We start from the raw sequence: 288,358 nt of genomic DNA, 5'->3' as shown, positions 1-288,358 counted from the left end.
TGTCGCCAATTGAAAATGTGTGGGATATGGTGAAACGACGGGTGCGGCGCTGTGACCGAATGCCAACCACCAAAGATTAACTGTGGAACCTAGTGAATGCAGCATGAATGGCTATATCACAGGACGCCATTCACGCCTTATACGCGTCGATGCCGTCACACATGGAACAAGTTATCAGTGCCCATGGAGGACCCAGTGCGTGTTAGGCAACAGGACACATGCTAAACCTAGGTGACTGAAATGCTAATAGTTGCTGCAGAACATAACTTACTAATGAACATGCCCTGTGAATATGAACTTTCTGTCTCTAGTATTTCAATGTGTTCTGTTTTTCATGAACATGAGTGTATTCGAGTATTACTAACATTGAAAATAAAAATCCACAGCCTGTTTCCAGTAATTCGACCGGGTCGAGAATAGAATGAATGAAGCCCTCATCTAGCGGCGAGGATAGGAAATGTACCGGCTGCCGAAGCCTGTCGCACTCCTCCGGGGCAATGATATACGACTGACAGATGAAATGAAATGTTAATGGAGAGTGTTGCTGGAATGAAAGATGACAGAGAAAACCGGAGCACCCGGAGAAAAACCTGCCCCCCTCCGCTTTGTGCAGCACAAATCTCACATGGAGTGACCGGGATTTGAACCACGGTATCCGGCGGTGAGAGGCCGACGCGCTGCCGCCTGAGCCACGGAGGCTCCGTATTACTAAAATTAAACGTATCAAAAAAGTGCTGAGCGATAATACAGCAGACACACTGAATCATGCAGACTGACAGAGCTACAGGCGGTAAATTAAAACTTTAAACATTCATTCAGCATCATAGTCCTGATGAGCAGCCTCATTCTGTTTTCCAAAAAGATCCAAAAATGAAGTATTAGCTTGCTTTATGGTATTTGTCGGCGTACGTTCGTACAGCAACCTTTTCTCGGAATCATATCTTCTAAATCAGCTACCTATCTCTTTCGGAAACGAAAGAAAAAATACATCTACTACAGTATTTTGAAATCCTGTGTTTGAAAATCGACGCAGATAACATGTAGCCTACGTTGTTAAAGACGAGGACTCTATTTTTAAAAAAATCTCAATATAACTTATAATCAAATATGATCTTATATCACTAAAATTAAAAAAAATATGACCAAAGCAATAAAAATGGCCTAAACGTGCATTTATATTCAACATAAAATTACTTTAAACGGAGCCAGGGGTCTATCATTTGCAGTTATTTCTCGGATTTCGGGTTAACATCCGGATTTAATAATAATTAATAATAATAATGTGCTGACGGAATTTCGACCCGTAGAAGTTCTTCAATTTGTCGGAAGCCTATGACACAAGGTTGTCAGATTTGGACACCCGCAAATACCACCAACCTCAGCCGCGATCAAACCTGTTATTTTAGGAACAGAAGGACAATGACTAACCGACTGCGACTGTGCCACGCAATATATCTGAGCTTGTTAAGTCGCATGCCTAGAGCGTACTTGGAGGTCAAAATTAGATGGCTAACATAGCATTGGCGGGTGATATTCTACGGCCGTCGGAAGGGTGTCCTTTTCTGTGTTCTTGCCTCCCTCTATTTAGAATAATATCAGATGCTCAAACTCAAGACACCTCTAGGTGTCTCTATTATTCAAAACTGACATTCATGCACACAGACTGATGAGAATGATCATTGCATCTTGAAAGGACACGTTTATAAAGCTATTTATAGAGTATTTACCAAACTTATGTTTCTTTGGACCATTTAAAACGCATCGAAGTAGGAGAAGATTAGACGTGACTTCCCATTTTCACACGAGACAAATGCTGGGGGCTGTACCTTAATTAAGGCCATGGCCGCTTCCTTCCAACTCCTACCCCACTCCTATCCCATCGTCGCCATGAGACCTATCTGTATCAGTGCAACGTAAAGCCAATTAAAAAAAAAAAAAAAGGGAGAAGATTAGAAACCGACTGTGAAGTCCAGTTGGCCAGATTTTTTTCCATGCTGTGCTAGATAACTCGATAGGCCTATAACGTTAAGAGAAATGCGTAACCAAGTATTGGGACTATGTATAAACATCATAAGGTACAATATCCAATCTATGTAGTCTGAGTCCTCATACCGAAGGATGACTAGCGTTTTTTTTTTACGAGTTGCTATACGTCGCACCGACACAGATAGGTCTTATGGCGACGATGGGACAGGAAAGGGCTAGGAATGGGAAGGAAGCGGCCGTGGACTTAATTAAGGTACAGCCCTAGCATTTTCCTGGTGTGAAAATGGAAAACCACGGAAAACCATCTTCAGGGCTGCCGACAATGGGGTTCGAACCCACTATCTCCCGAATACTGGATACTCGCAGCACTTAAGCGACTGGAGCTATCGAGCTCGGTCTCCCAACAGTGTTTCAGTATCAACTGCCATAAAAAACTTGGACTCACTGAAGAAGAACACTACTGAAACCAGAAATTAGTTTTCGTTGCTTTTCTCACTGCACTAGACGGTGTTATTATGAGGCGTGATGAGCGTAAACCTGTCCAGTTCCATTTATTAATGCAAAAAAAAAAAACCGAATTAATATTAAAATATAAATTAAAATATAAACAGGAACAGCAATGTTTAAGGAGTAATGAAATGAAATGTCGTATGGCTTTTAGTGCCGGGATATCCCTGGACGGGTGCGGCTCACCAGGTGCAGGTCTTTCTACTTGACACCCGTAGGCGACCTGCGCGTCGTGGTGAGGATGAAATGATGATGAAGACAACACATATATTCAGCCCCCGTGCCATTGGAATTAACCAATTAAGGTTAGCTGCCTCTGTGGGTCCGTGGTAGAGTGTCGGCCTCCGGATCCCAAGATAGCGGGTTCAAACCCGGCAGAGGTAGTCGGATTTTTGAAGGGCGGAAAAAAGTCCATTCGACACTCCATGTCGTACGATGTCGGCATGTAAAAGATCTCTGGTGATACATTTGGTATTTACCCGACAAAATTAATTAAATCTCAGCCATAGACGCCCGAGAGAGATCCGGTTTACTCTAGGTCCGCTAGATGGCAGACAGAGTAAACCGGAACGTCGAAATTGACGAGCAGACAGCCAGATGGCGTCAAATCGAAATGTCTGCAAACGGTAGCTGAGGCCATACGATTATTATTATATTATTATTACCAATTAAGGTTAAAATCCCCGACCTGGTCGGGAATCGAACCCGGGACCCCCTGAACCGAAGGCCAGCACGCTGACCGTTCAGCCAACGAGTCGGACGTTTAAGGAGTAAAAATGCAATATCGTCTTATGTGATAAAGTAACTGTGTACGTTCAGATATTCATCCTGATACTTCACCGAACTTGGAATATCATCCGAAAAGAAGGATCGTTTTTGCTGTCATCGCCGTTTCGGGAGCGGTTTCCCTTCAGATACATTTTGAGTGATCCCTTCTTTCATCAGCTCGTTGATTCATGCGCAGTGGAGTGGGCAATAACACTCAGGTGGATTACATTTGATCCTGCCTTGTATACATTAGTCCGTCAAACCCATTGAAATGAACAAAACAACCGACTCTACAAGACACGGTATTCATAATAAAAACCAAATCTACACTATTAAGTTTCTGTGTGGAAGTTACGTGAACTGATGCAGTAGGAGGTCTTGTTCTTTACTGAATAATCCTCGTATATTTATATAGCGTACGACAAGCTCTATAACTTAGCACTTAGTGTTTGTGGCCACACAATGTGAAGATGTCTTGTGGCAGGAAAAATACCCTAGGGAACCCACCGTAAGAAAGTGTGGTTAACTAGACCAGACACACCCAGTAGCCTTCTCCTATCTTACACCACGCTGTGCTGAATCACTTTCGAGAAAATCCGCCTACCTTTGTGCACTGTGGAAACTCCGTTATTCCTCGAAGGTCAAGGGATTTAGTGCACAGTACTTTATGGTGACCTACTAATCAGTATAAAGGTTTCGTAATCTGTGTGACAAATGTTCCCAGTCATAGACATTTGTTATCTTAGACCTTATTGTCTGTGTTCATTGAACTGATTACATGTAGACTAATATATTTACTCTTGTACACGGATTTAATTTGCCACAGTTGTGATAAAGCCACACGGTGGAATTTTTGAAAATGAATATGTCACGTTTGTTCTTTTAAACCACTAAGCATCAAAGTTGCCCCCTTTTGTCCATAGAAACAAATGTAATTGATTAAATATTGACATATTTGAAAATGTTTTTCATTCTGTTTTTCCATTTCCTCAAAAGAGAGAGAGAGAGAGAGAGAGAGAGAGAGAGAGATTTTGTAGTCAATATTACAAGTGATCTGCAATAATTTTGTTATTCGGTGGGAGATCTCACAGTCTTCCTTTTGAAGTCTCGAACATCGTGATAAATGTGTGTGCAAATGAACTGGCTGGTTCCACGCCTAAATGGTTAGCGTGCTGGTCTTTAATCCAAGGGATTCCGAGTTTTTTTTTCGGTCGGGTGGCGTATTTTAATCTCTATTGGTTAATTCCTCTGGCTGCAGACCTCTTTGGAAGGCATACGCCATTATTACAACAACTTACCTTCGAAGTGAAGCAATTTAGTCCGCCCTACGCTAGGACTGACTGTTTGCATCGTTCAAAAATCAGATGTTCGAATACTGAGGTTGATAGCAGCTACCCTAGGTAGTATATTCCATCTAGTCTGGTATAGTTCTTCTTCAAATGAAGTTCCTGGAAATCATCTTTAATCACAGGTAAGGTATAGTTCACATGGAAATCTAGACTCCTCTTCTGTCGAGGCACAAGACCCTTATTTAACCTACAACAGAACTCCAGGGTTGTTTTTTTTCCTCGGACTCAGCGTGGAGCGTGAGACTTTGGACTGTGAACTTGGACCAATACCACGCCCAGGCGGCCTCACCTGTCATACTGAACAGGGGCCTTGTGGGGGGATGGGAAGATTGGAAGGGATAGACAAGGAAAATGGAAGGAAGCGGCCGTGGCTCTACGTTAGGTACCATCCCGGCATTTGACTCGAGGAGAAGTGGGACACCACGGAAAACCACTTCGAGGATGGTTGAGGTGAGAATCGAATCCCATCTACAGCAGGTTGACCTCCCGAGGCTGAATGGACCCCGTTGCAACCCTCGCACCACTTTTCAAATTTCGTGGCAGCTAATCACACTAACCACTACACCACAGAGGTGAACACAGACATGAGTTAAGAGGATAATTCTTGGGTACAGTTATGGCGGGGCATAAAACTAACCACTCTTACTGTGACGAGAGGTCTTTATTTTCCAATCCTCTTGCAGCGTCAATTGCTTTTAATGGAAATTACTTCGGCTTTCCGTCTTCTACCAAGGAGTCCGCTCGAAAACAGTGTAACAGAAAGTCTAACAAACAAAAGCAAACAAACTAATAAACTAACCAAATACGCATGTCTTCATCCCTGATTTTTGCGAAGAATCACTTCTCTTATAGTTCGTATGGTCTTCTAGTTCTAACTGCCATCATCTTGGTATTGATTTGATATTTCTACACACGGAGCTAGTTGGTTGTGCAGTTAGGGGCGCGCAGCTGTGAGCGTGCATTCGGAAGATAGTGGGTTTGAACCCCATTGTCGGCAGCCCTGAAGATGGTTTTCCTTGATTTCCCATTTTCACACCAAGCAAATGCTGGGGCTGTACCTTAATTAATGCTGGTCGGCGGATGCAGAGTGGGACTCGGCTCACAAGTGGCCACGGCTGGTCCGTGGTCCGACAACTCTGCACTCCGAACGGCCAACCGAGCAGAGAAGGGGTGGCCGCTGCTCTGTCGTAGCTCTACGCCTGTGCAATCGGGAGACGGATAGGAGCTGGTCTCCACCGTCGGCTGTCCTGAGAATGGTATTCTGTGGTTTTCCATTCTCTTGCACGAAGGAAAATGACAGGACAGTTCCTAATAAAGGCCACGACCGCCAACCCCCTCACCTCCTTCACTGTATCACATCTCCCTGACCTGAGAGACGGCGTTACCATCTAGGAGGCCCGCCGTCCCCGTTAGGGATGGAATGAAAACGTTTTAGTAGTAGTAATTAAGACAATGATCGCTTCCTTCCCACTCCTAGCCATTTCCTATCCCATCGTCGCCATAAGATCTATCTGTGTCGGTGCTAAGTAAGGCAACATAAAATATAAGATATTTCTACTCATGTTATGGGTCAAAGCAGCATGCTGACATGTTCCTAAATTATAATTCTAGACTGCATTTATTGGGTATCTCCTTCATATTTTAGAAGCAGCAGACGTGAATGTAAGTGAAAATGATTGCTGGTACAAATAGATTGAAAAAATACAGGAATGTACTCGAAATGAGTAGATGAAGGCTAAGTTAAGAATGAATTCGATGTATTAAACTCATAAATCTTCTATGGGAATGGGGTTATGTGAGGCGAGTTGAGGAGAATAGGGCCTAGATTAACAAGGGGAATAATGGACTTGGCGTCGAGGGTAAGATAGGTAGAGGGAGACCAAGACAATGATCATTAGACTCAGTTCTTAATGTTAAAAAGTGTCGAAGTAAATGAGTGCACAGCGTTAGTTGCAATGAGTGAATTTTTGAGCCGTTTAGTTAATTCACAGGGACTTGCAGACTGGATGCTGAAAGGCGTAACAGTCTTTAATGAAGATGTTTGTTACATTTACAGGTAGAAAAGAGAGTCTCATAAGCATATGAAGTCGGATGATTTAGATAAATAAGGAAAATGTGGACTATTCCAAAGGTGATTGTTGTTTTGAATAGTAATTCAATGTCATTATTCAGCTTTGTGAAAAAAGCACTATCCCAGCATTAGCTAGATGTTCAAAACATTTGAGAACAGTTTCTGGGCTGATAGGCAATGGAATTCGAATTCCTCTCGAATTCTGACCTTCAAAGCCTGGCTGTCACATGCAGTGTTGGACATAAAAGGAGAAGCTTCCAGAATGTGGTTTTCTCTCTTGGGAGCCCACGGTCTCACAGTAACAAATTATTCTGAATATTGTTTCACTATTTCCTCCACTACCATGGGCAAATGCTTGTAATGCACGGTGTATCAAGTCAGAACACTTTAGTAATTGTAGTCATCCACCTTTAGATCTCGACACGTGAACTAACACTCAACAGTAGCACTGAGAGACCCTACTGTTCGGATACACAAGCTACTAATCCCTTAGCTCAGTGGTTGTCCAGCATTTTAACTCTGCTCCCCCCCCCCCCACCAACACCTTAACAAGGTAACACACTCTAAGACCCCCTCCCCCGCTCCTCCATCAACGTGTAGTTTGTTTGTGACAATATATTCACACTTCTTATTCTTACTCTTAATCTGTTTACCCTCCAGGGTCGGTTTTTCCTCGAACTCAGCGAGGGATCCCACCTCTACCGCCTCAAGTACAGTGCCCTGGAGCTTCAGACCCTGGGTCGGGGGATACAACTGGGGAGAAAGACCAGTACCTCGCCCAGGCGGGTTCACCTGCTATCCTGAACAGGGGCCTTGCGGGGGGATGGGAAGATTGGAAGGGATATACAAGGAAGAGGGAAGGAAGCGGTCGTGGCCTCAAGTTAGGTACCATCCCGGCATTTGCCTGGAGGAGAGGTGGGAAACCACGGAAAACCCCTTCCAGGATGACTGAGGTGGGAATCGAACCCACCTCTACTGAGTTGACCTCCCGAGGCTGAGTTGACCCCGCTCCAGCCCTTGTACCACTTTTCAAATTTCGTGGCATAGCCGGGAATCAAACCAGGACCTCCAGGGGTGGTAACTAATCATACTAACCACTACACCACAGAGGCGGACATATTCACACTTTCGAATTTTATTCAGTATATTACGTACGTGTGGTTAGTGTGATTAGTTACCACCCCCGGAGGTCCGCGTTCGATTCCCGGGTCTGCCACGATATTTGCGAAGTGGTATGGGGGCTGGAATGGGGTCCACTCAGCCTCGGGAGGTCAACTCAGTAGGGGGGGGGGTCGATTTCCACCTCAGCCATCCTCGAAATGGCTTTCCGTGGTTTTCCACCTCTCCTCTAGGCAAATGCCGGGATGGTACCTAACTTAAGGTCACGGTCGCGTCCTTCCCTCTTCCTTGCCTATCCCTTCCAATCTTCCTATCCCCCCCCCCCCGCACAAGGCCCCTGTTCAGCATAGCAGGTGAGGCCGCCTGGGCGTGCTACTGGTCCTAGTTGACAGTTGTATCCCCGAACCAATGTCTCACGCTCCAGGACACTGCCCTTGAGGCGGTAGAAGTGGGATCCCTCGCTGAGTCCGAGGGAAAAATCAACCTTGAACGGTAAGCGGATTAAGGAAGAAATAGGCCTATTACGTAGGTTTTTTTTTACATGCTACCGGTACTTAGCAGTGTTTTACCCAGGATTTAAAGTATCACAACATTAGTACTACAATAACAATAGTTTTAATATATGTTGTTCGCCATTATAACGTATTGAAATAATATTATGTTAAAGTAATGTGAAACTAATCATTTTTCTGCGTTACAATACCGTATATTTAAATGTCGTAGTTCATTGTAACGGATGCTGTGTACGAAGTTTATAAAAACTTAGTACTATATCTGCAATCGCTCCCTGTGTGGATCGATAGTAAAGTGTCGGCTTCCTGAACCCAAGATCGCGGGTTCAAAACCGGCAGAGTTAGTTGGATTTTTTGAAGTATGGAAGAATGTCAATTCGACACACCATCCGTGCGATGTCGGCATGTAAATGTTCTCTGGTGGCACATTTGGTGTTCATCCGACAAAAAATCATGAATTAAAACTCAGCGATTGATCGTTCAACAGAAATCCGTTTCTCTGCTAGAGTAAAAAGGGAAAGTCGAAAAAGACACGCAAGGGGAATTGGGGATTGGAATAACCAAGGGAGATGTTCAATAAATGTTCAATTTCTTTGAAATCAAAGAAAAGGCTAGGAAAACAACAGATAGGGAATCTTCCACCTGGGCGACTGCCAAATGCAGATCAGTATTGATTGACTGATAGGTTATTTTAAAAGAAGTAGACTTAAATATCGTCAAAATGATCAAATCATAACGATTGTATTACTCGTCCTTGTACCCAACAAATTGTAATTATTGTGGACTAATACAAACATGGAAACAATGAAAGTACACAAATCAAAATAATAAGGCTTTTCCACCATACCTGTAGATGATAAATAAATGCAGTGCAGCTTTCACTGCGTTCGTTTCTTTTGGAACTTCTGGCACTAACATTCAAGGTGTTAAGTTGCATTGCTTGTAATACATACATATTGTCTACTAGCAATAGTTTAATTTAAATTGCTTAAAGTGTATGTATAACATTGCTAAACTCATTTATTAGAAGATTGGGTTTTATAAAGTGCACTTAGTTCTTCATTCGGCTTTTATTGCATGTTCTCAATATTACCTAGTCCAAGAAATAACACAAATGTAGGCTCACTTGGTTACTGATCATCTATGTTACTTTTAGGATAGTACGGTACTTTCTCAATAATAAAACGCACTGCCAAAAATTTACATAACAAGAAGAAAGTCAGAAAAAAATTCAACCTCAGCTCTGGAAAATGAGTGAAACATACTCCTGTTCTTCGTAATCGTTACATTTTCGGTTAGGATTTTCGTCTTTCGTAAGTTTCTCCTACTCTTATTAGGAAGAATGAGAATATTGGTGTATAGTGTGTATAGTCACTTATGTATTTGGATGTTCATCGTAATGCGTACATTTTTTTGGCATTGTGGCAATTTATTTAGATTATTAACATTATATTTCCATAAAAATGTGCTATACGGTAACGATTCAATGAATAAATTCCACGGGAAGCATTACTGTACGTACGTTGAATTTACATTACTCACCACGTGAAAATAACATACATAACCTAGACTATGAGGTCTCATTATCTCAGTAAGAGCTGTTTATGTAAATCCTGATATGATAAGTTTAGAGAACAAGCATGCACTATGCTTAAAAATAAAGATCTGTCTTTCAACAGTAACAGTTACTCCCTGCATGCCGTAAGAGGCTACAGAGAGGGGGAACGACCAAAGAGTCTGTACTCCCGCTCCCGTCTTCTAGGCTTTTTCGTATAGCGGAGAAATTTACATAAACTATATTTCACATTGTGAGGAAAGCAACGGAAAACAACCTCATTCCTCACTTCCCTAGTATGCCTCTTCAGTAACGCCTAGGCTATCTATGACAGCCTTTGACGGAGCTGTGGAGGATCAAACCAGCCTTCGGGCTGATTACCCAGCATGTATGTACTGTATGTTGGGTAATACCAGCGATTCCGCTGGTGGGATCCTCAACAGCTCTGCCATCAGATGTCATAGATGGCCTAGGCATCACTGAAGAGGCGTACTAGGGAAATGAGGAGTGAGGTAGTTTCCCGTTGCTTTCCTCACCGAGCCAGAAGTTGCTATTACATATCAGTTTGCCAAGACCACTGAGATGCATGCACCAACCGACCCTATGAGCAACATGTTTACACCATTCATAGCAGGGACTGGCTGCATAAGGATTGGCATTACTAGCATCGCTCATACCTCAGTCACTTTCATATTGTCAAAGCCAAGGATAAGACAGAGACTGATATATGAAAGTTAAAAAAAAAAAAAAAAAATGCTCTAGCCCATACCAGAAGACATAGTGCACTGTAAACACTAGGTCCTGCCAGCAAAGGCATACCCAACATACAACATACATATTATTTGTCATTCCCCTGTCTAATGACCTAATACGCTTATGTCTGCCACGACAATGGTAGTTAAATGTTAATTAGAACGAAATAATCACCATTTTAAAACTCTTGTGCTAAGAGAATGAGGCCCGAACCTTCATAGAATGAACATATATCAGCAAAGGAAAGGTAAGGGGGTGAAAATGGAAGGCTCGTTAGTTCTCATAAACTTAATATGTTGGGATCGGAAGAAAACAGAGGTCTGACACGAAAAATGAAAGCAAGGGGTCTACCACAAGTAACGTGAATCCATTCTAGACTCAGCTAGAGGACCCATGGTCTCCATGAGAATTTGAGAGCCTCTAAAATAGCCCACTTAAAACTACTTCCGTAACCATGACAATGATCAGTTAACTTTTCTCCTCGATTTTATGCATTGCTGCTTAACAATAGTGTTCACTAGCCATTATGAAACGGTTGCGATAATTCCTTCTTTTGACAGATAACGTCAGGTAAGGTACACTGGCGGACAATAGAAGTTCCAAGACCTAATTCATAAGAAAGGATTAAATTAGAGAGACTAATGTACTGGCCTGTAGGGAAGAAAGAACCTGGCCTTTCATACGTATTGCTTCATAACAACCACTGTCTTGAAAACAATGCGAAAAAATTGGCTCGTACAGTTTCCCTCCTCTAAATACGCCCCTTCGTTTTGAAGTGAGCAACATTAATTCAGTTAATAATAAGTCTTTGTGCTCTTTTTGCATGAACTAATGATGTCTTGCAATCACTCTTCTTGATCATTGTCTTTCCTCACCAATCTTCGCCTTCATCACGTACTTGCGAAGTGCAGTCACGACCTCGTTCAGAAAGTTCACTTTAAATTAGTTTTATTGTTGCTACTGTCGGTCACGAAAACAACTGTGTGCCAAGTTTCACCAGGGATCGAGAGAGAGAGAGAGGAAGTGAAGTAGGCGAAAGGATGCGATTCTTAAGAAGAAATCTGTTAGTGTATTTGTTATGCAAGAAAATACAGTATGGTCATAAATAAAGTACTATACCAAAATCATAAGGCGAGATAGTAAAATACATTCCAAATGAAGGATGTTATTTATACTCGTACAACCAGTCAATATACATACTCTACTGTAAGGGTGCATCGTCCATTTCCAGGTGTCTCCAATGATAATTAATAATCATTATAATAGTATAATAATATGTGTGTTTAACGTCTCCTTAATCGACAGAAAACTGAAGAAGGCGAAAGGATGTAATTCTTATGAAGAAGGTTTATAGGGACCTTCAGAAAGCCAGAATATTGTCCAGAAAGTATCTTTAACATGACAGTAAACCTGGATATCAAAACGGGGGAATCCTTTGAGGATAACTGTTGACAATCAAGAACTGGAGAATGTGAAGCAGTTCAAGCACTTGGGAAGCTTGCTGACAAAGGATGCCAACTGCACAAATGAAATTTGAGCAAGAATCACCATGGCCAAAGTCGCATTCAACAGGAAGAGGACTCTGTTGACCAGCAAGTTGAGCTTGGAACCAAAGAAGAAACTGGTGAAGTGCTACATCTGGAGCATTGCACTGTACGGAGCAGAGACGTGGACCATGAGAAAGAGGGAGAGAAAGTACCTAGAAAGTTCTGGAAAGTGGTGTTGGAGGAGAATAGAGAAGATCAATTGGACAGATCGGGTGACAAACGGCAATGTACTGAGAAGAGTAGGAGAGAAGAAAACTGTTCTGCAGAGAACGACCAACTGGATTGGACACAGACGCGAGGGGCTCATATACAGTCATCGAAAGGAAGATCAAAGGAACTTCAGGACGAGAAAGAAGAAGAATTCATTCAACAACTGGATGACGTGAAAGATGGGAGGAGATACAGTAGACTGAAGGAAGAAGCTGAAAACAGGGAACGTTGGCGTCAGAAATTCTCCTTACGAAGACACGGACCTGCCACTAGGCAGAATACTGTATACTACTACTACTACTACTACTACTACTACTAATAATAATAATAATAATAATAAACAACCTACTGACTAGAATCCGTCACTCGTATATCGACGGTGCCGGGATTCAGCCACTCAACCTTGGCACAGAAAGTGAGGATGTAACTTTCTTCCGAATTCTACCCGAAATGAATTACAACTACGTACTTCATACCAATACTTTCATACTTTATAGCCAATAAATATACGAGGCTAACCCATTCATCACGTTATCCAGAGCCTTTTATACGAGGATTGGGGCAAAAGTTATGGCAACTATTTTTTTCCTTGTAGATATGTGAACGGATCACAAACGTATATGTGTCGTGTGGAAGTTCTGCAGGCATAGTGTGTATGCAGAACAACAGATGGCTCTGCGATAGCTGGTAGTAGCGCAGCGAGGGCTGTGAAATCAGTCAGTTGGTGAGTGTCGTGCGAGATGGAAGTAACCTGTGTTGAGCAGCGCGCTTACATCAAAATAACCGTTCTACGAGGGAGAAATGCGATTTAACGTCACAGTGAATTAGTGGAAGCCCTTGGGAATAATGCCCTACCATACCGTACAGTAGCACGGTGGGTAGGAAAGTTTCAGCAATGACGTGTGTTAATCAGTGATGAGCAACGTTCGGGGCGACCTGTCAGAGTGCGGACCGACGTGGCACGCGCCATCATCGAGCAGCTCCTGGATGAAGACAGACGATGGACGCTACTGGAGTTAGAGAAAGCAAGTGGCATCGAGAAACGCACCGTCCACAGGATATTGCGTAATGAGCTGCAACTGCGCAAAATCGCATCGCGGTGGGTACTGCATGCACTGACGAAAGTTCAAAGGTGGGTGCGCTATGCAATATGCTCCGACTACCTTGCACGCTGGCAACAGGACGGCGATCAATTCTTGTCACGAATAATCGCCATCGATGAATATTTGGCCAAGGCATATGAACCAGAAGTGAGACATTAGTCCTCGGAGTGGCGACTTGCTGGATCACCAAGGAGACAGAAGGTCCGTCAAAATCCTTCCCCAATCAAATTGATGGTGATCGTCGCTTATAACGTCAGCAGGGGTGTCATTGTTTGTTACTTTGTTCCACATGGCAGAACAGTGATGGCACAGTACTACAGGGACTTCCTGGTGCGACAGGTACGACGTGGCGTTCGGGAGAAACGTCCGGATCTTGTGGACAGTGCAATAATCCTGCACGACGATGCAAAACCACATACAGCAGAGTGTGTAGGGCAGCTACTGCGACGTTGGGGATGGGAAGAATTGGAGCACCCACCGTACTCTCCCGACATTTCGCCCTGTGACGGATCTCATTCGAAAGATTAAGGAACCACTACGTGGTAGGCGGTTTGCAACACGAGAGGACATTGTTAATGCTGTGCGCCAACAGGTGACCCGATTCACACATGGTGCGGCAAATGCTGAGGCAGATGGTATTCAGCGCCTCCCACATCGTTGGCAGCGTGTGGTGTCAATATCAGGAGACTACTTTGAGGGTTTTTAGGCCAAGGTTTGTCATGTCAACTTTACGTGTACCGTGTTGTCATTCTTTTGAACCGGGAAGGCCATATTGCCCTGTATACTACCGTAATAAATAAGTGTGTTACGATATTTCAGTGCTATTCATTGTCCACACGTGTAGTTAAGACCTTGTCCTTTCATCTGTATATGTCACATTTTCCAACCGGACTGGTATCTTCAAGAAAAAAATAGTTGCCGTGACTTTTGCCCCAACCCTCGTATAAAGCCTCATTATTATCATCATTAACAAGAGAAACACGAACAGCACTGCGAGCGATTTAGTACACGTTACTTCATTATTTCATTCTTCTTATTCTTATTATTATCATCTCATTATTTCGTTCCTTTATTTACGTGTACAAAAATATAATGGCGATTACAGACGGATGATGCTGGAGTTATAGCGTGAAGTTTTCTGTCATGGCTAAATCTAACTGATCTAAGTAAATTTATCATGATATTCATCGTATTTGCCAATTATCTGTTAATGTAGGTTATTCTTACAATAGGGAAGTATTTCATTGATATTCTAAAGTTCTATTGATAACTGCACTCATTGATGTAATTTGACCCCAGACTCTAAAAGCGACATGGAGAACAATGATATTCTATAATACAAGTTATTTTAGCCCGGCCCCATGGCTAAATGGTTAGTACTGTATACTGGCCTTTCCTCCAAGGGACCTGGATTCGATTCCCGTTAGGTCGGGGGTTTTTAACCTTCATTGGCTAATTCCTCCCATCAGGCAAGTGGCCCAGTGGCTTGGGGTCACGTACAGTAGCTATCAGCCTGCATTTGGGAGATAGTCGGTTCGAACCCCACTGTCGGCAGACTTGAATATGGTTTTCTGTGGTTTCCCATATTCATACCAGGCAAATGCTGGGGCTGTCTGTACCTTAATTATTAAGGCCGCGGTCGCTTCCTTCCCACTCCTAAGCCTCTCCTATCCTATGGTCGCCATTCGATCTATCTGTGTCGGTGCGACGTAAAGCAAATTTTTAAAAAATGAAACAAAAAAGAAAGAAGTTAATTACTCCGGCTCGAGGACTGGTTGTTTGTTCCGTCTTTAACATTAGAATTAAACTCAGATAAAGTCTTATCCTCACAGACACGAAGGTTGCCTATAGGGCGTTAACTTGAAAGCCCGCAGCACTGGAGGTCATATAGCAGTATTATTATTATTATTATTATTATTATTATTATTATTATTGTTATTATTATTATTATTATTATTGTTCCGTGGTATTTGTGGATCGCAGAGGTGAAAGAAGGTGCCGGAATGAATGGGTCTAACTACAATGTCAAGAATAGAATTTGCCGGGCTGAGCGGCTCAGACAGTTAAGGCGCTGGCCTTCTAACCCCAACTTAGCAGGTTCGATCCTGGCTCAGTCCGGTGGTATTTGAAGGTGCTCAAATACGACAGCCCCGTGTCGGTAGATTTACTGGCACGTAAAAGAACTCCTACGGGACTAAATTCCGGCACCTCGGCGTCTCCGAAAACCTTCAAAAGTAGTTAGTGGGACGTAAAGCAAATAACATTATTACGTTAAATATGGTAAAAAATCCAAGATTCAAAATCTTAACACCTTGGGCTTTAAGCCCCTAGCTTTATATTTCCTGAGTTACACGCTCAAGTTTACAAAAATCACAAACGTACTCAAGGGCAGAAATACCACTAATTCAGGGAGCACTTGCTTCCAAAATTACAACGTCCAGCCTTCCAGAAGCATTCAGAAATCTTACTTTGAATAAGAGCTAACAGGCTCTCAGTTTCTTCTAGCCTATTTACGGCAATATCAGAAAGTTGCAATCACTCGCCATCAAGGCACAAATTTGAAACAGGGGTATCTTGTACCCAACCTATTGGGCCTTTGCGGAAAAGAAGAGGTTAAGTAAATGCCACGAAACACAAATTGAATGGAGGCGTGTACTTGCACTCCTAGATATGAACTCTTAAAACCTAAAGGGCACTAGGCCAATGAAACAGGGGCTATTCCCAAACTACTGAAGTGACTCGTATAGAAATAACTTTAATACATGGCAGAAACGAAAGAGTACAAAAACGTGGCACCTCAAACCAAGATGAAGGGGAGCTCGAGAGGGTACACCACTCTCTATCCCTATTTGTAGGGTGAGCTTAGATCCTGTTTAACCCTACGGGACATGTTATCTCCCCTTTGATATTGTTCTATTTTGCCGTGTGAACTGGGTAACGAAATTTGAGACGCTGCTTAACAACCGCCTGAAGAAATCAAGACCGACCGTGTAAATCTTAAAAAAAAATCCATTGTAAATGGCTGTGTGGAATGTTCTAGTGCTCTGAGAGCACAGCTGTGTTGAAGCTTATAGAATTCTAGAAGCTTGTAAGCTGTTGTACTTTTATTATTGTTATCTGACCAAGAGTTCATTCCCGTTATCCTTGCTGGGGCGAGTGGTTCAGATTGTTGAGGCGCTGGCCTTCTGACCCCAAACTGGCAGGTAGTATTTGAAGGTGCTCAAGATTTACTGGCACATAAAAGGACTTCTGAGGGACTAAATTCCGGCACCCCGGCGTCTCCGAAAATCTTAAAAGTGATGAGTATGACGTAAAGCAAATAACTTTATTATTACGATTGTTATTACTAATAATTTTATTATTACGATTATTACGATTAAACACCAATAATATAAAAACAAAAAATGAGAAAGAAAAGAAAGTAAATTATCGTATCATCATATTTAATTATTTTCCTTCGTCCAGTCGTAATACCCCGGCGCTTCTTTATCAAACCACTGTAGACTACCGTGGAATGTGGATTAATAGGAGAACAGCGAACCTCTACTCATTAACTGACAGGTTCACTGATGACGTACGCAAGAGACGCCTGAAATTCTATTGCCATATCTGCAGAATGGACAGCGACAGACTCACCGAAATATTATTTAAAGTAACCAACTCAAAGAAGGTGAAAATAAACTGGCCAGAAGAAATTAAGACCGACGTCCAAAAAATGAAAATCACGGGCGACATCGCAGAAGATTGTGAAACCTTTAGCACAATATTAAATAATGTGAGCCTCCCCCTTATAAACATTTTGAACTGGCCTGTGAGCCCTAGAATATCTGTGTCAATGGACTGCTCGACATACCGTTTTAAACTAATGTAGGCCGCGCGCAGTATCTCCTAGCTCTGTTTGGTTGCGCATGCGCAGACCTGCTACCAGGCAAAACTGGCCTGCTTCCAGCCGGCCGACGCGACACTCAGTTCGCTTGAGTCAGCCATGATAGCGAGCTCGTGTGGTTTTGTGTCCGGCGTCATGGAGTCGTGGAGTAGCTGGAAACCACCGTAATCTCCCGATAACGGGGATTTGCCCCAGATGAACTAATTGGAGACCTCCTGCCATTCTTTCTGACCATGTTTTTAGATTTATTTTTCGTCTGGATACTTCACAACGAGGTCTGGATGCTGGCGGTGTGACTGTTTTTCTTCATCAACAATGTCAGGTTAAAAATTCTTCTCATTTCTTCATCACCAAAGGTATGTACCAGTGTTTGGCACACTTTAAACGTCGTCCTGAAGAGGATTTTGATATTTTCGAAGATTTCTGGAAAAATAATAATAATAATAATAATAATAATAATAATAAATATTTGGACTTCGCCGTTAAATTTATTCCTATTTGCGTGTGTGGTATCGAAAATCTGGAAAACTGTTTCGGCAACTAATCACAGTAATGTGGAAGGTTCACCATGAACTAAATTGGAATTATTAATTTAAAATTTTACTGATCTACTTTGGCATTTTAAATTGTAACTTTCTTTGTAAACCAAGGTACAGTCTCCAAGGTACCGAACCTTACCTCTTTCGGCTTTCTGTTTGCTTTCCTGTGTTTTGTTTTCTAATTCGTTTGGTATGTTTTCTTCTCCCCCCCCCCCCTTCTGGGGTTTGGGTGAATTTTATCATTTTCTCTGGCCTGTTTTTCCTCCGTGTTTTAGGAGGCCTTGCTTGTTTCTTGTGGTTAGCTTGGCGACGGTTCGTGTGTGGATTGTTGTCGGGTTAAGAGTTGTCTGGCGTGTTGAGCCTGTGTGGATCTTGAATTATATATATTTCGGGGTTGAGTGTATCGTTTACTGTTTAAATTAATTTATTTATTTTCTCCTCCTTAAATGTTGTGTTACCATTTCCTTGCCCCGCGTGAGGAGGTATTTTTACGTAAAATTCTGTTTGCCTTGGAAACTGTCCTTGGTGTAAACTGAACGTTTTCAAATCTGGTAATTATTAGAAACGACCGCGTTGAAGATCCAGGTTATTGAATTATTGTTAACTTAGTTTTTTTATTAAATAACTATCCGTGATCGATCACATTTTATTTCAAGTTGTACTTATGTAAGAGAGTCTATTGGTTTTCCGTTGTTTTCTGATTACATTTTATTTGGTACGGAGGTCACCCCTTTCCTTCTTTGTTGTTTTCATAAAGCTCCCCATTTATTATCTGTTAAAGAGTATTTATTTTTCATTAATTGTTATTTAGTAATGAATTAATTTTCTTTAAAACCCCACCTGGGTATATTCTAATTTATTTTACTTATTGTTAATTTCCTTTTCCATTTTTCAACCTTATGTTGATTTTATTTACATTTTGCCATTACGTTTTAAAAATAAACTTAGGCTTTATCATCTTAATAACTTGGTTTGTTACTTACTATTTGCCCTTCCATTAAGTTTTTTAAACTTCATGTAAATGCTGGTTTTCATTCGCCACGTTCGGTGGAGCACTGCCTCTGATTAACTTCCACGGCCTTTTAGTCGTCTTCCTCGCTGCTTCCGGTAAGTTATTTCTATGATTTCTTGTTTTTAAATTGTGCTTGAACTTCGGTGTTTTTCTTCTTGTGCCCATCTTCTCCCTCGTGTTCGCTATAACTCCCTTTTGGGGCGGACACGCTAACAACCTGTTCACCAGGGTCTCTCTCTCTCTCTCTCTCTCTCTCTCTCTCTCTCTCTCTCTCTCTGTCCTTTTTCTCTCTCCCTGGTGGATAAGGTTTTTCACCTCATCACCCCTAGGTGGTATCGGGGTCCTAGAGGGTGGTGAGCGGTGAGAGTGGTAGCAGAGCGTGGTTGTTTGTTGTTCCACTGTTGTTGCTCTGCTGCCTAATCTCTGTTGTTTCTGCCTTGTGCAGCCTAACTTTCCTCCCCTCCTACCCTTGCTTGGTGCAGTGCTGTGGCGAATGTTGGTGGATGGAAACCAAAAATTGAAAAACTAAAAGTGTTATTGTCAATAACTATTGTAAAAGGGAGTGCAAGGATCTTGTGTAATTTTTTGATTATTTTGTTCCATGTTTGCTACCATGGCGCGTGCCGTTACGAACCCCTCCTTCCTGCGTCGTGCCGAATTGGAGTACGAGTTATCCATTCGTGGCCTTGAACCTGCCCGTACTGTTGCTGAGTGCGCTGCCTTGCTATCAGCCAACTCCCAGGTCCCCATTAATGTATTTTCTATTGACAGGAGTCGAGTGGGTGAGTACCTTAACCTGATCTGTGACAATCTTAACGAAATTAATATTATTCGCGAAGAGTTTATTGAATTGCCTCCGTCTAAAGCCCAAGTAAACCGGCTGAGGGCCAGAGCTGACCACTACTCGGGCCGAATTCTGGATTTATTATCTATTAAGCCTGATTCTGTTTTTGTGTCAGAATGTGCTAGATTGTTAACGGTTGTTTCTGGCATCACCTCTGATTTAGACTTGCTGTTGATTAACAGAGATATGGAGAATTGTTCTATTTCTACTGCACTTAACCCTTCTGTACCTACCCAGAGTGTCTCTTCCCACCAAATTGCGTCCTCGACCCATGCCCAAGGTCAGTGCTGTGTGACTGCTCCTTTACTGGAAACCTTAGTCTCTAAGCTAAATTCGGCGTCATCGCCTAACTGTTTAAAGGAAGTCTTTCGGGGAGTGAAGTCCTTTTCTGTAAATTCTATCGATGAGTGTATTCGATTCCTTCGGTTTCTGGTGGAGTTAACCGAGACTGGTAATGTGTACTCAGTTGACGATTTGGGGATTTTCCGCGCCCTCTTCCCTCATTGTGAAGGGATTCTAAAGAGAGAAATTTCTGAAGCTATCTCTAAAAATTTATCGATTAGTACCTTTCATGAACTTGTCCTTTCCAAATTTATTCCCTCTCTTGCTCTCCAAAGTCTTGTGCCCCAACACTGTTTTCGGACCCAGTTCCTGCATGAGAACTTGCTAACTTATGTGCTGGATCTGCGATTCTTTTGCAAGGTTTTTAGAATTTCTGTGCCAGAATGTGAAATGGTCTCTAGAATTTTAAAAGGAATATCTCCTGCGTACCGCTCCTATCTTTCCTTAACCCGTTGCCCTACTACCTTTCAAGAATTGGAAGAGGCCTGTTCCTTTGCTGAAGATGTCAAACATGGGGATGCCTCCAGACCTGTGAATTTCCCTCCCCCTACTACTACCAATTGTCCCGTTCTTCCGTCAACACCTAAAGTTGTGAATGCCCGTAAATGTTACAACTGTGGGTCCCGAAATCATCTAAGAAATTCCTGCCCTGACGTTAGACGTGGTCCAGGCGCTTGCTATTCCTGTGGCTCTAGACAGCATGTTAAAAGAAATTGCCCCTTGGTAGACAGAAATGGTACTCAATGACTAGAAAGGGAAAGGGCAAAGTCTGCCAATTCTAAGTTTGTAAACCCTGAATCTCGTAAGAAACCGGTGTGTCCCCCTAGGTGCAATAGTATTTCTGCTCATGCCCCCTCCTCTGGCACGTGCACATTTGTCGAAGTCAACAATGAACCCGTAGATGCCCTTCTTGATACTGGAAGCGTAGTATGCTTGATGAATTATGCCTGGTATTGTCAAAAGAAATCCTCGTGTAAACTTCCGGAAATAAAACCCACTAACTTAAGATGCGTTTCGGCTAATTGTCAGTTCTTAAATATTTTGGGGACTGTGAAGGTCAAGTTGAGGATTGGGAATTTCACTTGGAAGATCAAGTGTTTGGTGACATCCAATTTATCATGTAACATTATTCTGGGTACCAATTTTCTATCTTGGGCTGGTGTCGTTTTGGATCCTCAGTGTCGAAATTTCTTTTTTAAATTTTCTCCTGACCTGAAATTTGAATTGATTAACGTTCCCTTGAAATTGCCTAAAGTTTTGTGTGTGGGTTACCCTGAGTCAGATGAGTCTAGTGACATCGATCGGCTTGACCTGAATCATTTAGGAGATGCCGAAGCACAGTGAGTTCGTGATCTTTGCAGGGAATTTCCCGATGTGTTCACTAGCAAGTTAGGCTTGACCAACGTACTCGAGTATGACATTGAGTTGTCGGACCTGCAGCCTGTTCGATCCCCTCCTTACCGCCTTTCCCCACCTCGTATGTTGGAATTAAAGAAAATCATTGAGCAAATGGAAAGAGACGGAGTGATCAGACCTTCGACTTCCCCGTATGCGTCCCCTGTGTTCTTGGTACCCAAACCTTCTGGTGGTTATCGTGCTGTGATTGACTATAGGTCTCTAAATAGTAAGATTGTACTCCAATCTATTCCCCTACCCGACCTTCATACTTGTTTTGGATGGTTCTCAGGTGCAAAATTTTTCACTGTCCTGGATTTGAACCAGGCTTATTACCAAGTGCCCTTATCGAAGAGATCCATTCCCCTCACTGCCTTCATCACCGACTGGAACTTGTATGAGTTCCTCAGACTCCCGTTCGGGCTAAGCTGTGGAGCAGCAGTGTTGTCAAGGTTGTTAAATTCCATTCTCTCTGACATTAAGTTCAGCTATGTCTTTAATTACCTGGACGATTTATTAATTTATTCGAAGACCTTCGAGGAACATATGGTGCACGTTAGGGAAGTATTGCTACGGTTAAGGAAAGCCGGCCTTACAGTGAAGTTATCAAAGGTAGCTTTCGCCAGACCCAACATGTCTTTCTTGGGACATGTAGTTTCTTCTGAAGGCGTTTCCATAGATCATTCCAGAACTCAAGCCATTAGGGATTTTCCACCTCCCAAAGATGTCAAGGGCGTTGCTCGATTCATTGGTATGGTCAATTTCTTTAGAAAATTCATCCCTAACTTTGCTGAAGTGGCTGCCCCGTTGAACGACCTTAGGAAAAAGAATGTAAAATTTACTTGGGGTAAAGCCCAGGAGGAAGCTTTTAATTCATTGAAGGTCGCACTGATTAATGCACCTTTGTTAGCTATTCCCGATTTCGAGAAACGTTTCATTGTCCAAACTGATGCCTCTGGGCGTGCTATTGCTGGCGTTCTGTTACAAGAACATGAAGATGGGCGTAGGCCCGTGGCCTACGTATCTAGGGTCCTCAATGATCTGGAGTCTAAGTACTCCATTTATGAACTAGAGTGTCTAGCTGTGCTGTTTGCTTTGGAAAAATTTCGATCATTCATTGAACACGTCAACTTTGATCTGGAAACCGACAATCAGGCTCTTTCTTGGGTGTTGAACCGACCCAAAAGGACCGGTAGGATAACTAGATGGGCATTACGGATCTCATCCTTTAATTTCAATGTTCGCCACATTCGTGGGTCTGAGAACGTCATCGCCGATGGCTTGAGCAGGATGTTTGAAGGTCACCCTTGTGCGGAAGCCAACCCATGTGTCGATGAGCTTGCTGTCAATACGGTGGGAGTTAGTGCCATCCTCACCGATTCCCCATTGCTATATCAAGAAATTGGAGATCATCAAAAAACTGATCCGGATCTGAAAAGGATCATTGATACAATCAGTAGCGGGATCGAAGTGAAACCTTACTCCTTATCTAAGGGTGTTCTCTGTTGTAAGGGTCGCAAGGACCATAATTCCAAAATTGTCGTTCCTAAGGTTCTGGTACCGGTCATTTTCAAGTATTACCACTGTTCACCCCTTGGCGGTCATCTAGGAAATTTCAAAACTCGTTTGAAAATCAGGCAATTCTTTGTTTGGAAGAAAATGGATAGTGATATCAGGAACATGGTCAAATCTTGTAAATCTTGCGCCATCAGCAAACCTAATTTGAATAACCGAGTGGGATTATTGTCTTCATCACAAGCTTCGCGCCCCATGGAACGACTGTTCATAGATTTCGTAGGACCCCTCCCCCGTTCTTCCTTGGGAAACACCCACATTTTTGTCTGTATAGATGCCTTCTCCCGGTTCTGTTGGATCTTTCCCACCAGGTCCACTAATTCACGTGCCTCTATCTTCTGTCTAAATTCCATCTTTGCATCATTTGGCCCACCTAAGTTCTTAGTGTCTGACAACGCTAGTTCTTTCACCAGTAACTCCTTCAAAAGGTATCTGTTTGAGTTGGGCATTTCACATGTCACCACTATTCCATACTATCCAAATCCTTCTTATGCAGAGAGGTTGAATCGGAACTTAAAATCTGCGTTGATAGCGTATCATCATGACAACCAGTCCAAATGGGACTCCTGTCTGCATTGGTTGGCCCATGCTTTCAATTCCGCTACTCATGAGTCCCATGGTAAGACGCCTATGTCTTTAATGTTTGGCTATACTCCGTACTCCCCTATGTCTAACCTGCTATGTATTGAGGATCTTCTCCCAGACCTATCTAGGCCTAATGATGTTCAAAAGATCTGGAACGAAGCAAAAAGGAATCTAGCTGTGTCATACGAAAAGGTCAAAAGGCAGTACAATAAAGGTAGGAAACCGTCAAAATTCAATGTTGGTGATCTCGTGTATGTTAAGTGCTACCCAATGAGTAAGGCTGTGAATAAGTTTTCGGCAAAACTTGCCCCTAGGTACCAAGGCCCGTGCACGGTATTGGAGTTCTTGTCTCCCGTTTCTATTTTAGTAAGCGACCCTGTAGCAAAGCGTATTAGGCGCGTTCATGTTTCTCAAATTAAACCAGGTTGATCTGGCAAATCGTACCGCATCTTCCGCTGGATGGACGCACCTTTGGTAACTGACCTGTATCGTTAGTGAATTTAGCACGCATACTGTGGGATGGCGAGCGAGTCAATCTGGTCCTTTCTGTGCCTCGTGTTGGTGACTCTAATTTAGTACTTCTCGTATATTACTGTTTCTAGGTGTGGATTCTTGTAGTTAGAAATTGTCTTTCCTTTATTGTCTTGTGATGGTGGTATTAATTAATACCATTGGAATTGATATCCTCGTTATCTAACCTTATGCTTATGTGGTGCGCTACCGAGGTTCCATTGGGGAAATCTGATGACATCTAACTTAAATTGTGCTTTGTTGTCCCTCTGTTTTCTCTAGGCTTATGTAATTTCAAAGACTTGTTTCTTCTGTAGCTCCGCATAGGATTCCTTCCGCCGAACCCTTCGATCATCTTGTGACTTAATCATTGCTGAGCTATGGTGTGCTTGGGATGGAATGTAAGGGAGTGTGTCTGGTGCCTGAGCGTTTACCATTTTGTCATCCTTTCATTGTGTGCGGGTGTTTGAAGATGTGTGGTGCTTAGTCATGATTGGGTTACTATTTGTGCCATTTTAGTATTGTACGATTTCTGATTGTGGTGTGTTTCGATCTATTGGTGTCGGAAAGGTTCCCTGCTTGCCTTCTGCATGGACCGCGCGTCTTAAAGGTGTTTCTGTTCCGGATACTGATGTTTGTATTCATCCATGATTGAGAGATCTGACACTCCTACCTTTGGGCACTCTTCGCGGCTGTTCTAAAGGTGGTTTTCTATGCGTGAACCCTCTATATTATTTTTCCTGTAATGGGTTTTTGGGCTGAATTTATCTTCCTAACCTTTTGGTTTTGGGGTTATGTAGAAAATCTGTCTCCGATTTTTCCTGTGGGCGTTCGGTTGGTGCGCTCCTGCCAGCATTATGGTTGTATCTCCTGTGTTGTAACTTGGTAATGTTGTTGTGAGTTGTTTGGATCCTTTTGAAATGTGGACCGTTAGTAACGTTGTGTAATTTTCCTTATCTACCGGTTGGCGTGTGGAGTTTTCGGTGGTACTGTCGGACTTCCTTCCTGAGGATATTTCTCCTTTTGTGCTTCTGTGGGATGGACCTAGTCCTTAATCGGTACCTGGTTTGCTGTTGTAATTTCTGCTTTGTATTGTACTGTTGGGTTGTAGTCTGTGAGCACGCGTTGAGGATAGCTATCCTTTATCTCTCTATGAATAACTCGTGCTGCTAGCTTGTCATTATTTAGGTAATTGTGTTTTGGATTACGTTGTTTGGCTGTCAAGACACCTTGGTTGGGATGTGATTTGTCCTTTAATTTACCTCTGTGTCACGGTAGATTTGGCTGTTGGTTTGGTATCCACTACTCCGAAGAAGCACACCTTCGGGTGGGCAATTCTTAGTTATCTCTTGGCTCTGGGATTTTCGACTTGTTCTTCCTCACGCTGAATTAGGTTTGTGGTTACTATTCTGTGCCACGTTGCCTCGTGCATTTAGTTTCGGTGGTTGTACCTTGATGTGGCCGTTGTGGATGACTGACTGATCGCGATTTTTCCATCTGGTAACCTATAGGAGTCTCCTGATTGCCCATCGAGGCTACTGTTGCCTGTCTTACCTATCTGTAACTCGTGTAGGTTCTGAGTCCCTTCTCCTTGATGGTTTTCCGTTGGTTTGTTCAAAATTAGGTTTCTATGCTTGAGTCCTTACCTGTGTTTGTGGGTGAACTAGGATAAGTTGCCGATCCCAGTGTGGTTTGTATTCTGGCTCTACCCCTCGTTCTTGACCCTTGGACCGATTGACGAGTTCGCCACTCTGTGGTTGTGTGTGTGTCACTCCAATATCTAAAAGTGTAATTTGATAGGTCATTCATGTGTCCCTTAGTTTAACTCATGCTATTCTAAACCATATGTTCCAAGGACGACTATTCTTTGGAGTGGTCCTGTACCTTTATTTATATATTTTTCTTGTGGGTGATTTGTGCTTGAGTAATATTACTGATTTCCCTTCCGTTATGTTCTTGATCCTTAGGGATATCTGTCTTTGTCCTAGTTGGTACTATGTGTTGGATTGTACCCTATGTTTCTATGTGTTCTTGTTCATTGTTTCTCTACGGGTCATGGCTAAGTGTCCTTCGTGGCAGTGTAACATGGTATATTTTATGTAGTTTCCCTTTGATTTCTTAATTGTTGTTGTATGGGCCCTCCTCTTCCTTCGGTACTATATTGGACCAAGTGGAAAGCTCTGGGCTTCAGCTAGTTTGTTGGTAACTAGCCTATGTAAAGTTAATTGGCGGATCTGTGGATCCTGTAACTGAAAACTCACCTACTTTAATTTCCTGATTTGCTTTTTGTTCCTCCCTCTTCTTGTGGTTTTGCCCCCATTCGGGTCTTCCAGTGCGTTTCATTTCCCCTGTAGTCTCCCTTTGCAACACAAGATCATGCGTTTCCTTAATTTCAAAGGAGACTTGTAAAGGTATTCATGCATTAAAAATTAATTTACCACCGTGCTTGAGAAAATAACCTGAATGCGTGGACTTATAAACATGTGGTTTTGGATTAATTTTGGTCAGTATATCTGTGATTAGTGTGAGAGTTGCCAAACCTCAAGGTGAACTGCGTCATGTGTCATAAACTATATCATTGTGTGATGCATAGAAAACATGTGTATTAGGTGAACCTGAAACTTTGGTGAACTCTGGTTATTGTGCTCTCTATTTGATGACAAACATTACTCTGGTGATTTTCCGAGTGCTCGGTTAACATTTCTGGACACTGATGTTGATCGCACCCGCCAATTATTTCTAAAAACTATGTGATATGGAACTGTGTCTTGGACTATTAACCTGGTCATGTGAACTCCTAACTAAAATTAGTTAATCTTGGTGGTCGTTTTCTGTTGGACAACTTCGCCCAAATTTAGTATATGTGTGACCACCACATCATTGATGGCATATGCATGTGATTTTGTCGTCGATTCGGGGCGGGAGGGCTGAGACAATATTAAATAATGTGAGCCTCCCCCTTATAAACATTTTGAACTGGCCTGTGAGCCCTAGAATATCTGTGTCAATGGACTGCTCGACATACCGTTTTAAACTAATGTAGGCCGCGCGCAGTATCTCCTAGCTCTGTTTGGTTGCGCATGCGCAGACCTGCTACCAGGCAAAACTGGCCTGCTTCCAGCCGGCCGACGCGACACTCAGTTCGCTTGAGTCAGCCATGATAGCGAGCTCGTGTGGTTTTGTGTCCGGCGTCATGGAGTCGTGGAGTAGCTGGAAACCACCGTAATCTCCCGATAACGGGGATTTGCCCCAGATGAACTAATTGGAGACCTCCTGCCATTCTTTCTGACCATGTTTTTAGATTTATTTTTCGTCTGGATACTTCACAACGAGGTCTGGATGCTGGCGGTGTGACTGTTTTTCTTCATCAACAATGTCAGGTTAAAAATTCTTCTCATTTCTTCATCACCAAAGGTATGTACCAGTGTTTGGCACACTTTAAACGTCGTCCTGAAGAGGATTTTGATATTTTCGAAGATTTCTGGAAAAATAATAATAATAATAATAATAATAATAATAATAATAAATATTTGGACTTCGCCGTTAAATTTATTCCTATTTGCGTGTGTGGTATCGAAAATCTGGAAAACTGTTTCGGCAACTAATCACAGTAATGTGGAAGGTTCACCATGAACTAAATTGGAATTATTAATTTAAAATTTTACTGATCTACTTTGGCATTTTAAATTGTAACTTTCTTTGTAAACCAAGGTACAGTCTCCAAGGTACCGAACCTTACCTCTTTCGGCTTTCTGTTTGCTTTCCTGTGTTTTGTTTTCTAATTCGTTTGGTATGTTTTCTTCTCCCCCCCCCCTTCTGGGGTTTGGGTGAATTTTATCATTTTCTCTGGCCTGTTTTTCCTCCGTGTTTTAGGAGGCCTTGCTTGTTTCTTGTGGTTAGCTTGGCGACGGTTCGTGTGTGGATTGTTGTCGGGTTAAGAGTTGTCTGGCGTGTTGAGCCTGTGTGGATCTTGAATTATATATATTTCGGGGTTGAGTGTATCGTTTACTGTTTAAATTAATTTATTTATTTTCTCCTCCTTAAATGTTGTGTTACCATTTCCTTGCCCCGCGTGAGGAGGTATTTTTACGTAAAATTCTGTTTGCCTTGGAAACTGTCCTTGGTGTAAACTGAACGTTTTCAAATCTGGTAATTATTAGAAACGACCGCGTTGAAGATCCAGGTTATTGAATTATTGTTAACTTAGTTTTTTTATTAAATAACTATCCGTGATCGATCACATTTTATTTCAAGTTGTACTTATGTAAGAGAGTCTATTGGTTTTCCGTTGTTTTCTGATTACATTTTATTTGGTACGGAGGTCACCCCTTTCCTTCTTTGTTGTTTTCATAAAGCTCCCCATTTATTATCTGTTAAAGAGTATTTATTTTTCATTAATTGTTATTTAGTAATGAATTAATTTTCTTTAAAACCCCACCTGGGTATATTCTAATTTATTTTACTTATTGTTAATTTCCTTTTCCATTTTTCAACCTTATGTTGATTTTATTTACATTTTGCCATTACGTTTTAAAAATAAACTTAGGCTTTATCATCTTAATAACTTGGTTTGTTACTTACTATTTGCCCTTCCATTAAGTTTTTTAAACTTCATGTAAATGCTGGTTTTCATTCGCCACGTTCGGTGGAGCACTGCCTCTGATTAACTTCCACGGCCTTTTAGTCGTCTTCCTCGCTGCTTCCGGTAAGTTATTTCTATGATTTCTTGTTTTTAAATTGTGCTTGAACTTCGGTGTTTTTCTTCTTGTGCCCATCTTCTCCCTCGTGTTCGCTATAACTCCCTTTTGGGGCGGACACGCTAACAACCTGTTCACCAGGGTCTCTCTCTCTCTCTCTCTCTCTCTCTCTCTCTCTGTCCTTTTTCTCTCTCCCTGGTGGATAAGGTTTTTCACCTCATCACCCCTAGGTGGTATCGGGGTCCTAGAGGGTGGTGAGCGGTGAGAAGTAGACAAGCACAATTTTGTGCAACGGGCTGCTTGGCCGAGGCGGTAAAGGCGTGCTCGGTTCGCCCGGAAGGACGTGGGTTCGAATCCCCGTCAGGAAGTCGTAAAATTTAAAAAACGAGATTTCCACTTCCGGAGGTGCATATGGCCCTGAGGTTCACACAGCCTACACCAAAACTGAGTACCGGGTTAATTCCTGGGGGCAAAGGCGGCCGGGCATAGAGGGGAACCCGGAGTCATTACCCCCCAGCTGTCCAAAATACAGGGGGGACTCTATGTCGGTTTGTTTAAAAATAGGTCATTGACCCCTCCTGTGCGGATTGCCGACCTCACAGGCGCCACCCACCCATTTTCAATTCAACCCTTGAACAACTTCCCTTACTCATATCGTATTTCTTCCGAACCATTTCCTGGACATTGTCGTTTTTTCAGAATTCCACTCTACCCCATCACGTGCCGAGGTTACGAATGGTGGAAGCCTTTACCTTCCACCCCTCCAAGGGCCTTTATGGTCTGAACGGAGATGACTTTGTGGAGAATTCTAAAAAGAAGTGGTCCATTGAAAGCAAGATGCAACACAGCGCTTTCATGAACAGATTTTGGCAGGATAAGAAGGCGAATTCCATCAGGCCAACGAACAAGTTCAAATGCGCTCTTTGAATGAGCATAACGAAGTAATGATGATAATAATAATAATAATAATAATAGAGACCATGAAAAAGAGGAAGTTATCATTTCCCGGACATTTGTACAGAATGTGGAACAGAACTAGAGAAGTCCAACACCCATAAAGTTCAGATGTTAGACAGGAATACATTTCGGACCATGATTCAAAATTTGGAAGAGTTTCATGTCGAAAGAACTGCAAAGACGGGAAGAGCCCGGACGGATGAACAGAAGAAACAACATAGCGCACATGTGAACGAGTACTGAAGGAAGGGGAAACTTCAGACAAAGAGAAAATGAATTGTAGCGTGATCCTAACCGGTCAATTCGCAAATAAAAATAAATAAATAAATACATAAATAAATAAATAAATAAATAAATAAATAAATAAATAAATAAATAAATAAATAAATAAATAAATAAATAAATAAATAAATAATAATAACAATAATACTTTCAATAATAATAAAATGATAATAATTGTCAGAAAAATATTAGCTCTGAAACTAACCCTAAGTGGAACAAAGTATGACCATTTACAAAACATTAAAACTAATCTTAACACGTAATTATAATCTAAATACTCTAAATACAAGAATATTTGAGCGTTATAATAGCCCTGAAACTAAGTCTTAATATATAATTATAATCCAAGTGCAACAATAGTTAACCATCCACTCATACATTCATACCTCAGTTATTCCACAAGTCAGTTTGGTGAATCAAGTAAGTACCTTTGGCAGTCCACCCTAAATTTATTAAAGGAAGTCACGTCCCTAATGTTAGGAGGAAGGGAATGCCATGACCTCGCAGTGGAGATTGAAAGAAAGCGGTTCTAGATAGTTGTGTTATGTAAAGGTACAATAAGAGAGGAACCGGACAGTGCACTGTGGTGATGATTTGATAAGAGGAATTTAAAGAGTGAAGAAATGGAGTATTCTGTGGAGAAGGCTTGTTGAGTGGTGTTTCGTCGGTCTTGTACTCGAAGCCATGACAGTTATTTGACTGTCATAATGTCGATATGTTGTTAAATATGCAACTGGAACATCCCTTTTTCAATGAAAATGCGATTGACAGAAGATCGCCAAGAATGATAGTGTTACCATATAATTATGATGCTTACCATAATATGAATTCTAAAATACCTCAACACTTATTATCTGAATTATGCAAACCTGGATGACGTCGGTAACATTGTTGGCGGAATAGTAGAGATTACTGTAAAATTAAGATTCTGCCCTTTGATCTTAGCCAAGAGGCCGAGAATTAAACGCTAGTAGTATCCACAGCTCCATTCACGTTGAAATCCGCACTAGATGCGATCACTGTTGCTAACAATAGCGCAATAATAACAATTACATCTCATGAAACTCTCAGTCAAGTTTTTTTTATCCTAACGGCGAAGGCCGCAGCAAGGAAACAATATCTTTTTATAGAAGCTGTGGTTTTAACAGATAGTCTGTATCAAGTGCAAAGCATTTCGAGCTCGAGAGGCTGCTCAGAATTGTCCAACCAAAGGGCTACTACGTTGTCATGTTCACTCCACCCCCTCAACACATTGCACTGTGCGGAAAATTATACAGCGTTAAATATCACTCGACGGAGCGACTTGGCCTTGTGGTTAGGGTCGCGTAGCCGTGAGCTTGCATTCTGGAGATAGTGGTTTCGAATCCTACCGTTGGCAGCCCTGAAGATGGTCTATTTTCCCATTTTATCACCAGGCAAACGCTGGGGATATACCTTAATTAAGGCCACGGCTGCTACCTTCCTATTCCTAGCCAATTCGCAGAAGGTATATGCTTCAATCTCGACTGTGTCCAGCCTCCTGCACAGAAGATGACATTTATCATGTCACAGAAAATGTACTGGAAGTGGGCAAGTTTTGGTCAAAAATTATAAAAATTATGTTTAATGTATATTAGCGGAAGGTCCTCAATAAATCATTACACGGATCGACAAGAAGACGTTACTGATCTCTAGTGAAGTTCAATTAAACCTTTTCGTTGTAATCTCAATTTATGAAAATTGTGGTGTATTTAAGATATAAACGAGAATCTGGAACTTCAGTAATTTTCTGACCATCCTGTCGGAACAGTAATTTTGATCCTTAAAATCGAAGTAGTTGCAGTTTTCCAGTAATAATGGCGTGTGGCCTGCGAAGAGGCCTGCTGCAAGTCTTTCGAGCTGACGCCTTATAGGCGACCTGCGCGTCTGTGAACTCTAATAATGAAGACGGCACGCACACCTAGCCCCAGAGCCATCAGAACTAACCGATGAAGGTTAAAATCCCTGACCCGGCCTGGAATCGAACCCAGGACCCTCTGAACCAAAGGGCAGCACCCATTTAGCCATGGAGCTGGACAGTTTTCCAGTATGGCAGCCCCATGGAACAAAGGAAACTACATAGGCTACTACCCTACAAGACAAGCATGGTCCTCAGAATTAAAGGAACAATATCAATGTGTATAACAAATTTCAAATAGTAATTTACATTCTGGAGGAACTATAATGTATTTCTGAAGATAAGAGATTTTTAAAATTTGCTTTACGTCGCACCGACACAGGTAAGTTTTAAGGCGACAATGTGATAGGAAGAATGGGAAGGAAGCGACCGTGGCCTTAATTGAGGTACATCCCAAGCATTTGCCTGGTATGAAAATGGGAAACTACAGAAAACCATCTTCAGGGCTGCCGATAGTGGGTTTCGAACCCACTATATCCTAAATGACAGATACGTGAAGAGAAGAAAGTATAGCATTTTAGAAAATAACAAACATAAAACACAACCTATGGCCTTGGCTGTTCAATTCGAAGATCTGCAGATTACAAAGCGATGCTTGGTCAACGTGAAGAATATTCTCAGCTGTTATTCTTCACTTTACAGACCTGGTAGGAAACTCTATGCGGGACCTCCAGGTAAGAGGTAGGCTCACTATTCCTAGTAGGCGGGTTCTGCTTAAAAATATAACAATGGGAATTTTTAAAGTGAATTTATTTAATCAGTTTACCGTGCAGGTCTCAGTGAGGAATCGCACCTCTAACGCCTGAAGGGCGAAGTCCTGGAGCGTGAGACATTGGGTCGGGGATACAACATGGAAGGAGGACCGTTACCTGCCCCAGGCGGCCTATCTGCTAAGCTTAACAGGGGCTTGTAGGGATGGGAAGACTGGGAGGGAATGTCAAGGAAGCAGCCATCGCCTTATGTTAGATACAATTCCGGTATTTGCTTGCAGAAGAAGTGGGAAACCACGGAAAACCCATTTCGAGGATGGCTGAGGTGAGAGTCGGAACCCCTCTACTCGGTTGACTTCCCGAGGCTGAGTGCACCCCAGTCCTCGTACCGCTTTTCAATTTTTTTTTTTTTTTGCTAGTTGCTTTATGGCGCACCGACACAGATAGGTCTTATGGCGACGATTTGACAGGGAAGGGCTAGGAGTGGGAAGGAAGTGGCCGTGGCCTTAATTAATGTACAGCCCCAGCATTTGTCTGGTGTGAAAATGGGAAACCACGGAAAATCATTTTCAGGGCTGCCGACAGTGGGGTTCGAACCTACTATCTCCCGAATACTTTTCAAACTTCGTGGCAGAGCTGGGAATCGAACCTAGGCCTCCTAGGGTGGCAAATAAAAACACTAACCACTACACCACAGAGGCGGACATGGAGATAATTCACTGAAGATATTCAGTCGTCATTGTGTGTCTGCCTACAACGCAACACCTGTTATCCATACTTGTACGCCGCAACCTCGGAAGAGAGTGACGTTTGAATGGGTTATAGCTTTGGTAATGGAGAACAAGGCCTTTTCTTGCTAGAACTAGACACTTAGCTGTACCTCCTACTCACATAAGCTTACGGAAATAGCTTTCTAAGAAAATAAATAACCATTCAGGATTCTATGAGAAGTAACTTGCCTTGTTGTTATTTCAAGATTATATTATCGTTTAAAATGCAGCTCAGAAACCTTAGAAATATGTCACGTTTTAATGCCAATTTCATGTAAATGATAACACATGACAGTAATATGATTCTTTGACATTCATCTCCTTCGGAATATCAGTCGTTATGATTATTATCTAACAAAATGCTTTGATAGACGTTCTGATTCTCTTTCAGTCAAACTGCAACTTGCGACTGTTTACTTGCTTGCTGAAGATGATGCTTGTTGTTTAAAGGGGCCTAACATTAGTTACCTCGAAAAATGCAATTATTTTTCCAGATTTCAATATGGCTTCAGAGAAAAGGCTGGGGTGAATCCTGCCTTAATGGACATTATAATTGAGCTTCAAAATTATATTGATAAAGGTTACAAGACTGCTGGGCTGTTTATTGATTTAAAAAAGGCTTTTGATACTGTTAGCCATGAACTTATGATATACAAACTGGAAAAGGCAGGTGTGAGAGGTCCCTCGCTGCTCTGGTTTAAGGATTTCTTATCAAATCGACAACAATATGTTCAGATTGGCATGAATAAAAGTGAGCTACAAAAGATCTGCTTTGGTGTACCACAAGGTTCCATATTGGGTCCAATTGTGTTTCTTATATATATTAATGACTTAGCCCTGTGTTCTTTTAAGGGTAAAATATCACTTTTGGCAGATGATACTTCACTGTTCTATTCATCAAATTCTGAAGATGAAATAGTTGCAGATATCCAGCATAACTGTTATAGCTTAGATGAATGGCTGAGAAAAAATCTTCTAACAGCCAATTACTCAAAAACTGTCTGTATGATGTTCGATAAATCACAAGATGACCTAAATGCAACTACAAATATATTATTTGGCACTACGAAGTTGAAATGGGTTAAAGAATTTAAATATCTTCGACTAATAATTGATAGCGCCCTCTCCTGGACACCTCATATATTAAACGTAAAAAATAAAATCTCTGTCTTGGTTGGTATCATTGGCAAGATTAAGTACCTACTAACAATTGACACTCTTCGTCTAATTTATTTCACAATGATACAATCTCGACTTTCTTACTTGTGTTTCATTTGGGGCAAAGCAACCCAAAATAACTTAAATACTTTGGAGGTCTTACAAAACAGGGTTATTAGATTTATGTATGGATTTCATCAACTATATTCTCGAAATAAAATGTACTCTGAAACAAATATATTACCTCTTAAGAAATTAATCTCATTAAACGCATCACTTCTTATTCATAAAGTCTTGCATAATAAAATGTTCACCAACTCTGAATTTCCTAAAGTCACTGACATCCATTCATATAAGACAAGGCAAAAAAATAAATTACATGTTCATGAAAATTTTACAACAAGGTTTGGCACTAAGGGAGTGCATTTTTACTAATATCTGAATATAATAGCATTCCTGACAATATAGCAATCATCTCTAAAACTGTGCCATTTCGTAATAAGCTTAAGAAGTGCCTGTTAGGCACTATAAATGTGTAACAGTTATTTCTCTGATATTTTCATTTCCAAATCTTAAAAGTCAAAAAGTTGTTCCTCCTGTATTGTTACTCTGGTAATAATACACTTAATATAATCCTATCTATTAGGTAAATTGTGATACTTAAAGTATATGTAAAACCACTATTATACTCTTTCACTTTTAGACCTTATGCGTTAATCCGCCATTGTTGTGATTATCTATGTATTGTTCCTCTTCACAGAGCTCTTGCTCTCTGGAACCCTATTTATCAATCAAATAAAATAAATGTAGGTCATCGGCCCCTAATGGTTCGAAATGTAATGACAATTTAAAAGTTCAAAATCATTCACTGACCAGAATAAAAAACGTGATGGTGAAGAATGAATGGATGGATATGAATTTAAAACAACCAGTGAATCCGACCCGCAATGCCTCACTTTTCCAGAAACTATCATAGACAATAGTATTATTGACCAAAAGACTGCTTCTAAAGCACAATCCTGAATCGAGGATGCTTGTTGTCTAAAGGTGTTCAAAATCCAGATCAACGGCCCCTTATAATGGTACTTATGGTAAATTGGAACTATGGTATTTGTCATGTTGCGGTACTAATCTAAAGTAGCGTAGACTCACGGTATTCCACAGTTTATGGTACAACTCACAAGTACTGTAAGTCGCACGGGTAACGCAGACCTATAGTGTTTCTCACATAATGGCGCCACTCATAGTCAACGCAAACCCATGATGTTCCTCACCTAGGTGTACTAAACAAGGGCAGCGGTATTCCCGTGGTGTTCCTCACATAGTGGGTACTAATCACAGGCAACTCAGACCCATGGTGTCGCTCATACAGTGATGCTAATCACAGGCAACGCCCAGACCCGTGGTGTTTCTCACAATGGTCAATGGTACTAATGACGAGTACTGTAAAACTCATACTGATTCACCCTCTGTTGCTACTAAACACAACTTATTGTGTACCTAATATAGTGGTACTACTCGCAAGTAAAGGCGACCCATGGCGTTCTCCGCGTGATGGTCCTAATCACAAGTAGTTTCATCGTTCTAATAAAATCATCCTTGGTCGCCCCGTTTAGTCGCCTCTTACGACAGGCAGGGGATACCGTATAGGGTAACCTCACCCACAGGAAGTTGACCGTTTGTTTAATTATTTGCAATCTTTATTGATGTTCATGGATTGAGTACCAAATATGTTTAGTCGGGTCCATAGGTTGAACAAAATGTTACCTCAATTAATTATTACTCTTTCTTTTGAACGAATAGAGATATTGATCTGATGATAAGGATAACTTTCCAAACGTCCGCAGTTTCTAACGTAGTCAAAACGCCAATTGTATGTTAAATGATTTTTTAAATTGGCGATTTCCCCATCTAAATATCAATTTCAACCCTCTGTATGGGGTACTGCTAGAAATAATTGAAAAAAAATTCTGATAAATAACACAAGTAAATATAGATCTCCTACAAAAGTTTGCTGATATACAGAAACTAGATTCCCGTGAACTGTGATAGCTGAGGTTCAGATATGCTATGAATTATGTATTTATTATTATTATTATTATTATTATTATTATTATTATTATTATTATTATTATTTAATTAGTTTACCGTTCAGGTTTGTTTTCTCTTCTGGACTCAGCGAGGGATCCCACTTCTACTGCCTCAAGGGCAGTGTCCTGGAGCGTGAGACATTTGGTCGGGGATACAACTGGGAAGAAGGACCAGTACCTCGCCCAGGTGGCCTCACCTGCTATGCTAAACAGGGGCCATGTGGGGGATGGGTATTTTGGAAGGGATAGACAAGGAAGAAGGAAGGAAGCGGCCTTGGCCTTAAGTTAGGTACCGTCCCGGCATTTGCTTGGAGAAGACGTGCGAGACTACGGAAAACCACTTCGAGGATAGCTGAGTGGGCCCCTTTCCAGCCTCGTACCACTTTTCAAATTTTGTAGCAAAGCTAGGAATCGAATCCGGGCCTCCGGAAGGGGGGAGGTGCGACAGGTAATCACAATAAACACTACACTACAACAAGTAATATGGTGTACAAAATGTCGATTATTACCAAATGTTTTGAAACCTTACCGTGTTTGGTATCATTGGAAAGAGGAATTCGAATAGTATTGAACTGTGCCAATATAACTCTTTCCAGACATAAACTTTAAAAAACTATAACCGTATATCCTAATCATACGATTTACATAAGCGCACGCACCGACATGTACGGAATTATACGGAGCGGTACGGTTTACGCATACTCGGGTTTATATTAAAATTAACTATCCTTGTCGGCTATCCAGGTCACTCCATGTGCGATTTGTGCTGGACAAAGCGGAGGCGGGACAGTTTTTTATCCGGATCCTCCTGTTTTTCCTGTCATCTTTCATTCCAGCAACACTCTCCAATATCATTTCATTTCATCTGTCAGTCATTAATCATTGCCCCAGAGGAGTGCGACAGACTTCGGCAGCCAGCACAATTCCTATCCTTGCCGCAAGATGGGGGCTTCATTCATTCCATCCCTGATCTGGTCACTGTCTGGAAAACAAGTTGTAGGTTTTCAATATTCTTGTCGGCTAGATGACCAGTATATAAGTTAGTTTACAATACATAAGATCAATAAGTCTGTATTTATCAAATTTGTTTTGCGTGACTTTGCTTCACTGCAGCTTGACCAAGCCTTTCCATGGTATTACCGAAATCTTCCCATTTCTCCCTGGACTCGATCTGTTTCGCTTTATTTCTTTCAGTTCCCCATCTACACTAGTTCTTGTTTGGAACTACTTTTGATAAGCCTTCTTATTGAGTTTGAAAGCTATCTTGACTTCATTCTCACCAAGACGTTTGCTATTTCCCATCCTTACACAAAGATTTTCCTTGGCATTCCCTTGCCGTTTCTACTTCAGCATCTCTGTATGCCACTTTCCTTTTTCTATATTGCCGATGACCTAGATGCTATTAGGTCCCTTTAAACAACAAGCAAGCATCCTTCTGTATCTTGAACCTGATGACTGTCAATTCGTTGGAACTTCTCACTAAACACAGCCACACACTTCTTTCAAATTTTTCTCGTCCTGAAAATTTTCTACCGTTATCCGTCTGCAGAGAGACTTTACTTTCTCTATCCTACGCCTAGTGATGGCTTACTTCAGATCAGAAAATGGTCTATATCATCGAAAAATCCTCAGAATACCCGTACATTCCTACCATAATTCAAAGCCAGTTATGATTTAGTTTATTGTTGATCGGATGCCTCTACCCTCCCGTATGTAACGGTGGATAGGCATATTCTTGACGAATGAATTCGCAGCTGGTAATCCCATGCTAGCGCAGAAGTGTAATAAGCATTTCCCATTCCCACTAGCTTTCACATCGTCCCCATAACTACCCATCATCTTCTAATATCGCTCTTTTAATTCCGATTCTTGCATTGGAACACCACCCTATCCTTAGTGATGACACTGACTACGTTGTCACTTAGTGTTGCTGATATAATTTCGGCAATGTAAATATTCAATGAATTGTAGTATTTATGGTGCAAATCCCACATGGCTGCTAATGATCAACGTGCAAATGTGATACAATTCTTACTAGTTATTACTAGACCTTTGCAGTCTGAACATTATATCAAGATTGGTAGGGAATGTACAGTGAAATACATTTGTTTCGGTAAGATTTGTAATTGCTGAGGAATAGAAAATTTATTTATTATTTATTCAATCTTTTTACCCTCCATGGTTGGTTTTCCCCCGTCACACGAGGGATCCCAACTCCACTGCCTCAAGGCCAGTGTAGTGGAGCGAGAGACAGTTGGTCGGGCATGAAACTGCGGAGGAGGACCAGTACCTCGCCCAGGAGGTCTCACCTGTTAGGCTGAATAGGGGCCTTATGGGGGGATGGGAAGATTGGAACGGATAGGTAAGGAAGAGGGAAGGAAACGGCCGTGACCTTAAGTTAGGTACCATCTCGGCATTTGCCTACTTCGAGGAGGCTGAGGTGGGAATCGATCCCTCCTCTACTCAGCTGACCTCCAGAGGCTGAGTGCCCCGTTCCAGTCCTCGTAACACTTAAAATTTCGTGGCAGAGCCGTGGATCGAACCCGGGCCTCCGGGGGTGGCAGTTAATCACACAAACCACAACACCACAGAGGCGGACATAAAATTTAATTTTACGAAGGTAACGAAAGATGTACCCCTCATCTTTGAAGAGGAAGATTTACAACTCTTCGAAGTATTAGGGTATCGGGTGGGAAAAGAAAACGCTAATTTTTTTACTAGTGGCTTTACGCCGCATCGACACAGATAGGTAGGTCTTATGGCGACGATGGGATAGGAAAGGCCTAGGAGTTGGAAGGAAGCGGCCGTGGCTTTAATAAAGGTACATTCCCAGCATTTACCTGGTGTGAAAATGGGAAACCACGGAAAACCATCTTCAGGGCTGCCGACAGTGGGATTCGAACCCACTATCTCCCGGATGAAACCTCACAGCCGCGCGCCTCTAACCACACGGCCAACTCTCCCGGTAAAAGGAAAAAGTGGCCCACGAAAAGAGTTAGTGTGGAACACTCTGCAGATCTCGAAAGTGAATATCGCTTGGTTCAGAGGAGTTGACAGGAAAGGCATAGAAGCAATCTGGTTCCCAAGCATTTTGACGGATTGCCAGTCTCAACAATCAGGGGGCCTCTTTCATATACCCATCGCTATCAGCTCAACACCATGAATGATCATAATATGAACTTACTTGGTATGACTATAAGTAACAGTATAATTAGTCATTAAGGAGGTAGATAGACAACTTTTCATCATGGTTATTAATTTTCGCAATACCGGCTCTATGCTTTAGAGAAGTACCTCATTGCTGTCTGACCCAGGATGCGAAAGTAAAGGGAAGTGAATTGCCTTGCCTAATAACATGTCCTGTATTCTCCCTGTACACAGCTGGAGAACTCACGTTTACAACACAGTTCATGACCGTATGATATTTATAATTTGTTCTCCTAAGTTTGGTTAAACGTGAACGCACTCCAAGAGCAGGACCTTTACCCCCAGGTCTGTCACAACAAGCATGCCCACGCCATTTGACACATGAGGAACTTTAAACGTTATTCAGTAAAGCGCTTTGGAAATATCTTATACGACACATTTTGAAAATGAATCTCCAGTTAACCCTCAAGCACACGCGCCAAATCTTACGACGTAGACACTCGCACAGGGGCGCTTTCCACCCCACATATCATTGTATTGTACAATATGAATTACTGTATTAATTGGAGATTTTAAGATAGATTATGTATGAATGACTCTTTCTGCGAGGATCCAGCTAGAAAGGTACAAGATCGGGGAGAGCACAGAAAAGTTATTTGTATATTTCACTAGGAAATAAAATGACCTGGGGTGGATTCTCCCCCATACGCGTGTGTTTGAGGGTTAACTAGCACGCAAGCTTGTGCACACATCTCTATCATGTGTATGTATGTGTTACTTAAACATGTAAATTGCAGCTCCAGGAAGTAATTTATAGTTTGTGTTGATTTTGGAGACATGAATAGTGAAAATAGGGAGAATCCAAAAGGTAATTGTGAGACCAGCACTTATATATGGAACGGAAACGTGGTCTATCACTAGAGGGCTGCTGCGAAAGATAGAAGCTGAGATATTCGTGTGGACTGACGAGGAGCGATAGAGTAAGAAATAAGTCAATCTGAGGAACGTAGGTGTGGAGGAATTAATCATAAACATTAGAGAAGCGAGAATGAAGTGGTTTGGCCATGTTAGGAGGAGGACGGAAGATTATGTAGGAAGGAGGGTAATGGAGAGGAGAAAGTGAAGACCGGAAAGAAGATGATTAGACTGTATAAAGGAGTATATGACAGAGTTGAAAACGAAGAAGAAGCATAGTGTTCTGTGTCCATCCTCTTGGCTGAATTGTCCGCGTTCTGAATTCCACTTCAGAGGGGGTCGAACTCAATTTCTGAACGGACCGATTATTTAAATTGCGTCTACAGCACAGTAGTTAATTCCTTTAGCTACGTGACTGGGTGTATGACAAGTTTGTCTATCTACTGTACCTCCTTGTCTTCATCTGCACGCAGCACACAATACAACTAACCTCCACAGTAATACGTGATAGTGAATACATTCCTCCACATGAGGTTGGCGTCAGGAAGGACATCCGGGCGTGAAACTGCGCCAATAAGCCAGTAATAATAATAATAATAATAATAATAATAATAATAATAATAATAATAATAATAATAATAATAATACACTGAGTGGCCGAAAGACATGGGAAAACATTGAATGTGAAGTTAATAACGAGTTACTCCTCCGCAAGCCCTCAAAACGTCGGTAATACTGCGAGGCAAGGTATGGAATCGTTCTGGAGGGATCTGGACTCATGCATCTTGCACTGCTACCCACAATTGGTCTTATATAGTTGGTGCGGGGTTCATGGAGGTAGAACTGGCTGAGTGAGCAAAGAGGATGCATCTGGATGTGATAGGAGTAAGTGATATTCGGGTAAGGGGAGATAACGAGAAAGAGATAGGAGATTATAAAGTTTACTTGACGGGAGGGCAGAGTCTGGGGTAGGGCTGTTCATCAAAAATACTCTTGCACGCAACATAGTTTCTGTTAGGCACGAAAACGAGCGAAGGATGTGGGTAGATTTGGAAGTTGAAGGAATTAGGACGAGATTTTTCTCAGTGTATCCACCATGTGAGGGTGCAGAAAAGGATGAAATTGATAAGTTTTATGAAGCATTGAGCGACATTGTAGTCAGGGTCAACAGAAAGGATAGGATATTGCTAATGGCGATTTCCGTGCGAGAGTTGGAAATAGAATACGAAAGGGTGATTGGTAAATGCGGGGAAGATATGGAAGCTAATACGAATGCGAAGCGTCTGCTGGACTTCTGTGTTGGTGTGGGTTTAACAGTTACGAATACATTCTTCATAATAAGTCTATTTACCGCTACACATGGGAGGCTAGGGGTACCAGATGCATAATAGTCTATATCTTAATCGACTTCGAATTCAGGAAATCTGTTAGGAATGCACGGGTTTTTCGGGGATTTTTCGATGAAACTGACCACTATCTGATCTGTAGTGAACTAAGTATCTCTAGACCTAGGATAGGGAAATCTATCTGCAAACGAAAAAGGGTGGAAAATCTCCACGACGAGGAAATTAGACAGAAGTACATGGATATGATTAGTGAGAAGTTCCGAACAGTGGACAGTAAGCAAGTTTAGGATATAGAAAGAGATTGGGCGGCAACAGGGATGCTGTAGTAGAAACAGCAAGGGAATGCCTAGGAACAACTGTGTGTAAATATGGGAAAAAGGGAACCTCTTGGTTGAATGATGAAGTGAGAGAAGCTTGTAAACGTAAAAGGACAGCTTATCAAAAATGACTCTTAACAAGGGCTAATGTAGACAGGGAACTGCACATAGATGAAAGAAACAGAGAGTAACAAATAGTTGTTGAATCCAAAAAGAATTCGTGGGAATATTTTTGTAATAACCTGGAAAGGCTAGGTCACGCAGCAAGGAAACCTTTCTGGACAGTAATAAAGAATCTTAGGAAGGGAGGGAAAATGAAATGAACGCTGTTTTTGGTAATTCAGGCGAACTAATAATAGATCCCAGGGAAACACTGGAGAGGTGGAGGGAATATTTTGAAAATCTTCTCAACGTAAAAGGAAATCTTCATCGTGGTATCGCGAACGACGGAGCTCATGGGGAGGAGGAAAATGATGTTGGTGAAATTACGCTTGAGGAAGGTGAAAGGATGGTAAATGAACTCTATTGTCATAAAGCAGCAGGAATAGATGAAATTAAACCTGAAATGGTGAAATATAGTGGGAAGGCAGGGATGAAATTGTTTAATAGAATAATAAGATTAGCATGGTGGTTTGGAAAGGTACCTTCAGATTGCGCAAAAGCAGTAATTACACCTATCTACATGCAAGGGAACAGGAAGGATTGCAACAACTATCGAGGTATCTCATTGATTAGCACACCAGGCAAAGTATTCACTGGTATCTTGGAAGGGAGGGTACGATTAGTGGTTGAGAGGAAGTTGGATGAAAACCAGTATGGTTTCAGATCACGGAGGGGCTTTCAGGATAAGATTTTCAGTATGCGCCAGGTAATTTAAAAATGCTACGAGATGAATAGACAGTTGCCTTTATGTTTCGTAGATCCACAGTAAGCATATGACAGGGTAGCGAGGGAAATGATACTAGGGGACTATGGGATCAAGGGTAGATTGTTAAAATCAATCAAAGGCATTTATATTAACAACTGGGCTACAGTGAGGATTGATGGTAGAATTAGTTCTTGGTCAGGGTACTTACAGGGGTTATACAAGACTGTAATCTTACACCTTTGCTGTTCGTAATTTACATGGATCATCTGCTGAAAGGTATAAAGTGGCAGGGAGGAATTCAGTTAGGTGGATATTTAGTAAGCAGTCAGGCCTATGCTGACGACTTGGTATTAATGGCAGATTGTGCCGAAAGGCTGCAGTCTAATATCTTAGAACTTGAAAATAGGTGCAGTAAGTCTGGTATGAAAATTAGTCTTTCGAAGACTAAATTGATGTCAGTAGGTATGATATTCAATAGAATTGAATGTCAGATTGGTGATATAAAGCTGGAACAGGTAGATAATTTCAAGTATTTAGAGTGTTTGTTCTCTCAGGATGGTAATATAGTAAGTGAGATTGAATCAAGGTGCAGTAAAGCTAATGCAGTGAGCTCGCAGTTGCGATCAACAGGATTGTGTAAGAAGGAAGTCAGACATCGGTCTGTTTTCAGACCAACTTTGGTTTACGGGAGCGAAAAGTGGATGGACTGAGGGTATCGTATTAATAATAATAATAATTTAGTGTGGCTGTTTCTAGCCGAGTGCAGCCTTGTAAGGCAGACCCTCCGATGAGGGTGGGCGGCATCTGCCATGTGTAGTTAACTGCGTGTTGTTGTGGTGGAGGATAGTGTTACGTGTGGTGTGTGAGTTGCAGGGATGTTGGGGATAGCACAAACACCCACCCGGGCCATTGGAATTAACCAATGAATGTTAAAATCCCCGACCTGGCCGAGAATCGAACCCGGGGCCCTCTGAACCGAAGACCAGTAGGCTGACCATTCAGCCAACGAGTCGGACAAGATATCTTGTTCATAAGTTAGAAGTAACGTACATGAACGTAGCCAGAATGATTGCTGATACAAACGGGTGGGAACAATGGCTGGATGGTACTCTGAATGAGGAGATAAAGGATAATTATTTATGACCTCTATGGATGAAGCTGTTTGCATAAACCGGCTTCGGTGGTGGGGTCATGTGAGGCGATGGAGGAGGATAGGCTGCCTAGGAGAATAATGGACTGTTATGGAGGGTGAGAGAAGTAGAGGGAGACCAAGACGACGATGGTTAGACTCAGTTTCTAACGATTTAAATATAAGAGATATAGAACTAAATGAGGCCACAGCACAAGTTGCAAATAGAGAATTGTGACGACATTTAGAAAATTCACACAGGCTTGCAGACTGAACGCTGAAAGGCATAACGGTCTATAATGATAATGTATTGAACCATACAGTTCATGGCCGATAGTATGGATTTTAGTATTAGATATTGGGATTACCTGAGGCCACCAAGGAAGTCATTGTCTTATAGTTTATTTCATAAAAGATTCAAGAAGAAGCGTTCTCGTGGGAAGAGAGCTAGAGCATCATTATGAAAATTTCCAGAGACTCATTAAAGGGATTTATGGCCCAAGCGAAGCCTCTTAAGGGAGATCGGGGACGCTCCCCAGATCGCGGCAAATAAACCTTTGGAGGGAAGAAGGAATTAATTTAATAGCTCTGGCTACGGGAGAGATGCATTCAATCTGATACAAGAATTGTAACCTGCATAATTTATGCTAAATTTTGATATGCAACATGGCTGTAATCATAAATGCATTCGTTAAGTAGGGTACTTGACGTGCTTTGTGCGGGAGAACTTCGAGTCGCGGGCGCGCGTATCCTACACGCGATCAAGCGGCGTGGCTACGCCAACCTGATTATAAATGCAGGTCCACCTGGCACGTCAGCCTCATTCTCTGACCGTAAGGCTGCTTGAACGAAGTCGTCACGCTGCGAGTCGGCACCGAGAACAACGTTTTGTCTTCGAGCTGCACATACAACTAGCACTACTGAATCTGGAAGAAATTACCCCTGCATCAAGCCAGTACGAGCTTCTACATAATCATTGCGAGGAAGCCACAACGGGAGCGGAGGCCGGCATGACATCGGGAATCGATCCAGGAACGTTGGGCGTACCTGATCAGCGCGACGTCGAAGGGGACATCTTCCAACCATCTAAGGAGCTGCAAGAAGGAGTCACGCCAAATAGAATGTCTCCAGTCGTCCGCCGGTATCTGCTGCAAGCGTCGCAGTTTCTCATGATGTGGTAAATTCAGTGGTCCACAGGAAGGGCCGCTCCGTCATGTCATCAATCATATAAGGTCAGAGCTTTCCAATTCTGTTTCAAGCATGCCATTTAAATTTAGATAGGAACAGGGGGGCCGTCAGCCAAAAGGTTAGTTTATGGTAGGAAAATTCTTGGTAATAAAATAGCTATGCCTCAAGCTCGAACCCAGTACATTAGTGTAGGTAGTAGGTTGTATATTCCTTGTTGGTGTGATTAGATTTCATTTCGATAGTATTATATTAGTGTACGTGTAATCTTCATGGGTCAGGTAGAACTCCCTTGGTCATGTTAGGTAAGTCTGACAGACAGGCACTGTTTATAGTGTAGCGTTTAGGCATATGTCTCTGCAGACGTAGGTTGTGTATTTGAGATCAGGATTTACCCCGTAACTCACCTAGCTTATCCGACAGGGTGGGCTTGTCCGTATGTTTGAGAGATTTGGGCATTATGCATGTAGCTGACTGTATGAAGTGATATGAGAGAGCCCCAGCACAGATTAAGAGTGTATTAGATGTATATGAGATGCCTTATTATGGCTATGTGATGATAGCTTACTGAATTGTGCCTTTGTATTATTAAGGATGAGCCCATTGGAGGCGGAAATGAGACTTGTTGTATTGCTTGTGACATTGAGATGAGGGCGTGTAGCCCATGTGTATTTAAGAGAGCGCTTTAGCAGCCAGATTATGTGAGATACATTGAGTATCGAAGTTTCCTTGCACTCAGCCTACAAGTCAGTCAGCTGAGCTCATAAATTGTGTGAGCAGCCGCCTGTCTAGTGAACCGCTGGTGAGGGTTGTGGTGTCTGACGTCACAGTCTTGAAACTCGGTTAAATTGCTGTCTGCAGCTTGTCGAGTGTGTAGAGGGGAAGGACGACCTTGATGTTTTGACGCAGGGAGAGATTTTAGTTCTGTTTGTTCTGCTTTATTTTAACGCTTTGCCCGTTTTATGTTGACCCTTGGACAAGATGGTTGTGTTCCTTTTTAAATTGTTTTTTTGTATATGATTATTCAACGCCTTGCTCTTCATTGGACCAGGGATCGATACCGGGTCAGGGCACTGTACATTATGTGTTTATGTTTGTTTGCACCGGGGTTCGATGTTCCGAGGCATAGTAAAATTTTATGATGTGGAGATTACTGTTAGATGTGTATTTCAGCAGATATCCATTTTCTCTTTATTTCATTACTTACACAATTGTACCATGCTTGTTACAGCAAAGCTGTTTCGTGAAGGCAGTGAACTGGTAATCATTGGCTCAACATTATCTTTACCCCAGTCACATTTGAAAGCTCTTATATTTGTAAATAGTATTTTTATGTAATAAATCCTTGATTGTAAAACTTTGAATGCAGCGATGTTTTCTGTTAGATATTATTTGGTAGGATTTTTCTCTTACCCTGCATCATTTCGTATCCACCGAAGTTATCTTTTATGCCCTCATTTCTACCCAGATACTCTGATTCATGTTCTACTGAGCTGCAGATTGTGGATACGCCCGTAAGGTAAGACATGTGCCGTGCATACATCTTTTCTTGGATGTATTGGTCACTATAATGTTCTTGATTCGAATTCGGCATTTTCCTGACGGGAATCAAAAGCATTATAGGGCACAGTATGTATGCATGTAGGTACCGGTATGAATAATAATAATAATAATAATAATAATAATAATAATAATAATAATAATAATAATAATAATAATAATAATAATAATAATAATAATAATAATAATAATAATAAGTAAATGGTACTCTGTACTGTACGTACGTACACGACATCGGCTTCAGATGAACTCCCTCAATTATACTCAGGGCAGTGGAACTTAGTTTGGTAGGAGTCTGTGAATTGAAGTGATTCCCTATCAAACATATCTTGATGACAGAGTTGTCGCAGTTTGAGAGGACTCGGTATTTGATCTGTGTGAGCGTAGGTTATCTCTAATGACTGAAGCTGCACGTGTTGGCCAACAGGCATCTACGGTACATGTACGTCAGCAGTGGTCAAATGAAGGTAAACATGTTCATAGATCTGGCACAAGACCAGCATGATGACAACAGAGCGAGAGAAACGCCGAATCGTTAGGATCATCCGGAAAGACTTCCGAATATCAACACAAATTCGATCAACTATGGCACCTGACGTTACACGACGGACAAATGGTAATTACTTGAATGCAGTTGGCTTGCGTACCGGTGTTCTTATAGGAAGTATTTTATTGACTGCGCTATATCGATGTGCAAGACTGACTTGGTGTTGGGAAAGATCATGCTTGGCTGACGAGTGGCCTTTGGTAACGGATCACCTCTCTGTCCTGGCCGCAATGATCGTCTCGATTGTGTCGGATGATATGCCAAGTTGTTCAAGAGTACTGTATGTTGACATGATATTCAATGCTGTGTTAGTTCTTCTGACTGAGAACGTTTGAAATGGGCCATTCCAGCACGAGAATGCCCCTATTGAAACTCCATACATCTTTAGGGAAGCTCTCTAGGATTTCACAGCATTACGATGTTTTACAAAGTAAAATGAAATGACGTATTGATTTTAGTGCCGGGAGTGTCCGAGGACATGTTCGGCTCGCCAGATGTAGGTCTTTCGATTTGATTCCCGTAGGTGACCTGCGCGTCATGATGAGGATGAAATGATGAAGACGACACATATACCCAGCCCCCGTGCCAGAGAAATTAACCGATGATGGTTAAAATTCCCTAGCCTGCCGGAAATTGAACCCGGGACTCCTGTGACCAAAAGCCAGTACGCTAACCAATTTAGCCATGGAGCCGGACGTTCACAAGGTCTTCGGTCCTAAGTCCTGTTGAACATGTGTGGGAAGTGAATATAGAATACATTTTTATGAACTTGTACCCCGTAGTGCAAATTCTAACTTCACATTCTGCGTGACACCGACTAGGAAAGTCTAATCTGTTATATGTGGAACATGACTGGTCTACAACTGAATGACTCTGCTTACTCATCTTTGCGGTGCAGCAAGCTTAGGTGGCAGTTCCATGGAAAGAGATCCAGGCCCATATTGACTCGATACCACAAAGAATTCAGCTGTGTGTTGAAGGTCATTGTGGTCATACAGAGTAATCAGTTCTGTTCTAACGTGAGCAGCTTCCATTCTGCATACGCAATTGCCTTCTTGAAATCCTTCCCATTCATTGTGGTGTAATTTCCATTTTGAGTAATATGTATATAATGCATATGGACAGGTAAATTTCGGGATGGGTCCTACTCATAGAACACAATCAATTCCTTCCACCTCTGTACCCAATTGCATTCATCATCATTAATTTCAACATAATTAGCTCCTCAGCTGAGGTTTGCAAGAGTAAGGACATCCGGCCATAAAACATACCATAAAAATTCATCTCACCACATCCCCGACCTCCTATCAGAAAACGTGTTCAAAGGGTGTATATCCAGACACCCACATACTGTATATGGATAGACAGCAATTATGAGGTCCAGCAGTGGATGGAGGTTGCTTTTACATCCGGCTGGTGATTATCACCTTCCATGCTCGACTTTCTTCTGAACAAACGTTTCGCACTTTGGATTACCTAATGGAGTAGCTTGTACGGTAGGAGTGATAGATTCAGAAGTCGCACCGTTCTAGAAAACGAAGTTTAAATTCTGCTGTTTAAAGTGACACTCATTAAGTGTGGCCATTGGATACACATTTTGGCCCTAAAGAAAATATTATCAGTATCATTACCTCGCTTTGAATACCAACGCTTTTGCCTTTCGTGATTATGCACAAAATAATGATCATGACAATTTATTGAACACTATACAGTCTAAATCAGCACATGTTCGGAAATATTTCAACTATAACTGGCTGTCAGAGTCCTTGTTCCATCCTCAGTGGATACCTTAAAATAATTTTTAAACGTAAAATGCCTTTGAACTATTACCATAATCTGGCTGAAACGCGCTTGATAAAAATCACTTACAAAATCCTTTTGTTAGAAAGAACGAACAGATGAATGAATGAATGGGTAAATTGATAAATGAATGAATGAATGAACTAATCAGTATATCATTTCAGTGAATACATATACACGCTGTCAATTGTAGACCCTGTTACTTGTGATAGGAGAGCTCATATAACCCAAGTGCTTGTTTGAGATGCTTCTGGTGAATAATGAATGGATGAAATAAACACAAATACTAGTACGAAGGGACTGTTTTAGAAGAATATGTGCTTGATCAACGGAACATATAGTGGAGGCAAGACGAATATAAGAACAAGTGTGAGGACTCCTCGAGTTCAAGCGCGCCCCGCCAGGCAGCGCTAGAGTGGGCAAGCTTCAAAGTACCGATCAGCTAGTCTTAGTAATGATGCCAGACGAAACGTATTACTCCGTACGTAACTAATAAGTATATACACCGTCTTTTAAAAAACAATGAGTGATTACAATTAAAATACCACGGCAGGGTACAAAGGAAAAAAGATCATACATGCAAATAAGAGCTACGGCCTTCATCACACGTTGCGGAAAGCGCAGGTTACTGGAGTGCACATATCATAAATAGCACATAACTCCCAGCATATTGAAACAAAAACCCATGAACCGTTTAAAGGTAATACTCTATTTATCAACACAATTTGTCGGTTACTAGTCTTTCGAAAGCTTGCGTGATGATTTGGTGGCAAATTAGGGAAAATGTGAGGGAGGCACTGCTCTTGGTCTTAATTTGCATCTCGGGCCGATGACCTAGATGTTAGGCCCCTTTAAACAACAAGCACCATGATCATAATCAATTTCCATCTTACTCAGGAGATATCCACTTTTTCACGATTTATTATAAAATTGTCTTATTTTACTATCAAATCATCAGAGAAATGAACATGACAAATTCTGCTGTTACGCGTTAACTTAGTATCCTTCCGTGGAATAGCTTTGGCCCATTTTTCAAATTGATTTATTTCTCAAGGTGGTGAAAAAAATCGCGTATCATCAACTGCTCTACCATAGCCTGACTTACAGCCACGCACAAAACAGTACGGTATGCTGAACTATTAAATTAATCAAGCCACATAAGATACATGCTTGAAGTGCACAACACACAATGAACTGAGTTTAGGAACTGAAATCAAAGAAAATTCCAACTGATTCACTGAAATATCTCGTATGGTAACGTATCTTTCCTATTCCCGGCTTGCCGGAACTACTGGAAAACGTGTTGGATATAATCGCTTGCAGTGCTTGCAGTGGCGGGACCACAAACTACCATGCTATAATGGTTGAGTCCTCACACTTGGTCTTACATTCGTCATGGTGGAAGTATCGTTTTAATTCCTTCCTTCAGCTTATCCCATGTACTTCTGGGGTCACTGGAGCCAGGCATACTCAGCTTTGGTCGAGGGTTTCAGGTCGGATGCCCTTCTTGACACCACGTGATTTTTGAGATAATCTGGACCCAGGATCGGCCGGAATTTGAACCTCAGCCTTCCGGGTGGGAAGCCAGCAGCTATGCCTTTGAGCTAGTCACACCTGCCGAAGGTAAAATTTGAACGTATAACAAAATCTGATGAGAATTTGAGCTGAAAATAATTTTTAAATTACGGATTCCATGGCTGTCTGATCCCCATATAGACGATTTATTCGCTGTCGCTGTTCCGATCCTCCAGGCAAATGCCGGGATGGTACCTAACTTAAGGCCACGGCCGTTTCCTTCCCTCTTCCTTGTCTATCCCTCCCGATCTTTCCATCCCCCAACAAGGCCCCTATTCAGCATAGCAGGTGAGGCCGCCTGGGCGAGGTAGTGGTCATCATCCGTAGTTGTATCCCCCGACCCAATGCCCCACGTTCCAGGACACTGTCCTTGAGGTGGTAGAGGTGGGATCCCTCACTGAGTCCGAGGGAATAACCAACAATGGAGGATAAACGGATTAAGAAAGGAAGAAAGAAACAAGGAGGTGGAACGAATTGAATGCGGCTATTAATAGGAGCTGTCCTGGCTTTTACCTGGAAGTGAAAATGGGAAACAACAGAAATGAAATGGCGTATGGCTTTTAGTGCCGGGGGGGTGTCAGAGGACACGTTCGGCTTGCCATGTGCAGGTCCCTTGATTTGACTCCCGTAGGCGACCTGCGCGTCGTGATGACGATGAAATGATGATGAAGAGGACACATATACCCAGCCTCCGTGCCATCAGAATTAACCAGCGATGGTTAAAATTCCCGACCCCACCGGGAAGCGAGCCTGGGACCCCTGTGACCAAAGACCAGCACGCTAACCATTTAGCCATGGAGCCGGACATTGCATCAGGGATAACAAGAGATACTACTAAAATCACGACAACTTAAACCCGTTGCTCCAGTGTTTTAAATGTAGATCAGTAAAATACCATTGTTGCTGGCATTTTTACGACCTAGGGTGCCGTAGTAATTTTTTTCTAGTTTCTTTAAGTCGCACCGACTCAGATAGGTCTTGTGGCGACGATGGGACAGGGAAGGGCTAGGAGTGGAATCTCCCGAATACTGGATACTGGCCGCACTTAAGCGACTGCAGCTATCGAGCTCGGTACCGTACTCAGTATCATACGACAAAATTATTTAAAATCAACCATTGAAACCATCCACCAGAGTTCCACTTTCTTTTGTAAATAGCAGAAAAATTGCGATATGGAAATCTGTAGACAGATTGCGTAGATGGGACCACTTCAGAAGGTCTAAATCTTTGTAGCAGAGGCTACACTATTTTTATTATTACCATTATTATTATTATTATTATTATTATTTGGTTGCTTCACCAGAGCAGTCACTGCCCTAAACATTCCTTCTACTTTGTGAGTAGGAAATTACTCACATACTTTTCCGTGAATAATTCTCCTGGTGTGATGATAATTACTTTTTTTTTTGCTAGGGGCTTTACGTCGCACCGACGCAGATAGGTCTTATGGCGACGATGGGATAGGAAAGGCCTAGGAGTTGGAAGGAAGCGGCCGTGGCCTTAATTAAGGTACAGCCCCAGCATTTCCCTGGTGTGAAAATGGGAAACCACGGAAAACCATCTTCAGGGCTGCCGATAGTGGGATTCGAACCTAGTATCTCCCGGATGCAAGCTCACAGCCACGCGCCTCTACGCGCACGGCCAACTCGCCCGGTATGATAATTATTTGTAGGGGAAAACGACGATGTTAAGAGCCTCAATAAGCTCGCAGCTTACGTCTTGTAAAACTGTATTCAGCGTTTTGACATGATGTAAATTAAAATGACAGTCGTCATTGCTGAAATACCTCATGACTAAACTATATTAATCTGAAACAGATATGAAATAACGGATTTCCGCCTGAAATAACCGCTACTTAAGCATTCAATCTTCACAGATTTGTTTAAATAAATGTATACATTAGATGTGTTAGCCAGTGAAGTCTCAATGTTCACTGTCTTAGCCTGGGACAAACATGCGTGTATCTGTAACCATTCACCGGAAAATCTCTTCTGGCGGGAACTCAGAGTGATCTGAACCGAAACTGGCTTTGAGGAAAGGTATTGGTGGTTACAGAGGTGCAGGTGGAGTACCGTACCGGGCGGTGACGTCGCGCAGCCGTCCTTCAACATTAGAACACGGCACCACTTGCCTTGACATTTCGCTGTGTCGTGCCGGCCCGTATTGTGCTATATACTCGGTGCTTGAGCACTGATCTGTTAGCGGAACCCACCCCCTGAGGCAATCTTCGTGTCAAAGTGTCTTCAGTAAATGCCAGCTTTCTCTTCTTTATAATTCACGGCATCCTTTAGCAAACTGTTTAGTAACAATAATACAACGTGCTGGTGGCGAACTTCGTTGTTTCGAATGCAAAGGTATTGTAACAAGATTACTAACCCTTCTTCAACATGAATGTCTAGCCAATGCAAATGAGGTTCTTTTGAAGTGGAGTGGTGCGTACCCATGGGTTGGATTCCACGTAAAACTGGATATCAACGAGATCAACAGCCACACAGAAATACGAAATTCCTTCTTTTATTTATTTATTTATTCAGGATCGGCAACAGCATAACGCCGAATTACAACGATCTAAGCTATGTACAATAAATATGAATCTAAAATTAAAGATATATAAATATTTAAAAAGGACACAAATATATACAATGAAAACTGTACAATTCTATATAATACATATTTACATAAACAACGTTATTATCATCATCATCATCTGTTTACCCTCCAGGTTCGGTTTTTCCCTCGGACTTGGCGAGGGATCCCACCTCTACCGCCTCAAGGGCAGTGTCCTGGAGCTTCAGACTCTTGGTCGGGGGATACAACTGGGGAGTATGACCAGTACCTCGCCCAGGCGGCCTCACCTGCTATGCTGAACAGGGGCCTTGTGGAGGGATGGGAAGATTGGAAGGGATAGGCAAGGAAGAGGGAAGGAAGCGGCCGTGGCCTTAAGTTAGGTACCATCCCGGCATTCGCCTGGAGGAGAAGTGGGAAACCACGGAAAACCACTTCCAGGATGGCTGAGGTGGGAATCGAACCCACCTCTACTCAGTTGACCTCCCGAGGCTGAGTGGACCCCGTTCCAGCCCTCGTACCACTTTTCAAATTTCGTGGCAGAGCCGGGAATCTAACCCGGGCCTCCGGGGGTGGCAGCTAATCACGCTAACCACTACACCACAGAGGCGGACAACAACGTTATTAACAAAGAAAAATACATTTACAGTAAATACAGGAGCAGAACGGGAAAGAACAAGAAGGAAAATTAAATTATATAATAAATATCATGACAGAAGGAAGGAAACGTTACGAAGAGATCTAGGTTGTTGTTGATAGATAATGTATTAAACATTGCTGGAATACGTACCGAAAGGGACCTTTGGGTGAGAGAAAGCCGGGAGTAAGGAGTATGGAATAAGGTCTTCATTCTGGTATTACGGGATGGGACGTGGAGGGGGAATAAGGAAGCTAAATCTGGAGACCTAAACAGACCATTAACTGCTTTAGGTCGGCTACTTTCCTTTAAACACTTAGAAACACTTTGAACATTTTGAAAGGATTTTCTCTCGTTAACTTCAGGAATTTCCATGGTCGCTTACGTCGAACACTTAAAACAAACAACATCCTATGAACACCTTGAACCAACTTGTAAACTCGTGTCCTCATCCCGAGGTAGTGCAGCTCTTTTCAGGCACACCCCCATTGGAGGTGAGCTGCATATACCATTTCAACCACATACCAGCCCTCCTGCCATTCTTAAATTTCTGGCAGTACCGGGAATCGAACCCGGGCCCCCGAGGACGGCAGCTAATTACACTAACCGTTACGCTACGGAGGCGGACACTCTTTCAACTGATGTCAGATCACTAAACCCGTTTTATAACCACATCAGGTCCGGCTCCATGGCTAAATGGTTAGCGTGCTGACCTTTGGTCACAGGGGTCCCGGGTTCGATTCCCGGCAAGTTCGGGAATTTTAACCATGATTGGTTAATTTCCCCGGCATGGAGCTAGCTGTATGTGTCTTCATCATCATTTCATCCTCATCATGACGCGCAGGTTACCTACGGCGTCATATCAAAAGACCTGCATATGGCGAGTCGAACTTATCCTTGGACACTCCCGGCACTAAAAGCCATACGCCATTTCATTTTCATTTTCATCACATCAGAGCATCTTTATGTGACACAATCTAAGCTGCCTGCATGTCATTTTCCAAGTTCTGTTTTACTCCTGTTAGTCCTACTCTCTGAGTCCGACTCATTGGCTAAATGATCAGCGTCGAGACCTTCGGTTCAGAGGCTCCTGAGTTCGATTCCCGGCCGGGTCGGGGATTTTAATCGTGTCTGATTAATTCTTCTGGTCTGGGGACTGGGTGTTTGCGTTTGTCCCAACACTTTACTCTTCATATTCAGACAACACACTACACTACCAACCACCATATAAACACTCAATAGTGATTACATCCCTTCATATAGAGTTGGCGTCTGGAAGGGCATCCGGCCGTGAAACATCGTCAAATCCACATGTGCGACATAGTTGGCACCCGCGACCCCACAGATGTATAAAAAGTGGAGGAAGAAGAAGAAGTCCTACTCTGAGTTTTAATTAATAAATAATTAATTAATTAATTGTGTTGGGTTAACATTAAATAGTGGATTATATAGTGGGTTCGATCTTCAGTGTCGGCAACCCTGAATATGTTCTTCCCCGTGGTTTCCTTATTAGTCCTAGCATTTTCCTATACTATCGTCGCCATAAGACCTGCCGGTGTTGGTACGACTTAAACGTCGGGTTGAGTGGTTCATGTATTTACCGGCACATAAAAGAACTCCCACTGGATAATATTTCGGCACCTCGGCGTCTCCTGAATCCGCAAAATTAGTTAGTGGGACGTAAAACAAATAACATTATTACAACTTAAAACAAATAGAAAAAGAAGACTAATTTCACACATGCAGTTATCGCACGATTTCAATTGCTATTATGTCTTAAGAATAAATAATAATAATAATAATAATAATAATAATAATAATAATAATAATAATAATAATAATAATAATAATAAAGTGGCAGCAATTAGAAATCCAATTTGAGACTTCCTGGTGTCGCATTAACAACTGTTATAAATTTATAAAAAAATTCTCGAGACTCGAACTTGTACTATCCCAGTTTCTAGAAACCTGGTTAACTAGTTCGTAGTTTATCAAATACGAAAATTTCTTCTGATATAGGTCTCAAGATTGCTCTGATGTAGTTATAAAACGGGTTTAGTGATCTGGCATCGGCTGAAAGATTGTTCTGATTTGGTTCAAGGTGTTCATAGCAAGTTGTATAACTTTAGGAAGCTCAGCATAATGAGCTGTGCGAACTACGAGACATAAATGTAGACCGATGAAAGTGTAAGTCGTAATTGGGATAATTGTGGTCCTGAGGACAGCGATTATTTAAAAGTCGTTACTATCCAGAAATAAGAAGAGTATGTTTGTGATGGCTTTATTCCTGAACTGGAGTGCAGATTCAAACATTGTATACAGAAAACCTTACAACATCGTTCCGTCCGAGAATGAAGTCGAAATTGACCTTGCAATTCAAATTGGCTCATAAGAGAGAACAGAATAGTATTTCACTTTTCAAGCAATAATATAGTCATTAAGGAATGAAAGGTCTTTGGCTCAAATGCCCAGTTTTGCATAGCTCAGGTTTTTATCGAAGGATATTAACTTACAGTATTTTCTAGCGGATTCTTAAGTTGCTACTGTGTGAATAGAAGGCACCTTTGCTGGCGAGATGTAGTGTTTACAGTGTACTGTGTCTTCTGGTATGGGCTAGAGTAAATTTGTTACTTTCATTGACCTGTCTCAGTCTCATCCTCGGCTTTGGCAATGTGAAAGTGACCGAGGTATTAGTGATTCTAGTAAAACCATTCCTTATGAATGGTGTGAAAATATAGCTCATGGGTCCGGTTGGTGCATGCGTTTCAGTGAGGTTGGTAGACTGATATGTATTAGCAACTTCTGGCCCTGTGAGGAAAGTAACGGGAAACTACCTCACTCCTCATTTCCCTAGTATGCCTCTTCAGTGACACCTAGGCTATCTATGACAGCTATTGGTGGAGCTGTGGAGGATCAAACCAGCCTTCGGGCTGAATACCCAACATGCATACTTACAAACACCTACTTTGTAAAATGTAATAAGTTATAATGACGATGCCGATGAAAATAATAATAATAATATTAATATAGGTTCGAACCAGGCTCATTCTGGTGTGGTATTTGAAGATTCTTAAATACTTCAGCCTAGCGTCGGTAGCTGTTTTGGCACGTATAGGGAACCAAAATTTCTGACTTCTCAGCGTCTCCGCAAACCTTCAAAGTTAGGCGTATCACTGGGACGTAAAACGAATAACATTTTTTCTGACATGACGTTTTTTCTATTTGTTTTACGTCACACGGTCTCAAGTCTTATGGCGACATGAATTGAAATGTATTGCTTTTAGTGACGGGAGTGTCCGAGGACAAGTTCGGCTCGCCAGATGCAGGTCTTTTGATTTGACTCCCGTAGGTGACCTGCGCGTCGTGATGAGGATGAAATGATGATGAAGACGACACATACACCCAGCCCCCTTGCCAGCGGAATTAACCAATTATGGTTAAAATTCCCGGCCATGCCGGGAATCGAACCCGGGACCCCTGTGACCAAAGGCCAGCACGCTAACCATTTAGCCATGGAGCCGGACTTTATGGCGACGATGAGATAGAACAGAGCTTAGGTTGGAAAGATAGTGATCGTGGCCGTAATCAAGGTACAGAACCAAACCAAACCCCATGGCACTACAGGCCTTGAAGGGCCTTGGCCTACCAAGCGACCGCTGCTCAGCCCGAAGGCCTGCAGATTACGAGGTATCGTGTAGTCAGCACGACGAACCCCCTTGGCCGTTATTCTTGGCTTTCTCACCGGGGCCGCTATCTCACCGTCAGATAGATCCTCAATTCTAATCACGTAGGCTGAGTGGACCTCGAACCAGCCCTCAGTCCAGGTAAAAATCCCTGACCTGGCCGGGAATCGAACCCGGGGCCTCCGGGTAAGAGGCAGGAACGCTACCCCTACACCACGGGGCCGGCTAATCAAGGTACAGCCTAGTGTGAATGTAAACCATCTTCAGGGCCACCGGCTGTGGGGTTTGGACTCCACCATCTCCCGAATGCAAGCTGATAGCTACACGGCCCAAACCACGCAGTCAACTAACTTACAATAATAATAATAATAATAATAATAATAATAATAATAATAATAATAATAATAATAATAATAATAATAAACCGGCAGATTTCCTTCTCGAAACAAAAATTATATGCCAACATCATCGAAAAGGGAACTTCAAATTACGGAGGTTGGTATCATTTACTCATCAAATTCCATATGAATCTTCTATGTATCATCCGACTGTTTCACTCCGTACCCTGATGGGGTACGATGGGCCTCTTAGAGGGTGACACCCTCTCTCAAGCCTGGAGATGTGTTGCGATGATTTGAGGTACGGAGAAAGGTGAAAGGGGAGCATCCGTGACCTTAGTGAGGAGAATGGAAAACCACGGAAAACCATTCTCAGGACAGCCGACGATGGAAACAGCCCACCGCCTCCCAAATGCAGAGCTCTGTTTCAAGATATAACTGCTCGGTCTCCGACTGCCTTACTAGCTTAAACAAGTTTTCATTCCCTACCCTGACGGGTGTGGCGGCCTCTTAGAAGGTAAAGCCCTCCCGGTCCGGCGAGATTTGTGGTGAATGTGAGGGAGGTGGCGGCCGCGGCCTATGAACGGATTTGTCCTCACTTTCGCCTTAGTGCAGGAGAATTGAAAACCACGGAAAAGCCATTGTCAGGACAGCCGACGATGGGGACCAGCCTTTCCGCCTCCGAAATGTACAGCTAAGCCGCCATTAACCCGCAGCTTACTCTACTCTGTCCTCCGACTCTGTTACTCAGACCGCTTGCTGTGATGATCGGTGCTTGGAATGAGGATGTTAGATTGTGAGCACGGTCTTATCGTAGCAGAAGACTGTGTGTCAGCATTGGGTCCAACACAGTACTGTTAATGCTTAGAGGTTAGAGATTACTTGTTTTGAAACAACTTGTGCAGAACTTCAATGAGAAATCGCTTCGAGAAGCCAACGATTTCAAGTGGACCTTGTGTTAATACAGCTCACAACAATCTGCGCTATCTGTTCTTATATTGTATTATAAAATACGTCTATCAATGGCGGGATAAGCGATGCCACCTTCTTTCTTTTGTCGTAAGTACGAAATGGAAGTTACGTAAACACAACACCAAGATAGGCCTAAATGTTCGAAACTATGTGATTTTTGTTATACTAAGCTGCTTTTAAAACTACATATACTGTATGTATTACGCACATTTCTAGTATTATTGATATAATCCAAGTATGGTGTGATAAAATTGGGGAATATCAGAGAATTGTGGCTAATTAGGCCGGTAGAGGTGAGCTGGGAGCGATGAATCAGGTATCAGTCTATATTTAACGTCCAGATATGAGTACCAAACAGAGCTTCCAGAATAAAATAGAAATCCTGACGTTCAATCTCAATGCCTCTTTCTGAAAATCATCCATCACATTTCATTCTACCACGTTTATTTGCATCCAGTGAGTTGGCTGTGCGGTTAGGGGTGTGCAGCTGTGAGCTTGCATTCGGGAGATAGTGGGTTTGAACCCCACTGTCGGCAACCCTGAAGATGGTTTTCCGTGGTTTTCCAGTTTTACATCAGGCAAATTCTGGGTATGTACCTTAATTAACATCACGACTGCTTCCTTCCCACTCCTAGCTCTTTCCTTTCCCATTGTTGTCATAAAGCCTATCTGGGTCAGTACGATGTAAAGCCAATCTATATATTTTAAAAAATATGAAAACTAAAGTCAATCAGTCCGACCATTCTATCCGCTCGACTTCCTTCTTTTTTTAACTGAAAGGTATTCATGCACAGATTTGTCATCAGGTACTATAAATCACTTAACTCCCGCCTTCCTCAAATTATTTGACTTTTTTCAATTTTTTGTCTCTTTGAAGCAATCATATCTTTGGTTCTAATTGAGGTACGGAGTTTGTTTTGACCTAAGAACACTCATTGGATCAAGCTCTTTCATTTCAGCTCTTAACTATTCAAATTGGTTGATTCTGAGGAAAGTTATGAGTGCACATTCAATTTGACGTCTCATATCTTCAACATTTTTTCTCATTGAAGCAATCATACCTTTCGTTCTAATTGATGTACGCAGTTCGTTTTGGTCTAAAACACTCAGTGGATCAAGCGCTTTCTTTTGAGGTAATAAATTCTTAATTTGGGAGATTCTGAGAAAAGTTATGAGTATATTTGTCTCCATGACGAAGATTTTTGAAGGACTTTTTAACAGTTCGGCGCGTAGTGTTGTTTCAAGGAACGTTTAATTCAATTTCTTTGTGCGATGTATTTTCAAGTGTTTTTCTGACACAATATTACATTTTATTACCACAGCAGATCATGTGCTTTATTTCATTAACTCGAAACTTTGCAAATACATCCGTGAGGATAGTAACGAACAACACCATACTTTGTACACTGCGGGGGGAGCCAGCGGGAAACTGCTATTTGTAAAATAAAATAACCGTTAATTTGCTGTTTCCGTACATAGACGGTTACCGACATCAACGTTTCTATTATTATTGATATAATTCAAGTATGGTGTGATAAAATTCTTAAATCTCCCACTAAAATCAGAGAAGTGGAACTGGAAATGAGGTGGTATTTATTATCATGCTGCGCGTTCTACTACAAATACTGTTGTTACCTGTGCGACATGAATAAAACTTCAACCAGGGCGGCCGCTCATTGGAAATAATGATTGTGGCTGTAAACGGAACGCTTGGAAAAAAGAGTTCCAGTGGACCATGACTCTATCATCCAGAAAATATTTTTTCTATTTTTAATTTTATTTAATGCCGGTCACCTTATTTCTAACTGAGGAATGCAATTTATATCTCATGAGTAAGATATCCAATTGAGTGATGTACTGACATGGAAGATAAAATGCCAATGCTTATATTGTGTTCCTACGATCGATTTATTTTTGCTATCTGCTTTACGTCTTACGGCGACGATTTGTCTGGTGTGAAAATGGGAAACGACGGAAAACTATCTTCAGGGCTGCCGACAGTGGGGTTCAAACCCACTATCTCCCAGATGGAAGCTCACAGCTGCGCGACTCGAACCGCACGGCCAACTCACCCGGTGGGATCGATTTTTGAGTTCTGTATAAAGTGCCTACACACTTTACAGAAGGAGAGAATTACTCTGGAGACGATTATTAGACTCAGTTTGTTGATGATTTTAAGATGTAAGGAATGACCGCAAAAGTGAAAGTGCGCGTTTGCACATTGAATGATAAAATAAATAACAAAGAAATGTTATATTGTATATATGTAGGTAGGTATTGTCCCTTTTTAACCCCTCGGGATATGGCTGTAATATGTATGCGTGCAAGTGGACACTCATGTTGATAAAAAACAGAACACCTTGAGAGAGTAGAGATAGGAAGTTCATATTCACAAGACATGTTCATTAGTATGTAGTAGTGTCGAAGGGGATGAAATGGAGACACTAAGAAAAAGTACAGAATATCACCCTTAAACATATACATAAATAATACTACAATTTCTGTCACGTGCGACAAAACGGAAACCTTATTTCCTAAAGGTACCAAGTACAAAGAATTCAAAATCGAGAAGATAATGGAAAAAAAAATATATGTTGGTAGGAAGCTCAATGATATGAAGGAAAAATTAATCTTCAAAATATCCTAAATCCTTGTCGAATAAGGCATTAAATATCACATTTGATACCAATAATTACCAAATCTCACATGGCGAATTGGCCACAATACACTCATGTTCATCAAGTTCATATTCACAGGACATGTTCTTTAGTATGTTCTGCAGAAACCATCAGTATTTGCGGCATTTAGTTTAAACATGTGTCCTGTTGTCTAGTAGGCACTGGGTCCTCCATGGGCACTGATAACTTGTTCCATGCGTGATGGCATCGACGCGTATAAGGCGCGAATGGCGTCCTGGGGTATAGCATCCTTGCTGCATTCGCGTGGTTCCACAGGTCATCTTTCGGTGGTTGGCATTGGGTCACAGCGCCTCGCCCGTCGTTTCACCATATCCCACACATTTTCGATTGGCGACAAGTCCGGTGATTGGGCGGGCCGGAGCAACATTCTGACATCTTGTGAAAACAAGAAGGGACGTGTTCGTACAGCAACATGTGGTCGCGTATTGTCTTGCTGAAATATGGCGTCTGGGGTGTCGTGCAGAAATGGTATGGCTACGGGTCGCAGGATGTCATTCACGTAGGTCAAACTGGTCACAGTACCCTGGACACGCACCAACTGTGATTTGTGCTTGTACTCAAAAGCTCCCCATATTATAAGGCCTTGAGTTGGGGCTGTATGTCTTGTGTGAATGCAGTCAATGTGATGCCTCTCCCCCTATCTGCGGCGAACCAAAATGTGGCCATCATTTTCAAACAAACAGAACCTGGATTCGTCCGAAAACACTATCTGCTGCCATTCCTGTCCCCAGTGACGTCGTTCCATGCACCAATGCAGTCTAGCATGTTAATGCACATTATTCAAAGGTAGGCGGAGAAGTGGACGACGCGCCGGTAACTCAGACCGTAATAAACAGCGACAGACTGTCACTCCTGATAGTGTACGATACGTTACACTGTTCCACGGTTGCGCCAGAGCCGAGGAGGACGCAGATCTGTCCTGCAATGCCATTGGGGGAGGGGGCGGGAGAGGTTCTGGGTGGTGCGACCAGACCCATCTCGTCGTATTCTACGGCCTTCTGTGAACCATTCTGTACACATCCATTGCACTGGCCGACACACTTCGTCCCGCACGAGCAGCAATTTCCCGGATGGATTCATCACGTTCTCTCATGCCAATAATGCGCCCTCTTTGAAACTCACTAATTTGACGGTACGATTCGCGCATACGTCTGCGAGGCATCCTGCACGTCTGCTCAAGTCACACTGATCCATTATCTTCGGTTTATAGCGACAACGGGAGCTGCAGGCACATTTTACCAGACGGAGGTGGTGCGGCGAGATATTGATGTGGACCTTGAACCTGACGGCCGACATGATTCAAATGGTAATCATTTCTTTAGAACATACTATTGCGCATGTCCTGTGAATATGAACTTCCTATCTCTAGTCTTTGAAGATGTTCTGGTTTTTATGAACATAAGTGTAGGCTATAACGTATATCCATATCGCCAATGAGAGCCATTCGCGGGGCATGTAACTAACTGCAACAGAACATTTTGTTTAATTTACGTTGTTGTTGTTGTCGATGATTTCATGTATTATTATAAATAATATGTGCCTTCACTGTAAATAACTTAATTTTGATCATTGATGTGTTTTCTGCGGGCGTACGGGAACGGTGAGACGGAGATCGCGCTTTCGTTTACCGACACCCGACATGCAATAAAGGCTTCAACCCGTTTGTTTTTTTCTTTCTTTATTTCTTTCTTCCTTTCTTTTTCATTTTGTTGAGTCCTGAGGCCATAGGCTGGTTGGATACTCAACAGTTCTAATATCACCTGCGTAATTGATTAGGCGTACTAGTGAAATGAGGAGCGAGGTAGTTATCTGTTGCTTTCCTCATCGAGCCACAGACTTATTAGACACGGAAACGTATACACTTATCAACCCTATAAACGGCATATCCACAGCATTCATCACAGGGACTGGAAGCACTGCTACTTTCACACTGTATAAGCCACATATCAGACGGAGGCAGATCGATTATAGAAACAAATTGATCTAGCCCAAAGCGCGCTGTAAACTCTATATCACACCAGAGATGGATTTAGCCTGAGGGAAACGTGGCACATGTCAAAGAATCATACCCACCGTGATAGCTATACAACTTGCCAAGATTCCATATACTTCTCGTTAAAAGGTATGATTCATCCAAATTTTACTCGACGGTATGAGTCAAATAAGGAAGTCTAGAGATAACGGGGCACATACACTCTGAAGCTATTAGTTGATGTAACATTTTATGCTGTGGATACTGTGAAACTTGAGGTTACACAAGACGATGGCCAGATAAAAGCCGAGTCACGTAATCCTCCAAGAGTGTGTCACCTACTCATAACAAATAACTTACATGTCTCCTTGAAATACTGTATATTTTATCAATGGAAGGTGCTGAAATTCACCCGATTAACTTCAAGTCTTCGAGAGATGATGTGATCTAAAACTGAATTATGTTTAATTGCTGCTGTTACAGAATGTGAGTTACCCCTCTTTATGTGTATACGCACACAGCGATGGAGGGGGGCAGGAGGAAAGAAACGACGGCGGTGCAATGTGGGATGTATGTTTATTTGTGTGCACAGTTCTATTTCCACCAGAAAAACTATCAGATCTTCAACAGAAATGCAAGGCTGCTTAGTGTCTACGATTTAAGTCTTGCAGAGTTACTTGCTATATGTAAGCCATGTTTCTATTGCTCGCCGTAGTGGTCTTATTTTCTACAATATAGGAAAATTTCAAATTGATTTGTTCTTGAATGTTATCCATTAGATAATTTATTAAAGCATTTATTTCATTTTATTTTCTTAGGAAGTGCAACTGGAACTCGAGCATAGTAAGAGGAAACCTAAGAAGAGCAATCCTATTCTTCACCAGAAAATAAATAAATAAAGGTTATTTTTGATTTTCTGTATTTTCATTTGTTCTCTGAATCCTTACAATGGTGGGTTCTGGCAGTGAAATGCCAAGCGAGCGTTCACTGTAGAAGTGGATTACAACAAATTCCTACATGTCTGTGTGTGTGTGTGACATATAGAAATAGTAGTACCCCATTTGAGAAGCTTATTTCCAAAACGTACCAAATTTTAGAGTAAAGATTTGCAGACCGGGCGAGTTAACATTATTGCGTATTTCTGTGGTAGTTTGTAGTGTAATGTATATGGAGGAGTGTATCAAGACGAAAAACAACTAGCTCCCTAGCTAGGAGAATTGACCAGACAAAGTTTAAATCCCCGACCTGTCTTAATACACTCCTAAATATACATCACACTACAAACTACCACAGAAATACGCAATAATGTATACATCTCTCCACACGGGGTTGGCATCTGTAAAAGGTATCTGGCCGCAAAACTGGATTAAATCCATACAAAATTGCCGACCCCAGGTGATTGGGAAAAGGATAGGAATAAGAAGAAGAAGATTTATTCATTCATTCATTCATTCATTCATTCATACATACATACATACATACATGCATACATACATACATACATACAATCATTCATATTCCTCCTTGATTAATCTTCGAGCTTTTTAGTCAATGTTGCAAAGAAACCTGTGGTACATACTGTGCATCCCATTAAGTACCTCGACCTTCGTCTCCGAAAACTTTAAAAGTAGTTAGTGGGACATAGCTTAACATTCGCGTTCTTCTCAGGTGAAATGAATATCTCATTGACAGTTCAGAAGTACTAAATATCTCACGCTACCTCTGGAAAATGAAAGACAGCCTTAGCGGCTAAGTCGGGCATTCCACAGCCACCACATAGTTCTTGTCTGGTCTCGTCAGCCTTTGAGTGTCTGGCCCAGTGGCGGAGAACAATCATAACAGGCGATTCGAGGACCTAATGGAGGTTAAATAGCTCTGATATGACGGAAGCGGAAATAGCATACTCAGCGGACTTTTCTAGGTTGTATGTAAGATCTAGGTAACACGTTGGTGAAAATGCAATGAATGAATGACCTGCGGACTATTTGGAAGGGTAGTACTTTCTGAGAGGACACTATAAGCTACCCAGGAATATCACCATTGTTTACTTCTTTTCATTATTGTGTGCATGGTACTTCGACAGGCTTTACTTTCTTGACATCCGTACTATAAATACCATACATATCGTGGAGAGAAGTAAATGTAATATCCTTCTTATTCTTGCGCCACTTTTCCCACACTTTTGTTGCGTCGTGAGTGGGAACTGTATCGCACGTATTGATTTGGCCCAGTTTGACGTCCGGATGTCCCTCCTGAAGCCAACTCAATGTATTCACAATTGCATGTTTCTATGGTGGTTGTTAGTGTGGTATGTTGTGTTGTGTGTATAATAAGGGATGTGTACTGAGACAGACATAAATACTCAGTTCGCGAGCCAGAGAAATTTACTGACCCTGGAGTCGAACCCGAGACGCTATGAACTGGAGGTCACGACGCTGATCATTCAGCCACGGAGCCGAATGTAAAATTATCTGTATAATAATTTATTTTATCGTGTGGCTATCATTAGCCCATGGTAAGTCCATTACATTATACTCTGCATAAACCAAAAAAAGTTAAGAGGCTGGAAGCTTTCGAGATCTGGTGGCGGCGCCGAATGCACAAAGTAAGATGGACAAGGAAGATGACCAATACTAAGGTATCAATATCTGAACAAAAGAGGAGGTAGTTACTAAAACAGATCAGGAAGCGACAGCTCGTGTGGAAAGGAATGAAGTTCCTCATTGCAGTTTGTTACCTGAAGTTCCTGTACGCAAAATACCTGGCGAGTGCCTCCGAGGAAGACCAAAAAAAAAAAAAAAAACCTTCGTGAATGCCATCCTTGAGAACGTTGGATTCGGAAGCTATCAAGAGGCAAAACATGCTGCTAATGACTGACTCAAATGGAAAAGACTTATATTAGGGGAAAATCAGTCACCAAACTGAATACAGTATGTGACGATGACGACGGTAACGATTGCTAGATTAGTGCAGCTCTGCTAAGACAAGGGTGATCTGCGTATAGAAAACTGCGTGTTGTAATAGTGGAGGATGTGTGTGAATTGCAGGAATGTTGGGGGCAAGTCCCTGAGCTAAAAGAATTAACTGTTCATAATTGAAATCCCAACACCCAACACCCAAGACCCTGAAGCTCGAAGGCCAATACGCCGACCAGTTAGCCATGCAGCCAGAGAGAAGAACTCAGTGTCGCATTTTCACTCGTAAAATTAAATGGCTGATGTCGAGAGAGCTGCAGCTGATAATAAAGCTTAACATCTACAAGTCTATTAATAACAGAAGGCTAGTCGACTTGATACATTCCCGTCTGTGCGTACGTTGGACGACCCAAAGAAATATGGCAAGTACTATAAAAGAAGATCTAAAAACAGTCTGTATAGGGGCAGTCCCTGGGCTGAGTAGCTCAGACGGTTGAGGCGCTAGCCTACTGACCACAAGTTTGCAGGTTCGATCCTGGCTCAGTCCGGTGTTGTTTAAAGGTTCTCAAATACTGTACATCAGCCTCGTGTCGGTACATTTACTGGCACGGAAAAGAACTCCTGCGGGAAAAATTCCGGCACCTCGGCGTCTCCGAAAACCGTCGATTGTAGTTATTGGGACGTAAAGAGCATTATGAATTACTAGTAGAGCCGTGCTGATCCGCATCATTTGTTATAAATAGGTCAGATAACTCGTCCTGATATGCCTGTCGTAGTCACATGGTTTTGCCTGTCTTTTCCAATAGTTTTATGAACATTTAATACCAACATCTGTCTGTTAGGTCATCAGCCCAGAGGCTGGTTGGATCCTCAAATAGTACCACCCAAGGTTATGCGGTTATAAGGAAACCCCAAAAACCAATGGCAGCACCAAAATGAGGCGTACTAGGCAAGATGAGGAGTGAGGTAGCTTGGCATTGATTTCCTCACTGGGTCAGAAAGTACTATTGCAGCACGACTGACCCTATGAGCAGAACCTTTCATAACACTCAGGTGCACTAGTCATGCTCTGAATGTCATTACTCAGCACTACCCATACCCCAGCAACTTCCATATTGTCACAGCCATGGATGTTGACTGGGACTTCGGTGAAAGCTACACTTTACTCTGGCCTGTGCCAAGAGATGGATGCAAAAGTACTGTATCCATCAAGAAATGACAGCAGGCAGAATACCAGCATATAATAACTGATTCAGTCGTAATGTAGTTTATAACACTTCGTTCCATACAGTATTCACTGTGCTTCAACCATTCGGGCGTTTTTGGATCTTAATATTTTCGAACACCTTGCCCGAGATAGTGCAACATACAATTGACCGTGACTGAATACTGGTTCAGTTAAGTAGATACCCATTTTTTCAAGAGTTTGTCCCTAATTTCTATAAATGAAATGGCGTATGGCTTTTAGTGCCGGGAGTGTCCGAGGACATGTTCGGCTCGCCAGGTGCAGGTTTTTTATTTGACTCCCGTAGGCGACCTGCGCGTTGTGATGAAGATGAAGTGATGATGAAGACGACACATACACCCAGCCCTTGTGCCAGCGAAATTAACCAATGATGGTTAAAATTCCCGACCCTACCGGGAATCGAACCCGGGACCCCTGTGGCCAAAGGCCAGCACGCTAACCATTTAGCCATGGAGCCGGACCCTAATTTCTATTAATGGTCATAACAGAAGGCTAGTCGACTAGATACATTCCCGTCTGTGCGTACGTTGATGTTTCCTATTAGCAAGTAAGTTCTTCCATCTGTAGATTACTGTATATTTAGAACCTCGGGAAGGTCAGAGTATCAAAGAGTGTAGAGCACAGAATCATATTTTTTCATGGTCAGAGGAAGTGTATACTCTCTGGTTTAACAGTAGTAGTCAAACATGGCTGCATGCAATGACCTTACTTAGGATGAAAATCACATTTTGTTTACAAAACTTCCCTCAGCCGAAGGTTGCAACAATGGACAAAGCATAACAAAGAAATGAAAATACAATTTTGATTTACAATAATTTTGTTGATTATATTATTTTCATAATGCTTTTAAACTATAAGGGTTATAACACGTAGCAATGATTTCTTAGTAATAAAATTGAACCTCGTAAAGGTAACAAAGAAATAGCTTGTAGTCCCGTAACCTCTAAATTAGACTGCTTCAAAAAAATCACAATGAATCGAGGAATAGTCCCTTGAGCTCCTATTATTAATCCTATCACTTCAATGTCTTTCATTCCAAATGTACCTTTATAATAAATTATGTTAGGTTCAAGGATAAGCTTATATTCTCTATCAACATCTTCTGGCTGGTCTCTGGAGATTAATTGAAGTTTTAGTCGCTTAGCAACCTGCTAAGTACGGAATGTATTGTGGGTTAGGGTAAGCCTTCGCCTGAAATTATTGAAGTCATCATTTAATGATTTGATTTTATGATTAGTCAAAGTTGGCTGAACTTACAGACCTGTCAATATCTCATGAACCACCTGCAGGTAATTCCGGAGATAATACAACAAACGTACGGATTTGCCAAATCTGTTGTTAGTAAACTCTTTCAATATACTTATTATTATTATTATTATTATAGGAGCAGTCGATGCAGTTAACGGTATTAAGTGGCGTAATTAAATTCCCAACCAATGACGAAATGCTAAGAAGAAGAAGAATTTAATACTTGACCATGGCATACATTTCCTCACCAAGTACATTATTCTAGAAATACATTGAATGGCTGTTCAGTCATCACCTTCCGTCTGTGATCAGTAGCAGTGTATCAGCCTTCGGATCCCAAGATCTCGGGTTCACACCCTGTAGAGGTAGTTGTATTTTTGAAGAACCGAAAAGAGTCCATTCGACATTCCATGTCGTGGGATGTCGGCAAATAAAATATATGGTGACACATTTGGTGTTACATGACAAATTAAAACTAGGCCATAGATCACCCAACAGAGGTCCAATTTACTCTATCATCTGGTAAAGTAAAACAGAGCGTCGAAATTCTCACCGATGCAACGTAAATGGCTTCAAATTAAAACTATTATTATTATTATTATTATTATTATTATTATTATTATTATTATTATTATTATTATTATTTTCGTTTCGGCCGTCTATGGACCACGTTTGACAATCTTAGCATTATTTTAGCCTTCTATGCCTTCGTTCTCTGCCGGTATGTTTTCATCCTTTCTCCTATTTCTTTCTTCTGCTCTTCTGTATAGGACATCCCTTTCCTCACTAGTGTTTTACCAGTCTCCTGAAAACCGCGGAACGTTTTGACGAGTTGTCTAAATTGATTTCTGTCCATGATATAATCTTCCGGAACTCCTATCTTCGTCAAGTTCATCCTCATTTCTCGAAATCATTTCAGCTCTCTCTTCCTCCTCCTGAATAATTCAAAGATTCTCTTCGTTAGTCTATTATTTTCCATGCTCGACAAGTATCCTTAGAACTGTATCTTTCTCTTTCTCATCAGTTAAACCACTCCTTCTGTTCTTTGATCCAGTTCTTTGTTAGATTTGAGTCTCCTCTTCCCAATTTTTACCCCCCCCCCTGCGTCGGTGGGGGCGGTAGAATAACACCCACGGTATCCCCTGCCTGCCGTAAGAGGCGACTAAAAGGGGCCCCAGGGGCTCTGAACTTTGGAGCGTGCGTTGGCGACCACGGGGCCCTTAGATGAGTCCTGGCATTGTTTGCACTTACTTGTGTCACTCTCCTCACTTTCATCTATCCTGTCCGACCTCTCTTGGTCAACTCTTGTTCTTTTCCGACCCAGACGCTATTAGGTTTGCGAGGGCTAGGGAGTCTTTCATTTTCACGCCCTTCGTGGCCCTTGCCTTCCTTTGGCCGATATCTTCATTTTTCGAAGTGTCGGATCCCTTCCATTTTTCCCTCTGATTAGTGTTAAATAAATTTGGGCCCAGAATTTTTCTTAGCAATTTTATTTCTCTCTTTCGGATATTTTTAAGTCCCAATCACGTCCAATGTCTCCTCTCCCTACAGGCACTCAGATTTAAGAACGGTGTCTAGATGCCTCAATTTAGCCCCATAAGGTAAAACATTTTTGTTGTAGGTGTTCCTAGTCAGTTGAAATGCAATTTCCATTTTTCTCACCCGCTCCTTAATGACATTCGTTTCCGACCCATTTTCTTGTAATGTTTCTTACAAGTACTTAAAGCTCTTAACTCTCCCTAAATTTTGTCTCCTAACTTCAACAATTGAGGAGACACTTTAATGTTGGTCATGAACGAAGTCTTCTCAAAAGAAATTCGAAGCCCAGTCTTCTTTACTATCATCTGGAGTTCTTCAATCCTTTTCTTAACTGTTGCTATATCGTTGGAGAGTATCACTAAATCATAAGAGAATGCCAAAGAATACTCCCTTACCTCTCCAAATCTTGAAAGTCTCTTTGTTAGAACTTCCCTTCTTCCATTCCTTAGTTAGCCTACCTTAGTTAGAAGCCGTGAGGATCCTGCTCGGTTATCATGCCTATCCCCAAAGATTGTGTGGTTTTAGATAAACCAAAAACAACCGATGCTGGCGCTATAATCGGGCGTACTAGGGATGATGAAGAATGAAGTAGTTTGCCATTACTTTCTTCTCTGAGCTAGAAAGTGCAGCATAGCTGACATTTCATAGCATCAGATACAATAGTCGGGCCCTGAATATAATTACTCAATACCATCCATACTTCCATCTTATCACACCATTGCACAGATAGCTTTTGCGAAAGCCTCATTTTGCTCTGGACAGTGCTGATAGACAGATGCAAAAATACTACTATTAATAATGGTATTGGATTCACGCCCCACTAACTACTTTTACGGTCTTCGGAGATAGAGCAAGAGGCTGTGCGGTTTGGGTCACGAAGCTATCAGCTTGCATTCTGGAGATAGTGTGTTCGAACCCCGCTGTCGGCAGCCTTGAAGGTAGCTTTCCGTGGTTTCCCATGTTCACACCAGGCAAATGCTGGGGCTGTACCTTAATTCAGGTCACGATTGCTTCCTTCCCACTCCTAGCCCTTTCCTGTCTCATCGTCGCCGTAAGACCTATCCGTGGCAGAGCGAAGTAAAGTAAATTGTTAAGAATAAAATATGTAAAATAATCTTTGGAGATACTAAAGTGCCAATTTACTGAAGATGGCCGAATATGATGGGTTGAAACGCTACAGCAAGTCCACTTATTCACTATAAAGACTGCAGTTAAGTTCCTAGCATTCGTTATTAATTTCTGAGAAATTTTTACAGTTCTGAGTTTGTGGCTTGAGAGTTACATTTAATTTGTGTGTATTTCAAATGTGTTCTATCTGCATGTTGACAGCACTGTTGTCTATCAAGTACAGTATTACATACCAAGTAAATCTCCTGGCTTTACGCCCATGAATATTTCCTTCAAATTGTAAGTATTATTGATGAGAATTTCTTAGGGATAAAGTAAGGAGACATTCGTGAAAATAAGATTCAAAACCTTAAAAATGTAAGAATATAACGATTGCAACGTAAAGTTTGTTTCGAAATGGAAAACTCTATTATTGTATATAAGATGGAAGAAGGAAACATACATTAGTAATTATGTTTGCTACGTTATTTGCTTTCAAAGGTACAATAATATGAATTTGACACTTGATATGCAAACAGTGTGATGAGCTCTTGTAGTTCATTCACATATAAAGTACTCTTCCAGATAGTTGCATCATTCCCTTAATAATATTCTGGATTATTGCCAAGTTTCTTGATCGTAGTGTTGATGACCGAATATGACGCAGTGATTAATTATGCTGTTTGGTAATGTGATATCCCACCCAATATGTTGTTATTGCTCCGTATTGGCGTTAAGGTAAGGGTGGAAGGGTGGATTCTGCCCGAAGGCAGGTCCGAACCTCCGCAGAGGTGAGCCTGAGCCGGAGTTTACGTACTTTTTTTTTTTTTTTTTGTACGGGGGGCCCCCGTAGCCCGCTCCCCCGCTGTGACCATCGACTCAATCTACATGGCCTCCGACATGCTATTAGTTTCTAGGTAGAAAAGAGATAGCTGGGTAGAGTGGGAAGTGATACAAGGAGTATCTGCCTGTTTCCATGTCAGACACGTTACCAGGCGAGATTGTGTTAGGTATATAGTGTTGAAGTATGGTATTGAAGGGTCAGGGAAAAACCACATAGGCAGAAAGAAGAAAGAGCCTACATGTAAAACCTGACTTCTTTTGATAGAAATGCAAGGATGTGGGCTGGAGATAGACCAGAGGTTGTGTTAGTTAGGATTATGTGTCATGCAAACATAACCATTTCCTTGCCATTTTCTGTTATTGAGGGGATCAGTCCTTCTTGTCACTGCCTGGTGCGGCTCGGGTCTGGTAGCGTCTGGGCTCTGGGCCACAGGTTCGTCCCATTGCCCAGCAGCCAGCAGTCCCTGGTGCCAAGTCTCCTTATGGACAGGGGGGAATTAAATTACGTACGGTAGAGTGGCCAGTTCCTTTCCGCTCCTCTATTCCCTTACCCCCACCAACAGCGCGTGGCAACCCATCCAGATCTTGACCACGCCCAGTGTTGCTTAACTTCGGAGATCTCACGGGATCCAGTGTTTCAACAGGGCTATGGCCGTTGGTGTATTGGTGTTATGAATTGAAATATATGATTATTATTCTGAAGAAGAATGTACTCGATTGTGAATTGGTTATTGGTATTTTTAAATATTGAATGTATTGAAATCATGATGTTGATCTACAATAAATGTAGGGTAATACAAACATGCATTTTGTACGGATGAAGATATTCTGATGGATATCATCGTCTTTGACGGTGTACGAACGGCAATCTTTAAACGCAGTTAAGTGCAACTTGAGGAGTAACAGCACACCCATTTATCTGTGACAAACTGTAACACAAATCGACGGTTCAGAGCAATACTATCGTAACTAGTATTTTCCAAATATTACACGGGAGATGGAGGCGGAGAGGAGATACAACTTTGAAGGTCAAAGATTGCACTTTTTTCAGGTACTAAAGTGGTTGGCTCTTTCCAGTGGCGAAATAATTTTTAGTTTATATGCAATAGTTTCCTAGATACAATGAAAAATATAAATAGGTGACAGCTGATCTGAAGCACTGCCACGCCCACGTTTTTGCGCCGCTTCTGTTTGAATTTATTTCACTCCTTTTGAAAAATTGGAATCTGTACCAGCAGGCTGTCGTATAAGGCATTGCAGGCAACTATAAGCATAAAAATAATCTTGCCCCTGCCATTACGGACGCAATCAAACCAGTTTTCAAGAATCTCGTGAATTTGATAAGATGTGTTGGTAATGCACAAAATAATGAGTCATTCTAAAATCTGGAAAATATGCCACAAAACAGTGTTTCCTGTAAGAAGAACTGTTCAGGTTAGTGTTAGTAACGCTACCATAGCTTTTAATGATGGAATGAGGGCCAGAATTAGTGTTGCAGCAATCAGGGCTTATGATTGGAACATATTTATCCCAGTTTCTTTTAGATGAAGATGAGAAACACTTTTGGAAAATAAAAGGGTTCTGGAGACTACAAGGGAAGCAAGGGAATACAACAAGAGACTGAGGTTGGAAGATGAGGCCAAAATGAACCTGAAAGAGGGCCGTGTGTGCTCAAGAGGGGAGTTTTAATGCACAACCTTTTGGTATGTTCATCACTCATTTTCTCAAGTTTCATTTTTTACACAACGTTTTCATTATAACTTTCTAATTTTTAGGCTTTTATAATACAATTTTTTTCCGAATGTGAGATTTAAATATGAACAACATACATTGGGATTTTAAATTCGATTATTTCTTCTTTGTATTTAAATATCGAAAATAAATATTATTTACAATGCCATGTCTGATTTTCTAGTGTGTGTTGAAGACGTGGATCTTACAAGCAATACAAAACAAGAAAAATATAAATAATCAAATAATTTGGGTAAGTACTGTGTAAACGCTGCCCGAGTCCACATATCACATCAGAATGTTTTACAGTGTACTGATGGCTAATGGATAACTTTAAAATAATTGAGAATGCCTTAACAATATATTAGTAGTAAACAATAAACCTGCAAATTTTCATTTTTTAAATCATAGGGCTGCAGAAATAACAAATATTGACTCTCATTAAATTTACACTAGCGAATGGTGCACCTCCCCCAAGCAAATTACAAGTTCGTGTACGCAAGATATAACCATGGAGACTTACGGCTGTCAGCGTTCTAGGCAAAACTGACCGCCATAAGTTTCCACGGTGATTTCTGGCGTACATGGGAACTTTAAATTTGCAATAATGTAACATAAGAGAAATGCTGTTTACGATAGTATTGCTCTGAACCATGGAATTATCGGGAGATATTTTTGATGCAGATACTGTACTATAAGCTCATATAATATTCTTATGATATTTATAGAGGAAGCTTGTCCAATGAAAGAAGAATCTTGATCGTGTTTCGTTGTCTCCGGTTTCACCGTTTCCATGTTTTGCTAGATCATAGAAATGGGTTTGAAAACATAGTGAATCTCTATGACGGAGGAGGTGGAATTTAAGTCTGCTTATTTACTAATGAATACATATCCTCTGAACTTGTAGGAGTGAATCTACAACGAACACACCTTATTGGTGTGCATAACTCACTGGCGTCGTGAAGTAGAGAGACATCAACCGGCGAGTTTCAAATATTTGACCTCGAATAATTAGCGGTTGTTTCATTGGGCCTTACCTCACGCTGCGTACGGCGCCCAGTGGTCACCTTAACCTTTTCAATTCTGATATAGTAACCTTCAATTCTCTCCACGAAGGCAATACATAACCTTGGCGTGTGGTGTTACAAGCTATACAGACTCCACTGGAGCCCTGAATGACCGAGTATGATGACCATGGGTTAATTGCAATAGCGCCCGGCTCTATTGGCAAACCACCAAACTTCTCTGCGTAGCAGTAGCCTACTGCATACTACAACTGAGTATGAAAGACCCAGTCGCCATTGTTTATATTCAGTCTTTTCTCTGTATCAAATATGTCCCTTCAGGTGATTCCGTAGCTTTCTGTAGAATCGTGCCAACAACAACAACAACAACAACAAACAATAACAATACCAATAACAACAATAACAACGTAGTGAAAACATAGTTGTTAGCTACTATGTAATATTTTAATAGAAACATAGAAATACATTTATTTAAAGTTTAATACAAGTAGGATCAGAGGTCCCTTAGGTTGTAACTAACTGCCACTGTAAATTGAATGTATCAATTAATATACAGAATCTAACAAGACTACATAAAAGAGCGTAAGATACATTTTTATTACTGAGGATAAATATTAAAAACTAAACATCTAGGAGATTACAATATTACTTTCTCCATTTCAGAAACATACACTATGCTAACCAGAAAGAAAATACATACGAGAAACCTAAGGTACATTTTAATGGCGGAGATGAACATTGCTATTACGAATCAGAAAATAATTTAGTTTCAGTTATTATACACTTGTCATTAATCATTTAATTTATTATTTTTGTTAACAAATTATTATTATTATTATTATTATTATTATTATTATTATTATTATTATTATTATTATTATTATTATTATTATTATTATTACGTCGTACCGACACACACAGGTAGGTATTATGGCGATGATGGGATAGGATGGTGATGGTAGTTGCCGTGGGCTTAATTAACGTACATTTCACACTAGACAAATGCTGGGTCTGTACCTTACTTAAGGCCACGGCCTTTCCTATCCCATCGTCGCCATAAAACCTATCTGTGTCAGTGCGACGTTAAGCCAATTGTAAAAAAACAAGGTACAGCCCTGGTATTTGCCTGTAGTGAAAATGGGAAACCAGGAAAAACCATCTACAGGGATGATGAGAGTGGGTTCGAACCCACTATCTCCCAAATGCAAACTGATAGCTACGTGACTAAAACCGCGGAGTTACTTGCTCGGCGATCATAATTATACTCAGGGGTAAGAACGGTCCGCTAGGAAGTATTTGGCTGAGTGCACCGGTCACGTTATTTTCGCTGGCCGATCGAAATCTAACCGTATCTAAACCAGTTTATGAAGGCCTCTAGACACCACCCTTTGGTTGTCGTTTACCTTTTCTTGGTAAGTGCTAAGGTCGAGCAAGCCCTTGGTGCGCGGGTAGCTTGTTGGACCCTTACCGGGAGACCCTGAGGTCGATTTTCCGCCAGTTCAAGGATTTCAATCCTAGACTGAGGGCTGAATTGGGTTTCATTCAGCCCCGTGACTTCAAATGAGCAACCGTCTGATATGAGAGGTAGCGGACCTGATCAAGAAAACCAAATTTTACAGCTGAGAATATCATCACGTTGGCAATGTGACACTCCAGTACCTGCTGGCCATCCGACTGAGCAGGAATTATCTTCGGTGTTGAAGACCCTTAGTGGGTTGTATGCGCCACAAGTTTGTTCCTTTAAGTGCTAAGTTTATTTAATGCACTGGAAGCGAACAGCACGGAGTTGTCACATTTGAACACTCTCAGATACCACTGACCTCATCCGAAGTCGAGATCGAGAACCTCCAGAATCAAATTGGAGGGATGTATGTATCATTGACTCTGAAGGGCTTCGGACAACTTGAGCATACCATCTAGGTCGTGCTTCTCACATCTTCTCTGGGGTAGGTGCCACTCTCAATCACCTTCGGACGTCTTAATTTCTGATATGGTCCAATCTTGTAAGACTCAGTGACAAACGTAACATACCTTGTAGAACCTGCTCCTGCTTCTTAGTTGTAGGCCAGCATTCCGTCCCATAGAATGCAATTGGTCGGTCCATGGATTTGTAGACTTTTACTTTGTTTTAAATGCTGGCTTATTGATAACTGGATGTTTGTAGCGAACAGAGTATACACAAACATTCTTCACCAATTGTCATCCACTGAAATACACAATACTCAGTTAATGCATGTACTGAGGAGGATAACGAGGAGGTGTAGTTCCCTTTGGGGTAGTTTGAGTACGGTCCTTTAGCATTTCGAAAGTTCCGATGTCCATCTGACCTCTTATACACAGGGATTCCAGTCACGGTCGGTCGCAATATTGAAGCAGTTACAGATCGAGAATGTATGTTCAAGGATGGCTCAGATGCTCTTCACATGTTGTTCAGAAAGGCTGTTAAAGCTCTCTTGGGGTTTCATTGCTGAGAGACTATCGTCGCTGTCATTTCATCAAAGAGTTGGATCCCAGGTTATGTATGTGGGGTTATTAAAATAAAAATTAACGACACAGTGGTTCCGAATTCACGAAAACCTGAATGTGGAGTATGCATACTTATCTTCACTTAAATCCTTCATATAGCTAGATTGGGAATGCAACATATTCAAGATATGTGTTCCGTTTTTCATGGGGGAGATGATACCCAAGGGACAATGCCATTGGCTTCTCATCAAGGTGACCGCAGTTCGCCAATCCAATGCATGTGGTATTTTTGAAATGCAAAATCACATACTTATGTTTCGTAATACTGGAGGTCCAGTGGTTATGATCACAATATTAAAAGTCACGTTGAACTACATGCTTGCTTGTGTGTTTTTCCCTGTGAGCATAACGTCGCTCTAACATAAAGGGCTGCATCGACAGTGATGGGCTAGAGCTCGAAAGGTAGCGACCGAGCCCTTAAATCAGGTACAGTTCGGTATTTACTTCGTGTTAAAATGAGAATCATGACTGGCGAAGGAGGAGTTCGAACCGATCATCTCCTGAATAAAGGAGTTCAGCTACACTACCTGTTCCGCGAAGACAGCTCGCTCAGTATTCAAGGTATGTAGCTAGCTTTTGCCTTCGAGGTGTGACCATCTGAGTTCACCGTAATATAGGGTAACTTGATCAGACTACGCCCATGAATTAACACAAATTATCTTCCCTTTTCTGAGAAATAGCTGCCTGGCTGTTTAATGCTACTGCTATGTTATAAGAAGGACGTTTAGAGGGAAAATTGAAGATCCTGGAAAAATATTTTTCCGCTATGCCAGCACAAATTTTCCCTGGATTTACTAAGTTTTGAATCCGGAAGACAGTCACATTATGCAACTGTCTGAGTCATGGAAGGATTTCTCTACCATCCTCTTAATATAGGCTATGCCAGAAGTTTTATTTGGTTGAAAAAGTAACCTGCGATACTTCAAAAATTTTCTCGATTTGGTTAATAATAATAATAATAATAATAATAATAATAATAATACTAATAATAATAATAATAATAATAATAATACCATCGTATGGCTTGACAAGTACATATAGGAGGTGTTATTTTTTTTTTTGTTATTTGCTTAACGTCGCACCGACACAGATATGTCTTATGGCGACGATGGGATAGGAAAGGCCTAGGAAGTGGAAGGAAGCGGCCGTGGCCTTAATTAAGGCACAGCCCCGGCATTTGCCTGGTGTGAAAATGGGAAACCACGGAAAACCATTTTCAGGGCTGCCGACAGTGGGGCTCGAACCCACTATCTCCCGATTACTGGCCGCACTTAAGCGACTGCAGCTATCGAGCTCGGTGAGGTGTTATCTAGAATCTCCGAGTTTTGAATATATTTTATGGACAAGTAGCGGTACTAAGTTCCGACGTTTGCCTTTTGGTGTATGTTTCAACTTAGTCTGACAACTTTCGTCCCGTAAGTGTACGCGTTTCCGAGTTTCAGTGCTTTTATTTACACCGAGTCCTGGGACATCTGCCAATTTCGAAATGACTGATATTAAAGGCAAGAATCTCCATTACATGTTGCTTCAGGTTCAAAACTCCTGCAGGTGAAACTCATCGAATGCTAAAAGAGGCTTTTGGTGATCAAGCTTGAAGTCAAGCAAAACGTTTTTTTGTTTAACGTTTATGGTTTTCCGCGATGTAGTAATGGGGAAGGATTAGGATTGAAAAGGTAGCGGCCGTGGCCTTAATTAAAGCCTGATATGAAAATGGGCAACCATGGAAAATCATCTTCCGGGCTGCCGATGGTGGGATTCGAACCCACCATCTTCCTAATGTAAGATCACAGCTACGCGACCCTAACCGTGCGGCCAATTCAATCCGACCAAGCAAGAACATTTGAGTGATTTCAAGCGAGGACGGGAGTTTGTGGAATATGACAAACATTCACTCATCTTGTACAACTCCCGAAATGATAATAATCGCAAAATATTTTGAATGTTCAAGGAAAAAAAATTGTGAGACTCAATGCCTGATATGTGGGACAACGGGACTCGTTACTGCGTCATGGCAATGCACCCACGCATACCTCGCTCATTGTGAGGGATGTCCTGACAAAGAACAACTTGCCCACCGCTCCGCAACCCCACCAATCGCCTGATCTGGCCCCTGCGACTTGTGCCTCTTCCCTAAAATTGATCTCCGGTTGAAAGTCTGGCGTTTTGATTCTGTGGAAGAGATACAAACAGAATCTTGCCGGATATACTGAAGCCAGAAGACTTCCGTGAGTGCTTACAAACATATGAAAATCGCTGGAATCAACGTATTCAAGCACAGGGTGCCTCCTTCGAAGGTGAAGGTGGAAATTAGGCCTTCACTTAAGTATTCCTGCTTTTATGAGTAAATACTTGTAAGTTCTCCGTAGCACCTCGTATGAAGTAAATATGCATAGCAAATGTGAAGTTAACCAACGATCACGCGGTTAAAGATTACTATCCACATTTGACAACCAGATTTGTGCATTTGGTATCACACTAGGAAGAGTCTCCAAACTACCTCCGAAAGATAGAAATGGGAAGTTCTCCGCAGTGTGTGTCATCATTTGTTCTTCAGAACTTCACTCGGAGGAGGCAATATGTATGAATCCTCGTTTCTTCATCATAAAACTACATCTAGCATGGCCTGTTCAAATTCGTGGCGACGAAGAATGATACCTTCAGTTTGTTTTGACGAGATTCATGATAAACATTTATTCCAAAGTTCTTTCCATATGGTATCCTTTTAGATATAATTCAGTAAGATTATTATAGGGCTATATCGATTTTTCGAGCTATTTCAAAAACATAGAGACGTAGGTATTATGTAGGAAGGAGTTACCCTTCTTCATGCTACATTTAGGACGGTCACACGGTTTCAAAATTAAATAGCTTTACACAAGAGAAAGCATCTCTTCCTCTGTGAATTTTACGAGCGATTTATTGAATGGTTATTAATCCGCAAGTCATCACTCAGTAAATTATGATTTCTATATGACATTTTACAGCAGCTGCATTGACATTAAGATTAAAAATTAATTACACATAATCTGACTCGCGTGGTAATAGTATATGGAAATCTACCAATACAGCAGGTCCGACGTGCTGCATATACTGAGCAGACATACGTTCGACGTCTAATAATTATAGTTGGTTTAGTCTGCTCGTAGTGTTCTTCAATTATTGGTCACCAGCAATAACGTAAAAAGTTTCAACGGTGCACCTAAATATATGTAGGCTACTCTAAGCGGTAATTCATGTCATACCGTGCCTTCACCAATTAATTAATCAATCAGTATTAGTAATGTTGATGCACGTCTCTACGCTTTACATGTTTATAGGTTAATTAGTATTTCTAGCGTTTCTTTCGCCTAGTAAACTATTTATGCATCGAATGGGGGACAAAATGATGTCTCGTAGAACACCGCCACTTTCAATCTATTCTAGATCAAATGTGAACAAACTAGTTTTTATCGCTTTGGGAATGTTGTTGTTTGAGTCATCAGTCCATAGACTGGTTTGATGCAGATCTCCATGCCACCCTATCCTGTGCTAACCTTTTCATTTCTACGTAACTATTGCATCCTACATCTGCTCTAATCTGTTTGTCATATTCATACCTTGGTCTACCCCTACCGTTCTTGCCACCTACACTTCCTTCAAAAACCAACTGAACAAGTCCTGGGTGTCTTAAGATGTGTCCTATCATTCTATCTCTTCTTCTCGTCAAATTTAGCCAAATCGATCTCCTCTCCCCAATTCGATTCAGTATCTCTTCATTCGTGATTCGATCTATCCATCTCACCTTCAGCATTCTTCTGTAACACTACATTTCAAAAGCTTCTATTCTCTTTCTTTCTGAGCTAGTTATCGTCCATGTTTCACTTCCATACAATGCCACGCTCCACACAAAAGTCTTCAAAAACATCTTTCTAATTCCGATATCAATGTTTGAAGTGAACAAATTTCTTTTCTTAAGAAAGCTCTTCCTTGCTTGTACTAGTCTGCATTTTATGTCCTCCTTACTTCTGCCATCGTTGGTTATTTTACTACCCAAGTAACAATATTCATCTACTTCCTTTAAGACTTCGTTTCCTAATCTAATATTTCCTACATCACCTGCCTTCGTTCGACTGCACTCCATTACTTTTGTTTTGGACTTATTTATTTTCATCTTGTACTCCTTACCTAAGACTTCATCCATACCATTCAGCAACTTCTCGAGATCTTCTGCAGTCTCAGATAAATTAACAATATCATCGGCAAATCTCAAGGTTTTGATTTCCTCTCCTTGGACTGTGATTCCCTTTCCGAATTTCTCTTGGATTTCCTTTACTGCCTGTTCTATGTAAACATTGAAAAGGAGAGGGGACAAACTGCAGCCTTGCCTCACTCCTTTCTGGATTGCTGCTTCTTTTTCAAAGCCCTCGATTCTTATCACTGCAGACTGATTTTTATACAGGTTGTAGAGAATTCTTCGTTCTCGGTATCTGATCCCTATCATCTTCAGAATCATAAATAGCCTGGTCCAATCAACATTATCGAATGCCTTTTCTAGATCTACGAATGCCATGTACGTGGGCTTGTCTTTCTTGATTCGATCCTCTAAGATCAGACGTAAAGTCAGGATTGCTTCACGTGTTCCTACATTTCTTCTGAAGCCAAATTGATCTTCTCCCAACTCAGCTTCAACTTGTTTTTCCATTCTTCTGTAAATAATACGTGTTAAAATTTTGCAGGCATGAGATACTAAACTAATAGTGTGGTAGAAATATAGAAATATAGAAATATTAACTGATGTTGGAATACTGAGCGAGTTGCTGTGATTTTGCATTCGGGAGATGGTGGGTTCGAATCCCAGCATCGACAGCCTTGAAGGTGGCTTTCCATGGTTTCTCATTTTTAGACCAAGCAAAATAAAAAATACACTAAAGGCCACGGTCACATGCACACCCCATTGGAGATAAGCTGCACGTACCATTTTAACCACATACCAGCCCTCCTGCCATTATTAAATTCCTGGCTGTACCGGGTATCGAACCCGGGCTGAATGGTCAGCGTCCTGGCCTTCGGTTCAGAGGGGCCCGGGTTCGATTCCCGGTCTGGTCGGGGATTTTAATCGCTTCTGATTAATTCTTCTGGCTCGGTGACTGGGTGTTTGTGTCCGTCCCAACACTCTCCTCATCATATTCAGACAACATATCACACTACGAACCACCACAGAAACACGTAATCGTGATTATATCCCTCCATACAGGGTTGGCGTCAGGAAGGGCATCCAGCCGTAAAACACTGCCAAATCCACATGTGCGACGCATCTGTGACCCCACAGGTGTGGGAAAACGGTGGGGAAAGAAGAAGAAGAATCATAACTTTCTTCAGCTTATCACAGATATTTCAGGGGTGACTGGAGCCACCGAAGCTCATTTTTATTTTACTTAGGAGTTAATGGCCGGATGCCTTTTATGATACCACGTCGTTTCTGAGGTGAAAATCTCATATTCCGATCGAGGGAGATTAGAACCTTAACCTTCTGGGTGAGAATCCAGTGGATAAGCCACTGAGGTGATGATGATGATGATGATGATAATACGTTTTATTATTATGATTTGGTGTCATTACAGCTGGAATTAAAGCCCTTGGGTGACGCCTGCCGTGTTTGGGAATCTGCGTGTTATTGTGGTGGAAGATAGTGCTGTTTATCTTGTATGAGTAGCAAAAAGTTAGGAACAGTAAAAACACCCACTTTCCGAACCAAGGGCATTAACAGTCTACGATTAAAATACCACGACTCAGGCGGAAATAGATCCTGTGGCCCTGAGGTCTGAAGGCCTAGACACTCGACCACTCGGTATCGGAGCCGGATACTACTACTACTACTACTACTACTATTATTATTATTATTACTACTACTACTACTAATAATAATAATATCCTCCTGTTAATTGTTTCTTGCTATGCAACAAGTCAACCCAGGCTGTATTTTGTTTAAATGTCACCTCCTGGCTGGGGACAATGGGTCCTTCAAACACATATCCAGTGTTAATGACTCGTCTGATTCATCGACCTTCATTTGCAGCAGTTCCGGTCGCCCTTGCTCTTGAGAATTTAGTCACCTTGCCTTAGTTCCATAAACTGGAGGTCACCAGTAAGAAACCTTCACACGCCCTACATGAAAAGGAGCAACTTGTTGGTTGATGGATATTCATTGTCACTTTATCAAAATAATCTAACAATTCTACACAGAATGTCAAGTACGGCAGAAGACTGTTTGTCAGTTTTCCCATCAAGCGCTCTCCATGTAGAGAATTGTGGTGATGATAATAGCCACAATTTTTCATTTCACACAAATTAACTGAAAAACTTTCTTCCTATAATTTAAACTGTTTTTTAAGTCTCCCGAAGCAGATAGCCGGGAAAAGTAACATCGAGTACCCATCTTATATTATTATGACATTTAAGACATGTCACGAGCCTCAAATTGGGATCAATTTTAAAGTACCTCACAAGAAATCAGCTGTGAAAAACAAAGTGCTATTACATGTAATTTATAAACTATAATAAACAAAATAATACCATTGAATTATAGATTGTCTATGTAATACTGTGATATGGTATCTAGGGAGTTTAGGAGTGGCACGTCCTCCCAAACAAATACATCGTAACTGTCTAGCTTTTGGAGGCGACTTAGCAATATTTTCAGAAAACATTAAATTAGGAACTGAAATATATATATATACAGTATATAGCGGAAAAGGCAAGGTTACAGATTTCTTCTGAGAAGGCAAAATTCGTAACGAAGATTAACAATGCTCCAAAATTCATAAACATAAGATCAGCAGAGTAAATTAATTCAAGTAGCTTGGAATAATAATACTCCCAAACGGCCTAGACAAAAAGGCAAACAAAAATAGAGTTCAGAATGTGAAATTGGCTTATCAACTAGCAAAAGGAATTTACAAATAAAAAATACTTTCAATTTTTAAAATCGAACTCTACAACATAAACCGGAATGGCTATATGTTGCGGAATGTTTAGTCTTAAACAAAAAGTTAAAAGTTGAAGAATAAGAGAAAAAGCCCCGTACTGTGTACTTATAAGTGTCTCGCATACACTAGTGATGAATGGGATGCCTAATGGCTAGTTTAAAAAGGAGCGCTACAACGTGCTGTATTTCGGGCGTCAAGCAAAAGAGCAGCCATCTTACTACGCACGTTCTGTAACAGGGTGCATTTTTAAACAAGCCAAAGATGCAAGATATAAAGTTTAATAACTCTTTAATGTAACCAAGGACAGACATTCCACTCTACCAAAAGGTTGCTTGTATGGGCTTTGAACGATCTATTAGGTGATATACCGGTATAGAAGGCAGGAGGCTATTTGGAAACTCCTGCGCAAACCGTCTGAAAGCTTCGGCTGCATTCCGACCAGATTCTACATACATCAAAATTATGTCTGTGCATTCATCGTTGCTGAATACACCAGGCGTTGTCAATATGTTGACAGCAGCTGTAATGCTACTGTACCAAATATGAACCTACTACTGAGCGTTCAAAAATGAGGCACATTTTGCGGGTAGCGCTAAGGAACATACAGCGATTGGCCGTACGGTTATCATCTCTTCATATTCTGATGTAAATAACCTGCAGGCAGTAATACCCCTGTGGGAATCAATTATTAGACATCCCATTCGTCACTAGTGCATGTGGGATACTTATAAGTAGAATCTACGGCGTTGGTGGGTCATCTGGTGTATATATAGTCCAACTGAAAAATTATCAGAAGCACTCAGGAAAAGAAGAATTTATTTTATTGACGCTTGGTCTGAATGAAACCGAATGAAAATTATCATTTTGACAAAAAAAAAATTGGTCCATCGAAGTGAAAAATGATTTAGCAGAAGTGAAGGTTATGAAAGCAGAAACTATAGATAGGCCTGCATTTCGCAATAAGATTAGAAAGTTCGGGGGTTTCTAGGAAAAAGACAGAAAGTGTGCAACTGTCTCGCTGGATGGAAGAAGAAAAGAACACAGTGAAAGGAGGAAGAAATACTGGAGATGCCAAAAATCAGAAAGGGGACAGAGACATAAGGAAGTTATGCTACGTGGAACATATATGGCTGAAATTGAAGAAAGAGGAAGAATATGGTATGGCTTTTAAAAAAAAAGGACTGTCAGCTTGCATTCGGAAGATAGTGCGTTGGAACCTCACTGTCGGCAGTCCTGAATATGTTTTTTTAGGGGTTTCCGATTTTCACACTAGGTACATTTTGGGGCTGTCCCTTACTTAATCAACTCTCTCGTGCTTGAGTACCTCATATGAGTTCGTTGGAGTTCTCATGCATTTTTATGCATTAATTATTTCATTTTCCCTATCACCTATTGAACATCACAGTCAGTGTAATATATATACCAGTGACATTCTTTTAGCAGACGGTGAAATAGCCCTACAACCAAAGGTACTCCTTCCACCCCGTCAATATCCACGCGTACCAACCACCATTTATTTTACGTAGGCCCTCTCCATCCAGTTACTACAGGATTCAATTGTACCTCTTGCTCAACCTCAAAGACATTACGAACCTACAGTCATGCAAGTACACATGCGCCTTGCAAAACACACCCATAGGCAGATGGCTCATCTCTGATGAGTGTGAAGGTATCAGCTCGAGTTAAGAATTGTTGCTAAATCTAAAGACACCGAACGCAAGTTAAACTTTGAAGCTTGAAATTTTCGTCACCAAACGCAAATGAAAAAAAAAATACATGCACGAGAGTGTTAAGACCTCGGCCACTTCCTTCCCACTCCTAGCCCTTTCTTATCCCATCGTCGGCATAAGACCTATCAGTGTCGGTGCGACGTAAATCAAATTGTGTATTAAATTTAAAAATAAAAACAATATACGGAGTTGAGGAACCTTCAAAATCCTGTGTTTTGCTGCAAGAAACCCTCCACAAACATTTTAAACAATTCAACAATCATGTTATGAATATACTTGAACAAGTTCGACAGAGAAAGATAAAATAAACTGGCACAGCCAACCTGAGGGTCGTTTTCAAATTTATGCATAGCGCCCTGCTGTTCAGAGAATACTGCCTTCGATTCCCTACTAGGGTGGAAATATCCACAGTGTAGGTTAATTCCTCTGGTTTGGGGACACCTCTTTATTAGGCGCAACGCAAGACAATGCAAACCACTGCAAACACACAATATTTGAATATATCCGTTAAACATGCGATTAGCATACGGAAAAGCATTTGGTCGTAAAACTGAGTCACGTTCTCGAGTGCTATATACTTCTTACCTCCAGTCCTAGTAAATTGTGATGAAAGACACAGGAGAAACTTCTTCTTATTCTTCTTGTTTTATTATTATTATTATTATTATTATTATTATTATTATTATTATTATTTCTTTCTTCGTTATGCCCATTCATAGAGCGCGTTTGAACTTGTTACTTGGTTTGATGGTTTGTGCTTTCTCATCCTCCCAAAATCTCTTCATGAATGCACTGTGTTGCATCTTGCGTTCTGTCGACCACTTTCTACCAGTTGTCTTTTTGGGTTTCTCCCTAAATTTATGATTGGCTACTTTTGATCTAAAAGCTCCACGATTTTCCATGATGTCGTCTGTGATATTTATTTCTTGGAGGTCCGCCTTAGTTTCTTCTAGCCATTTTATTTTGACCTTCTTTGAGTTGATTACTTTGAATAATCTTTTAGTTAGTCTGTCGCTGTTCATTCTGTAGATATGGCCATAGAAATTAAGACGTCTTTTCCGTACGGCATCAGTAAACCTGTCGGTGAAGGAGTAGAGGTCCGCTGTTTTCCTCTTAATCCACATTCCATTTTCTCTCGTAGGACCATAAATTTTCCTGAGAGTTTTCCGCTCCTGCTTTTCAATTTCTGTAATTTTAGAGTGACCACCTAAGCATATGGTTTCTGAGGCATACAAAGCTTCAGGCAATACAACTGTCTTGTAGTGTCGTAATTTTGCATTACGCGATATGACTCTTTTGTTGTAGTAATTCCTCGTCAGTCTGTATGCCTTATGTAGTTTGGTGTTTCTTTCTACATTGGCACTACTGTCTAATCCTGATGGTAGTATAATTTCTCCAAGGTATATGAAGGAAGGCACCTGTGAAATTGTGCCGTTTTCCATCTCTAGCGGAGTTCTTTTGCTATTTTGACGTAGATTTTCCATGTACTTGGTTTTCTCGTAGGATATCTGGAGGCCTGCCTTTGATGCTATATTGTGTAGTCTCTGTATGACATACCTTGTTTCATCCTTGGTCTTAGTAATGATTGCGAGATCATCAGCAAATGCTAAACATTTCCTATTGACCTTGCTTCCCAAATTTCCGATGTTCACACCCTTGATATCCTTTTCCCACTCTCTAATAACTTTTTTTCTAGAACTTAAACAGAATAGGGGAGATGGCGTCACCTTGAAGAACGCCCGTACATATTTCAAAATGCTCAGAGATTTCTCCAAGGAGATTTCACTTTAGAGGTCGTATTTGTGAGGGTCTGCTGGATAAGTGCTCTGGTATTCTTGTCCAGTATGAGTTCTTCTAGAGTATCAAATACTGTCTGTCTGTCTACAGAGTTATACGCCTTCTTAAAATCTACAAAGGGGACGATCGTGCTGGCACTTCGGCGAATCTTTAATATCGTCTTCAAGTTCCATATTTGTTCTGCACATGATCGACCTTTCCTGAAAACCGCTTGGTACTCGCCAATCAGGTGATCTGTCTGTTTTTCTAACCGGTTCAAGAGAGCTTTGGAAAGAATTTTGTATGCGATTGGCAGTAGAGATATGCCTCTATAATTGTTTGGATCTGTCTTGTCACCTTTCTTGTGCAATGGGTGTATTAATGCACACTTCCGATCCTGTGGAATTATTTCCGTTTCCCATATTTCTACTAGGATTGCATGAATTTTTCTTACAAAATCATCTCCAAGTTTATTATTATTATTATTATTATTATTATTATTATTATTATTATTATTATTATTATTATTACACTTTCCCTCATTATTGTTTAGGAACGCAATTGAAGATTATTACAGAAGGGCAATCCTCACATATGTATTAGATATCTAGAACATAAATTAATATAAAGAACCACGTTAAACTTAATTCATTCATAAATGATGTATGCATTAATTTATTCTCATGGACATTAACTTACGTATCCATTATAGGTTTATTGTACTAACTAATGGAGGTCAAGAGCCTGATTCCTGACACATGTTTTTGTACAGCTATCTCGTAGAGTTATGTCATATTTGAGGAAGGCCTCGAGTCGATGGTCAGAAACTAAAATATGAATTTTCTCACAAATTATCTTTTTAGCTGCTCCTACCCTGTCAGAATTAAACATAAGCAGTCTGTGGCTTGACGGAGCGTCATTAACATTTTAGTGGCAACATGTTTTCCTAATTAATCTCCTGAATTGTTTAATCGCTCAGGAAATTTTCTCTGTTCATGTTAAGATAACAGTTTAACACTTCGTACATTCAAGAAATAGATTGCGAATTATATTTCTCAAATGGATGTCTACTGGAATCTCTTGAACACTCTGACCGAAAGAGATATACTAGCACGACTTTTTATTCTTATTTTCCTTCTTCTTCTTCTTCTTCTTTTTCTTCTTCTTCTTCTTCTTCTTATTCTACTACTACTACTTCCTAGTATTTTCGTAATTACTTGGGGTCGGCACTATAAGTGAAAAAGCCCACATTTACGGTCGGATGACTGAACTGACACTAACCCTGTGTGGAAGGATGTATTCATAACTTGGTATTTCTGTGGTGGTTGTTAGTGTAATGTGCTGTATGTAAATGAAAGTGTGTATTGCGACGAACACAAACATCTAGTTCTCGAGTTAAAGGAATTACACAGACCACGGAGACACCTAGGTGCGACCGGGAATCGAATCCGAGGCCCTCTGAACCGAATTCTAATATGCACGTCGACTATTCGCCCATGGAGCCGAACAATTCGCCAGCACGATCTGATTGTCTCAAACTAGCGAGTATGGTGCACCGGTGGATAAAAGCAGTTACCCAGCACAGAAGAATAACTACACCTGCAAATATTAATTTGAAATAAGGTCGCATTTTCTAAGTTTAACAACGGCGTTATTTAGTTACTATTAGGTGAAGGCTACATCAATACTGGGAATATTTTCTCGTATGCAGTACTGTCTCTGTAATAAACATTGCATGGTCGTTCCAAAACTGGTAACATCCAGTTCACGACCATGTGGACTAGCAACTATTGTTTGAAATTAATCTATTTTTCGGTTCTCTCCAACAGTGTCCTTTAGCAGTAAGTACCTTTCAAATCTTATAACTCGTGACCAGAGAAAAATGTCGATCTTGAAAAGTTCAGGGTAACAGCTGTACTTACATGGACGAGTTATTCGCTTCTGACTTCAACAGTTTCCTCTGGATGTGACTGCAGGTGAAATTCCAGGCAATGCTTGCGAAATTATTAAAGTAAAAGTTTCGTATTCCACTTAAAACTGGAGGTCCTGTGACAATGATCACGATAATCAGGTAAAAACTAGAAGTTACTTTCTACGCATATAATTGTTCTGTGGCTTTGAACAAACCAGCCGGCTCCGCGGTCACGGTGTGCGAGCTTGCCTCTTCATAAGAGAGTCGGGTTCGATCCCTGACAGGCTTATGGTTTTTTGCCTGGATCTGACAGCTGGTTTGAGGTCCATTCTGCCTGTGTGGAATGGGGTCTATCTGACAGTGAGATAACTAGAGGTCTCCATCTAGAAATCCAAGAATAACAGCTCAGAGGATTCGTCACACTGACCACGCACCACCTCGTAATCTGCAGGAATTCAGGTTGATTAGCGGTCGCTTGGTTGGCCAAGGTCCATTAGATCTGTAGCGCAATGGTTAGAACTTTTGTTTGTTGGTTTGCTTCAGCAGATTACGTTGTTGTTGTTGTTTGTTTGAGTCATCAGTCCATAGACTGGTTTGATGCAGCTTTCCATACCACCCTATCGTTTGCTAATATTTTCTTTTCTACGTAATTATTATATCCTACATCTGCTCTCATATGCTTGTCATATTCATACCTTTCTCTACCCACCGTTATTACCATATCTACTGCCCTCAAAATCCAACTGCACAAGTCCTGGGTGTCTTAAGATGTGTTCTGTCTGGAGTTGCTTGGAAGGTAAGAAACAATGTACTGTAACATCGCTGTCCCTGATTTTCTTGATTCTGTATAAAATTGATCTTGCGAACTTGTGGTTTTATGTGACTATTCATATTGTGATCAATATCCCATTACTTCCAGTTTTACGCGGAATACGAACCAGAATCGTGATTTTCATTTCAGAAAGAAATCTCATATGCATTAGCTGGGATTCGAACTGCGGTATATATGGTGAGATGCTGGTGACAATATCACTTGTCTATCATACTTCTGATCTTGAAGTAAAAGATTCCTCTTCCAATTATCCAGGTGCGATTCTCGTTGCTGGTTAAGATTTAATACTATCAAGTGAACAAGAACAGCATCGTGAACAATTTTGGAAGCTACATGATATAAAATCCAACGGTACAGGTCTCCAATAAAAAACGCCTAATGATATCATAGCGCTGAATGTATACCCCCAAAATCCATAGGTTACACTGTAAGTCGAAATCAGTGGTCTCAGAGGTGAATTGTCCACAACGGTTATTGATTAACAGTGTTTCCCAGGCGGTTATATAGTATACCTGCCCACAACCTGAAATCTTATGAACGCGCTGGAGTCAAGGATTTTCAATATTTGAATAAATTCACTCCGACATTACAATATTTTTACACACTAATAAATCGAAGATGAAACAATATACACCTTTGTTTTGTTTGAATCATCAGCTCTTCATGTAATCCTACCCTGTGCTAACCTTTTCATTTCTACGTAACTGCTGCATCCTACATCTGCTCTAATCTGCTTGGTATATTCATACCTCGGCCTTCCTCTACCGTTATTACCACCCACACTTCCTTCAAAAATCAAATGCACAAGTTCTGGGTGTCTTAAGATGTGTCCCATCATTTTATCACTTCTGGTCAAATTTAGCCAAATCGATCTCCTGTCACCAGTTCGATTCAGTATCTCTTCATTCGTGATTCGATCTATCCATCTCACTTTCAGCATTCTTCTGTAACACCACATTTCAAAAGCTTCCATTCTCATTCTTCCTGAGCTAGTTATCGTCTATGTTTCACTTCCATACAATGCCACGCTCCAGACGGAGGTCTTCAAAAATGTCTTTCAAAGTCCTATATCAATGTTCGGAGTGAGTAATTTTCTGTTCTTAAGGAAGGCCTTCTTTGTTTGTGCTAGTCTGCATTTTATGTCCACCTTACTTCTCCCATCGTTAGTTACTTTACTACCCAAGTAACAATTTTCATCTACTTCCGTTATTTCCTAGTTTAATATATCCTGCAACACCTGACTTCATTCGATTGCACTCCATTACTTTTGTTTTGGACTTACTTATTTTCACCTTGTACTTCTTACCGAAGACTTCGACCATACCATTCATCAATTTCCCCAGGTCTTGTGCAGTCTCAGGTAAAATAACAATATCATCAGCAAATCTCAGGGTTTTAATTTATTCTCCTTGGATTGCGATTTCCTTCCCAAATCCCTCTTTGATTTCCTTTACTGCCTGTTCTATATAAACATTGAGAAGTAGGGAGGAAAAACTGCAAACTTGCCTCACTCCTTTCTGGATTGCTGTTTCTTTTTCAAAGCGCTCGATTCTTATCACTGTAGACTGATTTTTATACAGGTTGCAGATAATTTTTCGTTCTCGGTATCTGATCCCGATCGCCTTCAGAATCTCAAATAGCTTCGTCGAATCAACATTATCGAATGCCGCGTCAAGGTCACATGGTTATCAATGGAGGAATATTCACCTATATTGTTGTAATGTTTTCAGAAATTACGTGACTGAAACTATAACTCTTTAACATACAAGCGTTCCCGTCCTATTCACTTCGTCTGAAAGATTAGACGTTAAAGGATTCTAGATGAATTGTGATTATTTCACTTACTGAAATTTCTTTCACCACTACAATAAGCATAACTTTGTCATGCACATCAGAAGAACCAGGTAAAATAAGGGAATAATTACGACAAAATTTATGAATCCAGCTAACGAAGAACAGTAGAAATCTGTCACTCTCAGTTAGGAAACATGTCTCAAATTATGTTATTTATCAATAAATACGTTCATAAACATAGTTTGTTCGTATGGAGCGTGGCAATATGTGAAAGTGAAGCATGGACGATAACTAGCTCAGAAAGAGAATAGAAGATTTTAATAATAATAATAATAATAATAATAATAATAATAATAATAATAATAATAATAATAATAATAATAATAATAATAATAATAATGTTATTGGCTTTACGTCCCACTAACTACTTTACGGTTTTCGGAGACACCGAGGTACCAGAATTTAGTCGCGAAGAGTTCTTTTACGTGCAAGTAAATCTGCCGACACGAGGCTGACGTATACGAGCACCGCCAAATACCACTGGACTGAGCCAGGTTCGAACCTGAGAAGTTGGGATCAGAGGACCAGCGCCTCAACCTTCTGAGCCACTCAGCCCGGCATTAAAATCTTTTAAAATGTGGTGTTACAAAGGAATGCTGAAAGTGAGATAGATAGATCGAATCACGAGTGAAGAGATAGTGAATCGTATTGATGAGAGGAGATCGATTTGGCTATATTTGACGAGAAGAAGTGATAAAATGATGGGACACATCTTAAGACACCCAGAACTTGTGCATTTGATTTTTGAAGGAAGTGTGGGTGGTAATAACGGTAGAGGAAGGCCGAGGTATGAATATGACAAGCAGATTAGAGCAGATGTAGGATGCAGCAGTTACGTAGAAATGAAAAGGTTACATCAGACTGCACAAGACCTGCGGAAATTGATGAATGGTATGGTCGAAGTCTTCGGTAAGAAGTACAAGGTGAAAATAAATAAGTCCAAAACAAAAGTAATGGAGTGCAATCGAATGAAGTCAGGTGTTGCAAGAAATATTAAACTAGGAAATAAAGGAAGTAGATGAAAATTGTTACTTGGGTAGTAAAGTAACTAACGATGGGAGAAGTAAGGTGGACATAAAATGCAGACTAGCACAAACAAAGAAGGCCTTCCTTAAGAACAGAAAATTACTCACTCCGAACATTGATATAGGACTTTGAAAGACATTTTTGAAGACCTCCGTCTGGAGCGTGGCATTGTATGGAAGTGAAACATAGACGATAACTAGCTCAGGAAGAAAGATGATGGAAGCTTTTGAAATGTGGTGTTACAGAAGAATGCTGAAAGTGAGATGGATAGATAGAATCACGAATGAAGAGATACTGAATCGAATTGGTGACAGGAGATCAATTTGGCTAAATTTGACCAGAAGAAGTGATAAAATGATGGGACACATCTTAAGACACCCAGAACTTGTGCATTTGATTTTTGAAGGAAGTGTGGGTGGTAATAACGGTAGAGGAAGGCCGAGGTATGAATATGACAAGCAGATTAGAGCAGATGTAGGATGCAGCAGTTACGTAGAAATGAAAAGGTTAGCACAGGGTAGGATTACATGGGGAGCTGCATCAAACCAGTCTATAGGCTGATGATTCAAATAAAACAAAGGTGTATATTGTTTCATCTTCGATTTATTAGTGTGTAAAAATATTGTAATGTCGGAGTGAATTTATTCAAATATTGAAAATCCTTGACTCCAGCGCGTTCATAAGATTTCAGGTTGTGGGCAGGTATACTATATAACCGCCTGGGAAACACTGTTAATCAATAACCGTTGTGGACAATTCACCTCTGAGACCACTGATTTTGACTTACAGTGTAACCTATGGATTTTGGGGGTATACATTCAGCGCTATGATATCATTAGGCGTTTTTTATTGGAGACCTGTACCGTTGGATTTTATATCATGTAGCTTCCAAAATTGTTCATGATGCTGTTCTTGTTCACTTGATAGTATTAAATCTTAACCAGGAACGAGAATCGCACCTGGATAATTGGAAGAGGAATCTTTTACTTCAAGATCAGAAGTATGATAGACGAGTGATATTGTCACCAGCATCTCACCATATATACCGCAGTTCGAATCCCAGCTAATGCATATGAGATTTCTTTCTGAAATGAAAATCACGACTCTGGTTCGTATTCCGCGTAAAACTGGAAGTAATGCGATATTGATCACAATATGAATAGTCACATAAAACCACAAGTTCGCAAGATCAATTTTATACAGAATCAAGAAAATCAGGGACAGAGATGTTACAGTACATTGTTTCTTACCTTCCAAGCAACTCCAGATCGGCTCATTCAACCGTAATTAATACTGTAAGGATTTTCTCTGCGGAAAAGGCCCTTTGGAGCCATATCTTTGTCCACATTGATGATCAGGTCTTATACTAGGTGCCAAGCTCGTGTGTAGTTTTACTGTTCTTATCTCCCGTCAACGAACTGACAGAAATCAGTATTTTTATCGGCTACTATTTCCTATAGAAAGTGTAATTTTAATAAATTTGGGTTGTCTTGGAAATTTTAAAAGTTAGACGTAGATATCTAGATTTACTGGTAATAAACTTTGACCTCTATGGTTTTTTATTAAATTGTTTATGGCTTTGTCGACAAAAGTAACCCCTTTGTATTTTTTGTTGGATATTATTTTAAATACTAATTTAACAAAATTATTCTCCAAATTATCTGCAAAAGATTTTTTTCCCTTACAATTTGCTTTACGTCGCATTGACACAAATAGGTCTTACGGTGATGATGGTGTAGGATGGGAAGGAAGCGACCGCGGCCTTAATTAAGACACAGCCAGCATTTGTCTGGTGTAAGAAAGGGAAATCACGGAAGATCATCTTCAGGGCTGCCGGCAGTGGGATTCAGATCCACTATCTTCAGAATGCAAGCTGATAGCTGTGTGACCGAAACCGTACAGCCACTTTCTCGGTTCTCCAAAAGATAGCAATACACGTACTTCCTAGATTGTTGTGTAGGAAAGGTTTGTGCGAAGTCACAATTGAAGAATTACGTGGAATAGAATGTGAAGGGATTGCTAATGTAAGAACAGCATCAAGTTGATTCAGGAGATTCAGTGATGGAGATACCAGCCTTGAAGACAGATCTTGTTCAGGACGACCTTCAGCTATAGAAAATGAGTTCTGTGCTCTGTTGTAGCCCCTTCTCAGCGGCTTTGAATTGTAGGAAAGACTTATTGCTTCCAACAGTCACTGTTGCTACGCATTTCCAATAAATATATAGAGCACAAAATTTCACAAATCGAACTCAATGAACTAACCGCAACGACAAGCTGGTATTTTAAAATAACAACTCCAATTGCCCCCTGCCCGCCCCCCACCCCGCCCCCCTCCCAAAATATAACTGGTTCAGGAGTTGTATTGTGTATTTTGACATGCTAAGGAAAATATGTTTTTCCATAATCTTGAGATGAACATCACGGTGTACTTCGTAACAAAAACCTTGAAGCAGTAGGCCTTGTTCATTCTGTAAATATGACGATACTTTGCTTTTAGTGGGATTCCGAAGGATTTTTCATTTCGAAACGGTTTCAAATGTCCGGAAAAATTATACTCAATTATTAGTTGCTTAATCGGGCAGCTGGACCGGTTATAAAGTTTAGGGTCGGGCGAGTTGGCCGTGGGGTTAAAGTCGCGCAGCTGTGAGCTTGCATGCGGGAGATAGTAGGTTCGAATCCCACTGTCGGCAACCCTGGGAATGGTTTTCCGTGGTTTCCGATTTTTACACCAGGCAAGTGCTGGGACTGTACCTTAATTAAGGCTACGTCCGCTTTCTTCCCACTCCTAGGTCTTCCCTGTCTCATCGTCGCCATAACACCTATCTGTGTCGGTGCGACGTAAAGCAAGTTGTAAAATATAAAGTCTATGAAGATAGTGCTCCTGCACGTCGAGAAGGATTAATCCAACAGAAAATGCATAAATTATATAAAACTGAATTGCAACCTCATACAGCATACAGTCCAGGTTCGGTTCCCTGGATAAATGATCAACATGCTGATCTTCGGTTCAGAGGGTTCCGGTTTCGATTCCTGGCGAGGCTGGGCTTTTTATCTGCATTTGGTTCATTCCTCTGGCTCGAAGTCTGGGCGTTTATGTTCATCTCTACATATTTCTTCATCAAAATGCCACACACCACAATACCAACGACACAGAAATACGCAATACTGCATACATCCGACATAGGACTGACGTCAGGAAGTGCACCCAGCCATAAGACTGGGTCATGTCCATATCATGTGTCAATCATAATAAATTGGGAGGTTAGAAAGAAGTAGAAAGTGAAGACCCCTTACGGAGCAGACGGTGAATTCTGAACTATGGTTTGCTCCCATTCACTATATCATCTCTGAAAGGAAGACAGTTCGATAAATTTGTAAGAGTTAGGACAGTTCTTCGCATCCAAATGTAAAGATTGGCATGGCAGAAATATTTTATTAATAGCAGAGATCCAAGTGAAGGTAATACGGAATGGTGACCTTTATTTTGAATAATTATATCATTTTACTTACGGCATTGTACACAAAGGTATGATGCACTATACAGAGTGAAGCGAAATTCGCGCACTTGGGCGTCGCAGGTAACCCAAAACTTTATCCAATGCACCAACTGTACAGCACGACTAATACGTGCTGACAGAGGTAGTTACCCTACATGTGGTTACAGTATTGCCAGATTGCCACTCTTCAACGTTCTTTTCCTGCTGGATATACTAGCAGGACGATTTTTTGTAAGAGACATTTTTTTATTGCTAGCATGTGAGGAGTCGCGCTGCGACGCCCGAGTGCACGAATTTCTCTTCACCCTGTATATATTTACACACATATACTGAATGTCCTTGAAAATGGTTCCAATATTTACAGAGGAGGCAGCATGCAACAAAGGAAGGAAGGAAAGGTCCTATATACACTGACTGACAGAGCAAATGCAACACCAAGAAGGAGTGGTTCGAAAGGGATGAAAGTTGGGGAAAAAACAGAGACGGCACGGACAAATAATTGATGTTTATTTCAAACCGATATGCAGGTTACACAATGCGCACGGCATCGACTCAGTAGGATGTAGTACCACCGCGAGCGGCGATGCACGCAGAAACACGTCGAGGTACAGAGTCAATAAGAGTGCGGATGGTGTCCTGAGGGATGGTTCTCCATTCTCTGTCAACCATTTGCCACAGTTGGTCGTCCGTACGAGGCTGGGGCAGAGTTTGCAAACGGCGTCCAATGAGATCCCACACGTGTTCGATTGGTGAGAGATCCGGAGAGTACGCTGGCCACGGAAGCATCTGTACACCTCGTAGAGCCTGTTGGGAGATGCGAGCAGTGTGTGGGCGGGCATTATCCTGCTGAAACAGAGCATTGGGTAGCCCCTGAAGGTACGGGAGTGCCACCGGCCGCAGCACATGCTGCACGTAGCGGTGGGCATTTAACGTGCCTTGAATACGCACTAGAGGTGACGTGGAATCATACGCAATAGCGCCCCAAACCATGATGCCGCGTTGTCTAGCGGTAGGGCGCTCCACAGTTACTGCCGGATTTGACCTTTCTCCACGCCGACGCCACACTCGTCTGCGGTGACTATCACTGACAGAACAGAAGTGTCACTCATCGGAGAACACGACGTTCCGCCATTCCCTCATCCAAGTCGCTATAGCCCGGCACCATGCCAGGCGTGCACGTCTATGCTGTGGAGTCAATGGTAGTCTTCTGAGCGGGCGCCGGGAGTGCAGGCTTCCTTCAACCAATCGACGGGAAATTGTTCTGGTCGATATTGGAACAGCCAGGGTGTCTTGCACATGCTGAAGAATGGCGGTTGACGTGGCGTGCGGGGCTGCCACCGCTTGGCGGCGGATGCGCCGATCCTCGCGTGCTGACGTCACTCGGGTTGCGCCTGGACCCCTCGCATGTACCACATGTCCCTGCGCCAACCATCTTCGCCACAGGCGCTGCACCGTGGACACATCCCTATGGGTATCGGCTGCGATTTGACGAAGCGACCAACCTGCCCTTCTCAGCCCGATCACCATACCCCTCGTAAAGTCGTCTGTCTGCTGGAAATGCCTCCGTTGACGGCGGCCTGGCATTCTTAGCTATACACGTGTCCTGTGGCACACGACAACACGTTCTACAATGACTGTCGGCTGAGAAATCACGGTAAGAAGTGGGCCACTCGCCAACGCCGTGTCCCATTTATCGTTCGCTACGTGCGCAGCACAGCGGCGCATTTCACATCATGAGCATACCTCAGTGACGTCAGTCTACCGTGGAATTGGCATAAAGTTCTGACCACTCCTTCTTGGTGTTGCATTTGCTCTGTCAGTCAGTGTATATTGGTCGCAAACCCAGTATCCTCGGCGTTATGGTCCGCTACCACTACCATTAATGAACACTATGCCTTTGACCTACTCTTCACAAAATGTGCTTTTTGTGGCCGCCGTCCATTGCAATACAGCCTTCCACCCTCCGTTGCATGGAATCACGCAATCGTAACACCCCTGGCTGTTCCCGGATTGCATCACAGGATTTAAACACACGTTCTCGAAGTGTATTTACATAATTTATGGGGATCGCATACACCGTGGTCTTTAGATGTACCCAAAGGCAACAATCTAAATGGTTAAGGTCAGGCGAAAGTGTATGCCAAGGTACTGGCCTTCACCAATCAATCCATCGCTCATGGAAGATCCATGTTACGTGTCACCTAAACCTAGGATGAAAATGGGCCGATGTCCCATCATGCGTGTACTACATATGCAGTCGTTTACGACCAATGTTTAGGTAGGAACATATTTCCGTCATTTGTTGCATACGACCATCGGTAAATTATTGTAACATTGATAGTAGTTGTAGCTGTAGTGGACCACAACTCCGAAGTTATTGGGTTTACGAACAATGTTTATAGTAGGGCCTACATTTTCTTTCTTCGATTGTTGCGCGCAGCCTACTTTGTAAGCATTGGAACATTCTTCTAGATCAACCTGTATACATGTACGATTTGGCAAGCCATTAAAACAATGAACTGTCACAGGCATATGTCTACTTTGCCCAGCTACTGTATGGCGTGTGTAGATATTACCGCAAAATCCTCCAGCGAACCAAAGTGTGTTCTCCTTGGACATCCTGCTGAGATATGGAAGATGATTTGCTTCACTGCACCACAGTCACAGTTGGAAGAAGTTCGCACGTCTCATTTATAAAGCAGTGAGCCACATTTCGTCCATGGTTGGTTTTGATTCTATTTAAGGCAACCCAAATTCTTCATGAGAGATAGCGAGCAGCAGGAGGGTGCTTTGGTGTTAATATCTGACGCTCTTTCGGAGCTGCACATTTCTGTAGACTGCAATTTCGCCGTTCCATTACAGGTTCTGCTGGTGAGCAGTCTGAAGTGGTGCAATCTTGATTTTAAGTGCCTGAATCTTACAGTGCTGTCCTAATGGATAGAAGTATATTTTTTCTTCTTTACTCTCTTATCAGGTTGTTAAGGCGTCTTATCTTTGGTAACGCAGGTAACAAACATCAGTGGATTCAGCGGAGCCACTGACGATACGCATGGTTTGATTCAATACAACGTCGATCTTCTTAACATGTGGATTGTGCCGTCACACTGAAGAACAGTACTTTGCTGCAGAATATATAACGCTACAGATGGTGTTTGCGGAGTGGATGTAGAAGCTCTCCATGTTGAACAGGTGAATTCATGGAGGGCCGTCACTGTGAAAAGCAGTACTTTACTGCAGAATATATAACACTACAGCTGATGTTTGCAGAGTGGAAGTAGAAGCTCTCCATGTTGAATAGGTGAATTTATGGAGGACCGTCACTCTGAAGAGCAGTACTTTGCTGCTGGAAATATATATAGCTACAGCTGATGTTCGCAGAGTGGATGTAGAAGTTCTCCATGTTGAACAAGTGATTTTATGGAGGTTATTGCTTCTTGTCTGTAGTTTAGCAGCACTAATTTTGAGGCTTTTCTTGAAGGATTGTGCGTGGTTAAGACTCCGCTTCAGGGTGCTTTGAGTTTGAGTAATGAGGTTGCAGTGTGTCATCAAGTGAGATCTCTAAACGAACATTTACCTGTCGATTGTTTCGCTGAAAAGAATCCTTCCTGTTTTGGTGGAAATTGGTCTCAGGAACTACTTTCTGAAGTACTCACTCATTATAGACAGATATACATTATGCATTAACTCAATCTGTTCTGAGTTAATATTGCCAGGTCATGATCATTAGCCAAATGGCGAAAGGTGTTAAATGGATGTCTGCGATGTACTAATTGAACTGAAATGGAGACAGCTCAGAGCATTGAGGGAGACTATTGTTGGGGACTTTCTCCCCCTTGAGCAGACCGGCATCAGATTACATCAAAGCTGTGAAGTTCAAGTGCTAGCGCTGACAACGCATGTTGAGGCAGGCTTCGAAAAAAAAAAATTGAATGCTGTGTTCATAGACCTGTCAGCTGCATAAGGTGTTATGTACATGTTCCTTAAAGAGACATTTTGAATGATAACTATTTTAAATTTAGTTCTTATTCAAACAAACAGAACACTTCTATTCATACGAAACTAAACTTCTGCTAACCTTTTATAATAATTAGGTAATAGAGCAGGTTATTTATTCGTTTGACTCTTAGAGCACCTCGTGCACCAGCACCTAAACATGGACATAAAAATTTGCCTTGATTGGCATCCCGCATGACTGGCAATCTAGAGGAGTTGCATAATAATAAGGCGTTAGGATGTTAGTTGAATAAAAGTATCCTCCTCTCCGTAACATCCCGCATTAAGGTATAGGTATAGACGTAAGGGAAAATCATTTCGTTTTGGTAAATATGATTACAATTGTAAAATATTTAGAAGCAAGAGGACATTTAACAGAAGTTATACGTTCATCCTAACATTTTCAACCACAATTTTTACTGAGTAATCGAGTCGTAGATGTGATGAGCAATGAATTTGATGAATTCTGTATTTGCTGATGACGGTATTTAAAATTACCCGTGTTAGTGTTATTTTGTGAATGTAATTTCATGTTCATGGTATCCTCAGTTGTTCTGTCTTCGTTTCTTTCTTGTTTGTCGTTTTGTTGAGAATACCAAAAATTCACTTCTCTTTGCACGTAGTTTGACGTCGTACCAACTCAGACAGTTTTTTAAACGACAGTGGAATAGGTAAACGGTTAGGAAAGGGAAAGGAGCCTTCGTGGTCTTAATTAACGTACTGTCTCAGCATTTATCTAGTGTGAAAATTGGAAACCACAGAAAACCATCTTCAAAGTTGGTGACAGTGGGGCTCTAGCCTACCATCTCTCAAATGAATATCAACTACACAGCCAAAATCTCTCAGATTTCATTCAGATTTTATTGTGGATGATAAATATTCTCGCTGCTTAAGAATTATCTACATTTTATATACAATTCTCATTGGTTTGGAATAATTACACTGCATATGTAGGGTGTACGAAAAAGGCCGTCCAATAGTCACAGACTGTGACTCAGGAGTTAATAATTCAAAATAAGAATAGGAGCAATTTTCATTAGAGTCAAATGGGGCAAGTAACAACGAGGTAGGCGGCCCATATATCCTTTGTAATGTCTCTTTAAGAAGCCTTATGACGTCTTTTATGTTGCGAAAACAACCTCTTTTTCGGTACTTAGGGGTCAAAAAATATTCCTCTGTGGATTAATGGTAGAGTGTCGGCCTATGGATACCAGGAATTGTTGTTTACCCGACAAAAGTAATTAAGAGATCAACCTTAGATCGCCTAAGAGAAATTTACTTCTCTGCCATCTGATAATGATTATCCACAGCCTGTTTCCAGTCATTCGACCGGGTCAGGAATTGAACGAATGAAGCCCCATCTAGCGGCAAGGATAGGAATTGTTCCGGTTGCCGAAGCCTGTCGCACTCATCTGGGGCGATGATTAATGACTGACAGATGAAATTAAATGATACTGGAGAGTTTTGTTGGAATGAAAGAAGACAGGGTAAAGCGGAGCACGCGGAAGAAACCTGTCCCAGCTCCGCTTTGTCCGGCACAATTCTCACATGGAGTGACCGGGATTTGAACCACGGAACCCAGTGGTGAGAGGCCGGCACGTTGCCGCTTGTGTCACGGAGGCTATTCTTTGCCATCTGATATAGTAAAACGGAACGTCGAAATTGATGTGCAGGCATCATAGATCACGTCAAAGCAAAATACTTGAACACAATGACTGAGGCCATATGATGATGGGGATTATTATTATTATTATTATTATTATTATTATTATTATTATTATTATTATTATTATTATTAAAAGTCTAAACGCGTCAACAACTTGTGGAGGGGAGTAGGTCGAATTTTTCCTTCACTTCTTAAGACGTTCCAAGCGCAAATGGCACTGAGACCATACTGAATGACCGTAGAAACATACCGCTATAAAATATGGCTAAAAAACACATTCCCTTACTTCTCCCAGTTGACTCTGGATGATAATTTGTTTGGTTCCTAATTTCATGTTACCGGTAATTATTTTTTTCTTTACCACGGCTTGTGATTATTGGCCCCGTGGTGTAGGGGTAGCGTGCCTGCCTCTTACCCGGAGGCCCCGGGTTCGATTCCCGGCCAGGTCAGGGATTTTTACCTGTACCTGAGGGCTGGTTCGAGGTCCACTCAGCCTACGTGATTAGAATTGAGGAGCTATCTGACGGTGAGATGGCGGCCCCGGTCTAGAAAGCCAAGAATAACGGCCGAGAGGATTCGTCGTGCTGACCACACGGCCCCTCGTAATCTGCAGGCCTTCGGGCTGCGCAGCGGTCGCTTGGTAGGCCAAGGCCCTACAAGGGCTGTAGTGCCATGGGGTTTGGTTTGGTTTGTGATTATTGGAACGTAGTTTTCGTACACAGGAAATTTTAAAACCATCTCTCCAATAATGATAAGGGATCTAAAGTACATCAAGTCAAAGTTATTTTTGAGAGGGATATATTTCCACTGAAATCAGCTGTTGGCGCTTGAGGCTCTTGGTATGACGTTCGTCCCCTTCTGATTTCGCAGTATTGAAGGAATTGTAATTGGATTTGAAGCGTTGCTACTTTATAACTATAAATTCAGTTTTCTTCCTTTTAGATTCGACTATAATTAGAATTTCGTGTAAGATGGTTCATATTCCACTGTGGACTGAAACAAATATGAAAATGTCCCGAATAGCCCAATAGTAACTTTAAAATATATAATTCAAAATCACCTGGGGAATTGTAAGTACCCAAACGTTAAGTGTATAGTAGAAAATTTCCTGATAAAGCACATAAATTGAAATTGAAAGTTCACTTCTTGTGTCTTTGTTTGGATTACCACCCTACTACACCATGGCGCAACAACCCCGAAGGGCCTTGTCCTACTAGGCGATCGCTGCTCAGCCCGAAAGCCTGCAGATGTATTGTGGTCAGCGCGACGAATCCTCACGGCCGTTATTCTTACCTTTATAGACCGGGCTTAGTCTGGATTACCTTCCCAAATTTTTTATGTTATTGATGAAGAATATGGTTTCCACTAACATTTCAGAAGTAATGAAGCGAGAGTACCAGGATGGATGGTACATCAATGATTGTGGGTCTACTATTAAATGCTTCACAGGAAAATGTCTCAAGCTACTTTCAAGAGAAGTACCTGAAGGAACTTGGAAGAAAATTAAAAAGGCATTATCCTATTCTCAAAGGTATAAATAATTTCGTGATAGCCGAGTGACATTGTCACCTGCTTCCCGCCAAGGCGGTCACGATTCGAATGCCGGACAATACATGTGGAACTCGCGATGTGAAAAATCAAGTTGTTCGAAATCCACGTAAAATTGAGGTGCCATGGCTGTTTTCGCGTATCTACAGTGACGTAAAACCACAAGCTTGAATGCTTTGCTTAAAGGTGGTAAAGTATTGAGGATAATTTTCAGCCAATACATCTACTGGAAACCTGTTTGAACTTCTATTCGTTTTTTAAGTCACGCCGACACGGACAGGTCTTATGATGGCGATGGGATCGGACGAGGCTAAGACTTGAAAAGAAGCAACCGTGGCCTTAATTAAGGCACAGCTCCAATGTTTGCCTGGTTTGAAGATGGGTAAATGAAGAAAACCATCTTCAGAGCAGCTGACGGTGGAGTTGTAACCAACCACATCCCGAATACAAGTTCACAGATACTTCACCCAAGCTCGTAGCTAACTCACTTGGACGTTTTCACTTCTATCGCAAGAATGTTTTAGACGTAATATGTTTTAATATCCTTTCTGTTCATGTTCTCAAATTCACTTTCTAAGTTTATCTTATTTGATGTTGAAAATTATTGGGACCGAGATCGATAGCTATAGTCGCTTAATTGCGGCCAGTATCCAGTATTCGGGAGATAGCGGGTTCGAACCCCTCTGTCGGCAGTCCTGAAAATGGTTTTCCGTGGTTTCCCATTTTCACACTAGGCAAATGCTGGGGGTGTACCTTATTAAGGCCACGGCCGATTTCTTCCCACTCTTGGCCCTTTCCTGTCCTGTCGTCGCCATAAGACCTATCTGTGTCGGTACGACGTAAAACAATTGTAAAAAAAAAGCTATTGGTCATATTATTTTAAACTCAGTACAACATTTTTTTAAAGATTAGCTGGAATATTAAGTGGAAATTGCAGGTTTATGTAATTCTTCTCTGTCAATAATACTGTAGGTTCTGTGTTCTATTCTAGACCTTACCTTGGACACCACCTACTACCGCAAGCACTGCTAGTTATTACCAGCCAGTTGGGTGTGGTGTGTCGAGGTGCAGATCACTTTACTCCTTATCATGACTTTCGTCGTGAATCGACCAAGCCATTCTCTACCTACTTAATTGCTCTATCGCCACTCGTCGTGAGGTGGAACATTCTAAACCTCTTCTTATAGCCTTGTTGTTCCAGCCCAGAAACTCCTCACTATTTTTTTATCCTTTTAATATTATGTCACTAACTGCTCTACTATGACTTGCAAAAGCGACATAAGTAGGACACAATAGATTGTGGAATCTCTCAGAAATGTTCTTCAAATCCAGGAGACTGAATTACGTGGTCGAAAATATTTAAATGCTCGTTAATAAAATTTATACGCCTTATAGAACGTTAATTACTCATTATTCGTAATATATCTTCTGTGTGGAGGCTGGTTGGATACTCAAACAGTACCACCAAGGGTTATACAGTTATATGAAAACAAGAAAACAAAACAATAGTGCTGCTATAATGAGGCGTAAAAGCTATGATGAGAAGTGGGATATATTGCCACTGCTTTTCTCACGTCCTTAATATAAAAATATAATTTAACAAGTGAAACTTTCGTACATTGCCAGTACCATACATGGTATCTGGAAATCATTGAGGGATGCCTAGAGAAGACGGTATTCTCAGTTCACAGGGAAGAACGCGGATTCGATTCCCCGTTACAAAGTGCAAACATTTACGAACCAGATTTCCATTTACGGAGAACCACGTGGTCCTAGGTTCAGTCTGCTACACCAAAAATGATCCCTACTCTCGGCAGCCCTGAAGACGGTTTTCCGTGGTTTCCAATTTTCACACCAGGTAAAAGCAATGTCTGTACTTTCTTTAAGGCCATAGTCGTTTCCTTGTCACTCCTAGCCTTTCCTATCCCATCGTCGTCGTAAAACCTATCTGTGTCGGTGCGATGTAAAACAAATCCCAAAGTATTATAAAAGTAACAATGCGGAAACTTGGTAGTGGTGATTATTGGTTTGAGGGAAAATACAATAAGCGAACAAAAGGCTCTGGACTTCGATATTAGCAGAGTGAGAAAGCAGTTCCTCTCATTGGAGAATGAAGGTACGGATAAAAGAGAGGCCTGAAAATGAAAGAATCCTTAGGTCGAACTTCGTGTACTTCATAACTTTCGTATAGTCTTTCACAATAAAATATTTTCTACCTTATTCTTTAATCATATATATTTGTCCAACGTACACTTTTCTAATAAACTTGCGTAGTTCTGTTATGTTAAGAAAATAAGTAGCTTTTCGGGCTATTTTGAACAGAATGTTATCGTTTAAACTTGTTCTAAAAGCCTCACATTGATAGAGGATAGAAACACCTGTGTGCATCAACCAACAAACAAATTATGACTATTTTCTCATGGCTCCAGTAACCAACCCGATATAATAATACCAGGAAATTCAACCTATCAACAGGTTTCACTCGCCACAGTTTTATCATTATCGTGCTATCTAGTTTTATCGCATCTACGTGAACCTATTTTGTACAAAATCATCAGAAAAGCGTAATGAAATATCTTCAATAATACATTTGACCGCACAACCAACAAGACACAACTATGTTTTTTTTTTTTTTTGCTAGGGGCTTTACGTCGCACCGACACAGATAGGTCTTATGGCGACGATGGGATAGGGAAGGCCTAGGAGTTGGAAGGAAGCGGCCGTGGCCTTAATTAAGGTACAGCCCCAGCATTTGCCTGGTGTGAAAATGGGAAACCACGGAAAACCATTTTCAGGGCTGCCGATAGTGGGATTCGAACCTACTATCTCCCGGATGCAAGCTCACAGCCGCGCTGACTACTGACATTTTTAGAGACTGGAGCCCAAAGAGTTTAAATTTAAAATAAAACTGTATATTTCCGTGCTGAAAGTTTAGTTCTCTGTAGGTTACGAACACATATGCATTTCATTTGTTGTTTATTTATGCATTTTCATCACTATTTTGTGGTTATTCGCTAAATAATAAAAATAAACACAAATCGAGCTCCAGATTCTGTCTAGATAAATTCTGGAACTCTTATTATATTATTGCAGATAATTTCATCCTTTCTTTCAATCGTGCATGATATTTTTATCCGATCACTTTTGTGACAGGAAGTGGACAATGAAAACAATGATGAACAAAGGAGTACCAAGGGTGATCCAATTCTCCTTTGGTGATTTTTAGCAATAGCCTGCGTGGAGAAAGGAAACTGGGAAAATTGTTTGTAATTTTGCATATTAGTGACATATCTAGCTTAGTCCAACTGAGTCTGTCCGTCTAGCTGCGTTTAGTGAAATGTTATCCTATGTGTGCTGGGATGACCACTCCTATTTGATATTTTCGTATGGATATTAAAATTCACTTCAAAATACAATTACTGAACAAGGAAGCAAATATCGTTTCTATTTTAAATTATATTATTAAATTAAATTATAAATTGTTTCGATGTGATGAGAATACTTTAGCTTCCTGAACTCCCTGTAATTTGCTTTTTAATTCTTATTTCATCCCTCGTGTTAGAGCCGCTGAATACCTAGAATAAATATCTCGGTATTCATTATCACTGAGTAAGCATATTATTTGTGAAGTATTACTTTTAGTTTCAACTCAGATTTACTTATAACATAATAAATAATTCTATAATTATATTTATGTCACCCTGACTCCTAATGTAAACATTTTGTGTAACATAAGAGCATGCATTGGGAAATTTTAAATTTTAGGACACATATCCACATGGTCGTAGGCAAAAAGTTACACTTGGATTAAATAACTCAAATAATATCATGATACTAACTTCCAGAAAATACATCAAGTTCGCTTTTGATATTAATATTATTGCTGTGAAAGGATTTTCTTTCGAGTTTACGTGTTTCAGAGTTATATGACTATATGTGTCATTAAATTTCAAAATTCAGCTACAACACATTTAGCAACATTAGTGTTAATTATTAAACTTTAGCATTTACGTCCCGACACACATGTAACATAATCTAGACCTAATCTGGGATCTAATTTTGGAAGAAGTCTTTTCAGTCATCTCAATGGGCAAAGTATTTATATTTTCCTCTGAACTAGTGAATTTTAGTTTGATGTTTGTCTGAATAACTTGATGGGACTACTTCGTTAATCACGCCTTCATGTGAAGTTTTATCTTCCTGTTCAAATACTTATGTGCATGTCTCATCTAAATTGCACTTAGTGAACTTCAAATATTTTCAATTTCTTTAAACTTTGGCGTGCTTATGTTATATGTGTTATATACAATACCGTAAGCAAATTAATAATTTAGTAATATTATTCAAGAGTAATAAAATTTTAAAGATTTGTTTGATAATTTTTCCTGTCTCTCCGGAGAGAGGTGGCACCTGCAGGTAACCAGAGATTTTCTGTACTGCAAGTTACTTTCTTAATTTGAGGCATATTTTGAATAATTGCTGACAACATTCTTATGGCGTATTGGTTTATTTTTAGGTGATATACAGCGACATTTTCAAGGGCTAATACTGTAAAAATGATGCATGAATTTCAAGATATAAAACATTCGCTTCTTAGGCATGACGTTGTTCAGTTTACTATTTAGTGGACCTTACCTCTGAACCTTGTGGATATTCTATGTGTTTAATGACCTATGACCTACCTTCCAGCATCAATATCTCTAGCTAAAGCTAAAGAGACCATCAAGAAAGGTTCCTTCAAGTCCCAGGAAATCTACTGACTCTTCATATGCCATGTACCTGCCCCGAGATTCGATCCAGCAGATTTGAGCATAGGAGGTGAGCATCTCAACCAACTACGCTACTCAACGATCTCTACTACTCACACGGAGATGATATGAGTAAAGTTGGTACATTGTGTGTATGCATCAGGAGAACATGAAGATAGTTACTGCTCATAGTTCCACAAACTACGAACGATAGGGAATGATAGGAATTTTTCTGCACCAAAGATTTGGTTTTCGAGTTAAAGACAAAGACAAAGTCACCTCCGTACAGGCCATGAAGGTCCTTGGAGGAGTGGAATGTTAAGGCTTTCACCATTGTTAACCGCGGCACGTGATGTGATAGAGTGTTTAGCTCTACGCCCGGCCGCCGTTGCCCCCAGGAATTAACCTGGTACTCATTTTTGGTGTAGGCTGAGTGAACCTCAGGGCCATATGCACCTCCGGAAGTGGATATCTTGTTTCTTAAATTTTACGACTTCCCGACGAGGATTCGGACCCACGTCCTTCCGGGCGAACCGAGCACGCCTTTACCGCCTCGGCCAGGCAGCCCCTGGTTTTCGAGTTAAGTCAGTAAAATGGTCTACAGATAAAGTGATCTATGAAAATATCTTTACATCGGTCTGTTTGCGGGCCGACTTTTCTGTACGGGAGTGAGTGCCGGGTGGACTCAACTATCTCAAGCATAAGTTGGAAGTAAGAGACACGAAAGTGGTGATAATGATTGTTGGTACAAATAGGTGAGAGCAATGGCAGCAAGGTATTCAGAATGAGGAGATTAGGACTCAGTTAGGAATGAACTCACATAAAGTGGCCTCGATGGCGAATTGAGGAGAATAGAATACCCAGGAGAGTACTACTCGCGCAGCTTTTTAGTGATAGATTTTTGTTGGGGGGTGGGGAGTAAGGAGGGAGCTCTTCCGGTTCCGGTAATACTGCCAACTTAATGGAAATGAAATCGGAATTGAATCGATGATATGATCGATCGATATGAATTTCCTAAACCTTTATTATCTTAAGCCAACAGCTGTATCACACACACATTATATAATATTATATAACATTTCTCGCTGCGAATCTTGTTCCTAGCATGAATTTTATGGTTTGGCTTTGCTATGTAAACAACAACAGTACTAGTACGTAAAGTGTACGCCAGATGTCTCCTGGCGATGCATAATCGATTCATAGTTTGTGTTCAAAGGTTGCCAATACGAATTTCAAAGATTGCCGACGTCTAACGATTCAGCACTAGGGTGTCCATCTATCACTAAAAGGTGCGCGAATAGTAATTGATTTGGGCATGGACGGTAAGAGAAGCAGAGGGAGATCAAGGTGACGATGATTAGACCCCAGTTTTTAATGATTTAATGATAAAAGGTGTGGGGGCTGTACTAAACGAAAGAGGTTGTTGCAAATATCATACGTTAAGCAGATACCAGCTAGATACCAGCTAGGACTCTGCAGTCAGCTTTGCACTGCTTTCATATTATGGTATAGTGGTTAGTGTGATTAGCTGCCACCACCCGGAGGCCCGGGTTCGATTCCCGGCTCTGCTACGAAATTTGAAAAGTGGTACGAGGGCTGGAACGGGGTCTACTCAGCTTCGGGAGGTCAACTGAGTAGAGGTGGGTTCGATTCCCACCTCAGCCATCCTGGAAGTGGTTTTCCGTGGATTCCCACTTCTCCTCCAGGCCGCTTCCTTCTTCCTTCCCTATTCCTTGCCTGTCCCATCCAATCTTCCCATCCTTCCACAAGGCCCCTGTTCACCATAGCAGGTGAGGCCGCCTCGGCGAGGTACTGGTCATTCTCCCCAGTTGTATCCCCGACCCAAAATCTGAATCTCCAGGACACTGCCCTTGAGGCGGTAGAGGTGGGGTCCCTCGCTGAGTCCGAGGGAAAAACCGACCCTGGAGGGTAAACAGATTACGAACGAACGAACGAACGAACGAAAATTAATAGAATGTTATGCATATATATTTTTATTCTTCTGAAATATGTTGCTGAGGAGAAATTATCTTAAAACTTGATGTGAAATGCACTTATACCTAATTTCTTGAACAAGTGTTGGATGGGAGCCACGTTGCTTAATGGAGTGGAAATCCCTGCTCATAAAAACTGGTTGGCATATCATGGATGCTACTTGTTGCAATAAAACCACAGACGAGTACACTCTAAGTAGGATGATGAAAGTGTGCGTTATTTGTCACACTTGGTAGACACGTGTTTTTCCCCTAGCGTGTTTAAAAACGGTTATGGGTGTTTCATACATGTATAATCTTCATCTATAGATTAGGTAAACAGGTGGCAAGAATCCCTCAATATATGTAGTACTAATAGAGTCCAGTAATTAACTGGTGCAACAGATGTTATCAGCAACGATCAGCAACACGTATACTTAATTTTCCCTTTGAGAAATCAGTGTAAAATTTAGTGTAAAGAAAAACCCTTTTCCTTTATGAGAACTATATGATCAAGTCCCCTGGTCATGGCCATCCATCAATGGCTTCTAATTTCAGAAGGCAACCAGCCATAAGGTTGCTAGGTAACCTTGTCTGACTATCCATCCATACCTTATATCACTGCCTGCACATTTGATATGGTTACACTTCCGTCACATACTTTGTCGCGTTACGTGACACAAATTTTCGGATGACCCCAGCCATAGGATATATTTATGTCAACATATTAAAGAAACGCAATTAGTGTCCACCTATTGGTTACAAGCCATACTTTTCGGGGTATACTTCAGAACGGTGAGAATGCGTTCTTCTGTGGATCAGTATTGGAGTGTCGGCCTCCAGATCCCAAGATTACGAGTTCAAATCCGGCAGGTAAAGTTGAAATTTTGAAGGTCAGGTAAAAGTTCATATCGCACGCTGTCGGCAAGTACAAAATCACTGCTGACACATTTGGTGTTTATCCGACAAAGTTAATTAAATCTTAGCCACTGATCCAGAGACCCGGTTTCATTGCCATCCAGTAGACTAAAAAAGAACATTGAAACTGTCACGGAGGTAGCTAAAATGGCGTCAACTGAAAATGCCTCGACGTGTTAACTGAGGCCATATTATTATTATTATTATTATTATTATTATTATTATTATTATTATTATTATTATTATTATTATTATTATTATTATTATTATTTCTTTATTTCTTTCTTTACTTTATTTCTTCGTTATGCCCGTTTTAAATAGCGCGTTTGAACTTGTGAGCTTGGTCTGACGGTTTTTCCTTCTTCTTCTTCTTCTTCTTCCTCTCCTCCTTAATGAATTCAATTTGGTGTTTTTCCCTTTTCCTGTCCACTGTTTTCCAGTGGACATTTTAGGTTTTCCACGAATCTGTGATTTGCAACGATAAACCCAAACAATTTACGATTTTTTCTGGTATAGTCTGTATCGATTCTTCTTCTTATTATTATTATCGTATCGTAATCTGTTTACCCTCCAGGGTTGGTTTTTCCCTCGGACTTTGTGAGGGATCCCACCTCTACCGCCTCAAGGGCAGTGTCCTCGAGCTTCAGACTCTGGGTCGGGGGATACAACTGGCGAGAATGACCAGTAACTCGCCCAGGCGGCCTCACCTGCTGCTAATCTGAACAGGGATAGACAAGGAAGAGGGAAGGAAGCGGCCGTGGCCTTAAGTTAGGTACCATCCCGGCATTTGCCTGGAGGAGAAGTGGGAAGTCCGCCTCTGTGGTGTAGTGGTTAGCGTGATTAGCTGCCACCCCCGGAGGCCCGGGTTCGATTCCCGGCTCTGCCACGAAATTTGAAAAGTGGTATGAGGGCTGGAACGGGGTCCACTCAGCCTCGGGAGGTCAACTGAGTAGAGGTGGGTTCGATTCCCACCTCAGCCGTCCTCGAAGTGGTTTTCCGTGGTTTCCCACTTCTCCTCCAGGCGAATGCCGGGATGGTACCTAACATAAGGCCACGGCCGCTTCCTTCCCTCTTCCTTGCCTATCCCTTCCAATCTTCCCATCCTTCCACAAGGCTGCTGTTCAGCATAGCAGGTGAGGCCGCCTGGGCGAGGTACTGATCATTCTCCCCAGTTGTATCTCCGACCGAGAGTCTGAAGCTCCAGGACACTGCCCTTGAGGCGGTAGAGGTAGGATCCCTCGCTGTGTCCGAGGGAAAAGCCGACCCTGGAGGGTAAACAGATGATGATGATGATGATGATGAGAAGTGGGAAACCACGGAAAACCACTTCCAGGATGGCTGAGGTGGGAATCGAACCCACCTCTACTCAGTTAACCTCCCGAGGCTGAGTGGACCCCGTTCCAGCCCTCATACCACTTTTCAAATTTCGTGGCAGAGCTGGGAATCGAACCCGGGCCTCCAGGGGTGGCAGCTAAGCACGCTAACCACTACACCACAGACGCGGACATTCTTCTTCTTCTTCTTATTCTTCTTCTTCTTCTTCTTCTTCTTCTTCTCCTTCTGCTTTTTCTTATTATTATTCTATGCCGCTGCTCTACCCAGTGAGAAGAGCAATGGCAAACTCTCTCACTCCTCATCATGGCTTGTACGCTTTCTCATTATGTTGTTGCTATCGAAGGTGCTGTTTGAGAATACGACCAGCCCCCGGGCTGATAACTTAAACGATAGACCACTGCTCCGCAGAGGGAGCTGCATCTTTTCGTATAACTTCATATAATCAAGCAGAAGTTATTCACGCAAGTTTAATAATGCATGTCCGCCTCTGTAGCGTAACGGTTAGTGTTGTTAGCTTCCGTCCTCGGAGGCCCGGGTTCGGTTCTCGGTACTGCCAGAAATTTAAGAATGGCAGGAGGGGTGGTATGTGGTTGAAACGGTACGTGCAGTTCACCTCCACTGGGGATGAGGACACGAATTTTGTTCGGATCCATGGCTAAATGGTTAGCATGCTGGCCTTTGATCACGGGGCCCCGGGTTCGATTCACGACAGGGTCGGGAATTTTAACTATAATTGGTTAATTCCCCTGGCACTGGGACTGGGTGTATATGTCGTCTTCATAATCATTTCATCCTCAGCACGACGCGCAGGTCGCCTAGAGGAGTCAACTCAAAAAGACGTGCACCAGGCCTCTCCAGAGGCCACATGGCATTTCATTTATTTACTTATGCATGACTCACATTACTTAAAGGGATTCATGACTAAAATGTTGCATTTTTAAAGTCAAAAAATCGAATTTTCAATTCTTATTATAAAATTCCACAATTCTTCCTATTCCTAAGCCCGTTATCAGTTTTTCCCTAATGCAACTTTTTAAATGTCTAGTGGCACGGTGTATATAGAACAAGCCCTTTTCAGGACGTCGGACAATACTGCCTTCAAAGTATTCTCGGACGACGATTTCAATAATCCCGCTGGAATATATTTACCCTGTACTGTGGTAGGCCTACGCTGTGCACAAGAGGAGAAAAAAGTTTGAGAGCAGTTTTGAAGCCAGTATGTTTCTCAAAACTTTCAAATGCATTTTTCTAGCCTGAACTATATCCAGCCCTCTGCCATGTACAAAGTTCTCCTTGCGAGAGAGTTCGTACCAGATCTAGCTGAAATTTACAGATAATGTTTCAATATGTATATAGGTAGGTAAGGGTTATTCTGCCCGAAGGCAGGTCCGAACCTCCGCAGAGGTGTTCCTGAGCCGGAGTTTACGTGCGGTAGGATGGCCAGTTCCTTTCCGCTCCTCCATTCCCTTAACCCCCACCAACAGCGCGTGCCAACCCATCCAACTCCTGACCACGCCCAATGTTGCTTAACTTCGGAGATCTCACGGGATCCGGTGTTTCAGCACGGCTACGGCCGTTGGCATATGTATATAAATTAAAAGTATTTCTGCACTTTACCATCAGCTGAATATTACTTTCATACTATTCTCCTGATATAGCACCAAAGTCGATTTTTGCCTGATGCATGAATAATAAAACTAAACCAAACCCCATGGCACTACAGCCCTTGAAGGGCCTTGGCCTGCAAAGCGACCGCTGCTCAGCCCGAAGGCCTACAGATTACGAGGTGTCATGTGGTCAGCACGACGAATCCTCTCGGCCTTTGTTCTTGGCTTTCTAGACCGGGGCCACTATCTCACCGTCAGATAGCTCCTCAATTCTAATCACGTAGGCTGAGTGGACCTCGAACCAGCCCTGAGGTCCAGGTAAAAATCCCTGACCTGGCCGGGAATCGAACCCGGGGCCTCCGGGTAAGAAGCAGGCACACTACCCCTACACCACGGGGCCGGCTTGTATGAATAATAATAAATTGAAAAAGTGATATCTCCAATAGTTTATATCTGACTGCAAAACCCTGATTTATTAAGTATATGATTTTCAAAAAGTCTACCAAATTATAGCCTAAAAAATAATTGAAACTGCCGCAATGAGCATTTTCCATGCAACATATAAAAAATCAATATTATTTATTAATAGTTTTGCAGTCCGCCTTTGTGGTGCAGTGGTTAGCGTGATTTGCTGCGACCCCCGCAGGCCCGGGTTCGATTTCCGGCTCAACCACGAAATTTGAAAAGTGGTGCGAGGGCTGGAACTGGGTCCACTCAGCTTCGAGAGGTCAACTGAGTAGAGGTGGGTTCGATTCCCACCTCAACCATCCTCGAAGTGGTTTCCTGTGGTTTCCCTCTTCTCCTCCAGCAAATGCCGGAATGGTACCTAACTTAAGGCCACGGCCGCTTCCTTCCCTCTACCTTGTCTATCCCTCCCATCTTCCCATACCCTCACAAGGCCCCTGTTCAGCACAGCAGCTGAGGCCGCCTGGGCGAGGTACAGGTCTCCTCCCCAGTTGTATCCCCGACCCGAAGTCTGACGCTCCAGGACACTGCCCTTGAGGCGGTAGAGGTGGGAATCTTCGCTGAGTCCGAGGGAAAAGCCAACAGATTGAGAAAGAAAGAAAGAATAGCTTTGCAACAAATTAATTAATCAACACCAAATTTTGTGTGGTGCCATATCTTATTAACATATGTTTATGTTTTAAATTTGTATGGATTTGCGTGATTAGTGTTGATTATTAGCCAGTTGAAAGGCTCAAATCGGCTTCTTTCACATCGTCCACATACAATAGTTTTGAATATTGCCTCAAAAAGACCGATTGCAAAAAGATATACTGCATGTAAGAAAAGGGTAAAATAATGATTTAGTTATAATATCATGTAATGAAACGGAAATATCGTTAGCTTAATAACAGTTTAATTCACAATCTATCTATTAAGATTCTTTTACAAGTAGCTTTTTACGTCGCACCGACTCAGATATGTCATATGGCGACGATGAAGCAGGAAAGCGCTAAGTAAGTAAGTAAGTAAGTAAGTAAGTAAGTAAGTAAGTACGAAAGTAAGTAAGTAAGTAACCTTTATTCTTCTCCCTGTCTTACAGTTTGACAACCCAATCGATCTCACGGGAGAAAGAAACCAACAAATAGAAAAACCAAGCAAAATTAGGAATAATTACAAGCAAAAATAATCGGAAAAGGCTAAGGAGTGGGTAGGAAGTGGTCGTGGCTTTAAATAAGGTACAACCCCAGCATTTGCTTGGTGTGAAAATTGGAAACCACGGAAAACCATTTTCAGGGCTGCCGACAGTGGGGATCGAACCCACTATCTTCCGAATACAGGATACCGGCCGCACTTAAACGACTGCAGGTATAGACCTCTGTCTACTAGGGTTTACCGTAATGTCAAGAGTGACTTTAAAGTTCTTCTCAGTATGTTCCTTTGTGTCCACCAAATTCTTCTTTTCATACCTATTTCAAACTCTTGTGCACGGTGAGTGGAGAGAACGTTAGCTGTTCAAAGGAAAGTCGTTTGAAGATTTGCTCTGTTGTTGTTGTCGGAATTCAATCATCATCTTTCCAATGAAGTTTGAATTCAGTTTTGCAAAATACGAGTCTACTTTTAAGATGTCCAGCGTAAAGTACTCTGATAGTTTACGGATCTGTTAAAAGAATTGGACCGAGTTCGATAGCTGCAGTCGCTTAAGTGCGGCCAGTATCCAGTATTCGGGAGATAGTAGGTTCGAACCCCACTGTCGGCAGCCCTGAAAATGGTTTTCCGTGGTTTCCCATTTTCACACCAGGCAAATGCTGGGGCTGTACCTTAATTAAGACCACGGCCGCTTCCTTCCCGCTCCTAGCCCTTTCCTGTCCCAACGTCGCCATAAGACCTATCTGTGTCGGTGCGACGTAAAGCAACTAGCAAAAAAAAAAAAAAAAAGAATTGGGTTAAATCAATTTCGTGTGGCTATTACTCTTTTATTTTGCTAGTTGCTTTACGTCGCACCGACACAGATAGGTCTTACCGCGACGATAGGACAGGAAATGGCTAGGAGTGGGAAGGAAGTGGCCGTGGCCTTAATTAAGGTACAGCCCCAGCATTTGCCTGGTGTGAAAATGGGAAACCACGGAAAACCATTTTCAGGGCTGCCGATAGTGGGGTTCGAACCTACTATCTCCCGAATACTGGATACTGGCCGCAATTAAGCGACTGCAGCTATCGAGCTCGGTGTGGCTATTACTAGCCGAGTGCAGCCCTAGTAAGGCAGACCCTCCGATGAGGGTGGGCGGCATCTGCCATGTGTAGGTAACTGTGTGTTGTTGTGGCGGAGGATAGTGTTATGTGTGGTGTGTGAGTTGCAGGGATGTTGGGGACAGCACAAACACCCAGCTCCCGGGTCACTGGAATTAACCAATGAAGGTTAAAATCACCGACCCGGCCGGGAATCGAACCCGGGACCCTCTGAACCGAAGGCCAGTACGCTGACCATTCAGTCAACGAGTCGGACAAAGAATTGGGTGAAGAATATTTTAGTACTGATGGGGAAATTTCTTTCTTTCTTTCTTAATCTGCTTACCCTCCAGGGTTGGTTTTCCTCGGACTCAGCGAGGGATCCCACCTATACCGCCTCAGGGGCAGTGTCCTGGAGCGTCAGACATCAGGTCGGGGGATACAACTGTGGAAAATAACCAGTTCCTCGCCCAGGTGGCCTCACCGGCTATGCTGAATAGGGGCCTTGAGGGGGGATGGAAAGATTGGAAGGGATAAACAAGGAAGAGGGAAGGAAGAGGCCGTGGCCTTAAGTTAGGTACAATCCCTGCATTTGCCTGTAGGAGAAGTGGGGAAACCACGGAAAACCACTTCGAGGATGGCTGAGGTGGGAATTGAACCCCCCTCCCCCCTTCTACTCAGTTGACCTCCGGAGGCTGAGTGGACCCCGTTCCAGCCCTCGTACCACTTTTCAAATTTCGTGGCAGAGCCGCGAATCGAACCCAGGCCTCCGGGGGTGGCAGCTAATCACACTAACTACTACACTACAGAGGCGGACGAAGTGAAAGTTTCGGCTCAGAACCATTCACAGTCCAAGATCATCGTAATACAGCACTGCTAAATATGAAGCTGTTTTATAGAACAATGAATAAGAAGGTCTTCTACGTAACGTTTTGGAAATATTTGATTTAATTTGCGTTAAATTTGTATTTGTATCATATTTCGGAATTGTTTAGGTCATATATGCAAGGATATTTTCAAACATTTTAGGTCACAGGAGTCCTAATAATAATAATAATAATAATAATAATAATAATAATAATAATAATAATAATAATAATAATAATAATAATAATAATAATAATAATAATAATAATAATAATAATAATTTCTTTCAGCTACTCTTGGAATCTCCAATATTAATTTCGGTGTTTGCTACGGTTTTGATGTCGGGGAGCCATCCTGATACCTCGTGATTTTTCAGGTTTTCAGGTGAAAATTCCGATCCAGGATTGACCGGGATTCGAAGCACAACACAAGGGATTTCTACAGAATGTTCACAGAAAAAGTCCGTGGATACATTCCACAGAACTTATGTTTCAAGAAACAAGATGGAAAATTGGCGCTTATTAATAAAGAAAACTGCCCAGAACTTGCACGATACTTCTCAGAACGTCTTAGCTGCCACGAACCCAATGAAAGATTTCTTGAAGAAGCATCCAGTTTCAATCACCCAGAATCACCTCCACCAAACCAAGAAGAATTCAGAGCCACATTAAACGACTAAAGAACAACAGTACCTCAGGAAAAGACGGCATTGTTGCAGAATTCCTTAAGAATCTTGGTCCAAATTCACCCAAAGAACTTACAGAAATCATACAGAAAATCTGGAAAAACTAAAAACTCCCCGAAGACTGGAAATGTGCCTTGATTCACCCACTTCACAAAAAAGGAGACCAAACTGATGTCAACAACTATAGAGGAATCTCCCTCCTTGAAGTCGGCTACAAAAATGTTCTCTGCTTGCCTTTTGAACAGAATACAAGAACAACTCGAGCATAAGATTGGTGAATATAAAACTGGGTTCCGCCCTCACAGAGCGTGCACTGAACAGATCTTCAACCTGAAAACTGCTCTAAAATTCAGGGCCCTCAGATACCTCCCAATCATCTCTACCTTCGTGGATTTCAAGAAGGCTTATGATTCAATTGATCGTCAATCTCTGTTCAGCATCCTGAAAGGAAAAGGACTAGACTCTAACAAACGCTAAACTTGACCAAACAGACAGTCACTGACACGAAGTCTGAAGTGAAATTCACGGGAGAAATCTCAGACAAATTCCTGATAAAAACCGGTGTCCGGCAAGGAGATGGATTGTCACCCCTCTTCTTCGACCTCGTCCTAGATAAGGTGATGAGGGAATTGTAAAAAGAAATGAAAACGCAAAATAGCTGGAAGCCAGTAAACACTGGGGCACAAAAATCAAGCTTGAAATTGCATGCTTAGCCTTTGCAGATGGCCTGGCCCTTCTGTCCAGCGATGGAGTCACAGCGATAAAGCAAGTTGAAATTCTCCAAGAATGTGCCAAAAACTCGGACTTCATATCTCCTTCCAGAAAACTGAATTTTTCTATTCAAAACTAGACATCAGTTGTCTCAATACAAAATACGGACAAATAAACAGAGTCCCTCACTTCAAATACCTGGGCGAAATCCTCGAACCAACTGGACAAGAAATAATCGCCCAAAACAACCGTGTCCAAAAACTCAGAAGAGCATATTGGGGAACAAGAGAAATTTACAACAAAAATGCATGTCTCTTCACGTTAAGATTAGACATTGCAGTACTGAAATCAAACCTGAGGCTTTGTATGCAGGGGAAACTCTAACGCTTAATAAAAAGGCGAGCTCGAAAATATCCTAAAAGAAGAGAGAAAAATCACGAGGAAAATTTTAGGGCCAAGGAAAGGTAGAAAAATTATCTAATATTTTGTATTGCGACAGACCTCAGGAAAGGAAGGCTAACATTTTCTGGACATGTTAGGAGGCTTCCAGAAATCAGACTAACCCACCAAATTCTTGAAAAAGTTGATAAACTGAAGAATTTCCCTTGGACACAACAAATAAAAGTGGACATGAAGAACGTACAAATTCAACGTGAAGAAATTTTGAATCGAAATATATATAGAATGAAAACTGACAAGTGGGAAGTACCAAAAAGAGCAGGTACCAAGTGGACGGAAGAAAGGAAGAGGATCGAGTGAACAGATGAACGCATCTTGGATGCTCCACAAACGAAATCATAAATAAAGCTTCGTGTGTTCCGAAAGGGACCATTCACACATAGTAATAATAATAATAATAATAATAATAATAGTAATAATAATAATAATAATAATAATAATAATAATAATAATAATAGTAATAATAATAATTTATTGTCATTACAATTGCAATGAGAGACATATTTATTGTACAGTGACAAACTGGGTATTGATGTAAGTCGGTTAGACGTGTGGTACAAACATAATTCTATCTTGGAGCCAACATGGGCTGCTACTCGACACGGCATGCAGAGGAAGACAAGTTGAATGTGTCTGTGATCACTCCATGTCCATATGGTTTCAACACGTTGTCAAAGTTGATCTCTAGTAGTCACGGTTGGTCTGTGGTGTGTAATTCTTGGTGCGATCGTGACCAGACATATTCAATAGGGAAAAGATCCAGTGTCGGCCAAGGTAGATGTGGGGACATGACATGGTGGTCATCCAGGATTGTTGGACATCGTGTGCCACGCGCGGTCGTCAACTCTCCTGATAATAAACAGCAGACTCCAACACCTTGGAGGTGAAATGGTGACCGGTCAACATACGAGGCAGGCACGAGCAAAAGTGGAGTCTTTTGACACTTCGTACTATATCGTCTTGTGCTGGAACGTTGTGGCAATGCATACGGCACGACTCACCCAGTCTTATTGTTACGATACCACCTGGCACCGGATGCGACAGCCGCAGAGTTCCAGTTAGATGCGAAAAGAAAGCAAGCTAGTAGTTCTATGTGACTGTAGATGCAATCCGATTCCTTGGCTAAATGGTCAGCATGCCGGCCTGCGGTCTAGAGGATCCCGTGTTCAATTCGATTTCCAGCCGTACTGGGGATTTTAACAGCGTCTGATTATTTTTATGGCTCGGGAACAATCTCTGTTTTTATTTCAAAACACATCCCTTCATATTCTCACAGCACACCTGGAAGAATGACCAGTACCTCGCCCAGGCGGCCTCACCCGCTGTGCTGAACAGGGGCCTAGTGGAGGGATAAGAAGATTGGATGGGACAGGCAAGGAAGAGGGAAGGAAGCAACCGTGGCCTTAAGTTAGGTACCACCCCGGCATTTGCCTGGGGAAGAAGTGGGAAACCATAGAAAACTACTTCTAGGATGGCTGAGGTGGGAATCGAACCCACCTCTACTCAGTTGACCTCCCGAGGCTGAGTGGACCCCGTTCCAGCCCTCGTACCACTTTTTTCAGATTTCGTGGCAGAGCCGGGAATCGAACCCGGTCCCCTGGGGGTGGCAGCAAATCACACTAACGACTACACCACAGAGGCGGAAACGTAAAATTTACGGGAGTTTTAATGAAAATTTCAGTAGTTTCTCGAGGATTGGAATGTTATAAATGTTATAATGCAACGAAATTAAAGAATGCAATAGTCATGTTAAGTTATTATGAGAAAAATATACAATTTCACTCACCCGTACTCTCTAAGCACTATATGCTTCTTCTTCTTCTCTTTCTCTTTTTTCCCACTTTTCATGTAGATGTAGTTATTCATTAGGGGTACAAATTGTGTACCAATTTTGAAGTTGTAGTAGGATGCAGATGTTATATTCTATATGCGGATCGGGGATTATCCTTCGAATGATGCAGTCAAGCCTGAGTTTCGACTTCAACAAGAGGGGAGAGATTACGTAATTCGAACCGAAAATGAATGCGGGGAGGTACCTAACGAGTGATGCCATCGATAAAACGTCACGCAGTGAGACCAGGAAAGAGTTTTTCGGTACAAACATATTATGTACCATTAATCATCATTGTTAATTTTCCTTAACTTTTGATTAGAAAAAATTTCGGGAGATTTCTTTTTGTTTTCGGGTTTTCTGGTGCGTTGCAAAAACATTGGGAGATCTCCTGAAATTTCGGGAGACCTGGCAACACTGGTTCGTGTTGTCTGGAATGGAGCTACAGTGATGCAAACTTGAACAAGGAGTGACGAGACGGATGCCTACAGCCCCTCACACAACTGGACGAAAGAACAGACATAGTAACCGCATGGCTAATACACTGTAAATTATACAGACAAATCAGAAACAAGAGTTCCATCAACGCCGAGCATCGCTGACTTGGAAATATTGTTCAGTTATGATGGTAACGAACTAATAGAGGTTGAGTGTGATGTCTCCTCTGGAGCCGTTTATTTCCACTAGATGGTATTACTGTTGCAAGTATACTGTAACTTGTCAACGATGGGTACAACAGCTAGAAAAATCACATTTAATTCAATACACGGGCATAGAAATTCACAAAATATATGAATGATTAACTCTAATAAGAATATTTCTATTCAAATGCTTCGACGAAGTCTGTTTTAAGTTTGAGTTTGTGATAAATGTCACGCAATTAAAAAAGTGGTTTTTAGCTCGAAGTTTATGATTTTAAATGGAACAGTGTCTAATGGAGCAAATACAATAAAACTGTATAAGACTGGAATCTCAACGATGTTCCCTGTAGATTGTTCTGCAAATAGGTAATGGAATATCTAATTTGAATGTTGTCCGCTTCATTTGAGCTGTCACTGATAGGGTGTGTATTTGGGAGCGTGATAGGCGTGTGGAATCGTCGTTGGCTTGTCACCAAGGCGGCCGAGGTTTCAGTCCTGGCCTATGCAGATGGGAATTTTTAAATTGAAAATTAAAGTCCCAGTGGTTCGAATTCAATGTAGAACTGAAGGTCATGGGGGTACTATCACGACTTAAACTGTAAATTTGCTTTGCTTTAGATCAGGGCCTCTCAGGGTGCATGCGCGTGGTGCATGCACTGTGCACGGTGCAAGAGACGACTTGGCTTGGTTGACCAGAGTGCAGCGCTTACTCTCTCTTTCCTCACGCCTGTCTCGCTCGCTCCGCCTGTCTCCCTCTGCCCCACTTGCGCCGTAGCGCTCCAAATCCAGGCTGACTTGAGCCGAGCATAGGCGAGTTGAGCCGAGCTTAGCCGAGTAGCCCAGAGACGAAGCGTTGATCCGAGCCATGCCGAGCGGCAGCGATGCACAGTGCACGGAGCTCTTGCGCCTCTATCTGCACGCGTGAGATTTTGGGCGTTTGAGAGGCCCTGCTTTAGATGTACGTACCTTTAACGGTAACTCCAGTGTGTTCGTAGATGTTTTGTTGTCCTTATTTTTTTTGAATTGCAGTGAGACTTTCTGGTCAGGACTCTGGTGTTGTGCAAAAAATAGTCGTGCTGGAAGGTTTTTACAAATGATGTTTAAGTCAATATGATCCTAGTATATGGAGAATGAATAATAAATCCCGTGCTTTCTTGTAACGTGTATGCTGAATTCCGCTTTTCATTACATTAATATATGACGAACCTGCAAAATATATCTGCAAGATTTCGATGTATAATTGTCGACGTGAGCAAGAAGCCAGGAATAGAATAGTGGTGGAAGTGTAAGACCTGCAAGAAAATAGTTATTACAATGCCAGCAATGTACACGTCTTTCGTTTTTGTAATTGAATATGAATATTGCTTTTACTGCCTTATAATTTCCGTCATTAAGTGTAGGAGAGGGCTACGAGTCACAAAGTCGCAACTGAAAATAACTAACGTACCATCGAATTAATTAATTAGTTAAAATTACCACTGAACCAATGAACTGCTAATGACATATCGTACATGGCCCGTTGCATTATATCGTGCTAGAAATAAAGTATTTAAAAATAGATATTGACGTATTTCGAATGACCATCCTCTCGTTAAATCTAGAACAATTGCGGAGATTCTAGAAATTAAATTTGTCTTGATAAAAATTGTGTTCCCTGAACTCTTGCCAAGATGTCCGTTGCGCGAAATAGCACCAACAAATGACAATCACTACCCCAACCTTGTGTCAGCTGACAATGCTAGATATCACACACTGTATGCAAATGTCCAATTACCTGCGCCATGCTGCTTGTCTTCAATCGTAACGGTGCTGAGAATGAGTCCGGAAAATAATTACGAAAGATCCATATATGACCAGAACTTATTTGTGCTATATTTTCATGGAACTGACAGAACTCACTTAATAATATTAATGGGAGGTGTTAGCCCAAGTGGGTGAAAAAATAAAAACAAAATTTGTGTGTTGTGTGTCCCTTATAACCTCACTTATGTGTCCAAAGCAAAATTTTACGTCTAACGACCCTCCTAGTAGTTTAAATAAACGTTTAATAAGCATGCTGCATTAGGTGCCACACCCCCTTTTCTTCCTCTCCTCGGTTATCTTGTATAATTCTGAAATGATTCATGCTTTCGAGTTGAGAGACATTTTATTTTCAGTGTAATACATGTTGGCTAGTCTCTAAGTTATCTAGTAGACATGCGGACATCGCCATTCTTTTGTTCCTTTGTTTATCTGTGACAATTGTTTTTTTGCGGTATCGTTGTTTCACGTTCTTCATCATCATCATCATCATCATCATCTGTTTACCCTCCAGGTTCGGCTTTTCTCTCGGACTCAGCGAGGGATCCCACCTCTACCGCCTCAAGGGCAGTGTCCTGGAGCTTCAGACTCTTGGTCGGGGGATACAACTGGGGAGAATGACCAGTACCTCGCAAAGGCGGCTTCACCTGCTATGCTGAACAGGGCCCTTGTGGAGGGATGGGAAGATTGGAAGGGATAGACAAGGAAGAGGGAAGGAAGCGGCCGTGGCCTTAAGTTAGGTACCATCCCGGCATTCGCCTGGAGGAGAAGTGGGAAACCACGGAAAACCACTTCGAGGATGGTTGAGGTGGGAATCGAACCCACCTCTACTCAGTTGACCTCCCGAGGCTGAGTGGACCCCGTTCCAGCCCTCGTACCACTTTTCAAATTTTCGTGGCAGAGCCGGGAATCGAACCCGGACCTCCGGGGGTGGCAGCTAATCACGCTAACCACTACACCACAGAGGCGGACGTTTCACGTTCTTACTTTTTCATATAGTGTATTTCGTGTTTACTTCAAATGACAAAACCAAAGGGTATTATAACGAGGAGGAAAGGTGTTGGAGGGAAAATAAAAGTTGTCTTGTGCAATAATAGAGGTCCACTGAAAAATGTTAGTTTAGAGCAAATACCTGATCATGATATTAGAAATACAACTCCCAAATCCATTGAAAGTACTTATAGACGTAAATTATTATCATTTGAGTACTCGTATGAAGATTAAGATGATTCAGACGATGCATATATTGTTGTATCATTGGATTTGCTGAATAATGCAATCAGCTCTTGCTGATCCAAATTTGCTGAAGAAATGTTTGCACAGCAAGACGCAAAACCCCAACGAGTCTTTTACCAATGTTGTGTGGACTCGAATCCCTAAGAATGTGTGTGCTGGCTTGGAAACTCTGTGCACAGGTGTATCTGTTGCTGTATTGACCTTTAATGATGGTAATTTTGGAAGGATATGTGTTTTGAATCATTTAAACGTTGAACCTGGGAAGAAACACTGTGAGAGCGCTTAAAGAAATTGATAGTTTTAGAGTTAAAAGAGCTGATAAGGATATCAAAGACTTTATTAAGGAAGCTAGGAAGCACAAGCGGCAATTTAGAAAGACTAAGGATGAGGATGATGATGATGACAACCCGGAGTATGCTGCAGGGATGCACTGATATATGTTGAAACTTTAAGTTCATTTTTCTGAAAACTATTTTTTGTATGAATGACCCATTTTTTCAGAAACTTCTCATCATAGAAAAATGAGTTTTTGTTAATACATATAGATACTAATGATAAATCTACTGAGTTACTCCTAACTCCCATCTTGCAGTAGTATGGATGTTACACTTATATTTTTGATGAAAAATGTACTAAAAATTGCATACTACAGAAGAATATCCCTTAAAATTTCATATTCAGTAAGAACTTCTTGAAACAGGGTACATACAAGGTATCACCATAAGTGCATACCAAATTTGATATTCGTGGGGCTAACGGTTTCAGAGAAAACGGGTCACAAAGTATGGCAATTTAACATTGTTAGTATAGGGGCTAACACATCCCCTTAAGGCGGAAATTCAGGAAATAACATCACATACCATATTCAGTCCTGCTTGAATAATAAGTCCAGGAGCACCGTAATAATGGTTACCAGGATAAATAAAAGTTATTTGCTTTAAAACACTGTAATTCAGTTATTATTAATTCCTTATTTAATTTGCTGTACACTAATTTTTAACAGTAGAGTACGATAACAGTGCTGAATAGTAAACAAAGTCCATGCATCTATATTTGGCTCATGCTCCCAAACAGCATATTTCCGGGAGAGTTCTTTGAGATGTGTTATGTAAGGTCATATTTTGATAACTTGGCATCCTTATCAAGCATCATGTATTCGTTGACTGAATGCATGATCTCTTTGAATCGACTGCGCAGCATTACATTGGACACAGCATAATTATGAGTGTCGAGGGTTTCCTAGGAAGTGGTACATACCCACTAACGATAAAGATGGGAAGGAAAGATCTTACTTCCTCCGGTGTTAATTCGAAATGCGGTTTGTTCTTTTGGATTGCACAGATAACACTTTTCTTGACTATAAGCTCAATAAAAGTTCATCAGTAAAATACAGTTAGAATAACTGAAGAGGAGGTAAAAGGCGATCTGTAAACTGCGGTTGAAAAATATAACGGAACTTGGCTGTCAGTTTTTCCTTTCATTTATGTCAGCTGCAAGTCCGTGTACCTCCAGTTCTGTGCCATATGACTTATCCGGTTGTTCGAAATTCTATTTCTAACCGGGACGAAATTGCAAGGTTTAACTGGAGGGTTTCTTGTATGAGATGTAAATAGGTATCATCAGCAACTTTAGCAACTTTACATGTTCCTTATCCTAAGCTTTACTACACTCTGCTTCTGGAGATAGCTGATGGGCATTCAGAGTGGTGAAGATGCCTCAGTATCCTCTTCACCACAGTCTTCATCTGTACCTTCTAAGGGTGCTGGTGGTGTTGCAAAAACTCCTGTAGGATCTGAATTCTGAAAAACAATACCTTCATCCACTTCTAGCTGTTGTAAAATGCCCAAAATGGAACTTAAATCCAGAGACCTGCAGCAAAAACTTCGTTAGTGCAAAATGATATCGTATGTTCAGTGTTGCGTAAACGCATCATCAAAAGTTTCATAGTATTATCTACCACATTATCTAACATATAATTGTAGATAATGTCATGCTGTCTTAAACGATTCATACCAACTGTATGCACCGCTCTAAAGTGACTGCATTAGATCAACAAGAAGGAATATTTACCTCTTGTCTGCCACAACTAATCCGTGTAACAGCAAGCTCAATAGAACTTCAAAAACTGCCACCAATCTAAAGCAAGTACAGAAGAAAGAAACACATTATTGTGGTGCACACGATTTGTTTATTATTAAGTGATAATTCAAAAGCAATACTTCCATTATTACGCCAGTACTCTAATAACAGATTTCAAAGAAAGTGAGCAGTGCATTACGTTCCCAAAACGCAACACGGAACATTTTTTTGGTTTAAGCAGATTGATTTACATATTTGTTCTAACATGTTGTTTTCAAACATTGACCTGTGAGAAATGCACTAGAGGTCGATGTGTTGACATTGCTAATGGCGAGAAACTCGAGTTTCACTGCGTACGTGTGAATGGTGACCCAGAGGACGGCACCACGTGGCGCAGTGGGGCGGTCCTTACTACCGACCTTGGAAGGAGCGGTTATTCTTCTGATACAATGAAGTACTTTCGTTGACTTTTACTTCGCTTTCATCGGAGAAATTCGGGTTCCGAACCATGACCGTATGTGACCTCAACAGTCTTCAAACGAGTATTGTCCTAATATCCTAATTCATCCTCCTTTGTTGTTCTGCGTTAGTGGTTTGGAATATTTTAATTTACTGCTACCTTTAGGGCAGTGGTGACTCATGAACTTTAAAACAGGTGAGGCCAGAATATGAGTTCGAAGAATTGGCAGGTAGGTTAAGGACACAGTCAAGCAACTTTCTTCAAATAATAATAATAATAATAATAATAATAATAATAATAATAATAATAATAATAATAATAATAATAATAATAATAATAATAATAATAATATATAAATTATAATATAAATTATATATATTATATTATTATTATTATTATTATTATTATTATTATTATTATTATTATTATTATTATTATTATTAAGGGGTTATCCGTGGAACGCAGAGGTGAAATAAAGTGCTGGGATGAATGGGTCTTACTACAATGTCAAGAAAAGAATTGAAAAGCTTAACTGAAATTGAAAGATATATTTTTGAAAAGCAACAAGTTAACAAATTCTCACTTGGTGAGATAACAATGACAAAATAGAAAAATCCAAGATTTCAGAACTTTAACTCTCTTGGGTTTCAAGCCCCTAGTCTTACAATTTCTCGAGCTCCTAGCTCAAATTTACAAAAACAAAATTTACACTAGGGCAGAAATCTCCTAATACATGGAGCACTTGCTTCCTCGATTCCAATATCAGGCCTCCAAGAGGCATTTTTAGAACACTTGAAAAGAGCTAACGTGCTCTCAGTTCTCCCAAGCCTACTCAAGGCAACATTACATGAAAATATACTAATCACATGCCTTACAAGGCATTATTTACCAATTTGAAACAGAGGTATCTTGTACCCAACCTATTGGGCCGTTGCGGAAAGAAACAGGTTAAGTAAATGGCCCGAAACACAAATTGAATGGAGGCGTGTACTTGCACTCCTAGATATGAATACTTAAAACCTAAAGGCCACCAGGCCGAAGAAACAGGGGCTATTCCCAAACTACTGAGGTTGCACGCATGGAAATAACTTTAACACATTGCAGAAACGAAAGCACGGCACCTCAAACCAAGATGAAGTGGAGCTCGAGAGGGTCAATCACTCTCTATCCCCGATTACAGTTAAAGATTTTATGAATTAATTACATAAGCCGGCAGAGAATTATCTTTTTAGAAAAGAAGGTTACATAAAGAGAGAGTTTCTCTGGTGGTTTGTAGCGAGATATCGTCGTTGCCGGGATAAAACCTCCTATGTGATAATATTTTTGGAGATATACAGACCCGCAACACATACATTATTAAGAGCAAGAATGCCTTGACAACATTCACAAAGTATTGCACCTTAAATGACAGAACCTTAGCGGCAAAAGTTCTAAGATAAAATATTTCACATAGGAGGTTTTGTCCCGGCAGTGACGATATGTTGTGTGAGAATGAAGTGGTGTCAATTAACACGAATACAGTACCCATTCCTCGAACCTGGGGAATTAACTAAATGCGGTTGTAACCTCTAGCCCGATCAGGTATTTCTTCAAATTGTTTTACGTCACACCGACACAGACAGGTCTTTTGGCGACGATGGGACAGGAAAGGTCTAGGAGTTGGAAGGAAGCGGCCGTGGCCTTAATTAAGGTACAGCCCAGCATTTGCCTGGTGTGAAAATGGGAAACCACGGAAAACCATCTACATGGCTGCCGACAGTGGGGTTCGAACCCACTATCTCCCGAATACTGGATACTGGCAGCACTTAAGCGACTGCAGCTATCGAGCTCGGTGATCAGGGATAGAACCTGGGAACCTCTAAACCGAAGACATCAGTACCGACCATTCAACGAAGGAATCAAACAATAATAATAATAATAATAATAATAATAATAATAATAATAATAATAATAATAATAATAATAATAATAATAATAATAATAATAATAATAATAATAATAATAATAATAATAATAATAATAATAATAATAATAAGTAAAGTAAGATACAAGCAATTTTTATGTTCATTTGTCATTCTTCTGTGGGGAAAATCTGTCCAACGTTTTCTGATTGAAGCCAAGCATTCCTGCGATTTACTCTTTATCCACAGGTAGTACAACCAGTAATTCTTGTCCTCTCTGAAGAACAGAATTTTGTCGGAATATCTTGTTCGGACCGAGGGTGCGGAAGCATCGTTATGGTTCAGCAATATTTAATGATGTTAATTTTCTGACGCTCGAAATGTTTGTGAATGGATCCGTTTCTTGGACTGCTAACAATTCACTTTGTGGCATATTTTCACTAATTACGGAATACATAATCATGTGATGTTTTTAATGTGCTCTTGGGGAAAATTTTTCTTATGAATGGCGAGCTTAGCTCGATCAATTATTGTAAATGAACAGAATATTCTAGATTTGTCTACTCTATTCTGCTTTTGGTTCTTTGACAGCTCTTTATATGTCATTGAATTTAACGTATTGTCAATCCCTTCTCTTATTTTCAAAAGTAATTGTGAACATAATTCTTTGCCTTTACTACCACACTGCTGCTTTCTTACTTATTACTTCCCCCATTAAATTACCACTGCGATATTTCGCTAACATATACAGTACATACTACCTGCCACTACCAGGCATAAAATAATTAATGCTTTGTATTGGAAATGATATTTAAGGCTCTTGGGCCCAGTGCGTGGAACAAATGCCAACTACTGCTTGCAGAATGTTAACATTACCAGACACATTTACGTGGTTCGAAGAAAATAACCCTATGGGATGAAACAGTTCAAATTCCACGACATCTTCAAGCTGGGTCCCTAGTAATGGGGTTGTCACCTTTGGGTGTCCGGTTCCATGGCTAAATGGTTAGCGTGCTGGCCGTTGGTCTAAAGGGTCCCGGGTTATATTCCCGGCCGGGTCGGGGATTTTAACCTTCGTTGGTTAATTCCGCTGGCTCGGTGGCTGGGTGGGTGTGCCGTCTTCGGCATTAGAATTAATCACAGATAGGGTCCCATTCTCATAGACGCGCAGGTCACCTATACGACGTCAACTCGAAGACTTGCACCCGGCCTCTTCGGAAGCCACACGCCATTATTATTCTTACCTTTGGGCAAGTCAAAGAGGAACACACCGAGTATGAAAGTCTTTCCCTTCCCTAAATGCATTAAATGAAAGAAGCCAACAGTTCTTTTGTTTTCTACAACCTGTTTTACGTCGCACCGACACAGATAGGTTTTATAGTGACGATGGGAGAGGAAAGGGCTAGGAGTTAGAAGGAAGCGGTCGTGGCCGTTATTAAGGTACAGCCTCAGAATTTTCCTGGTGTGAAAATGGAAAACTACGGAAAACCATCTTCAGGGCTGCCGATTGTGGAGTTCGAACCCACTATTTCCCGCATACATGGTGATAGCTACGTGACTAGAAAATGCGCGGCCATTCGCTCGGTAAGCCGAATATTTTGTATGGAACTAGTCTCTTAAAGAAGTAAAATATGGAATGAACATGTGGCCGTATAGGTGATTACATAATATTTGTATTTTAAAGCTTTTTTAGAGTCCATGATTCTACCTTAAAAATTAACAAAATTCTATATAATATACAGGTAACACGAAACACAGCAAAAAATATAACACTGTTCTGTCTGTTTATGGATTTTAAGGTTTGAAACTGTACTTTTTATTTGAATTGGCTGCTTCTAAAAGTTGTTTTCTTTGTTTAACTTTCAGAAAATAGTTCTTGCTGATATCTGTAATGTTTAAAAATTATGATTTCAATTTTTGTGAGGTCGGCTGAACACGGATTTCTTGAGTCTATCATTTTAAATTCATAAGAGAGAACCATGCCTGTTGCCATTTCTTGATGGACGCAGTATTTTTGTATCCGTCTGTTGGCACAGACCAGAGCAAAGCGTAGCTTCCACCGAAGTCCCAGTCTCATCCATGGCTGTGAAAATATGGAAGCTCCTGGGGTATGGGTGGTGCTGAGTAATTTCATTTGGAGCAACTAGTGTCTGAGTGTTATGAAAGGTGTTGTTCATAGGACCAGTCATGCTGCAGTAGCACCGACTGGCCCAGTGAGGAAAGCAATGGCAAACTACCTCACTCCTCATCTTGCCTAGTACGCCTCATTTGGGATCTCCCATTGTTTTTTGCGGTTTCCCTATAACTGCATAGCCTTTGGTGGTGCTATTTGAGGATCTATCCAGCCTCTGGGCTGATGACCTAACAAGAGAGAACTTCCTCTCTACGAAAATATTACGACAAGTAATGAACCAAATCGCAATAGCTTATAAAGATTAGGAAACTTTTTCCTTACGATTAATTTGAAAAATATTCTTCTATTTCACATCTAAAACTCCACCTGCCTTGCAGTCAACTTTAGTGATATTTAGTTGTCACAACTCAACATAATTCATCGTGTAAGTCATCGAGGCTAATCTCGGATTGTAGATTAAGTACTTTTACATTCTTTTTGGGATGCTTTAAAGGAATCTGAAGTTATTCAGCAGACTGAAAACCGATTGATTTCCCTGGAATCAAAAGATTTCTCCAAATATATTAAAGCTTTCTTATAGATCTTAAGAAATTCTGTCTTGCAATGATGACTTCTTCAGGGATCTAACACCTCTTCAGTGGCATTCCCTCTTGTATTTTGTATTTTAAGGTTTGTTTCCGAAAGCAATGGCTGCTTCAAATGTAGCTCACGCACTCGAAATTTCTTTTTCGATGAATTAAATACATTCTTCAAAAATGGTTAAAACGTATGAGAAAATAGAAAGTTTGGAATACTGGATAGCCTTTCTGGCCATAAAATATTTTCCTCAGAAAATCAGGATAATCTCAAATGCTTTCAAATTAACTCTCAGTAGCAACCCCTTTATGTAAAAGTCTATCAGCTGCAGGTGTCAATAAAAGCCATTTAGTACAAATAAAAATATGCCTAGAACCTCCTGCCATTATAAATCAACAAATTAAAATTAACGGAAACTCTAATGTCCTTTTGGCAAAAAAAAGAAAAGGGATTCTAAACTTTTAGAAAAACTGTTTCTATATCTGTATCCAGTGCACTGTATGCATGCTTACACGTATTGTGAGCTGAAAAACTGGCTTTTATTACGTTATTTTCCTTAGGTGATAACTGGTACAATGAACGTTCCCTTCAAAATTAACATTAGCGTTGTATTTACTATTGCTTGAGACACTGTCTAACTTCATGGAATGCTTTTGAAGACTACTTTTGATATTTAAATGCACTGTATCTTCATAAAAAATGTACACGGCATTTAATGCCTTTTTCAACATTGAAATATCTTACACATAGAGGCCACAGCTTTTTGTTTCTTCTGTTACTTGCATCATTAGCAACAGGAAAGTAACCAACTATTCTTTTAGATCTCTGGTAAAGTTGGAGACTGGTTCAAGGGTCATTCCATTGCAAACAAGCATTCTAATATTTTCTCTGCCACACTGAAACTATAAAGCAATTTTAAGTGAAATTTGTATCTATAAAAATATGATAATGTATAAAATCACAGGCATTCTTCTTCTTATTCTTTATCTGTTTACCCTCCAGGGTCGGTTTTCCCCTCGGACTCAGCAAGGGATCCCACCTCTACCACCTCAAGGGCAGTGTCCTGGAGGTTCAGACTCTGGGTCGGGGATACAACTGGGGAGGATGACCAGTACATGGCCCAGGCGGCCTCACCTGTTATTCTGAACATGGAGCCTTGCTGGGGGATGGGGGTGATGGGAAGGGATAGACAAGGAAGAGGGAAGGAAGTGGCCGTGGCCTTCAGTTAGGTACCATCCCGGCATTTTCCTGGGGGAGAAGTGGAAAACCACGGAGAACCACTTCGAGGATGGCTGAGGTGGGAATCGAACCCACCTCTACTCAGTTGACCTCCCGAAGCTGAGTCGACGCCGTTCCATACCTCGTACCACTTTTCAAATTTTGTGGCAGAGCCGGGAATCGAATCCGGGCAACTGGGGATGGCAGCTAATCACACTAACCACTACAACACAGAGGCGTACCACTTCATGAACACAAATTTGCAAACATCGCTGTAATTTGCTAAGAATTTCATTCTTTGTGATAATTTGACATCTCGCTATACGAGTTGTCCTTCTTGGGTGTAATTTGGGAATATCTGGAAATCGCGATGTCCAGGATAAATCGCGGCAGGTGGTAACCCTACGCAGTACACTGCCCGAAAAAAATGCAGAGTAAAAGTAACGTACGTCTGAATCTGGAGACGTAACATACAATAGGAGCACAGTGAGGGATAGATTTAGCAATATCTGGTGAGGGGAGGCACCAGTGGTTCTTAAACAGAAGGCTCTGCACCAAACGCCACACAAACTGAAAGTATTGGCACTGCCTGTAGAGTTCCAGGTAGTGTCGCGGGGCTCCTATCCCAGTTCTTGGTCCAAATGTACGTACTGTCACATACTACAAAACACCACATCATCATTATCATCATTTATTATTCTACTCATGCGTGAGCCTCATGACGCCACTGGCTTAGATCGTTACATTTCTGAGGTGGAGTTGCGAGGGGCTAGGTAAGGTCAGTCCCGCGTGTTTTTTTAACTTACTCTTTTGTAGGTCAACAATGTCTTCAGGATCACAGGGGTATAGGTAAAGTAAAGTAAACTTGTGTCCTCATCGCGAGGTGGTGCAGCTCTTTTCAGACACACATCCAATGGAGGTGAGCTGAATGGGCCATTTCAACCAAGTATCAGCCCTCCTGCCATTCTTAAATTTGTGGCAGTACCGGAAATCGAATCCGGGGCCGCGAGGAGGGCAACTAACAACACTAACCGTTACGTACGGAGACGGACCATAGGTAAAGTGAGTCCCCAGGTTCATAAGGGTAGAGGTAAACTGAGTTCTCAGGATCATAATGTAGGTATAGGTAAACCGAGTCCCCAGGATCACAATGGTATAGGTAAACAAAGTCACCAGGTCCATAAGTGTGGAGGTAAACTGAGTCCCAGGATCAAAAGCGTATAGGTAAACTGAGTCCACGGGATCACAAGCGTATATTAAACTGAGTCCCCAGGATCACAAGCGTATAGGTAAACTTAGTCCCAGGATCACAAGCGTATAGGTAAATTGAGTCCACGGGATCACAAGCGTATATTAAACTGAGTCGCCAGGATCACAAGCGTATAGGTAAACTGAGTCCCCAAGATCACAAGCGTATAGATGAACTGAGTCCCCATGATCACAAGCGTATAGGTAAACTGAGTCCCTAGGATCACAAGCGTATTGGTAAACTAAGTCACCAGGTTCATAAGGATAGAGGTAAACTGATTCACCAGGTTCATAAGGGTAGAATTAAACTGAGTCCCAGGATCACAAGCGTATAGATAAACCGAGTCCCCAGGATCACAAGTATATAGGTAAACTGAGTCCCCAGGATCACAAGCGTATAAGTAAACTGAGTACCGAGGTTCATAAAGTATAGGTAAACTGAATAGAGGTATTTCTTTATGGATAAGTTACAAGAGGCTCACGGAGTGGTTTAGGGCTCGGCATTGAACCCTTTATTAGTCATCCCACCAAACAGATTTGTGGTCAATTTTCGGCTTCTCCACGAATATTCAATCCTACTTTTAATTTTAAGGGAGCGCTCTGACTCACGAGGACAACTGAGAAATAATGTACGTTCGAATCCCGCTCACCGACATTCTGAAAGTGATTTTCAAGTGTTATCCAGTTTGCCCGCCAACTCATACAACCACGTCCACGCAGGTCATTGAACTTACTGCACTCACACTAAGTACGGTAAATAATGACACTGTTCCCTAAAATGCAGTTAAAAATAATAATAATTATAATAATAATAATGGCAAAACCAATAGCGAAGTTCATATGTGGTAAAGATAATACTAACCATTCAATAATGAAGGATCGCTCTCTGTTATCACCCGGTGCGAATAAGTTCAGAAAGACTGTCCAATCGATTCTTTGTCTACTTTCCGGATAAGAAGGCCAGGGGAGCCTTATTCACCGAGGTTGAAAAGGACTTACAGAATGTGGTAGTAACAAGTGATGGCATCCTGAAACGTGATCCTCTTCGAAAGCATCTTGGATGACACCGTGGATTACAGGAAAAGTCCAAACTGAAAATAGACAAGGATGGAAAAGGAAAGGAAGCTTAAGAACCATGCCTATAACAGTTGAAATGACGTGATCGGTAGTTGGGCTTATCGAAATAACTAAAAATAAAAACTATCGTTTTTATGATACAAGAAATGCCTGGGGAAATGGATACAACTCAAAGGACGAGATAAAGAGGCAACCAATTAATGAACTAGTGAAATGGAATATGGCCAATAGTCAAACGCAGAACTGGGCAATATTCTACCAGGTAAAAATCAAACACTACAACACATTAGGAAAACCAGAGGGTCTATAAGGTTCGGAGTGTTTTATATTGAATAAGAAAGGGGTGCTACAAGGACTTGAGAAAAAGGGAAGGGAGATCGCGGGGAAAATTCTAAGACCACAGAAAACTTCAGGCGGGACATAGAAGAAACACGAGAACCTCTATAACACAGAGAAGTATCATGGATATTACGTGTAAACGAAGATTGAACTTCAACGGGTACTTTGTGAAAATGGAAGAAAAGGATTGACCGTAATGATAATCGAACATACCACAGGATTAAAGATAGCCATGAAGTGGGTGGAGAAGGTGAAGGAAAACGCTGAAGAAATTGAAACACAGCACACCTAATCCACGACAGTCCATGATAGAAAGAAGGTGAGGAACCGAATCGACAACCTCAAAAAGTTCCAGGAGAAACAGCTAAAGGATAAGCCCAAACTGATAACAGGAGCAGACAAAGATAGGAAACGAATTATTCAAGAAGTTTCCGGAAGATAAGAAAAGACTGGCCCGAACTGCTTCTGACTTGCTTAGTCAAAATTGAAAGTAAATAATAATAATAATAATAATAATAATAATAATAATAATAATAATAATAATAATAATAATAATAATAATAATAATAATAATAATAATAATAATAATAATAATAATAAGAGGTTTCAAAGATTTATTGAAGTCCAGGATGTTGATAAGATCAACAGATACTGCAACATCGCCCGAGAGGGCACATTCATTCTGACATGAAAAGATCTGATGAGCTAGCAGATACTAAATGGCAGTAATTATTGTACTGTACATTGAGGAGACGAATTGATAAACTCAAAAATTTCGAGGAGAAACAACTACTGGGCGAGTTGGCCGAGCGGTTAGGGGCATGCAGCTGTGAGCTTGCATTCGGGAGATAGTGGATTCGAATACCACTGTCGGCAGCCTTGAAGATGGGTTTCAGTGGTTTCCCATTTTCACACCAGGCAAATGTTCTGGATGTACCTTAATTAAAGACACGGCCACTTCCTTCCCACTCCTAGGCCTTTCCTTTCCCATCGTCGACATAAAACCTATCTGTGTCGGTGCGTCGTAAAGCAAATTGTAAAAAAAAGAAGGGGAAAAAAACCAACTAAAGTATAGACCTGAAACCTTGAGAGGCACAGTACTATGATATGGCTTCTTGTTAAAAGAGTGTGGAAGGAAGTTCTGTACATGCAGGTCTGAGACGTTGAGTAGGCGGAGTATCTTCTCCGTGAATACATTTATTTTGTGAATTCATATTTACTTGTTTGTTTTGTTAATTATTACAGCGATTATGCTGTCGGTGGAATTTAAATATTCATGAGTGATGAGGTTTCGGAGAAAAGAATTACCACGGGCAATCTTTCATCCTCAATTAATTCAGTTTGTTTTTGTTTTCGTTTATAACATTTAACTACTTATAAAGTGCCCACCCTTGACAGGCATACCGTATAATTATGTGCCACACTATTTGATCGAGTACTGTAACTTATTTCATCTCCGTTTCTTCAGAACATCGGCGTCGGAACAGGATGAGATTATCAATATTCAAAATAAAATAAAATAAAATAAAATAAAATAAAATAAAATAAAATAAAATAAAATAAAACGTATGGTAACTGAGAAATAATTCATTTTGTTGCCCCAGCTCATAACTGAAGTGTAACTACGTAGGTCGAGTCATAAGTCATGGCAACTATTTTTTTTCTCGCGAACAGGAGACAACACGGAAAATCTAAGATATGCATTTGAAAACGTACGGTATGTACTTGAGTATGATGCCACTACATGGTATATATGTAAATAACAGTGTGGGTCTGAGCATGCCCTCAAGTTCAGTGTGTGAGTGAGAGCGTCACAAAGTGGAAGTCAACAAGCAGGAGCAACGATCGTATATTAACATAGCAGTTCTCCGATGCAGAAATGCACGGCAATGCCATGCAGAGCTGCGGGAAGCATTAGATGTGCATGTCATGCCCTATAGAACAGTGGCGAGGTGGGTGGAAACGTAACGGCATTTCGGACAGAGGTGTCGCACGTTAGCGATCCACATGCAGCGAATGGTATTCAGCGTCTGCTCCACCGCGGCAACGCGTAGCGGAAACCTTGGGTGATTATTTCGAAGGTCTGTAACCAGTGGAGACCTGTCCTTTGTACATAGTTTTGTGTATTTGCTGTCTATACCATAATAAAACAATGTTTACCAATGTCCTGTGTTCTGTCACTTTCCTACGAGAATCTCCTGAAGTCAGAAATTGTCTTCAGGCACTATGCATAAGTACATGCTCTATATTTCCAAATTCGTATATTAGATTTTCTGTGCTGTCTCCTGTTTGCGAGAAAAAATAGTTGGCATGACTTATGACTCGACCCTCGCATGTATGGACATATTTCAATAATGACCGAAGACATATGCGCTAAGAAAATGTTTAATATTTTCAACAAGCCCAATAGGAACTGAAACTCTTATGACAAATGGTCTTTTAACACCAGGAAGGATCTGCAAGAATTGAACAGCTTGGTCAAGACATGCACAAGAGAACAAATTCCAGAAACAAGATATGTACATTTTAGGGGTTCCTAGAGCCAGAAACAGCGACCAACAAGAAACAACTTTTGACGACTGAAAAGAAAGAAGCTGTAAAAATAGAACGAAGGAATAGTGGCGCCAAACAAACCTGAAATCACGAAGAATTATTTACGTGGTCCATTGATGGCCAAAATCGATTATGAATGAAGATGATCCTATCTAAAATGTGGAATTGAATGTGAAGATTATGAACGCATACTGCAGAGAAGCTCTTTATGTTCCCTTAATATATAATGTCAAGTATAATTTATTAAATGTCATTTAGTGCCGGGAGAATCCGATTACATGTTCGGCTCTAGAGTTCCGTAACTGCTTTTCCCGGTACACCCCATGGCGGTGAAATATATGTACCGCTGTATAAAGGTGTTGGTCTGTGGTGTTGATGTCATTTTACGGGCTAGGAATGGGAAGTCATGGCCTTCAGAAAGGTACCATCTAGGAATATTCCCGGAATTGAAATGGGAAACCAAAAAAAAAAAAAATTCATTTCGAAGATAGTCGACGGGGGATTCGAAAGCACCTGTCTCCCGAGTGAAGGCATAAATAGAGCCCTGCACAGGGCATCGTCGATTCCTTCTAATATTCATAATATTCGTTAATTGGCACAGAGACCCAGTGTCCAGCCAAATGGACTGTATGGTGCTGCTATCTGTTGAAGAAAATTTGAGGTATGAAACAATACAATCTAGGAATAAAGCGTTTCAATGGAGCATCATCATTATAGTAAGTGTTCTACATTTTCTATTGAATTAAAATAATGGTTCTAAAATATGTGTATTTTAGTATTTTAGCAATAAATATGATATTTTAATGCAGTAAGTTGATGAAAATACAGATTAAAATATATGTCCATTTTATTGGACATGGGGACATGGTGCGGTTATTTGTTGTTCTGCTATAACCTCAACATGTATACTGTACACTGATGCCTTAGTAGCCATTGTAAGATTTTAACCCAATAGATAGACGATAAACAAAAGTAATATGCCGGAGATGTGAAAAGTACTTCTGCATCACTATAAAAAATGACTGTTTCTAAGAGTTCCATGAAAAGTGGTGACTATTGAAGGGGAAAATCAAGTCATAAAACCTCATATTATCGTGTGCTGTACGTAATATTTATTCTCTTCCTAGGCCAGTATTTACATTTACATTGAAAATTAAAACCTATAACCTGTTTTCCAGTCATTGACCGGGTCAGGGATGAAATGAATGAAGCCCCCATCTTGCAGCGAGGATAGGAATTGTGCCGGCTAGCGAGGCGTGTCGCACTCCTCTGGGGCAATGATTAATGACTGACAGATGAAATGAAATGATAACGGAGAATGTTGCTGGAATTAAAGGTGACAGGGAAATCCGTAGTATCCGGAGGAAAACCTGCCCCGCCTCCGCTTTGTCTAGCACAAATATCACGTGGAGTGACCGGGATTTGAACCACGGTATCCAGCGGTGAGGGGACGGCGCGCAGCCGTCTGAGCTACGGAGGCTTTATATTTACATTCTAATCGATTATTTTAAAACATCCATTACAATAGCAAGTATTTGGAGGAACTATGTAAGCGACTCCAATGTCTTCTTTCCAAATTTGTATTTAATTTTTAACAAATTTCTTGCATCACATTTTGTTGTCTATGTTAATGAGGCTGTATATTTACTCGATTTCCCTTTATTTTCTGTAAATTGATTGATATCTATTCAAATTCAATAAATAGTGGAATATTAAACATTGATAAATAAATAAGTTCAATCACATTTTAACCGAAAGAAGACCGAATGTCCATATATATGCACAGTCCTCGTTTAAGCCCATGGGCATCAATATCAAAAAATTACTCCATAACACTTCTTGTTAAACTATTTCAGTATGTATAAACAAGTTTCATCAAAATCTCTCAACCTGTACTTCGCTGGGTCTCAGGAGGATATATGAGAAAATGTCCAATAATATTGCGCTGCAGGACCCTCCTCTTAATCATTACCGGGTCAGATAATACTTCACCTACTCTAATACTCTCAGTTCTATTTTCTAGAAATTTAGCTACCCATTGAACCACTCCCTATCGGAATAGCGGAGTCCCACTCCCATTTGACAGGCGAGGGACTCCTTGGAAACAACTTGGCGAAGGAAATGGAATTCGATGGGGTGCTATCGATATTAATGGGGCTTGCGAAAGAAAGAAAAAATGTAGAACTGGCTGAGTGAGCAAAGAGGATGCATCTGGATGTGATAGGAGTAACTGGTATTCGGGTAAGGGGAGATAACGAGAAAGAGATAGGAGATTGTAAAGTTTACTTGACGGGTGTTAAAAACGGAAGGGCAGAGTCTGCGGTAGGGCTCTTCATCGGGAATACTATTGCACGCAACATAGTTTCTGTTAGGCACGAAAACGAGCGAATGATGTGGGTAGATTTAGCAGTTGAAGGAATTAGGACGAGAATTTTCTCAGTGTGTTCACCATGTGAGGGTGCAGATAAGGATGAAATTGACAAGTTTTATGAAGCATCGAGTGACATCGTAGTCAGGGTCAACAGAAATGATAGGATATCGCTAATGGGCGATTTCCATGCGAGAGTTGGAAATAGAACTGAAGGATACGAAGGGGTGATTGGTAAATGTGGGGAAGATATGGAAGCTAATTGGAATACGAAGCGTCTGCTGGACTTCTGTGCTGGTGTGGGTTTAGCAGTTACGAGTATATTCTTCATCATAAGGCTATTTAAAGCTACACATGGGAGGGGTACCAGATCCATAATAGACTATATCTTAACCGATTTCGAATTCAGGAAATCTGTTAGGAATGTACGGGTTTTGGGGGGATTTTTCGATGAAGCAGACCACTATATGATCTGTAGTGAACTAAGTATCTCTAGACCTAGGATAGAGAAAGTGAAATCTGTCTGTAAACGAATAAGAATAGAAAATCTCAAGGACGAGGAAATTAGTCAGATGTAGATGGATATAATTTGTAGGAATTTCCGAACAGTGGACAGTAAGCAGGTTCAAGATATAGAAAGAGAATGGGTGGCATACAGGGATGTTCTAGTAGCAACAGCAAGGGAATGCCTAGGAACAACTGTGTGTAAAGATGGGAAAAGGTGAACATCTTGGTGGAAATGTTGTAGTGAGAACAGCCTGTAAACGTAAAAAGACGTCTTATCAGAAATGGCTCCGAACAAGGGCTGATGCAGACAGGGAATTGTACATAGATGAAAGAAACAGAGCGAAACAAATAGTTGCTGAATCCAAAAAAGAAGTCGTGGGAAGATTTTGGTAATAACCTGGAAAGGTTAGGTCAAGCAGCAGGGAAACCTTTTTGGACAGTAATAAAGGGTCTTAGGAAGGGAGGGAAAAAGGAAATGAACAGTGTTTTGGGTCATTCAGGTGAACTCATAATAAATCCCAGGGAATCACAGGACAGGTGGTGGGAATATTTTGAAAATCTTCTCAACGTAAAAGGAAATCTTCATGGTGGTGTCACGAACAACGGTGCTCATGGGGAGGAGGAAAGTGATGTTGGTGAAATTATGTTTGAGGAAGTGGAAAGGATGGTAAATAAACTCCATTGTCATAAAGCAGCAGGAATAGATGAAATTAGAACTGAAACGGTGAAGTATACTGTGAAGGCAGGTATGAAATGGCTTCATAGAATAATAAGATTAGCATGAAGTGTTGGTAAGGTACCTTTAAATTGGACAAAAGTAGTAATTGCACCTATGTATAAGCAAGGGAACAGGAAGAATTGCAACAACTATCGAGGTATCCCGTTGATTAGTGTACCAGGCAAAGTATTAACTGGCATCTTGGAAGGGAGGGTGCGATCGTTCGTTGAGACGAAGTTGGTTGAAAACGCATGTGGTTTTAGACCACAGAGGTGCTGTCAGGATCAGATTTTCAGTATGAGCCAGGTAAATGAAAAATGCTACGAGATGAATAGACAGTTGTGTTTACAGTATGTTTCGTAGATCTAGAGAAAGCATATGACAGGGTACCGAGGGACAAAATGTTCACCATACTGGGGGACTATGCGATTAAGTGTAGATTATTAAAATCAATAAAAGACATTTATGTTAACAATTGGGCTTCAGTGAGAATTGATGGTAGAATGAGTTCTTGGTTCAGGGTAATTACAGCGGTTAGACAAGGCTGTAATCTTTCACCTTTGCTGTTCGTAGTTTACATACTGTAGATCATCTGCTGAAAGGTATAAAGTAGCAGAGAGGGACTCAGTTAGGTGGAAATGTAGTAAGCAGTCTGGCCTATTGTGACGACTTGGTCTTATTGGCAGATTGTGCCGAAAGCCTGCAGTCTAATATCTTGCAACTTGAAAATAGGTGAAATGAGTATGGTATGAAAATTAACCATTCGAAGACTAAATTGATGCCAGTAGGTAAGAAATTCAACAGAATTGAATGTCAAATTGCTGATACAAAGCTAGAACAGGTAGATAATTTCAAGTATTTAGGAGGTGTGTTCTCGCAGGATGGTAATATGTAAGTGCGATTGAATCAAGGTGCAGTAAAGTTAACCCAGTGCGCTCGCTTGCGATCAACAGTATTCTGTAAGAAGGAAGTCAGCTCCCAGACGAAACTATCTTTACATCGGTCTGTTTTCAGACCAACTTTGCTTTACGGGAGCAAAAGCTGGGTGGACTCAGGATATCTTATTCATAAGTTAGAAGTAACAGAGATGAAAGTAGGGAGAATGATTGCTTGTTGCAATCTGTGGCAGAACAATAATGTTGGTTAAACATTCAACTATGGTATTACTAAAACAAATGTCACAGGTAACCGTAGATGGCCATAACTACATCAAATTACTATTTACTCATTGTAGAGAAAGAAAACTGTCGGTGTACTATATTTAGTACCAAGCAGTCTTTCTCCTAGAAACACTGTACGCAATTTAGACATCATCATTAACCATCAACATCAAGGACACCGAAAAAATTGAACGGCAGATACTGAGAAATAAATGTTCGGCCACAAGTTCCGAGATGGTATACGGATAGGAAAATGTTCAGAAGAACTGTATTTACTGATCGAACGATTCACTCTAGTAGCACGGAAAATACGTACGCAATTCTATGAACATACAGCACGAATGGGCGACTCGTGACTCGTCAAGAAAATCTTTCTCATCATCAAAGGAACCCGACAAATCAAAGTACGCTGGTTATACCTCTAATATCTAAAGTAGAATTCTGACAGTTCTTAGAGGGAGATCCGTTTACTGCCTGCCGGTGCGGGATAAAGGGATTTGGGTGTACGGTTGCCATGGAAACGAGGGTGGGACGACTGCGGTTGCCATGGAGATAAATCTTCTGGCCAGCTCTTCTTGCTTGGAGTTGCCAAACCTCTCACTTCTGAATTAGATCTTGTCGCAAGCAGTTCAGATAACGGAACATGAGACCAAGTCAGTCACAGTCTGGCCAGGTAATCTACAACAGATCACAACGGTCCGAATGAACGAGGGAACAAGTGAGCCGGAAGCGAGGGGTAAGAGGAAGGAATGCTGGAATGTGGCAACATCGTGAAATGGCATGTGCAATGCTCCTCCCTCCAGCCCTAGCTGTCATAATTATTCTTTAGTTATTAGAGGTCTAGTCAGCGCCCAATAGGATCTCACAGACATCAATATGGAACCACTGATAACTATACAGACTAAATATAAACAAAAAATAAACTGACACAGGTCCACACTCAAGAAACCAACGGTGAGAAATTTGAAATTCAAACCACGTGGCCAAAGGAAAGACGATAGACCCATAGTTAGAGGATGAGGAACTTCTAGGAAGACAAGAACAAGCTAACTCATGGTTCTACGTGACCGGCCCCGTAGTCTAGGGGGCAACGCATTCGCCTGTCACCCGGCGGCCCCGGGTTCGATTCCCGTCTGGGTCAGGGGTTTTTAATTGTGGGGACTGGATATTTCCTCATATTCAACACTTTACACTTCCACAATTTCCAAATACACGCAGGTGCAAATAGGGGCAAAAGGTCTTTCTAGGTCGACGCCCCGTACAAAAAGCATTAAGGAAAGGTTCTACTTTCTAGTCATAGATCTCAGCTACCATGTATAGGCATTTTGATTTGACGCCATTGAGACTGCCTGCGTGTCAGTTCCATTTTAATTTACTAGATGGCAGAGAAACAAATCTCTATTGGGCGATCTGTGGTTGAGTTTTAATTCACAATTTTTGGGGGGTGAACGCCAAATATCTCACCAGAGATCTTTCACACGCCGTCATTGTACGACATAGAATAACAATGTATATTTACGGCCCTTCAAAACTTCTACTGCCTGTACGGAGTTGGAGCTCGCTATCTTCCCATCCAAAGGCTGACACTCTATTTCTGATCCACAGAGAGAGATCGGATTTTGATGACAAGTCATCTCTTAGCTTGTGTCCGGCTCCATGGCTAAATGGTTAGCATGCTGGCCTTTGGTCACAGGGGTCCCGGGTTTGATTCGCGGCAAGGTCGGGAACTTTAGCTATAATTGGTTAATTTCGTTGGCATGGGGGCTGGGTGTATGTGTCGTCTTCACCCATCATTTCATCCTTATCACGACGCGCAGGTCACCTACGGATGTCAAATCAAAAGACCTGCACCTGGCGAGCCGAACTTGTCCTCGGACACTCCCGGCACTAAAAGCGATACGCAATTTCATTTTTTTCTTAGCTAGTGTATCACAAACACCTCTAACCTATTATATAAATCCTTATCGTGGCCCCTAGATTACAGTAATGTTTATTTATAGCCATTCTCTCGCCATCCTTTGCTATTTGTATCATAAGGTAAATTTTCAATATTGAGTCATTATTCTGCCACTGTCATCAATTTATTTATTTATTTATTTAAAGTCACGTTTCTTTGTTTTGCGTAATTATGTAGTAATTTTCAAGCATTTACGTTGATACAACATATTTGAAAATCGTCAAGGCCTCGAATTAACGTGAACACGGGCCGGGCTGAGAGGCTCATATGGTGGAAATGTTGGTCTTCTAAACCTAAGTTGTCGGGTTCGATCTCAGCTCACTCCGACAGAAGGTGTTCAACTACGTAAGCCTCTTGTGGGCAGATTTACCGGTAAGTAAAAGGACTCCTGTGAGACGAAAGTCGGGCACCCCGGTGTTTCAGAAAACCTTAAAAGTAGTTAGAGAGACGTTAAACCAATATTTTTAAAAATAACGTGAAAACCAAAAATATCGTAAATTTCAATAGCCTACTCAGTTCGCAGCTATATGATTAACAAGAACATGCAGGCTGACTGTTGAAGTCCTTTTATATCGAGATCCTGTGATGATCACAGTCATTTTCTGCAATGAGGAACAACGTAAGTATTGAGTGATTCATGAGGAGTTACCGCCACTTACAGAGCTGATTGCTGAAGACTCTTCGAGCACTTAAATAGCATATGAACTTGTATCCTATTGCCAGTTGTTACAACGTTAAAATAATTTCAAAGTTTTGTAAAGCATCTTTCGACTTCCTTTCTTTGGAAGAGTAAAATAAAATGAACTCTTCACAAATCATCCTTTGTTTTATTAGGTTCGCGTTCTGAAGCACAACCTGAGTAATTATTCCATACGAAAAAATAATTTTGCCGTTAAAATTCCTGTAGGAAGCAATCAGGGAATTCAAAACACATTTTGAGCTTCAGAACGCAAGCCAATTGTTCGTTCTCTTTCTTGGTGTGACATGTGTTCTTAAAGTCCGATAGAAATCAGACGCTTCGTTTCGTCTGCGTAGCAGATATCGCAGGTCTGCGGTACTCCAAGGCCTATAATTCTGTTGTATATTTGACTGGTTACTAATAACGAACTAACTTCATATATTGTTTGTGAATGGTCTTGGTGACATGTTTGAATAGTACTCGTATCATCCCAATCTTGTCTGTCGAGTTTCTGATGTTATCGCTGTCTTCGGACTGGTCAGTTCCTCCTCCCCTGTGTTCTCCTCCACATTGGCCTTTTCCTTACTTTGTTCTCGTTTCCTAAAATCTCGTTGGATGTTGTGTAACGAATATCAGTTTCTTCTGAGGTTTCTGGTAAGGTGTTCTATCTCTTCGTCGAGGTTTTCCTTTTATTCATTTGATATTTCTCAAAATGTTTTGAGAAATCAGCTTCGTAGATGGCGACAATTTCTCATGAATCATATTTTATTTAGGAGAAAAGTATTGTTAATATTTTCTCGCCCGGTGACACGCTTCATTCGAAGTCGTTCTTATTGTTTTCGGAAATTTTCCACTTAGGGATGGCATAACATTCTAATAATTGTAGACGCTCGATTATTTTGGCTCAGTTATTTTGCTTGGAATTATAACTGCATATAACAATGGACAGAAATATTACTATCTCTATTGTTCTTGTATCTGTTATTATTAGGTGACATTTATACATTCTTTTTTCACTCCATTACGAATTAATGGAAATATGGACAATATTTATGACTTACAGTTTTGAGTACATCACACCTTCCTTCACTTGTGGGACTTATTCTTTTCATTGCCGGGCTGAGTGGCTCAGACGGTTAAGGCGCTGGCCTTCTAACCCCAACTTGGCAGATTCGATCCTGGCTCAGTCCGGTGGTATTTGAAGGTGCACAAATACAACAGCCCCGTGTCGGTAGATTTACTGGCACGTAAAAGAACTCCTGCGGGACTAAATTCCGGCACTTCGGCGTCTCCGAAGACCTTAAAAAGTAGTTAGTGGGACGTAAAGCAAATAACATTATTATTCTTTTCATTGGTAATTGTAATTTATTTTAAATAATGTCTTAGTCATTTTATAGGTCATTTTTGGTATTCAATGCCATCAATATGAAAACCGTGATAATGACGAACCTACAATAAAAAACAGGAAAAAAACTAGATCCAAAAAATCTTGAGATGAATGAGGAGCAAAATATGTTGAAATCTGTCTTCTAACACTGACCTATCAGAAGTGGTTCTCGGAGCGAAGGTCAATGTGCTCGTCGATGGCCATTATGGAGCGATATAAATATGTCGCTAGACAGACCGTGGAAGATAAGTGGGGAAAACACTATTATTAAGGAGCTTGATTTCTCTGATCGTCCGATAAGGAAATATGATTTCTTTTCCTGCATCATTACTAGAAATTGTGAAATAGTGTCCATTTTAAATTCTTTTGGACATCATCTATCAAAAGAGGCCGATAGGTGTTTATTTCAGAGCAACAGAGGGACAACTCTCGTATCCTGCTTTCCAAAGTACCACTAAGTTTTGACCAATCTTTCATACCCTTTCATTGATATACACGTAAAGTATTAATTCTGCTGTTTAATGAGTTGGTTTAGGTGGAATGGAAACCAAGCTTATATTTTTAATTGAACTTTGAAATTGTCATAATAGCCATAGGTGCTGAATTTATACGTGGGAACCATGGAAACATGACCATTTCAAAAATATCACTGGCTTAAGCCTGGGTTAGAATAACGGACGTCTAGGTGAGAAGCCAGTACCAAGCCACTCAACTAACACGACCCTTCACGAGGAATAAAGGTCAATGTCAATGTTAGACTTTCAAAACCTTGGTTTGGAGAAGGATAAAATGAGCAAGGCACAGTATTGTACATCAGATATATATTCAATGGGAACGAAATATATGAAAAAATAATATTTGAAACACAATCTGTCAATGTTGCTATTCTGTCAGCCAATCCCTCGGTGTCATTTTTGAGAGCCATAGAAGGCAGTCGTGAATTTCGGGTCCAGTATTATTATTATTATTATTATTATTATTATTATTATTATTATTTGCTTTACGTCGCACCGACACAGATAGGTCTTATGGCGACGATGGGAGAGGAAGGGCTTAGGAATGGGAAGGAAGAGGCCGTGGCCTTAATTAAGGTAAATCCCCAGCATTTTCCTGGTGTGAAAATGGGAAACCACGGAAAACCATCTTCAGGGCTGCCGACAGTGGGGTTCGAACTCACTATCGCCCGGATGCAAGCTCACAGCTGCGCGTCCCTTTCCACACGGCCAACTCGCTCGGTAGTATTGTCATTTTCAACAATGCTCTAACACGTTTTGGTATTTTGTGGAATATTCATCCTACTCCCTCAGATGTATTGCGGTAGTTGGTTTGTACTGCACCGTTAATGATTCAGAGAGGTGTCGATGAAGATAAGAGAGGAAATAGATCCTCGTTAACAGATATAGCGTGTCACTCGATCATCGAATATCTAACTTACCGACTAAAGGAACTTCCCTACTACTTTAATCATTTATTGCCTCAACGTATTTTCAACTCTTTGCAAGCGTATGTCGCATCATTACGATGTCCTGTGGTGCTCCTATGTCGGAAATCTTCCATTGTATGTCTGTTTTAAGAATAACTTGCGGCAATGGTAGCATTTAAACTTTTAGCAACTTCTGGGCAACGCAGCTGTTCATGGTTTTTAGGATTACTTTTCTTTCTGTCAAGAAGAGAAGCCATTGAACACAAAGCTGCCCTTCATACCACACATTCTGAAGATTGCAATAGACTGTGCTGAGTGTAGTGACAGAACAAAGACAGGCAAAGAGAAATCTACTTCACCAAAACCTTTTCAATGAAAAAGTTCGTTCAGGTTCTTGCTTTCAGGCATGCTATACTGAGAGTACCAGGTGTATGCACAAGTTTTTGCCGGTTTTTGTGGTAAAGAAAACACGTAATTTTCAAGGGGATTTCATTTTTGTTAATTCAAAATATCGGCCGTCGGCTTCTACACACTTCGCAGATCTTTCAGGTAAGTTATAAATACCATGCCAGAAAACCATTCGTCGAGCCATTTTCCAACTTCATCGAAATTGCTGAAGTACTGCTCTGCAAGCGCGTGCCCCATTGATACGAAGAGGTGATAGTCAGATGACGCCAAGTCGGGGCAGTACGGCGGGTGCGGAAGGGTGTCCCATCCAAGCGATTTTAAGGTGTCTTTCATTGGTTTTGCTTTGTGAGACGGCGCATTGTCGAGTAACAAAATCACTTTGCCATGTATTCTGGCCCATTCCGGTTGTCTTTCGATCAATGCGTGATTTAAATTAATCAGTTGTTGGTGATAGCGTTGTGCATTAACGGTTTCGCCTGCAATTGCTCGTCTTCGCACTTTTGTGGTCTACTGTCTTTCACATTGATATCACCACGTTTAAATGATCGAAATCATGTATCACACGTTCTAATCGATGGAGCGTGTTCACCGTTATGTTTCTATCAGCAAACGATGACTTTCCACAGCCGTTTTCTTTTGATTAAATCACAAAAGCAATACGCGTCGCAAATGTTCTTTTCAGGCACAAACGTCGAACTGATCAGTGAACGATACAACACGGACGCTAGTGTTTGGCGGACTCATCTTGTGTGTGTTGGTAGGTTAATGTCAGACGAACAAACTGACGTATGTGTCAAATTCATACGCTGCGTACTGTTGAAACATTTTTAATACTAAAAACTAACAGGGTGTGGGGTAATAAGCTTACTTCTGACAACATACCATATAAGTTCTGGGAAAAGGAGATTGGCGTTCGGTTTACCCATTAATTTTGAGGTTAAGGTACTTTACTGTCATTGAAATGAAACTATGAATTCATTTGATAGAACAAAATATATTCTTTAAATAATATATAAAAAAGAGTGAGTCTTGTTGCGATAAAACAGATGAGAATATGAAATTATGACATTGCAACTCAAAGAAACTAGGCATGAATTTGAATTCTTCTTGACCGGACATTTAACAATGTATACAAAATATATCCCTCACAGTTTCACTTGACTGTACCTTCAACACCTTGAGTGTAATTACGACGTATTCCTTAAATCTGGTGTTTATTGTAGTTGTGTCACGCTTAGTTTCTTGATGTATCCATATGACTGCTTCTTCTCCATATCATATGATTTCTTGGTAAATCTGTATGGTATCACTTCTATGCAAGTGTGTCCCTCTGTGACTCCGTGGTAAGCCTTTGCGTCCGTATCTTCAACTAGGTGACCAACGAACTTTGGCCTCACTCTCTCAATGACCAACAACTAATGGCTCATTGAGTCTTCTTCATCTCGTTCACACAATGGCCAACTGTGGCCTCTGCTTCCAGTAGAATAATGACTGTCCACTTATCCATTTGACTTCTTCACTGTACTGCTTCCGTTTAACTAATGAGTGACGCTACAATATGCAGCCACCTTTTATAGACGTTGGTTGAGACAGCTATGTAATCTCCAGAAATAACAATGACATACTCCCACAACGCCTCAAACTGTTGCATGTAATGGTGAAATCCCCCGGAGCGGCTGAGTCTCTGAGCGCATTGCTAAAAGCTCACGATGACTTAGCCATGACGTAGCAATGACTTGGCAGAATCGCCAGCAATATTGCACAATGTAACGATGCCATATCCAACATCTGATATATAACAATTCTCACTGTACATGACTTGAGTGTTATTCTACACATACGTATACATGCATACATCTAAGTACAATCCTGCAAGCGACAAGCAATGCATAATCGAATTGAATAATAATTATAACAAAATAATAGTAATCTCACAGATAAAATAATAATAATAGGACATAATAATAATAACATTAATAATAATAATAATAATAATAATAATAATAATAATAATAATAATAATAATAATAGAGATAAAATAATAAAAATACATATATCATCTTGTAACGGGATTTGAACCGTTACACTGTTCGCTGGCGTCATCTCTTAGTGAAACCGAAAAAGACTTATGCATACACCTGGTATAAGTAAATAAGAGGAGCAAATCTACAAATTCAGCATTTCCAGCAATTACGACATCATGTATTTCATTTCAGTTTTAGATTGGTATAGAAACGTTTCACCCTTACGAATGTATAGTAATGCATGTATATGTTTCTAGAATCGTAGGGTCAGGCCCGTTAGCCAGGATTTCCTTCGGGAGTGGGTCCAAGATAGAGTGTTATTGATTAGCTTGTTTTAGCGTACAAAAATATGATCTCTTCAACCTTCCTAGTCTCTACCTATTCGAGAATCGGGTAGGAATCTGGATTTCATAGATAGCATGGCTATTTCGTGTAAAATAAATGACATACGAACATAACAAATAACTATTACGAAAAGTAAATAATCACAGTTTCCATCGTTTGCATTTACCAAAATTATTAAATTTAAAGGTATTCCCTGAAGTTATTGTTTGAGAAAAGCAAAGTTTATACTTGTAATGAGTTTAGGAAGGGGAACCCCTTCCTACCACCCTGGCTATGTGCCTGAGTAGGGGTATGAAGCAACCCAAACTCATTCGTCTGCTGAGGGTTAATTTCAGTTCTAACAGTATCCATGTTATTTATTGGTTTTATTTATTAGCCTGGTTTCTTTAGGCATAGTAAGACAACGAAGCCTTCTCTTACATTAATATGTGTGTTGGGTATTCAGCCAACAGTTCCGCCAACAGCTGTCATTGATAGCCTAGGCGTCACTGAGGAGGCATACTAGGGGAATGAGGAATGATGTAGTTTCCCGTTGTTTTCCTCACTGAACCAGAAGTTGCTATTACATATCAGTACTCCAAGCCCATTGAAATGCATGCACCAACCGACCGTATGTGCGACATTTTCGCACCATTCATAACAGGGACTGGCTGCATAAGGAATGGTATTACTAACATCGCTCATACCTCGGTCACTTTCATTTTGTCAAAGCCAAGGATGAGACTGAGACAGGTAAATGAAAGTTTAAAAAAAATTATTCTAGCCCGTACCAGAAGACATAGTGCACTGTAAACACTATATCTTGCCAGCAAAGGCATTCTTACATTAAAATAAGGTTTAAATTATGTGAAGTAATACATTTACAGTTATGCTAGAATGTCTAAATTTAGCTGCAATAACTATAATAACAATGATACAATATTTCTTGTGCTTATATTAACTCGAGGCTGTCAAATCACATAGCTCCGTTCTGCTGTGTCATCTGGTAGAATTAAGGATGGAATATGGGGTATTTTTCCGAATAAAACCCATGTGCTGTTGACTTGTGATGCTTAATACAAATACGGTGTTATAAATCTGTAGCTCAGCCGTATCGTAGCCGTATCGTAGCCGTAGCGTAATGCAGTTTTAACTTCCTGCTTACCATGGCAACCTCAGGGATTTTGTGCACATAACACCTGACTCAGTGGAGTATCTAAGGAGCTGGACATTAATATGTGAATTGTGTAAATATAGATATATCCATGTTCTTTTAAAATTAATGTTGTTTTACTGTATGCCATACGATTAATAATAATAATAATAATAATAATAATAATAATAATAATAATAATAATAATAATAATAATAATAATAACTCCTTGCTTTACGAAATTCAATACTCTTCTCCAAGAAAGCCCACATTTATGAATAGTAACTGAGATAAGACCTTTCGCCTTCCTCACTGTCAAGAATATACTTTGTGTAAAAATATTGAGGCATTGCTAAAACTGATATAGACGAAAGATAAATCCACCTTTTGAAAATCCCAAGGTTCTAAGCTGAGGGACTACAGCTTTTATACGGGAATTACTGCATGAACTCGCACAGTGCTATCCAGCAAATTACTCCTCATCCACGCTTGCAGCTCCTGGCATACCACTTAGTTTCAAGTCTACAGTAATCTCTCCTAATACTTTGTTCATAAAACACTAGTTGTCATATTCAGCTCTGAAATACAGCCTGAGTATAAACATTTATTGTGGGATGAACTATATTATTCTGCTGTACAGAGTAACTAAGGGGCTGCCTGGCCGAGGTGGTAAAGGCGTGCTCGGTTCGCCCGGAAGGACGTGGGTTCGAATCCACGTCCGGAAGTCGTAAAATTTAAGAAACCACTTCCGGAGGTGCATATGGCTCTGAGGTTCACTCAGCCTACACCAAAAATGAGTACCAGGTTAATTCCTGGGGGCAAAAGGGGCCGGGCGTAGAGCTAACCACACTACCCCATCACGTGCCGAGGTAAACAATGGTGGAAGCCTTTAACCTTCCACTTCTCCAAGGGCCTTCATGGCCTGTACGGAGGTGACCTTGCTTTGCTTTGCTACAGAGTAACTAGGGAATACCGGTACCTTTGTTTTAGTTTATTGATATCTTGAAGCACTCAGTTTGCAGAAAAAAGTGGCAAGACTACAGTGCTTGAAGGTCATATCAAGAAAAGAATAAAGACACTTTCCTGTAATACTGTAATAGTTACAGTTCATAATTCCTGCAGGTAAGCGTGGCTAGCCATTTCTATTCAAAGACGAACGTTGTATTAAATAATATGCTGTTATGATACTATCTTTATCACTGTGGTTACAGCTGGAGACCAGACTCTGAAATGAACAGAATTTTGTTGTATTGTCTGCGTTAAACGCTAATTTGTTTTAGTTCTGGGTACGGAAGCCAGCATCCATGAAGTTTGTGGAAAGAAGTGGTTCAGAATTTCACCCTCACCTATCCGTGAATTTCCTCCTTCCTTTTCTAAATTAATGGTGTATTAGTTAATATCTAATGCGGCATGCTGTTGTATTTTCAATTATCTAGCTAAACCGTCCGTTTCTTTCCACTACCGACTGAGCTGAAAGCGTAGTACGAACCGTGTAAGTGCGAGCTTGCATTCGAGAGATGATGAATTGGAACTTCAGAGTAGGTCTAAAGATTGTTATCCGTGGTTTCCCATTTTCGTTGAAGGAAAATACTGAGGCTATGCGTTAATTAAGGCCATACCCACTTCTTTCCGTAGCGTAACGGTTAACACTATTAGCTGCCATCATCGGAGACTGAGCTCGATTCTCTGTACTAACAGAGATTCCAAATTGGCGGGAGGGCTGGCATGTGGCTAGAAAGGTACATGCAGCTCAGCTCACCTGGGCGCACCACCTCGATAAATACGAAAACATATCCGAGCGAGTGGCTGCGTAGTTTGAGTCACGTAGCTGTAAGGTTGCATTCGAGAAACAGTGGGTTCGAACCCCACTATCGGCAGCTGAAAATGTTCTTCCGTATTTTCCCATTTTCATACCAGGCAAATGCTGGAGCTGTAATTTAACTCAGGCCTAGGTCACTTCCTTTTCTATTCCATCATCGCCAAAATGTCCGGCTCCATGGCTAAATGGTTATCGCGCTGGCCTTTGGTCACAGGAGTCCTGGGTTCGATTCCAGGCAGGGTCGGGAATTTTAACCATCATTGGTTAATTTCTCTGGCACGGGGGTTGGGTGTATGTGTCGTCTTCATCATCATTTCATCCTCATTACGAAGCGTAGGTCGCCTACGGGCGTCAAATCAAAAGACCTGCACCTGGCGAGCCGAACATGTCTTCGGACACTCCCGGCACTAAAAGCCGTACGCCATTTCATTTCGTCCCCAAAATACCTATCTGTGTTGGTACGACGTAAAGCCAATTTTAAAAGAAAGATATAAAAACACGATATTACTTTATCGTAGAGGTAATTGTACTATTCTACTGTAGAGTGTAACTAGAGAATAATCGTATTTTTCTTTGCGATGCCGAAAACCTCCTTGTGTCAGTGGGATGTTATAACAAAAAGGAAAAATCGTTTTATCCTAACGGATCCTTGTGGATCAGCTGAACACATCCTCTTTGAATGTGAGGCGCTGGGAAGAATCAGAATATTCATACTGTAACCGTCCAGGCTTCTCCAGCTAGACTAATTTAATATACTATCATTTTAAGCGATATCACTCGATATCAAGTTTATCCGCCATCGGCAATTATTCGTAATAACATATTTATTCTACATCAACCATTTGTAAATAAGGTTTTTGCAATCATATTATATAATTATAACATCAGTTATTATTTAAATTATTATATTAGGTAGGATTGGAATTCATTATGTACTGTAAATATGGTTAATATGTTGAGACATAGATGTTGTCATTTCATCTCATATTTGTGTATACGGAAAAGGTTATTCTTATAGCGGGGGAAAATTACGTGAGTCAATGGGTTAAAATCATGAGCAAGGGACTATACAGCGACCTGCGTGCAAGGCTAGACTTGCAGACTACATCATCGCCGCGCCTACTGGACTTGTCAAGAAGAAAGAAGAGAGGGGGATGATAATGCGATCTACGAATCAGATGCTTCGTTATATAGAGATCTGAGATTGAGTTGCTATCAAGAGTGGGGAGAGCCCGGTGATATTATCTAACACGGAGTCTCGGAGACTCACTCACATCGCTACTTCTGCTGAGAGCATAACTACTATTAGAACTTCTACTGTGAACATCTACTTTGAACGACGTTATTGATTTTGAGACAGTGTGTGGTCTCTCCGAGACATAGTTATTTTTGTACAGTGTGTTGTCGCTTCGATACAGTACTCAGCTGCGGTAATGTTATCGGATCTACCTGAGACGAAACAAGCTTACGGCTTGTGTTATATTCAGTAAATCTTCTGGACGAAGAACTATGTTTAGTTCAAGTCCATGAAATTTGGTACAATCTGTACCGTATAAATAGTATAGCTCAGTTGGATTGAGATTTCTATAAACATGGAAAAATTCATATCTCTGAATTTTCTCCTCTTACGATCAACGCTGATTAGTTTTTACAAGTATAGGGCCAATGTCTAATTTAAAGACTAGGCAAATTAGGGAGTGCTAGTCCAGATAGCCCATACCACATAACAACAGGAAGGAAGGATGTCCATGGAGCCAATTCTACATCGAGAAGAAGAGAACGAGTAGCCACGGAAACCAGATGACTTCAACGGAAACTGCAATTGGCGAGCTTCAATTAGATAAAGCAAGCAATAGTAATTTGAGTAACGTAATTTCTAAATCCCTCCACGCTTTAAGGAACTTTTCCGATTCATCTCATTATTTTTGTATAATAAATTCATTTGTATTTTATATTGCGTTAATTTTCTTTCTCAAACGATACTTAATGGTTAATTATTTAAAATCCTACCCCTGTGATTTAAGTATAAGTCTCTATGCTAGTAAATATAAATTTTGCTTTACAGTTTTGTTTAAAACTGTAACGCTGGCGCCCATACATCACATAGAGAAATGGGAAACCATGGAATGTTAATTGTTTCTATTTGCGTGGCAATTTACGGGCAAGCTACATATAGTTTATTTGATATTCATGTGTCCCAAGGTAATAACTTTCGTCTCCTCTAGTGAGAAGCTTAGGGGCGAACAGTTACAATGCTGGGACTACCTGGTGAAAAGTGAAGAAACATCCGAGAAGACCCAATAAGGAGAACCTGCAACTTTATGAAGGGAGCAGGTATAAGTAGGTAGGGATGCAGGAAAATACATGGTAGCAAAAGATCTTCGAGGTCGACGCTAAAAGAAACTTTTTAACGAGACCCCATGAATAAATGAAGAAGAAGAAGGAGAAGAAGAAGAATGGATCCGTTTAACTACGTAGCATGTGAGATTATCTGCCAGTTATGCAAATAGCTTATCTAATACGGGTTTACCGTAGATTTGTAGTATCCGCTCCAAGCACTTTGAAAACAGCTCAAAATAATCCTTCTCGTTGACAAAATAACTCGTCTCATTTTTTTAAAAGATTGAGGCTCCTGAATAAGCGATAATACTGAAGAAGAGGAAGAAAAAAATAAGATGATGATAATGATGATGATGATAGGTTGTTGTCGGAGTCTCTTCAGTGAAGGACATAGAGTTTTTATAAGTAGCTCAACCTGAAGGAAGGCCTCGTACCATCAAATCGTATCAATGGCATGTAACTGCCAAATATTCGAGTACGTGGTAATGGATTGTGTACTGAAAAACTTGCTGACAAAGAGGGTGAAAGGAAGGTCCACCTATTCAATACCTGTTAAATAAAGTCTAATTATCTTCATTAAATGTTGGGACTAGTTTCGACCCTGTACTATAATAACGATACAATATTTATTGTGCTTATATTAACTCGAGGCTGTCAACTCACATACAGTAGCTCCTTTCTGCTGTGTCAGCTGGTAGAAATAAGAATGGAATATAGGGTATTTTTCCGAATGAAACCCATGTACTGTTCAATTGTGATGCTTAATCCAAATATGGTGTTATAAATCTCGGTTGATATGCTGTAGCTCAGCCGTATCGGATTTGAAATGTGTGCCGGGACCAATTCAGCCTTAATCACAAGATGGTAAAAATGTGACATGCAATACAGTCATCGACAATACACTGAAATTGGAATGTCTTAGACTTCTTTATATAGTACGCTTATGAACACTTGTGAGTCGTAGTAGAGTTGTAGTAGATTACATATAACTTACGTCTGGAATTAAATGGGGTAACTTATCCTCCTTGAGAATAAAGTCTTGAAGTAAAACAGTACATCAGAATGAAAACACAATCACAATTAAAAAATAAAATGCAAGTGTTGGATGTGTTGATTACAAATTATGTTTCGTAGCTAAGGCATACTACTAGCAACTTACTGTGATGTTCAAAGGGGACATTCACAATCTGAATAATGAGTAAGTGGCCTTCCGATCAAGGTGGAGTGATCCGTCAATTCCATATAGAGTGTATGTCCCCTGGTGCTTCTATGCTAGTGTATGAACACGCGAAGACCAACACTTTTCAGTGTTCTTCTTTTAGATTAGCACATCCATCACTTATACGTCAAACACCAACTATCAACACAAATTCCAGGCTTATAAACATATCAAAAGGCATTTTATTAACTATGTACCGTATAATAGAAGAAGCTTCTAAAGTGTGATTTTAATTTTCTTTTTAATTGTGATTATGCTTTCATTGTAAGTACTGTTTTACTTCAAGACTTTATTTCCGACGAGGGTAAGTTACCCCATTTAATTCTAGATGTATATGTAAACAACTACAATACAACTACGACTCACATACGCTCATAAGCGTATTATATAAACAAGTCCAAGACATGCCAATTTCAGTGTGTATTGGTGATTGCATTACATGTAACATTATATTTTTTCCATCTTGTGATTAAGGTTGAAGATGACCCATACATACAGGGTCTAAACTAGTCCCAACATTTAATAAAGATAATTAGACTTTATTTAACTGGTATTGAATAGGTGGACCTTCCTTTCTCACACTTTGTTAGTGATCATTCGCCAATACGGACCACAATGACATTTATTATTTACTAGCTGATGTACCCGTGCTTCGCTACGAAATTCTACATTGTATACAGAATTTTAGGTTAAGTAGTGTACATGTTGTGAGCAAGATTGTATTAAAATGCATAGCAGTTGACGTTACTCTAGAAACGCGACGGGGAAGTCACCATACGACTTTTCTCATATGAAGACTGGGTTAGAAAATTTTCATTGTAATGGTAGGCCCCCTTGCCTACCATCAGTCACAATCAGACTGGGGAGTTTTCATTATAATGACAGACACTCACTCTCCATCTGACTTTTTACATCCTCAGAAAGACTGTCTTAGTAGTTTTCCCAACTTAAATGAACATAGGTAATTACAATGACGTCAGTAGGAATGGTGCGATTAAAAGCAATGCTTGCATATGAAATATCATAGTCGGTACGGTAAAACTGAATGAAACATAAATGGTCGGAAATTGTATTCTCTATAACTTTTTTAAATAGTACTTTTCAATAGGACCAATAACTTAGGTATTTAAAACTTAAATTTTAAGTGCCTTCCCCTAAACTACAATTTCATCCAGATGAATAAAATTGTTTATAACTCAGACTGTAGTTTCTTATTCCCCGACTCTATATACCGACTTTCATTAAATTCTGTTAACCCATTTTCTCGTGGCTCGGCGTTGGTATGGACTTGGCAACAAAAATACAAATTCATTAATATTTGTGTTATCAAAGCCGGTACGGTAACAATGAATGACATAAATGATCGGAAATTTAACTCGATATATTTTTCGTTATGCAGTATTTAGTGATAGGTCCACTAATAATATAAATATTTGAGAATTAAATTTTAGGCCTTCCTCTAAACTACCATTTCACTCAGCGTGAGTAAAATGATTTATATCCTAGATTGTAGTGGCTCATCCCCCGACTTCACATACCGATTTCCATTAATTCTCTTCAGCCGTTTTCTCGTGATGCGTGTACAGACAGACAGACAGACAGACAGACAGACAGACAGACAGACAGACAGACAGACAGACAGACAGACAGACAGACAGACAGACAGACAGACAGACAGACAGACAGACAGACAGACAGACAGACAGACAGACAGACAGACAGACATTACGGAAAAGTAAAAGGTGCATTTCCTGGTTACTATGGACATGACCGATACAGAAATACCATTTTCAAATTTTGAGCAATGTACAGACAAAACTCTTATTTTACATATAGAGATGAAACTAAGCATATAATGTTGTTCTTCAGTTGAAGCGATCGATGTGTTGCAGCCTAACGTTGAATCCAAAGCAGGTTGGCTTCATTTGCGTCAATACTACGCATCAGTACTCACCTGAATTGCAGGTGATTCATCGTAGGATGTCTGAAATTCAGTAAGCCAAACAGGTTACTTCAGAGAGGACCACGTGACCTGTAACTTTAAACATAACTTACATCTGTACCTCTCTCCCCAAAGGAATCTTCCTGATGACTTTTAATTCTTATTTCATTATTTATATAATCTTTATGGCAACCAGAGAGATGACTGGAAATTTGATTCCGAAATTTAAAAAAAAGTTTTTCCGTCACGTGAATTTACAATGGCCTTGTGCTAAGACGTTACTCAAGAGAATTCAGTCGGCAGCTTTACAACTCGGGTTTATCATATTCCAATCTGGAACTCTATCCATAAGTTTGTGATTCCTAAAACATTCACGATATCTAACGTGTGTGGAAATAGGTGACTAACAGAATGGGAAATATACGTATATAATCAATATTCACTCATTAAACCGTGAGAATCACTGGGAGTGTTTCTAGAGAACTGATAATTCTGAGGAAGCTCTACGTAAGTCATGTTCATTTTTATCTGTCCTTTTCTGTAAATTACTCTAATCCTTCTACTTTTTCTCCACATTAGCCTACATTCTACTGACTCCTAATCTTCATTACTCGTAACATAAATGACATTACCTTTAGAATTATTAAGAAAGATGTCAGACAGCGATTGTTGGATCTGGAAAAGACTCTCACCACAACCTCCACCACCACCACCCTCATTGCCAACATTGATATACTGAAATTCGCTTACAAGCTTACGGTGATTGTAATTTTTGGCAGACTTTTGACTACTGAGAAAGAACTGTTATTTCTAAAAGTGTTTGCCATTGGTGCGTTTCCTGTCTGATTATGTTTATATTGACAGTGGGACGTAAAACTAACTATAGATCAGTATTTAACCCAAATCTACTGCCTCATTATTACGTCTCGTACAAAGGCTGTTGTGCAAGAATTCAGTGTGTATATAGGTGTTAACCTCTTAACGATAAAAGTAAATACCCTAGCGTGTAATAACTTGCTAACATTTGCATCTAAACGTTCATAATTTAACTACCCACACGTCTTTATCTCCTATGCTATGAGCGTATCTCTAACTTGATACATAACACTACTTTCTTTTGCATTGGCAAATACAAACTTCGCAAGTTATCTTGAAATCAAATCAAATCAAATCAAATCAAATCAAATCAAATCAAATCAAATCAAATCAAATCAAATCAAATCAAATCAAATCAAATCAAATCAAATCAAATCAAATCAAATCAAATCAAATCAAATCAAATCAAATCAAATCAAATCAAATCAAATCAAATCAAATCAAATCAAATCAAATCAAATCAAATCAAATCAAATCAAATCAAATCAAATCAAATCAAATCAAATCAAATCAAATCAAATCAAATCAAATCAAATCAAATCAAATCAAATCAAATCAAATCAAATCAAATCAAATCAAATCAAATCAAATCAAATCAAATCAAATCAAATCAAATCAAATCAAATCAAATCAAATCAAATCAAATCAAATCAAATCAAATCAAATCAAATCAAATCAAATCAAATCAAATCAAATCAAATCAAATCTACCGAGTCTAAAATATCTGGATATGATTTGCGTACTTTATGAATAAATCACTTGGATATTCTTAAGCCGTCATCATCACATGCAGGCCTGGTTGCACAATTGCTGTCCTAGCAGCATACGGTGTAGCACAAAGACGGTAATGAATTGGACTGAAAATTCTGGATTTTTGTTATCTTCCTTCACCTCCTTACATTTTACTACAAACGAGTGACTCACCCTGTATATTATTTCGATCAATTTTTGAAAGTCTCTTTTAATTTTTAAATTCTTTTAACAGCCGCCTCCGTGGTGTAGTGGTTGGTGTGATTAGCTGCCACCCCCGGAGGCTCGGGTTCGATTCCCGGCTTTGCCACGAAATTTGAAAAGTGGTACGAGGGCTGGAACGGGGTCCACTCAGCCTCAGGAGGTCATCTGAGTGAAGGTGGGCTCGATTCCCACCTCAGCCATCCTGGACGTGGTTTTCCGTGGTTTCCCACCTCTCCTCCAGGCAAATGACGGGATAGTATCTAACTTAAGGCCACGGCCGCTTCCTTCCCTATCCTTTCCAATCTTCCCATCCCCCGGAAGGCCCCTGTTCAGCGTAGCAGGAGGCCGCCTGGGCAAGGTACTGGTCACCCTCTCCAGTTGTATCCCCGACTCAGAGTCTGAAGCTCCAGGACACTGCCCTCGAGGCGTTAGAGGTGGGATCCCTCGCTGAGTCCGAGGGGAAAACCGACCCTGGAGGGTAAACAGATAAAGAATTATTTTTACAATTTGCTTTACGTCTCTTTGACACAGGTCTTATAGCGACGACGTTGGGATAGGAAAGGGCTGGGAGTGGGTAGGAAGCGTCCGAGGCCTTAATTAAGGTACAGCCCCAACGTTTGTCTGGTGTGAAAATGGGAAACCACGAAAATCCAACTTTGGGACTGCCGGCAGTGGGGCTCAAACCCACTATCTCGTGAATGTAAGCTGACAGCTACGTGCCTCAAACCGCACAGCCGCTCGTTCGTCATTTAAACATAGAATTTGGTATGAGAAATGAAATGGCGTATGGCTTTTAGTGTAGGGAGTGTTCGAAGGCAAGTTTGGTTTGCCAGGAGCAGGTCCTTTGATTTGACACCCCTAGGCGAACTGCGCGTCGTGATGAGGATGAAATGATGATGAAGACGACACATACACCAAACCCTTGTGCCAGCGGAATTAACTAGCTATGGTTAAATTTCCCGGCCCTGCCGGGAATCGAACCCGGGACCCCTGTGACCAAAGGCCATCATGCTAACCATTCAGTCATGGAGCTGGACAATTTAGGACGAGAGTCCCGCTATGGATCGGTGGTAGAATTTCGCCTACCGGATGTTAAGATTGCAGTATCAAACTCGACTAGAATCAGTCGGATTTTTGAAGGTCAGTAAATGTCCATTCGGCTGTTCATGTCGTTCGATATCGGTATATAAAAGATCTTTGATGATGAATTCGGTGTTCACCCAACAAAATGATTTTTTTTTTTTTGCTAGTTGTTTTAATTCGCACCGACACAGGTAGGTCTTACGGCGACGATGGGACAGGAAAGGGCTAGGTGTGGGAAGGAAACGGTCGTGGCCTTAATTACGGTACGACTCCAGCATTTGCCTGGTGTGAAAATGGGAAACCACGCAAAACCATTTTCAGGGCTGCCGTCAGTGGGGTTCGAACCTACTATCTCCCGAATGAATGAATTTTAACTAGGAGTTAAGTTACTGAATAGAGTTCTGGAATATCTGCCTGCCACCTTATAGAGTAAAATAGAACGCCGAAATTGACACGGTGGCAAGTTAAATTGTGTCAAATCAAAATGCCCGCGCATATTAGCTGAGGCCACACAATTATCATCATTATTATTATTATTATTATTATTATTATTATTATTATTATTATTATTATTACTATTTTTATTATTATAATTTTCTAGGAATTGGATGGTTAAAATATTTACTTATTTTAATTGGGTGTTATATATAGGTCTTCTGCTCGTGTATTTTTGTATGTAGGAACTTTTATTTTTTGCTATTGGTTTAAGGTCGCTCTAACGCATTGAGTTTCGGCAACACAAGGATGAGAAAAGGAAGTCAGCGGCCATGGCCGTAATTAAGGCCTCCACATTTGCCTGGGAAAATGTGAAACCATTTTCAGGGCTGCCGACAGTAGATTTAAGCCCACTATCTCCCGAATGCATGCTTATAGCAACGCGACCCTCATCGCCCAGACAATTCACTCGCTGTGTGTACGTAAGAACTCTCTGTCAACCTGTCTTCATGACTTGGGGTGTGGAATTATGAAGTATTCTATGATTTACCTGCACGTGTTGCAGAACTATCTGGCGAGAACAATATCTAAGACAGTCATTGATAGTGGCAACATTCCAACTACAAATCTCTGAACAGGTAGATGTACTTAAATTCTTCCTGTGCGGAGACATATCAATTAAGATACTGGATCAAATGTATTTATTTATTTTTATAGAATGAACCAAAGTCCGCCTCTGTGGTGTAGTGGTTAGTGTGATTAGCTGCCATCCCCGGAGGCCCGGGTTCGATTCCCGGCTCTGCCACGAAATTTGAAAAGTGGTACGAGAGCTGGAACGGGGTCCACTCAGCCTCGGGAGGTCAGCTGGGTAGAGGTGGGTTTGATTCCCACCTCAGTCATCCTGGAAGTGGTTTTCCGTGGTTTCCCACTTCTCCTCCAGAGAAATGCCGGTATGATACCTAACTTAAGGCCACGGCTGTTTCCTTCCCTCTTCCTTGTCTGTCCCTTCCAATCTCCCCATACCCCCGCAAGTTTCCTGTTCAGCATAGCAGGTGAGGCCACCTGGGCGAGGTATTGGTCATCCTCCCCAGTTGTATCCCCCGACGCAGAGTCTGAAGCTCCAGGACACTGCCTTTCAGGAGGTAGCGGTGGGATCCCTCGCTGAGTCCGAGGTAATAACCAACCCTGGAGGATAAACAGATTAAGAAAGGCAGAAAAGAATGAACCAAAAGTTATGTTACTAGCCAAAATGGTGAAACGTACACGTTAGGAGAAGCAAAACCGCTTCGGTGTACATGGGGGTCGCCATCGAATCGTTCGCGAGATAATGGTGGACGTATGTTGACGCGTCTCCACTGACGTGTTTGCTTCTACACATGGATACATCGCTTGCCTTACTTGCATTGCTTCAGCTTCCTTGTGCCAAACCTTTCCGGTCGTCCTTCCTGTTAGTGCCGAAGTTACGAATAGGGGTACCGAATATCATTTTAAGGAGTTAATAATGGGTTTGCCAGTTTCTCTAAAGATAATTAATACCGAGGGAGGGGCTGCGCGGTTTGGGTCACGTAGCTATCAGCTTACATTCTTGAGATAGTGGGTTCGAACCGCACTGTCGGCAGCCCTGAGGAGGCTTTCCGTGGTTTCCCATTTTCACAAGGGCTGTATCTTAATTAAGGCCATGGTCGCTTCCTTCCCACTCCCAGGCCTTTCCTAGTCCGTCGTCACCATTAGACCAAACTGTGTCGGTGCAACGTGAAGTAAGATCGACAATCGATGAGTGGTATTAATATTAAAACTGTTTTATGTTCGACTAACTACTATTAATTTAAAGCTGAAATGCCAGAATTTCATTCCGAAGGAGTTCTTTTACGTGTTGGTAAAACATCGACATGAGGCGGACGTATTTAAGCATCTTCAAATACCATCGGACCGAGCCGGGATAGAACCTGCCAATTTGAACTCAGAAATTCAGCGCTCTACCAACTGAGGCACTCAGTCCGGCTCCGATGAGAGTCGATGGAGTCTGCGTGGGATAGAAATTTTGTGTTAGTGTAGTGTGTGGTGCCTGAGTTACAGGAGAGCCCGAACTACGCGGTTGAAAATCCATGTGATAGGCTGGAAAGTGAACCTGTAATTCCCAAGGACACTGATAATTCGACTACGGAATCAGACTCTCTGAAGATTAAGATGAAGATTATAGAATGAAAATTACCATCAAAGGCCTAACAATGGAATACTCTCTAGGCTTTGCAAACATAATATTACCGAGGCTGGAAGAGACAAAATGTTGACCAAGTTGGATAGTTTGCTTTACATCACACCGACACAGATAGGTCTTATGGCGACGATGGGTTAGGAAAGGCCTAGGAGTGGGAAGGAAGCGGCCGTGGCCTTAATTAAGGTACAGCTCCGGCGTTTGCGTGGTGTGAAAATGGGAAACCACGGAAGAACATCTTCAGGGCTGCCGATAGTGGGGTTCGAACCCACTATCTCCCGGATGCAAGCTCACAGCTGCGCGGCCCTAACCGCACGGCCAACTCGCCCGGTCCTGTGAGTTTGAAACAGGCTCGTTGTTCTATGGCGTTTTTCAAACATCAGACTTGCTTGCTCTGTATGACGAGGAGTCGTCCTCACCTTGGCCAAGGGCAGACGGCCATTGTTCAGCTAAGTCAGAGCAATGCTCCATGAGGCTAGGAAACCTGCCTTAGACCTGTTCTGGCTTAATCTCCTCCATTAGGCTTGCTAAATAATGTGTGGTTAACATAATAACTATCTCCAGATGAACTTAAAACGTCATACTTAACCCAATAACGAACTTCATCAGGCAATTAGACAGAAGACATTTTACCATATGTTCATCAGAAAGTCATACAATGGCTGAACAACGCACAAGGAAATTTAAGATTGTAAAACTTATTACTGTCGGCCTTTGTGGTATAGTGGGTAGTGTTATTAGCTGCCACCCCCGGAGGCCCGGGTTCGATTCCCGGCTCTGCTAGTAAATTTGAAAAGCGATGCGAGGACTCGAACGAAGTCCACACAGCCTCGGGAGGTCAACTGAGTAAAGGGGGTTCGATTCTCACCTCAGTCATCCTCGAAGTGGTTTTCCGTGGTTTCCCACTTCTCCTCCAGGCAAATGTCGGGATGGTACCTAACTTAAGGCCACGACCGCTTCCTTTACTCTTCCTTGCCCATCCCTTCCAATCTTCTCATCCCCCAACAAGGCCCCTGTTCAGTATAGCGTGAGGTTGCCTGGGTGAGGTACTGGTCCTGTACTCCAGTTGTATCCCCGACCAAATGTCTCACGTTCTAGAACACTGTCCTTGATATAGAAGGGGTGGGATAGCTCGCTGAGTCCGGGGCAGAAACCAGCCCTAGAGGGTAAACTGACTAAATTATAAAAATACATAGTACTACTTATATTTTCTACGATTTACAAAAAGCCTATTATACATCTGAAATGCAAAACTATTGTTCTTTTTCTTCTTGGCTGAATGTTCATTGTTGAGGTCTGTGGGCCAGACAGTTCCGATTTCGATTCTTGGTAGCTTCGGAAATGATTATCGTTTCTGGTTTGTTCCTCTGACTCGGGGACTGGGTGTCTGTGTTTGTCCCAACTTTCTCCTCTTGCAACCACCACCGAAACATTCAATAGTGAATACATCCCTCCACATAGGATTGGTTGGCGTCAGGAAGGGCATTCGACCATAAAACAGGACCAAGTCTACATAGTTCGGTACCCGCGATCCCACCACACTGTGAGAAAAGTGGAGGAAATAAAGTAGATTGTACATCCAAATATTATCTCCTTGATGACATCTCGAATCAGCCAAAGCATGTTTTTGATTCTCTAGAACGGCCGGCAATTCTAAGTATCCTCTTGATGATACGCATTGAACAGCTTTTCTCTCAGTTTTACACGGCTTCAACAACTAGTGTATATCTCTCAAGAGCTTCTGTATATCCACAATAGGGTTAAGGAATGGGCTTTTTCCAATCTAGTCTATTACTTTCTCTTCATTTTGTTGAAGATCTTCTTCTCCTTCATGTGCCTTGTCCTCGCAGAACATTGGCTATAGGTAGCACGATCTTTTGTTGTTCATAGCTGTTCTGAATCGACTAAGCTTCGTTACCCCAAACCACTGGCTCAAATCACCGAGCCACAATGTCCTACTTCGTCCCGGACCACGCTTACCATTCATTTTTCCTTGGATTATTACTTTTAGAAGGTGGTATTTACTGTTCCGCATCATATGACCAAAGTATTCTAGCTTCTTTCTCTTGATGGCAGTGAGAATTTCTTGTTCTTTGTTCATACGGTGCAAAACTTCTAGAGTTGTCATTTTAGCTGTCCAAGGTATCTTCAGCATACTTCGGTACGTTCACATTTCAAACGCTTGCAATATCTTGCACATGGTCTCAGTCAGTGTCCATGCATTAAAGCCATATTGTATGATGCTGTAAACGTAGCACCGGAGTAGTCGTGTCCGTAATGTAATGGAATAGTCTGGCTTCGCGCATTTTGTCCATGATGGGAGCTACGCCCATGGCTATGTTTACGTTCTTGATATGGTCCAGTAGCGTCGGGCCAAGTGTACAGTGAAACACGCGCATCTCCATAACATGCAGTGTTTGTTCCTATTTGATTGCTGCTGGCCGGCATTCGGAGCCGTACAGAATGACTGATGTCCGCCTCTGTGGTGTATTGGGTAGTGTGATTAGTTGCCCTCCCCGGAGGCCCGGGTGCGATTCCCGGCTCTGCCACGAAATTTGGAAAATAGTACGGGGGCTGGAACGGAGTCCACTCAGCCTCGGAAGGTCAACTGAGTAGAGGTGGGTTCGATTCCCACCTCAGCCATCCTAGAAGTGGTTTTCCGTGGTTTCCCACTTCTGCTCCAGGCAAATGCCGGGATGGTACCTAATTTAAGGCCACGGCCACTTCCTTCCCTGTTCCTTGTCTACCCCTACCACTCTTCCCATCCCCCCGCAAGGCCCCTGTTCAGCATAGCGGCCTCCCTTGGAGAGGTACTTGTTCTCCTCCCCAGTTGTATCCCCGACCAAGAGTCTGAAGCTCCAGGGCACTGCCCTTGAGGCGGTAGAGGTGGGATCCCTCGCTTAGTTCGAGGGAAAAACCGACCATGGAGGGTAAGCAGATTAAGAAAGAAAGAAAGAAAGAAAGAAAGAAAGAAAGAAAGAAAGAAAGACATTAATAACTGATCGAAATTCAGTCTACAATGTCGTTCGCCCAGTCGCCCAGCTCTACACAATTCGTGCCAAACTAAGACACTGATGATTCTATCTCAATTTATTCACTTACGAACAACGTAAAATGTATAACTAATCCCACTGCTGTCCACGATCGGAAAGATAGTGCTTGATCACCAGTCCATCAGCCTCGTTTGTGAAGTGGACAAGTAACCTGATTAACATTAATGAACTGTGTATATCAGAATATACTGCATAGTTCTACTGTGCAAATTTAAATTTCGCTAGTATTGCACATTTCTAGTTTTCTCATCGCACTTCGATGTAACTTTTCAGATGATAGCTTTACGCGACTTATGAATATGTAAAAGAATTACAATGGGTAACTGACCTCTATTCAAATCTTAGTGAGGACTGTGACTCGGAGACTAGAAAATAGTGTATTTAGTGCTAACTGGACGTAAAATATCTTCATCATCGCAGTTTAGGTTCATTTTTATCCTCTGGTAGGAATATTTAGCAAGCAAAGATGATGGAAAATGCGGCTCGATTAAATTATTACACACAATCCATGGCTAAATAGTTAGCGTGCTGGCCTTTGGCAACAGGGGTCCCGGGTTTGATTGCCGGCAGGGTCGGGAATTTTAACCATCTTTGGTTAATTTCGCTGGCACGGGGGGTAGGTGTATGTGTTGTCTTCATCATCATTTCATCCTCATCATGACGCGCAGGCCACCTACGGGAGTGTCCTCGGACACTCCCGGCACTAAAAGCCATAAGCCATTTCATTTTTTCATTACACACAATGTAGAAGCTGAGTCAGGACAGAACTTGAAACATCTGTACGGCCTCTTGTAAGTGGAAGACAACACCTTAAACGTCTGAATGTGATAAAGTCTCGCGGAGACAGACTGAAGTAATAAAAACCACACAGATTTCAAGTTTATTAACAGATTAAACTACTTTTGGTTTGGAGAGTCACCTAGCTGCTTGGTACGAACACTGTTTATCTGAGAATTGTAACTGTTATGAGGTTGCCACTTGGTAGCTTAATTCATCTGGTTCTAAGTTGTCACATATGTGATTTCGAATTAAATCAAACAAACAATCTCACTTATAAATAGAAGCAATCTTGTACCTTATAGATCTTTTTTCATCAGTGCTACGAACGCTGAGGTTCTCCTCACTCGAGGCTACATGCGCGCTGGGGCTACTTCTAAGGTAGGCGGCCAAAGAATTTACTTTATCATGTGAACTTAATTCCCCTCTAGCATCTGACGGTCGGGGTCGAGCCGCGTTTACCTAATTTTAATGTAGGTTTTCCCTTAATTTAATCTGTAAAATGTCGGTTTCTAGGCTTTCTTGCTGTGAAGTGTAACCACCCCAGTGGGTGGTTATGTACTAAGGATGTCTGAGTGTAGAACCTCTTTTTCCTTGTTCACTTTTGCTTTCTGTGACTAATCTTTTTCAAATTAATAGTTTTCATTTTTGTCGCTACTGTGATATCGAAGTAAATCAACCAGTCAACAGCCAGCTTGCCCCTATAATAGAAGCAATTTTGGACCATATGGATATTACATTTCCTCGCTTATTGACAAATATAGTACGGCTTATCCTTCCGTCCCATTAGGTTTTGTTGTAAGTCATGTCACGGGAATGCCTGAGTGTTCAGCATCCTAGTCTATTTCGCTTTTGGCCTTTTCTATTAACTTTTAATTTAAATCATTCTCGGACGTGTAACTTCCGCTTCTGCTCCTACTTCTTCTGGATCCTTTGATCCATATGCTGCGTTGCTGCTTCCCGTTGAGTCAAGGGAGCGAATGTCAAATAGGGTAAGAGCTGATTAGCTTTCAAATATACTAAATGGTACCTTGATGTGAGTTCTAGGCCCGTTCGGCCAGTGAAAGTTAAGGTTGCGAGTTAAATATCCCTTTGGAATGTAAACGTAAGTGTTGGAAGCTCACGCTTCTTCTTTGTGTGAAATACCGAAGATTCTCTTACCAAAGATTTTATAGTGGCTAACAAGTCTCTTGAATAGGGAGTTTCTTCTCCCCGATGTTTATTGAACTCTAAATGCTTGAAGTGTTAAATGTTGTTATATTCTATTCTAAACATTCATTCCATTGTTAAATTTGGTTGTTAAATTGTTATTGTTGTTTTGGGAAAAGAAACAGAAAAGATCGGAAGAAGATCATTTAGGAATATTCAAAATTTAAATTTGTTTGTATGGTGATTCGTCAAGTATCCTAGGCCGTGCCGTTTCTTCCCCTCTACGTATCTTGCGCCCTTAAAAGTAACTACAATATAATTAAATTCCACTTTCCTCATTATTTTCAAGAACATAAGCTTATGAAATTGTACATAGTGTGAAACGCCTTTCTCAGTTACTCTAAAAATATATTAATATAAAATGTGCATGAATGATTTTAATCATTTCGTTTAGTTTTCCATCATTTATGTGGATTGCTTTACAGGAACTGAATCCCCAATGGAAACTGGTTTGCGTCTTAAGGCCATCCAAGACACTGTATATTATTATCTCCCGCTCCGTTTGGCTTTCTGTTTCCATTAAAAAATAAACACCTAACCTTACAATGACACCTTGCGATCTACATGTACTCTTGAGAACCTTGTAAATCATCTAATGACAGTCCTTGAATATTACCATGGTCATAATTTTGCATACTGACCAAGGTTTTTTATACTTGTCTTCTCCTTTAATCAATTAATATGTACTTGTCGAAAAAGTCGGATGAAGGGCAAGGATCATTGACATGATGTGGTGACCTAGGAATTGCACCATTTATTATTTATTATATATGATTGCTTAGAAACCTTAATTTTCGTCTTATTTTTGGAGTATCCTTAAATTTTTCAGTTGGTTTATGTGCCATATTTTGTTTTTTCTTATTGATTCTACGCCACTCTTACTCATATGTTTCTCATGGGATAAGACAGCGTTAGGACTGGGAAGGTAGCGATCATCGCCTTCATTGCGGTACAGGAGACACGTGGTCAGCGTAACGACATCCTCATCCTTACCGCTTGGATTTCATGGCCTGGTTCACTACCTCTCCTATCAGACAGCTCTCAGTTGATCTAACGAAGCTGAGTGAACCCATTCCAGTTCTCAGTACAGAATTAACATCCCCGGACTGGACGTAAATCAAATCTGGGGCCTCTCTGTAATACACACGCTACCTCTACACCACGGGTCTGGCACATGAAACGTAGAAGCACAACATAAAATTAACCACAACAAGTATTGCTAACAGCGGTCCTGAAAGTGACTGTAATGGTATTTCTCGTGTGAAAGATACAGCCCTCATATTTGCCATTGCCCACGGGACGCCCGGTGGAGAGTGTGCCTGTCCTGTTTGGTACAGTTCTTATTACACCAGATATGTGGCCTCAAAATACATGTGACAACTCTCAATGACACTTGCAGATTGATAACAGGCTGTCTAAAGTCTACTCCAGTCTCGCAATAGTACCACCGTCTGTCCGACGAGGATATAGCACTCGTAATTGTGTCACCGACACCGACACACTTGCATATATTATTAAAATTCATGTATTCTCGCTAACAATCCAGCGGCAAGACCCGGTTATGGTTAAGCAACACCGGGCGTGGTGAAGGTTTGGATGGACCACCAACCAGGCTTGGCCCTTGCCGCTTCCTAAATAATTTAGAAACATTTTGTTAGTCACTCAACCATGTTCTAATATCAAGGCGAAAGTTGAACATTCACTAATTAGCACATTACTGTCAATCACGATAGAGATAATAAATATCACCATTATTATTATTATTATTATTATTATTATTATTATTATTATTATTATTATTATTATTATTATTATTATTGCTAGTTGTTTTACGTCGCACCGACACAGATAGGTCTTATGGCGACGACGGGACAGGGAGGGTCTAGGAGTGGGAAGGAAGCGGCCGTGGCCTTAATTAAGGTACAGCCCCAGCATTTGCCCGGTGTGAAAATGGGAAACCACGGAAAACCATCTTCAGGGCTTCCGACAGTGGGGGTTCGAACCCACTATCTCCCGAATACTAGATACTGGCCGCACTTAAGTGACTGCAGCTATCGAGCTCGGTATTATTATTATTATTACCAATTATAAATTTATTATCCTTATACTTACTGTTTTGAATAGACCAGGTGGGAAGCGCACTAGCGCACCGGTACTGGTATCGAATTAGGCCCCCCTCGGGGGTGCCCAAACAGTAACCATTTCGGAGGATATAGCAGCGAACGAGGAAAGAAGGATGAAGGTGGTACATGAGAGAACTCACCCGTTATATGGAAATGGACCGCACCTAAGTCCAGGAAGACCTTAAGAACAACAAAGGAACTTACAATCCCATCTCAGCAGGCCAAGCTGCAACTGTGAACAGCAAAGAACCGCCTCTCCCCAGTTTGGAATGAAGCTGCTGAAGTCCTACCACCTGGCCACCATGAAGGATGTTTGGTATGGAATTCTTTGAACAGGCTGAGGTCAGACGTTGGCAGGTCCAAGGAGAACTTGGTAAGATAGGGCTACGTTAAAGATGATTATATCAGATGTGACTGCGGAGAAGAGCAGACTGTCAGACACATACTTCGGTCTCGACTGTGTCCAAGTTCATCATGCATGGAAGGCGACCTCCATCAGGCCTCAAAGAACGATGTGGATGTGGCCAGGTTTTGGCCAAAAATTATATAATATTTTCAGAATGATTTAAACTTGTCTATACTTATGTTTCTGATAAATAATAATAATAATAATAATAATAATAATAATAATAATAATAATAATAATAATCATAATAATCATAATAATCATAATAATAATTCTATGGACACCTTGGGAGAATGAACGAGTCAAGACTGACCAGCGTCATCCACAGAGCCAACTCCTGCAAGAAAACAACATCACTGTGGTACAAGCAAGTTAAACAAGATTTTCAGACGTGCAACATCTCTGAATACCATATCCAGGACAGACAAACCTTCCGGAAAATTTTAAAGGAAGACCCACAGATTAACATAAGAAAGGGCAGAGACCAAAGAGATCAGAAGCAGCTAAGCAACTACAAAGCCAGAAAATGAAGGAGATATAGGCTAGGAAGGAGGCTCTTAAGAACGTGAAACCAATCCCTTGTTAGCTGAAAACCATTTTGGTTAACTATCGTAGTTTATAGCTGGCTCATTGAAAGAAATAATAATAATAATAATAATAATAATAATAATAATAATAATAATAATAATAATAATAATAATAATAATAATAATAAGAAGAAGAAGAAGAAGAAGAATAAGAATAATAATGAAAAAAATGAAATGTCGTATGGCTTTTAGTGCCGGGATATCCCAGGAGGGGTTCGGCTCGCCAGGTGCAGGTCTTTCTATTTGACACCCGTAGGTGACCTGCGCGTCGTGATGAGGATGAAATGATGATGAAGACAGCACACACACCCAGCCCCCGTGCCATTGGAATTTACCAATTAAGGTTAAAATCCCCGACCCGGCCGGGAATCGAACCCGGGACCATCTGAACCGAAGGCCAGTACGCTGGCCGTTCAGCCAACGAGTCGGACATAATAATAATAATAATAATAATAATAATAATAATAATAATAATAATAATAATAATAATATACTGATATGAAACTGAAATGAAAGCGTAAAGGATCTTAGAGATTAAACAAATCACACAACTAGATAGAATCTGGAACGGTGGTGGAGATGGTGTATATTATGTTAAAGTGAACTACAGTATAACTAGAGAACCATCCCCTTTGAACACAACTGGGAGGAAAGAATGGAAGAACTACACTGTTTCGGAGAATCAATATATCACAAAAGAAACGGAAGGGCATCGAAATGATGTAAATTAAAGTATACCCAGGCCTCGCACAAACAACACCATCGTAATTTGAAGAGAACAAGGATTGGTTAAGAGATGTCGAATAGAAAAACACAAGCGAGGAAGCTGGCAAAAGTATGTAAATTGAATCAATGCCAGACTCGACTAGGGCGTACCGTGGTCGGTAATCCAGGCTTCCATGTTCAAAGCAGCCAGAGCTTCTATTTTAGTTGCTTCGTACGACAGGCAGGGGACACCATGGATGTGTTATTCCTCCCCAAGCATAGAGAGAGATGAATTCAATGAACAACGAGACTATTATGTAGCCCTTCTTAGGACATTGAGGAAAGAGAAGTATGAGGGTATGAGAGTATATTGACAATGAAAGGGGAAGGCCAGGAAGGGTATAGCATGAGAGACTCCCTAGACCAGATACCACCGGCGTCACAAGAGAAGAAGGGTTGACCAAGGGAGGTTGGTTAGGAAAGACGAACGCGAAGAGCAGTAGTGGTGGTAGTATTTTAAGGGGAAGTACTGCTAGATAACAAGGCACCATTACAGACTTAACTTGAAGGGGGAGTGATTAGCGTGGTAATTTAGCTACTGGCTTTCCATCAAATTACTGAGCTTCGAATCCCAGTCAAACTTGGGTTAGAATTTTCACGTGAAAAATAATATGGTATCCGGCCTTAAACGCTCGGCCAAAACCAGAATGAAGCTGGTAGCTCTATCGAACCAAGCGATAGCTGGGTTAAGCTGAAAAATATTTTTATATAGCTTCTTGGCTGAATTGTCATTGTTCTGGCCAAGGGAGTTTGGTTAGGGAAGACGAACGCGAAGAACAGTTGTAGTGGTAGTATTTTACGGGACAGTACTGCTAGATAACAAGGCACTAATACAAACTTAAATTTAGAGAACTTCAGAAAGAACCGAGTTCGATTCTCGGCCGAGCTGAGAATTCGTCTGGATCGGAGACTGAGTGTTAATGTTCGTCTCAATACACTCTTCTTCTACATATACCATACCACACTACGAGTCACCAAGAAACACGCGCTAGCGAGTACATCCCTGCTATTATCGACACCTTTAGTGACACTTCGGTTCCCTAGAACTGATTCGGCAGATCTCCGTTATCTTCGAGATACGGATTGCCAATCTATGACACAAAACATGAATCGATTATGCATTGTCATGAGAAATTTGACGGTGCAGTGGCACAGTTTTAAATATGTTATTTATAATTTTTTTTTTTTGCTAGGGGCTTTTACGTCGCACCGACACAGATAGGTCTTATGGCGACGATGGGATAGGAAAAGCCGAGGAGTTGGAAGGAATCGGCCGTGGCCTTAATTAAGGTACTGCCCCAGCATTTGCCTGGTGTGAAAATGGGAAACCACGGAAAACCATCTTCAGGGCTGCCGATAGTGGGATTCGAACCTACTATCTCCCGGATGCAAGCTCACAGCCGCACGCCTCTACGCGCACGGCCAACTCGCCCGGTTTATTTATAATAGACAAAGAAAATAAACACTTGTCTTTCCCCTCAGTAAGTAGATGGAATGAGCTGCCGCATAAAGGACGTAGTTGTGGGCTTTTCGTATTGATGACAATTACAGTAAAATTAGAATGACAAAGAAGATTCACCTAATCAATACACTTTATTGATGTAGCTATGTAACCAGTACATTTTGTTGGACTAGTTTCGACTTGAAAACTAGGCCATTTTTAGCCACATAAGCTAAAACTGACCAATATATTCACATGTTCCAGTCGATTTTAAGACTGAATTTCATAATTGTTTAAAAAATACAACATGTGAATATATTCGTCAATTTAAGATCATGCGACTGCCGATGACCTAGGTTTCAGGCCGAAACTAGTCCTAGAAGGTGTGATGTTTAAATAGTTACATCAATAAAGTGTATTGATTAGATGTATTTTCTTTCTAATTGTAATTGTTCATGTCGTAGAGAGAGTAAAATTTAGAATCTTCCCTCCACCCCCGCCCACCTTTAAATATTTCGGATGGAAAACACTAATTGTGGGGCTACTCAGTTCTTTGGTGGGTTCTGCCTCTTCTTTGAGCACAAGCAAGCGGCCAACTGTGGACGAGTTGAGGAAGAGAGGCAGGGGGACTGAAGGGGCCGAAGGTGATTTTCCTGGTAAAATTAAAACTAGCGAAAAGCCCATCCTTTCCGATCCTTCAGGACGCTGATCAACACCTGGCCAAACAGCAGGGCTTGTAAATATCACAGTCAAGTACAGGAGTGCATGTATTGTATTGAATTATTTAATAGGCTAGTTGTGCGTTTTGTGTTTCTGGTAAATGACTTATCTTTAAACAAACCAAACCAAACCAAACCAAACCAAACCAAACCAAACCAAACCAAACCAAACCAAACCAAACCCCATGGCACTACAGCCCTTGAAGGGCCTTGGCCTGCCAAGTGCCCGCTGCTCAGCCCGAAGGCCTGCAGATTACGAGGTGTCATGTGGTCAGCACAACGAATCCTCTCGGCCGTTATTCTCGGCTTTCGAGACCGGGGCCGCTATCTCACCGTCAGATAGCTCCTCAATTCTAATCACGTAGGCTGAGTGAACCTCGAACTAGCCCTCAGGTCCAGGTACAAATCCCTGACCTGGCCGGGAATCGAACCCGGGGCCTCCAGCTAAAAGGCAGGCACGCTACCCCTACACCACGGGGCCAGCCCTTGACTTATCTTTAGAAAACAAAATTAACAAAGTTTCTTCTGGAGACTGACTGTACTAAACTTTCACTGGAGGATTGGTGAAGAAGAAAACATTTAGGCCAGCCTAAGTCAGAACCGATCTGTTGACGGGAAAGAGTATACGCGGACATTCAAAAGTATCGTAAATGAGAGAAAAGCCTGGATTGCGGGTTGTTGCACCGAGTGAGTTGGCCGTGCGGTTAGGGTCACGCATTCGGGAGATAGTGTGATCAAACCCCGCTGTCGACAACCCTGAAGATGATTTTTCGTGATTTCCCATTTTCACACCAAGTAAATTCTGGGGCTGTAGACTACCTTAATTAACGCTACGGTCACTTCCTTCCCACTCCCTGCCTTTTCCTATCCCACCGTCACCATAAGACCTACCTGTGTCGGTGCAACGCAAAGCAAGTTGCAAGAAAAGAACGTAAAGGAAGTTGTTGTGTAAGGACGGGTTTGTACTGCTTTCCCTATTTGATTTTCACTGTGGGGAATGATAGCAGTTGGACCAAAACCGGAAGAGCAGTTCTGCATCCTATTTGTTCCCAAAATATTGAGAGAGATGAAGGATCTCATTGAACACCTAGTCTCAAAAATCACGAGCCGCCGCTGCCCTGAGGGCAGGTATGTTCATATAAATAATGGATAGCAATCTGCAATAAATGCAAGCCTTCTGGGTATTAGCGGTTCTCTTGATCCAGGGATGTGAGGCGTGACTTGAAGAGCGTTCTTTACCTTCCCAGAAAATCAAACAATGACATTGCGTAATTCATGACTAACACTCTTGTAAGGTTATATTACTACGCGGATCTTGGAAGTGGAAAATATCGGTGGGCGGACCGGATGGTTGAAACTCCACGGACAAGGTCTTCACGGTGCTATTAGCCGCCACGTGACACAATGCCCAGGCGACAGTAATTATAATGTCATAAAAGGAGGACAGTTATTACGAATCGAGCATACTATAAGGGAATGTTTCAGAACTGGTCTAAGTTGGTAATTGATACATTTGTTCTTTATTTCAGGCATTTAGATGAAGTATGGTGCATTTCAACTCCATCCCAATTCCAGTGGCACAGATAAGGTCATACACAAAGTCACTCTGGCTATGAAAATGAAGCCCACATCACGATATTGCCTTAGGATGTGTACATCCACCGCCAACATCCCTCCATGTCACTGCTTCTATGACCATCCAACAAGCTTTTATGGTCAGTTTGCTATGAATGATGGAATGATAGTAAAGTTCGTGGTGATTATTAACACGAGAAGACTTGGACAACTGTTTCACGGATGGTATACCTTTCCCAAAATTTACCTTAAATTTAGGCAAATTCATTTTTTTATTGTTCATCAATAGAAAACGCTACTTAAACAAACTTTTTCAAGCTTAAAATGTATTTAGTATAATTCATGAAATAATGTTTAGAAAGCTTAGAAATTATCTGTAGAGATTTTTAAAAATCAAATTTGAATATTAATTTATTGCAACTAAGTGACTAATTTGATGTAAATACTACAATACACTGAATATGTACACAGTTATTTTGCTGAAATGAGTTAATGACCTTTACCAACACCATGCTCAACATTTCTTACAGGCTTAAAATATTTGTGAAATACCGTCATAGTACAGTAAATACTATAGTTAAAATATCAAGATAATTTTGAGGTGTAACAACCACTTCTAAAGTTACTATTATACAATAAACACTTCTTAGCTATTTTATATAAACATACAGCTATCCATGCCATGAATACCAACAAATGAAATGTGAAGGTAAGAAAGTTATTTTATTCGTTCAAAACTTTCAGAGAAGTATTAATAATTGAAACATAAGCCTGCATGAAAGTAAGTTAAAAACTGTAACGGTTCAAATCCCGTTACAAGGTGATATCTGTATTATTATTATGATTATTATTATTATTATTATTATTATTATTATTATTATTATTATTGTATCATTTATATTATTGTTATGTCCATATTATTATTACTTTATCTGTGAGATTACTATTATTATATTATCATTCTTATTCAATTCAATTCTGCAATGCTTGTCGCTTGCGTGATTGTAGTTAAATGTATGTATATATACGTGTGTGAAGATTAATACTAAATACATGTACAGTAAAGAGTTGCTGTACGTCAGATGTGGATGTGACATTGTTACATTGTGCAATACTACTGGAGTAAATGCAGAGTCATCGCTACATCATGGCTACGTCATCGTGCTTATTTAGCGATGCGCTCACGGTCTTGGAGATACCTAGGGAGCTCCGGGCTATTACACCATTGTATGTAACATTTGTTGCGAGGTGCGAGTTGATCATGGTTATTTCTGGAGATTACGTAGGTGCGTCAACCTAACGTCTATAAAAAGTGGCTGCATATTATAGCGTCAGTCATTATTCTACTAGAAGGAGAGGCACAGTTGGCCATTAAGTGAACGAGATGGAGTGGCCTCAGTCAGTCAACGGGAGTCATTAGTTAAACGGAAAGTGAAGGGAGAAGAAGTGGATGGTGAACTGATGGAGTCATAGAAGGACACACTTGCAAAGAAGTCATACCATACAGAGTCATATGATATGGAGAAGAAGCAGTCACATGGATACATCACCAAATTAGGCGTGACACATCTACAGTAAACAACAGATCTAAGGAATACGTCGTAATTACACTCAAAGTGTTGAAGGTACAGTCAGGTGAACCACTGAGGGATATATTTCGTATAAATTGTTGAATGTCCGGTCAAGAAGAATTCAAATTCATGCCTAGTTTCTTTCAGTTGCAATGTCATAATTTCATATTCACATCTGTTTTATCGCAACAAGACTTACTATTTTTTAATACACAAATTCAAGAATATATTTTGTTCTATCGTTTAATTTAAACAGTAAAATTTCTTAACCTCAAATTGAATGGGAAAACCGAACGCCAATCTCCATTTCCCAGAACTTATATGGTATGTTGTCAAAAGTAAGCTTATTACCCCACACCCTAGAGATAGTCAAGATTCTCATTCTATTATTGCTGCACTGAGTGGTAGCTGGCGCCCTTCAAATATGTGTGTAAGTAGGCAGGTAAGAAGTAAGTGTGAGTACAAGGTTCGACGATTGTGTATTTTATTTAATGAATATTAATTTTCATATTTTCCATTTTAAATGCAGATATTTCATATTTTTCAATTTAAATTCAGATTTGTATGTTTTCAAGTAAGTAACCGAGTTAGGAACATTTACAAAACATTGTTTGTTAGGAACGGAGTTTTAAGAAATTTATGAAAAGTTGGGAAATCTGATCTATTTAAGTGATATCAAACAACATACAATAGTTAAATAGTACTATTATAGTACGTTATATACACTGGAAATACAAAATAAATTTCGAACGAGTTTTAGGACTCTCTAATGTTATACAGAAGGGTTCAGAAAAATGTAGACACTCTTTGATAGTCAATAATGAAACAAGTGACATACCATTACAATTCTTGTACGGAGGGGGGGAGTTATTTTATGTGTTCAAATTGACCCCCATTAGCAGCCAAACAACATCGATGCCGATGGACTGCTGACCGAACTACGGCTGTCAGTGTAGCCGGTGGGATAGCCGCACAGGACACCTCGATGGTTTCTCGTAGCTCGTTCAGTGTCGCTGGCTTCTGTCGATAAATTTCATTTTTCAAGGTCCATCATAGTGAAGAGGTGTAAGGTCAGCAGACCATGGTGGGTACTCAACAGCCCCTCTTCGACTTATCTATCCTCTAGGTAGATTTTCACCCAAGAAAGCTCTGAGATCTCTGCGGTAGTAAGGCTGAGTGCCGTCTTGTTGTAGGTAAAATCTTCAATTTCCAAACACCTCTCGGATGTTAGGTAAAATCGATGTTTCCAGCATATGAAGATACATCTCACTAGTTACGGTACTTTCAAAGAAGAATGGGCCAATCAAACTGCGCGATGACTGACCCCACAACACATTATCACCGGGTAGATTAATACGTTTGTCCACGTGAACATGAGGATTTTCAGAAGGCCAGTACGTGCAGTTATGGCGGTTTAGAGTACCGTTCAGTTTGAATTGCGCCTCGTCAGACCACATAAACATCCCTGAAAACTGTTCATCCTCGCGAAGCATGCCTTCAAACCACTCGCAGTACTCCACCCTTTGATTCGGGTCGTCCTTGTTCATAGCGTGCAGCGATCTTGAAATGCACTTTGCAGCCTTTAGAATTCGTCGTACGGTTGATCGGCTTACCCCGCTTTCACGTGCACCTTGATTCACAGATTTTTGAGGTGACCTAGTAAAATGTTGCAACACAGCAACGCCGGAAGCTGGAATTGATGTTTTTGGTCGGCCAGCTTTTTCTTATGTATATCCTGAACAGTACTGTCCGCTTCAAATTCATCCCGAATACGACGAATTGTTGTACGTGTGGGTGGCTGAGTTCCGTACACATTACGCCATTGCCGTTGTACCTCCATCCTCTTTTCGTACTTCCAGTACCATTTCAATACGGACTTGCATTGCTCAAGCGACAATCTTACTTCATTCATTGGTGCTCGTTATCTGCTGGAAAACGCGCGCCAAGATTGTCACGCCATGCACGCGACCTTTATCATCTGTTGAGAAAACAATGCACTACGATACCGTGCAAGAATTGCAACGATATGTCATTTTGTTCCAAGGATATTGACTATCAAAGAGTGGTCCGACTCGTTGGCTGAATGGTCAGCGTACTGGCCTTCGGTTCAGAGGGTCCCGGATTCGATTCCCGGCCGGCTCGGGGATTTTAATCTTAATTGGTTCATTCCAATGGTCCGGGGGCTGGGTGTTTGTGCTGTCACCAACATCCCTGCAACTCACACACCACACATCACTATCCTCCACCACAATAACACGCAGTTACCTACATTTGGCGGATGCCGCCCACCCTCATCGGAGGGTTTGCCTTACAAGGGCTGAACTCGGCTAGAAATAGCCACACGAAATCATCATCATCATCATCAAAGAGTGTTTCCTTTTTCCTGGATCCCTCTGTTTATACATATATTATTAACAATATCATAGATAAAATTACTGTACCCCTTCAATCCTATGCAAGTACTCCAGGGGTAGCGTACCCCGGCTGGGAAACACTGCTCCAGTATAAGGTTCTCCAAACGTTTCGTCTGAAGTACCATCTCTCCGGTTCTAACCTAAACTCTGAATATCAGAAAGACACATACATTTAAAAATCTGTATCGTATTCAGCTTTTTTTTTTTGCTAGTTGCTGTACGTCGCACCGACACAGATAGGTCTTATGGCGACGATGGGACAGGAAAGGGTTAGGAGTGGGAAGGAAGCGGCCGTGGCCTTAATTAAGGTACAGCCCCAGCATTTGCCTGGTGTGAAAATGGGAAACCACGGAATACCATTTTCAGGGCTGCCGACAGTGGGATTCGAACCTACTATCTACCGAATACTGGATACTGGCCGCACTTAAGCGACTGCAGCTATCGAGCTCGGTCGATCGTATTCTGAAAAGTATATATCCTTCGTCAATAACTAGGTTATTAACACATAACATTTATTGTAATTATCAGAAAAGGGAGTAGAATTGATGTAAAAGACAGTAATGCTCATGAGATACTTGAGCTTGCATCACTGAAACCAGTTTATTTATACCAGGTTCACTATTGGTCTTTGGTTGGCCTCCACACCCAGTCTCAAATGCTATTCTTAAAAATGATTGGTCATACAAATATGTCATCGCAAAAGGGCACAAGGAATTTGACTCCCCTTTCGGTGAGTTTGAACTGGTCACATTGCATTTTAATCCAAAAGCCAAAATGAGGTTATATAGAAAATGCATTCTTTAGAGCAGTATAACTTTCGAGTTTCGTTATCTGTTGTTCCTTCCCACATGCACCTGCTATTTTTTCTCAAATTAATCCTAACTAGTATAATTTTTATAGCCGGGCTGAGCTCAGACGGTTGAGGCGCTGGCCTTCTGATTCCAACTTGGCATGTTCGATCCTGGCTTAGTCCTGTGGTAATTGAAGGTGCTCAAACACGTCAACCTCGCGTCGGTAGATTTACTGGCACGTTAATGAACTCCTGCGGGACCAAATTCAGTCACTTCGGCGTCTCCGAAAAGCTACAAAAGTAGTTAATGGGAAGTAAATCAATAACATTCTTTTTCTTTTTCTTCTTTTTCTACCGATTTTCCCACACCTGAGGAGTCGCGGGTGCGAACTGTGTCGCACATAGGGATTTGGCCCTGTTTTATGGCCGGGTGCCCTTCCTGACGCCAACCCCATATGGAGGGATGTTATCATTATTGCGTTTTTATGTGGTGGTTGGTAGTGTAGGATGTTGTCTGAATATGAAGAGGAAAGTGTTGGGACTAACACAAACACCCAGTCTCCGAGACAGAAGATGAATCCGGCGCGATTAAAATCCCCGACCCGGCCGGAAATCGAACCCGGAACCCTGTGAGCCGAAGGCCTCGACGCTGACCATTCAACCAATGAGTCAGAATATAACATTAAGATTTTTATGTTATTTGAATGTTTTACATTGTTACCCTGCAACCTCGTTGCGTGCCGTCCCTGCGATCTAGGGGTAGCGTGCCTGCTTCTCATTCGGAGGCCCCGGACTTGATCCCCGACCAGGTCAGGGATTGTTTTACCTGGACTTGAGGGTACCTTTGAGGTCCAACAAGCTTACATGATTACAATAATTCAGGAGATATCTGACGGTGATGATTCCAGTCTAGAAAATCAAGTATAACGGCCGAGAGGATTCATCGCACTGACCATGCAACAGCTCGTAATCTGCAGGCCTTAGGACTGAACAGTGGTTGCTTGGTAGGCGAAGGCCTATCAGGGATACAGTGCAATGGGTAAGTCATCTCATTTCGTAATACCGGACAACACTCCAAATAACACCTGTGGTGTGGGTATCACCGGTTGGAAAACGCTACTCCATATTATAAGCGAGATATTTCTTGGAAATATTTTATTTATTCGAATTTTCTCCTTACTAGCGGGTGCCCGCGGCTTCGCCCTCGTTTATTCACTCAACCGTTAGATTATTTTAATCCGCGTATTTAAACGCAAAATAATACCATATTTAATAGCACACATCTTTTTTATGTAATTCGCATGAAATACATAATGTTTAATTATATTGTTACTTTCAATGCTTTGGATACCGGGTTGGTGGGTGGTACATATAATATTGAAGCAATATAAAAGACCATATTATACAAAAAACAATTTATTCCTTATAGAGCTTCAGGGTAGACTATATTAAGTGTTCTTCCATTTGCAGCTAACACGTATAGAGTGTCCGCCTTTTCAACTATCGAACAACCCACGTACAGTTGACCATCGGAGAAACTCGGTTTCCGAAGGTCAGTAGATTTGTAAATTTGTAGAACACCGGTTAATTATTGATAACAGTAGTTTGTTGATGACGTTGACAGATTCATTTCTGAGAATTCGCCTTCAGTAAGGAGAACTAAATATTGTTGAATTTTAAGGAAATATATAGGTAGAGAACTCGCCTTCAGCAAGAAGTAAATAATGCTGCGAGTCACTTCATTCAAAAATCAAAACGGGATTTATTATCCTAAACCAAATATTGTTATGTATATTTCCGGAGAACGTACGAAGTTACACACACATTAAAGCTCGTAGTAACGTCACTAATGGAAATGACATGCTAATAAATGAGAACATCGTTGTAACTCAAATTATTATAATTATACTAATAGCCGAACCTATGAAAATTTACAGTTAATGTACAAGTCGGTTTGAAGTATACAATACATAACATTTGAGATCGTATAACACATGCCCCGTATTTTGCAAAGTCCAATGCTCTCGGAGTAGTTTGTAGGAGATCATCCTCTGTGCAAGATGTTGGTCACAGAGGGCACTGTGCACGTGGCTCGGTTTTTCTTGTTCACATTCACACCTTGTATCACTTGTGCTGAGCCTCCATTTCTTCAAATTATCCCTGGATCTTCCCAATCAATCAATCAATCAATCAATCAATCAATCAATCAATCAATCAATCAATCAATCAATACTGATCTGCATTTAGGACCGTCGCCCAGGTGGTAGGTTCCCTATCTGTTGTTTCCCTAGCCTTTTCCTAAATGATTTCAAAGAAATTGGAAATTTATTGAATATCTTCCTTGGTAAGTTATTCCAATCCCTAACTCTCCTTCTTATGAATGAATATTTTCCCCAGTTTGTCCTCTTGAATTCCAACTTTATCTTCATATTGTGATCTTTCCTACTTTTATAAACGCTTTTCTTTGGATTTTTTCCAGTTGTTGAATCAGGTAATCCTGGTGAGGGTCCCATGCACTGGAACCATACTCTAGTTGGGGTCCCACTTCTGATCGTAGCCTCTTCAGGGACTTCCACACCAGCCAGCTTTCATTATGTAACTGCTCAGCAGCTCCTGGCATCCATCCTCGGAGGTGAAGGGTCCTCTTCTTCCAGTAAGCGCCTCAGATGTCCTCATGAAGCCGTTGCTGAGGAGGACTAGATATGTCTATGCAGAGGGTGTGCGCTGTTCTGTTTCACTTTAAGCTTCTCCCCGTTGGCAACTACTTCTCTACGTAGCCTACACAAAGTGGCGCTATTTCGACCAGGTAATAAAGCTTGTCTACCGGAGTAGGCTTTACATAAACAGTAATCAACCTGCAGGTTTCATTGAGGACCGTATCTGCCTGTCTCCCATGAGATGATCTCTACCAGACTGTGGAAGCATATTCAGGAGCAGAAAAGCACAGTACCATTGCTGAAGTTCGGATTGTTTGAGGATGATAGCCCCACTGTGACCCTGCCAATTTGCGAATAAGATTGTTTCGTGTGGAGATTTTCATCTTATTACTCTTGCAATGGCTTTTGAATGCAAGAGCTCTATTAGGGTCACTCCCAGGTATTTTGGAGCGTGACAGTGGTGCAATTGGATACCTGACCATTCTAGACGTAACTCACGATGGGCTTCCCTATTCCTTAAATGGAAGGCACATACTTGTGTCTTAGTAAGATTATGTTTGACTTGGTTCTGATTGTAGTATCTTGACAAATATTTAAGGCAGTTGTCAGATTTCTTTCCATGGATTCGAAGCTTGAGCCTTGTGTACTAAAGGGATAGATCATTTACTAATAAGAAGCTCTTTTTTATTTTTTAGAATTTGCTTTACGTCGCACCGACACAGATACTGTAAGTCTAATGGCGACGATGGGATAGGAAAGGTCTAAGAGTGGGAAGGTAGTGACCATGGCCTTAATTAAGGTACAGCCTCAGCATTTGCCTGGTGTGAAAATAGGAAACCACAGAAAACTATCTTAAGGGCTGCCAACAATGGGGTTCGAACCCACTATCTCCCGGCTGCAAGCTCACAGTTGCGCCCCCGTAACTGCGCGGCCAACTCGCCCGGTAATAAGCTCAAGTGGACAAATATAATAATGAGCTTCGCTTTGTAACATCGGTTTCTTTTAAATATATCCGTATTATCATTTAATTTTTATAACAGAATATGATACTTTGAAAGGTAATTTAATTATACGTGCGGATACTGTCGAGATATTACGACATGTATGAAAACAGCAAGTGAAATTTTATGCAAATATATTGAGGTGATGTTTGGTCCGGGGCTTCTTTAGTTTGTGCTTTTGGGTTATGGGACTGAGTTGTGGTACACTGCTCCTTCATTCTAGTTTCATATTTCAGTCGTGCACCAGGTATTATAAATAAACGTGAATATAATATTCTTATTTTCATGTAATATAGTCGAGAGCTTCTAACTGAGGCGATAAAGGAATGCTTGTTTCAAATTCAAAGTCAAGGATCCAGTTTCCGCAATGAAATATAGAAACAAGAATTCAACTTATGAAGACATACATGGCCCTGGGGTTCACGGAATATATTGTACCGTTACATATATGTCATATCAGTATTTATCTTACTGTGCCTAGATATTTCTTCTCAACATTTTATTTCAATCTTTAATTTTCCTCATTCTTCTCATTTGACATTATGACCAGGCAAAAATTATAAATAGACCATTTCCTTTCCCTGTCATAGCCTCTAATGTATTATTTATTTATTTATTTATTTATTTATTTATTTATTTATTTATTTATTTATTTATTTATTTATTTATTTACTTGGAAAACCATAACAGCGAAATGCCAAATTACACAGTTCAGCAGTGAAATAGATATTTACAATGGTGTAGTGCAATTTAAACTTATGTAAATGAAAGAGCAAAAGACAAAGACAAAGTCACCTCCGTACAGGTCATGAAGGCCCTTGGAGGAGTGGAAGGTAAAGGCTTCCACCATTGTTAACCGCGGCACGTGATGGGGTAGAGTGGTTAGCTCTACGCCCGGCCCCCTTTGCCCCTAGGAATTAACCTGGTACTCATTTTTGGTGTAGGTTGAGTGAACCTCAGTGCCATATGCAAATGAAAGAGCAATGAAGAAAAAGTAATAACAAAAGTAGCGGAAGAAAATTAAAAACGATTATGACGAACGTAAGGAAACAAAAATTAACATTATGTACAGTAAGAAAAATACTGATATGACACATACGTATCGGTACTGTACAGTAAATAAATAAAAAAATTACTTTATGTACAATAGAGTGGACACGCAATGAAAAGGGAAAGAAAAGGAAGGTGTAGAAAGGAGCTAGGTTAAGTTAAGGAAGATTCGATTAAATAAGGAATACGAAGAAGAAAATCCAAGTTCCTGTCAGCAGATAAAAGGTTAAAAATTGTTGGAATGCAAAAATAAACTTCTTTGAACAATAGAGAAGCGGACTTAGGGAGTATGAAAGGGTGGATTTCTTATTCTCCTTCTTCTTCTTCTTCTTCTTCTTCTTCTTCTTATTGATCGGCTGGTTAGACGACCCATTACTGTGCTAATAGTTATGAGGTTGTATTCTTACGTTATCATTCGACACTTCAAGAATATATATATACGAGAGACCTGTACCAGAACATTTACTGTCGAATTTCGAATCAAATATTGACCAAATTGTTCTTTCCAGGATATCCAAATTTTATACTACTTTTCTTCTATGTTAATAAATTATAAATAATAATAAATTACCATTTAGAACTGTTCCTAATGATACTTGTTATGTTAATTTTTGCAGTAATATGCACGATGAGAGATCCCTTGGAAATGAAAGCTTAATCTTCAGTTTTATATTCATTTTACCTCTAATTTGTGTATAACTAGGTGATGTGTACTTAGAACTTAAGAAAATGACTGGCTGTCTTTTAGATGCTATCGATTGCAGCTGGTCGGAGAAGATAGGAAGTTTATATGAGTTAAAAAGAGTACCGGTATTTTCATAAAAGTATAGTAAATTCCGCCACTGATAAATGTGATATTCTCTATGTTAAAACAAGAGGTAAAGAGTATGTTTCTTGCATTCATTAACTTTTTACTATCATATCCCAACAAACAGATCCAAATTTTAACTAAGTTCCTTTCCAAATTTACGGAACCCCCAGGGTTGTTTCAACGCCCTCGGAGCAAACCTGTAATTTTACGTGTGTGCTGATATTGCAATTTGAGCCACGAGGCCTCTAGTTTTACCTGGAATCTGAACCGTAGAGACATGACATTGATTACAAAATCCCATACATATTGGTCGGAATTCAAATCGCAGCTGTGTTGTTGTAAAGGCAGTGACAAAGTCATTCAGCTGTAACATTTCTCAAGTACTGAATAAAGAGGAGAGTTACACAGAAGGATATTCCAGGGCAACTGATGTCACTCCATCTTCATTATTGCGAATTACATTTGTGTGTTGACCACTCCTTCATTATTTACTTTCATATCTAACTCACTTAAGATAGTACGGGTAATTCATGTGATTATTTCATTCCATAGACATTCTTAAAACTATTTGCCTGTTAGATATAACTTAATAAAACCAATGATTTTGTCAATATATTAAAAATTCTTTCTTGTTTATGTGGATATATTTTCTACTTTGAGGCTGAATAATCCCATGTACTTTCCTAATGTAGCTTCAAATATTGCGATAAACTCAATTTAGCACATTATATTAAATCAAACCGTCGCAATATTTTGGAGTTTACATTTGTCTAGAACTACCCTCTACGAATTCCTTTTTCTTTCCTTCTCAATCCGTGTACCGTCCAGGGTTGGTTTTCCCTCGGAATCGACGAGGGATGTCATTTCTACCGCCTCAAGAGCAGTCTTCTGGAACGTGAGGTTTTGAGTCGTGGATGAAACTGGGGAGGATGACCAGTACTTCACCCAGGCTGCCTCACCTGCTGTGCTGAACAAGAGCCTTGCGGGAGGGAAAGATTGGAAGGGATAGACAAAGAAGAGGGAATTAAGCGGCCATGGCCTTAAGTTAGGTGCCATTCTGGCATTTGGCTGGAGGAGAAATGGAAAAGCACGGAAAACCACTTCGAGGACTGGCAGATAGTCACGCTAACCACAGCACCACAGAGGCGGACTCCTCTACGAATTGCTAGTTTTTATTTGCTTGTCTGTTAGGTCATCAGCCCGGAAGCTGGTTGGATCCTTGAATAGCTCCACCAGAGATGGGGAAATAGCAAAAAAGGATGGTAACGCCAAAGTGAGGTATGATGGACAATATGAGGAGTGGGGTAGTTTGCCGTTGCTTTCCTCACTGGGAAAAGACTATTGCAGCACTACTGACTCCATGAGTAAGACCTTCCACAACACGTGCTCCGCATGTCATGTCATTGCTCAACATACCCATACCTCAGCAGCTTCCATGATGTCACAGCCATGGATAAAACTGGGACTTCGGTGAAAGCTATTTTGCCCTCGCCTGTGCCAAGAGACAGAACCAAAAATTCTGCATCCATCAAGAAATGACAACAGGTGGGTAGTATGCTTAGGTAGATGAAATTCATGTGTAGTGAATAAAATTAAAACAGTTCCCATATGTGCTTTCCCCTACCGCATGAATTGTTACATTAACATTTCTGTGAAAGGAAAGAATATTCATAATTTAACCACACATAAACATTCTCAATAAACGTCAGAATATCATCATAAACGTCCGCCTCTGTGGTGTAGTGGTTAGCGTGATTAGCTGCCACCCCCGGAGGCCCGGGTTCGATTCCCGGCTCTGCCACGAAATTTGAAAAGTGGTACGAGGGCTGGAACGGGGTCCACTCAGCCTCGGGAGATCAACTGAGTAGAGGTGGGTTCGATTCCCACCTCAGCCATCCTGGAAGTGGTTTTCCGTGGTTTCCCACTTCTCCTCCAGGCGAATGCCGGGATGGTACCTAACTTAAGGCCACGGCCGCTTCCCGCCCTCTTCCTTGCCTATCCCTTCCAATCTCCCCATCCCTCCACAAGGCCCCTGTTCCGCATAGCAGGTGAGGCCGCCTGGGCGAGGTACTGGTCATACTCCCCAGTTGTATCCCCCGACCAAGATTCTTAAGCTCCAGGACACTGCCCTTGAGGCGGTAGAGGTGGGATCCCTTGCTAAGTCCGAGGGAAAAACCGAACCTGGAGGGTAAACAGATGATGATGATGATGATATTATCATAAACAACGATAAAAACGAAGTCGCAAGTCCTTCAGATGATTGAGGAAACCATGGAGAAGTGTTTCAACATCTTATGAATGAGGTTGTTGAAGAAGAAAGATCTTCTTCTTCTTCTTCGTTTCTTTGAGCTTCAGAATCTGGGTTGGGATACAACCGGGGAGGATGACCAGTACCTCGCCCAGGCGATCTCACCTGCTATGCTGAACAGGAGCCTTGCGGGGGGATAGGAAGATTGGAAGAGATACACAAGGAAGAGGGAAGGAAGCGGCCGTGGCCTTAAGTTAGGTAACATCCCGTCATTTTCCTGGAGGAGCAGGAAAGCACGGAAAAGCACTTCCAGGATGGCTGAGGTGGGAATCGAACACAACTCTACTCAGTTGACCTCCCGAGGCTGAACAGACCCCGTTCCAGCCCTCGTACAACTTTTCAAATTTCGTGGCAGAGCCGGGAATCGAACCCGGGCCTTCGATTGTGGCAGCTAATCCAACTAACCACGAGGGCTGGAACGGGGACCACTCAGCCTCGGGAGGTCAACTGAATAGAGGTGGGTTTGATTCCCACCTCAGCCAACCTGGAAGTGGTTTTCCGTGGTTTCCCACTTCTCCTTCAGGCAAATGCCGGGATGGTACCTAACTTAAGGCCACGGCCACTTCCTTCCCTCGTCCTTGCCTATCCCTTCCAATCTTCCCATACCACCCGCAAGGCCCCTGTTCAGCATTGCAGGTGAGGCCGCCTGGGCGAGTTACTGGTCATCCTCCCCAGTTGTATCCCACGACCCAATGTCTGAAGGTCCAGGGCACTGCCCTTGAGGCGGTAGAGGTGGAATTCCTCGCTGAGTCCGAGGGAAAAACCGACCCTGGAGGGCAAGCAGATTAAGAAAGGGTAATAATAATAATAATAATAATAATAATAATAATAATAATAATCGTCTTCAAGCGATATACGTTGGTGATCACTCTGGAGAAATAACCCATTTCTTTATTTAACTTGAAGAGTTGCTTGGAGTTGTTGATGCTAGTCCAGTCTTGCATGGTTTGCTCCACCAGCTCCTCGAATGCTTTTCTATCTTTCCTAGTAATATCAGGAGTAGAAGCTCGTACTTTCTACCTCGTAGAACATGGCCTAAATAAGCTTTTTTCCGGATTTTGATGATGTTTGCCACCTCACGCCGAACTCTAGCTCTCCTTAACACGTCATCATTGGTTACACACTCTGTCTAGGCCATCCTGAGCATTCTCCTACGAAACCACATTTCAAAGGCCTCTAATCTATTCAAGGAAGATGCTTTGAGAGTCCAGGTCTTTAGTACATTACTCGACGTAATGGAATGAAAAAAATGAAAATCCTCAACCTGTTTCCAATCATTTGACTGAGTCAGGAATGGAATGAATGAAGCTCCCATCTAGCGGCGAGGATAGGAATTGTGCCGGCTGCCGAAGCCCGTCGCACTCCTCTGGGGCAATGATCAATGACTGACAGATGAAATGAAATGATAGTGGAGAGTGTTGCTGGAATAAAAGACGACAGGGAAAACCGGACTACCCGGACGAAAACCTGTCCCGCCTCCGCTTGGTCCAGCACAGATCTCACATGGAGTGACCGGGATTTGAACCACGGAACCCAGCGACGAGAGGCCGGTGCGTTGTCACCTGAGCCACTGAGGCTCCATTGCCTCGACGTAATAATAATTATAAGAAGAAGAAACCTAGAGCAGCCCTTGTAAGGCAGACTCTCCGACGAGCGGGGTCAGTATCTCTCGAGTACGGGAAGCTGCGTGTTATTGTGATGGATAAGGAAAAATAGTCCCTGAGCCAATGATTAAACATTTAAATTTACATTCTATCGGCACGACCGGGAATCGAACCCGAGGCCATGTAGGCGGACGATACATTCGTGTTAAATTGGAATTTTCATGGAGAATCCATCCGCTTCCGGATTCGTGATCTTCGAGTACTAAGTGGTGAAGATGTAGACCTATGGAGCGAAACATAGTAATTCTCTAGGATCTAAAAGAATTATAAATAGCATCTTGTAGCAACTAACAAGGTTGAAAAACAGGAGGCCTATAGCTCTGTGGTATGAGAGTCAAGGTTCCGTGTTGCGCCATACTCACCGCACCAGCTAAGCTGAGGCAACAGTGTGGGCGAACAGGGAGGTATTTGCCTGGCAACAAGCCGCGCTCTCTAGTTGGCTGCATAGCTAGAAGGGTATCCGTGAAGACACCGTGCAGCCATGCTGCGCTTTCACTGGACAGTGCCCGTCTAGGCTTGGCAGGGCAAGCGCAGTCATTGCTCCTGCCCGGCACCTCACACATCACATCGACATCACCTTATGACTTTAATCTTCATCAGAAGTTCTATTAACACATCGTTTGTCACAGTGCGTTCACCTTTGTTCTGAATCAACGGTCTTGACGTCTGCATCTCTTCCTAGCTTCCCTTTCTAGTGTTAGTAGCATATACAAATTTATTGGCGATCAACTTTCAAACAGACCCGCAATATGTAATATCTTCCTCCGCAATCTTCTTTTTTTTCCTAATCCGTTTACGCTCCAGGGTTGGACTTTCCCTCGGATTCAGCGATGGATCCCACCTCTACCTCCTAAAGGGCAGTGTCATGGATCGGGAGAGACTTTGGGTCTGGCGGATAATAATAATAATGTTATTTGCTTTACGTTCCGCTAACTACTTTTTTCCGGTCTTCGGAGACGCCGAGGTGCCAGAATTTAGTCCCGCAGGAGTTCTTTTACGTGCCAGTACATCTACCGACACGAGGCTGACGTATTTGAGCACCTTCAAATACCACCGGACTGAGCCAGGATCGAACCTGCCAAGTTAGGGTCAGAAGGCCAGCGCCCCAACCGCCTGAGCCACTCAGCCCGGCAGTCTGGCGGATACAACTGGAGAGGAGGATCATTACCTCTCCCAGGCGGCCTCACCTGCTATGCTGAACACGGGTTTTGTGAGGAGATTGGAAGGGATAGACAAGGAAGAGGGAAGGAAGCGGCTGTGGCATTAAGGTAGATATCCTCAAGGCATTTGCCTCGTACCACTTTTCATATTTTGTGGCAGAGCCGGGAATCGAACCCGGGCCTCCGGGGGTGGCAGCTAATCACACTAACCGCTACACCACAGAGGCGGGCATTATTATTATTATTATTATTATTATTATTATTATTATTATTATTATTATTATTATTAATTTATATTACCTTAACTTCGATACTCGGAAGGGGGCAGACAGGTTAGAATTCGAGCATGGTGCGGCTCGCAATACTACACAACTTGGCAGCGTCAGCGCACTGTCCCTAATCCCAGCACACCTACCACCTTCCATTGCGTGGTCTCCTTCTTGGGATCATGCAGTTCCTGCTAAAAGCATTATTGATGTACGGAGTATTGTAGGATTATCTGATCATCTAGGATGCTGTGGCTATACGTACAACTTTTATGCTCAATATTACTTCACCTCACCACTTACAAAACAGTAATACTGATATTGCTGCGTGTTATAATCAGCAGTGCCGATACGCAATAGGTTTCTTTTTCATGCAGACGACCTGAGGGTAATTTACAACGTGCAGATTGTGTATCGATAAAATATGGTGGTATAATCGGAGGTTTTTAGGTAAGCTAACCTATTGACCTTTCGACGTAGATAAGGAGTGGTCAGTATGACTTGAATGAAACAATCGAAAGTTTACCAAGATAAGCTTCATTATGCTTTTCATTTAATGATATTGATGCATATTATTCGCGCTTCATGGTGTAGGGATAACGAGTTAGTCGGAAGTTCCTCGTTTGATTCCAGGCTCATTTAAGAATTTTAAAACTAATTTCAGGCCATTAATTACAATAAATAATGTTTTATTATAAACCACCTATTCAATACATTAAAATGTTATTACATTTAGACTTTCACCATTAATATAAAATTATAAGCGGGACATGTTTCGCTCCCTTATAGAGCATCATCAGCCAATCTAGAAGCTCAAAGGTTGGTTTATGTTTACAACTAATGACTTTAAATTTATTTGTACATTTTACAATCTTGAACTTATTTTACTAATATCATAGAAGGCAGAACTTAATCGTGGAAAAGTTGATAAAAATACATTCATTTAAAATTATGGTAGAATAAGTTTGCTCTCAAATAGGCTTATTTAAAAACATTCAGTATGTCTAAAATCTTGAAGAATGATTTGTGATTCAATCTTAAGAATTTATGATTGGGTCATAGATATTTGAAGTTTAACCCTTTATAAGACAGTACTCAATAAAACACTTTCCTTTCTAACTAACTTTATTTACAAGCTCTGTAAGTGCTAAATAATACAATTTGACAGAAAAAAAATCCAGTGCTCAGGAGGTCAGTAATAAGATGGGAACAAACTTCCCACCGCCTGCTGTCTGCCATTCAGAAGTGGGAACGTATTATCCACCTACAGACAAAATTTCAGTTCAGTTAGTACACTTTTAATTTTTCAAAAATATTTCGGACACCTATGTGGGCTAGGGTAAGCGTATTCCCACATACAGTGCGAAAGAAATTTATATCTCAGAACTCCTCAGTTGGTAAAATGAAGTAAATATTCTCAGACCAAATGAGAACAACGCACAATAAACAAAGAAAATTCATGTAAATAGTATATAGACTTATAAAATGTTGATTTTTACCCTATTTTCACTTCATAAATCTTGTTCACATCAGGCGTTGCGCTGGCACAATATCGCTTTTCAGATGTTTTCCAAAGAAACTAAAGATTCCAAGGAGATCAGAATAGTTCCACAGATATTTCCAAGAGTGCAGCGCAAATCAATAGATGGGAAATAAACTCCCAGCGCCCAGAAATGGCAAAAAAACCGAGGTGGGAAAATAATTCCCACGGCCTTGTAAAGGGTTAAACATGAGATCGAGCTAAAAGTTTATATTATCCTTTGAGGATAAGAGTCTATAAAATTCTAAGATTTCGACATCTTGTTGATTGAAACATGTGACAGGTTGTTAAATAGGCTATCACTTGTTGTTCTAGTAGCTACATTGTTCGTCGAATTACGTCCCTTTTAACTACGCTCTATTTTAATTCATGCTTCAAAGCTTTGGTCATTGATGTCAACAAATACATACTCAATCAACAACATCACCGGTGTCAAATGACAACAAAATTTCAAACTTCGTAAAGACTAAAGTTTAACCTGTCACATATTAAAATCAACAAGGTGTCAAGATCTTAGTACTTTATAGACTCTTATCGTCAAAGGATAACATAAACTTTTAGCCTGATCTCATGTTTTTAACTTCAAATATCTATGACCCAATCATAAGTTCGTAAGATTGAATCACAAATCATTCTTCAGGATTTTAGACATACCAAATGTGTGTAAATGGGACTTATTCTACAATAATTATAAATGAATGTATTTTTATCAACTTTTCACGATTAAGTTCTAGTTAATAAGGCACGCTACCAATGATTCTGCCTTATATGATATTAGTAACATAAGTTTAAGATGGTAAACTGCACAAATAGTTTTTAAGTCATTAGTCTTAAACATAAACCAATCTTTGAGATTCTAGATTGGCTGATGGTGCTCTATAAGGGAGCGAAATATGTCCCGCTTATAACTTTATATTAATGGTGAAACTCTAAATGTAATGACATTTTTATGTATTGAATAGGTGGTATATAATAAAACGTCACTGAGGTATGCTCATGATGTGAAATGCGCCGGGAAAAAACAGAGACGGCACGGACGAATAATTGATGTTTATTTCAAACCGATATGCAGGTTACACAATGCGCACGGCATCGACTCAGTAGGATGTAGGACCACCGCGAGCGGCGATGCACGCAGAAACACGTCGAGGTACAGAGTCAATAAGAGTGCGGATGGTGTCCTGAGGGATGGTTCTCCATTCTCTGTCAACCCTTTGCCACAGTTGGTCGTCTGTACGAGGCTGGGGCAGAGTTTGCAAACGGCGTCCAATGAGATCCCACACGTGTTCGATTGGTGAGAGATCCGGAGAGTACGCTGGCCACGGAAGCATCTGTACACCTCGTAGAGCCTGTTGGGAGATGCGAGCAGTGTGTGGGCGGGCATTATCCTGCTGAAACAGAGCATTGGGCAGCCCCTGAAGGTACGGGAGTGCCACCGGCCGCAGCACATGCTGCACGTAGCGGTGGGCATTTAACGTGCCTTGAATACGCACTAGAGGTGACGTGGAATCATACGCAATAGCGCCCCAAACCATGATGCCGCGTTGTCTAGCGGTAGGGCGCTCCACAGTTACTGCCGGATTTGACCTCTCTCCACGCCGACGCCACACTCGTCTGCGGTGACTATCACTGACAGAACAGAAGCGTGACTCATCGGAGAACACGACGTTCCGCCATTCCCTCATCCAAGTCGCTCTAGCCCGGCACCATGCCAGGCGTGCACGTCTATGCTGTGGAGTCAATGGTAGTCTTCTGAGCGGACGCCGGGAGTGCAGGCCTCCTTCAACCAATCGACGGGATATTGTTCTGGTCGATATTGGAACAGCCAGGGTGTCTTGCACATGCTGAAGAATGGCGGTTGACGTGGCGTGCGGGGCTGCCACCGCTTGGCGGCAGATGCGCCGATCCTCGCGTGCTGACGTCACTCGGGCTGCGCCTGGACCCCTCGCACGTGCCACATGTCCCTGCGCCAACCATCTTCGCCACAGGCGCTGCACCGTGGACACATCCCTATGGGTATCGGCTGCGATTTGACGAAGCGACCAACCTGCCCTTCTCAGCCCGATCACCATACCCCTCGTAAAGTTGTCTGTCTGCTGGAAATGCCTCCGTTGACGGCGGCCTGGCATTCTTAGCTATACACGTGTCCTGTGGCACACGACAACACGTTCTATAATGACTGTCGGCTGAGAAATCACGGTACGAAGTGGGCCATTCGCCAACGCCGTGTCCCATTTATCGTTCGCTACGTGCGCAGCACAGTGGCGCATTTCACATCATGAGCATACCTCAGTGACGTCAGTCTACCCTGCAATTGGCATAAAGTTCTGACCACTCCTTCTTGGTGTTGCATTTGCTCTGTCAGTCAGTGTATGTATAGCGAATGCCAATCATTCTATGCAGCAACCTATCTGTCCACCTTTACTTTGTGAAGTGTGAACCAGGGATTTCTATCTGACTTTAATATTCAGGAGAGCTGCTCGAAGTTTGGGTCCGGTTATGGGATTAGGTAATGATGCCAGTTCTTTGCAAAATGTTCTAAAAATAATGGCAGCATACGTTTCTACTTAAGTCTATTAACAATGTACTAAAGAAATGCAAAATGAATAGAGGTATCTTAATAGGATTTCACAAAGTTTGAACGCAGATAGAATATCACATAAGGTTTCATAACCATAAGTTTTTCATTTCAAAATTGCTTTCTAGAATTCTACATCAACAGTAGGCGTATAATTCATCATGGAATTGATATCTTCAGTCTTCTGTTTACCCCGGTGTAGATATTCTTGTTCTGGTAGTCGGATTGGCAATGGATTCCGTCCTTTCTAATGTAATTTATCTAGATTCTGTTTTTCTGTAACATAACACTTTACCACATCTGAATATCAAAATTTGACTTAAAATACATACTGAACAGCTGATATTCATGAAATTTCATTTCAGACACCTGTATAAAGTGTGATAGGCGTAGCAATTAGATGTTATCATTTTAATTACTTCGTGAGGCAACCTCCTGTTACAAGATGCATGAATTCTAGTTGAGAAAATGAAAAGCACATTTCTGGCATTCGCAAAGACTTACATCTACGTTTGAATGAATGTTGTCAACTTTCCTAAATGAAAGAATGTTTGGTGTTCAAAATTTTGTAACAATTTCTCTTATGTGATATTTTTTAAGAAAACAAGCCAAAGCACAAGAGATCAAAGAGCTTTTGTTATTGAGAATTCAGTTTCCACTCCAAACAAAATGAACGTTTGTATGAATTTAAGAAATCACTTACGCAGTAACGACATGAAGGCATAACAAATGTTTGAAGAAAATGATTAACAATATGTGCTTAAGTCTTGCCTCTTCCGTATGCTGCCAGCATTTTGTAATATCCCTTCTGGTGTAATGTTACTTTTTTTTTCAACTAGTATCATGTTGTTCTGAAGATGTCTCACTGTCCGCGTTATCACAATGCCTATGTTTACATGAGAAAGCATTAATATCCCATGAAATAAGAAAATCAAATCGTAACTTTCAGCCGATCGTGTTCATAGTGTTTACCAGCATCCGCAAATAGAACTATCTGGCAACATCCGAATGTAGAATCATATTTACCGCTTCAGTACTCATAAACGGTAACTGTTTCACAGAAAGCTGTCGTTGATAACGGTAGTTCATATCTTCTAGCAACTTTTGAAATAAAAAAAAATCATCTTTAAAAAAATGTAATTAGAACCTTCTTATTTTCACCTCACAAGACAGTATATCAGAGTAGCCACAGAGCGGATTAGCACGAACCTACTACTAGATTTTACTGGTATTGTCACTCAGTGTCAAAGAAGGATTAAACCAACTTTCCAGTTGATCATGAGACAGTCAGTTCAGAGCAATTTGTAGCTGTATTTTGGTGATCGGACTGTGCTCCACCTAGCGAGCGGATATGAAACAATTGCAGACAAGCGAGCCTTTCCTCATACATGACCCGGCCTGGCTACTGTCAGGTTATGTGCCCACATTAGGAAAGTCGTTTGTCTGGCGACTGTGTGGGTTGCAACATTAACCTTGTAACTGCACACAGAAGTTAGTCACGGTAGACATTAGCGGAATAGAACTTCATTTTTCATGTTACCAAATCACACTAGGGTCGTTCCGGGACTCGATCCTGGTACGTTTGGAAATCAGGCATTCTTATGTCATAGAGCCATCAGACCATGGGCTGGCGTTACATTGACAGTGGTTACGTACGTACTGTAAATGAACTGATATCTAAGCAGTGATAAACTGAGGTTCAAAACTTTACGACGCCAAGTGACATATTTAAATAACCACAATGATTGGACCTAAATCTTTGTGTGGGAAAAATTAAATTAAGTTCAGATAATAATAAAAATTTCTTATACATATTTTTACAGCATCATTTAATTCATATAGCGCTACTGATTCTTATGCGCCGGCGCGAGTTCCTTATCTGATTAATAGTTGAACAGTTACGGAAGCTAGAGTAGAGCTTGCCGAACAGACTTTCTTTTAATCTTATTAAATCCCATCATTATCTATTCCTAAGCGACATCTACCACTTTTGATAACTGGGACAATGCTAAATAGAAAAGGAATGTCCAGTGCCAAGAATACAAACATCCAGTAAAAAATAAATTCAAAAGTGGAATGAAATAAGTCACAATTGAACTTAATTAGATCAGGCCGTTAGCGATATTTTGGGAATGTAATTCTTATGAGAGATGTTAACCTGACTAACACTTCTAAAACGTTTTTGAGGACTGGATAAAATGATCAAATAAGGGTATCTAAGCTACAGTTTATTCAAAACGTATACAAAACGGATGGACACGTGGCAGATATGTGTGCGTTCAGGAGCGTAGCGAAGTCTCTGACCATGTTCCTGATTTTCACTGATGCGGAGTGTGACTGGAATGTTCAATGGGGTTTGGCCAGCAAGTTGGAAGATCTTGATTTTTGCTGATCACTTGCCTCTCCTTCCTGAAGTACACAGACAAATGAAAGCGAAGTTTGAAGACTTCACATAACAGGAAAATAGGATTCTTGATTAACTTGAAAATAGGAAAGCACTATTAATAACTAAATCGGACCCACTCTTAACAGTAAAGAATTCATGGATATAGATAGGTTCAATTAATTGGGCACTGTAGTTGCTGAAGGTGGTGGAGCTATACAGAATTTTTCACACGTTATTCGTAAAGAGAATAACGCTTTTGTTCGACTCAATCCGGTGTGAAAGAACAGTGAAATATCCATCAAGATTGGCATCTTTAGAAACAGTGTAAAATCGGTATCGCTGTGTGGTTCGGAGAGATGGGATGTAACTAAAGTAATGACCTCCAAGCTGCAGACTTCTACATATGCCAGTTAGAAGTGATTTCCAACTATGAACTCTGGATAAAGAGATGGGAAATCGAGACGTCCGTATAGATCAAGTGGCGGAAATGGAAAAAGATTGGGTATACGCTGAGGAAAAGAAATGAAACCATCGAGAGAGTTGCCTTGATTTGGAACCTGTACGGAAAAAGGAAGACAGGGAAGTCTGAACACTCGTGACGAAGAACTGTCCACACTGAGGTACTGGAGTAGGAGCCGTCAACTCAGTGCTAAAGATGGGCAAATTGATGAAGCTGTCTCAACACCGCTCATTGGTCCACGCACTGAAAAGTACTGAATCATTTTAACGGCTCAGCGGATCATTATCCTTTCTTACAACCGAACAGATTTATGGTCTGTTCAAGATTGGAGAGGGGTGGGAGTAATTTGTTAGTTACCAAGTTAATATCTGACCATTACTGAGGGAGAAATACTGTATAGTACAACACGCATTGTACCCAAGCTGTATAGTATAATACTTCGATTATACTTGTCCTTTTAAGGAGGAAGATTCTCTGTCTTCCAGGGCATCGCGAGTTTTAAAATTTGTGTTAATGTGAGTTTTTGAAATGCATGTATCCATTAAAATGTTTCCTTCTTTGTGTCTGAACTTAAATGTGATAAAGTTCAGTAAAAACAAACAGAGGGTATATGTTACACATAAGTTACACTAAGCAATTTCTGGTCTGAAACCAGACGAGTTCATGAGGTCTTCGTCTAGAGCGGGAGAAGGAATCAAGAACGCTGAGCTGTGGTAGGGCCGCCAGCGAGATTCAAGAACCGCCAAAACAGAGCGGGAGTGGGTTTTTAGCAGGTTAGCCTAATGAAGGCGACAATCTCCGGTTCACTGGAGAATCATTGTTAACTTTTACTGAGAAATTCTCAGAGCAATGTAGTTTGGATTTACTCACCTTCACGAGCCTGTCCTTCAGGGGTAAGGGGGAATGAATTAAATTATAAAAGTAGTGTCCTGCCAGCCATTCAATTATTGAATCGATATCGTATTTTATTGGATGCAAAGAGAGGAAGTACGTTTTATTTTAAAGGAAAGGATATGTCCGTCTCTGTGGTGTAGTGGTTAGCGTGATTAGCTGCCACCCCCGGAAGCCCGGGTAAGATTCCCGGCTCTGCCACGAAATTTGTAAAGTGCCTCGAGGGCTGGAACGGGGTTCACTCAGCCTCGGGAGGTCAACTGAGTAGAGGTGGGTTCGATTCCAACCTCAGCCGTCCTGGAAATGGTTTTCCGTGGTTTCCCACTTCTTCTCCAGGCAAATGCCGGGATGGTACCTAACTTAAGGCCTCGCTCGCTTCCTTCTCTATTCCTTGTCTATCACCTCCAATCTTTCCATCCCCCCAAAAGGCCCCTGTTCAGAATAGCAGGTGAGGCCGCCTGGGCGAGGTACTAGTCCTCCTCTCAGTTGTATCTCCCGACCCGACGTCTGACCCTCCAGGACACTGCCCTTGAGGTGGTAGAGGTGGGATTCCTCGCTGAGTCCGAGGGAAAATCCAACCTTGGAGGGTAAACAGATTAAAAGAGAAAGAAAGAAGGGAAAGGATGTAATAAATTAACTTTCATCTCAAGACAGAAATCATAATATTTTATTCGTATTAAAATAGTTTAGAATTAAATAGCTTGCCGTTGTTTTAAAGTACAGTAACTATGAACATCGAAATACTGATCTTTTCTTCTATCTATCTTAATCTGTCTCGTTCCTCTAGAACTCCGCCACTGTGACCTCTCAGTACAATAATTTATATGTAGCTCCATTAGCAATTTAGCGAGCAGCCGACCTTCCCATTGAACTTGACATCTTGGCTTACAATCTTTGCGAATATTTAAAATATGAAACTGATGAAACTATGATCGTATATTTCAGAGTGGTACATTATATTATTATTATTATTATTATTATTATTATTATTATTATTATTATTATTATTATTATTACCGTGTTTTGGTGGATCAGCAGAGGTGAAAGAAGGTGCGGGCTGGAATGGGTCTAACTACAAGTCCGAAAGATGAATTTAAAATTTAAATAAAGGTTATATTTTCAACTGATAACAAGATTTAACAATTTTCACTAGGTGAAATACAAAAGAAAAATCAGGTACAATGCAACTTTACAAACGAAAGCACAAGTTAAGGGGTTTTTACAATTCTGGGCTACGAGCTCCCAAGTTTAACAATTTCTGAGCTCTCAGCTCACAACCACAAATTACCAAAGGGCAGAAAACCCCTAATTACATGGAGCATTTGCTCCCACCTCGTAATGTCAAACCTCCTAGAGGCACCTTTCAAAATACCAGAAAGAGCTGACCGCTCTCAATCTTTCAAGCCTATCAAAAGGCCATAAACGGACTTTACTACAAACTGCCCTCAAGGCGCACTTACAAAGAAACAGGGGTATCTTGTACCCATTCTACCGGGCCTTAGTGGACAAATACTAGGTTAATAAAAACGGCCCAAAACGCAAAAGGAATGGAGGCGTGAATTAGTACTCCTAAATACACATTTTAAAACCTAAGTGGCGCTAGGCCGATACACAGGGCCTATTCCCACACTATATAGGTGACTTGTATAAGAACATTTTAACACATTAGAAAAGATTAGAAAATCAGTTACGATAACATAGTCACCTCAAGTCGAAATGAAGGGGAGCTCGAGAGGGTAAAGCACTCTCTATCCCCGATTTACATTTAAAGTAATAAGAAAATGTTTACATAAGCCGGCACTAAGTTACATTTTAAACAGGCGGGATACTTGAAAAGGTTTCGAACCTTCCCCGGGGGTTAAACTGCTGACCAAGAAAGAAATAAAGATGTTAAGAGGCCATTACCTTTGCTGAAGAGCTGCTGCTCGAAGGAGGATGCGCAACCCGCCCCCTGCTATACTTCCATACACTAAGGTAGATGATGTTGAAGTGGCGAAGAGCCAAGAAAATCAGAAGTTTTTAAACCCTCGTGGAAGATTCGAGACCTTTCATGAATAATAAAGACACACCCGCTCAACTTTATTGGGTAGCTAAGAGTTACACATGGAAATTCGAAGAAGAAACCTCTGATAGGTGGAAAATTAATTACAGAAATTACTGATTGGCTAATTTCAAAACAGGCGGAAAGAAAGCTTAATATTGCCAACCCACAAATGAAAGAATAAAATGTAGTAAAGACCAAAACTTATAAATAAAAAAATTTCTTCAACAAAAGTTCCTTCACTTGGCACCAGTGTGCATAATCATAGTTTTTTGGGTAGAGGCATCTGTTAGCGAATGTCCACACTTCTTGATCCATAGAAAACAAATCACGTTGAAATCCACACAGTACAGACAACTTTGTAATCCCAAAATTTATAGTATAGACGTTTTCTGAGAAAACTCATGAATTAATACAGTTCTAAAAGTCCACAGTTTCTCCGATAGAGGAGGATTTTAAGGCGGAAAATTCAAATTTGCGGCGTATGGGTGTACCAACCGGTACAATTATTATTATTATTATTATTATTATTATTGTACCGGGTGGTACACCTCCACGTCGCTAATTCAAACTTTGCGCCAGTTGAAACTCCCCTACTGGAGGAAGCCTGAACCTTATCTACTGTGTTAATTTTCAAGTTTTTCAGAAGATGTCACTACTTGTAAATTTTGAAGTGTTCTGAACAGTGTCATTTTCGATGTATTTTGTTTTGCCTGTAGTAAGAAGTGTGAACATTCTCTTCTAGAGGACACTACTGAAGAACTACAATGGTGCACCCTAGTGCGAAGTGAAATAACTGTGTTTTTGGAGAAATTTTGAAGTCATAAGTTTGTTCTTTGTTAAATTTCTTTCAGTCATTGTTTAAGTTGGCAATATTAACCATTTCTTTCCCTTGTTTTGAATTTACCAATCCCGAATTTCTCGAATTAATTTTCCACCAATAATGTGTTTCTTCTTCATCTTGTGTAGGGGTTTTCTTGGTTAGCCAATAAAATTCTTGTGGGCGGGTGTTCTCATTCCTGAAACGCCTCGAACTTTCCACGAGGGTATATAAACTGCTGATTTTCGGGTCTCCGTGCCACTTCAGTAACAGCTATCAGTGTGTAAAGTACGTAGCAGGGGGCGGGAAGCGCCTCTTTCTTCGGGCAGCAGTTCAACCACAAGGTAATGGCCTTTTAATAACTTCTTTTCTTGCTAGCTCAGCAGTTTAACTCTCGGGGTAGGTCCGAATCCTTTTCCATATAACTTTCCTTTAAAATGTAAAGACACTCGGTATCAATTCTTTCTGTTTTAACTACAAATTGGGATAGAGAGTGCTTAACCCTCTCGAGCTCCCACGCATATTGCTTCGAGGTGAACTTATTTTCTCAACCGTTTCTTCTAGCGTAATGTAAATTGTCTTCTCATATAAGTCACCTATGTAGTATGGGATTAGCCCTTGCATTAACGGCCTAGTGCCAAGTAGGTTTTAAACAAAATGTATTAGGAGTGCAGCTTCGCCTCCTCTCAAATTGGTATTGTCGAGGCCATGTAATATTTCTGTTTCTTCACTTAATAGGCCTCAGTAGGTTGGGTATCTTTTTACCCCTGTGTCTATGTCCTTGGAGGACAGCTTGAAAGTCGAGTTTGGTGTGGCCTTTGATAGGCTTAAACTTTGAGAGCGGATTGCTGTTTTGAAATTGATTTTGGGTGCCTCGAGGAGGCTTTATTTTGTAATTGGGAGCAAGTGCTCCTGAACATGATTGGGGTCTTCTGCCCCTTTGTCGAATCTTGTTTTTGGGTAAAGTTGGGCTAATTGCTCAAGAATTGTGAGTCCGGGGCTCGAAGCCCAAATCCTGTGAATACTGTAATTGTACATTTGTTGCCTTGCTACTCTGTACCTGCCATTCTTGTTATTTCTTGATTTTGCTAAGAAAATATAACCTTGTTAAATTTTATCTTAACTTTAATTTCGTATTTTGAGACCTGTTCACCCCCGCACCTTCTTTCACCTCTGCAAATCCACGATACTCCGTAACAATTATTATTATTATTATTATTATTATTATTATTATTATTATTATTATTATTATTATTATTATTATTATTATTGCGAATTGATCACTTAGGACCACACTACAATTAATTTCTTTTTATTCTTTGTCTGAAGTTTCCTCTTCCTCCATTACTCCTTCATATGGGCGCTAAGCTGTTTCTTCTGTTCATCCGTCCGGACTCTTCCCGTCTTCGTAGTTCTTGCGAATTAAATCCCTTCCAAATTTTGAATCATGGTTCGAAGTGATTTCCTGTCTAACATCTGAACTTCCTGGATGTTGGAATTCTCTACATATTTACGAACTTCCTTAATTCATGCCGTCGTTGTCTTCTTGTTCCACAGCTAGTCGAATACATTTTTGGTTATGCTGGTTTTGTCCATTCTGTACAAATGTCTGATAAAGATAAACTCCTCTATTTCATGCTCTCTGAAATTTTCTCATCATTTTTCTAGACTTCATTGTTGTTCCGAAGTTTCCAGCTGGTTTCAGTCTGGATTTAACCCAAGATTTTCCGTAGTATTTTTCTTTCTAGGATCTCCATCTTCAACTTGTAATTTATCGAGAGGCATTCGCTCGCATACAGGAATTTTGCTTTTGCTGCAGTGTTATAATGCCCTATTCTGGAATACCATGGGATGCATTTCTTGTTGTAGATGTTTCCAGTTTGTCTATAAGCTCTCTCCATTTCTGAGATACGATCGGCTACAGCAGCTTCCTGTAGTCCGTTCTCTTGTATGATTTCACCGAATATTTGAACCTTTTAACCCTCTGAATCCGTCCAATCTCTGTTTCAAGAATTATTATTATTATTATTATTACTATTATTATTATTATTATTATTATTATTATTATTATTTATTGCATGTGTATAAACCTTATCGTATGCCCAAGGAGTAAAACCTCATAACTTCAGGCAATAATTTCTAAGATTTATATTTCTGACGATGCCTTTGCTGGCGAGATGTAGTGTTTACAGTGCACTATGTCTTCTGGTATGGGCTATATCAAATTTGTTACTTTCATTGACCTGTCACAGTCTCATCCTTGGCTTTGACAATATGAAAGTGACTGAGGTATGAGTGATGCTAGTAATACCATTCCTTATGCAGCCAGTCCCTGTTATGAATGGTGTGAAAATATCGCTCATAGGGTCAGTTGGTGCATACATTTCAGTGGGCTTGGCAGACTGATATGTAAGAGCAACTGCTGGCTCGGTGAGGAAAGCAACGGGAAACTACCTCACTCCTCGTTTCCCTAGTACGCCTCTTCAGTGACGCCTAGGCTATTTATGACAGCTGTTGGCGAAGCTGCAGAGGATCAAACCAGCCTTCGGGCTGATTACCCAACATACATACATATTTCTGACGATGACGAGCTTATTCCACAAGTCTGAGTTATAACATTACTCCTCTGTTGCCGCCACTCCAAAAGTGATTTATTTATGACTGATAGATGCTATGAAATGAGAATGGAGAGTGTTGCTGGAATGAAAGATGACAGGGAAAACCGGAGTACCCGGAGAAAAACCTGTTCCACCTCCGCTTTGTCCAGCACAAATCTCACATGGAGTGACCGGGATTTGAACCACGGTATCCAGTGATGAGCGGCCGACGCGCTGCCATCTGAGCCACGGAGGCTTAGTACTCCCTAACATTCTAGCTAAAGTCTTAGGATAATAAATTTTGGTTTAGTAATTCAAAGATACAAATTCAATACTCGTTAGGCAAGATACGTCGTTGTAAACCATATACTGTTGAAGTGACCTACATATTGCCTTCTTATATTATTCATTACTCTAGAAGTGGAAATGCTTAACGTCACCAGAATGCTACAGTGGTGCTCCACGGCAAACTATCCCTCACATCGTCGACAGCTGCAAACTACGAGCCTGCTCGTGTAGCTGGGCTGATTCCTTTATCCCATCAAAGAGAGTATTAGAGTGGATAGAAGGACGGGAGATTTCGATATGATTATATTTTCTTGTTATTATACCATATTTAAGTGTAAAGTATATATGTATATTTTTTGCCATGCGCTAAATGTGTATGTGTACTTTAAATCTGTATTGAGTTAGAATTCTTGTACATTACTGTGTTATGTAGGTTTTTAACATTTAAAAATTGATGTTATGATCTAGTTACTTAATTAGCCAAATTCTTATTTTCGTAAGTTGAACGTTGTAATTGAAGAGCCTGTTATTAAGATCATCACTAAATAAATAAATAAATAAATAAATAAATAAATAAATAAATAAATAAATAAATTAATTAATTAATTAATTAATAAATTAATTAAATAAATAAATAGTCGAATAATATTTCGTTAGGAAATATCATTATTGTACATCGTAGAGAAATATATTTTCCTTACATTCTCGATCACAAGTCTCCAGTTCCCAGAATGTTCTAAGATGGGGACGAGTGTAACAAATAGAAAGTAAACGCCGTGCAGGAAACAGGGTTTAACAATGGATAATAACATTTTCCTCCCAAAGTAAATATCACCTTGGTATAAATATACAGGAAGCGTCGTGTCTTCGTCAGTGAAGTAGGTAAGCAGCTTTAAAGGTCGCGGTCATAGAGGAAGGTGCCGGAAGACTAGAGAAAGGCTAGCAAGGTGTCTGTATGGTAGATTACGGAAGCAACCTCGACAACTACTGTTCTTGTGAGACCAAGGCTGGTGGGTTTAACTGGGACGCGTTCCTGAGGAAATGCATTACATTTCCTGTCCTACCTTGTTGGCATAGAATTGAATACAGGATACTACGGTAACATCAATTTCCTTCGCTTTCCATCCTCTGAGAGTGTTCAAAAATTAAGATGGAAGTTCAGGATGGTTTTAGAACGAGTGCTTGCTCTGCTCAATTTCTCCCTAAATACTGTAATTGCCAGGTATTATGTTCCATATTTAGTGTTTGTCCAACCCCTTGTCCCGTTTCCCTACGGGGTCGGGTATGAATGAGGTGAGATGAATTTGTCGTGGCGGTTTTTATGACCGGATGCCCTTCCTGACGTCAACCTCATCAGAGGAGTTAATGAGAGATGAAATGAATGACGTGATATATGATAGTAGGGAGAGGGTGAAACCCGGTGCCGGCACATAGCCTACTCCTGTCGAATAGCACCAAGGGGTCTGCTCAAGGCTTAACGTCTCCATCCGACGGACGAATCACCATCAACAGCGTCATATGCCCTCACACCATATGAGCACTGCGGAGAGGTTTGGAATTTAATCCAGGCTTTTGGCACGCAATCTAGTGATTAGAAATTGTATACCACCACCTCCCCTACCCTGCCGGCCAACATTCTGATGGTGAAATTTTTTTCGACCAACGGGACTCGAACCGGCTAACCTCGGTGTTAGACCGTTTTAGACTTCAGCGCCTTAACGATCATGGCCACCAGGCGGGCTATGTTCCATATTTAGTAAATAATGTAATAATTATCCATGGCCCACAATTGTCTTTAAATTCAAGATCATTCCATTGATTTTATCATACCATTGGCTGGCTCCGAGACTAAATGGTGATAATGCTGCCCTTTGGTACAAGGGGTCCTGTGTTCGATTCCCGGCCGGGCCAGGTATTTTAGCCCTAATTGATTAATTCTTCTGGTTTTTAGTGGGTGTTTGTGGTGTCTTCAAAATAACATAGCGTCTTAGAGACGGCTCCATCCTCCCAACTCAAAAGGCCCTGCACCACGTCTCTCCACAGGCTTTACGCAATTATTATGAGCCCCTTTGATTTAATCATTTCTGAAAATTCTATTGTTTTCGTTAATAAGTTCTTACTTATTCTTATGAGTTGTCGGCATAACAGCAAAGTGGCGTTGTGACTGGATTCTCACCAAAGCAAACAAGAATCGAAACCCAGCCAATGAAAGTGGAATTTTTGAAATGAAGCGCTACTTTTTTCACCTTTTAATACTTATATCGTCGATGCGCCTAGAAGAACAGATATGTGGTAATATTTTAGCTTAGAATTCTGACCAGGAAGTTTCTGTCATTACATGAAAAAGTTCAACGAATTTTCGTTCTGTGACACATGTGTTGCGGGTCAGTATTTCTCCCCTCAACATTGTCACATAGCGGTATTTCTAGGCGCAACGATTATTTCCTTTCTACAGTTCATTGAAGCAAAATATATGAAGAAAAAGTCAATGCATAAAATCTGAACCAAAATGTTGTTAAACACAAGATTATATGTTTCGTCCAATCAAGCAGGCATCTTCAAGTTTATATAATTAGTGTAATATACCCATGTCAGCAGATTTCTGAATATGCTAAAGAATATGTTTTCAGCGGAAGAGTTCAAGTATTCAAAACCGATTACTTTCGAAGAGATATTATCACATTAAACACTATTTTCTCGTAGGATATCTGTTACTTAGACAATCTCAGTTGACTGGGATCGTCAGAAGATGTGGATAAAGCCTAGCTTTACGGTCCGATACCCTTCTTGACACCGAATCTGTATGGAGGAACGTATTTGCTGTTGTGCATTTCTCTGGTTACTAGAACTATGTCGTGTGCAAATGGATGCATCAAGAGGAATATAAACAAACTGTCCTCGAACTGGTGGCATTAACCAGACGTGACTGTCTCTAATCGAACCCGGAGTCCTCTGAACCGAAGATTACTACGCTGGCCATTGAGCCATGAAGCCAGCTTGGAGGGATATTGAACACATGATATTAAATATGAAATTTAGTTATCAATTGGAACATGCAGTGTTTTTAGTACTAAATTGTAAGTAAGATGAGAATGAGAGAATGTACTTACATTGGACGTTCAACAGTGCTTAATTTAATTTAATTTATAGCTTGATACAGGATTTTCATCTCAATTACAGCAGCTTTCCTTGTGATACGAAGTGAAATTACCAATAATTATTACTTAATATTACCTAGCCTAACATAATTAAATCTAATCTAAACTAATCTAATATAATCAATCGAGTCCTATCTCCCCTGTAATTGTGGTCTTGGGCTTACAAGTCTTTGTTCAAATATGGTTTAATATACTGAGTATTCAATGTTTTATCATAACTGATATCTTTTAATGATAGCCGTGAATTCTTTTTAAAATATTGGCATGTTTGTACTGAAATCAAGAGCATTATTTTTCCGAGGTTCACTGTTATATATACTGCATAGTCTGTAAAGCGGTCAATTTGATGGGCAGAAGTTCTAGAATTTTTATTTGAAAATGACAAATTAAAATTCTAATTTGGGCGCGGCACATGGATATTCAGGAGGGAAAGGAACTCGGGATTATCAGTTTGCGAATTTATTATTTTTATATATGAACTTCACCGCATCTTTCTGCCTTCGATCATCCACACTATACATTTTTAAATGTAACAAAAGCTCGTCGTATGAAACCGTTTGTGGATATTGAAATGTTCTATTAAAATGTAAATATTTCAAGTATTTATTCTGCATCCTTTCATGTTGATAGACCTCCACTGCACGCCCGATGTAAAATCTTGAGGAAGAATATAAGCTAATCCATTTTACTCTAGAATATGAATCATCAAAAATGGCAGTAGAATATATTTCAGCCTTTTTAAATCCTGAAATTAACATTCATAGTATGCATACGAAAAAAATGATATGGCGAATGGCTTTTAATGTCCGGATGTGTCCGAGGACTTCGGCTTTCCAGGTACAGGTCTTTCGATTTGATTCCCGTAGGCGACCTGCGCGTCGTTATGAGGATGAAATGATGATGAAGACGACACATACACCCAGTCCCCCGTGCCAGGGGAAACCAGTTATTAAAATTTCCGACCCTGCCGTGAATCGAACCAGGGACCCCTGTGGCCAAAGGCCAGTACGCTAATCATTTCCAATCATTGCACTTTGTTCATTGTCCTCCTCAACAATAGATGTGTTTGAAACCTGTCTTATTTACAATCTATATGATAATGACATCCAACGTATTGTGAAGAACTGAATGACTAAAATACAAGTTTTGGAGATCAGTGGATCAGTGATACGAAACAATATTTTCCTAGTCTTGCCACTCTCAACCATGATGGTTTCAAAATAAACACTTCAAGACATGAAAAAAAAAAAAAAGGTCCGTGGTCCATGCATCCCAATAAGCTCATCCCAAGACAACTGAAGCCCATTCAGACGGTATGAGAATATTGGAGCGTAATTTGCCACCATGACGATTTCTTCATTCGTATGCGTCTTGACTGGGCTCATGGTCACTCAAATCAAACAGCTCTTCATTTGAACTCGCGATGCTTAGTGTTACAACCATCAAACCACTATCAAAATCATTGGACACGCCGGGAATTGAATTCAAAGAGAGGTGAAAACGACATCCTATATTAGGATGCTGGCCAAAATTAACACTTCATATCTTGTTATTTCCTGTACTCAGCGTGTTCCTACAATGGTCCACACCGATAGCAAGGCCAGTTTTGTTTAAAAATTATTTAAAATGGTACTTACTGTTTGTTAACGGCCGTAGCCGTGTTGAAACACCGGATCCCGTGAGATCTCCGAAGTTAAGCAACATTGGGCGTGGTTAGGAGTTGGATGGGTTACCACGCGCTGTTGATGGGGGAGGGGTAAGGGAATGGAGGAGCGGAAAGGAACTGGCCACCCTACCGCACGTAAACTCCTGCTCAAGAACACCTCTGCGGAGGTTCGGACCTGCCTTCGGGCAGAATAACCCTTACCTTACCTACTGTTTGTTGGGCGATGCCTTGTTCACTTGCAGTTCTGGTAATGCGTCTATTTTATATGAATCACTTTTTAATAAAATTGCTCGCTTTTCTTACATATATTTGCTAAACATTTGTATTTGTCCTATTTTTGTGAAAATAATTTCGGCGGCCCTGTACAGTATATGTTTCTTCCATTAAGCATAGTTAACGTACAGTTTAGGAAATATTTTATTGTTATCAGATTGACAATCTTATTCAGTTCCTTGGGTGAATGCTCAGTGTACAGACCTTCGATTCTGAGGCCTCCGAGTTTGATTCGCGGCCGGGTCGGCAGTTTAAATTTGTCTGGTTTATTCCTCCTGCTCGGAGACTGGTATTTCTGTTCGTCTTAATACATATAATTACTTACATACTGGACCCTTAAACTTACCTTTCCATCATGGTCGTCTGCCTCAGTAGAGCAATATCGTACTCTTAGATCTTAGGGTCGTTGCGAGTTTTTTCTGTCACTTCATCGACTAAACGATAGGGTAGAGGAGAGCTTAACTACTTCAAATGAGGAGCAAAAATGTGCTTACTAAAATATTTATTCAAATGTAAATCACGATAATTTATTAATTAAATTGGAAAGAATGTTACTTAAAATTTTCACAACATTTTCACAACATTTTAACATTCACAATGGATACATGATTGGTAACATTTTATTTAAATATTTATTATTGTTTTTCAAAGAATGAAAATGTAGTGAAAATTTCGTGGATAGCAAAAACTAGAAAACGAGAATAAAACCTGAAAATCGGGCACCATTGATCCAAACGATAACTGAGTGTTAATCCACACGACCCGTGGAAAATCTGACCTTAAACAAGTAGAATTCCAGATTTACATTTAATTAAGGTTGTCCATCAGTCTACTATCCTATCGGATATTGGAACATCCCCCGAATGGATCCTTAATCGAATAGGTTGAGAAATATTACTAGAAAGCATGGTGTTCATTACAAGTTAACAGGAATTTTCACCATCAAAAGTAAAATTCCACCATGTATTTGTCATCTCAGTACACCCTTAAGTTACAGAGGAATCCCGATGCTGAAACATGCATCACCCCAAACAGATGTTCAGAAGGAACTAACAACACGTGATCCGAGGGGATCTTACATTACGTCGTCCTGAAGGAGCAAAACTGCGAAATGCAGGAAACATTAATTCATTATGCATTTAGAAGAAATGCCAAACACTGAAGTTAAAGTGATCAGTCATTTTAAATTGTTCTTACTAAACCAACTTTCAGGTTATAAAGCAATTATGTCGTTAAGTTTGTTAAAATGCAAGTCCACAAAATAAAACACACGAAAAGAAATCTTTCCGATGTTCTATAGCTACGACTACCATTACAACTCTGTACATCAACATTTGTCCCATCAAATTAAACTACAAGTGATCGGTAGATTAACGCACTCACTACTTGTTTGTAATGTTAACTTGGAAGGTCGAGTGTGGGGCTCCAACTGACCTTCCAAGTTAACACTGCAAACAAGTCTCACCGCGAACTGTCCAGTGACGTAACTTTCCATCAATCTACTCAAGGTAAACTATCATTTTAATGAAATTCATTTTTCACACCCGCAATGTTTCTAGTCAGCGATATTTCGTCTCGTAAAGATGCAGAATAGAATTCTATTTACAATAATTAAGTATTATCTTGACCGTGCGTCAGAATATATTTTGTTCGTGAGGTCGGCAATCACAAAATGCACTTCGCTGGTATGAAGTAGGATCGTCACTTAGACTTAATTGCCGTTCCCCACGGTCTTACATAAAACAGTAATCGTGGGAGAAACAACAACTTGTATTTAAAACAGGCGTTAAAACGCGCTCACTTGATTTTGACAACCTTTAAATTCATCAACCGTTCTGGATTGCTACAGGACATCGTTCGTCTTATACAGCCTGTGTCAGAAATATTACACTTCAACTTTTATACCATGACACAAAAATTCCTCTCCGTCGACATACAGGGCCTCTTACCCTCGGCATCTTTCTCATGTTACATCATTCATAATACAAGCTCACTCTGCCTTTTCATATTCCTAGCTACAGTATTCTCACAATATTCATTTCCATTACAATCCATTTTTCCTTGTTTGAAACTTTTTAATACAAGCGATCCCATGAACAACCAACTTTTTTTTAATAATCTCACAATTTGCTTCTCAACATTTTTTCTGACCTCAGGAGCGAAATAGCATACCGTACCACAAATACACGGTGTCACAAAATTCAAGTTTCCCCAAAATGCCAAGCTTATCATACTTCACTGGATTTCGATATAAACCTCAAATCTCGTTTATATCTGCTGAACGCATAATTTATCATCTCAAACTTATCCTGACGTAAATATTATTATTATTACTATTATTATTATTATTATTATTATTACTGTCCGGTTCCATGGCTAAATTTTTAGCGTGCTGGCCTTTGGCCACAGGGGTCCCGAGTTCGATTCCCGGTAGGCTCGGAAATTTTAACCATCATTGGTTAATTTCGCTGGCACGAGGGCTGGGTGTATGTGTCGTCTTCATCATCATTTCACCTTCATCACGACGCGCAGATCGCCTTTGGGCGTCAAATCCAAGGACCTGCACCTGGCGAGCCGAACATGTCCTCGGACACTCCCGGCACTAAAAGCCATGCGCCATTTTATTTTTCATTATTATTATTATTATTATTATTATTATTATTATTATTATTATTATTATTATTATTATTACTGAAATATTTTGATATTTAAGTTTATCACACTCTTAACGGTTATTTTATGATTGTCGTATTGTAACTTTTACCGGCACGAGCAATATTTTAATTCATTTTCATTGTAATATTTAAATTCACTTTTAATTTTTAAAGAAATGTAAACACATTTTACTCACGCGCTGATATATATATATATATATATATACAATATACAATTCGCCTCCATACCAGAATAACGACAAGACACTTGCTGATCTTTGCAATATACACTGACTGACAGAGCAAATGCAACACCAAGAAGGAGTGGTTCGAAAGGGATGAAAGTTGGGGAAAAAACAGAGACGGCACGGACGAATAATTGATGTTTATTTCAAACTGATATGCAGGTTACACAATGCGCACGGCATCGACTCAGTAGGATGTAGGACCACCGCGAGCGGCGATGCACGCAGAAACACGTCGAGGTACAGAGTCAATAAGAGTGCGGATGGTGTCCTGAGGGATGGTTCTCCATTCTCTGTCAACCATTTGCCACAGTTGGTCGTCCGTACGAGGCTGGGGCAGAGTTTGCAAACGGCGTCCAATGAGATCCCACACGTGTTCGATTGGTGAGAGATCCGGAGAGTACGCTGGCCACGGAAGCATCTGTACACCTCGTAGAGCCTGTTGGGAGATGCGAGCAGTGTGTGGGCGGGCATTATCCTGCTGAAACAGAGCATTGGGCAGCCCCTGAAGGTACGGGAGTGCCACCGGCCGCAGCACATTCTGCACGTATGCACGTAGCGGTGGGCATTTAACGTGCCTTGAATACGCACTAGAGGTGACGTGGAATCATACGCAATAGCGCTCCAAACCATGATGCCGCGTTGTCTAGCGGTAGGGCGCTCCACAGTTACTGCCGGATTTGACCTTTCTCCACGCCGACGCCACACTCGTCTGCGGTGACTATCACTGACAGAACAGAAGCGTGACTCATCGGAGAACACGACGTTCCGCCATTCCCTCATCCAAGTCGCTCTAGCCCGGCACCATGCCAAGCGTGCACGTCTATGCTGTGGAGTCAATGGTAGTCTTCTGAGCGGCCGCCGGGAGTGCAGGCCTTCTTAAACCAATCGACGGGAAATTGTTCTGGTCGATATTGGAACAGCCAGGGTGTCTTGCACATGCTGAAGAATGGCGGTTGACGTGGCGTGCGGGGCTGCCACCGCTTGGCCGCGGATGCGCCGATCCTCGCGTGCTGACGTCACTCGGGCTGCGCCTGGACCCCTCGCACGTGCCACATGTCCCTGCGCCAACCATCTTCGCCACAGGCGCTGCACCGTGGACACATCCCTATAGGTATCGGCTGCGATTTGACGAAGCGACCAACCTGCCCTTCTCAGCCCGATCACCATACCCCTCGTAAAGTCGTCTGTCTGCTGGAAATGCCTCCGTTGACGGCGGCCTGGCATTCTTAGCTATACACGTGTCCTGTGGCACACGACAACACGTTCTACAATGACTGTCGGCTGAGAAATCACGGTACGAAGTGGGCCATTCGCCAACGCCGTGTCCCATTTATCGTTCGCTACGTGCGCAGCACAGCGGCGCATTTCACATCATGAGCATACCTCAGTGACGTCAGTCTACCCTGCAATCGGCATAAAGTTCTGACCACTCCTTCTTGGTGTTGCATTTGCTCTGTCAGTCAGTGTACTTGATTACACATGCCACTTATACGACGCGATATTCTGATTTATTGATTAATTAATTTGGACAAGCATTTACACCTCTAACTACAAAACATAATATTCAAATTAGACAGACCTGTAGTTGTAGTCGTTTGACGTGGACTTATCTCAGCTTCATTTTATGCCAGCCATCCAGGACTTAGCCTATCATAATTGCAGGATACATTCTTCAGTTAAATATTACTGTACCTTATGCATACACGCTTGGCTTGAAGAAACACACGTTACTGTTATTCTATACACATATAACAGTTAAACCGTTCCACTTCATCTCGAGAACTCAACTAATGCAGTTTGTGGATTCTTCCCAACTCCTTTCTATCCAGGTGATTTACAGATATGACTGACCGTGAGACAAAGCGTATCTCCGCCCGACTATCGTTCTTCTTTACCGATTACAAAAAATAACATTGTCCGCAGTAATTCAAAACACTATCTATGAATCTGCTGTCTCCCTATGAGAAGTACAGGAATCCTGTAGTTAATAAACTTGTAATTTTCTTCCCCGACCGTGATAGATGTCGTAAATACGATGTTTCAAATAGCTAATTTAGTCTTCGTTCACCATTTAACACTTGGTAAAATATTCATCCCTCAAGCCAACTGGCTTTAGACATTCTGTAAGTCTATTTCGCCCACTTTAAGTCTTCTTCTTATGTTGTCTGACGTAGGTTCACACTCTCGGAACTTAGAATGACGACTGACGCTCTTGCCTGAGGAGGGAGTATTTAAGCCTTTTCTAGGGACGCTGTTTATGTACTGTGGTTCATCATTCCAATTGATGACCACTGGACCAATTTCTTTGAGACTCGCTCCAGAGATTCCACCTATTTTTCCAGTTATGATGTTGTGGTTTGCTGATTTTTTCCGTTACTTTAACGGGCGTAATTAATTAATTTCGTGCATTAGGGTTCCGCGTACTTTGACTGCATATCCTCTACACGTGTTTTCACTCTACCAGTATGGATACCAACTTCTTTCCAGGCCTAATTAAATAAATTTCCACCCTGGGGACTTTAGCTTTATCAGATATTTCCCAAAATTCTTAATTTACTTATTTCTGTGTTAATGACAGTGCCGAAATCTCTCGCAATGAGGGTTATTATCCAGAATTTCATTATTAATTACCCGAGGTCTTCCGAAATGTTCCGACCTCGTTCGAATATTTGGTGGCTCGCTCCCCACTGTGAGTTGTCACGCCACAGATCGCGAGATGAGCTTGCAATAAAAAATATGGGTGAAGTCCATCTTGTAGTTGCACTTTTTAGCAAGGTAGAATTATGGGTTCAATACAACACTTTAAACTAGAATCCACCATAGAAACAAGCAGAACTGAATTCTTTCCTCCACACAGAGTTGACGTCAGGTAAGGTATTCGGACGTAAAACTAGGCTAAATCTATAAAAAGCGTCAACCTCAGGAAATTGAGAATAGAATATAATAGGATAGAATAGAATAGAATAGGCCAGAAAAAGACTAAGAAGAATACTGGTGGTCTTGCGGGTATCTAATACTAACATCCGTCTTTATTTCTCGCCCACGATTTTTTGCAAACGCTAACATTTGTAACTGCGAAAATGACCAAGATTACTTAAGGGGCTTGATGAAAATGAATCTTAAAATCAGGAAGTTAATTATATGATTTTTCATCTTGGAATTATTGTAGCAATTGATATCAACTTTGTCTTAGTAAACACTCGTTATATTTCCCATTTGATTCCCGTATTCATTTGTGAATTCCCCTGTAATTGGAAGTACTTTAAACTCTCCACAAGTTCAATATCTCCAATTCCTATTATGCATCTCTCTTCTCACTCTCCTTTTCTTGCCATCACATTTATCTCGCTTTTCTCCGCACTGATCCTCACTCTCCATTTTCACCACTTCCAATGTACCGCAATCTTCTACTTCTCTTCCATCCTTCCCTGAGATTATAATTTCATCAGCAAACAGCATTGTGTTCATTCTGTACCATCATGAGTTATCTCTGCTGCCCTTTGTGATATCATCCATCGCAATGAAAAATTGAATGGCGTATGGATTTTAGTGCCGGGAGTGTCCGAGGACAAGTTCGGCTGGCCAGGTGCTGGTCTTTCGAATTGACGCCCAAGACGACATGCGCGCCGTGATGAGTATGAAATTATGATGAAGACACATACACCCAACCCCCGTGCTAGATGAATCAACCAATTATGTTTAAAATTCCCGAACTCCCGAAAATTGAACCCGGGACACCTGTGGCCAAAGGCCAGAACGCTCACCATTTAGCCATGGAGCCGGACATCCATCGAAATTATAAACAGTAAAAGTGACCATTCATGTAATAACTTAAAGACAATACAATAATATGTAGACCGTAGCTTCCAGCGTTGATACAGAGTTAGGTATGTCTACCCCTTCCCTGATATGGGGTCGGGGATGAGGCGAGATGAAATTATTTGCTCCTTGGAGGAGTAGTAGGTAACATCAGCACTAAATAGGATAAAGTGGTTATCATATGTCAGGCCATCATTGCCCTCAGGCACTCATTTATGTTATAGGATGAATTAACCCCAGGTCTGTGAGCGTCTACGGAAATTACAGGCCTGTTTTCAGTATTCCGCCTTCGTGACGGTGAATCGAATCCACATCCATCCCCGTAAACTGAACCTGCCTTTACCATCTCGGCTTGGGAGCCACGAAAAGGGAAAACGGAAAGGAATAAAACACCTTGAAAGGACTTTGAAAAACACCATTACCTAATTTATCCGATGCCGTGACTACTGCTATTGTCATTAGTATGGAATACCTGCTCTCTCACAGAGAATGATGCAATGTAAACAACATCCATTTCGCAGATGCATATGTGGACATAAATGTGAGAAATGCACGAACAGGGACTTGCATGCCACATCTCTCTAACATTGTCGGAGGTCAGCCAGTGCGAGTAAGTCTTTGACCTCACAACAGCACTCTGTCATTGAGAGAATTACAATAAGTTTGCCAAACACGACCAAGGATATGAAATACTGAGAGACATTGTGAGCTAGATTCCTACACACCGATCCTGGATTATTTTCGAATTGTTTCATCTTCCTATTTTCATTCGAGAAATCTATTAATTACTTTGTTCGGCTTTTGACTGGATGGGCAGCGTGGTGGCCTTCGGTTCAATCCCCTGACGCGTCGGCAATTTGAACAGTGTGCGGTTAATTCCTCTGACTCGGGGACTGATTATTTCTGTCTATTATAATACCCACATCTTCATATAAATACAGCACATCACTTTATCAAGAACCATAGAGTCACGCAATAGTGAAGACCTCTCTCTTCTTCTTCTTAACTTTTAATGTCCCACTACCTACTTCTGTTTACGGTTTTCGGAGACACCGAGGTGCTGGAATTAGTCCAGCTGGAGTTCTTTTTCGTGTCAGTAAATCTGCCGACATGAGGCTGACGTATATCACTCTACGTAAGATAGGAGGCAGGAAGGGCATCCGACCGTAAAACAGGGCTAAGCCGATATATACGATACAGTTAGAAACCGTGACCCAATGAGTGAGTGGGGAAAAGGGTGGTTTAGTAGTTTTGTTCAACTGAAAGAGTTTATGGTAAGGCCTCAAATGGTGCAGAGACCTTTAACAAATGATGTTGATAATTATGCTTTCAAAGTTGAGTCGTCAACTTAAAAATCATTTGAATTCCCAACAGTTCCACCATTAGCTATCGTACCACTGAAGAGGCTTACTTGGGAAATGGAGAGAGGGGTAGTTTCCCACTGCTTTCCTCACTGAACCACAAGTTGCTACCACATATCTGTAGGGCCAGGATTTTAATGTGATATCAAAATGTGAAATACAGACAACAATGCATCCTCATTATAGACCGTTATGCCTTTCAGCGTTCAGTCTACAAACCTCTGTGAATTTACTAAATGTCGCCACAATCCTCTATTAGCAACTAGTGTTGTGTTGTCATTTAGTTCTATACCTCTTATCTTTAAATCGTTATAAACTGCGTATAACCATCGTCGTCTTGCTCTCCCTCTACTTCTCTTACCCTCCATAACTGAGTCCATTATTCTCCTAGGTAAGCTATCTTCCGTTGAAGCAGTCGGACCTACTGAATTTCACAGAAAAAACATTTGCAATTGATGAAATAAAATTATGGTTTCCATCTAGGAACCTTTTTTTTTAATAATATCATATTGTTAGGTCGACGAAAGTAACAAACTTGTTTCTTGTGGTCGGCTGACGGTTGGAAGGAATATTGAAAAGATGATACTTCCATGTCTATACTCAGAGATCCACACCTAGACCTCGATAGATCTTCCTCAGTTTATCATTTCTAAATTAACTCTTAAAAATAGTAATGTCACTGATCGAACTTCACACTACAGTAACTACTTTTATGGTTTTCGAAGAGGCTCTCGTGCCGGAAGTTTGCTCCACACGAGTTATATTTGTTACATGCTGGTAAATTTTTCGAAGAGGAAAATATACTTCTTGAGATAATATTATTCCTCCATGAAGAACAAAAGCAAACAGTTGATAATAATATCTGCGACATATTTGGCCTTAACTATTTTATACATCTTTGCTGCGTGGTACGGGCCGAGTAGCCATAGGCTTACATTCGGGAGATAACGGGTTAGAACTGAACCGCAGGATGCTTTAAGAACGTTTTTCTATAAATTCTCATTTTCATCCGCCGAGCTGAGTGGTTTAGAAGGTTGAGGCACTGGCCTTCTAACCCCAACTCGGCAGGTTCGATCCGGGCTCAGTCCGGTGGTATTTGAAGGTGTTCAAATACGTCAGCCTCGTGTCGGTAGTTTTACAGGCACGTGAAAGAACTCCTGCGGGACAAAATTCCAGCAACTCGGCGTCTCCGAAAACAGTCCCAAGTAGCTATTGGGACGTAAAACAATGACATTAATTAATTTAATGTAATATAATTTCCATCCAGGCAAATATTCAGGGTGTATCTCGATTGTGGCTATGGCAATTACCTTCCTAGTTCCAACCCCTCTTCATCCCAGCTTCGTCAGATGTCTACATTGTGTTAGTGCGATATCTCAAATTTATCTTTACAGTCTGGCAACATGTTTGAATAATTCTACCCATAATTAAAGAAATCGCTACTGTTTACCTGGTAATCACTGACCAGGAAATATTGTACAAGTGATTTGTAGCATTTCCAATGTAATATAAACGTTAGTAATAAAATAAAAACTGTCAAATTCAATTACAAGTAGCTACTAATCAATGTTTGGGATTGATCTAACACCAGTGGAGCTACAGTAATAAATTTACTGGTTCCAGTTCGTAAGTATTTGGATAAAAATTCCATTGCAGCAGGGTTCTTAATTAACTGTAAGGAAATCATAAATTCGGTTCACCTTCAGTTTCTCTTACGTAAGTTAAACAACTGGTTTAAGAAGGTTACTCTAAAATGATCTGTGAGTTATTTTACGAATACATTTCAGTTTAGAAGCGTAAATTATATTACTAGTTACATACTTGTTACTGGAGTACCATAGATATAAATGCTTGACCTTAACTTGTTCGTAGACCGATGATCTAGATGTTAGGCACATTTAAGCAACTAGCATTACCATTAATTTTGTTTACAATTTGTTTTACGCCGCACCGACACAGATAGGTCTATGGTGACGATGGGATAGGAAAGGCGTAGGAGTGGGAAGGAAGTGGCCAAAGCCTTAATTAAGGTACGGCCCCAGGCTGGTGTGGAATTGGGGAAATCACGGAAAACCATCTTCAGGGATGCCGACAGTGGTTTCCGAACGCATTATCTCCCAGCTGCAAGCTCACAGCTGCCCGCCCCTAACCGCACGGCCAACTCGCCCGGTCATCATTAATTTGAATTTCCCGAAACTCTGCATTTAAGTTCAGAGATGGCGAGATTGTGTCTTACGTCATATATTGTTTGTTTCGTGTACAGTGACATAGCAAAGGTGTCATTAGAAGAAATTCTACGTTAATATTAGCTGTGACGAAGAACAGTTCCGTACATAATAACAGTTGTACCGAGCTCGATAGCTGCAGTCGCTTAAGTGCGGCCAGTATCCAGTATTCGGGAGATAGTGGGTTCGAACCCCACTGTCGGCAGTCCTGAAGATGGTTTTCAGTGGTTTCCCATTTTCACACCCGGCAAATGCTGGGGCTGTACCTTAATTAAGGCCACAGCCGCTTCCTTCCCAGTCCTAGCCCTTTCCTGTCCCATAGTCGCCATAAGACCTATCTGTGTCGGTGCGACGTAAAGCCAATAGCAAAAATAACAGTTGTTACGAAGTATAGTGTTCCTTCTTCTATTTTTCAAGGGTTTCTACAATTCAAGGTATAATATCTGAGATATTAGTGATTATTATGTTTTTAACTAACTTCCTTATGTCATCGGAAATATTAAATCAGTGTAAATGTGCTCATAACAAACATTGCAAATTGTAGTTTTTAAGCTTTTATATCTGAAGTATTCTCACTGTCTGAGTTACGATATTGGAGTTATTCAATTTAGATATTTATGTATAAATTTATTGTTGAGCTCCTCGGCTGAATGGTCAGCGAAGCGGCATTAAGTTTAAAGAGCTCAGGGTTCGATTCCCGGCCGTGTAGGCGATTTTAAATTTGTCTGGTTAATTCACATTGTTCGGAGACTGGGCAATTGCGTGCCCCTTAATACATATCTTTACTAACATACAACACATTACATACATACAATATTTGTTATGAGCACTTTTACATTGAATTAATATTTCCGGTGACATACGGTGGTTAGTGAAAAATATAATAATCACGCATATCTAAGATATTATTCATTGTATTATAAAAACCCTTGAAAAATAGAAGATAGGGAATTATACAGGGTGGGTGGGAAGTAGCTCCCTAGATTTAAATGTCCATAAGTTTCATAATTGTTGAGATTTATTAATGAAAATCATTTTGTTTTGTTACAGTATCCCTGAGAATACTCTTACCTGCAGTAGCATCATCTTCCAGTGAACGACGAGATGGCAGGAAGGTTGACTTTAAAAGAGCGCACCCAGGTTGCTTCGCGGTTTGAAGTGTGGCGATCTGTAGCCCTTGTTCAGCAATAGTGGCGGGGGTTTCATGGTCCTCATGCCACACTTGATGCTAAAACCATTAGGAATTGTCACACCAAGCTAATGACAACTGGGTCAGTTGTGGATAAACCAAGAAGAGGACGATCTTCGGTAGCGCGATCGCCAGAAAATGTAGCGTTAGTGAGGGAGTTATTGACTCTCAGTCCTGGTAAATCAACACGCCAGGCAACTCGTGAGAGTGGAATCAGCAGGCATGCAGTGCATGTTGTATTAAAGAAGGACCTTGTCTGGAGACCATGGAAGCCCCATTAATGTCAGGAGTTATCGTTGGAGGATTGTGGCAGGTTGATAGAGGATGGGGAAATTATGCTGCAATGGCATAACGATTGGCCGGATCTGTTCAAAAACATTATTTGGAGCGATGAGGCGGTTTTTCACCTTGGGGAATTCGTCAATCGACACAACTGCCATTATTGGGCAGAAATAAATCCAGGAATGACAGTTGAAAAACTCCAGAAACGACCAAAATTGACAGTCTGGTGCGGTATGACCGCGGATCGTATCATTGGTCCATTCATATTGCGAGACACCATGAACAGCAACCGGTATCGCCAGATGCTGAATGAAAGTGTGTGGCCAGTGATATCATAATGGGACAATTTTGCTGATATCATTTTTCAGCAAGACGGAGCACCACCTCATTTTGCCGTCATCGTTCGTGACTGGCTGGATGAACACTTTCCAGGACGTTGGCTAGGACGGCGAGGACCACAAGAATGGCCTGCTAGAAGTCCCGACCTCACCTCGCCCCTTGTGACTTCTTTTTGTGGGGTTGGGTCAAAAGAAGAAGTGTACCGAACAAAGCCACGCAGTCTGAACGAATTAGAGGAGAGAATCAGAGTTGTCCTCGGAAATGTACCTCAGAATTTCCTGCAGACGTCAATTGATGACATTCATGTACGTTTACGCCGTTTGGTCGACAACGCAGGGGCATATGTGGAATTTCAGTGTGGTACACACATTCTCATGGTCCTGAGAACCGAACACAACTTGTTCCGTGTGAAATTATTCATTAACAAGAAACGTACGGGCATTTAACACTAGGGAGCTACTTCCCACCCACCCTGTATTTCGTACAACTGTTATTATGTACCACCACAGACACGGCATCCATTCGTAAAACTGGGTTAAAGCCATACAAATTGCTGACCTTAGGTAGTTGGGAAAAGGCCAGAAATAACACAATTTTTGAATCTATTGATGGTGAACATCGCTGACAGAAATATCATTTAATCGTTAAGTTAACGAGTTAAATTTTGATGGTGATGACTGTTTCTAAAAGGTGGAAGATCGCGTGATCATTAGGCCTATAAATAAAGGCCCACGAGAGTGGTATCTAACTGGATTCTCCAGCTATCTGTACGGTTTGTGTGCTGTGCAATAACTCACAATGACATGTAAAACACCTAGTAGGTATACACATTTGTTAATAAATCTATCCTAAAGCTGCAGGTACCATACTATCCCATTGTATTAAAGTAAATGTAATTCTACCAGGCGTAGGTTTCAAAAGTGGGTTATTTAATAACTAGTTGATGTACCCGTGCTTCGCTACGGTATTCTCAGAAAGACTGTCTTTGTGGTTTTCCTACCTGAAGTTGTCAGGAATGCAGTGATTTAAATCAATATTATATAAAATATTCGATCAAATTAATAAACCGCACATTTTATCACTTTTAACGAACATTACTAGGGTGCCGATCTAACAGTCCAAAGTTCCAGTGCTGCAATGACCAGACCGCAGACAGTCATGAACACTTCCCTAAACTACCATTTCGCTCAGCGTGTATAAAGTTATTTATGGCCTCGATTGCAACGACTTATTCCCCGACTTTGCATACCGATTTTATTTACGATGGGACAACTAATAAATATTTGTGAATGAAATTTTAGGCCTTCCCCTAAACTACCATTTCTCTCAGCGTGAATCATATCATTTATGGCGTAGATTGTAGCGACTTATTCGCCGACTATGCATACCTATTTTAATTGAGATGGGACCATTAATAACATAAATATTTGCGAATAAAGTTTTAGTCCTTCCCTTAAACTACCATTTCTTTCAGAGTGAATAAGATTATTTATAGTTTATATTGTAGCGACTTATTTTAGAACTTTACATACCGGTTTTCATTAAGATAGGACCACTAATAACACAAACATTTGCGAATTATATTTTAGGCCTTCCCTTAAACTACCATTTTTCTCAGCGTCAAAACGATTATTTATGGCCTAGATTAAAGCGACTTATTCCCGGACTTTACATACCGATTTTCATTAAATTCTCTTCAGCCATTTTCTCGTGATGCGTGTACTGACAGACAGACAGACAGACAGACAGACAGACAGACAGACAGACAGACAGACAGACAGACAGACAGACAGACAGACAGACAGACAGACAGACAGACAGACAGACATTGCGGAAAATTAAAAAAAATGCATTTCCTTGTTACTGTGGACATGACTGATACAGAAATATCATCATTTTTAAATTTTGAGCAATGCACAGACAAAACTCTTATTTTATATATATAGCCTATAGATGGGGGTCCCAGGAATCAACTTGGGAAGAGTCCTTATGACTCTGGGCAAATGGTAGTGAAATGCGTCGTTGCCAAACTCCTGCAACAATAATATATTGGGTTTAGCAAGAGAACCCAACTAGCCTCTTTCACTACAACTCCAGCACGTAACCTACACGAGGTGCCCCCTGTTAAGCTGAGCAACCCAGTGGAAGGTTGGGTAACCAATCCCAACGGGAAGCTGGGTCAGTGAACCGATCAGTGCTGGGGGCTTCAAGGCTTACAACCTTGATAGTTAAACACCACGTTACCTTCGGGTAACCCCTCTAAACTTTTTCGTAACTCTGGAAACATGGAGCAAACGACTAATTGGAAATCTACCCCAGGTGGTAACAAATCCACCCCCACTCACAGTGGGGCAAGCAGGCCATCGGATTCTGGGGAGCCTGCATCTTCATGTAAGAGGAAGAAACACATCAACTATCTGGCAACAATAAACATTAATTCCCTCCTACAAACGGGAAAACTGAAACATACATTGGACGTCCTAACAAAACACAACATCCTTATAACGGCTTTACAGGAGACAAGATTTACGGACGAAGAACCTTTTGAGTCACAAGGCTTCAGGATCTACAAGGGACAGCCAGGTCAGAGAGTGATGAAGAATATGCCTCACCTGGGTACAGGCTTCATAGTCAACAACAAAATGATCAACTCTATTATCTCCTTCTCATCACCAAATGGGAGAACGTCCACTATAGCCTTCAGAAGTCTCAACAAAGCCTACACGATTGTTAACTTCCATGCACCTACCAATGATACTAATAAGAGTAATATTGAAAGTGTTGAATACTTTTGGGAAGAACTGGAAGAGACAATCGATAAAATTCCTGAACATCACGTGATCATCTTAATGGGGGATTTTAATGCCCAGATTGGTAAGGAGCGGAGGTTTAAGAACATAGTCGGAGAATACCCGGCCCACAAGAGAACCAATTGTAATGGTGAGAGGCTGATCAATCTGTGTAAAAATCACAACCTTGTTCTTAAATCTACAGCATTCAGACATCTCCCCCGAAAAGCCAAGACCTGGAGATGTCCCAATCCCTTGCTAGGAGAATACCAGTTAGATCACGTTGCCATCAGTAGAAGGAATAGCAAGGAAATAATGAACGTCAAGGTATTGAGAGGTGCCAATATTGATTTAGACCACTACCTATCTTTGGTCAAAGCAAATTTCATTCCACTCACGAAGTACAGAGGTAACAATTACACCAGGTCCAGAATCCCAAAATTTAATCCAGCCCAGCTGAAAGAGAACAATAACTTTACTAAGGTACTAAGCAATAATCAGAATAAAACAGATTGGCCTAACTTACAGAAGGCACTGATAGATGCAGCAACAGAAACCATCCTTGCAACCAGAAGGAGTAAACACCCATGGTGGACACCAACATGTGATAAGGCAATAGAGGAGAGAAGACAGGCATGGGTGAAATGGAACTGCAACAAAAACACTGAAAATCACACAGCCTTCCTAACAGTCAGAAAGAACACGGCCAAGACCATTAGAAATTATAAGAGGCAATATAACAACGACATCATAGATCAGGCAGAGAAAGACTTTCAAAGGAATAACCAGTAACTTGTACAAAACTCTAAAACCTCAGACAAACGCTTACTCAGCCCATACACTCCACCTTCGAGGACCAGACGGAGAACTGAAAATGAACAATGAAGATTGTACTACAGCCCTTGCAAAATATTTTGATGGCCTCCTCAATGCAAAAGAACCACAGGAAAAACTACAATTTCAACCTAAGAATATTAACCCTGACTCCCTTCCTACTACCAAAGAAGAAATCAAACAGATCATTTCTGAACTGAAATCTAACAGAGCAGCAGGCGAAGATGGCATCATTGCAGAATTATGGAAACATGCAGATGAAGAGTCAATTGACAGTATCCATAGAATCATAACTGACATCTGGACAACAGAAACACTACCAAGGAATTGGACTTCAGCTATTATCCACCCGCTGCACAAGAAAGGAGACAAGTTAGACCCTAAAAACTATAGAGGGGTCTCTCTCCTATCAGTGACGTACAAAATCTTCTCCAAAGCATTGCTTAAAAGAGTGGAGGCACAATTAGATTCCTGCATAGGAGAGTACCAAGCTGGATTTAGGAAGTCAATATCATGCACAGAGCAGATTCTGAACCTCAAAACTATCTTTACCTACAAAAACCTCAGCACCTCACCCTATGTAGCAATTTTCGTTGACTTCCAGAAGGCGTACGACTCGGTAGACAGACAGTCCCTCTTTGAGACGTTGACTGAAATGGGACTGGATAAGAAGACTTTGAATCTTGTGAAGGCTACTCTGACAAACACCATCTCCAAAGTCAAATTCAGAGGGGTATTATAAGAATGCTTCGAGATCAAAACAGGTGTTAGACAGGGAGATGGTTTGTCCCCTATCCTGTTTAACTATCTGCTGGAGAAGGTCATTCGGGAATGGACGAAAACACTAGCTGACAACTCTGGATTAAAAATCGGCTACAAAAAAGACAAGTTAACAGTTACTTGCTTAGCCTTCGCAGATGACCTCACACTCTTAGCTTCAAGTATGGAAGAAGCTACGTTCCAGCTATCCTCCCTAGAACGCATAGCAGCTAAAGCAGGGCTAAAGATCGCTGTCAATAAAACAGAATTTCTGACAAACATCAGAGAAGCACCCAACTTCATTTCTTTGGGGGACAAAATAATACACAAGGCCAACTCATTCAAATATCTTGGAGAGTGGATAACCCCAAATGTTAATGAGGATCTTACAATGAAGAGTAGATGCACTAAATTAGAAAGAGCTTATCATCTTTGTAAGAACATATACAAGTCTAAATCCCTCTCCTTGAATCTTAAACTTAGACACTACAACACCGTAGTAAGACCATCTGTACTGTACGCCTCAGAATGCCTAAACATGACCCGGAAAGGACAACTCAGAAAACTAGAACTGAAAGAGCGAAAGATCCTTTAGAAGGATTATCGGTCCCATTAAAGAAGGAGATAGCTACAGAATCAGGCACAACAAGGAACTGTACAGTAAAATAGAGAGCATTACAACAGCTATGAGGAAGAGAAGACTAATCTTCTATGGTCATGTAGTCAAGATGGACAGCCAGAGGCTCACTTCAAGAATCTTCAACACTGTATCTAGAGGGAAAGCAACAAATGCCAAATGGACGAATTTAGTACGGAAAGACCTACAATACCTAAACATTGATCACATTGACATTTACAACCGAGATAAATTCAGAAAGTTAGTCAAGACATCTGACTCTCTCCAGTCACTAACAACTAAATCACTGCGTCCAGGAGTAGGAGTGAAATGGAATCAAGAAAGAAAAGACATCCATAGCGCTAGAATGAAAGAATACTGGGCTAAAAGGAAGAAAAGAGCTCACCAGAGTTAAGAACCACGTGGTCCATCGTAGGCCTAAACGAAGAAGAGGAAGAAGAAGAAGAAGAAGCCTATAGATGGATTTCACTATGTTGGATGCACGGTATGTAGGTGAAATTAACACAAAAATTGCTGTGACAAACACGTATTAGGAAACGAAGCTGAAGTCTTGAGCAACGAGAATGTAGAACTGAGCCTAAAGAAGAGACTTCTATACACTCTATCTGAAGGTGGTGGTGATGGTGGAGGATGTCGCAATTATTGTTTAAAGGGGAAAAGACTAGATAACCATGAGGGATTATAAAGTATAATATAGAAAGAATGAGACCAGGTTGAGTCTTTTAATTTGTCGTGGTACGTAGCATGCAACGTTACAGCTGAGTCGGAAACAGATTAACACGAAAGTTCTAACCGTTGTTGTAAAAAAAAAAATGAATGATGCAAGAACAAATAGGAACTTTCTCTTTTTCTTCTTTTTATTTGTTCACTTTATCCTTCAGCTCAACAAGCACTATTTTGAAGAGCTGACCAGACTTCAAATTGTACCATTCTCTCAAGTTCATCAACCAGAAATCTACCAGATCCTCTTCTGCCTTCCAGGTTTCCTACACTACGACATTTATAAGCCGGTATTTGTGTACGTTTCTGGAAATGCGTCCAATATACTGAGGTTTCTCATTTTCAAGAGGCATCATCAATATGTTGACAGTAAGTTTATTCTATGAAGAACCTATTGTAACCTATTCATTTGCGATGTGGTAGGTCCACGAGATTCTCAAGATCCGCCTATACATCCACATTTCCAAACCTTTGATTTTTCTCTGTAGCTGTGGAATGGGTCCGCGTCTATGGTGTAGTGGTTAGTGTGATTAGCTGCCACCCCCGGAGGCCCGGGTTCGATTCCCGGCTCTGCCACGAAATTTGAAAAGTGGTACGAGAGCTGGAACGGGGTCCACTCAGCCTCGGGAGGTCAGCTGAGTAGAGGTGGGTTCGCTTCCCACCTCAGCCATCCTGGAAGTGGTTTTCCGTGGTTTCCCACTTTTCCTCGAGGCAAATGCCGGGATGGTACCTAACTTAAGGCCACAGCCCGTTTCCTTCCCTTTTCCTTGTCTATCCCTTCCAATCTTCCCATCTCCCCGCAAGGCCCCTGTTCAGCATAGCAGGTGAGGCCGTCTGGGTGAGGTACTGGTCATTCCCCCAGTTGTATCCCCCAACCCAGAGTATGAAGCTCCAGGACACTGCCCTTGAGGCGGTAGAGGTGGGATCCCTCGCTGAGTCCGAGGGAAAAGCTAACCCTGGATGGTAAACAGATTAAGAGAGAAAGAGAGAGAGAGAGAGAGCTGTAGAATGAATCCCTAAAAAAACTACAATACACATGACCGAACAGAATTTCAGATATGGAAATCCCATCATGGAATTCTAGGACGGAAAATTTGCGCTAACAGACTGGAGAAGGAGGCATCAGTACAATTTCTCCCAATCTTGCTTAGGCGCTATAAGTAGGTGGTATATCGAATTGAATAGATTGACCAAGGACAGGAGAACAGCGACATGAACATGAACATTATGAAGGTTAGGTATTTTTCGTTTCTGCTCTCAATCGTTTTTATTCGAGTAGAAAACGGGTACGGGAAAGTATGGGAAGTAGTTACACACGTAAAATATATCCTAGCTTGAGTTTATATTTATTGAACCGGTCATTCAATTTCAGATAACATCGAGCTCGACACTGTTTTATGAGATTGTTACACTAACCCCTTTCTAGGACACGGTTATTAGGCATCTTTCTTTTACCAGTAATTAACATACATCCGTATGGACTAAATCAGCATGGTAGTGAAGCTTATGACTGCGATCATTTGAGATTTTACATGGACGGTCGTTCAGCATCTACAAAAAAACAAACGACTTTATTCCCAAGTGCCGGTTAGGAATAGATTTATAGTCTCATATTAAGTCTCAAGAGCAGTGACCTTCAAGTTGAGCAAGGGTGTATTTATTGCCAGTAAAACACAATATAAAATTTTCTATGGCAATAATGCGGAACTTCAGGCAACCTGTTTTTAAAAACATTGTCGAAATTCATATTCTTAAGTTCCTAGATTTATTTTTTATTAAATGTACAATTCAATTATTATAAAACAACTTGTGAGCTATTTTGTGTCCTTTGGCGAATACACGTTGCTGTCAGAATGAATAAATAAAAATATAATAATTAAACTATTTGTTGCGTACCCGTCCTTGATAAGTCCTTGCAGAAATAATGCCATCTAGCAAAAGTGAATGGCACAGTATAGACAGAGCGCACTTCAGCTAACGGCAATAGCCAGACCGTGTAAGACCTATTTGTATGTCGGTGCGACGTAAAGCCACTGAAAAAAAATACCCTTTCTGCTCAGCGAAATCAATGTGGGTTTTTCTAGGTCTAGACTTTCCTCCAATTTTATGATTCCTTTTCCCCTCAATTTTCAAGTGATCCGTTTCTTCGATTTCTTTTCATTTTATGCAGTTTTCTTTACGTCAAACTGACACAGATAAATCTTATGACGGCGATGTGATAGGAAAGGGCCAGGAATGGAAAGGAAGTGACCCTGGTCTTAATTAAGGAACATCCTCATCAATTTCCTGGTATGAAAATGGGAAACTATGGAAAACCATATTCAGGGCTGCAAACAGTGGGGTTCGAACCCACTCTCTCCCGCATGTAAGCTGACAGATACGTGCCACAAAGAGCGTGGCCGCTTGCTCATTCGAGATGTTTTTCTCATTTCGGTAGTCATGTTCAATATCTTCCTGATCAGTAGAGCCTAATGACCATGCGATTTTATTAGGTTTTAAGGGGGAGGTCACCGCCTGACAATGCACTGCCAACAATGGAATCTACTGTGCTTCCCCTATAAGAATAGAGTGAAACCCGGTGTCGGCGCAATAGATTACTCCTTTCGAATAACTCTAAGGGATCTGCTCAAGTCTTAACGTCGCCATCCGACGGGCAATACATCATTAACAGCGTCATACGTCTTCCTTCAATATGAGGATGGCGCAAAGTCTTGGAACTGAACCCAGGCTTTTGGTACGCGATCTAGCGATTACAAATTCTGCCAACTTTCAGATGTTGATATTTTATCCACTAAGGGAACTCGAACTAGGCAACCACGGTGTCAGACAATGCAGACTTGACACCTTAGCGATCATGGCCACTAGGCGGGATGACCATGCTTTAGTCCGACTCAATGGCTAACTAGTTAGCATGCTGGCCTTTGGTCCACGGGCTCCTGGATTTGATTTCCGGCCGAGTCGGGGATTTTAACGTTTATTGGTTGTTTCTCTGGCTGGGGGACTAGGTTAGTGTGCTGTCGCCTTCATTTCATTTAAACTCATTCTAACAGACTCACAGGTCGCCCATGGGTGTCAACTCGAAAGATCTGCACCACGACTTTCCGAAGGCAATGCACCATAGAAAATTCGAACGAAGCCGTGTCTGAGTCACGGCCTCAAACTTTGACGTAAAATGAGTACTTCTTGATAGTAAATGCCGAAATAAAGTATCTAACAAGTATAGGATTGAAATTTTACTTTGGACATTTTACTTCTTAATTTCAAACATATTTACAGATCATCAGGGTAAATTCGATGAGAAATGGGTCTGTGAAGTGACAAGTAGCGTGATTATGGAAGGAGGTCAACGTCAATATTATGGGCAAAATTTAAACTGATATTTCTACCGCGCAAAGTCATGGAAGCTTGAACGGGTGACTGGAGCCTCGTCATGAGCAGAGTGATCAGTATCCACACTCCATGACTTCCAAATTATTTTCCACCACTTAGGTAGTAGATGTATTAAGGAGAATCTCCAACTCAGAACTTGCCTTCTTACGCTCGGCTACCCTAATTTTGAGACGCTCCCGATACGCGTTTTGACGCTCGACGTTCCTAACTTTGTATGTATTAAAATTCCGACAAGCCTTATCATTTCAAATACCTTTTGTACAAAGTTACCCTCCAGCCCCGTACTTTCTACTTATAAGTGCCCCGCCTGCATTAATGGTGAAAGGGATGCCTGATCGCTGGTCTACAAAGGAATGCTACGACGTGTTATATTTCGGATGCGAAAAAAGTAGCCCTTTACTACACACGTTCTGCGATTGGGGGCATTTGTAATCATGCCAAGGATGCAGAAAAGAAAGTTTAATAACTCATTAATGTATACACGAACAGATATTAAACTCTACGAAAAAGTTGCATGTATATTGTATGTGCCTTGAACGATCCATTACCTCTTAATTGCAACACTTTTTGGTGAAATACCTGTATAGAAGACAGGCGACGATTTGGAAATTCGTCCGCAAACCATCTGCGATCTTTGGCTGCATTCCAACCAAATTCTCCATAGATTAAAATTATGTGCGTGCATTCGTTGTTGTTGAAGATACCAGTCATTGTCGATGTGTTGACAGCAGCTGTAGTGCTATTGTACTAAATATCAGTCTCCTACTGAGCGTCCGTAAACGAGGCTTTCTAATGCAAGGAAGTGCATTAGATGGGTGGCGTTGAGGAACATGCAGTGAGCGGCCGTCTGGTTTTTCTCTCTTCATATTCTGACGTAAATAATCTGCAGGAAGTTATTATTATTATTTAGCATATGACATTAAAAATAAAAACACAGAATCACAAATTAAATATACAGTACACTATGTAGGTTACAATTTCACCATCAAGCTCTGCAAATAGTCTATACAAGAAGGATTTGGGTCAAGAAAGTATTTTGGGCTACCCTGATAAGAACTCAGGGGGCACTGTTCCACTATATGACGAACTGTTTGCTTAGGGGCACCGCAGCTACATTCCGGGGAGGGAAGTTTGCCCCATTTATAGAGGAAGTCAGCGCACTTTCCATAGCCTGTCCTGATGCGATTGAGGGTTGTCCAGGTTTTGCGAGGTAGGTCAAATCCTTTTGGTATACTTGTTATACAGGGGAAGTTCTGAAACTCAGCTTGAGCCATAGAAATCCATTCTTGAAACCAATCCTGCTGCAGGCTGAATTTGTCAACCAGGATTTTGGCAGTCCTTATTGGTGGATTTCTGGACCAAAGTCTTTTGTTCAAGGCGTAGGGTATATCTCCATAAATTGGCAGATTGGAATTCCTCGACAGCTTCTGGTACTCATGCAACAAGGCATTCTTTCTCCGTAGGTGAGGTGGAGGAATATGGCTCAGAACTGGTAGCCAAGAAGTGGGGGTAGATTTTATGGTTCCAGAAATAATGCGCAAAGTATGATTTAGCTGTGTATCAACCAGTTTTGTGTAACAGCTGTTCATCCAGACTGGAGAGCAATATTCTGCAGTTGAGAAGACAAGGGCAAGGGATGAAGTTCGTAAGGTCGCAGCAGAAGAACCCCAGGTGGTGCCACACAGTTTGTGGATGATATTGTTCCGTGACTGGAGTTTAGCTTTTGCCATCTTCAGATGTTCCTTGAAGGACAGTGTTCTGGCAAGGGTTACTCCGAGGTATTTTGGGTGTTTGTTGTGAGGAAGTCCTGCGTCTGCAGGATGTAATATAAGTTATTAGATATCCTATTCATCACTTCATCACTGGTGCATGCGGGACACTTGTAAGTATAATGAACGGCGCTGGTGGGCCACCTGTTATAATTTTGAAGTGATTTACTTTGGATATGTCGTGAAATTTTCTGAACTGTTCTTTTTGTCGTAAATTCTTCGTACCGCAAATTTTTCAAATGGTCTGTACTTTATTTTTTGCCGTACCTGTGCAAACTCAGCAGGATCAAAAAAGGAAAACTCACGCGTCTTGCTTCCACGCTGAATTCAACCAACTCGAATGGATTAATTCGCATAGCATGGTCATGTTAGTACCTCAAGATGGCTGCGCTATGGCATTACCCAATGACGTTTTACCGAGATTAGACTCTTATTGCAGGATACATAGTTTCTTCCTCCTTACATTAAGATGCTGGATACAAAAGCTTGTACTTCAGAAATTATTTCAATTTTAAAATCATGTTTCTGTAATGTCCGCCAATCCAAGTAAGGTACCAAAACAGTAGACAAGTTTTTATGCTAATAATTATATACCATAATAATTATGAGGGACTTGAATATGTCCAACATCATTTTACGTCTATTAACTTGGCAACACAGACATTCAGTCACTGGCGTATATAACGATTGTCTTTTGACTGAATCAATTTTGTTGATTAATGATTCGTAGATGGCTGAAGAGACCAATTATAGAACCGTAAACTATCTCATAATGCTGATATATCAAATCTACCAATGCTCCTTTTTTTAAATCCTCGACGGAGTGAGACAGTGTTGTAATTTTATGTAGGCCTACCTTATATAGAGATCCCGTCTGATGCATGCAGTATTTCTATATCTGTCTCTTTGCACTGGCCAGAACAAAGCAGAACTTTCACTCACGTTTCAGTTTCATTTGAGGCACACAGCAAAAAAAAATGAAAAGAGTCACAACGTACAAAAATGTTGGCAATGGGGCTAAAAACTGAGTGAAATGAATATAAAATCTGAATTCTCGTAAGCATAATAAGTATTTTACTTGATTTTTTACACCTTAATCTACCCAATCTTCTAACAACACGCTGCTTGATAATTTAATTGTATGAAAAATTTAATTGCTATTTAATCATTTACAATACCTAAATGCAATCTTATCAGTAAGAAAAACCAGCGATACAAGTGAAAAAGGATTTAGGTAATACTTATAGAAAATAATAGCTGCATACAATCACTCACAGTATGACTGCACTCAGATTCTTTGTCCGAAGTATCTGTTTTCTTACAGTATGGTCTCATATTTTGACGTCTCCACTTTATCCTTTTTCCCCATTTTTTTTTTTTTTGGTCAGCTAAGCATTCGTGTCCTTCCTGCTGCTCCCCTTCTTGCAGAAGCATTTGAAGATAGATTTTTTAATGAATCATATTATTGTAAAATTCGTCATGTATTGGGAAAATCGGAACAGATGTACCCTTAGGCTTTTCCGATTTCATTTTTTCATCTGGACGGGACCTTCACACAAAGGCGTGAGCGGTATTTATGGGCGTCATCCTATCATTGTTTTCTTAAAGTCTATCTCATATAATTCATACCTGAATTCGGTGAATGCTTTGAAAATATGACAAATGACTGTTCCTTTCCAAACGAATGCATCACATGCATGACCGCTTTATTGGATGCCCAGTTTCATATTTACATTGTGATAACGTAATAATGAATCAAGTTCGTCAAATGGCATAAAATTTTATGTACATACATTATTAATAAGAATGCGATAGATGATGCTCATCCGTTGCATTTAAACAGAGTACATCGAATTTCATATTTATTTTCATGTCTTCCATGCTGTCATACACATATACCACCTTTATACTACCATAAGTGCAAGCTTTAGTTAGAAATTCAACACATACATCCGCACAAGGTAGCACCAGATGCATGTAATTATGTACCACATTTTTCCTCAAGTCTCCGCCATACACAAGGATAAGGTCTAATAGCGGAGAATTTGACCAAGCTGAATGCGTAATCACACTGCAGCATTCTCTATTGTGTGACCCCAGAGTTGCAACGATCAGTTCAGTTTAGTTCAGTTCCTGAAATTTTCCACATGTGTAGAGCACATGTACCTCATGAAGTAAATATTTTAAATTTTGTAACTTGGACCAGTTCTTTACTAAGCGCCGCATTTATGGCCCTGATATTATGGTATCGGCTGACGTATGGGTTGTGCTGAGTAACGTCATTTGGACTAATGCGTCTGAGTGCTATGAAATGAGCCCTGTAAGTAAAGCAATAGAAAACTGCCTGACTACTCATCTTGATTAGTACTTCTCACGTTTTGATTTCCCTATAACTGCATAAACTTAGACGGTGCTTTTTGAGAATTTGAAGAGGATTTGTGCAGATTACCTACGTGTCAAATACATTCCTGTATTATTTTTTATTAAGGCAAGTTAATCAGTCTACCTAGGTAGCAGATTTTAGCTCATTACCTTGCATCGAGTAACGTCAGCAACCTGTATAAAAACTACCACCACCATCATCATCATCATCATCATCATCCACCACGGATCTGCGTATTGGAAGAGTCACTCAGGTGGCAGATTTCCTAACAATATTCTTTGCCTATTCTTTCCTTAGATGGTTTCAAAGAATTTGGATTTTTTTGCTATTCTTTTACGTCGCACCGACACAGATAGGTCTTATGGCGACGATGGGACAGGAAAGGGCTAGGACTGGGAAGGAAGCGGCCGTGGCCTTAATTAAGGTATAGCCCCAGCATTTGCCTGGTGTGAAAATGGGAAACCACGGAAAACCATATTCAGGGTTGCCGACAGTGGGGTTCGAACCCACTATCTCCCGAATACTGGATACTGGCCGCACTTTAGCGACTGCAGCTATCGTGCTCGGTATTTGGAAATTTATGAAACCCCTCCCTTCCTAAATTATTTCAATTATTAAATCCACTGCCTATAAACGAATATTTGCCCCAATTATTCCTCTTGAATTCCATCTGTATCTTCATTTAATTATCCACTTTACTTTTGAAAACAACATTCAAGCTCATTCGTCTACTTTTGTCTTCTCTTCACTGACAGCTTGGAACATAGCGCTCAATCAAGCAGCTCCTCTTTTAACTCCCAGGACTTCCCAGCCCAAAATTCGTAGCACTACTCTTTTGTCAGATATCATCCTGAATAAATCGTGCTGCATTGTTTTTGTTTTCTTTGCTATTTGCTTTACGTCGCACCGACACAGATAGGTCTTATGGCGACGATGGGACAGAAAGGCCTAGGAATGGGTAGGAAGCGGCCGTGGCCTTAACTAACGTACATCCCCTGCATTTGTCTGGTGTGAAAATGGGAAATCACGGAAAACCATCTTCAGAGCTGCTGACAGTGGGGTTGGAACCCTAACCACACGGCCAACTCGCCCGGTCGTGCTGCTTTCCTATGGTTCTTTTCCAGATCTCGAATCGAGTAATCCAGGCGTTGATCCCATACTCTAATTGGGGGTTTACCAGTGATTTATACGCCATCTTCTTTATATCCTCACTGTAATAATAATATTAATAAGATTAATAATAATAATAATAATAACAATAACAATATAATAATAATAACAACACCAAGCTCGATAGCTGCAGTCACTCAAGTGCGACCAGTATCCAGTATTCGTGAGATAGTGGATTCGAACCCCACTGTCGGCAGCCCTGAAGATGGTTTCCGTGGTTTCCCTTAATTAAGGCCACGGCCGCTTCCTTCTCACTCCTAGCCCTTTCCTGCCCCATCGCCGCCGTAAGACCTATCTGTGTCGGTGCGATGTAAAACAAGTTGTAAGAAAAAAATAAATATTAATAGTATGACCTCAGCTACTGTGTGCAAGCTTTTTAATTTGACGCCATCTGGTTGCTTGCTCGTCTATTTGGACGTTCCATTTAACTTTAGGCTTACTAGACGGCATAATAAAACCGAAACTGTCATGATCGTCCATGGCTGAGTTTTTCTTTTCTTTCTTTTTTACATTTTGCCAGATAAACAAATGTGTACCAGAGATCTTTGACATATCAACATTGAATGTTGAAATGACACATTTCCGCCCTTAAAAAGCCCGACTACGTCTGTCGGGCTCGAACCCGCTATCTTGGGATCCGAAGGCCGACACAGTACCGCTGATCTAGAGAGAGCTATCCATTCTGCAACCTCCAAACACTCTCATAACCATAATCTTTACTTACAACCTCGTTAATGTGATTAACCTAATGAAGATCTTTCCTTATGTTAACACTTAAGTACTAACAGTGCTACCCGTGACGTACTTTCACTTCATCAACAGAGTGATTAAACCTGAGAGGACTTTGCCTGTTGGTGAAACTTGCAACCTAATTTTTCAGCCCATGGACCATTGTGTGCTGTCCATTTTAGCCACTCAAAATCCTGTAGTCCGCCTCTGTGGTGTAGTGGTTAGTGTGATTAGGTTCCCCCTCCCCCGGAGGCCTGGATTCGATTTCCGGCTTTGTCATGAAATTTGAAAAGTGGTACGAGGGCTGGAACGGGGTCCATTCAGCCACGTGTTGTCAACTGAGTAGATGAGGATTCGATTCCCACCTCAGCCATCCTGGAAATGGTTTTCTGTGGTTTCCAACTTCTCCTCCCGGCAAATGCCGGGATGGTACTAACTTAAGGCCACGGTAGCTTCCTTCCCTCTTCCTTCTCTATCCCTTCCAATCTTCCCATTCCCCCATACGGCCCCTGTTCAGCATAGCAGGTGAGGTCGTCTGGGAGAGTTACTCGTCATTCTCCCCAGTTGTATCCTTGACCCGAAGTCTCATGCTTCAGGACACTGTCCTTGAGGCGGTAGAGGTGCGAATCTGGGATCGCTCGTTAAGTCCGAGAGAAAAGCCAACCCTGGAGGGTAAACAGATTAAGAAAGAAAATTTATTAATTAATTTATTTTTTTGCTTTACGTCGCACCGACATAGATATGTCTTACGGCGACGACGATGGGTTAGGAATGGCCTAGGAATGGGAAGGAAGCGGCCGTTTCCTTAATTAAGGTACATCCCCAGCATTTTTCTGGTGTGAAAATGGAAAACCACAGAAAACCATCTTCAGGGCTGCCGACAGTGGGGCTCGAACCCACGATCTCCCGATTACTGGATACTGGCCGCACTTAACCGACTGCAGCTATCGAGCTCGGTAGAAAGAATATCCTGGCGGTTATTTCTTCCCTCATGTTCTCATTCTTTACTACGATCTCTTTTATGGAACTCGTAGCCTTGTCGCTGGTTTTCAAAATCTTGTGGTCCCTCGTAGAAAAAAGTTTGCTCACACTTATCTTCAGTTTTCAACTTTTAATGCGTGAGAATTCAACACGGTTTTTACATGACAGAATAGATCTTGTTGCATGACCAGATATGGAAAGGGGATTTCAAAAGGTGCTGAAGGACGAAGAAGAACAATGGAAGTTTGAAGTTCAGTTCGCCAGTGATTGAAGGTGCCATTTGGTGGGGCACGTATCGGAGTACAGGTCAGGGTTCATGCCCCGGGCTGCTAAGTGTTCACATCCCATCACGTACCATCCTCTCTCGAGTCATCTCCAAGGCCGGTCGCTTCGTGGCTAAGCTTACGTAAGGTTGTTTAAAACCCAGCACCGTTGCCTGGTTTGTGTGCCGTTATAAAAAGGAAAATAAAATTTAATTACTTGCCGCTAAAGCAACTGTGGTCACTGTAACTGTGGTAAACCAGTACTAGGATAATTTACGCGGTAATATCGATGAGCTGTGGAATATTTGAACACAGTTTCCTCTGTTATATTATATCGCTACTATCCAAATTACTAAGCCGTCCAAATATATCCGTAATCTTACAGACAATGACAGTCAATATACACATATATAAATACTTGTCGGCACGTCGAGGTGCTGCAGCTCTTTTCAGGCACACCCCAACTGGGGGTGAGCTGCATGTACCAATTTAATCACATACCAGCCCCCAAACCAGCGAGTGACTGCGCGGTCGACTTTATCGAAAAAATGTATATAATAACAGTTAGAAAAATATAATTTCTGATCCTTTATGTTTCATACATTTTTACCACACGGGGAATAGTAATGGCGATCTTTTTGTCTTTTTATCCTGTGCATTACGCCCAGTCTTACGCACGGATTCCCTTCCTGCCTGCCAATGTGTGCGTGTTTTGTAGTGGTTGGTAGTGTGGTGTGTTGTATGTATATGTGTATCAAGACAATCACAAACACCCACTCCAAACACCGAGCCAGAGTTATAACTAAAAGCGGTTAAAATCCACGGCCCGGCCTGGAATCGTAGCGGGGCCCTCTGAACCGAAGGCCAATGCACTCATTATTCAGCAAAGGAGCTAGACTCAAGGAAAAGTAAAGGAGATATTCGTGATTATTCACGAACTGCAGATGTATTAATTTCATCTAAAATTGAACTATGGGTACATTTTTGCCACATGGGCTCTTCTGTTTACTTATACACTGATTTACCCCAGCCACCACAAAAATAAAATACCATGCAAAGAAAGATTTGAAGGAAAGAATGATGGCGTATTTGAGCACCTTCAGATACTAATAGACCGAGCCAGGATCGAACCCGTCAAGTTGAACTCCGCCTACCGTCTGGGTCATGTGGCTTGGCTTTCATATTTAATCTCCGGGACATTGCATACTTTTTTCGTTCATCGTCATCATAGTAAATTACATTACATGTTGAAATTAATTAAAATGTAGATGCACTGCAGATATGTACTGAATTCTTTGATTCAGTCAAAAGAAAAAAATAACGACTTCAGATATGTACTGCCTTCCTGCAAGTATGATTGGAAAGAAAAATCATCACCTGGTATCTTACAATAATCAAATGTGTTAAGACGTAGGCCTGATGTTTTATCAACAAATGTTCGGTGATATTTATTCACCCTATCGTGATTTCTGATTTCGTTGTAAGTGTCCATACTTCCTCTTCCAGAATTATGATAATCATAAGCTTTCATTCACTGACCTGATTAATGTATGCAGCCCCCTTTGCAGTTATTAAAGGTAGATTCTAAAAATGTACATGCCTATTGTTTAACCAACAATAAACTTTGTGGACCATACAATTGCAGACAGTCTTCACAATGCAGGAAAAATTAAGATCGGAATTGCAAGACAATTCGGACCGCTCATTTGTCAGCCACAATTTATCTCTGTGAAGTATAGGAACTTTCTCACACTAAGTCAACGTGATATGAAGAATAAATTTTAAAACAGAAACTACAGCATATTTCACATGTACAATATGGAGGTAAGGTAAGAGTTACTCTGCCCGAAGGCAGGTCCGAACCTCCGCAGAGGTCTTCCTGAGCCGGAGTTTACGTGCGGTAGGGTGGCCAGTTCTTTTCCGCTCTTCCATTCCCTTACCCCGCACCAACAGCGCGTGGCAACCCGTCCAACTCCTGACCACGCCCAATGTTGCTTAACTTCGGAGATCTCACGGGATCCGGTGTTCCAACACGGCTACGGCCGTTGGCTTACAATATGGAAATTATCTTTAATAAAGTCCTTTAGCATTATAGTGGCCAAGTGCTGAGATCTCGCGAATCCACGGAGATGCTTGCAATCAGTGAGTATCCTGAAAACCGCAATAACTCAATGAGGTTAAGGCAAAAATGTGATTGTTGGACAGTGGGTACAAGTAGCCGAACACAATTTTCAAGGAAGTTTTCGCTAAAAGGCATAGAAACATTAAAGCGATGTTAATTGTAAATTAAAAGGAGCAAGCAGAATACACAAAGGTTTATGTGCACTATTATTTATGGCATCTATTGGACAGAACGTCAGTGCGAGCAGTGTAGTGTGAACCTGTGCAAAATAATTTTGAAAATCATAAGACATTAATCGATCGCATGTCATAAAGTAAACGAATAGTAATAAACTGAGTCTGGTAGCTTGAAGGATTTGTGAACGAGCTGCAAGAAAATATTTATGTCTCGATTTATTCCTAAACGGATTCTATATATTAAAAAAGTTTACTAAAAACAGCTTTGGAAAATCCACCCTTCCCTTCTACTAGACTGATTTGCTTCATGTTTGTTTTATTCTCTTCGGAGTTACCTGCCGGTGAATCATGATACATTGATAGGTCTCTACGTTGAACCAACTTCGAGTAATCATACAATCAAATCATTAAATGATCACCCAAATAAGTGCAGGCGAAGGCTCACCCTAACCCGCAATACATTCTGTAGGCCTACTTAGCAGGTTGCTAAGCGACCAACACTTTCATTATTATTCTGATCTATGTGATTTTCGTCCTTAGTAATGTTATTGCATGCAGACATGTTTGATTACTGTCAAGCCAGAGAGTATAAACTTCCTGTGATCACGGAAGAATACTATTCCCTGCTAGATACTCTTTGATTTTCTAATCTTACCCAGCTTCCAAATATAATCAACAGATGGCAGAGTATTCCTAATAACTTACATTCTGCTAACAGGAAAAAGTATACATACAACCAGACTGCATCATGACATACTCCTTAGACATCATCTGGGAACACCTATCGAAGGATAACCTAGCTACGCTAGAAAGAATGAATGCAATGTATCATAAAAAGGTTCTCTACCTGGAAAATAAGGCTCCTTTGTGAATAAACTATGATCTCACAAGACAACCGTTCTGTATAGAAGAACTGCGATTAAAAAGTATCAATCAATCAATCAATCAATCAATCAATCAATATTGATCTGCATTTAGGGCAGTCGCCCAGGTGGCAGATTCCCTATCTGTTGCTTTCCTAGCCTTTTCCTAAATGATTTCAAAGAAATTGGAAATTTATTGAACGTCTCCCTTGGTAAGTTATTTCAATCGCTAACTCCCCTTCCTATAAATGAATATTTGCCCCAGTTTGTCCACTTGAATTCCAACTTTATCTTCATATTGTTATCTTTCCTACTTTTATAAACGCCACTCAAACTTATTCGTCTACTAATGTCATTCCACGCCATCTCTCCGCTGACAGCTCGAAACATACCACTTAGTCGAGCAGCTTTTCTTCTTTCTCTCAATTCTTCCCAACCCAAACTTTGCAACATTTTTGTAACGCTACTCTTTTGTCGGAAATCACCCAGAACAAATCAAGCTGCTTTTCTTTGGATTTTTTCCAGTTCTTGAATCAGGTAATCCTGGTGAGGGTCCCATACACTGGAACCATACTCTAGTTGGGGTCTTACCATTCCCTTCCACGACGCAATACCAAGCTTTACTTCAAAACTGCAGGATTTAAAAAAAGCGAATATATGTGTATAGTTTTACAAATTAGATGGTATCATGACGCCAGAATCGGTTAATTCTGACTACCAACTGTGGCGTACCAAAAACGCGCTTCCTATTAAATGTTCATAAAACATTGAAAAGGGCAGGCAAAACAATATGCCTATGACAGGCATATCAAGAGGAGTTATCTGACCTATTCATATCGAATCCTGCGGAGCAGCGCGGGTCTTCTGGTATGAATTAATATACTATTTTATTTATTTATGTATTTTTAGTATACAAATTCTTATAGGCTATACAATGTATTTTAATATCCAAGGTCTATATCCAATCCAATGCCTCTGTGTTTCCCTCCAGAAATTCGGACTTGTCACCAGAATAGTCTCTTCTAAATTCTCTCACAATATGTTCCATAGTTTGAGGAGAGGCACCACAATCACACTAGGGGCTGAAATCTCACCCCACAGCAACGGAGCTGCAGACCAGGTATCAGGGCCACAGTGAATCCTATTAAGAAACAAATTCTTGTCAGATCCAACCTGAGTTTGAATGAAGTAGAGACCACAGATATTCTTCCATTCTTGAGGTCCACTCTCCCTTCTGTTAGGCATTGGGGTTGAAATTACTTTCCATCAGCTTCTGTGCATATATACTGAACAGAAGAAAAACCATAAGAAAGACAGCGAAAGAAAATACACGATTTTGAAAGTAGCTGCAATACGTGGGATATGTGAATAATACGAGTACAAGACAAAATGAGGGTCTTCTAGTAGCAAAAGTGCGCTTACAAGACATGGACACCGAGACCTTCGACCAATAAATTAATTCACTTCTTTAATGAATAAATCGGTGAAATTAAATCAGTTTCAAAGAAGGATTTCTGAAACGAATGAAATTGACAGATCTTCGTTCGTATGAATTCAACCAGAAGAATAGATGACATAGTAAAGGTAATTTGTCGAGATGAAAGTCGATTGCCTGAATCTCAGAGGATGGACTCAAGATTCTTGGTACTGGAAGAGAAAGCACCTGGACAGATATTCTCTCTTTTTAAATGTATTAATATGCCTGGAATTACAGGTGACCATGTGGATCCAGAATATGGCAGTAAGTTTATTCATTAATAGCCACCGAGCTCGATAGCTGCAGTCGCTTGAGTGCGGCCAGTGTCCAGTATTCGGGAGATAGTATGTTCGAACCCCACTGTCGACAGCCCTGAAAATGGTTTTCCGTAGTACCTTAATTAAGGCCACGGCCGCTTCCTTCCCACTGCTAGCCCTTTCCTGTCCCATCGTCGCCATAAGAACTATCTGTGTCGGTGCGACGTAAAGCAAATAGCAAGAAAAAAAAACATTAATAGCCTATGTCAGTTAGGAATGAAGGAGAAATATAAAATTAAGAGAGAAATTTTCCTTATTTGCAGCACTAGAGAGCGTTAACATGAGGATGCATGTAGGTGATATCTCTAGATCTTGACTAATCCTTTTAGGGCTGTGATGGTAACGGTGTTGATGGCATCTTTGTTGATCCTGAGTCTGTTTCAGAAGTCGACGAAAATACATTGCTCCGACCATAAGCCACACAACTTACAGTCCTCTGAGGTGGTATTTATCAAGATAGTAGGGAATGCATGGACTGTGGATATTGTTTTTCTCTTTATCGACTTCTGCTGACTGCATCGTATTAGTCTAGAATCTGAAAATTTGGTCGACATGTAACTGCCTCTCTTGTTTAGTTGTCGAAGGCGATGCCGTCTATGCGATGAGTGCTGCCAGTAGTTTTGCCAGCACAAAGCAATGTTTAGATCTAGTATATAAACTCAATAATTCGGAAAAGAACTAATTTGTATATGTTAATTTATATCTTTCCCATGAAAGTCACCTAGCTATTAAAGAGTATTACCGAGCTCGATAGCTGCAGTCGCTTAAGTGCGGCCAGTATCCAGTAATCGGGAGATCGTGGGTTCGAACCCCACTGTCGGCAGCCCTGAAGATGGTTTTCCGTGGTTTCCCATTTTCACACCAGGCAAATGCTGGGGCTGTACCTTAATTAAGGCCACGGCCGCTTCCTTCTCACTCGTAGCCCCTTCCTTTCCCATCGTCGCCATAAGACCTATCTGTGTCGGTGCGACGTAAAGCAAATAACAAAAAAGAAATAATTAAAGAGTATTGACAACAAAAATATATTTTGCAACGGTTTAAGATTAATATAAGGAGCATACTAGTTTGAACTTGAAAGTAAAATGTAAACCAGCGTTAAGATGAAGATAGAAATACTTACCAAAATATAAAATGAATGAATGGAGAAAAAAGAGGTGAATAATCTAGATGTCATATGAATACTCTCATAAAGTATCTTGTAATTTGGAGCGTTGGTAGGCGTAAAGACGACCTGTAGAATTTAAGGGTTCATAACATGATAAAAATAACATGTAATGCACGTCAAAATTTGTGCCATCTGACTTGTTTACTATGTAGTTTAATAATAATAATAATAATAATAATAATAATAATAATAATAATAATAATAATAATAATAAATATTCGAATTCTATGAAAACAGGAGCGAAGAAAGAACAAACCTTATGAAAATGTTTGGTGAAATTAGAAACGTCCTTAAATTGGCAGAAGTCACACAAGAGGGTATCCTGAAAGGAAAAACCTTAAATCAAAAATTCACTAATTGTAAGCTGACCAAGAGGAGTACACGAAGGAAAAGACCAGAACCTCTTGGACTAAAGAGAGAACAGAAGCTCACAGCTAAAGCTTGAATGAAATATGAGCACAAAGGAGAGAAAACAAATGTTTCGAAGTATTTTGCATATTGCTAACTGGGCTTATTTGCAAATTGTATAATAATAATAATAATAATAATAATAATAATAATAATAATAATAATAATAATAATAATGCGGTAATAATAATAATACCAGCAAAAGTAGGCTTACACTTTAACCTTTCTACCAGTACGTAACATGTGGTTGTTTGCTGAAGTTCGCTCACTTATATAACGGCGGTAAATAAGCAGAAAGAGGAATACTGTAGTGTGTGGTATATACTCTTCTCTCGAGTGTGCAGGTGACCTTAACGTAAATGCTGGGATGATGTTGGCGTCGTCTGACTTCAAGTATCTGTAACTCGACGGTAAGGAGAATTATTGCTGCGGTACGGACTGTTCTTTGTCTAGAAGAGTTCTGGTACAGCACGCTGCTGAAGTCATCATTAGATATCTGACGTCATCATTGCCTTGAATTGTGTGTCTAGTTGATGTTTGTGAAGGCATAGGAAGTAACTGAGGTACATAACACAGTATGTACTTACTTAACAAGGTATTTTCTTGAACAACCATTTCCGAAGAGTTGCTAAGACGTGCGAAATACAACTTTTATTGCTGAAAAAGCTATTTTACTCTATTAATTAGTCGATCAAATAATTTTTTTTAAGTGTATGGGTAAAATAGGACTGTGTGCAAATCAATGTTCCTTCTAAAATTCTGTGGATTATAGTTCTAAAGAGCGGTATACACTTGTCAAGAATTGTGTCAAATCAATCCTATAGGTATACAATTCTACATCAGAAAGCACAGTGACGTTCTTAAGTATTAGAGGTGCACGGCTGTGAGCTTGCATCCGGGAGATAGTAGGTTCGAATCCCACTATCGGCAGCCCTGAAGATGGTTTTCCGTGTTTTCCCATTTTCACACCAGGCAAATGCTGGGGCTGTACCTTAATTAAGGCCACGGCCGATTCATTCCAACTCCTAGCCCTATCCTATCCCATCGTCGCCATAAGACCTATCTGTGTCGGTGCGACGTAAAGCCCCTAGCAAAAAAAAAAAAATGTATTATACTTGCCTCTTGCAAAATACAACATATCCATTTTTCGGATGAGATTTAATCATTCAAGCTTCAGAAATAATTGAAACCACATGAATGCACATGTGCTGGATACGGATGCCATTATAGAACATAAACCACCTATTTCTCAAAAGTTCGTATTGCCATTTTCAGAAAAATGTTCTGTTATCTGTTAATTGTACCCAACAGTATTAGTCATACAGCATAATATCACTTCTTTCATCTAGCAATAACATTAACTATTGTATAATTGTATTGTTGATCTTCAGGTTTGAGTGTAATAATCAGTATTTCACTATTACGTAACAGTGTACGTATTTTATGTCTCTCTTTGTCCGACTGGGCGTTTGATCTGCTCCTAATCTAGTATTGAATTCACCAATGAATAAACAAGGTGCAAAAATAAATAAATAAATAAATAAATAAATAAATAAATAAATAAATAAATAAATAAATAAATAAATAAATAAATAAATAGCAATCAATCAATCAATCAATCAATCAATCAATCAATCAATCAATCAATCAATCAATCAATCAATCAATCAATCAATCAATCAATCAAACTTCAAGGAATAGAAATAAATGTCAATAAATGTATACAGTAAATAATTGAATTAAGTAAAGTACAGAAATAAACGGAATTAAATATTAATTCAATTTTAATTTTATCTATTCTCTGTACCCGCCATGAAGACCTGGGGAGGTGGGGTGGAAATTAAAATTTTCTACCATCCGTAATCTCAACCCTAAGTGGGATAGAGTGGTTAGCTCAATGCCTGATTCGCTTGCCCCTCAGATTCATTTTTTTAAAATTGCTATTTGTTCGAGGCGTTGACGTATGTAGATCTTTTGCTCCTACTGGCACCATATGTGAGGAAACTGCGTGTGTTATGTAATGGCGGAAGTGCAATGTGTTGAATGTGATGAAAGGAATGTTAAGAATGACACAAACACCCAGTCCCCAGGCCAGGGTAATTAATCATTACAATCAAAAGCTCCTGACCCGGCCGGGAAACGAACCTGGAACTTCTGGGTGACAGGCGGACGCGTTTCTCCCTACACCGCAAGGCTGGGCCCCTCAGAAGTAACTTACAAATTAGTTCTGGCCATGTGTCACTCCAGAAGTCTCGTTTCTGTTATTTTCGGCCTACTGACGATTAATCGGACATCTCTGCTAATGATTATTCTGAATATAATATGTGTTGAACCCTGTGTTGGTGGTCATTTGTGATCGAAATAGGTTTTTATTCACTTTTTACATCATTATTCTTCTGAATAATTACATATTCTTTTTTTTTGTTCATTCATGTCCAGAACAACGTTAGATGCTTCATCTACTGTATTTAAAAACGTACTTTAATTTCAGTTTATTATGAATATGCTTAACATATAACTGCCTTGGAGTTGATAAACACAATCGCTTCAATTCCGAAGACAACTGGCGGAATGAGTCGACACCTTTTATTCGTATACCACCAGGCATCCTGAAAATTGAGAACCCAAGTGTAAAATCTGCTTAGGTGTGTCTGGAGTAGGCTCAACCGTATCAGATGCGGCTTGAAATGAACCGCTTCTGCTGGACAGCGACTGTGCTATCATTCCATAAACAATGGAACGCATAGTGATTGATTGTCACCTCCGTGCCTTTTCTGGAAGTTTGGAGGACCTGAACTCAGCTACTCCTGAAGCGGTGGATGTACAAATCTCATCTTTCAGTTATGTGAGACATACAATTTCTCTCGATGTACTTATGGACCTGTATTATTTTATGCTTATATTGTATTGCATCATGCACTAAATAAATAAATATATAAATAAAGCATATGCTTACAGTTTCGGAGTTGAACTAACGGTAATTTCTTGTTTGTAGGACCAGCATTACACGCTATAAATTTGGCGTAGCCTGCAGTGAGTTACATTAGCATTGCATTTATTTACTCTTTCTTTATGTGAGTTCTGGCGGTTTGATTAAGGAGGTGAACGGACTTCTCAACTGACACTAGAAATGAATAATGAATCAAAGAGTCTTCTTCCAAGTAACCCACGAACTTTCAGAGTGATAATGATGACCAACGATGCACAAATTATATACCGCAGACATCATACAGTGAAAGTTATAACAGTTTCAAGGAATTATAGTAATTCATCCTTTAAAATCATCTCTGTTGATATATTTTTCAAATAGGATAAACTCTACGTCCGGCCAGACAAAATTGAAAGTTTAACTGCAGAGTTCATGAATCTAGATTGGCACTGCTGACAGCTCCCTCAAGCGAAACTGCATTATTATGCTATCGTAATTTTTATTCTATTGACGTATGGTCAATTAAAGGTCTTTATCTGGGTCATTTTGGAACATGATATGTATACCATCTAACTTCCAACAGGTCACGAAATGGGACTGACATCAACCATTGCACACACACACACACACACACACACACACACACACACACACACACACACACACACACCGTTCTCTTTAACCTCGCCCGCGCGAAGAAGAAAGTCAGCCGTGCTTTCACCAGCGACGGTAAAGTGACAGTGGCAATGTACACACAGCCGTGACGAAGATATTTTTCTTCTCCTATGCTTCTTCAGTGACAAATCAGCTGTTCTTCCTTCGAAGAGAGAAGCAATTCAGGCGCATAATCCATGCAGCTTCCTAGGTTTTCCTTTCTATTGGTTTAACGTCTCACACTCGTTGGCTGAATCGTCAGCGTACTGGCCTTCGGTTCAGAGGGTCCGGGGTTCGATTCCCGGCCGAGCCGTTGGATTTTAACCTTCATTGGTTAATTCCAACGGCTCGGGGGCTTGGTGTTTGTGCTGTCTTCAACATCCCTGCAACTCACACACCACACATAACACTATCTTCCACCTCAAAAGCACTCAGTTACCTACACATGGCAGATGCCGCCCACCCTCATCGGAGGGTCTGCCTTACAAGGACTGCACTCGGCTAGAAATAGCCACATGAAATTATTATTATTATGGCATCGATGGGATAGAACTAGCGTAGAATTCGGAAGGAAACAACCATGATTGTAATTAAGGTACGTTCCCACCATTTGCCTGGTGTGAAAGACAGGCAAATTAAAATATCTGGGTGAATGGATCCAACTCAACGCACTGGATAAAGAGAGAAACAAGGCAAGAGCGAGAAAATTAGATTTTTTTTCGCTAGTGGCTTTACGTCTAACCGACACAGATAGGTTTTATGGTGACGATGGGATAGGAAAGGTTTACGAGTTGGAAGAAAGTGGCCGTGGCCTTAATTAAGGTGCAGCCCCCAGCATTTGCTTAACAGCACGGCTAAATTAGATCTGGCCTACAAGCTAATACAGGACAGGTTTAACAAACAGGCAATGTCCTATAGGGCCAAAATCCGACATTATAACTCAGTAATAAGACCGCAAAGATTGTACGCTTCAGAGCGCCTTATTTTAAATTTAAAGAAGAACTCGAGAAGAAGGAAAGGAAGATTCTGAGGAAAATTCGGGGACAACAAAAGACTTCTGATAGGATTTGAAGAAAAGGAGAGATGATGAGCTCTACAAGTACATTGGAAGGATCACGGACACAATGCGGAAACGAAGGTTGAAATTCTACGGACACCTAGTAAGAATCGATTACAAATGACTGACCAAGAAGATCTTCAAATACATCGTGGGGTTAAAGGCCACTTCCAAGTGGGTAGAAGAGGTCTAGAAGGATGCGGAAGAAGTTGGAATCACACTACAGATGATCCATAACAGAAGAAAGTTCAGAAAAAGAATTGACTGTCTGAAACCGTTTGACGAGAAACCACTAAAACGAATGCCTGAACGGATCATTTCCGAAGAGGAGAGAAAAATGAGAAGCGAAAGAATGAAGAGGTTTTGGGAATACAAGAAAGACCAAGAAGCCGTAAGTACTATACGGTCCATAATTGGTTAAATTCAGAAATAATAATAATAATAATAATAATAATAATAATAATAATAATAATAATAATAATAATAATAATAATAATAATAATAATAATAATAATACCCTATCTGGACTACCGGTAGCATGTCAGCCTCAAGATTGCAAGTTCAAACCTGGCAGAAGGAATCGTATTTTTAAGGGGTGGAGAAAAGTCCAACGCTGTTGGCATATAAAAGAGTGTCAGGTAACATATTTGGTGTATAACCGAAAAAAATTAAATACAACTCTACAATACGTCACCCAAGTAGAGTTCTGGTTTATTCACCGTCCAGTAGAGTAAAATGGAGCTTCAAAATTTACACGCAGACAGCCTCCATGACGTGAAAACAAAATGCCCCCACACGGTAGCTTATAATATTATTATTAATAATAATAATATGGTCTTCTATTTTTACAGCAGGTGAGTGCCATAATCCTACTTAAGGATAGTTCTGTTGTTAAACCTGAAGCCTTCGAAATAATGAATTAGGTCCGCAAAATGATACTTAGATTAGAGAATGCCTGTTTCTCTAAAGAGCAGGACTAGAGTACAGGGTTAGAAGCAAATCACAAATCTATCTACATAAAAATATATATTGCAACCTGTACACTTCAAATTCTTGTTTCCAACTTTGTTTTTCTTTCTTTCTTTCTTTCTGGGATTAGATGTCCAAAGTCAAAAGTAGGTTCAGTTCAATTTGTATCCGTTTTTCTGTCATTTTGTTTGCTTGTTTGTTATTTACGGGAAAAAGTATTTCTAGACATTTGTGTACTAGGCTTTAGTAGGCTATATTATTTAATTGATATCGTTGGCATAGGAATATTCAGTGGCCTAAAGCAGGAAGTTTCAAATTATATTGTTTGCTGTATTGAAAACTGTACGTAAGATGCATTTTCTAATATTCGATATATCATATATTAACCCGTGAGAATTATGATAACGGAGATATACTGGAATTTATATTCTTACTGAGAAGCCCATTAACGGGGAGCATCATTGGCATGGTAATATTATTTAGTAGTCTAATTAGAATAATTGGGAAATAAATTAATCATAAATATGTTTGGAGAATTAAATACTCAAATGGCTTAATATACCCGACCCACAGGAAGATATTGTAATGGCCTACAAAGTTCTAAGTCTCAAAAACTGATTAAATAACATTACGCTGAACGACTGTTGTTAGTTGAATTGTGCTCTGTCTTTACTAGACGACAGTACTACTACAATTGTACAATAAGCACCCTGTCTTTGACGAGTATTAGATTTACTATAACGTAAAACTCACAGGTCCCCATAGCTCTTGCCTAGACTAATTGTATGGAGAATGGGACACGCTCACAAATGTATGGAATGTATCAGGTACTGGCTGTGAGTATGTGCCTAGTGAAGTTTTGGATGATTGAGAAACTTCAGGACTTAACACGATATTACCCCAGTATTGACTTGGTGTGAGTGACGGGAAGATAATAGGATAGATCCCATCAGAAACATGCTGCTATAGTTGATTCTAGAAGCTTAGAAGCTTCCCTTCTTTTACCACTGCTTTTGTTGGGGTGGTTGGTGCATTCTGTGCCGCACATGTGGATTTGGCCCTCTTTTACGGTGATATGCGCTTCCTGACTCCAACCCAGTAAGAAGAAGTGTATTCGCTACTGAGTGTTTCTGTGGTGGTTGGAAGTGTGATGTGTTGTGGGAATATGAAGAGATGTGTAGCCCATTAAGACAAACACAAACACCAAGTCTTTGAGTCAGAGAAATTCACCAGACGCGGCTAAAATCTCCGAAACGGCCCGGGATCGAACCCGGAATCTCCTGAACCAAAGGCCTCGACTCTAATCATTCAACCCAATAAATAAATAAATAAATAAATAAATAAATAAATAAATAAATAAATAAATAAATAAATAAATAAATAAATAAATAAATAAATAATCGTAGATGTAACGTAGTGTTGAAACACAAAATCCTGTTAAATCCCGAAAGTTAAAGTTGGAGGCGATCAGCACTTAAACTGTGAGCTGTTGCAGTATTCCTCATCATACAAAGTATGTGTCCAGCTTGGATGCATTGTTGCTGATGAAAATTATTTGTAAAATGAAGAGAACTTACAGCTTTACGTTAGAGTGATATCGAGATCATAGCCAGTGAACCTATTTTCTACGAGGCACCTGAACCATAAGAACGCGCCTTTTCATTTCAAATACACCACGTGTATTAGAAGAGGTTTGGCCTGCGGCTACCTTGGTGAGCCAACGGCTATCATCAATACTTTTTAAGGGGAACTTCTACTTGATTACAGATGGTTGCTCATAAATCTTGAAGGGAAAGTCTACAAGATGGTCATAAGTCCTGCCCTCAAGTATGAATAGTGAGCAAGGCAGAAGAAGAGTGTTCTCGAGTGTTTTCCAACGTTGATTTGTTTTTTTCGATTTGTTGTGATTTTTTAAATATTTCGTAACCGCAAATTACTGTCAGTTAGCTTAACTAGTTATTTTATTTTCAAAAGGTTGAATATATGTCATGCTAAGAATGCTAGGCAATGCTTTCTCGAGGGAAATAATTTATGCAGATAAAAAATTAATGTAAAATTCAAGGATTAAATGTTAAAGTTAACGAGAATTACTGTGTAATTTATTTATTAATCATTTATTTATTTATTTATTTATTTATTTATTTATTTATTTATTTATTTATTTATTTATTTATTTATTTATTTATTTATTTATTGCTTTTTACCCTGTGCTAATTTCTGTTTTTTAAAATTTTATTTCCAAGATTGTAAAACATCTAGACAGCGTCGGCTTAATTCGAAAATAATGTAAAATATTTGCTCCGAATAATTTAAAATGATAGTAATTTATTACTTAAATTGATAGTGAATATTCATATAACTCATCCAAGGTATTTGCGATATTGATTTTCCAAATTAATTTTCTACATTCAACAAGGATTAAAGTACTAAGGTAAGGGTTATTCTGCCCGAAGGCAGGTCCGGACCTCCGCAGAGGTGTTCCTGAGCCGGAGTTTACGTGCGGTACGGTGGCCAGTTCCTTCCCGCTCCTCCATTTCCCATAAGGAAAAGGGGGAAAATAATAAAAATTATATATATATATATATATATATATATATATATAAATATCTGACTCGTGATAACAGATGCGCGTGGCAACCCATCGAACTCCTGACCACGCCCAATGTTGCTTAACTTCGGAGATCTCACGGGATCCGGTGTTTCAACACGGCTACGGCCGTTGGCAGGATTAAAGTAGCAATCGTTATTGCAATCTAAAATAGTGAAGACATTTTATTTTCATTAACATGTGGTTTAGGGACTTACAATAAATGCATATGTCATTTGGTTATCTGTTATCACGAGTCAGATATTTTATATATATAATATATTTTCCCCCTTTTCCTTATTCACCAAAGATCTATATCCAGGACCACCCTGGTGGTTAAGAGGCTCATAAGGGCACTGTATTTAGGTAGACTATGGCTCATCCTGAAGGCTAGTTGGATCAACAACATAACTACTATCATTTATCACAGGTACAGGCAGGTGTCACAGATGAGGCTTAGTTGGAAAAAAAGGAGTGAGTACTTTCCCGTAGCATTCTTCACTGAGCCAGAAAATGCTATTACGTATCAGTCTACCAAGCCTAATCAAATGCACACACAAATTTCACAGGTACAAATGCACGCCACAGAGATGCGAATGCTGAGGTGGTCTGCTGGCGTTGCTCTAACTGACCGAGGACGCATTGAGCACGTGAGATAATTCTTCTGCATCACCGTTATTGGTGAGAAACTGTAGAAGAGAGAACTTGCTGGTACGAGCAAATCGAATGGCGTGATGAAGATTTTCATGAACAGGAAACTCTTGCCATTGCAGAACGAAGGACGTACAAGCGTAACATGGTGGCATGCAACTGAAAGTCCCTTGAGGAAGAAATACATCCCGGCGGCCCAGATACAAAAGCATAGGGAATACTTTTTCGGATCAGAAGAATGTTAGTATGGAGTGCCCACATTGGGATCACATATAAGGCCATTGGAAAAAGAAAAGGAAAGAAGTACAGCTAGAAAACCATCCCGTTTTCAATGAAATCAGAAAAAAGAAGAGTTCTGGCCCTTCTAGGTATGCAGATGTCGAAAGTGGATGGACTGCTAAGGACCTAGGCCTTATAAAACTACTTACGTCTATCATAGGATACGAGACGTTGATCAAGGGAGATCGTACAGGAAAATTAAAGTAAGGACCTGGCACAAAGTAATAAGTGGAGAGGCTACAATACCAGAATGAATTAGTAGTAATGGGATCGTCCACGCAACCCCCTGGATTCTCCACATCTTGGTCATCTCTAACAACAGCCAGAGGACAGATACTACATATACTGTGTATGTACAGTATACTCTCACCTTAACTCCTCTTCCCTTGCATGGAATACAGCTCAGCTTGGCATATAAACTTAGGTCATCGGTGTCCAGGTTTGGGTAAGATATTATGCTTTAGGAGCAACAAAAAAGGAAGGAAATCAACATTGGGAAGTGACATCAAGAATATTTATATTTTACGATAGGTAGAGCAATATCTCCTGTAATGTCAAGAAACAAGCATGAAGAAGTGTATATTTGGAAAAAATAATATTAATAACAAGTTAAAGTAGCCACTAAAATGACCATTTCGTTCTTCCTCGAAAGCAGTACTGAGATAACATTAAAGCGAAGTTTTGCTTTTTGCAGTAGCATGAAACTTGGAAACAAATCTTTGAATATGAACATTCGACAAAAATATCAGCACTTGTTTTCTTGTTCCCGCTTTTAACCTTTCTTTGAAATGTATCAATTCCCTACATCATAGTGTATCGTAGGGCATTCATAACACTGTTACTGAGTCTTAACCTTATGGATTCAAAATACCCTATAAAATTAATAACTTAGTTGGGGTCATACATGTAACCCACTTCGTACGAGTGTATATATGTGTTTATGTATGTACACTGAATAGCCAAAAGTCGTGGGAAGACACTGAATGTGCAGATAATAACGAGCTGCTCCTCCGCGAACCCTCAAAACGAAAGCAATACGGTGAGGCGCCGACTCTACAGGGTGTTGGAATCGTTCTGGAGGGATCTGGACCCACGCATCTTGCAATGCTACCCCCAGTTGGTGAGGGGTTTATGGAGCATACACCAGCATCGACAGCATCCCATAAATGCTCGACTGGATTGAGATCAGGGGATCTAGAGGGTCAATCTATGGTCGTAACTTTACTGAAGTGTTCCTCCAAACACCTACGTGCCACCATAGAGCGGTGACATAGCGCATTGTCCTGTTGAAACATGGCATCTCCATCAGGGTACTCTAGGGACAGAAAGGGATGCAGATGATCTGAAGGAGTGTCCACATAATGTGCACCTGTCAGCGCTCCCTGTAGCCGGAAAATGGGGCCTAATTTCGACAATGAGAACGCCGCCAAGACCAGAACTGAGCCACCTCCCGCCTGGACAAAACCTTGTTGGCACGCAGGATCCATAGCTTCATGAAGCATACGCCACACTCTCACGCGCCCATTAGCTCGATACAACTGGGACCGGAATTCATCGGTCCATACCACACGCTGCCACTTCTCCGATGTTCGTGAGCCCATGCACGTCGTTGACCTCTGTGTCGAGGTGTCAGCAAAGGGACACGAGTACTAGGTCGTCAGCTGGTGAAGCCTATGCGTTGCAGTTGCCTCCTCACAGCGCTGGTAGGAATGGGTTCCTGACTCCCTACATTCAACTGTGCGGTGATCTGATTCACAGTAGTCCGTCGAACGCCCAGTATGTTTCTTCGGAGGCGACGTGATGTCCGTTCGTTAAACACCTGTGGTCTTCCCGTGTAGTGGTTTACGCGGATGGTAACATTCTCACTGCGGCATTGAAGATCCACCCTCGACACTGTTGACCTCGGAAACCCGAATTCGCGTGTAATCTCCGCAATGCTATCAACCATGCGCAGTGTGCTGAGGATTATCCTCCGTTCAATGTCGGTTAACTAGCGACATGTTACCATCTTCACGACACTGGTGTCTGTGACAGACTGCTCAGATACGCCGCAGCTAGCCGCAACGCTCAGAGGTCATACTCGGCATATTTTCGAATGGGACATCCCTTCCCCTGACTTTTGGCCACTCAGTGGCGACCTGCGTGTCGTGATGAGTATGAAATGATGATGAATACGACACAAACACCCAGCCCCCGTGCCATTGGAATTAACCAATTAAGGTTAAAATCCCCGACCCGGCTGGGAATCGAACCCGGAACCCTCTGAACCGAAGGCCAGTACGCTGACCGTTGAGCCAACAAGTCGGACAAGGATGAGAGGGAGTCAGCTTAAAGAAAGTAGGCTAATAAATTTTGTCCTAGCCCATACCAGAAGGAAGAATGTACTGATAAATCTATACCTTAGCCGAAATAGCTATGGGCATCCACTTTGAATACGTATGGACAAATCAGCGCTATGCTCGATCGCCATTGCCTCTAGAAAGTAACCTGGTACTTTGTTTTGGCGTAGGCTGAAGGAAACTCAGAGAGTCATGTGCCTCTTTAGAAGTGGAAATATCGTTCCTAAATTTACCCCCTTCGCGACAGAAAAGCAAACACAAGTTCTTCCATTAGTACGCCTTTACCGCCTCGACTTGGAGTCCTTTTTGAAACAGTGACACATGTTGATAATTCTAATATACTCTAATATACTGTCTAATTTACAACTTGTATCACTTAAGGAATATTTCCAGTCACCGTTTGTACTGATATGTATGCATGGTGTACTGTGATAAAACTGAGGGGACAGTTAGAATTTCTGGGTACGCCGGCTCTTCACCCCAGACTTCATCGCTACAGCGCAGTCCATGGCCCTGCGGGTCGATCCTTCGATGGCTACGCAGATGCCACTCCTCAGCCTATTGCGGCAGTTGGTACAACAGCCAATCAGGCATGGGCTCAAGCGTTCTCCACTCCGGAACGGATCAACGCAGCGGAGACTGCAGCAGCTATCATTGCTGCCCACTGGACTCTACATGATCTTCAGGGTACTTATCACTTTTCTCATCTCAATGTTTTCACGGACAGCTCCGTGGCTCGGTGCACCCTTCAAACCGGCTGCGGAGCTGTCCTTCATTGTCATCCGATGTTAATCCGTTCTTATTGTTCTTTACTAAAGGATGCAAGTGAGAGGAGTGTTACCCTCTCGTGGTTACCCGTGGTTATCAGTTAAAATGTTCATCTGGAGTCAAATGGGCAAGTAGTGAAATGTGTTTCCAGGAGGTCAGTGGTCAAATTAGAGCCCTACGTACTGTATCTATTTATGAAGACCGGAGATTAAATGAAATAGTCTGACGCACGGCTGTATCGGCACACCGCCAAACGTTTCTGTGAAGCAGTATTGTATGCTACAACCGACTACATGACGATCATACGTTAAATGAAATGGAACCGGGCGAGTTGGCCGTGCGGTTAGGGGAGCGTAGCTGTGAGCTCGAATCCGGGAGATAGTGGGTTCGAACCCCATTGTCGGCAGCCATGAAGATGGTTTTCCGTGGTTTCCCATTTTCACACAAGGCAAATGCTGGGACTGTACCTTAATTAAGGCCACGGCCGCTTCCTTCCCATTCCTAGGCTTTATCTGTCCCATCGTCGCCATAAGACCTATCTGTGTCGGTGCGACGTAAAGCAAATAGCAAAAAAAAAAAAAAAATGAAATGGTCTGACGCCCAGCTACATCGGCAGACCGCCAAACGTTTCTGTGAAGCAGTATTGTATGCTACACTCGGTTGTGGAAGATCTGGATTAGTCTGTTTATGTTCGGTTCTTTCTGTTTGTATTAAATCTGTCGGTGTCTAGAGATCGTAAAAAGGTGTACGCTGTAGACAAGTAGAAAAGCAGTAGCATCCAGACAACGTACGACTTACAATGTGGGAGAGAACTTGCAACAACAACTACAACAGCATGGCTATGCGTATGGTGCATTTTCTGTTTTAATTGGTAACGTATGTGAAAAGTAATTTTGTTTGAATTATTGTACATTCTAGTCAGTAATTAATATAATTTTATTTTGACGTGTTGGATTATTTAATTAATAAACACCTCGACTATTTCATTAATCTGTAATCGAAAATGCTTACGGACACAATCTGCATCGTAACTTAAAAATCATTGTGACGTAAGGACACAATTCTATTTTCACACCAGAAGGAATCGAAAGAACGGTCTTAGAAACTGGACATTTGTAACGAAATAGCTCAACTGTTTTGTATATAAAAGACAAGAAATATTATTTCTGTATGTATTCGTCCATGTTAGATATGCGATATTAAAGCGTTGCATTTGATTGTATTCTGTCAGCTACGCGGTGTTCTTTATTAAGCGGTGGAATACCCGGGGGCAAGATCCGTCCGCTGTGAAATTTATGCCGAATGCATCCAACGGGTCGAAGACGAACTGAGTCTAAATCAGTTTACGCAAGCCTTTAGTCCAAATACCCCTTGAATCCCCTCGAAAGGTGCCCCTACATGTCTCAAACAACAATCATGTTGAGAAACCCACCTTTCGGTGTCTAGAGATCATGAAACATCAATACACATCGAAAGACTTGAGTAGGAGTTTTCGCGCGAATAAAATTCTTCATCCACTCCTTTCGTCGTTGTAAAGCTAGACATTAAAATGAGACCAGGCACAGCTACCGCGAAATCTCCAACCAGAAGTTATGGTTGCAAAACCACATTAAGCTACTTCACTCCAATTTACTGTGGATGAAAATTGTACGTTTATTGGTTGGCTTTTATCTTCAGTTCAATTGTCCTAATTCTGTTTATCATTGCCCGATGGTTTCAGGACTATTGTTTTTCTACACGATATGCTACTTCCTCACCGAGTTATGCAGAAAAGGTGCACGCTTTAGACAAGTAGAATATCAGTAGCCTCCAGACAACGTACGACTTACATTGTGAGAGAGGACTTGCAAGTGATTTTAAATATTGCGGATATCGAGGAAGGGGACAGTAGTGTCTTTTGTTGCTAGTTCACTCATACGTACCACAGTATGATGCTCGTTTGTTATTAGAGTCGTACTTAGTTCGTAGAAACTACTGCCAACTGACGAAATGTGTACACAGTTTGCAAGATGAAGATAATTTGTTACCGTTGGTTTTATTTACGGCATAAGGAGTTAGACTTTGCTTACGTGTGTGTATGTATTAATTTATCACCATTGGATCATCTTCGCATAAGAGGTTAGAAAATTTATCTTCCTTGCTTGATTGTCACGTTGGGCATAAAACATTGAACTTTGTTTAGCTGTGGGTGTGTGCCATTAATTTCGCACTCGGCATATGGAGTAAGAAATTATATCACCATTGTTTTAGGATTTATTTTACTGTACAGTAGTTGGTAAATGAAATGGCGTTTGACTTTCAGTACCGGGAGCGTTCGAGGGCGTGTTCGGCTCGCTAGATGTAGGTCTTTCGATTTGACGCCAGTAAGCGACCTGCGCGTTGTGATGAGAATGAAATAATGATGAAGACGACTCATACACCCAGCCCCCATGCCAGAGAAATTAACCAATGATGGTTAAAATTCCCGACCCTGCCGGGAATCGAACCCGAGACCCCCGTGAGCAAAGGCCAGCACGATAACCATTTAGCCATGGAGCCTGACAGTAGCTGGTGATGATATCTTCTTCTTCTCCTCTTTCTTTTCCTACCGCTTTTCCCACACCTGTGGGGTCGCGGGTGCAAACTGCGTCGCACATGTGAATTTGGCCCTGTTTTACGGCCGGATGCCCTTCCTGACGCCAACCCTATACGGAGGGGTGTGTGTAATCACTATTGCGTGTTTCTGTGGTTGTTGGTAGTGTAGTGTGTTGTGTGAATGTGAAGAGGAGGGTGTTGGGATGGACACAAACGCCCAGTTTCCGAGCCAGAAGAAATAATCATAAGCAATTAAAATCCCCGACTCGGCCGGGAATCGAACCCGAGACCCTCTTAACCGAAGACCAGTACGCTGACCATTCAGCCAACGAGTTGGACCGTTGCTGGTAATTACATCTGCCTCGAATTCTAGTTGTGACGCCATATTGTATTGGATATGTTTCAGCCAGTAGCAATGGACAGCGTTAAGGCAGATGTCAGGCAATTTATCATATTTGATTATATAAATAAACATATTTCTGAGGTCGGGTTGGTGAGTCACTGGCATTCGTGATGAAGCACATCTCTCCTCTAGAAGCAATGGAAAGAGGGATCAGCATAATTTACTTTTCACTAAAATATTATTAACGTTGCTAGGCAGTACTGTATTGGATGATAATTTTGAAGTCCTGTTCTATTTTATTTCAATATGTTCCCTTTTCTCATGGTACTGTATTCTGAGCTCAACGCTCATACATTAAACCTGCGAAATATTAGTGATTTCCTCTGTGGTACACGTGAAACCCACTCATTAGTAAATGTATCACCGATTAATTGGTGTATGGAAGATTAAATGGGAAACCCACTCATTAGTAAATGTATCACCGACTAATTGGTGTATGGAAGATTAAATGTGCCGAGTATCGATTACTCATCCTTCAAGGTAGTAGCCCAAAACCAAACCGTCAGATAGCTCCTCAATTCTAATCACGTAGGCTGAGTGGACTTCGAACCAGCCCTCAGGTCCAGGTAAAGATCCCTGACATGACCGGGAGTCGAACCCGGGGCCTCCGGATAAGAGGCAAGCACGCTACCCCTACACCACGGGGCCGGCTAAGATAGTAGCCCAGCGTCTAAAAAGTACACAACGCAGGCACATGGTAGAAATTCAGCCTACATCTTGCTGTACGGCACATAATCTTCATCTGACATCTAGAATATTAACTAGTTTTAGGTGTCGGGTTAAGTAGTTCAGACGATACAGCGCTGGTACTGTATTCTGAGCACTCAGACTGTTGGATTTGAAGACGCTCGTGTCAACACTGAGTGAACACCACGGTGGTTTTCAACATTCAGGCTTAAGATAATTCCTTCAAATCTCGTGCCCGAGTTTATAACAAATACACAAATAACACCCTCACAGGTTATTAAACAGACTTCAGGCACATTTTGTAATTTGTGCAGTTGATCAATGTGTCTCCAGACTCCAATAAAATACAGTGATAGTTTATAACCTTCTAACGATTTTTTTCAGACTGCAACAGACGCAATAACATTACGCTAAGTTCTCAGAAATGTGATATAAGACTTGTGTTCCTATGAAACAGTCGAAATTAACTTGCGTCTTGGATGAGTAACACTTCTGATCATCTGTGGGCTCGAGTGTGAAGTCATCGCTAGGTGAAAGTTACTCCGGTTTTCAAAGAAGTTTTAATGTTAATAAGACAAAGAGTAGAGAATTCTTCCTTTTAGGATCTGGGGTACGGAAGGTTATCTGCTTCATTAAAGACTCATAAACGTACGTTCGTGCTGCAGATGACTCATGGTACATTATTTAACTCGCCAGGTCGTGTAATAATCAGGGCTAGGCTTCGTCTGGACAAGTTGGTTATGATAAGAGTATATAAATGTTAAATGTCGCTCACTCTTTCATCAATGAACCAATGACAGTGACATGAGTAACAGCTAAGAATCCGCTTTGAAAAAAATCAACTCCTAAGAGATAAAAATAATACACACTAATGAAAATGAAATGGCGTGTGGCTTTTAGTGCCGGGAGTGTCCGCGGATAAGTTCGGCTCGCCAGATGCAGGTCTTTTGATTTGACTCCCGTAGGCGACCTGCGCGTCGTGATGAGGATGAAATGATAATGAAGGTTACATATTCACCCAGCTCCCGTGTCAGCGAAATTAACCAATTAAGGTTGAAATTCCCGACCTTGCCGGGAATCGAACCCGTTACCCGTGTGGCCAAAGGCCAGCACACTAACCATTTAGCCATAGGGTCGGACATAAACACTAATAATGGACAGTGATTCGAAGTGATTGATCACGGGCTGCAATGACAGTTAATTCTTATGCCGCTTTATAGCGTTGATATCCCTTGCCGGAGATTTCTCTGTTGTGGAAGATAGACCATATTTGAAATGGAGCAGTTGGCAATTCCTTTTCTCGTTTTATTTGGTTGGTTGAAAGTGAAGGATTCTACATTGCTGATGCCTCAAAAGTGTAGGAATCCATTATTTAAATACGATGCCTGTGAAATGTGTGTGTTACTGACAGGTTAGCAGTCTTTCATTATGTGGTGGTAATCAGAGGAAACGGTGAGTGTCTTTCTTCCTTGCTTTCTTTTTAATAAAGGGCACAGATAAGCGTAGCCACGAAGTTTAAATGAGTGTACTAAACCACACATCTTCCAACTGGTGTAGATCCAAGCTGAATTTACTGGCTATTCCTATAAGAGCAAGGGTGAGTAATAAGGAAGAATTTTCTCCCTTTCTTGTATGCAAAAGGAAATCGAAGTTTTTATTAACGAATATCCCGTTCGAGGAACAGGTAATTAGACTAGCACAATATGTTACAATAAGGGAAATGACGAAGCTCAGCAAAGGATATTCTATTTTAGCTTATTCACAATATTGTCCTGATTTTAAAAACGAAAAATCCGTAGGTAGAACGAGTGATATCAGTTCCAAAAATTTACTGGATTTTAGACTTTATAAATTGAGTAAAGAACAGTAACTTTTGCTAAAGATTATAACATATTTTGAATTACAGATGTAAAATAGCCAACCATCCAGCCAGAAAGCAATGTAACATATTCAACATGCCCAATTGTCTGAGTAACGAAGTTGGTTTAGCGCTTGCATTCTTATATTATATAGTCCGGTGGCATCGGTTTTTAAATTAAGAATTCTGCAGATGTGGCAATTCTTTGTCAGCAGATTCGGGCAAGGTCGATGGATTTTTCCTATATCTGAGGGCTGGTTCGGGGTTCACACAGCCTATGTGAGAACAATTGCGGATCTATGCGACGTTGAGATAGCGGCTGCTGTCTAGAAAGACAACAATAACGGCCGAGATGATTCATCGCTCTAACCGCATGACGCTCTTAATAAACTTCAAGTTGTCTGGTTTAAGAGCGGTCGTTGGGTAGTCCAAAGCCTATTAGGGATGTAGTGCCATAGGATGTTTCATTTATGATAGTTTCTTGTAATACACAGCTTGGCACATGGTGTCTTCAGGAACTTCAAATCACTCTCATGAAATTTCTCCTTTTGTTTTATTTGGCGTTTTTCCGTCAAGATGCAGGGTTCGCCAGTTAACATCGGACCTTCCAATTCGTCCGGTCTATGGCCTTAGCAGGTCGTACGTCCATATACAGAATATCCTCAGGCGCACAGTCCATCCAGCGTTTAATTTTATCCTTCCTCTTGGTCTCCATCCATCAGGGTTAAGCGCGAGGGCTTGCTGCGCAGTTGATGCTGGATCAGCTTGGACTACGTGCCCATAACAGCGAAGCCTTGTCCTGTATCGGAGTGACTTTGAAAGAGTTTCGCATGACTTCATTCCTGGTGTGATCGAGCCACTTGACTTCATCTTCAGTTCCATGGTATGAAGCGTCTTCTCGTGTCTTGTAGTCGAAGGCCAGCACTCCGCCCCGTATAGAGCGACTGGGCAGATAATCGTACTGTATATCTTTGAGTTGAGATGCGGAGGTATTTTCCTGTCACATACAGGACTCCTGTAACCTGCCACCATTTAAGCCAGGCAGCGTATACTACAACTCGAACATCCTAGGACGTGCAACTATTTGCCGACAGGCGAGAACCTAGATATCTGATATATCGACGGCCTTGGGGGGAAATGTCGGTAAGCTCCTAAGACTGAAGTTTAAAGGAGATTAATTTTAAAGACACTTCGTGCAAAATGGGGTAACTATGTTTCGCTGTAAATCTTTATCATGTTCCCTTAGCTTCACAAGGATGGTGAAAAGTATATTCAGTTTATAAGTATTTGCACTATTAATGAAACAAAGCAAAGCCCACTCCGCATATAGTCATGAGAGCCCTCTGAGGAGTGGAAGGTAAAGGCTTTCACTTTCCGCAACCTCGGTACTCGGTAGCTCAAGGAGTAGAGTACTGGTATTCTGAGTCCAAGTTGATGGGGTCGATCATGGCTCAGCCCGATGGTATTTGAAGGTGTTCAAATATGCCAGCCTCGTGGTACTAGCACGTAAGAGAACCCCTGGGAAACACCTTATCATCTCCGAAAATGGACCAAGTCTATTTCTTCAATTACCTCTGATCTGCATTTGGCGTTGTCGCGCAGGTGACAGATTCCCTACTGATTGATAACGTAAACTTTAATACAAAAATCAAAGAAGTTGAGAATTTAACGAACTACTTTTTAAAATTAATCCAATCCCTAAATCTTCTGCCTATGAAAGAATATTTGTTGCGATTTGTCCTCTTGACTTTCAAGTATCTCTTCATACTTTCCTACCTTTAAAAGTTCCATTCAACCTTGTTCGTATAATAACGTCATTGGACGTCATCTCTACTGACAGTTCGGAACGTACGACTTAGTCAAACAGTTCCTTACTTCCAAGTCCTCCCAGCCCAAAGTTACCAACATTTTCATAAAACTACTCTTTGGTGGACATCACCCAGAACAAATCATGCTGTTTTTCTATGGATCCTTTCCATTTATCGTATCAAGTAATTCTGTTTAAAATTCCCTTCAAGGTAGAGATGGGAGTCGAGCTCTGGCCAACCAAGCTAAAGGATTCTAGTTTATAACTCAAGAGATAAAATATATATCCATTCAGTCCGTGGATAACGATTTTGAAGCGGAGAGCTTTTTCGTTGCGTTAGACGTTCGTTGTGGAAATGTCGCGTGCTGGTCTTGTGAAGCACTCTTGACATATTTAATTTCTATTTTCTTGGAACTGATTGGAGATCGTACCTTGCAACTTTAATCACTGAAAGTTCTCGTCCTGGCCTGAATGTATAATATAAATGAATCACAACAGTGGGAACTCGTTAGTAAGGTCTCCGTGTCAGTTGAATTCAACGACACACGTTAGTGGAGAAACAATAGTCGCTCAGGTTTTTTTAGGTAGACTTCAAACGCATGAACTACATGGGACAGCAGTTCAAGATTCCCCAAGACCTTAATATAAATCAACAGCATCGTGTAATAGAGTTATATATTTTAACGTCGTACAAATTACTTTTACGGCTTCCGAAGAGGTTGATATTCTGGAATTTTGTCCCTCGAGGGTTCTTTCACGTGTCCTTAAATCTAGCGACACAAGACCAGTGTACTTTCAAATACCACCGGATTGAGCCGGTATCGAACCCACCACTTTGCACTCAGAAGGCTAGATATTCTACCTCCAATCCGTTCATCTTGGCTCACAGTAGCATCTCTGTCTATAGATGTGGTTCTCAACAGTCAGGGGGGATTTGAACTCATGACCTTTCATTACGTAACATGTTCCTCCTGTTCATTTACATACGACTATATATTAAATGTTTCTGGCATTCACACAATATTCATTTTTCTCGGCACGGCGGGAGGTTAATCGTATTAAACAGAAATACCACACATGTTTGTGTTAAAAAGCTTGTCCCAATGAAGCTATTCATCCGGAGATACCAGCCAGTGTAGTGTGTGAGACAACGTTAATGTCGGAGCAGCATTTAACTTATGTCGCTGGTCGAGAGGTGAAAGTGGTGCCAGTTACTTGAGAATGTGAAACCAGATCGCATCTACACCTTGACCCACTTCGGCCAGGTCTCGTTGGGCTAAAAGGGAGAGTGAGGGAGAAAAAAAGAAAGTTCAATTCCAAAACTGAGCAGATTAAAAACTATCGGGACCGAATACATGAGAATCCTCGGAAGAACCTACAACAACATTTTATGAAAAAAATTATATCATAAAAATAAACCGGGATACAAAAGAAACGAATGCTTTTGATATCCACTACTATCAAACGCAAAGCCATCTCCATTGAATATCCTAGGAATGGAAGGTAATGGTCTCAACTATTCATAACCTTGGCGTTACATAGGGTAGAGTGGTTGGCCCTATTTTTGCCCTTCTGGAAATGTTATTATGCCACCCTAATCTACGATGATGTTGTTTCAAATTTTTTCTGACATCTTCCCCAGTTTATTGGGGTTATGTAGACTGGATGTAGATGCAGATTTGGCACAGTTTTACGGCCGGATGCTCTTCCGGACGCCATCATTTTGTGGAGAGATGTATTCACTGTCGCGTATTCCTGCAGTGGATCGGAGTGTAGTGTGTTGTATTTTCCGGTACAGGAAGAGATGTGTATTAAGATAAAGATAAATTCCCAGTATCAAGACCGAGGAATTAACGATAAGCAGTTAGTAAGTCCGACCAGGACTGGACTCGAACCCAGGGACCCTCTTAATCGAAGGCCACTACGCTGGTCTTTTAGCCAAGGAAGCGGTAAAGTTGTATATGACTTAATTACAAGGAAACAGGATTTTCTTTCTGTATTACAACAACCTGCCTGCCCCGCGGTGTAGGGGTAGCGTGCCTGCCTCTTAGCCGGAGGTCCCAGGTTCGATTCCCGGAGGTCGGGGATTTTTACCTGTATCTGAGGGCTAGTTCGAGGTCCACTCAGCCTACGTGATTACAATTGAGGAGCTTCTGACTGTTAGATGGCGGCCCCGGTCTAGAAAGCCAAAAATAACGGCCGAGAGGATTTGTCGTGCTGACCACACGACACCTCGTAATCTACAGACCATCGGGTTGAGCAGCGGTCGCTTGGTAGTCCATGGCCCTTTGGGGCCGCTGAGCCATGGATTTTGGCTTGGTTTCATAACAATAACGTCGTATCAAACACCTGAGCTTCATCGTGGAAGAAAAACATGATTTACATCTATCATGACATTCCATCATTGGCCCCTAGATCCCTATGTCACGGGTTGAAACCAGGTAGGTACAATGGAGTTCGACCCCTTGGCTGGATAATCAGTAGTGCAGCCTCCGGTGCTGAAGATCATGGGTTCGCTTCCCAGCTGGGTCGGTGTTTAGCTGTGACTGGATAATTACACTAGTTGACGGACAAGGCATTATTTGACTCGATATATAGTTAGAATCATGTAATTGTTGGTCCTTAGAAAGCAAATATGGCTGCCCTGAGTATGGCTCACCACTGTTCTCAACTTGACTAGTTACAAATTAAAATGGCCAAACAGTACCAAAACAAACTGAGCTTAATGTAAGCAGAAATAATGAATAATCCTTTACCTGAGTATATTGTTCATAATATTTACGATGTAGGAGTGTCCTTCATACTAGCATATGAAATCAATCACGATGTTCATAACCAAGTTCGTTCGCAACCTTACTGAGGAATTAAAAACACAAACACTCTCTCCCTCACCATTTCTGCAAACGGTACCAGCATGAAGTCTAGAATAACGCTTTTAACAATGTGATAATGTTAAGATCAACGAAAGTTGAAATTTTGTTCGTTTCACCTGATTCTCATTATGCCAGAAATTTATCATAAAAACAAGATAATATAAAAATACACTCTTAGCCTCACTAAGTTAGCAGCTCTTAAAATGATTCCTGTATCACTGAGCATCGCATCTTCTATCTGGTTTTCCTTTTTCCAAATCTTCGTATATGTTTGTGATAGCATTCTGAATTGAGCTTTGTAGAGCCACATGAGGTCGCGATCCTTTTCGGACGATCTCTTGCTCATTTTTCTTTATTCTTAGACATCGTAATTGAAATCTACATAGGAACTGGACGAAATAAGACCGTTGTTAAGAACCTGTTCCAATCGTTATCTTACACCAAACACATTATTAAGTGTATTATTTGAACATGCCACTGTTATACTTATCTGACGTTACCCCAATAAAATATTCATTCCTTACATTCCCAAATTTACTAGTAGTGACTTTCACAAAACGGCAATATAACTGTTGGCAGTATGTAATAATATTGCTAGTCACAAAAAGAAACTGCCAAATAATGCCAATATGCGAGATAAAAGATAACAGCAAGATGTACCGGCTAGCGGGGTTTCTACACTGTATGGCCAGCGACGGGGAGAAATAGTTAGGTTGGTTGCTCTTTTAGGGACCGAAGTTACGTAGCAAGGTATGAAGGTATAGAAAAGTATACGTGTATTATACCTACAATACACCACGCTACCAGCCACCAATGAAACACACAATAGTAAATAGAACCCTCCATGAAGGGTTGGCGGGGAGAAGGGCAACCAGGTGTAAAACAGGTGCAAATCCATATGTTCGATACAGTTTGCAACCGTAACAGCACCAGGATGTGGAAAAAGCTGCGAAAATTGTTGTATCAGTGTACAGGTTTCCTTGCCTTTTATCATTCTTGAGACATCGAGGTCAACAATCATATGTGCATTAGGTGGTGTCTCAGTATTCCAGGGGTGTCCCTCAATACAGTGTTTGCTTGCAATGCCGATCATCAAGGCCTTCAATAACCCAAACTGTTTGCGGAAGGGCTCAGAGAAATTTAGAATTGAATTATTCTCAAGTTTCTCTGATAAATAATCAATATGTGTATTTACAGTTTATTTGTTAGGAATTGGCCCTAGGATAGCGTGGTTGTGATGGTGATCATCATCTTTGTTCTTAAACTTTCCAGATTAATCGCACCATATGACATCATCATATTCCTGAACCGACCGAGTTGGCTGCGCGGTTTGTGTCACGTATCGTTGAGTTTGCATTCAGGAGATTTTGGATTGGAATCCGACTGTCAGAAGCTCAGCACATCGCTTTCCGTGGTTTCTTATTTTCACTGCTGGAAAATGCCCGGGATGCACATTAATTAAGGCTATGCTCGCCTTCTTCCCATTCCTAGTCCTTTCTTATCGCAATACCAATATAAAACGTGTCAATGTCGGTGTGACGTAAAACAAATAGCAAAAAAAAAGGATGCATTTCTAGATGTTTTATTCCATTTATAATTCATTAATAAAGCTAGGGGCTTTACGTCGCACCGACACAGATAGGTCTTATGGCGACGATGGGATAGGAAAGACCTAGGAGTTGGAAGGAAGCGGCCGTGGCCTTAATTAAGGTACAACCCCAGCATTTGCCATTAATAAAGCAAATGACATCATTGAAATTTACTTTTAGGTGTTAAGAGATAGCTGGTAACAATGGAGCGTTTCAGTAAACAGTGAACAATTCAAACTATTTAAGCAGTCTCTGGACTAATATGATATACAGTACAAGAGACGCCACTTTTAAAATCGCAAGATTTATATCGTATTTTGACGTATAATACATTGATTTTTAATTCAAAATTTGTTTGAAACAAGAGAAATGTTTTTGTATAACTATTTTATGTTTTATGGTTAGTTATTCTTAGCTGAACTAATGACAGCAATCATTCTTTGGTCCCAATGTGAAGTAGCTAGATGACAATTTCTGCTTATCCTTTACAGCCTCTGTATTTCTTTTTGTGATTTAGATAAGCTTAATAGGCAGATTGATTCCAGCTCCTATGAACCAAACTCCTCTCAAGGATAGACCCAGCCGTCAGGTCTCAGACCTATGACAGTCAACCTGAATTAGTAGACGGAAAGAAAAGACTTAAATATGAGACAACAATCGAATATTTTGAAGAGAAAACTATCACAATTTCCGGTTTGATGATGGTTGCCAGAAGGACCATTCCAAATTTCTTTGAGTCCTTCTGCAAACAGTTTGGGTTATCGAAAGCCTTCAGAATCGACATTGCAAGCACTGTACTGAGGGACTCCCGTGGAATACTGGGAGATCACTCATGTGAGCGATGACTTCACTCACTGTCCGAATTAAAAAACAAAACAAAAAAACAAAAAAAAAGTCCCGACTTCTGTATTAACCTGTAACTGCTGAATGTAATGTTCTAGAGTAATCTCTTCTCACAGTACTATTTGTCTGCATGGCAGCCTGCACTTAATGCAGGAAGAATTTGTATAAGGTGGCCTTGCACTCTAGTAGCTGAGGTATTATTATTATTATCATCATCATCATCCATGTTCTCTCTCTGCTCGTTTACTTTTTCCACTACCTGGTGGTTTCGTGGGTGCCATCAGCGTGTCACATGTGGACTGGGCCAAGTTTAACGGTAGGGTGTCCGGCTCCATGGCTAAATGGTTAGCGTGCTGGCCTTTGACCACAGGAGTCCTGGGTTCGATTCCCGGCAGGGTCGGGAATTTTAACCATCATTGGTGAATTTCTCTGGCACGGGGGCTGGGTGTATGTGTCGTCTTCATCATCATTTCATCCTCATCACGACGCGCAGGTCGCCTACGGGAGTTAAATCAAAAGACCTGCATCTGGCGAGCCGAACATGTCCTCGGATACTCCCGGCACTAAAAGCGATACGCCATTTAATAACGATCGGGTGCTATAACGCTATGTGGAGGGGTGTATTAAACTACTATGTGTTCTTGTGGTGGCTGGCAGTATAGGGTGGCCTGTATAAATAAAAATGTGCATATTAAGATAACTACCCAGACCCCAAGTCAGAAGAATTAACCACATGTGGCTAAAATTCGTTCCCTGACGACTAATCGAACCTATCACCCACTGAACAGAAGACTGACACACGAGCCGTTCAGGTAAACAGTCGAACAATATTATAATAATTCATTCATGTAGTTTCGGCTAACTAAGAACCACGTCATTTCAACTGCCTCCTTCCTCGGGCTTTACCATTTGCCCAGTACTCGTTACCGGTGTTATTCCTTTCTTTCTCCGGTCCACGCCTTACCGCTTTTAAGTTTCGGCTTTTCTTGGAACTCTTGTGGTCTTGAAGTTTCTTCTTAGTGGGTTATGTTCCTGGATATCATCACGTGTGATGACCACCTCTTGTAGATCTTTTTCTACTTCGCTGAACCAGACACCTTTTGTCTTCTTATCTTGGAAGTACAGTAGGAGAAGACCCGCTTGGTTGACCTTGCAGGGCTTACTCTTGTCACGTGACCATAGAAAACAATCCTTCTCTTCCGAATCGTATCGGTTATAATAATAATAATAATAATAATAATAATAATAATAATAATAATAATAATAATAATAATAATAATAATATACCATCTATGGTTTCAGCTATTGTGTGCAGATTTTTTATTTTGACGCTATTTTTGTAGCCTACATGACAAATTTTACGTTCTGTTACACTCCACCAGATGGAACAAAATCTCTTTTCTTTTTTTTGCTTTACGTCGCACCGACAAAGATATGTCTTTTGGCGACGATGGGATAGGAGAGGCCTAGTAATTGGAAGGAAGCGGCCGTGGCCTTAATTAAGGTACAGCCCCAGCATTTGCCTGGTGTGAAAATGGGAAACTACGGAAAACCATCTTCAGGGCTGCCGACGGTGGGGCTCGAACCCACTATCTCCCGATTACTGGATACTGGCCGCACTTAAGCGACTGCAGCTATCGAGCTCGGTGGAACAAAATCCAAAACACAATTTGGCTACCTATTTTGTCGGCTAAACACAGAATGTGAGGCCAGAGCTCATTTACAATTAGACAGCGTATGGCATGGAATTTACTGCGCCCTCTAAAACTCGGACTAGCTCGGCTGGATTTTTTACTCAGTATCTCTGGATCCACAGTAAGACACTCTTCCCGTTATCCACAGGAGGTGTTATAGCTACAATAGTAATAAAATTGTTATATAACCACGAAAATGCGACTAAAATTCCCATTTATTTTGAACAGGCGTGTTATTGGAGGATCTTTGATGGCGTCATTGTCGAGTAGGTAACCCATGATTTAGTATAAGACATAGCATCATAATTTGACTGGAGAAGTTCAAGACAATCGAGTAGTTTGTTGCTGTGAATGCCCTGAATCGAACCAGGAACATTCGTACGCTGTCACGTCACACAAGAAATATGTAACCATAAACACGGATTAACACCTGAAATGTGGCCTGAGTTTTATTACATGCCGACGTTGTACGACGTGGAGTGTAGAATGGACTTCCGCACGTCAGAACTTCATTTACGTCTACCGGTGTTGAACCCAGTGTCGATCTTAGGATCCAGAGGCTGACACTCTACCTCTAACCCACAGCGAGTATAGTAAATATTGTGTTCTTGCATGCTTAATGATCAGGTAGTATTCGTATCATGTAGTACGTGGCGTACAAGTTTATAGAGGTAAGGTGAATTGGTGATAGCATTTTTGTCTTTTAATACTTCTGAAGAACTGTACTTGGGCTGGTGAGAATCAGAAAAACATGAAATTTTTAAGATCATAATAATTTCTAAACAACAAGTACGATCATAGTTTTCAATGCCTTATATATTAAAAAAGAGTTTGACCTCAGTATGTCGTGCAATAGTGCTACCATCTTGAGGTACGAGCCATACGGCTAACAATAAGTGTAGCTCTAGAGTCCGGCATGGTAGCATGGTAGCATGTCGTAGGCTATAGCGTGTCATTCGATTGGTCTTAACGGGTTGTACAAATGTATGGCAAAAATAAAGTCATATGAACATTGTGAGAATATTGTACTCCCGGTAGGTGCAAAACAAGGCTTTATTTCGTAAAATGTGACGCATGAACAGTAAATGGTTTCAGAATAACCGAGAACGCAACCAAACAGCTAGCTGTAATTCCTAAAAGCGAAAAATAATCTATATCGAGCATGAAATGAATTAAAGGAAACGTCTCGAAGTTGAAGTGGCGGAGAGTCGTGAGGCGAGTTCCGCGCTACGGGAGTCCCATCCCAGTACATCTATTGCACAGTGTTGGAAAATGATGTGAACACATAATCTTGAAGATATTCAAATTTGTTCAGAGTTAACTTCTCAGAAGAAGGTGCGTATGCCGGCGGTTTCTCGGTTAAACTCAGTTTAACGTCATAGCAGAGAGGAACTTGTCAGAGAGTGCAGCTTATATTACCTTGATCTTCTCTACTATATATATATTGTTGACTATAATTTCATTCACATACTGACTAGATACTTTATTTCGATAGTAAGTAACCTATCAATTGGTACATATTCTACATCAAAACTTGCTGTTGTGAATCCGACGTAGCCCCACTCGAAATAACTGACTTTCCATAGGAAGATTTAACCTTCTTTAATTTTGAAAATTATTATATAAACTGGATCAGCTTCTGTGGTGTAGTGTTCAGTGTGATTAGCCGGTTCGATTCTCGCCTCGGCCACGAAGTTTGGAAAGTGGTATGAGGGCTGGAACGGGGTCCACTCAGCCTCGGGAGATCAACTGAGTAGAGGGGATTCGATTCCCATCTCAACCATCCTCGAAGTGGTTTTCCGTGCTTTCCCACTTCTCGTCCAGGCAAAGGCCGGGATGATACCTAACTTAAGGCCACGGCCGCTTCTTTCCTCTTCCTTGTCTGTACCTTCCAAACTTCACATCACCCTGCAAGGCCCCTGTGCGGCCGCCTGGGCGAGGTACTGGTCTTTCTCCCCAGTTGTATTCCTCGACCCACTCCTGGACTCTTCCCTTGAGGCGATAGAGATGGGATCCCTCGCTGAGTCCGAGGGGAAAACCAACCCTGGAAGGCAAGCGGATTAAAAAAAGAAAGAAAGATTACATAAACAAGTGAATTATCCTAAAACTGGCACGATGAATTGATAAATACATTATCTTCTTCTTCTTTTCCATTATTTTTCCCATTGAGACCACAATCAATATCAAAAACAAAAAACAAACCCCATGGCACTACAGCCCTTGAAGGGCCTTGGCCTACAAAGCGACCGCTGCTCAGCCCGAATGCCTGCAGATCACGAGGTGTCGTGAGGTCAGCACGACGAATCCTCTCGACCGTTATACTTGGCTTCCTAGACTGGGGCCGCCATCTCACCGTCAGATAGCTCCTCAATTCTAATCACGTAGGCTGAGTGGACCTCGAACCAGCCCTCAGGTCCAGGTAAAAATTCCTGACGTGGCCGGGAATCTCATCCGGGGCATCCGGGTGAGAGGCAGGTACGCTACCCCTACACCACGGGGCCGGCAACAATCAGTATCTCCAACTTCATGTGATTTTCATCTTAAGTTGTCAGCCCTGGGGTTTGTTGCCAATAATCTCTGTCTCGTACCATTCTCTTCAACTCCAAGTAAGAGTACCTATGTAGTAGCCGACTTCCTCCGCTGGTTGTCCCATTTTATCACAAAGTTTAATTGCTGATTCTTGGGGAAAAATTCCTTAATGCTGTGATTTTCTCTTACCTTCCATACTCTATGATATTGGCTATGGGATTGCTTCATTCGCTTTTAGGGATGATTTCCCATCCTATGGGCACCCAGTTTCTTTGGCTCTCCATGTGCTCATCCGCCAGCCGAAGAGGTTGTTGGCACTTGGTAGAGGGAGACCATTTATACCGGCGGTTACTCGGTAGGACATAGTTGGACGACATATCCGGGAATGACTTCTCGGGGAGTGCAGCCTGTATTATATGGATCTTGTCCGCCTCCTTAGCGTAACGGTTAGCTTTATTGTCTGCCGTCCTCGGGGGCCCGGGTTCGTTTCCCGCTACTGTCAGAAATTTAAAAATGGCAGAAAAACTGGTTTGTGGTTAAAATGGCTCATGCAGCTAACCTCCATTTGGGGTGTACCTGATAAGAGCTGCACCACCTCCGGATGTCCGACTCGTTGGCTGAATGGTCAGCGTACTGGCCTTCAGTTCAGAGGGTCCCAGGTTCGATTCCCGGCCGGGTCGGGGATTTTAACCTTCATTGGTTAATTCCAGTGGCCCGGGGGCTGGGTGTTTGTGCTGTCCCCAACATCCCTGCAACTCACACACCACACATAACACTATCCTCCACCACAATAACACGCAGTTACCTACACATGGCAGATGCCGCACACCCTCATCGGAGGGTCTGCCTCACAAGGGCTGCACTCGGCTAGAAATAGCCATACGAAATTATTACCTCCGGATGAGGACACGAGATTACTTCATTACTTGAACCCTATAAAAAATAATCGCCGGTCCCTTGGTGTAGGGGTAGCGTGCTTGCCTCTCGCCCGGAGGCCCCAGGTTCGATTCCCGGCCAGGTCAAGGGCTGGTTCACCTAGCCCGATAGCTACAGTCGCTTAAGTATGGCCAGTATTCGGGAGATAGTAGGTTCCAACCCCACTGTCGGCAGCCCTGAAGATGGTTTTCCGTGGTATCCCATTTTCACACCAGGCAAATGCTGGGGCTATACCTTAATTAAGGCCACGGCCGCTTCCTTCCAACTCCTAGACCTTTCCTGTCCCAGCGTCGCATAAGACCTATCTGTGTCGGTGCGACGTAAAGCAACTAGCAAAAAAAGAATTGGCTGGTTCGAGGTCTACTCAGCCTACGTGATTAGATTTGAGGAGCTATCTGCCGGTGAGATGGCGGATCCGGTCTCGAAAACCCAGAATAACGGCTGAGAGGATGCGTCGTGCTGACTACACAGCCCCTCGTAATCTGCAGGCCTTCTGGATGAGCAGCGGTCGCTAGGCAGGCCAAAGCCTGTTCAAGGGCGTTAAGTGCCGTGGGCGGGGGGGGGGGTGGGATAAAAATTACTCAGAACTACTGATTCTGTACATGCTTGTCTAGTATTAGAAATTATGTGTGTGAAATTAGCTAATGGATGCACACTTAGCAGTGGTACTATTCATAGATGACTCTAAAGAAAAAAAATACTGCTACTTATTCAGAATAAACAAGAAGAATTGTGATCACTGAGACAATTAAAAGCGCAGTCTATGATGAATATTATGAATACGGTAGTATAATTTTCAATACTTTGGAACTTCAGTCCCTAACGACAAGTATAAACATCTTTTTAAGTTGACACTAACAGGACAAGATGAATTACTATGCACTTATTTAAACACTGGCATGACACTTGTATATGCTAAAGTCCATGCAGAACTGAAAATGAAAACATATTTAAAAGTTAAGTTCCCAGAAGGAAACAATAATTGAGTTTCGTCGATCACAAATGTTAAAAAATATTCGAGTTCTTTAGGCTTTTATAATCGTGAAATTACCAGCGTCAGATGGACTGTCACATCTTTGCAAGACGCTGGAGGCCAGTGCGCCGTTGAGACACCACTGCAGGCCTCCAGTGTATGACAAGCAGTCACTGTACACTAGAGGAAGTATGTTCCTCCAGTGTAACTGATGAGCCTACTGCTACACTGGGACTGGAGCGAAATTCTGGTAATTTCACGATTGAAAATGCCTAAATAGCTTGAATGTTTATAAATATATTATTAATTAAAATAAGCCTTTTAAAGTGTTTAAAACCATGGCAATGTGCGCAAATGAGATCAGTAATGGCGTTGCCACTTGTCTTCTGTACTTGAGTATGTGTTTAAATACTGTATAAATCGAAAAAGTAAGTATGCGTTGAGATATGGTTGTACAGTAGCCGTAATTGCTCCTAAATAAGGAAAAGAGTTCGTGTATACTGTTGCGGGCTAACGAATTCGACTTTCACGTAACTACCGGTAGTAGTGATCAAGGGAGTCCCAGACACAGAACTTTCTCCGACGGCAGGTGTAGTAGAATCACTTTCGGGGTGATCAGCTGGCATAATATGATGATCTGTAGTCATGTGCGAGCCGCGCCCAGTCTCTCGAACACACGTCACTGCCGCCCCGTCGGCTGAAAATCTCACCGTACACTTCCTTACGGCTCGACTAGCAGGTCTGATTGGTTAGAAACCATACTTTTCAGTGTCAACCCATTAACAGTGTGAATGTGATTTTTAAAAATCAGTTGGTCGAACACAATTTTTACAACACCTGCGTTACCTGCGCACTTCGCGACACATTCAAATCGCAATGAATTTAAAGGAGAAAGTTCAACAATAAATATCCTTTGGAAAGGACCACATAATACAATAATATTAAACAGCTGAATGGCGTTCATCGCGTTCTTTTGACTCTAGAAATGCGGACCGTTTCCCAGAGAGACCGTCTCCGAATTCAAATTTAGGTTTCTTCAGGTTTATTATCATGCTGGTTCCGGACAGTTTCATCTTTCGTTCTGAAAGCCTTTCAGAAACAAATGACGATCGCAGGCTATTATTTGGCTACAAAAGTAGTACTTTCATGTTGACATTGAGATTGCATTAAGCAAAATGGCAGCCAACGCGATGTTTTTCCGTAACTTACAGAAATAAAACGGGAATAGCTGAAAACTAGTTGCTGAATAATGAAATTACTTCACGACTATAATGTTTTTGTGACAAATTGTATGTGAAATTATCCCTTTTAAGTACAGGTAGGCCTATGTCAATATTCTTTTATAAAAATTCTTTCTTTCTTAATCTGCTTACAATCCAGCGAGGAATTCCACCTCTACCGCCTCTGGAGCGTGAGACATTGGGTCGGGAGATACAACTGGGGAGAATGACCAGTACCTCGCCCAGGCGGCCTCACCTGCTATGCTGAACAGGGGCCTTGGTGGGGGGTGGGAAGATTGGAAAGGATAGGCAAGGAAGAGGGAACGAAGCGGCCGTGGCCTTAAGTTAGTTACCATCCCGGCATTTACCTGGAGGAGAAGTGGGGTACCACGGAAAACCACTTCGAGGATGGCGGAAGTGGGAATCGAACCCACGTCTACTCAGTTGACCTCCAGAGGCTGAGTTGACTCCGTTTCAGCCCTCGTACCACTTTTCAAATTTCGTGGCAGAGCCGGAAAACGAACCCGGGACTCCGGGGATGGCAGCTAATCACACTAACCACTACACCACAGAGGCGGACTTTTATAAAAATATTAATAGAAATAATTTTTATGATTAATTATAAATAATGAAAATGTTTAAAAATCAAAATTATACCGTATAGATCAGTCATTCGGCTTTATATTGATGTGTGCTACGATTAAGTTATGATTACGATATGCATTCAGACACCGTTTTCTTTTATTCTCTGTATAGTAGGAAATTGCTGCAATGTTTGACAGATAAGGTTAGAAGGTTTGGGCTGAGGTACATTTAATGAGATATTTGTATAGAGTATAAGAACAGAAGTGGGAAAATTTCAAGCATGGGTTCGTTAGTTGTAGAGAAGACATAAAGGTTATCTCAATTTGTGTTCGGAAATACCTGCTTGCCGCGTTTTAAAGCTTGCAAGTAGTATCAATCTGCACTCTAGAGCTTTCGTTTTCTGCAAGAATTGTTACACGTTTTTGTAATGTGTAATGTGAATGATGTAGGCTTGATTATCTTAACGTCTGCACACGGATTCCAGACGAAATATTGTCCACTTGTAAGCCATGACGCTGCACCATGCAATTCCATACCATCTTGAGATAACATTTTTCTCTTCTCCACACATAAGGAATCCATACCTGAAGTTTTGCCCACTATTTTCGTTACACCCTGTAGGCCTATATTACCGTGGCAGTGAAAATAACAATGAGTGCATATTTTTCTATTTTTGAATACATTTTGAATTTTGTATTTTAATATTCTCCAATGTAAAAGTACAATATTTGCTAAATTGATAACATTAGGCCCTTGAAGCAAAATACATTTTGTTTTACATTGTAGTATTCGTTTTAAACATATACATTGTAAAATAGCGTCATCTGCAGATGCATCGGTTTTACACTGGAAACCTATTTCGGTTTTCGTTTTAAACATATACATTGTAAAATAGCGTCATCTGCAGATGCATCGGTTTTACACTGGAAATTGAAGGACAATTCATTCACTTTCAGTGCATGACCACGATATCTGCTACTGCCGCATTTTTGCGAGGGCGTTGCTTAGAGTCTTTAGAAAACTGCCTATCCCTCTCAATAACGTGATTTTTGCAGCTATCACAGTCTTTCACTCGCACGGTGATATTATTATTTTATTTTTGCATTACCGATACCTAAAATGTCATGCTCGCCCGGTGGTCAACATTGTTAAAGCGTCAAGTCTATATGGGCTGACACCGTGGTTAGGTGGTTCAAGTCCGGTTGGTCGAAAAAATTTCACCATCAGAATGTTGGCCAGCTGGGTAGGTGAGGTGGTGGTATACAACCCTGGATTTAATTCAAATCCTCTCAACAGTGTTCATATGATTTGTCCGCTGAATGGAATATTCGACAGGAGTATGCTATGTGCCGGTACCGGGTTTCTCCCTCTCCCTGCCATTATATATCACGTCATTCATTTCATCTTATTAACTCCTCTGATTAGGCTGACGTCATGAAGGTCATTCGGTCGTGAAAGCTCGATATGGAGATTTATCACTTAATCACCGACCTTTTAGTGAAATGGAACAAAGGTTGAACACACATTATTTAAAATATCAAAGCACGTATTTTGTTCCTAAGCACATAGACTAAATAACTTTGCAAATATATGCGTCCCATTAGGTGAACAAAATGCTTACAATTGCACACTCAGTTTTTTTTTTCTTTCGAGCCGCAAAATAAATACTCTCCGCCCCAGCTCGGCCCCTCGCAAAGTGTCAGAAATTTTGTAGGGTTCCTGCAAATGCCACCCTTTCTATTGTCAATTTTATGCTCAATAGATTGCTACACTTCGACTTCCACTTTAGTACAGAAATCATGAAACAAAAACATTATTAAACACACAATGAAACGTTTCATCCAATCAAGATCAAAATAATATGATCTTGAGTTTCAACTGCTAATCAGGGTTCCTTGGTGCTTTAAAGCAATTATCGTTACAGACACACTCTGACGGTATGTCAGAATTATGGGTTGGCCTTTTGTGAAATGTGTAGAATTTGCTCACAATCTCTTGCTGAATTTTGGTAAATAAAAATAAAATCACCTTGGAAAAATAAACGTTTATGTCTAGAGGGATCTTTATAACAGAGTCCATAAAGGTGCGCCCGGTTCACCTGAAAGGACATGGGTTCTATTCTCCTTCAGGAAATCAAGAAACTTGTAGACGAGATTTCCTCTTCTGAAGAAGCACATGGCCTCCTCCTACAATGAATACCAGGTTCAATTCTAGGAGCAAATGCGGCCACCTATTTCCAAGGCTATGAATAACCTAAGGTCGATTTACGTCCTGTGGGTAGAGGTGGTAGAATATTTCCACGGCATTCCCCGTCTGTCGTGAAAGGTGACTAAAAGTCGGGACCAGTGGTATTCAACTTGGAAACGTGGGATGGGGACCACGATTCTCTTAGCTGAGTTTGGTACTGCTTCCACTTATTTGTGTCAGGCTCTTCACTTTCTTCTTTCCTAACCGACCTCCCTTGATCCACTAATGTTCTTTTCTCGCCCCGACGGTATTAGGTATGCCGATTGCTAGGGTATCTTTCATTGACACGCCATTCGTTATCTTTTGCCGAAACCTTCTTTCTTCGAATTTTCCTCTGGTTAGTGTTAAGAGGTCCGCCTCTGTGGTGTAGTGGTCCGGGTTCGATTCCAGACTCTTCCACGAAATTTGAAAAGTGGTACGAGGGCTGGAACGGGGTCCACTTAGCCTCGGTGGGGGGGGGGGGGCAACTGAGTAGAGGTGGGTTCGATTCCCACCTCAGCCGTCCTGGAAGTGGTTTTCCGTGGTTTCCCAATTCTTCTCCAGGAAAATGCCGGGATGGTACCTAACTTAAAGCCATGGCCGCTTCCTTCCCTCTTCCTTGTATATCCCTTCCAATCCTCCCATCCCTCCACAAGGCCCTTGTTCATCGTAGCAAGTGAGGTCACCTGGGCGAGGTACTGGTCGTTCTCTCCAGTTGTACCCCCCGATCCAGAGTCTGAAGTTCCAGGACACTGCCCTTGAGGCGGTAGAAGTGGGATCCTCCACTGAATCCGAGGGGCAAACCGACCCGGGAAGGTAAACAGATAAAGGAGAAGAAGAATAAGTGTTAAGTGAGGATGGCTGCCCAGTTATACTTCCTCTTAAAACCATAATCGCCACCGCTCAACACCTTAGGGCTTTTATGGCATGTTCGGTCATTATATATATAAATATTACAATATACAGAGTGTTTCTGAATTTTTAAACTTGTTGCAGTGCTGGAAAAGAAATCCGAACGAAATGCTAGCAAGCTAAAAGTTGGCACACGGCCTGCAAATGAAAATATTTTCTAGTGTGGAATGAATAATTTTGGAATGATTTTGCTTGCTCTACAGTTCCTGATTGTAGCTGTAGTGGGCAAAGCGTCCGCCTGTCACACGGCGGCCCCGGGTTCGATTCCCGGCCGGGTCAGGGTTTTTAAAAATTAATGATTAATATCCCTGGCCTGGGGACTGGGTGTTTGTGACGTTCTTAATCTTCCTTTCCTCACACATAACATTCCACACTACTGCCATTCCAATTACACGCAGGTTCATATTATATGGTGCCAGTAGGGGAAAAAGATTCACATGGGTCGACGCCCCGAACGAATAGCATTTTAAAAATTTTAAAAAGTTGGAGCCAATCATATTCGTACTGGGAAGGTTCAATGAAATAAATATGAACACCCACAGTCTGTTTCCGGTCATTCGATCGGGTCAGGAATAGAATGAACGAAACCTCCACCTAGCGGCGGGAATAGGACTTGTGCCGGCTGCCGAAGACTGTCGCACTCCTCTCGGGCAAAGATTAATGACCGACAGGTGAAATGAAATGACATAGGAAAGTGTTGCTGGAATGAAACATGACAGGGAAAATCGGAGTACCCGAAAAACAAATACTTGTCCCGCCACCGCTTTGTCCAGCACAAGTCTGACATGGAGTGGCGGGGATTTCAACCATGGAACCCAGCGGTGAGAAGGCGGCGCGTTGCTACCGAGCCACGGAGACTCATCTGCTGGAAAAATATCCGAACGAAATGGTAGCAAGCTAAAGGTTGCCACATGGTCTGCAAATCAATTTTCTAGTATGGAATGTATGATTTTGGAATTTTTTCGGGTACTCCGGTTTTCCCTGTCATCTTTCATTCCAGAAACACTCGCCTATATCATCAGTTCCTGATTGTACTACGTTGAAGCCAATGATATTCGTACAGGGAATGTTCAAATATGACAAATTTTATTCTTGAAATACTCCTGAAATATGGAAATACTAATGTAGTTTCTCAAAAGAATAGCATCTTCAGTCCCCTTCCCCCTCCCCCTCGCCACTAAACATATCCGAAGTTACTTTATTAATGTTCTTACTTCAGTAACTGGGGATTGATTTGACAACGATATTTTACTCTCCTTCCACTAAAATTGGTGTAGGGATTCACCTCAGTTCGGATTTCTTTAATTATATTTATATTTATATATCCTGGTCGGCGAGGAGCCGCTTATTAAATAAAGGTTACCAGTTCGATGCCAGACCTCGGAAGTGATTTAAGAGAGGTCATCGCTCGATCAAGGCGAGCAAGAAGGAGTTTAAAGGAACTGACTATCCTTTCTCCTTGTCACTATAACCTTCAATAAATTCGATATGCTTGGCGAAGACGATCAACGGCTGAACAGGATACCTTAGTGTGTTCAGCCAATTAAACACACTGGCTATGGAGTGGCCATATATGAGAATTATAAACCAATCCTTTTGGGTGAAGGTGATTATTGTTTTAAGAGAACTGGGCAACTATCTTCCCAATTTTCATTACAAGAAGGTTCAAATACAGCAAGTTCACATAAAACTTGATTAAAGATTATCATGTCACCTCTATTATTCAATGTGTATTTAGAAGAAGCAATGAAAGAGTTTTCAGCCTCCTCCACCCATGGAATAAAAATAAATGGCCAACTATACCAAACAATACGTTTCGCGGACGATATTGCTCTCATAGTTGAAACTGAGAAAGAGATAGAGACCTCACTAAAGAAACTGAATTATCTACTAATACTAAAATGTAATATGAAGGTTAACAAAACAAAAACTAAGATAATGAAATGTACTCCGGATGGTAAAAAGGATGTTAATGTTTGGTTGGAAGGAGAAAAATTGACTCAAATAAATCAGTTCAGTTATTTGGGAAGCATCATTACATCTGATGGGAGGTGTGAAAAGGACATCCGTTCTCGAATAGACCAGGCTAAAGAAGCTTTAAAAAAAAAGAAGCCTGTTGACCTCCAAGACAATATCCCTACCAGTAAGAAAGCATTTCATTAAGAGCTTCATTTGGAGCATTGCGACCTATGGCTCTGAAATCTGGACTCTATTAAAGGCTGATAAGAAAATAATAAATGCATTTGAAATGTGGTGCTGGCGTCGAATTTTACGAATTCCGTGGACTCACAGGCTAACAAATGAAGTAGTTCTCAAGAGAGCTGAAGAAACCATCAGTCTAGAGAAAATGATCGCGAAAAGAAGATGTAGTTGGATAGGTCATTTACTCCGGCATTCATCATGGTGCACCACACTGCTTGAAGGGAAACTGGAAGGAAAGACTAGAAGAGGACGACCAAGAGCAGGGTTCCTCGATGAAATTAAAGGGCGACGTCCATATCAACTAATCAAGCAGCTGGCTCAGAATAGAAGGACGTTGGACGAGAACAGTCATGGTACCCACCAACCATCAGGTTGAGCAGAATGAGAGAGAGATGCCCCTTAGCATTCAGTGTTCAATCTTCTACGAATTAACTAAGCAATAATCTGTTTGTAACTTGTTGTTTTGTCTCGTTAATTTCGTACCTCTTATTTTTGAATCATCATCGCCTTCAAGTCCCTCTCCTTTTACCCTCCATGGCCCAGTCGATTATTCCCACCATTCGCCTCACATGACCCACCACAGAAGCAGATTTATATGTATAGCTTCATTCATCGAGCTCATTCCTGATTTAGATTTTTTTTTCCTTATTCCAAACGCTCCCTCTCATACTTCCCATCTGTTTGTACCAGAAATTATTCTCGATACAATAATTTCATTTCAACTTTATGAATATGATTTTATGAGTCCTCTCAGCTTTCATACCCATGCAGTGAAGTCAATCTGAAAACCGATACAGCGAAGACGTATCACTGGGACTATATGTATGTTCAGAATGTTCACATAAGTTATTAATATTTTCTTGGAACTTATTATTCAAATCGAGAAATATGGGGAGCTGTTACTCAGACATTTCGTCTCCAGTATCCCTCCACTTTGACTACGGTTCTAATCTAGGTCAAAACCTAAGCAAACCTCCCACTTAATTATTTACTGTAATGGGTTTCAAGTCTCATCAACTACCATCTTTCTTATTAGCC

This window comes from Anabrus simplex, chromosome 7 (genome assembly GCF_040414725.1).
Source record: "Anabrus simplex isolate iqAnaSimp1 chromosome 7, ASM4041472v1, whole genome shotgun sequence".
NCBI classification, from domain to species: domain Eukaryota; kingdom Metazoa; phylum Arthropoda; class Insecta; order Orthoptera; family Tettigoniidae; genus Anabrus; species Anabrus simplex.
This window is presented reverse-complemented; position numbering follows the sequence as displayed.